Consider the following 255806-nt stretch of genomic DNA (forward strand, 5'->3'; position numbering starts at 1 on the left):
GTAAGAAACCTGCTGTAGTACCCATTTCTTATAATATTAGTGTTACAATGTTGTGAAAATATATGGATTTCACTTGACACTGCTAACCCTATGACTGCTGTGTAAAATATTTAACCATCTTTTAGAGCCTCCAAGGCTTCCAAAGTCAGTTGAGGACTTCGGTGCTTTCCATTTATAGTGTATGAATAATGCATATAGCCTTAACATCTCCAAAATCTTATTAGCCTTCCTATAATGGGCCTTGTTATTATCAGCACCAAAATTTCCATGGGTTTTACGTGTGATGAAAGTAACAATTCAGTGTGAAGCACATACCTCCCTGCTAAAATTGATAATCACTCAAATTTGTGCAAGTGCAGGCTGCACATGTAGAAGGAAAAGAATCTCCCTGCCAGCTTAAGAGAATGCTTGTCTTAGAAGCTCTGTAATTGCCAAAAAATCACCATTTTTCTTCATCTTCTCCCTTCTAAATATGTTTTCACTCATAAATTAATTTCTTAGTCTGTACAATGATTATTGCAAACCTAGTGCTGGGAACGCATTGTTAGGTTTTAAGCAGCAGAAGTTACCATTATGTGTCTGCAGAAGAAGGCATAAGTGATCAAAACCCTGGCCTGAAGCTAGATTGTGTGCACATAGAAATGGATCAATAAGATGCCCAGTATACTTTTATTTTCTGTCATAAACTAGAAGTCAAATTTGTCAAATGTTAGCAAATTAAGACACCAGAGAGAGGAGTAATAGGTTCTGCCTTCAGCTGCCTTCTGCCTTCAGCTGATTTACAGTGGAATACCACTAGATATGCCTGACACCACATGCAGCCATTTCTTCTGCAAAATAAATCTTTAACCCCTCACACACATGCTTATTATTTTACACCTGGGGAAGTATTAAAGGCATGATAATATTTTTTTAATTGACTGTGGCTTCATGAAGATTTGTTGAAGTTCAATGCTGGCATGAATAGAAGTTACCCTAGGAAAATAAAATAATGTTTAGATTTCAGCCAGTTGAATACAAACATTTCACACATGCTCAGATAATGACTTCTAGTCCTTATCAGCTCTATCAGTAAATAAAAAGTACTCTGTAAGACAGTGTCAGGATACAAAAGAGTGGAAAGTACTGTGAGAAAATAATTTTCATCAAGAAAATACGAAGAAAATATTTCTGCACCCAAGTCATCTGTTGATAAAATATAATCGTGTAGAAACCATGGCTTGAGCACTGACATCTGCCTCAGTACAGCTTATTTTTATTAAAGTCACTGAGATTTCTCATGGGTGGACCACAAAACCTATTTAAACCCCCTTGAAAGTAGCTGAGGACTGCTCTTTGGAGCATTTGAACCATCTGCTGATGGTATTCTTGGAAGAGAGAAGATTCATTCAACTTTCAGTTTATAAATCATACTCATATGGGAAAAGTTTAGCAGCCTTTAGAACACATTCTCATATTGACATATGGTTGTATTTCTCTGAGCAGTTTCCCTCCTATTTTTCAAAATAATACACAGAATCCAACAAATTGCTTTTTGTTATATATTTGTCATTTATATGAGTTCTAGGATGGCATCAGGAAACACAGAACATTGCACAAAGACTTGATTTCTCTTTAATAGGCTAGCTATCCATTAGTTATATAATTTGAACTACTATCAATATAGTATTATTTTATTACTCAGCAAGGGAGCTATGAGGAAGGAACATATGAGCAGATTGCTGAATTATTCTTTGGCATTTCCAGTATGTAGCATAATTATTCAAAAAAATACTACAGAAGACAAGCCAATAGATTCTTGTCACTCAAGGCAGGGAGAAAATAGAGAGGATGCTTCTCTTGTAATACATTAAAGACAAGATAAATGAACACAAACCTTTGAAGCATTGACACTATATATATGTGCACCAACTTCCCAGAAATTGTTCTCTGTGTGAGATCGATGGCAGAGGGTCATGATAGGAATTTTGTTGATATAATGTTTGAAGAGCTTCAGTTTTGATCTGGTTTAATCTCTTTTGATTAAACTATAAAATTGTTTATGTTTCAACACTTTGCATGAATATTATGACCAACATTTTGATATTTCTTTCTTTGACAAGTTGTATCATGTGACATTGTTCACAGGGGTCTTAGGATGAGGGAAGAGACAAGAATGTTGACTCCATGTTCCAGAAGGCTTGATTTATTATTTTATGATATATATTATATTAAAACTATACTAAAAGAATAGAAGAAAGGATTTCATCAGAAGGCTAGCTAAGAATAGAAAAGGAATGATAATAAAAGCTTGTGTCTCGGACAGAGAGTCTGAGCCAGCTGACTGTGATTGGCCATTAATTAGAAACAACCACATGGGGCCAATCACAGATGCACCTGTTGCAGCAGATAACCATTGTTTACATTTTGTTCCTGAGGCCTCTCAGCTTCTCAGGAGAAAAAATCCTAAGGAAAGGATTTTTCGTAAAATGTGTCTGTGACGGTATCATCTCACAGATAAACCAATGCTTGCAGTACAGGCACTATTGAGCAGAGCATAATTTGTAGCAAAGTTAGAAATGTTTATGCATGTGCCTAATTTTCTGTCACAAGTGTCCCTGCTGAGGCCAATGAAGCTCTTCTAATCAGCAAAGTTAAACATGCACAAAAATGTAAGTGTTAACAAGGATCCAAGCTGCACTTAGATTCAGACAGGAATTGAAGGGGGCTTGGGATGAGGTTAGGACACAGGTGTCAAAAGCTATCATGTTCCCTAGTCAGAAATAGTTTTGGAATTGCATTTCTGAATTTCAACTCAGAGATGTATTTGCAACTCTGAGTACATCCTTTGTGTTGTCTCTTTGTCCTCAAGGAAAGCATTTAGCAAGGCTGTTATGAAGATATATTACATGATTTTTAAAAAGGGGAGGGAGTGTTATTTCCACCATACAGGAGGAAAGAAGAATTTCTAAAGCATTCTCTGTGCTGGAGATAGACTTCCCCCAGATTTTAGAGGGAGGAGAAGATGCTCTGGCCTTCATAAACCTAGAAAATCTGTGACTTGTCCTAGTGGAAGCTGAAATAAGAAGAGCAGGCTCTTGTGTAGAAGTTGTCTGACTCTACACCTCCAACAAACAACTGCAGTACATGCATGCCTCAGTGTGGGATCCTATGTATTTTTTACACAGCTAAGAAAGTGTGAGTACATGAAGAATAAATTGCAAGCCTTAAATTATGCTTAGAGACCTTAAATTAGCAAAATCAAACTTGAATACAGCTCCAGATGTGGAACACATGGCTGGCTTATCATTGTAACTTGCATCAGAGCAACTCCACTGAAATAAATCAATAAGACCAATGCATATAAAAAGGCAATCAGAAATGATGGACCACCCTCTTCTGCCATGCCCCCCTGCAAAATTAGATCAATGGTTGTATTTGTGGAAAACATCTAGGTAGATGTAATCTATTATGATTCATAATAACATGTAGACATTCACCAAAAAATTCAGGATAGATACTTTATTCTCTTGAAAAAATCCAGTCTTCATTCTTGCCATAAAATATTTTGGTAGTTGAAAGTCTTAGCAGAAGCAAGGGTACCTGATAAAAACTAACTTTAAGAATTTAGGAAGTTTTTTAGTACAGGAAGAAAGTAGTCATATTCTCCTCCAGAGAATTCAGCATTTTTGGATAGAATTAAATTTAAAATTTGATAGGCAGAAGAGACAAATCATGGACCTATAGCCCTTCCTAAGTGTTTACTTTTTCATCAGTGAGCTTTACAGTTTGATGAAGAATTATATCAGACATTCATCCTGTTCACGTGGAACTGCAGAAAAATAGAGGTGGAAGAGATTGGAATGGAGTGGAATGGACAGTCATACATCCTCCTGCTCTGTAGTACAAAAAGATACACCAACAGCATTTATGACAAAAATTAAGTATCCATTTCTTAAAATCACCTCCTGCTGAAAACCTTTGAGCAGTGTCCCTTGGATACAGTGCCAAGGAAGAAAGGGGGGAATTCATGAAAAGGCATCAAGTACACCACAAAGAACTGAGCAGCAGAATTTTTCCCCTGAAAGTGAGAACAGGTTGTGACCCTTGGTTGTAACCTCTCATGAGAAGAAAGGATCTGATTATGAACATGATGGTAATTCTTCCTGGGAAGGAATGAATATTTCAATGCAAAGCATCTCATGAGAGCAAATGATCCAGAAAGAACTCAAATTTCCAAAAACTTGGAGGAGCCCTCGTTTTGCATATCCATTTTCTATGCGTATCTCTAGCCATTCTTTTCCTCTCAATTGTAATACATATCACACTTGCTTCAGTTTAACCTGTTGCTTTTTATTCCATCCACGCTTTCAGTCTTTTCTGATGAGGAGTCTCACTGCTGGATTCAGTTTAATTTGACTTCATGTTTCACAACCATAGACATACAGCATATGCTTGCTCCTGTTTTCTTGTATAGCTATTCATTTCAGTGAACATGTATTTTCTTGGATGGGTTGTATGAGCATGTAGTGAAACAATTTCAGTACACGTAAGACATCTACCACTCTTCTGCCACTTGAAAAACATATTTTCTTGTCATAGCTGTCCAATGTGATTTGTTCTTGAAAGATCTCTTTTTCTCATTATCTGCTAATTTTCACATGTGCTTTGCTTATTTATTCCGGAATTTCAAGATATTTAGTTGACCAGAGCCAAAGCTCTAGCTCTTCTTTTTCAATTTCTTCAGAGGTTAGTATGTCTAGACTTTTCTCTCCTTTCAAAAACCTACCCAAGTGCTACAATTCTTCATATCACCAACTCTCTGTCCTGAAATGGCCTTTACCTGCTCTCAGGCTCTTGTAACTCACCTGAGAATTGCTAAACTATTTGAAAATATCTTACAGAAACTAACCCGAGGACTTGAACTTTTTATCCAAAATTCTAGCCTGGCTTTGTACTCTTTTAGCTACAACACTTTATATAAGTTGACTGTTTATGGTTAGTGTTTCAAAAAGATATTAACCAATTCAGACTTCTTTCCTTCACCTATTAATATCATCCATCCATTGTTGAAGAGCTAGAAAAAGTATTTTGTCTTTCTGTTAAGACTTCAGATACTTTAAAATTAATTACTTTTAGTTTTTCTTAGCCTGTCACTTTGCATACGCTTTCATATCCTTCCATTTTTCCTTTGCATACTACAACCACTTACTTTTTAAATTCAGCTTTCAAATCTGATGTTGCTTCTGATTCATCTGTACTTCCTCTTTTTCCCTGTGAGGCCATTGCAGAGCTCTCAGTACTGTTAGATTAGTTTTCTATTACTTTTCCATTGCTACTCTCATTGGGACAGTTAGCATTTGCAGTTCTGTGTTACTACTGTCTGGAACAATCAGTTTCCCAGAATCTGGTCTACCCAGCAGCTTCACTCATGATGAATACAAGCTGAAAGTCATCATAGTTGTTTTGATATTGTAAAATGTCTCCATCCTCTTTTCACTTGACACATATATGACCACTTCCAGAAGTGGAGGAAAACCAAGGCTATTTTACTTCTGATTCTGGATGGGGAAATGTTTCCTAATTGCATACATGAATGGGGAGAAATATTTTAATTCTTTTCAGCATTCTACAAACAGATAAGCATGGAAGCATTTTCAACATTAAAAGGAGGAATAAATCACATTGTGAATATTTGCCTAAAACTACTGAAGTTTCAGTATTGAAAAGTTTATGGTATTTCAACCAAATTGAGTATTGCCGTCAATAATAATGCTTAATGTAAATATGAAATAAGAGTCCATTTTGGTAAATAAGCTCTTTGGTGTCATCTCTCACAAATTGCTGTCAAATTTTAAACTTTTCATGTATCAGAAATGTGCATGAAAATTGATCATCAAAAGCAAATACAAGGAAAACTGAATTTTATGCTAATCCAATGATAATGGTAGAAGTTCTGACAGATTTAGCACTTTTGGAGGTTTAGGTCTTTTAGAAAAACATGCTAACATAGAAGATTTAATATTCACTTTTTGTTCATTGAAAGACAGAGATTGAATGACATCACAATTGTTACATATGGTGACGCAAGCACAGAGTATTTTATTTATAGAATACCTAGATTCTGTGATGACAATGCTGAAAAGGTCTAATTTTGGGGGGTTTTTATTTTTTGGGGTTTTTTGTTGTTGTTTTGGGTTTTTGTTTTTTGTTTCTTTTACAATCTTTTTTTTCATAGTCTCGTGTGAAATTAACATTTTATTTTTGCCTACACTGTACAACCTTGGACTAGTATTCTATTCACAAAGTTCCATTTTTGTAATGGACTGTAAAAATTCTCCTAGCACCAGCTGATATACTCTGCTTAAGTATAAAAACTGTTGATAGTTTGTATTGGTCAGAGTACTGCATGATATAAGCAATGTATGCTTTTACAAGATTACAAGCAAACAAACACAAAAAAAAGATTCTAATTATTCCAGCCTTCAGTATATTTGTTTATGTTCCGGTGTGACATGCATGGCTCTGGGATGTGTCCTATATGGTTTTCTGTTCTCTCTTAAGAGCAAAGAAACAAAATAAAATAATATCCTTCTTAGACTTCCATCAAGGAGTAGGAGGAAGAATTTGAGAAATAGAGAGTTATTTTTCTTCAGAGATGCTCAACTATATTACACTAGGTCATAATTAAATCAGTCGAGAGTGATATCTCTGGAACACCCATTTTAAGTCAGACTGGTATTAATCATCTCCAAGGTGATCCCAGTTTCTATGGGAACTATGATATTTGTTTGTGTTCCTAGCACTGGCTGGTCGCCCAAGTTTGGCAGCCTCCTTATAGTAATCCAGCAGATTAGAATGTTAAGTCCCCGTCATGAATTTTTCATTACTGCTGTCAGCATGACACTGTCCTTTATAGAAGTAATTACTAATTAATAAATCCTGCTCTGTGTTCGGATGGGAAAGGTTGCCTATGCTAAACCTGCCCTTTTGTAACTGAGCTGTATAAACCCTTTTCAATTTTGTCAAGCAAAGAAAGCTCATTTTTTCACTTCCTAAGCTCTTTCAAAAACATGTAAACTCCTCACCATTTGTTTTTTCCCCATGACTTTTAGAAATACTTTCCTGCTTCAATTGATATCTTTCCTGTGTAGAGATGCCATGATTTGCTTCCCTTTTCATTTTGATAGGAGGGAAGCAAACAGACCTTATAAAGTCAGTTCCACTTGATTCATGCAGAAAATCATGTCTCCCTTCACTATGAAGCAGTATAAACTCTCAAAGACACCTTCATTGTCATGGCAAAGTACAGAGGTGCCACAGTACCTGGTGTCCTTATACTTTTTTCCTACAAAGACACGCTGATCATGAAGAAGTTGCGCCTCCTCTTCTTACTGTCATTTCTTTTTTTCTTTTAAAGTGACGGGTTCAGCATCCATACCTATAGCTTGCTCAAGCCTTTCTCATGATCTGAGCCAAGAACAGAAGCTCAGGGGGCTCACTACGAAGACTTTTAGCAGTGATGGCCCCAGTCAACAGGTGAAAGGTCAAGCCTCAAGAAGTGGAGGTATGGGCCCAGGATCCATTGTCATCGTTCATCAATCCTCCAGCTGCAGGAAACTCCAGAGTTCATGGGCTCTGACAGGCCCCACTCAGGGGGAGGTTGCAGGTCAAAGGGTCTCATTTTGGACTTCTCTCTGTAAGGCCTCAAGAAAGTGGGCTTTAGTCCTAACACTGTTTTACCCTGGCCACACTTCACACTGGAAACTTTCTTTGAGAGTTTGAGAACAAAAATATTACCCTGATTTTGCTGTTATTAAGACAAAAAAATATTTCCAAGGCTGTTAAAAAGCCCCAAAACTAACCAGGAGCTTGTTAGACTGTACAAGTTCCAGATATGCAGTAATAATCACTACAAATGTTTACATCAACTTTGTAGCAACACAGAAAAACACCCGTGATCATTTACAATTTCAGAGATGCAAAGGAAATAGCTGACAAAAGTATTGCTCACAAAACTTTTACATAATTTGTAAAACCCAGTCAATTAACAAAGAGTTCTGAGAATATTGCTCCTTTGCATATCACAGAGAATATTTTCTGACATAAATTATTACCAAAACCTCAGATTTATTACCAAGGGTAGATAATGTTATGGAGTTTATAGGTACACAGTTTACATTTCTCCAATTATGTCCGCTGCATATTATGGGGGCTGTTCTTTACTTCTATCAAGTATTAATCAGAAATATTGTTTTATTATTTTATTTTAAATTATTTTCTTATTTTATTGTGACAAATTCACAATTGTAATCTTACTTTTTTTTGCTTTGTTTCTACCAATATACTTAATGAAAATAAGTTTGATTTAATTTTACTTGGAGGTCTCCAAAAATGAAAAAAAGCAATAGTCCCATTGGGACTTAATCCAAGGGTCCTGACCTAGTCCAATAACTAATCTAATGTTATGGCATATTGCACTTCATGTAGATGTAATAAGTAAGAATTTTTGACACTCTTAATTTGTAACTAAGCACCACTCAGCTGCACTCTGTGTGATCCTTAGTAACACAGAGCATACCATAAATCAAAGCAAATGTTAAAAAGAAAAACAAATTAGTTTTCAAATTTCTCTCAGCGGATGCCACAAACTAGCATACAAACTAGAAATTTGGGTTATTCTTTGCTCAGCCTACTATATTTTCTGGATGTGTTCAGTAAAACAGGGTTTCCAACCTCATTTAAGAGGGTATCTTTCCTCATGAGAAATGAAAAAGCCTATTATATGAATAATGATGTGACTGAAGTTAGCTCTTGTTCCTTAGAAGAGTACCAGCCTTGTCTAGTTTAGAGGGACTTGCGGAAGAAAGACGATCCTGGTGTCACGACTGTTTTAAAATTCACGTTGTCCACAGGATGTAACCACTCTCTGCACACCATCCTTACAAAGTACCCTTGTGAAAAACAACCTTTTCCTGGCACCTCTTCAGGGAAAGCAGCAGTTGTGAAGGGGATGATACCTAAGCTGCTTAATCCTCCCATAATGAATTTACTTTGTGTGAAGTATATCAGATGAAAAGGTCTTTAGAACTGTCTACCAGCCTCATAGGTATGCCCAGACTCCCATACAAGAATCTGGCAGCGCACCTTGCTTCTCACAACCTAAGCACCTTTAAAGACAGCAGTGCAGTTCAGCCTCTCCATGAAGCCACACTTTCTTTCCTCTGCCATCAGCAGAGGTTGTCATCTTGCCTTTGTGCAGCTCACAAAGTGGACACAGCAGTTTCCAGTATCACATCAACAGCAGTGTAAGAGAACTGTTAACCTTAGAATAGATATTTGAATCTGCTCTCAAGGCCAACATAGCAATACAAGGCAAATGTAAAAAAAGCTTTGCATGGATACACTAACATTTGGGAGTTACTCTTCTTCATAAATGCTAGTATCTCCACATATAGCAAAACTAGTGTATAAATAAGATTATGCAGCATTTGTTTTTCATTGCTCTACTCTTTAATAAGTTTCTGTCCCCGGGGCAGCCAGCAAAGGCAATATTATGAAATGTGGGGTTTCTAAAGGCATCTCAGCAGTTAATAGTTTGACTGACATGGGAATCTGCAAACTCTCATGCACTTTATTAAGAATGCCAGCTCAGAGAAACATTCAAATGTCTAAACTATTGCATAACAAGAAGCAATGAAAAGGAAAGTCAGGATTCAAACTCTGCTTTGGTTCTAAACACATAGGTACAAACAGAATTCAATTGGGATTAGCCTACTTTTAGATTAGTAATGGCTAACCAGGTGAATATCTGCCTACTATAAGCTTGAGTATTTCTCTGGGTATTTCTTTTCCAAATCAATATTTTACAGTAAAGTCATACATTATGAAACAGCTAGTATACGTCATTGCAGTAAATATTTTTAAAGATAAAAGCTGAAGAACTGAGAAAATAAAGAGGAATATTATTTAAAAACTAGCAGGAAGCCTGTAAGAAGTGTTTGTTTGAGTACAGGACTTTTGCCAGGAGGAAAAGGAGGAGTTAAGATTCAGTTATGATTTATTTCTGTTCATGACAGAAAACTAACTTAAGATTTGCTTTTTTTATTGTACTTTTATCACCCAGGAACTAGAAAGATAGATGGATATGTCATTTCAGTTCTGCAAGTGGAACTGTGCCAAAAAAGTACTAGATGAAAAATTAAACTCACCACAAGCAACCATAGTGGTAATAAAAATGAAAACATTAAATCTTCTGCATATGCAGTAAGACAGCCCAGATATCAGGCTTTTGTTCCAGTTTCTTTCCTCCACAGGGATCGTTTACTGTTCTCAGCAAAGTCCAACATTATAGTACAATGAATGCCAATTTGATAAAGCAGAAAAATTAAACCAAAGACAGCCTGGTGAATTCAACTGCCTGCTTCAACTGAGGCGAGGTGCTCACCCCAGGATGTGCCTAAGAGGCCCCCAGCTCTTCATGCAACTTCCTAGACAGCCATGTTTTCATTAATTAATTAATATACACACTACACTCTGTAACTATATGAAGCTGCAGAAGATTTGCAACCTGTGAAGTACCTCTGCAGGTGAACAGGTCATGTTTCAACATCAGCAGTTTTAAAGATTTACTTGAACTAAGGCAAAACATGAGGCTGTATCTATGTCCCACATCCTTGCCTCTTGGGAGGAGAAAAGGGCTTGTCAGATTTTCTCGTGGAAAGACTTGTGCAAGGCTTACATTCCAGGACTAATTTTTAGAACAGTAGCATCCTGATGTTGGAGGAAAGAACTCCAAGATTGGTCAAATAAAATTATTAAAATGAATTTAGTTACTGAATTTAGTGTATAGGTTTAAGGCAAATATTTGCCTTATGTATATTGGCTTATAGCTTAAGGTTGGACCCTAATAATCAAACATGTACAGCTAATTAATACTGCACTTTTTTTTCAGTAGAGGCATAACTAGATGTAGCAATGGAAGATGCAGGTGGTGCCAGCTAGATAAATGTGCTTCCACTGTCACTGTAGCAGTATAAGTCACTCTAAGTTCTAGTAAAAAATGCAGTACTATGACCTAAATGCAGGATATCACCACTCCCTCACTAGTCTCACAGATGGATAAACCCAATGTGTTGGGTGGACACAACTCCTGCCCCAGTGCTATTCTCAGGGGCTAGATTATCACATATGCTCTGACTTGCAATTATTTTTAAATTCCCACACTGCCTAATTATGGAGAATAATTTCCCAAGGCTCCCTTCCTTATAAGCAGAGAGAAATGGGCTCCTCCAGAAGGTTACAGGTGTTTTAGGCGTGCTGATTCACTTACTATAGAGATTCTTTTTTCTTTGAATTATTAAATGCAAAGAGGCATTGGGCAACTTCACTTTCAAGTTTGTTTCAAGCACAGTTAATATATGTCTGTGTGTTTATATGGAAGGGAAAGGAAAAAGTTTCACTCTCCATTGCACAGCTGAGTCACAGTAGTTTTGTATGACACTGTGTCTTAACTAAATTCTGTAACTGTCAGGTGCTACTGATTGAGGAGGAAATGGCAAATTTATGAAGGTTTGCCCAGAAAAGTAACATCCAAATCTGTCTTTTCTAACCACTTTGGATCATCTTTAGAAAGATGGACAGAAATATTGGTCAGTTGGGATCCAAGTCTTACCTTCATCATTATAATATGACTTATTCCTACATTTCAGCATTCTTATGATAGAGCTATGTTCAGGGATGATTAAATAAATAAATGTCAGCTCACTGCTGCTAATAAGGGAATGTTGTCAGTGATAAAAATACAGTAATGGCACACATCATTGTGAGAAATTAATAGCATAATGGTTTGCTTTTTCTTTTAATTGCTTTATATTTTACTGAAAGATTGAGGTTCTGCTTTCCATCCAAATCTTTTCACAAGTATTTGGTGGATGCAAACTTCTGTCAAAAGTTAATATTTTCCTATAGCCCTCAAACCAAAGTAGGCAATAGAACATTAGGTCTGGCATTTCTAATTAGAACTCTAATTACATAAAACCTTTTTGCCCAAAACCAGCAAGAAACTGTTCCTACTGCTTAATGGGAGTAGTGCTCCTACCAACCAACATTCTGGTACAGTATTCATTATGTGAAAAGTCCATTGTCACCTACTACCCACTGTCTACCGTTACCCACACGTAAATTAAGTGGCAAAAATCCATCCAGCACTTTACAATCCTTCCTGCTCACTTTAAAAAGTCTGCCTCAGCATGGTGCTTTTCATTTTTTAATAAGTATATTATCAAGAATAAGCTAATATCAGAAGCAATAGGGAGCCTCAGCTGCAAGGCAGCAAATTCCAATGTTCTTTATACCACCACATAGACTCATAGAATCACTTAGGTTGGAAAAGGCTTCTGAAGTCATCAAGTCTAACCTTTAAATCAGCATTGCCAATTCCATCCCTAAACCAAGTTCCCAAGTGCCACATCTATATGTCTTTTAAATTCCTTCACCAGCTCCTCCACCAGTTCCCTGGGCAGCCTGCTCCAATTCTTGACAAGCGTCTCTGTGAAGAAATTTTTATTAATATTTAATCTAAACTTCCCCTGGCACAGCTTGAAGCCAGTTCCTCTTGTCATAGAACCATAGAACATGCTGAATTGAAAGGGACCCATCAGGATCATCAAGTCCAACTCCTGGCCCTGCACAGAACACCTCTAGGGTCACACCATGTGCCTGAGAGCATTGTCCAAACCCTTCTTGAACTCTGCCAGGCTTGATACTGTCACCACTGTCCTGGAGAGTCTGTTCCAGTGTTTGATCACCCTCAGGGTGAAAAAACTTCTCCTGATATCTAACCTAAACCACACCTGACTCAGCTTCAGGCTGTTTCCTTGAGTCCTCTCGCTGATCCACAGAGAGAAGAGATCAGTGCTTCCTCTGTTGTACCTTTAGTGTATTATTTTTTCTTGCCTCTTTATACTTTTCTTCCCCCTATTAAGTTCAATTAAAAAGTGTTTTTACCTCACTCTCTCAGTTCTATATCTCTTCATTACTATTTGTGGATCTTACTGCCTGAGATGCCGCTGGCAGCTGATACTGCTCACAGTTAAATGCTATATAGTGTTACTCATCAAAGTAAAATTTTTCACCCAGAAGAAAGAAAGAGGAATGGCACAAAATTAAACAAATACACAGAACACAAACCCAATATGCCCTAAAAAGGAATAGCTTGTGCTGTGTGGGCAGGAGGGAGAGCAGGGGAGGTGTCTCATGATGCTTTCTTCTCTGCATTGATTTTTGCCTCCTCTGATTACCTGAAAAAACAATATAGCCCTGCAGGAAACAAAAACATTGGCAAACAGCATCATAACCAGTGTTTTCTCCACTTTCTATGTTTCTTTAATCAGACATAAGAGAATTTTTAAATTCATATCTATAAAAGACAGAAAAAGAAAGTAAACTTTTCTCAGCACAAAATAAAGGAGGTTTCTGGCTTTGGGAAACTTCATAGAGCTGGACAGGAAAGAAACGTATCTTCCCAGTACAATAGACTCTGTAGCAACCAGTTTGACAATTTTCTGTTCTTCATGCAAAATGTTTAAATGTATGTGAACTGCATTAAGCTCATGCTCCCTCTTCTGTGAGCATAAAAACATAAGACCATATTCTTGCCTAGAAGGCTGCTCCAGCCTGTAATATTGGTCAGGAATGGACCTAAAAACTTCTTGCACAAGAGTAGAAATGTCATTAATTCTGCTTTTACTATTGACAGGTACCCTGGCTAAAGACTCAGAGTAAATCTTCGCATTTGCTCTTGCAGAGTTTTTGTGAAAATGTCAGACCACAGCTTAAACAGTAACATTTAACCAAGACCTAATTTTTTTAAGGTATTTAGGTTCCTGTCTCTCCTTGCTGCCTTAAAAAACTAGAGTGAACCTTGTAAATTTGGCTTCACCCATATACAGGCAATTTTGCTTATACGACATCAGATCTGTAAGCACTTTTCCAGTGGTATGTCTCTGAATTCCAGCTGTGTTCCCAGAGGCTCAGTAATGTAGAAAAGCTTCTGATAAAAAGTGCTGATAAAATGGAAAATATGCCATTGCAGTTCTGCTGTAGCACTTGCACATCAAACACCGTTCCATGGACTAAGAGCAGATCTCTGGCCTCTGCTGTGAATAACAAAAGTATAGCCCCAGGTCTTTGTCTTATCTGCATAAATCTAAGTGTCTGAGTCACTTAAAACCTCATGTTCAAAGAGACTGCAGAAGTGGTACAAAATATTAATTTGTTTGAGAAAGCACAGAACAGTAGAGGAATAAAACATTTTTTCTTCTTGCTTGAGATCAGCAGTAGGGATGCTATGGATGTTGCCTAGTCAGAGTTAGGAAAATTGGCAAAGAGGGCCAGCAATTAGATAGCAGATCAGTGTGTACATCCAGTTAAACTATAAGGTCACTGCTTGAGAAATCCATACAAACACTGAAGAACAGCAGTGAGAGGGAGTCTTTGAGAAAGGAACCCAGTGGTTCCATTCCTAAAAGACAGAAAGGCAATTTGCCATGGGAATGGCTGATGAATACACTGTCAAGTCACCTCTTTCTATTGTTCCTCACCCAGATCACTAACATGGCCTTTTGAACAGAATTTTGCCTCAACTGACAGGCTGAAGCTGGTTTCTCCCCTGAGGATTTTAGGATCTTACCAGAATTGCTCACTTGCCTTGGTCATGAGAACAAGACGTCAAAGACATGCATATGCTTAGCAGAAAACAAGTGTCCTTTTTAATTGGTGAAAGCAGTCTTCCTTCTGATCTTTCAATCTTCCGTTCATCTACTACTAATAATTAGGCTTTTCTGTCTTTCTTATGACTTTTGTTCTGCAATCTGCAGGAGAATCAGCCTCAAGCAGGTGATTGCAGGGAGCACCACCCTGAAGTGGGGTGTTGTCTCCGGGTCCTGCAAGAGCCTGTTAGCCCCACAGGCGTCTGCCACAGAGGAAAGCAGCCTCCATTCTGTGCTTCACTTTGGGCTGTGTTTGATGTTGCACTCCTCAGATGATGACAGTAGACTCCTTCTGTAAATGGTGTTTTCTTGTGTTTTATATTTGCAGGGAAAATCAAAATACAAGTGTATTTATCCTGTATCTTCTTCCATAAGAACCATTCTTTCCAGTGATGGTTGTCCCAAGAGCCAGCATGTACATTATCCTTTCTGCCCCAGGGTCTCTCAACTATTGCTATCATCTATGTGAGGCCTCTGTGTGGTGTTGTTTTCTCTGTCCGTGGGGCGTTTAAAGGCTCTGCTCCAGCCTGCAAGGGGGGATGGCAATCTTTGTGGGTAAAATGTATATTGTATATTATATATACATTATATATATATATAATATAAATGTATATTAACCATCAAGCAGCAGGTGCTTAGGAGCCTTCCTATCCCTCAAGTGTAAAGGACAGCCAGATTTCAGGGCAGTGTAGACAAAAACACCAGTGAATGCATAGGCATATGAGTCCATAGGGTTCCTGCAGGTTCCTGCATACCAGGCAGTGTTAAATCAAATATTGTCACACCTTATTTGAAACCCTGGTGAGTGAAGGGTCTGTAGCTACTTAAATATTTCTGCTGATCATTGGAGTTATGTAAACAATCCTTACACCTGGGAGCAAAATTATTTTCCCTTTTCTATCTCACAAGTCAAATATTCTCTTTCGACTGCTTTGTTGCAAAAAGATTTAACATATAAGTGATTATGAAGACAAAGAAAGAGAATGAGAATACCTTAGACATCTAGGAAATTTTCTTCTTTCACACTCTCCTGTTCTTCTGCTCTGTGTTTTGATCTGACACCCACTGAATTAAATGTTCTTATACAGGTCTCCATTCCTGCCAAATCCTGCCATCAGTCACTTCTGAGGAAGGAAGCAGATCAGTCTGAAATTCAGTTCTGAAATAAACATCACTTTTTTCTCCCCATCTCTATACAAAAATATACAGAAATTACACTTTTGAAATTAAATTTCTATTCTTTTCTGCTTTGTGTTTTATCTTACCTTGTAAGAACACTGAAGGAAAACAGCACCAAAAAAATTATTATAGTAGGAATCCATCCAGATACACCTACAATCATGTGGTTAATTAAGGTGGTATAAATTCATTCACCCATTTGCCAGCTCCATATGCAGCCACATGACAGATTCAGACTCACTGCTGGGATACCATACCTATAACATGTTTCACATTAGATGAACATGTATGTGTTCTTTGGGTGCACATGATTCTGCAAGGATCTCCCTGTTTCCACAAGGAGCTAACCTCCCATGAGCTTTTATAGCTACCTCAATGCTCTCTGGGCCCAGATCATCAAAATAAAGTTCAAAAAAGAGTCGAAAGTCAATAATCAAGAGTCCTCCTTCAAAAAAAATCAGATATTTTACAAATAACTGATTAAATTTAAAAATGTAAGCTTTTTTCCATAATTTTCTCTCTTGTGAATATGCAGAATGTTTTCAAACAACAATTGCAGGAGTTTTGGTAGGACAGAGGGTAAAGAATGAAGGGATTTTCTTGGGGTTGTTTTCCCCTCCAGTAAGAACATCTATTCCCACAAAGAGAAAGAAAATTAGTCACCAAACAGTGCAAGACTTACAATCAAACCATGACAATTGGCAATATGTTTACAACAGACAGTTCTTTGGCACCTACTGCTTTCCAGGACTCCTTCCAGCAGTCCTCAACCCCCCACTTCCCAAAATACACCATTTCCAACTCTCTACTGGGTCACTGTCTTTGACAGAGCCCCTTTAGCTCTGTTCTGGGCCAGCTTGTACCCCTCCTGTGGAGAGTCACTCCTCTGACAGCTTTCTTGCTTGCTCAGCAACCTGCCCAGTTCCTTGTCACCAGACTCCTACCTGGTTCATAATCTAGGGCAGCCAAGACCTCAGGCACTTCTGCTATCTCTAGACTTTAAATCATCTCCTGATGCTGATTTTTTTCAGGCTCAGCTTCTGCAGTAGTCTGTGGTGTCTTTGCTGATTCCCCAGGCTTACTGGGGGGGAGAGATGTAGTTCTTCACAGAGTTGTTATCCCTGGATGTTTGTCACAAAGTTCTTCTGAGTTACAAGGACTGGAAGGAGAAATATCCTACCATTCTTTTGTCTCAGTAGCCTGCTTTCCCTCCTGAGGAATGCTGCTTAACTTTAAGGAAAAAAAAATGGACGTTTTCTGCAATTGGTCTGTTTGTTCATTTTTACATATACTTCTGTATAAGTAAAATTCTATAAAATGAATGAACTTATCCTGTCTGGCAATTTTCCCTCCATTTTCCCTGGCAATCTCCCCACACAACAAGCATCTCACTCCTTGGCTGGCTGGTGCAGAACTTCATGTCCAGCTCCATTTGTTACCTGCTGTGGCGTCAGTAGAAAAATGTGTATTGAACCTGGCTGAATGAAGAGGATGTGAGAGACCAGAGGAGTGCAGCTTCTGTGCCCAGGCAAAAAAGGAAAGAAAAACAAAAAAATGCTAAGTATCCCTTTATTTAATAGCTTTGCATGGAACCAAAGCCAGAAATTCACCTCCATTCTTTTCTCTTTCAAAATAAGCATTTCACAAAAACTTCTACTTTCCAGTTACTCCATTTTGATATTTTATCACTTATTTCCCTTACTCAATATTTTACTATTGTCCTATTTTCATCAAAAGAATGAAGGAGAATAAATATATTGCATGTTTATTAGGAGGAAGCAAGGATGATTCCACCAAATAGGAAAGCCACTACTGGAGGGACCAGCCTCCCTCTGCATACTGATGTATATCCACTACAGTAGTCACACTCCTGTATCTTCCATAAGAACCATTCTTATGGAAGAAGATACAGGAGTGTGACTACTCTAGTCACACTCCAAACAATCCTGTAGTTTGGTTTTTTTGTTTTTTTTTTTTTTTTGTTCAATCTCTTTTATATTTATAATTAAGGCTTGATGATGAAATTGAAGTCAGATTCCAGACCCTGCCCTGCACTGCCAAGGTTTTCCCTGGAGAAGAGAAACTGTTCTGTAGCCACCTTCCTCATAACTATGGTCAACTTGTGAGTTGGGTTTTTCTTTCAGGAAATCAGACAGTGCCAGGGAGGATCTGTGAGGGACCTAAACACTAAGCAGATCATTTTCCATCCCACATACGACATTTAAACCAAGCAAAACAGGAAGAAATTTACTGAAGGGACTTCTATCCCATTAATATGAAATGTGGGCAATGCCCTGTTGTTTACACATAAGATCTTTCAGGGCTTTTCTTGTCATTGCTTTAGAAATATTGCCAATAGCCTCAGCTCTTAAATTTATGAGTGGTCATAAAAATACAATCCTATGAACCCTACAAAAACATTTTAACTTTCTAAAAGAAAAATTTCTTCCTATGCTCATTCCTCAAAAAGCAAACAGAACTTATATTTGGGACTCTACAAAGAGATCCTTAACAGGAACTAGTAAGTTTTCAAGCATGCATTTTATTTAGTGGCACCTTTACAAGGATATCTGTAGCCTGAGGCTTGTGGTATCACTATTGTAAGGTGCAGGCTATGAGGGATAAGCAGAGATTCTGGAACAGAGAGAGAATGACATGGAAAATAAATGAACTCAGCCATTCTTGCAATGGAAAGGCTTTACTGCAAGAAGGAGTGTGCCAGACACACTGCTCTGAGTTTTATGCCATGCCCCTGATATTGTCACATTGCCTTAAGTACCTGTTAAATCCTTCCTTCCCCATGAGCAACTAAGGGTGATGCTGTTCCTACTGAAAACAGGAATCCACAGTTCCTACTGAAATCCACAGTTTGAAAATGATGGACAGAGTCAGAAAGAAAAGACAGTTAATTTAAGCACAAAAATTGGAATGGCAAGTGTCTGAAACAGGAAGGATTTAGACAATCTTCTGGGCAAATGTTTCCCTCTCATTTTCTTATCTGTTAAAGCCAACCTTTAACTGTGATGGGAAACACAGAAAGGTGACAGGGCAAAGAGAAAAAGAAATATAAACCTCAATTCTGACCAATAAAACACTTAATTTTTTTTAACTAATTAAATTCTGCTATATCCAACCACATTTATGCTGTGGATGTTCATATACTTTTCAATATGTTATTTATGTTGCTTGGAGAAAGCAAATGTTGTTTTCCTTTGAGATAACATTTCAGCAGTTATATATGTCCTTTGTCAGTATTACTTGAGTAGGAGAAAAAACAGATGGTTCCTTCATGCTGAAAAAGGCACGTACTACATTCTGAGCTTTAGGATGATACCCACAGCCTTGAATAACAAAAGAATCCTGAAGGAATTTATTGTAAATTGAACTATGCTGATTCAGACAGACAAGATTAAATGGAAACTTTATGATAATTTCAGGGTCTGCATCCTGCTAGTCCTGTTGGCATTTTTGATACTGTTCAGCTTTCCCCATGTTATTAGGCAGAAGTCCAGAAAGTGACATTTTCTGCGATTTTACTGGAAACGAAATGTCATTTTAAGATAGATGAACCAGTTGTAGCATCAGCTACTGGATTTGCAGGAGATACAGCTGACTACATGAAGACGTGTACCCAATACTGATGTAAACCCTATTGTAAAACACAGATACTGAAGTTTCTGTCACCTTTGTAAAGTTCCCAATCTACCCAATGTTCCTAGGATAATAAAACATTACCCCTTACAACTTAGCAGCATGTATGAAATAACTAAAGGGTCTTCAACCTGTTTTAGACTCTTGCTTATCACACTCACATCACCACTAACTTTAGTTATTAAGGTTTTTTCCTAATATTAGTGAGACATTAAAACAAATAGGTCGCTTCAGTTGGATTTGTATTCTGGGGATACTTTCTTTTAAATAGAGCAGATGCCAAATGATGAACAGATATGGAGAAGCCAATACCTTTATGAGGAGATACTGCTATTTTAACTCTTCTGGCCAGCTCAAAAAATTTGAACAGAAACATGTTTCAAGCAGTTGTATGCAGGAAGGAGGGGATCAGAACACATTTCTGCAACAGGTTCCTTTCTGTCAATAGAAAAATGAGAAAAACTCTTGTCCATATAATTTATCCATTCTCCAAAATGGCATGTAGTTAGTTCTGTCAGATGGTGATATTTTTGTCTTTCCACTATACCCAACTTATTCAGAATTCATTCAAGAGTGTGGTTTTGGCAAGAAGCATAAGTCTTTCAAAACCATTTTCATTCAACTTCTACAAGTTCTGTGGCAGAGTTTCATCACAGAGAAGCCAGTTTTTAAAAGTTAAATAACTTTTACTCCTCTGTGGTACCATTTGCTTCTACAACCTTGAAAATGTAAGACAAAAGACTACAATATCTTAAGGGGAAAATTAAGAAAGGCAATGACAGCATGGCCATGTTTGTCTTTCAAATGTCTGCAGCTTTCAAGTGACTTAGAACTTACATCTTTATCCTAGCAGACAGTCATTCAGAAAGAAAGTAATCTGAAGGCAATAAAAGCAAAGCACTTCACTAAACCAGGCCCTGGGCTCCTTAGGAGGACATTCAGATAAACATTTTTGCAGGTTATGGCTGAGCTTTCTGAACACCTAGAAACGATCCATCTTCCTTGCCACAGTACTCAGCCTGGATGATATAAGTAGCTACAGAGAATCTGTCAGCTTCAGCAAATTGAATTTTCCACTTCAAGAAAAGCAGTGTTCTTTTCACATCTCACTGTGCTCAGGTTTTAAGTAACACAAATCCTTTCTGTCTCCCGTTGCAAGTCTCTTTATTCTGAATCTATATTTTATTAAATACAAAAGCTTTTCTTAGATAGATAGCATAAAGAACTCTAACCTGAATGCAAGGCAGATTTTCTTTTCTGTAGGTACTAACCAGAAAATTAATATTAGCTGGGCTACATGATCCCTGTATGTGTTTGCCAGGAGTACTCCCATGTTGCTTATCCTGGCACCTGGATGAAAGTACTTTTAAGTGTTGATATCATCAAAAGCAAATGTGAAAAATATCCTTGCAAATAAGGTTATCTATGGCTAATTAATTAATTTGATTTAGTGAAAAGCAGTCTTCTTTTTCCAAACCAAGTTTATAACCATGATCCAGGCTAGTGTAGCCCCTGTCAGGAAGCTTTGCAACCTATCCAGTCTCTGGTGAAGTTTACACCTTATCCCTATGAGATCCTTTGCATCTGCATTTGAAAAGTAAGGACTATGCCTGAAGCTGATGTGGTTATCTTTTAAATAAACTCCAGTTCTTATTCTGCAAAGCATTATTTTCTTACAATGCATTTAAATGCCTTTCAAGCTGCCAACACCTACATATGCTTGCAAAGACTGGTATCAACATATCTGAAAGTTACAGTGTTTCTTTACCGTGATATGCATTCCTGATATCAAGGAAGGGAAGAAGGGAAACTAGCGTGATTGCATGGAATTTACTGCTTATTTTGATAAATATTCACTCTGTAAGGAGTCTCAGCCACTGATCTTCTCAGAGATCTGACTCAAAGGGGCTGCAGAACTGTGTTGGGAAGTCCAGTGGCCATTCCCCTTTCCAGCCAGTACACAGGTGTGAATTCCAGGATGTCAAAAGGAAAGAGTGATTCTTGTCGCATGGAGGATTTGGAAACACGTATCTTAATGATGTTTTATACCACTTATTAAGGAGATCATGTCTTCATAGGGTTTTTTTTGCTTTTTGTTAATTATGTCTGTGATGGTTTGCTGCTCCCCTGCTCATGCCATAACCACCAGTGAGGGTTGTGATGTCTCCATCCAGCTTACTCCAGACTTCAGGGATGGATGGCAACACGGCACACAGGGACTATTTCTGGAATAGTGACCTAGATATCTTGCTGGCATGCAAATACAACTGGAAGTCAATCACCTTACTCCATAAATAAGAGGACATCCCAGGGCCTGTTGAGTTCTCCTGCATGGCTGCACACCAAGATCTCCCTGTGAGTAGGGATGCCTCCCCAGGCTACTTCTTGAGGTTGAGAGATTCTTTACCACAACAGATTCTTGGTAAGAGATGACAATCTTCTTTGAAATATTAGCTAAGGTGATACAAAAGGACTGGTTGTGCACATATAATCCTTTAAACATAAACTGAATGTAGGAAGGAGGGGGGTAGATCAATTCTGCATCTAGCTGTACCTAAATTCCCCTCTGAGAAGGAGTTTAGAACACATAGAGGCCCTTCTTGAACTCATCAGGATGGACCCCCTGACAGTTTTGCCCAACGCTGTCTTTGAAGTAAATAATCAAATGTACCTCACTGTCAATTTTTTTTTAACTACAGTTACCTCTACTATCAAATTTCGTTAAATCACTGGTTTATATCAATAAACATATTGCTACTTACCCAGTTCCTCTTACTTACATATGCCTCCAGATGAGGAAAGGCTTCACTCTATCTGCAACAGTGTGTGATAAGAACTGAAATATGTTTGCAATGAACTTTCCAAGTCTTTTGTCAGTAACATATCTCTTTCTGATTCAGTGCACTAACCTTTAAATTTTTCTGGGATTCTCAAAAAATTATAAAATCAGAGATGTCACCTTGTTTTTAAAAGTCAGAGAATTTAATAACATAGTAGCCTGAATTCTTCAAGACTCTGTTTGGTAATATTTTAGCTGCACAGTCCCAAACTCAGAATTAGGATGCTAGACTCCTTTTACAGTTCTTTAATCTCATTAATAAATTTCACACTTCATGAGTTTCGCTTTAATGATTTATATTGTGCTTACTTCCACCAAGGCAGGAACAAATAAAGGCAGCCCATCATTTTGGACACACGTATCTTCCTCTCCCCACTCCCTCTGCACCCTGCTGTTTTCTCTGATGAGCAACAGAAGCAGAATATTCTGAAGTAGATCAGCTTTCAGATCTAATAACAATTGTTGTGTGTATAGACATACATGACTATGTCTGTAAATTCATATGCATATATGATCTAGCACATGATTCAAATTACATAATTTAACTTAAAAAATAAATCTTTCAGTGTGTTCCGGAAGTCAGCAAGACATAAAAGGGCTCAGGGATACATTTTTTTCCATCTGCCTTAGGTCTGGAAAGCTGCTTATAACACGAACTAATTAAGATCTGCAGATCTCTGAGGGGAAAGTAACTGACTATTATAAACACAGTCATTAAAAAGCACCCAAGCCTACCTTTAGCAACAGAATAGAAGCTGAATAAATATCTTACCAATAATGCATATCAAAAAAAAATTCTGCTCTCTTCTCTTTTCAGGAAGAGATTTTGATTTCTGCAAATAGTGTGCTCATTTACAGACAATCACCAAGACACTGGATGCTTGAAAGATGACAAGAGTAAATACAGGCAGAAAATCACAGAGAAGCATTCCATAGATTCACAGGGCTTCATTACCAAAATGGATATTAGAAGCTACAGCCTGTTATGTTTCTAAAAACCATTAGTCTATCAATGTTGTCTAAACTCACAATTCATCTGAGTCACTGTGATATTACAAAGAGAGGGTGAGTTGCACAATCAGTTGAGGCCCATTTGTCCCCTGGCAGTCTGGGATATAGGCGAAACTGCAAATATCAGGAACTTGTCAATGACTTCCAGAAAAGCCCTAACCTGTCCTACCTGCAAAGGGAAAGTGCACAGTAAAATGAGGTACTAAGATAAAGCGTGAAAAACCTTGCAAAAAACTGTCAGTCTTAGATAACAGTGAGATAGGTAACAATGCCATATGAATAAAAGCATTCATTCAAAAATTCAGTGGAAAAGAAACAGATGGAGTTTCTTCCTTAGCAGAATAATCAGGACTGTTTTCTGTGACAATAAGCAAGAGCCCTCCATTTCCATGTTAGTTATAAGGCATATGGAATTACAAAGTATAGTTTAATGAGAATGTAATGTCCATTTTATTAATTCCTAATCTCTCCTTATCTATTGTATTTGTCTGACTCCTCTATGCAAGAATCAAAGGGTGCTGCCATGTAATAAAGTTATAAATCTAATTCTCTTCCTAGTTCTCATAAAGAGATAATAAAGAACACTTGTTTGCTGGAGGTAACACAATATGCTCACATCACATATGAGAGTGCTTCCTGATGTTAAAATGATAATGAATTCTCTATGGGTGCCAGATGAGTTTAACTGTATTGTACCCTCTGTGTGATAGAAGGTGATCTTCATATATTTCATTCACATATGTTTATTTGGATCAATGAGGAATATTCAAATACTAGTAATTACAATCAGACAGTAATCACAACAATAATTGGAGCAACATCCCTTTAAGGTGGAATAAAACATGACTAAATATAATTATTCCTGAAAAATGCTAAAAAAATTGCACCCTGAAAAGAGTTAGGTGAAGTGCTTCTGTACGGTGAAATAAAAATAGCATTTATGAAAGCATAACAATGAAAATATATGTTTAACAGACTCAAAAATGAACTTCTGTGACTATACTATGGAAAATATACAGGTTATTACTGAAAATATTATATTCCATTGAGTCCCCATAGTAACATTGTACTCTCAGCTTGGATAACTGTTTGTTCACTGTTTTCAGAATTACATTGGACAAATACTGTAAACCTTCAGACAATCAAGCTAAGTAGGTAGAAGCACAGGAATATGTATTAGAAATGGCAAAGAAGAGGTCACCAATAGGAAAAACAATCTGGAAATGGGAGATAGGAAAGTATGGAAAATGGAAGAAAGAAACTGTGAAAATGGAAGCTATGAAGCTCTTTACCTATGAGAAAGCCAAATTCAAGCCCTGGATGCTCTACTAGTGTGAGGGCACATAATCTCCACTACAGTAGACAGAAGAAATAGGCATGTGAAACAGATTGTAGCAAGGGATTTCAGTAAGTCAACTGACCTGACAGAGGTAAGGTAATGTATGCTAACAGTAGCAATCCTTTAAATTCATTTATTTATGAAACTGCAGATAGAAGGAGAAGTTATCTGTCCACTTGCAGACCTGTCAGATACAGGTCATATGGAAGGCTTCAGAAAACAAATCAAGGCACTAGAGACTAGAATGAAAATAGGAAGCAGGGTAACATGCAGAGTAGATGTGCTACACTGAACTAGTATCTCTTTTTGAAATAATAATTTTCCGGACAAAACACACAGTAGGACTCATCTGCTCTGACTTAAGCAAAGCATTTCATACAGTAGTACATGTGAAATCATTATCCAAAATGGAGAAGAGAATGTGGAGGAAAAATATGCTGAGTATCAAATGGGAGGTTGCAGATTGGGCTGGTAGGGGGTGTATAAGGCTTCAGGGAGATAATCAGTGAGGTTTTCAAAGGATGACATGAAACTGATCTTACCAGATGGCATTTATTATCAGATTTATGGAAAATGTACATTTGTGCTGATGCAATTCTCAGAAGTCACTGAGGGTGTGGCGGAGAAAAATGGTTTTTTGAGGTTGGTAGTGTTCCTTTGAAATAAATCACCAAGTTGGCCTTGTGTACCACACTTCAGTTCACCCCAAAGAGAAATCTCACAGCACACACTGGACTCCCTACAGAAGCAGATAAATGAGGAGCTGTGCTCCAGAAGCCCATAACATATTCCAATCATCAAAGGATGTTCAGTCTAACCAACCCAAGTGTGATATAGTCAAGTAAAGTCTCTAAAATGCAACAAGGATGGTCAGTGAGCCCTTGGAACAAGTACATATCTACGCCTGTTGGGCTGCACTGAATAGGTAAGTGTCATCAATACAACAGAGATCAGAAGGAAAACTGAATGGGCTGGAATGAAATGGAATATAATAATAAAAGTGAAAAAACCATGTAATTTAGAGGCCAAAACCAGATATAGTATTGCCTACAAAGTAGGAACCTATTGTGAGTACAAAAAGATCATAGTGCTAAACAAATTGTATTGTGAATCACAGGATAGCTCTGACCAATTAAGTGATTAATGTCTTTTAAAATATGAAAAACTAACCCCCAGAAATATCAATATATTTACATGGGATATGAGGTTATTCCTGGAACAATTTTTTTAATATTGGAGCCTTTGGCTGTTGCAATGAAATTACAACGATGATAAGAATTGCCAGCTGATAAGGGAAATATATTTACTGGCAACTCATAATTAATCTGCAGTAGTTTTTGAAATTATACCAGTGAACTGAAAGGCTTAGTGGGATTCAGAAATGGATTAGATGTTTCTGTGAACGCTATCCTGAATAATTACACTAGCTGGAGTAAAAACCGATAAGGAGAAACAATGGCTTTATGCTTCTTCCTATGGACCATTCACAGAGGCTGTAGACAACTCCACTAAAGCATTATCTACCTGAATTAGAACCAACACAAGAGATTAGACATACAGATTTTTATTTAATACAGTGAGATGCTTTTTTTTTCACTTTCAATTAACTTTTTTCTTTTTTCATTTGGCTCAGAGTGGAATCTTGAAGATCATCTAGTTCCAAAGCCTCTGCCATGGGCAGGGACACCTTCAACTCACCAGCTTGCTCAGAGCCCCATCCAACCAGGCCTTGAACACCTCCTGGAATAAGGCATCCACAACTTCTCCTGGCAATCCATGCCAGTGCCTCACAACCCTCACAGTAAACATTTTTTCCTAATATTTAATTTAAACCTACTCACTTTAAATTTGAACATGTGTCCCCTGTCCTGTCACTGTGTCCTCTTGTAAATAGTCTTGCCCCATCTTTCTAGTATGCTCCCTTTGGGTACTGGAAAGCCACAATTAGGTCACCCTGAAGCCTTCTCTTTTCCAGGCTGAACCACCCCAATTCTCTCAGCCTTTCCTCATAGGAAAGGTGCTCCAGACCTCTGATCAACTTGATGACCTCCTTTGGACTCATTCTAAGACGTCCATGCCCTTCCTGTGCTGGGACCTCAGAGCTGGATGCAGCACTGGAGATGGGGCTTCACCAGAGCAGAGCAGAGGGGGAGAGTCCTCTCCCTTGACTTGCTGGCTATTCTAAAATAAAAGTATTCCAACTATCCCATTTCCATTCCTAACGAGACTTAGAGTTGTAATTCTGCCAACTGTTACTCAGAAAAGTAATACTGTTAAGAAATGGGCTTTACTGAATGTGTAAAATACTTGAGGTTTATTTCAGATACTGAATCCTGAAATACAAACCAATATGGCCATACATAGAATATGGATGGAGGAATTAATAAGTGGCACTTGAAAGTTAAACAGAAGAGCTGTGATAACTGCAATCAATTTGCTCCTGAGTTTAATTTGAAAAGGTTTAGACAAAGGGCTTAAAGGGCTTGCCCTTGAGTAGCTAAATCATATTAAATGAAGCACTCCTACATTGTAATAGGCTATTTATTCCATTTGCACTCTCATATACACATGCACAGTCTTGCTAGAAGATTTATACTTGCTCATCACAATACCATATTTGGGAGGAAAATTAACAACAAAAAAAAAAGTGCTAGGAAGATGAAGGCAGAATTTCCTGGAAAGGATTAGAAAAAAACTCATATAAAGAAATAATTTAAGAGTATAAGACTAAAACAATCCAGGAACTCCATAAGCAGAATGAAAGTCTTTTCAGAGAGAAGCTGCTGCAGCAGGCTAAACCTATTTCTCAAATTTTTCTCAGGAGAAACTACAGGACCAGCAATGCTGCATTTTACGAATGAGCAAAACCAACTTAGGATCTGAGAAAAGCAATATAATACAGTTGCAAAAAAGATTATTTAGGTAATGTAAGAGGCAGGACCCTACCTCCAAACCTGGCAAACTCAACAATTCTGCTCAGTTAATAACATAAAATTCCACTTCCAAAATCATACTGAGGGTGCCAGATCACCTTTCCTTCCTTTACACAGCTCCAGCCTTAGGGCAGCCATCACGATGAGTAACACTGTGCCGAAGCCCTTCTGCTGCTGACAAAACTCATGCCTTCCCATCCATTAAGCCACGTACAATTGAGCAGCTGAAAGCATTTGTCGATCCCTCCTGCAGAACTCAGCACTGCTCTGCAAGAAGGGTTTGGTTCCTTGCCTCCCAGGGAGAGTAAATTGGAATCACCAGGGAGTAGTTAAACTATCAACCTGTCAAGAACCCAAGCCCGGTTTCACGGATTTTATCCAGCAACCACTTCATGTAAAATACAGAAGCAATTCTGGAAGAGATTGTAACCCAGCATTGTAAACCTATCATTTTAGAGTACTGCTCTTTATTTCCTGATGAAACTTGACCAAAAAATGTGCTTTGTTCAGGAGGGGCAGACGTAACCATCAGTCTGATCCACAGGCAGTGATTAAAAAGCTTACTGAAGTAGTAGAAAGTATATTTTTTAATAGTCTTAGGCAGAGGAAGGACAAAGCTCATTGTTTGTATGATCTAAATTTTTTTTTTGAGTTACTACATATAAAGGATGCAGAACCATAACAGGTCATCTGAATAGATGAAAGATTTATCTTATTCTAGGAAAAAGTTTGTGGTGTAGCTCCACAATTATTTCCTCTGATGACAAAACTGCCCTGACTTTGGCTTTTCACACCGCAATGTATCTGAGAAACTCATTGTGGGGCTACACATCAATAATGGAAATCGTATTTTTAAAAGTCTGTGAACAGTGTCAGAAACTGAATAGGATATTTATAGACTAAAGATACAATTTAACACATGCTTTTGTCTTTATCAGTTCCTTACTTGCCAACAGCACATGGCTCCCATTTTGGCCACTGTAAGGTTCCTGTATACCTCCGTGTATTGCAAAGGGTCCAGACATCTTTGCCCTACTTCAGTTTCTGATGTCTGACTATATTCAGGACTTTTGAACTTTTACAAATTTTCCCAACCTGAGCTCAGGCTGGAACTACCTAAGGAATATGGAACTATGTAGTGTCCTACATGAACCCTGAAGGGAGCTGAGCCTTTCCCTCAACACAGCACTGGTGAGGCCATATCTGGAGTGTTGGGTCCAGTTCTAGTCTCCTCAGAACAAAAAAAGACATGGACATACTGGAGCTGATTGTGTGACGGGCCACAAAGATGATGAAGGGACCTATAGGGAATGGCTGAACCAGCAGGGACTGCTCAGCCTAGAGAGGGCTCCAGAGGATCTTGTACAAATACCTAAAGGAGGTACAAAAAAGAAGCAGCCAAGTTCTGGCAAGAGTCAGGACAAGGGACAATGGGCACAAAGTGAAATGCAAGAGGGTGCCTATGACCATTAGGAAATCTCTTTTGCTATAAGGGTGACCAAGCACTGGCACAGGTCACAAAGGGAGGTGGTGAGGCCACTCTCCTTGGGATTATGCAAAAATCATCTTGACATAGTTCTGGGCAACCAGCTCTACATTGTGAAACAGCTCTGCTTGAACAGGAAGGGGGGTGGACAAGATGACCTCTCCACAAGTCACTTTCAACTCCAACAGTCCTGTGATTATCTGAATGAAATACTTCATTTTATGTTAATACGGGAACATTTTTGTAGTAGGTCTGTAAGGCATGAAGTTTATGAAAGAAAGCTATTTTGATAGCTTTACCTTGGTAAATTTTTCCCAAGTGAGTACATTTTTCAGTACCTACTATCTGTGTTAAAATTAAAAGTTCATCCCCTGCTATACTTACAAAGGAACTACCATTCCCACATATGATAGTATGTGAAAGTTTTTTAAGCTGTGATTTAATGTAGCTCTTAAGGAAATAAAAAGCATACATCATTCAAATCTTTAATAGTGTTTTCCATTTTTAAAATAATACTTACTGCCAAACTAAAAAGAGCATGATGTTCTTTCTATACAAAGTTTCTCATAGCAAAACCACTTTAAATACATTTCACATTTCATCAGTAAAAAAGCGTTCAGCCTTTCCATGTGTAGACATGTAACTGAAATCAATTACTCAGGAAGAAATATCTTGCGGCAGGCTAGTAATTTAGGCCAATGTTGTGTACAGTGTCATGATACCCAATTATACTTTGGTATGTAAGATTAGAGATCATGGAGGAAAAAACAGGTCTTACAACAGACATGTGTAGAGAGACATTTTATTGCAAAAAATAGCAAATGTCTTAAGAACACAAACCAGTGAGTTATTAAAAGCTTCATAGCAAAATATTTAGCCAACTCTGTTACAATATATAGGTTTGAGGTTCTAACAGTTAACACTATGCCTCAACTCATCGAGCAAGTAATGCTCCTGATACATAAACATTGCACAGTTGAAATACGGAGCTGAATATTTCATTAAAAAAAAAAAGAGAGAAGGTAGTTTATCCTTGATCTTTCATAATCTAAGTAATTGAGAAATTACAACATTTTAACAAGCTTGATTCTTTTTTGGGAAAAGCCATTAAAAATAGTTCCTGAGTACTTAGGGTAAGTGAATATATCAAATCCGGCCAATTAAGACCAACACCCTGTTGGGTGAGCCTTGCAGCTTTGAAGGGACATTCTCTAACGTGGCTGTAATGGCAGAATCATGGCCTAAACAGCAATGAAATACATGAAAACCTTCTGATACACGCATTCCAATTCTCCTTTTCTTTAGCAATAGCCTACAACTGTCAACTGTGAAGCTTGCTTTGCTGAGAAAAACATTGTTTAAAATGTCAATTCCTTTTGCAAAATCTTGTCATGCAAATTGACACAGCTAAGCCTTCAGTAAACCATAATACCAATAATTATGTGAAATATATAAATAAAAATTTAGGCAAGGGGCTTTCATACTATGTTAGTATAGGTATTGAACTGTATGCTTTGTATCAGTATCTTGAACATAGAGATCTAGTTACTTAGCATCTTGTTATTGTAATGAGAGGCAATATATTCATTCTCCATTATTGCCTTCAGATGCAAGTTACAATATCATCTTATTATACACCATGTTTCTAAAATCCTGTTGGCATTCATCATTTTCCTAAGATTTTAATTGAATCTTTCTATTTTGATTTTAAAACTGCTGCCAATCAAAGTGGTTTAAAGACTAAATCCCAGAAAAAAATTCAGATTTCTTACTTTATGTATGCTTTTCCAAAATTACAGGATTAAATTACAATGGATGTAGAAAGATTATTGTACAAAGCATAGTTAATAATTCACAACACTGGTATTCACTTGATCAATTACAGTGAATTCACAAAAATGGTTTTATTATATCCACTCTTTTCTATCCACCCACCCCAGTATGTAAACAAGTTTCTCACTATGACAATGGCAAGACTGCAGTTTCTGAGATGTACTGCAAGTGAAAGACAACACCTAGGAATAAAGCTCTGGATTTCACAATTCCAGTATGTGCTCCTGTTCACTTCCCATTCTAGACCACAAGACCATTGCTTTCAGTCTCTTGCAGTCTTTAAATCAAGAGAACTTACAGGCAAATTGAGCTTTTTTTCCTAATGCAGTCTCTTTCGGTGAAAAGTAACATGCGTATATAGAACAAAAGAGATAGTGACTTGGGAATAATTGGAATCAGTCGTAAGAAAACTGTCCAAGCAATGACAATGTACAGTATTGCAGCCGAATGTTACTGAGACAGAAACCCTTGGTTTTACTATGATGAAGATCTCTGTTCGCACAAGCCAATTTTAATGGGCTATTAAGCATTTGGTTAAGAACAGGCTTGTACAGTCTCACTGAAAAGGAAACACTTGTCAAAATGCTTTTTTAAAAAATACCATATGATATCTTCTAAATTGCAATTTAAATATTAAAATCTTGTTTCAGAAGTTCCTCGCTTCAGGTTGTTACTCAAAAACTCATCATGTTCAAAACTCAAATTATTATGAGATCTTGATATCATAAGAAGCTTTTCCTTATTAGTGAAGTCTTTCTTGACTGCTGCTTGTGGCACAAGTAACCTATCCATTGGGTCCTCCTTGTTTTCTAGTTTCATATATCCTTTACTGTTGCTCCGATCCAGTCTGGGCCAGCTGGGGTGTTTCCTTTGTTCAGCTTGGACAGTGAGCGTAGATGGACCCCTGTCCAAATCCAGGGACTTAGAATGTGAAGACAGAAGATGCAAAGATGTGTTGGAACCAAACTGCTTCCTGGCAGCACCAGGAGATAAAAGCTTTCCTGTGCTTGGTCCAAGAGTCATAGAAGATTTGAAGGGATCAGATGGAGTGTCCACAAATGAATTGTGTCGTGGCAGCATGGAAGCAGCTGGTCTGTAGGATTCATTGGTATCAGTTAGTGGAATTGCAAGAGAATCCATTGACAGATTTCTAGACTGACTCCTGGTGATCTCTGAGTCCTCAGTTATGTTGTCTATACTGGGTTCATCTATAACACAGTTATTCAGTTTAATTACTGGCAGTGTGAAAGCACTAATGGAAGAAGATACAATGGATTTTGTTTCACACTTTATTGAGTTAGTGTTTTTGTCATCTGAAGCCTTGCTGGAATGAGGGTAAAGTCCAAAGACTGAACCAGATTGCTCAGCCAGCAGAGGTGGCAGGAGGCTACTAGTGGTCCTATCTTCATTTAGGGTAATCTCATCTTCTTCAGCAGAACTATCCATTCTAAGATTGCTCTTGAAGCCAGAGAAAGGCGCAACCGTGTTCGCAGCCAGCCGTGATGCACAGGAGCTCCCGCTGTGCCGGAGTTCTGCTTCCCCCAACAAGCCAGTGAAGGCACCACTCAGCTGCTTTTGTTCCCTGATCCTCAGGGTGTGGATGTCTATTACAGTGGAGTATATGTCTCTCATGTGTATAATTTTTGTTTCCTTGTCACGGTTTTCATGGAGAATGGCATTTGCACAGATAAAAATGAAGATTCCAATGCCCATAGTGAAAGGTCCCAGCATTTTCATCTTATCCGAGTGCACGTGCTGTTCAAAGAAGCGAAGCAAAATGCTTCCTTGGCTTCTTGGGGTCCGGGTTTCATTTACAGATGGATTATCTTCAGAGCCTAACAGCTGCTCCTTCTGGGGCCAGTATCCAAGGATGGCCATTGCAATTCCAAAGAATGCGATAAGCACTCCCAAAACAAGAAAGAATCCCGATGGAGAATAGAGACGGATTTTGCCCCTGACAATTACTACATCTGTCCTGGGCCGCCGCCGAACTGGTTTCTTCTCCTCAGGAACTGGTACTCCAGCAAGATTTACATGTTGCTGAGATCTGGCAGAGTCTTGCCTTTTTAAGGCAGCCAGTCCTGTTATGACTCCTCCAGTTGCTATCATAGTTCTGTATTGTGCCCTGGAGAAAAAAAGAAGCAGAAATGTTGAGGCTGTCTTTAGCAAAGGCTGTCTCTACAAAACTAAATAGTTTGTTGTTAATATGAAAATATTTATTGATCATTAAAACACTCCTGACTATAAAAAGCTACTACTATAGCTCCAGTTGTGGCATAGTCACAGTTTCGAGATTCACATGGTATCACAAAAAAAATTATTTTCCCAACGTCCTTTTTCACTGTAAATATAGATAATAAAGCTTCCATCAGTGATACAGACAGTAAAGCTAGTGCTCTTAGTGGTGATATATCAGGAATAAAGATAAAATATCCAGAAGTCTTACCAGGTAATTTATCTCTGGACTGGTCTGCAGCAAAGTCAATAATATATTATTACCTTGTTGATAATTTCAGCACTTTAGCTACTAGTTATTTTTAAAACTTCTGAGACATAATGTCTGTGACTACAGTTCATTCTACATTTCCCCTTCAAGAAATCTTTCCTGATAGATTTCAGCATATATTCATACATATTTATTACAGCCTTTAAATAAGCTCTTATCAAGTCTATTCAGATTCTCAGCTGAAGAACCATTTTTGCCTTTCTTAATAATGCTGATCCTCACATATCTAGATATTTTTCCCCCTTTGTTTGTTCCTCTTGGACTATAGGTCAAAAACCTTCGTTAAGTTTTATCAGACAAGAAACTTTCATAAATTTCAAATTAATAATTCCAAATTTTCTTAGTTTTAAGAGGAGATTTTATTTCATTTTAGACTTTGGTACCTGGTTGCCTGTTACATAAGAAGTATTAACCAGCAAGGGTTTAAAGAGAAAGTCATATTTGACCGTTTTTTATGAGCAAAAAAGTAACAAATGAAACAACATAGTTCAGGATAATTCTATTTTACAAGGCATTTTGATTTAAAAATCATTTCTGTGCTTAATTAACTAGTATTCGAATTAATGAGAGATGACATTAGAGTAAAATTAAGGTACTATAAGTTAGGTATGAAAAAATTACGTCCTCTTAGGTAGTGTTATTATGCTCAGAGATAAAGAAAGGCTGACAGCCTGTTGCAGAGGAAAAGGCTCTGTGTTAAAGCTGGGGGCGGTTTAAGAAGCAAAACCAAAGTGGGACTGAGTGAACAAAGAGAGGTGCTGAAAAGCAGAGGTAAAGCAAATCGGTGACTGCTTGCAATTTACAGGCAGTGATTCTCATCAGATCCCTCAAACTCATTTTGTTTTAAATTTTAGCAGTGCACCTCTGGTAAGAAAACCCAAAAAACATTAGATCTCTTGTGTTAGGAGAAGCAGACAGACTCTGTTATATGACACTATCACAGATTTCCAGCACTGCAAGCAGGTGTCACATAAGCACATCTACAAGCAGCAATCAGCCCAACCCACCAAATATGAACTGGATTAGGAAATTAATTAGGCATTTGGAATAGGTGACTAAGTGGAAGGAAATTGAAAACAGCAATTCATATGACAGAAAGACTAACAACCCTGAACTCCTGCCTTGCACCCTCACTATTAAAGGACAGAGGGCTTCCTCTCTTTCTGGGAAACCTTTCCTTTACGAAGAAAAGACTTGAAAAGGTCTAGGCTGATAAGTATGCTGCATTTTCTGAATTTTTGCAAGAGAAATCATAACGTTATTCCAAAAATCTCAGAAATTTCACTTGTACTCTCAGGTTTCATGTTCATAATCTCTCTGGGAATTTTCAGACTTTGTAATTAATTTCCTTTTTGATACTACCTGGACAATTTCCATACTTCAGTGCAAATTAATGTCTTGAATGCTTCATTAATTTTTTTTAAGATAAAAATGTTTAAATACCCCAAAGAAAGTTATTTGACATTGATAGTCTTTCAAACTTTCCCATGTGCTTACATGTTTATGGGTTTCAGCCAAAGCAATAGTTCATTATTCTGTAAAACAATGTTTTGAATGTCTGGACAGAAATAAACAGGACTTAATCATTACAAAAGATGTTATATTTTGTTATGACTCAATTAAATATAATTTGTTTTCTCTATTAAATAACTTAAGATAATTACAGAACTTCTTTACTGAAATGTAAAATCATTTGGCTCTAATCTAATTTGTTCCATTAATCTTTTACAATTGCCAGACCTTTGTGGTGAACAAGGAGTTTCCATATTCATGTGGTATTTTACAGGCACACACGAACCCGCTCTGCTCCTTCTCAGGGCTGCCAAGGAAGGGAACAGGTATAGCAGTTTAGTGCTAAATTCACACTGTGCCTGTTGGTAGGATTTGTTATTTTATGTACTGTTCTCTGCTCATCACAGCTACCTGAATTGCACCAAGGGTGAACAGAATAAGCTTATATCTGCTTGCTAAATATTTTAAACATACCCCTAGCAAGATCTCCCCTCTAACTCCAAAAAGCAGAGCAAATAAAAACATGCTTAAGAATTACATCTGGGGGTATCTTTCTGTAGAAAGTTCTTATTTGCAAATTTTGCAGAAACTGGAAAGCCATATCTCAAATTCATTATTATCTATTACTTGAAGGACAGAAATTGAGATTTCTGAAAGTGAGAAAGAAAGCAAGATCTCTCAAGGCACACAGCTGGGTTCCAAACTATTCTATGATTCTGTGATTTCAGGGGAACATATTCCTCTCTTCCTTTTAACTGCATCAGAAATTTGGCTCAGGGGAGAAAAAAGTCTGGCTGCCAAAAGATACAAGCTTATTTTGTACATAGAAAGAGTCTCTTTCCTATTTCTTGAGTTTACATCAATATTATTGTACTTTTTTTCACAGAAAAAATCACAATCAAGTTTGTAAATAATAATTTATAATAAGCCAATTTTGCTAATTTCTGCAGCTGATAAAATCAATAGTGTTAAAATACATATTGGTATGAGATGGTTTCACTTCATCCTAGCAGCTTTACCAAACCAATTACAATGAAGTGTGTATTAATAAGAAAACCATATTTTAGAAAATACTGTATTTATACTAGATGTTGTAGATACATATGATTTATTCTGCAAATCTGTTTCATTTTGTCACATACCAGGCACAATATGAGTGCTGCTCATTAAATGCTGCTTAAAATAGAAATAGATTGGTGGAGTTCCACCTTTCCATCCTTGAGGGAGGCTCACCAGGAGTCAGATGACTCCCATGCCTCCCACTGTCAGGCAATAGGACACCTGGTGGATGAAGGGGAGTGGAAAGGGGTCCCTATTTGGGGAGGAATAAAAATTCCTCCAGACCCCCATCCCCTACCCAGGCGCCACTTCGGAACAGGTACGAGACCCCGGATCTAGAGGGTCAGCCAGAGGACCCAGAAGAAAATTATCTGCCCAGGGAGCCTCCCAATTACACTCTGTCTGTCAGAAGGACCAGCACCTCTGACATCAAAAAGAAAAGAATGGTAGTTGTAGTGGGTGATTCCCTCCTGAGGGAACAGAGGGTCCCATATCCCACAGGGAAGTCTGCTGCCTCCCTGGGACCCAGGTACAGGATATCACTGAGAGACTCCCTGTGCTGACTCAGCCCTCTGATTATTGCCCTCTGCTGATACTCCAGGCTGGCAGTGATGAGATGGAAAAAGGAGTGTCAGGGCAATTGAAAGGGACTTTAGGGCACTGCGTCAAGTAGTTGACAGGGCAGGAGCACAGGTAGTGTTCTGCTCAGTCCCTTTGGTGGCTGCAGAGCACAGAGCAACTGGAAGGAATAGGTTTCATAGGATGTTCTAGTAGCTCCAACTAACGTCTCATTCCACTACTATTTTTTTTCTTTCTGTGATCTAAGAGGCCACCACCGTAATACCCATCTTTCCTGCCTACTGACTAGCTTCACCGCGCAACTGTACTGCTGCCAAGTAACTTTTTTTTCAGAGATGGCCTTGATGCCTCAGGTTTTAGCTTTTATAGTTTTCAGATTCTATTCTGCTTTAGTGTGTAGGGGGATAAAATATAAGAAAATAAACACAGTGCAGAAAGCAATCTTACCCCTAAGGAGTTGCAGCTGGGCCAATTATCAAAAATTAGGAACAGGCCTGACTTCACCAGGCCACAGCTGCAACCAATGAGAAGAAGAGTGCTATAAAAGAGTGGGGTGGCTGGTTGAAAAGGGAACTGGAGTCACTTGGCTGTTTTGTGAAGAAGAAGGAGTCAGTGCTCTGAGGAGCTGCCCATGAGAAACACCAAGAAGGTATGAAACCTTTGTGATAAGGAGACAACAGTGTGGAACCCCTGCAATAAGATGACAACATTAGCGTCTTAAGCCTAGGCTTCGTATTAAGGGATAGTAAGCTCTCTTCACAGAGTAGGTAGACAAAACATCTCCTTCTCTAGCTGGGGACCCAAAGGCAACTGATCCAGATCTCAGGCTCAAGAGCATAAACAATGGTGGACTGAAGATAGAAAATAAGAAGGATGGGACTTCATGGGCTAAAACTGCAATTGGACAATTACCTCCAATATGCTAATGGAACAGAACTTATAAAAGTGTGGGATCCCATGACCTGTCATCTATTTTGTGGCCATTTTGGGTTGTGCTTAATAAATACCTACTCTTAATAAACACCTACTTTATTATTTAGCTCCATTTAGTCTCTGTTCTAGGTCAGCCTTCACAAGGCATCAGACTAACTATTAAAAATCTAATTAATCTCTCAGTAACTATTATCAATTCTCAACTTGCAGCAAGCTTAAAAGCTTGAGGCTTCTACTTTAAATGCCTGAAAACTAATGCCGTATCTAATTTGTTCAACTATTTTGGTATTATCTAAGTTCTTACTTCTACCTACAACTTAGTCTTTTGAATATGTGCAAAATAATTTGAATTATACGAAGATATTTCACTTAATTTTAAATTCTTCCCAGCAAAGATGGAAAGCAAACTTTTTTTTCTCTCATTTATTCTTTGAAAAATGACTGAGAATTATGTGAAATTATCAGAACTGTACATGTTATTTCCTTGATGTAAAGCTTTCTGAAAAGTTCAATTCTTGTGTGTCAGCAAAAAAATTAATCATTATTGCAGTAAGAAGTAGTGTGTGAAATCAGAATCTGATTTTTTATTACTGTAGTATTTCCTATCTGATTATTTCAGCTTATTCGGAAATTTATTTTCCAGCAGTATTTGATTTGTTATAATTTAAGTTACTAAATTTTGAATTTTAACAAGAACACAAATTTTAATATCAGGGAAAGTTTCTTTCACATTTGATAAGCCTAGAATCCCAGAAATTACGGAGGTGACAGACTGTTAACTTATAAAATGTTTCTCATAATCAAGAATGCAAATGACAAAATCGTAAGAGAAGATGCAACTGAGTAAACAAATTAATATTAAGCTGTATTTAACACATCTATGCTTCCTCTTGATGAACAATGTATACATATCAATGCTATCTCTGCATAGAAGTAGTCATCTGGTACAATCTGTCCTATTCCAAGGGTAAAAATATCCAACTTTATAGGCCCAAAGGGACTAATCATTCTGGTAGAGACTATACAGCAATAGCCAAACAGAGAGTAGTTCCACAAGAAGCAGAGAAAACCATCTCAAATAACGATTTTATTTAGCACCAATTTTTTATTTAGCAGAGCTTAATAAGCAGCCCCTCCAACAGGACCGCCTTACAATGATTCTCCCTTCTCCTATCCATTCATCAAAACATGGCCTGGCTGAACAGATTAAAATACCCCATAATCATGAATGCAAAATACAGTTTTTGCTTGCTTTGTTTTTTAATTTCACTTTAATTGATGATAGCTGAGAAGAAAGCACATGGAATGTGGCACTGAAAATCTTCATAACTTCAGCTGGTATTTCAAAGTCATGCTAGCAAAAGCCAAGGATGTGACATTTAAAACATTAAAGCTTTGGAATCTCCAGGTGAATCTGACTCATTTGGGTTCAAATTCCCTTTAATGGTGTTTCTTCTAGGCTGTAAAGGGATAAGCCTTAGGGACTAATCACACCCTTTTAACCCCCTGGTTGCCAATCAGTCCAAATTGTGCAAGCAGTTTCACAGCACAAAAAAGGAAAGGCAAGCTGCCCACAGGCAAGACAAGAGTACCAGGGTGTCCAAGTGGCAGCAGTAAGCAGAAAGTCCACTGCAGACACTGAAAGAGAAGGTTCCCCAGGTGTTGGTAGACCATGCAACTGTATCCAACAGTCTGTATCTGCTTTACAATAGTACCATGTTAAGCAGTCAAATCTTTGCAATCATAACTGAAAAAAAAGGAGCTTGCTATTAAGAACACATCTGTTGGGAAATCTGGAGTCTGACAGTGCTCCAGTTATTTTAAAAATCTAGATCTGGCAGTGGTTTTCAAATCTGCACTTAACTGGTTGAAGCAAGATGACAGGGGCCCAGCAGTTACCTCTGCAGAATCTGTGAAAGACAACTAGCCATGGCACATCAGAACTTTTTCACTGTCCTACTATACAAATTTGGGAACTCAAACAAAGAAGGGAAAATGAACTTTTAAAAAACAAGTCCAGGCTTTAATGAGAGTTACAAGATCTCATTTTTATACATATTTTTATAACTATACTGTGTCATTTTGAAGCACACACAAAGGGTACCTTTGCATTGTACAAAGGGTCACAGTTCCTTTCTATCAAAGCGACTCGGATGCAAATTTCAAATGTGGCAGGTATTTGAAGGAGACACACTGAATCCACAGTGGATATATCAAATACCTATTTGCACTCAAATTCATTCTATTTCATTAGTAAACCTGGATCATGGCACATTTAATCAAGATCATTATGACAGTCCACTGCCTTGAACTAAAGCACAGCAAGGAAGTACAAGTATGCCTGTGAGTAACCTGACTTCCTAACCTAGCTTTCCTCAAGCTCTTACACTGTGTCTTCATAACAACTCAGTGGAGAAGTTATAAAATTATACCAAATCACAGCAATTACAATAAGAAAGCCTTGACCCTTTGCTGTAATTTGGAGGGGGGGGGAAATGAAACTCATACCAAAGTACCAAACAAGTCTAACAAAGTTATACTTAATTAATATTAAGTAATTCTCTCAAATGGACAGGGACCAGACCTTTCTTACAGAGACACAACTGATCAATACTCAAGTCATCACAAAGATTCCATTTCTGTTGGCAGTAATACAACCCTCTGTTTCCTTTAGAAATCTTTTTCTCTCCTTCAGGGGGAGAAAGTTCCTTCCTTTAACCAGTTTGCACCTCTTGTGCATGTCATTGTCTCATGTCCTAAGACCATCTGCTTGGTTCTGGCTTCTTGATCATCCCTCTGTAGGTACTGGGGGTTTGTCCTCCCAGAGCCTCCTCTTCCTCAGGGCTGAATCCCTGAAGAAGGATTCAGCCTCTCAGCTCAGTCTGTTCTCAGAAGACAGCTTAAAGTCCTGGCCTCCCTGGAGCTCCATGCTGAACTTGCTGCAGTCTGCAAACATCTTTCTTCACACTTTATTAATATGAAACTCCTTTTTTTTTGAAACCACCTGGGCTTTTATTTGACTCTAAACTAATGTGAAATAATAATAAAGTAGTAACTAGTGAATTTGAACTAAAAATTGCAGACTTAAAAATACTGATAAATATAATTGTAGGATAAGAGAGAGTGCCTGTTACTCAGATTTGGGGAGTGCTGTGACTCCATACTTTAAATCACAGCAAAAAAAATCCCTTTTGAATTACTTCATCACTTACAGTATCTGCCATATATGTTAATTATTCCAACTATTATGCCAAGGTCAAATGTAAGGTGAACACCCAGCAGTACTGCATAAAGATGAATGCCTGAGCTGCTTATCCTCTTTGCTATTATTTCTCCTTCAGCCTGATCCTTTCAGTGGTCATATATTGTAATTCTGTGCAAAATCAGCAACATTCAATACTGGCAGCATTACACAGAGCTCGTTAGCTACTCACAAAAGCACAGAACACACATCAAAGAGGGAAAGAAGGAACCTGAGTTTCTATATTTTGTTTTCAAGACGCTGCTCTATGACTTGGCCTAGATTTGGTCTGCCAGCTTTTGCCTGGCCCAGTTGAACTCACTTTTAAATTTGTTCCATCCACAACTATGTCTACTGGCACACTGCAGCAGAGCAGGTGTGAGTCTAGAGAAGTCATGGATTTTACCAAGGTAAAACTCACGAAACACGAGGTGGCTGCCAAGGTCTCCTGTGTCTAGAACAGCTTCCCAGTCATTATACAGTGAACCAAACATGTTCTCAGGTCACAAAACACCTGTCTCACGCAGCATACACCCACTTGTCCCACCATTGTCATGTGTGATGTCCTGAATTACCAGCTGTCCGTCTCTCTCTAGCTGCACCATTTTAGTTAAAGTCCTAGATGATGAACTAAAGAAACACAAGATCTCAGGCACTGCATGTACTTATTTGTGGAATGCTTACATAACCTCTGTATCCACTGTATTAAACTATCAGTAAATTCAGAGCTGTAACTTGTTTTTGGAAGTGTGCACCTATAACTTCTTTACTTATGCATAAAAATTTCCACTTCCTATGCACATATACATCACATCTTGTTCCAAAACCTATTACAGGCTAACAGCAAAAAACAAGGAGCTAAAAAAAGACTGGGGAAACAAAAATGGCAAGTAGCTTTATACTATTTGAAGAAAAGTTCTTTAAAATGCAATTGATTAGTAAAATTTTAAAATTTTCTTCCTAGAAGAAAAAAAAATCCTCAGAATATGCACACAGAAAAATAAAAACTGGATAACAAGGTTTTACTGTTGCTTTTATTTTCTTTCATTATCCAGTTTGTCAGAGTTTCTCTACTAAAAAAAAGCTAGGATTTTTTTAGCCTAAACTGAGCAAGGTGACAACTGCCCTTAATGACTGAAGTGACAAAATCTGTTTCCAAACTATTTTAGCACTTTAGTTTGTTTAAACCCATTTTCTAGTGAAAATCAAATGGAAGCAGATACTGGCTATTTAGCCAAATATTCATAATCATTTTAGATACTTTCATCCATTCAAATTATTAGCGTTCAGATTCAGTACATAGAAATCCTGGTTTAATATATGTCTACAGGTGAGAATAGTAAACTATTTTAAAGCTTTTATGCCATGCAATCTGTCGCTTTCAGTATCAAGAGAAAGTAAAGCATTTCATTGAAAATAATCACTTTATAAGCACAAACTAATTTAAAATGTGTAAAAGAAGCAGGCAGATATTTATGTATTTATTTTAATTTGGGGTTTTTTTTGTTTTTATCTTTTAGACATCACCAAGAAAAAAAAGGAGCTTCTTTTAGAAGAAAGTGAAAATTTTAAGGTAATACTATAGCCTATCAACCCCAAAACTGAAATCCAAAATGCACAGAACTAATCTAAATTGTGAAGCAAGTTCACACAATGCAGATCAGAGACCAGTTGTCAACCACAAGTCATGAAATAAGTTTTATAAAGGTCTCTAGATGTTTATGAAAGACTGAATGTGCAAAAGCAGAGTAAAGGATTTGTTCTCTGTCGTCTACTGCAAAGGAAAAGCATGACTAAACACTTCAGGGTTTAGCATGCCAGACAAGCTTAGTTTCCTAATAAAAACCAAACATGAAACAAGATCAGAAATGTTAGGAAATACCTTCATTTTCAAGCCCTAGGATTGTTGGTTCTTCAATTCTTACACAAAAAATCTTGAATAAGACAGTGACTGACATTTGGTGTGGGGGTAAAAGCACAGCAACGCTGGGGTGCTCTGGCTACCGTTTTACACTCCCATATCATCCAGCTTAACTAGCAATATGTTACTTGATTTAGTCAGAGACAAAATCTCCAGCCTGGACACACACCTACTATGTGTAAGCAAGCAGCTCTCAAGACCAAACACCAAACAAATGTCCTTATACGCACTACATGCTCAGTTAATCAAGTTAATTCACAGGTTCTAACAATTGTAATTTCCCACTGCATACAAGTCCAATGACTCTAAGATCAAATAGTACCAGGAACAAAATGGAATAGTAGGTATTTCACAGAAGGCTTAAGTAATACCCATATTAGATATGAAATCAAATCTATTTGCTCCACAACTAAGATGTCTGAGCAGCACTTTCACCCTGACCTAGAAAATACTTCCTGTTCTATAAAACACACAAACTCAAAGGAGCAGAAGGTAGCGTGCTGTGTTTACTGTCAAAAGACCTAGCACCAATTTTTTAAACATAAATAATGCAAGAGTCTAACTCTGAAGAGTACTTAGTTATCTATACTGTGCAGTTGCATTAGAAGATCTCAGTGAATAACAGAGGTACAAAAATTATGTTAAATGCTCAAAAGTAACTGTGAAAGCCACAGATCTAGCCCTATTTGTCCATTAACCCTGGCAATGTAATTTTAAATTACATTAGCAAGAGATACTTAAATTTAAATTACAGTGGAAAGAGATACTTGTCTAGGAATTGAGGTGTCCCAAGTGCGAGGCCCTTCCACCAGCAGGGAACTTCTTCCTACATCATTGTAAAGTCCATGCAAGGGGTCTTTAGAAGGAGAACTGGAATTTGGGGTCCCTGAGCACCCCAGTCACAAGGTGTGAGTGCTTATATGGCAAGAGAAACATTTGCCATGGCACAACTGTGGCCCTAAGCTATCATTACACTCACCATGTCTGTCATTTCCTTCTGAAATCTCTTCTGAAAATACAGGTCAGCATTAGGATGTTTCTTACACTGCAGGGCTTCCTGCAAGTTGATCTACTCTGCCAGGCAACAACACAGATCAGCTCCTCCTAAGGTCTTTGTTGTTATCACTAGCAAGGTCACAGTACCTGAGCTGTCACATCTACAGACAGTTCCAGCATCTTAACACTAATTTTTGGTGATTCAGAGGTACAGGTGGACTCTCAATTACAATGCCATTGTATTTGATCACAGTGGCAGAAAAATCAGTGTATGAGGTTTAGGTTATCCTCTGTTAGCAAATCAATCATATAGCTATCATTATATCACAGCTATTATTAGGACATTAATAATGGAGTGAAAATTTTCTTGGGTCTCAAGAATCCCACAAAAATAAACAAACTGGTTAGTATGATGCTATTTCCAGTATGTCAACAATAGTTTCAAATGCTGGATACAAAAAGGGATAGTCAAGTACTCTTTCACAGAGAATGGAAAGCATAGTTCAAAAATAATTCTTGTGTACCACACAGTCAAACATTTTTATCCATTTATGGATGACAGAGAAATAAACTATTAGTAAGTTAACAGTAAACCTCAATTATGTCTTCAACTACAGACTAGAATGATCCTGCCAGACATCCACATGGGGGCATCAACAGAACCTGTAAGCATCCACACTGCTACTTAGCCTATTGATGGGTAAACACAAGTTACAAAGTACACACAAGAGCAGCAGTTTCAAGACACAGATTACTATTTTACATGTGTAAAACAACAGAAATGTTGAAATATGAAGCCACTTCTGCTACGGAAATTATCCATCACAAACAATTTCTTCTGTAATTGTAAACAGCTCTGTTACCACTTGTATTATAATAACCACTCTCTTTGTAGAACCCAAAACTAAAGGTACTATGAACAGAAGGAACCCACTGGGAGCAAAGTAATCTATGAGCAGTGAGACACTAAGAGAAAGACATGCTGAAACACTGTGGGCCAAATTTATGGAACTGAATCTTAAGCTTTGGTAGCAGAATTCACGTACACAGGATACGTGACTTGCATAAAAACTCCTTTTTTTCTTTTACCATCATGAATCTGTGAACATTTTTGGTGATTAAAGCCAAACAATTCCTTGGTAGTACATGAAGAAAGGTCAGCTAAACAGAACAGAATAACTGCTACCTCCTCACTTCTACTTGCTTCCATAATGTCCGAGTGTTGTAAACACAGGGGACTTCACATACAGCACATAACTTGTGAACCTTAAAAGGTCTGCCTCCCTCACCTCAGACACCTACACTCCATACTGCTGCTCTACATTTTAAACATACACAGCTCATCCATGGGACCGAGTCCTCTGATATATGGCTGAATTGCTCTTACATCACTTTATAAAACAGCATTTTACTGACCTGCTGTTTTGCAGAAAACCACCTCCCTTCAGTTGTTCCAGTAAGACTGAGTTCCTAATAGAGAGCCTGTGGAACAGGAGGCTCCCAGGCCTTAGGAAAATTAGAATAATTCTAGCACATGAGGACTGATCAACAGCAATGCTAGCTAAGGCATGGTGCCCTAGTTAAGGACCTATTAATGGATGCATTGCTGATAACATGCTGGCTTATCTGGTGTGTTGTGCATTTTCAGTGCCCTCCATTTGTAAGTCTATATATCTGTCTTTTAACATATTTGACCTACCCTGTAATTGCCCATGTAATTTAAAACATTATCTCAGTTGACTCGTGTGATCATGACAGATGTCAACACTGACTGATGCTAGCTAATATTTTAATTTAGGAGGAGATGCAAACTATTATTAGCATGTAATATAGGCCGCAATTTCTTCACAAAGACTTGCAGTAATTTTTTTGCTTCTTGAGGTCCTCATTTACTTTATTGTTACATCACCTCGTGCCATTAATATTTTACTTACTTTGCTTTAGCCTGGATTTAGTCATTGTTAATTAAAGAGATAAATATCAGTTCAACTTAATGAATGTTCTCCTGACTTACACAAAGCCAGTATAATGTTCAGAATCAAGCACTTAGAAATTAGGCACATTTAAACTAAAGTGAATGCATAACCATGATTGTTTGAGGCACCTTGTTAAAAACTGTTGATCTGTGATACAAATACAGACAGCATAAACAATTAAGAGATGATTCCAACAAGAAGTTAAAAGTCCAAAAGACAGAAAATATAGTCAGGTTTTTCCAGTTAGTGTAAAATTTAAATTTCTAGCTTTAGAATCTTCTCAGATAATCACAGAACATTTGTAGCTATCAGTCAGTCTGGTATGTCTAAACATTTAGTCAAATTTCTGAACACATTGCTGAAGAGAAAAGAAAGCAAGGGTCAGTAAAACTTAGCAGACTACAGAATGATAACAGATACAGTATGGGTTACTCTTTTTTCTTTTAGGAAACTACTGCAAAACTGCCAACTCTGTGTAAAAATAGGATGAAGAAATTGGGAGAAGAAGATTAAGCTGAAAGTGTAGCTACAGGAAGCTGTCAGCAGCTCACATAAAGTTTTCAGTTCAGAGAGTAGGGGAAACAGTGAAATACAATGACACCAGCTAATTACTTTTTCAGTAGAAGGCTAGCAACACATTACCAAATTACTTCAAATAGATTTATTTAAGCAGTTAAAGCAACAAGTAAAAGCAACACTAAAATTATCTATGCATATTTGAAGGCATTCACTAAAACTCACAGAAAATAACCAGAACACTTTTTAACAAATCTTTATTTATGATTCCTCTTTTCTCACAGTTGTGTTCAAAGGTCACAATTCAACTTATGTTCCTCCTAGAGGAAATACAGCAGCAGTGCTAATGTAAGTATGGAGTAAGAGGCAGCTTTAAAATATAGCAGACATTATGGAACAGTTGGGACTGGCCAGATTATTCCAAGCAGAGCATGCCTGAAGTGCAACCAGTCTCCAATTTTGTGAGATATTGTCATAGTGTGCTGATTCTGAACACAGGCACTGAGCTCTTCCACTTCCTTATGAAAATCTCAAGGGCTTTGAGTCTGCCAAAAAGGCCCTTCCTAGAAAAACATGGGTAAAGTAAATGGGTTGGACAGCTAGATTAGTGTGCATATGTATGTATTTATACAGGAGTTCAAGTTCATTATGCGACTAAAATGTGAATAAAGTAATTACTACTTTAACAGCAATGAAAGAAGTGCAGTAACAGTACAGTAAACCAGATACCTGATAAAGTAAAAGGACAACTGGGTTTTTTCTCAAACTGTGCCCAAGAATTAGCAGAGTAAATATCAAAAGAAAAAAGTTCTGTAAAACTGAGCTCATGAACTGAGCTTGACATTTGAAATAGTGGCTGATAGAGCTGCAAACATTGAGGACCACACAAAGTGAATAAAGAGATAGAGGAGCATGCAGAAAGATGAACCAGATCATGCAACTATGCACAAACAGCCTGGAATGTCAGACATAGAATGTAATTTAACCAAGGCATATGCCAAAAAAATTAAGGAAGGTAACAAATGCAAACATGCTAGAAAGCAAGAAAAAAATCAAACCAACAAAGATACCTATCAAGCAATGAAAAAACACGACAGATGATAATAAAATCAAAAGGGAAAGTAAAAAAAAGGCATCTGGTTAGAGAACTGTTTGATTTGTAGGAAATATGTAAGGCCTGTGGGAGTTAACTAGTCAGATACACATGCAGCTTCTGGCAGATTTGGCAGCTGATCACATCCTCCAGGTTCAGCTGGAGGACAAGATTTTACAGAACAAGATTCTCCTTTTCCTTTCACATCACATCACCATTCTTTCTCTACAGAAAGGATCTACTATCACCTGCCCAGAGGCCAAAATAATCACTTCACTGGTGCTTTATTTAGACTTCTCATTTAGGCTTCTCATTTACTCTTTCATTTTCCTTATCCTAGGGTATCAGTAAGACACCAGCAAGAAGCAAGAAGGCTTGCTGCAGTCCTCTCAGAAGTCATGGACTGCTCTATGCTTGTTCAGTATAGACAGCTAGCACAGCCACCATCAGACAGAGTGGGTCATAACCCCCCAGCCTCAGACATTTTACACCACCAGGCTGCCCTGAAACACATGCATGTGGCTTCTCAGGTTGCCTTGACATCTCAGGGTGTGGTTCTAGGAGAGGCACATCCCAACTGAGAGCATTCCAGGTTCCTGCAAACTCTTTTATGCTTCTGCCTTTCAAATAACTGAATTTGAGAAAAAGTTCAACACAAGCCTTTGGCAATTTTTCACAGCTAAGTTGATGAGTGGGTGAAAGAATGGGTCAGAACAGAGGGCACTCAACATTTCTGCTGTAGCCACTGAAAGCTAAATTCAGAAGTTGCCTACTACATAATTAGAAATATAATTTCTGTAATCTCAGAAAACAGGATAGACCATTTGGTATTTTTGTTGTTTTAATATTGGCAAGTGTCTATTTGTTGCAATGTTTTATTCAGGATCTTTGAAGGATCCTGCTGCAAACTGCAACCATGAACAAACACCCTGAGCACTTCAGATCGGTTAAACGCTGTGTCCAGATTTTTCACGTGGACAGTCCACCTCCATTTAGTTCCAAGTCACATTTTCCAAGCTACAGAAAGATGCTTGTATAGTAGACCTCTATTACATGCTTACTGATAACATGTGGCAGCCTTGTGCCACTCAGACAGAAGGAGACTTCCCCATCCTAGGAACAGTCAGTGACAATATTGACTCTGATGGTTTCCCAAGGGCTGTTACTACATGCCTTTGCCATAACAGGAGCACAACACTCAGCTCTTCGCTGCCAGACGTGCTGAAAGGAGGGAGACAATACTAGGAACTGCTTTATTTAAGCTGACTTAAATATCCAAACACAAACCCAACTGCTGTGCACTCTTCCTAACTTTTCAGTTCATAATTAACATGTAGATCCAGAAATCTAGCCTGAAAAGTCCCCATCTGAGCAGCAAAATAATGGACCCATTTTGCAGGAAGTTTGTGTGTGCACATTATATGGAGGCAGGACCTTAGAAGACAAACCCAGATGTGTCTGCCTGCTTTGGGACCAGTGAGACAGATCTCTAAACTAGCCTGGAAGAAATTACTGCTTCTCCAGCTCATAGGTCTTCCCAAAAAAGATTCCTTTGCATGAAGAATTTTTCTTGATAAAATATTCTCACTTGTATTAAAATCATTATAGAAATGTGAGTAAAGAGCATTTTTGTTATCATCAAAGATTGACAGAACAGTTTGGGTTGAAGTGACCTCCAAGATCTAGTTCCAACCACCCTGCTATGGACAGGGACATCTTCCAGTTGATTATGGTGCTCAAAGCCTCATCCAACCCAACTCTGAACACTTCCAGGGATGATGAATCTGCAACTTGTCTGAACAACCAATTCCAGAGCCTACCATCCTCACAGTAAATAATTTCTTCCTTATATCTAATCTAAACCCATCCTCTTTCAGTTTAAAGCAATTTCTCCTTGCCCTATGCCCTTTTATGCCCTTGTAAAAAGTCCTTCTCCTGCTCTCTTGTAGGCTCTGTTTAGGTACTGAAGGTGCTATAAGGACTCCCCAGAGCCTTCTCTTCTCTCAGCCTGCATTTATTGGAGGGGCGCTCCAACCCTCTGACCATTTTTGCAGCTTCCTCTCAACTCATTTCAACAAGTCATAATCATTAACAGATGTTAATGACATCATCAGCATCATCATCCCCTGGTGCCATAAATACCCCATGTGATCCTGCTCACAGAGGATCAGTATCTGTAAGAAGATTCTAATTTTCTTTCCATCTGAGGTATGATGCAGGTCATGCAACTCCTAAAGCAGGACCATGGCATCACATAAACTGCTTTTAGAGTTGCTGGGACATCCATGTCACTCTAAAAGCCACAAGTCCTGCAAGCTCTGAGAGTTGGCTAGAAATTGAGCCATCTTTTGTGTGCCATCTTTTTCTAGCTTGAAAATGTGCAATCCATGCATGATGCAACAATTCATGCATGCTACAACACCACACCCCTTCTCTATTCTATTCTATTCTATTCTATTCTATTCTATTCTATTCTATTCTATTCTATTCTATTCTATTCTACTCTACTCTTGTTACATTCACAAATAAGCATAGGGACACCTGTCCTTGCTAAGTGTCAAGCAGCTCTAATTGCATCACACCACCATGTAATACTTGTTCTGAAAAAACAGTACTGAAGAACATTAGTAATGTGAAGTACAGCCCACAGAATATTTATATGAAACCTTTAATTTTCCAGCACTTCCTGATTATCTTCTGATTTGAGCTGTGTGACCCAGCTGAGCATTAACATTGATTTTTTTATTTAATTACAGACACTCTGGCTTGGAGAGCTGTGACAAGCTGAAATTCAAATGAATAGGGCTTGCCCTGGCCTCCTCCTAATACATGCTGGGCTGATTAATCCAATCCTGTTCTGATTTTCTGCAGTGCAGGATATGTTTATCCATTCCCATTCCTTCACAATGAGTGCTGTTCACAATTTGCATCACTGATTTACCACTGATTAACCATATGCCCCACATCAGCTTCGTGTACTTCCCTGAAACTGCTATCACAGAAACCTGTTGCTGTAAAAGGAACAGGGGCAGTAAGAACAAGGCAAAGGGAGGGCAACCTGTGTTTTTGACGAAGGATTTACAGATTAAGATTTGTATGGGCTGCAAAAGGAATATATTCTTCACAACATTTTTATTGTTATCCTTTTCTCTTGACAGCACATGTGGTTGCATTACAGCTCAATGGTTAAGAACCTTTATTTCATGGATAAAGTCAGTAGATTAAATCCATTCAGTGCTAACTCTACTGGCTCATGGAAGGGGTAAGAAAGAGATGCTATTCTGAGCTAAAAAGTACTGACTCATGCTTCTTACTGTAAAATCATAACCAGATCCCATCATACCAAAACCTACTCTTAGTCATTATCACAACAAAGTCATGTTCAGGAATATAGCTATAAAAATGACATCATCATCAGATTATCACCAGTAGAATTTAACCACTTCTTAAAGTTGAATATGCATTTCCTCTTTATGGAGCAATTAATGCATAAAAAAGCTGAGGGCAAAATTTTGAAAAGCAATTCAGAATATTTTTCAGAAATTACCTGAGAATCTTATTTTGAAATGGAAACTGAGGTCCCAAATTACTTAGGAGGTTTTGAGAGTTTTACCCTTAGGCTCTGAACCTACAATTACAAGAAAGTTTCTCTTTAAGCATCTGAGCATTAGATCTTCCCAGATTCAATCTGTTACCTGGGCCATGGCTCTTCTTCTCTGACCCTACAACACAGTCTTCAAATTCCTATTTACTAATCACCAAGAAATTAAGTTATAACTGCTTCCCTAGGGCAGCTGTTCCTTCCTTGTTTCTGCCTTATTCTCCCCCATATGTTAGCCTTATAACGACTTGGATTTTAGATTTTCAGACAAGCTTTTAACTGATGAATTCCTACCTTTGCTGTCTGTAGATCAATAGGGCTTTACTGCCTAACAGTCTCTGTCAATGCAAAAAGAAGAAAAACTGTATCAAACAAGGCAACAGAGGTCATACTATTTGCTTCCCTAATGTGTTTACAGGAATTACCCTGTCATTATTTTGGGACAAAATCTTTGCATTTTTCACTCTTTATTTCAGCAGTCCATGTCTGCTTGGGGTCTTGAGTTGTACATAAAAAGAAGATTTAAAATAGGTTAAATGATGCATAAATTCAGTAGTTCTTCCTTTAAATTACAGTAGGCTTTGTACAGCAGGGAGGTGTGTTTGTGAGTATAAAAAACAAGCATATTAATACATAAGGTGTTAGCAAAATTACTATCAAAGATTTACCAGTCTTTTGCTGAAAGGATTAGTCTTTCAATTTTGCTCTTTGAAAAAATGCTTCCTTGTAGTTCACAGCCCACCTGTGAACTTCTGAAGAAGTTTCCTGTAGAAAATTACAGTGGAGGGGGAAAAATAATAATATATCATAAATGTACATAGAAAATAGTATTTATTACAATGCATTGCCATCATATATAGGCAGCAGCAATAGTTTATTCAAAAGCTCTCTCTTGTCAGCAGTGTATGTAATTTGTGGACTTAGCATCAAATGATCATCAAATGATTACACAAGTACTACATTACTGAATATAACCATGCATTCAAGATTATTTGCTTATACAAACAGAAAATAAACATATTAATAAACAAATTATATAAGATTTTTTTGCCTAAACAGTCTGCCATACTGAAACACTGATGTTGGCCCCTCAACACAGTCCTCTTCATACAAAATTTAAAAGAAACCTATGCTTTGTAAAATGTCAATATTCAGTATAACTTCTACAAATAGAGAATCATAGCACATCCTGATTTGGAAGAGACTCAAGAATCATTGACAAGAATTACTGAGTCCATCTCCTGGCCCTTCACAGGATTCCCCCAGAGTCACACCATGTGCCTGAGAGCATTGTCCAAACTCTTCATGAACTCTGTCAGGCTGCTGCTGTGACCATTTTCCTGGGGAGTCTGTTCCAGTGCCCAACCACTCTCTGGGTGAAGAATCCTTTCCTAATACCCAACCTAAACCCCCTCCGGCACAACTTCAGGCCATTCCCTCGAGTCCTGTCACTGGTCATGAGAGTGAAAAGTTTGGTGCCTGCCCCTCTGCTTCCCCTCCTATGAGGATTTTGAAGCTTACAATGAGATCTCCCTTCAGTCTCCTCCAGGCTGAACAAAAAAAGTGACCTCAGCCACTCCTCATAACGCTTCCTCAGTTGAGTGAAAATGTTTCTTTGATTATTTTTAAAATATTCTCTTTTTAAAGCTGTTCTTAAAGCAAATATAAAATCTAGGGATTAATCCCATTCTTATGAAATTCTCTTACTGCCATTCTAAATCCTGTTTCTCAGAGCCTTCTACTCCCAGCTACTGTCAAACAGCATAAATGGAGTCCTGAAGAGCACAAGTCAGTCCTATGTGGAGCAGCTTAGAGAGTTGGGGACTTTAGCCTGGAGAAAAGGAGTCTCAGGGTGACCTCATCATTCTCTACAACTGCCTGAAAGGAGGTTGTAGTGTGCTGGGGGTCAGCCACTTCTCCCATGTAACAAGTGGCAGAATGAGAGGAAAAGGCCTCAAGCTGCCTAAGGAAAGGTTTACATTGGATATTAGGAAAAACTTCTTCACCAAGAGGGTTGTCAGACATTAGAACAAGACTACTCAGGGAAGTGGCTGAATCACCAATTCTAGAGGTATTTAAAAGATGTGAAGATGTAGCAGTTAAGGACATGGTTTATTGGTGCACTTGGCAGACTTAGATTAACTCTGGACTCTTGGTTGGATGATCTTAAAGGTGTTTTCCAACCTAAACAATTCTATGACTGAAGGATATCTGAAGAGGTCCATGTAGGACTGTGCTCTCTGTGGGGCAGACACTCTGTGATCTGCTGTTCTTTTCCAAGCTGTGCAGAGTCCACAACTCTTGCCCAACAGGTTGTGTACATCACTGCCACTCACCTACTTTGCATTCTCTCCATTCAAATATTCTCAATTCTGAATAATTTTTAGTTAACAGGTGATTTTTAAGTGTTTTCTGTTACCAGATACATTTCAGAAATTAAAGCAAATGCTCAGTGAAGGTTGCTTTGACACTAATTTGTGAAATTCCATGAAAATATGTAAAGCAAAACTTTTTGTTTCACTTCTAGCCATTGGACAAAAGTGGTCTTATTGGAACCATCTCGAGGGACAGTTCTAAAACTGTGAGATCAGATTGCATACTGTACTCCTCAGGGAAACATTATTAAAACAAAAGAAAAACTTGCAGCCAGTGAGATTTAGATGGACTGTTTGTGCTAAGCATAAACACAGATGTCTTCCTGAGTCACTGCCTGAATCCAGGCACCCCAGATTAACAAGAATTAAATTCTCCTATCATCAAAGACAAAACACAGATAAAGAACCTACTGCTTACTCTTGTAAGCCAAATATCATATGCTTAAGAGAATATCTGTTGCATAACAGCAGTGAATTTAATTAGTTTGTTTCAATAGTGAATTTAATTATGTTGTTTTTCTGTGAACATTTATGCAAAGATATATATCTTCACATCTGCATCCTGACATGACTAATGAAAGTACAGTGTTTTGTCTTCAACTAATTCATTTTCACTTAATATAGCAATGACTGATTAATTTCATTTTCTGGTGTGGAGGCCATCCTGGAACACAGTCAATGTTCCTTCAGAACCTCTGAACTTAATTATCTCCAAATAGAAGGCGGAGAAATGGAGACAATTTTTCTCTCTCCTTTTCTCTTTATCTCTGAAATTACCTGCTGTGTATCAGAAGATTTTTCAAACACTTATGGCTAAGCAAATGCAACTCTTATTGGTGCCCCATTCTCAACAAAAACTTTTGTTGTCATTTGTAAGGCAAGTAAAATTCTTTCTGGAAATGTCTTTTGGGATTATATTTAGCATAATTTATTTAAACTAAATTAGAAAAAAATCACCTACATTTATAGTTCTGGTCCTACGTTTTTAAACTGCATATAAAACTATGACTGGCTTCTGTGGAAGTTTTAGATGTGCAAGGAATACAAAATTATATTAAAGGATAAGGGCCATTTACTTAAAGAGTTGGACTCAATGATCCTTCTGGGTCCCTTCCAACTTAGAATATTCTTTGAATTTGTGAATCTGTGATTTTAAGTTGCTCCTCTCCCAAAAAACTTGAATTATGAATACCAAATAACTATACTGGTGAGGAGATCTCGAATTTTGAGAACACAAATTTACAGATGTGTCCTCTCAGTATGGAGCAAAGGTAGGTCTTTTCATTCAATTTCTAATTGTTTCAACTTTCCAAGACTTCTCACATCATTGCCAAAACATTTTTTCATTCCACAATTATGGAATCTAATCTCAAATTCTGATACATGACTGAAAAACAATAAATTAGGTATGATGGCTGAGTCAAAAAATCAAGATGGCTGTGACAGCACTGCATGAAATCCTAATTACTGACATGAATTGCAAAATTTGCACTGACTTACAGAATGAGAGACCTTCACTTGTCAATTAAAAGATTACTGTGTGGATATTCTGACACACTCCTTTCACACACACTACCATATTTTGGAAGCTACACAAATGTGAAGACTATAATGAGAAAATGAAGCATGCAAGAAGAAAATTTTTCTAACAGTGCTAGCTTTCTAAAATAAAATGTTATTATTTCTAGAGGATATGCAGCAACCTGTGCACCAACTCAGCATTCTGAATTTTTAGTTGCCTAGGCCTGGTACCCCAGGAGTGATTGCAAAAATGGAACAATATGGAGAATTGTTTAGATGTGAATATAAATAGCTTTTATCTTTCTTAGCAAAGTCTTAAGCAAGCAAAACTAATTCTAGGTCAAATAACACTTTTTTTCTGTGTATCATTACCAGTTTAAAAAGTTACTTTTCAGAGCAAATTTTGACTAAATACATCCTTCTGTGAGGGAAAAAAATGTTTCACTTTCCAAACACTCAAAAAATATTTTGGTTGTTTCAACTTTTGCTTTCAATTTTTCTTACTTTAGCCAAACCTGTCTGCTGAATGTGGTAGGGATGCCCATAGAGGGATTGTGAGTTTTTTAATCTCTACTGCATCTTCTGCAAAGGGTTTGTATTAGCAAAACTGCTGTTCTGATATACATGTAGTATATCCTGTATTTTGGCTCCATCCTCTTTCTAATTTCCAACAATGATTAAATAAATACATGATGAAAAGAAACTTCACAGCAACTCTTCTTTCATATTATTGTCAATAATATGAGTCGGAATGAAATGTTTCACACGTAAAAGTGATTTCTTTAACCAAAATATTTCAGGTACAGAATGAGTCATAAATCACACAACCCCTGACAAAAGAAAGACACACTTCATCTAGAACTGAAATTCATCTGATTAAAAAAATATCTATTTATAAAATGTGGTTCTGATCTCTACAAATTATGCTGCTCGTAAGAAACTTTTAAAAAATACTCACACCATTTTTAGATTCATACATTACCAGCTGTCACAGACTGCAGCCAGGCTTGCCCCCTGAGGTTTTCCAAATTCTTGTCTTTGCTACAGAACATCCTACAAGCCTGCCAAGAGCTGAAAAGCTGCTGCCCAAATCGAGTAGATTTATTAGAAAAGCTGAAGATGTTTATTGCAGCGACCAGTTATTTTCCCTTAATGTATCCCACTGTTCTCTCACTGAAATCTACTCTTGGTTGCCAAAACTTCTACATATTCCTGCTTGCTGGTTTTATGAAGAACGGATTTTTGAACAGTAGCTGCAAAGCTATTTTAAATCAGGAAGCTCCACCAAATGGATATTCTCTACGGGTGATGGAGTTTCTGAACTTTATTTTCTGTACAGTATTTGTCAGACAACATAGTACTTATCCTGGATAGAAGCTCAATTAGGAAAACTTGCTTGCAAGACATTAATCACATTTTTAGTATCCTGTTGCATCTTCCTCTCTGCCAGGCAAAAGACCACACATATCCTTCCAACTGTTGCCCGGGGACTTACGAGCAGCATTCATTTTACTTTCACTAAGTGACCCCTTTTTCCCCTTTTTAGGGCTCCCTGCCTGGTATCACACATGGCAAGATAAGCAGTGAAACAGAACAGATGGAGGCAACAGATGCCATTGCTCATCACAGGTGAAAAGCCATGGCTAAACTCACGATCCCACAACTCCCATGTTTCCCTCAGTCCCTCCACCTCACATATTGTTACAAATACACCATCAGGAGAGGAAGTTGGTTACACTGCATCCTCAGGCCTACCCATGAGTCTTCAACTCACAGCAAGGCCAACACCTTGATGAAGCTTTGAATCCATGCTTAGAATTTAAACATAGCTAATTAAAATAAAAACAAACTTTCAAGTATTTTCTATTCCTTATTTTACTTGTTTCAGGAACAACTGAGAGCAGCTAGCCAAAGGACACATTTTATTTTTTCTTAACTTTGTGTATCTGCCAATATTTTTGTACAGCAGGTTCTCTTTTTAATGTGGTCATTTAGACTGTTTTTTGTAAAAGATTTATTATACAGCAATATAGAAAATAGAGATAAAAGTGTTAACATATTCAGGAGCACTCAGAAGTCTAGCATTTGAAACTGACATTAGACACTGATTTCTACTACACATTATCTCCTTTACTACTCTTTAATACACAAATAATACAGTTTGAAGCTAAAAGTACTTCAGAACTATTTGCACTGTCCTAACAGCCAGCCTTAAAAGTGACAATGAAAAATAAAATATTTATGTCTCCTGGGAAGAGACTTCATGATTACTGCACGATGCCACCCGCCAAAAGCCAAATACCAAATTCCAGTTTCCAGTCAAAATGCCAAGGAAAGACTAAAAGCAAAGAAGAGGGCAAGCCTTAGCAGCCATAGTTCACCTAGTCAAATATTCATATTCCACATCATGGATTTTACAACTTCTGATGTTTGCAGACACCTAAATATTTTCAATGCAACCTCCTTTCATTTTTATATGAACCTTTTCTGTCATCTTCTGTAAGTGTCTTAGAAGTTGTTCACAGACCCAGCTCCATTAACTTTCCATTAATTCCAAAGATCACATGCCAATAACCACAATTAGAAATTCAGCAGCTAAATGAACCATCTTTTAAAGCTGAAAATAATTAGTTTTAGAAGACAAATTTGTGAGGAAAAATTATGGTGGGAAAAAAATATGGGCAGGGAAAGAAACCAAAATAAAAAATGCATACTTGAAATTTCTTTGCTGCATGTCAGAACGATTTCATAGAGGTGTCCAGACATTGCAGCAAACTTCTTAACTTCTCAAGGCCAAATCCAATTGTCCTCATCCCACAGTAAGGTCAGATCTCCAAATCTCTTATGGCTGTAATGGACTGCTGCTGGAAGGCAATGGCAAGTCTCACGTCAACTCCAGAAGGCAGAACTGGGAGTGATCAAATCTCTCTCCCATCACCATTATGTCTCCATCAAGTAACTCCTTAAATTTCCATGTCTAACTGTTATGTTAACAGCCAGATGTCTTAAACAGGCACACTTAAGCTATGAAGCAGACCTTCCACAGATGGGTCCAGGTCCTTCACGCTGACTTTGACTGAATCTTGCACTCCCTACACTCCCTGCTAGGAAACCTTTAGCAGTTCCCAAGATAGCTGATTTCCTTCACTCAGAAGCTGTTTCATTCACATGTAACTGTGGAAGTGCTATGAGAAATTAAGTAAGATCTCTGCAGTGCAACAATAAGTATACCTGAACCGAAAAAAATAAAGATATCAGAAGAAACAAAAAGCCCAGTATGAAGCTTTTACTCATAGGAAGAAAGCATCCATACAATAACCTTGGATTAGCCCTAAAATCTAGAAATTAACAAGACGTCTGTCCCTGAAAACATTTGTTTTCCTGGTGCTCATTGAATTTTTGAAATATACAGTTACTTTTGCACAAATGTTCATATTGTTCACTTATTCAATTCATCTGTGTTGATGATAAAGCCATCATAACTTATCATTTTCTCTAGTCTCAGAATTCAACATTCCACTCCATAATGCCAAATTAGAAAACACTTAGACAACAAAGTAAAAAGTCCCTGAATGCTGTTTATCAAAATAGTAGCATCTGAAAATGAATTCAAATACAGAACATCTGTTGTTGTACTGTCATAAAAATTCACAGCTGCATTACAGACCTGTGGTCTATATTCTCTCAGGATATCTGCTGAGCTGGGGAAGAAGAACCCCAGCTCAACAAAGACAAGCTAAAAAATCTTCCCCTTGTAATAAAGGAATTAAAAGAGACATAGCATCAACCTCAAGCTGAAATGCAGACATATTCTTGAACTGAGGACACAGATTTGCTGCCCGTAGTTGCAGCTATTCTTGCCATAATCAGTATTTTGCTGGCTGGACTAGATGCTGTTGCTGTGACTCATCTGGGATATCACCACACTGCAGGAGAAATCCTGCTGTGAACTACAGTCTGTTCAATGTAGGAGTATTACAGTAGCTCAAAGAAATTGTTCTGGGGCACTTAGAGATGCCAAGATGCATTACTTCTATTGCAAACAGTTCAAGTGGAATAGACCGGAGCTACTCATTTGAGTAAGATTTTATTTACTGTTGATACACATGAAAGAACTGGGTCTTAGCATCTCTTAAAAAAATGCAATTTCCAACACATAGTACACTGCAGATTATAAAATCCTTGAGGAGGTTTGAGAACAAGTCATACACTACTGCAAGTCCCACTAACTCTCTGTTCACTTGGGTCTTTGTGCCTCTAGCTTTTCTGCATCTTATCTGCACTACATGCTTTCTTCATACACTTTCCTCAATCTTTCTCACTTTTTTCCTATTTAGGAAGAAATTCTGGATTTCAGTTTTACTGGAAGGATTGTAAGATCTGAGATAGAGATCTGTTATGCCAAAAATTCTAGGAGCTGGCACCAACCAGCTCTTCAATCTAGTGCAATGTTTCTCACACTGAACTCTGTACAATAGGAAAATGAAAATCCAGGAAACAGAACAAAAACAGTTTAAAAAACTCACAAAAATTTAGCAAGATAGAACACTAATAAAGATTAAGAAACACATAGATAAGTTATGTTTACAAAGCTATTAACACAGTGACTGGAGCTTATATCAATTAAGATGTTCTAGCTCAGTAGGGATGAGTGTTGCCACCAAGGGAAGTGCATTTTGCCGTCCTGCATCCAAGCCCAAAACTTCTCAGTTCAGTCTTGCAGTGCCCTTGTGGAACAGCAGAATCAGATGTGCCAGGGCCAAAGTTACTGCAAATTGCAATGGAACAAGCAAACACTTTGTTAATCTTCATTAGTGATTTGTTTATATGCTAAAATATGACCAGTAGCGACCGAGGAGTTGTCATGTGTTCACACCTGCTGCTCCGAAATGGAGGGAAGCCTTTGGCAAGCACAGGGATGGACAGCTGCTGGACTAACATCTTAAACCACCACTGCAAAACCTGCCACTGAACTGGGGTCAGGGACCAGGAACACTGTCTAACTAGCCAGATGCCTGCCCAGCCTTTGGGTAGCTTGAAAACAGATTACAGAGCTCAAGCTGTCACTGTCACCAATGCCACAGCCTGTTTGTGTAGGGCATTTGGAAAAGTATCAACTTCATTAACTTTATCCAATCAAGAACCTCTTCAAGGGGATAGCAGTCTGAGAGGGGAAGTGATAAACAAAAGCACAGGGACACAAACTGTTAGACAAGGGATAAACAAACAATGCCAAAAACCTCCGGATTCTAATTGATGCGCCATTAAGAAACTGAGGGGTGTGCATGAGGTATGTGGGGTGTGCATTCACTCACAATTCTCAAGCTGAACTAGCCACTGAGTGGCTCTGGGACCCCGCAGGGGTATGAGGTGGGCAGAGTTCATGTTGATATTTTTGGGGATCCACAAGTGTGGAGTACCTGTGGGACTGTTTCCAACAAGCACCTAGTGGGACCAGCTGGTGAGCAGAGAGCCATGGGGTGGGTAAGGGGATCCAGGCAGGAGGGTGGGCGGGCAGAGGGGCCACACCAGTGCTTGGAGGATGCACAAAAGTGTGTGTACTTTCACTACCGAATGCCAATCCTTACCAGTGGAAGAGGAGGAAGGGAACCTGGATGTAAGATCACTCCTGAAAGCGTTGTGTGTGTGGATGCTGTGGACGGCAGTACCCTGTCTCTGTTAGCCTGAGCAGCCACGTCCTCTGTCTGTGTGTGCGAGTCTCTGGGGTACCTGTTTAGCCTTGCTGCTGGTCAAACCTCAAAACAGGAAAGCAGCTGCCATGTCCATCATCTGGGAAGGAGACCGCTAGGTTTTAGGGCACCTCATGCTGGGATCCAGCAGCCACGAAAAACTGTCAGGCTCTGGAGCTGCTGGATGGAATGGCCGCTCATAACACCCCATAACTGTTTGCTGAAAGCTGATCTGTAGATTGCCTGCAATACTACACTCAAATGAACATTTCCTAAGTAACAGACCTTCTTTACATGACCCATACTACCAGCTTCCCATTAAGAAAAATGCTCCTGGAAGACTGCTGGGAATTTTGAAATAAAATACAAAAGGAATCTATCTTATCCCTCCCAGCAGAAAGTGTGAAAGTAAATAAAGTGGTAAAGTTTTTATAAGTAAAGCATGCCATAAAAATTAAGATAAGCCCATACTTTGTTTAGTTACCTAGTTATAGGAGTGTTACATGAACTAATCTTTCGTTGAGAAAAAATGTTGGAAAGGAAGAGGTATGGAAGCCATCAAATTCTACTGTTAACTTTCTTCTCCAGGTTTTCTGCCTATGTTTCACCTTCACTTCCCCATGCTCTGCATAATTTTCAAGCAATTTGTTTTATCAATTTGACATCTGAATGCCTATATGTGCTTCGAAAGCATACAAAAAGACAAAAGGTTAAATCTTAAGTTCAAGTAACAGGAGGTTCCCATCAGTTTAAATGGGATTAGAATGTCATATGGAAGTCAGAACTATTTTTTTTTATTCTTAGCAATTCTTGATTTGTGCCTTGCTGATTTTCAAGATGATTGCTGCTATGGTTTATTATTTATATGCTTAGGAGTCTTTGGAGGTGTTCTTAAATCTTAAGAGGTCAGATCTTGTTTTTTATTCTTAAGCATTCATGCTTCAGCATTAAATTGCCTTATTAAACAATGTGATCATCATCATTATTGTGAAACTTGAAAACACTGATCTTTTTATAACCTTAAAAAGTAAATGTTCCATTTTAATTTACTCACAGAATTATGGAAATTTAATTTGTTATTTCTATAGTGATAGAAGTATGCTTTATGTTTATAAATTTAGCAAAAACTTCTACAGACAGCATGATTTGTAAACATCTGCTTATCTGCACTTTCTTCTTAATTTTAGAATCACAATAATTTTACAGCAAATTCATCAGAGTTATTGCATCTTGTATGCAAAATAACATCATAATCTTACAAGCTGGATGAAGAATTTGTTCAGAAATAAAATGCCTTTAATGCACCAAAATCTTGGAATTCCCTCCATTAAAATCAGTGTGATTTTTCATGTGACAAATGGCTGCTAAAACTGGCAAAAATTTGCAGAGCTGAGGCCAGAGTACCATAGCTTTTTATTTTGCTGCTTGGCAGTTAGGGAAAAAATTGTAATTCCACAGAAACTGGCAGATCTAATCATATGTGTAATTTCATATGGTTTTGCTTATCAAAGAAACACACAAGCTGTATTATTTTCTAAGCTTATATTTTAGTTTATTTGTAGGATTGACACTTTGACTAACCATAAGGAATTAACAGGAGACATGTGGCCAAAAAGTAGAAAAATTATTTTTATAAGTAGTCCTGCTGTGTAAAATTTCTTCCATTTTTAGTTTATGAAAATAGTTCAGCTCTTAAGCTTTTAACACCAGTAACATACACAGCAAAAACAGTACCTATGAGCTCCTTTCAGTATCAAAGACTATAAAAATAAAACACTGTAATCCACATCTCAAAAGAGAACCACAGAATCATAGAATACTCTGAGCTGCAAGGGACCCACAAGGATCACTGAGTCCAGCTCCTGGCCCTGCACAGCACCATCCCCAATAGCCACACGTGTGCCTGAGAGCATTGTCCAAACACTTCCTGAACTCTGTCAAGCTGCTGTTGTGCTCACTTCCCCAGGCAGCCTGTTATCATCCCCAATCTCCTCTGGGTGAAGAACCTTTTCCTGATATCCAACCTACAACTCCCCTGACACAACTTCAGGCCATTCCTTCAGGTCCTGTCACTGGGCACCAGAGAGAAGAGATCAGTGCCTGCCCCTGTTATACCTTCAGTGTACTGATTTTCCTTGCCTATATATACTTGTTATTTTCCTAGTAAATTCAATTAAAATTTGCCTTTGCCTCACCTTACTGGTGACTGTAGAGAACACAGATGTTGCCTCTTCTTTCCTGCAGGCACATCTGTGTATATGCTTCCAGCAAATGTAATATTACCTTCACTCCCCCAAACTTCCTCTAGATTTTAATTTTCTATTATGGTGCATCAATTATCCTGAGGAGTTTTTCATATTAAAATTAATTGAAAGGTGCATTCAGCAGCGTTTTTTCATGCTCAGCAAGCTGACTGCAGTTAAGTATGGTATGACCAGAGAAAAATATTTTCCCTGAATATCTTTTAATCTAGGCCTGTCATATGCTTCTGTACTCTAAAAGCCTTATTTTGGCTTGCTCCCAGTGTTCTCTTGAAACAAAGCCTGCTCTCTCAGTGGTAGATGACTTGTCAGTATGTTACCATATGTGTTCACACCTGAGAAACAGGGGTGGTTACTTCCTCACTTCCCTAGAGGATCCAGGAAAACTCATGTTTTATCAAAGTCACTGTAAGATGTTGACTATCAGAATAATATTCTGACATTTATAGATAATGCCTACCATTGCCTCATGTTCCTTCAAAAACTGTTCCAGAGTGACAATAAAGCCTTTATTCAAAGCAACCTTATGACACAGCAAGGACTGAAATCCACTATGTGTGTTCAGCATAAAGCAGGCCACATGAAAAAAAATATGGAACCAAGTAAAACAAGACTACATTACAGGGAGAGTAAGGGTTGTATGAAAATACTAACTCACTTTAGATTCTCACTGATTTCCTTAGCTCTCTATGCTTCTCTTCATCTTTTATTTCCTAAGTCACTCATTTGTTCCAAGGCCATAGGAGCTTTACTCAGCACAGCACTGGACAGATTTTTGGTCAAGAAGCTGAACTTCTTTTTAAGTTCATTAATGTATGATGTAAATGCACCAGGTATAGGTTTTACAGAAGTAGAAAGAAATAAAATGTATTGTTCAGTGTACGTGTACTAATGGATAGTGCACCTGTACCTGTTCAGTGCATTTGGAGCCTTCAGCAAATAAAAAGTGACTAAATTATTATTTTCAGATAAAACAAAGGCGTTTACAGATAAATCCAGCATGTATTATTAAGTATTTGCTTTTACAACATTAACAGCACTTTTACAACAATCACTGGATATTCTCTGTTGTCCAGCCTTTGAACAGACACTCAGGAACTTTTGTGCAGACCATAAAGAGTCTTTCCCTTTTATGATCAGGCAGAATTGCAGCTACTGGGCATACTAACACCATGTAAACAGGTGCAGTAAACTGAACTCTGAGCTACAGACAACAAAATCCAAAACAAAGCACCATGCGATGGTGCTTGCTTGGGCCGTGAAAGCAGAGAAGCACATCCTGCTGCCTTGGATGCAACATCACTTTTCTATTTCTTTTTGCAGAGGTGCTGTTTTCCCCAGATGGCATGGTGCTGGTTAAGCAGCCAACAAAATCTCTGACACTGCAGTGTTCAGAAACAATCAGCTTTGTGTTGAACAGCTCCTTATTAGCTGAAGGGCTCTCATGCAAACCAACAGCCCTGCCCTCCAGGCACTGGTACCAAGGATTGCCTTTTGTCTGAGGATCCTGCATTCTAGGGAAAGTACAAGAGAAAATTAGTCTTCATACCTCTCCTCACATTTTGAGAGCCAGTGCTTTTTCTCCACATTCATCCAGAGTTATCTTTCAGCATGACTTTGTGTGTGTGGCTGACAGAGCCCAATTTCTAATGAACATATGATTAATTGGAACATGAGATGCACAGTTCTAGGGGAAGATCTTTATGAAAGGTCCACTGCAGACCACTTACTATTTTGTAATGATTTGACAAAAAATCGTTTCCATTAGATTTTGGGGAAGTGTATTAAGTCAAAATATTTCTGACTGCAAAGACTTGTCATTCACTAACAGACAAATGATGGACTAGAGCATACAACTGTCAAAATATTTAAATTATGTGCTGTAATATAAATCCTTAAATCGCTATGAAAAACTTTCATGTCTGCTTTCAACATTAAGGCTGCTTGATGTCCTTTCTGTAAAATCTCCCACTTCCTCTGCCATTAGCATCTCAATTTAAAATGTAATCATTGCTAATGATCACTGCAGTCAGATATACTCCAGATGAAGGGCTTTTGCAGTTAAAGTCAAACTGAGCATAATGAAACCTCCCATAGCTCACCAAAAAAAAAAAAATTGATCCAGATTATGACTCACCTCTCTTTCCATAAGCATTATAGTGAAGAAATAGTTATGAAAATCTGTCATTCTTTGGTAATTCTTGTATTTTCCCTACTAAAGTTTTTCAAGATTATGCACCAAAGATACTGAGCTTCGTCAGTATTTTCCTTGTACCTCACTCTGCACTGACACCTTCAGTTTGCAGCAAAGATGAAATTAGAACTAACTAGGTAGCTGTACACCTAAATTATTTCCAAATATTTTGCTTGAAAAAATTATATGAGTCTGCAATTTATAATGCATAAAACTGCATACAAAAATGAATCATGACAGCTTGATAGAACCTGGTCCAGCAGTTCCAGCTGATTCACCTACCACAAGAATTCATAAAATGACTATTCTAAATGGCCCTGCCTCTCTTCTTTCCTGTGATATACTGTATTTTGTACCATTGCAAGGAAATAGGTTCCTCTTCCAAAGTCCATTTAAAAATTCCAAGTTACCCAGTTACTTGGGGTTTTTTTTTGTAAATTCTTCTTTGTAATTTTGCCAGAATTCAATAGCTTAGGTCTTTTATGAAACTGCATCTGATGTTTTTGTGAAAACTTCACCAAAAATTGGTTGCTTGACTGCTAAATGAGATTGGGGGAAAATATATAGCAACAGTGACAGTCATATTTTTAACTGCTTATTTGAAAATCTGAAACTTTTTACATACATATAAATTCTAGGCTGATTGTTGGTATAACTGGGACATGAGTTCTGTGATCTGTTCAGGCTCTACAGTAACATGAAAGAAGAGGATACACACACAGAGAATAATGATCTATTCTGCGTAAAATTGTAAAATACCATTTAAAGAAAAAAATATCACAAAACCTTTTTTTATGCAACACAGATTTTGCAGATTAACACCTCAGTCCTCCATTATTAACCAAGACACCATATTTAAGAATGGGGATAATTCTGAATGTTTCACATAATATTCCATCAATCCTTCTCATATAAATTATTTTTCTTGTTAAAAATAGTACGTCAGAAAGAACTGCACAATCATATTAAGCTAATAATCTGGGCAATAAAAAGTTTACTCGTATTAAATCATGATAAACAGACTTTTGAGCCTAGTTCTAGACTCTGCAAATACGAAGGATTTGTTGAAGTTCAAGAGTTTTGGGTAGCAAATGAGAATTTTAGAACAAACAAGATATTTATGTCATTAAATTATGCATATGAAATTCTGGTTCCACTGAAATTAACAGTCAAACTCTCAATGATTCTTTGAGACCACCACATCGTGGGTTGCTTTGACATGCGAACAAAGTGAGAAATCTTACCCACATTTTGGTCTAACCTTGCAAACACACAAGCAACACAGGAATTCTCCATAGTATTCTCAGTAGGTGCTAGTGCAAGCTTTTTCAATTTGTTATTTATCCTGTAAACAAGTTAAACCAATTTCTTCACCAACAGTGTGTTTGGTAATTTTTACCTTCTTTGTTAAAATAGCCAAAGCATTATTTTGGCTATTATTTGGCTATTTGCTAACGAAATATAGATTCCCTCCTTACACTGTTTATTTGAGATAGCATTTGCATGACATACTAGAGGGATTAAGTATGTTTAAAAATCCTATTTCATTCACAGTTAGCCAGACCACATTGTCATCTATTTTATTTTTGTCTGGGAAAAACTGGGATGTCTAACCTTCCCTCACTCAGGTCTACCAGTGCGGCAGTCCAACACCTCACCAAGAACAAAACACAAATGTCATAATGTCCTAATGATCTATTCTCATCAGTTCCTGGGCCAGATTCTCCAAATATCACACTTGAGGCTTAAGAGTAGACAAGAGTAACTGAGACTCAGCCAACAGGAGTTGCCTGTAAAGAAAAAGAAAAGGCAGTTTTACAGTGACACTTCTTCCTTCCAGCAACAGAGATATCAAAGGTGCTAGATAGCAAAAAGGGCAATTTTCCCAGGGAAAGGAAGAGCATCCTTGCTGACTGTCCTGCATATGTCACCCTCCCCTCCAGGGCAAATGTCTCATTTAGCCCCATAGCAGAGAGGGGGGTCTCCCTGTCTTCCCAGTCAGACTTGTCCCCAGACTCTCATGGAAACACAGGACCTTGCCACCCAAAAACTCTGTCACTAAATACTGTGATGATAAAATACATCCTTAAATATTTAGTCACAGATTTCTTTTGTTCAAAGTTAGCCCGGCAATTAGTCATACAATGGCTCCAGCACTAGCAACAAACTGTTTTTCTGACCAGTACAATTTTCTAAACGACACAAGCAGTTAATTATTGCCTCTTACTGGCAGATGCCTCCAGATAGTCAGAAGTCAAGCCAGGGCACAGAATTAATACCAAGGTCACACATAATGTTCCATCTGTCAAAAATATCTTGGAAAGGTAGTCCTGATTAACTTCCTGCAATATTAGGCAACACTGGTAATGAAAAAAAAATATATTCCACAGACAAGATATTTTAAGACAAAAAAAAAAAGGAATGTCAAACTTTCAGCTATTTTTCCCTCAATTCCCAGAAGTAAGGCTTAGGCTTTCCCGATGAACTGCTGAGCCAATGCACAACCAAGAATTCAGGCAGGGAATTTAACAGGGCAGAAGTCACAACTTTCACAGAAGTGTTAAGACAGACAGTGAACCTCACCTCCACAGTCAGTAAAGGTGTCTACAGACTGCTTCACATCTAGAACTCTATCATCTATCTAATCTATCTATCTATCTATCCATCCATCCATCCATCCCTGTCCAACCACCTGGCCCCAAAGCATTCAGACTCATTCTTACATGCATATAAACCAAAATCACATATTCTTAAACCACAGAACTATGGAATAATGTAGGCTGAAAAAACCTCCACCCCTAGCTCCAAAGTTAGATCACATATGCAATTCACATTGATTTTCCTATAAGCTGCAAAGGAAGACAAAAGAAAGACTGCTATTTCAACTGAGAACAGTTCTGAAAAAGCTGAAACTATTTAGCCATGTATGTCATGTAAGACACACAATTCAAGTCAAATGATGAAGAATATTACCAAACTGCTTGTATGCCACATTGTACAATAAACCTTGCTCCTTACAACTCATGGTTATGACAGCTGCCCCTGTACTTACAGGGTTTGTGTCAATTATCCCATCCTGTATGGAAATATCTGAATCACACATCCAGTAGATATCATGTCCCATCCCGTATTAGCTCAGGCATCACCAAAGGTACTGAATTTTGTTTGACAGGCTTACCAACACCAATCCTACTTCTGCCAAACACAAAAAATGCATTAGAGGCATGAAGTGTCTGCAGAATTTTGCTTCTACTTAAGACATTTGTTTCATTCACTATGTTGAGCGTGTGCAAAATAAACTTTATCCAAGGAGGTGCATGCTGGACAACTGCAGTATCTCCAACATGTGTTTATCCATACAGTTGGAGAGAGCTGCCTAGAGTAAACAGCTGAGCCATTATGTTTGTCTATATAACAAGCTTACATTAAACAGTTCATAATAATATGTTTGATGGAATTTAAATCCCTCTAGAGAAAAGCACTGTTTAGCCACAAACTTATGACTGACTGTTCAGCCAAAAAAATATGTATATGCATGGATATTTTAGGCCAGAAAAGATCATTTTTTTCTGCATACATAAGCAAGGATATTCAGTTCTGATTTCTGTATCAAGTCTGTAACTCCTCCATGATTTACTTATTTCAGAAAGATAGTCTTGATTTTAATAGACACAACTTGGCTCTTAGAAGGAAGATACTTAAATTCATTCTTTTCACTGTTAGAAATGTTTCCAATTTCAATTGTTATTTTATTTGCAGTTTCAATATTTTGATTTCCAATACATTTTGGTGCATGATGTCTTTTTAGATTAATGAATCTGCTCAGGTACCAACATTCACAGGGCTCTTTCCACTCATGGTATGTAATACTGATTTGATTTTGCATAGCACCTGTCATTCAAATGTCTCAAAAAATCCTCATGGGTGTGTAAGAATGGCATACTTCCTACAGAAATATTTTTATTTTGCAGCCAGGCAAACTGAAGGAAAATACATTAAAGATATTCTCCAAAGGGATGAAAATAACATGGGAATGAGGTTCCTGTGCATTTCTGGGAAGGCAGGGTCAGACAAGCTGCCCAATGTCACAGCCCAACTCTGACAAAGCCAGGAACAAACCCCTAGTTGACAAGATTTGCCTGTCACAACTGTGATCTGAATACATTATTTGTAGATACTGTTGTATAAATTTCAGGTGTACAACTCTGTGTGTGAAACAGCTCAGAAATACACTACAGATTGAATACTGGTATTTCAATTACAGCAGCAGTACAAACTGTCCAGCAGGAATGCAACAGCTTTTACACCACTTCAGCAAGTGGCTGTTCTTACCCTTTCCATACAAGACACTTTAAGCCTAATGAATCACAAACAGCAATATTCACAGCAAGCCCAAATTTGCCTTGGCAGCTGCTGAAACTCTGACCTGTGGCAGAGAAAATCAAGACCTCAGCCTGGCAGTTCAGTCCCCAGTGACTGTGTGTCAATGGAAGCGTGCACACTCAGTCGCTTCTTTTCACATCTGAACCTCGAAGGAAGGGTTTTTTTTCTGGATCAATGAATACTGCGGAGTAGATGAAAGAACTTAATAGGTTTTCCCCAAAATGCAGCCAATAGCTATCAGAGTGTATTCTGAGAGGAGCTTTATTAGGCATAGACCTCTTACTCCCACAACCTTATGTCATACAAAGCAGCAAGTGAGATCATAGAAAATTAGCATTTCCAACCCCAGGAAATGGGGTTCCAGAATCCTAAGGAAGAAAGCAAGTTCTCAACACATCTATATAACCCTTCCTGTAACACCAATCTTAATGGCTAAAGCACACAGATATGTAAAGGTTACTGAAATTTTACTACTATTTTTGAAATGAGGTATATGGGTTTTCAGGAATAGTCCTTTTTTTGGGGAATGAAAATGTCATCTCCTGAAATTTACTGACCACATTAAGTATTTCTTTCCTGTGTTAAGGCATTTCTAGAAGTTTTCTAAAAAGTGTTTCTTCTGGAATAGAAAAGGCATCTTCCCCATTATGTTGCCACTAAGAGTTTGAATATCACTAATAAGAAAACTACATATCTTCTTAATATCTTGATTAACTTAATTAACCTATCATATGGTTCATAATATTCTATTATAATAAAAGAAGTTAGATGGAAAAAAATCTCTCCTTCCATATCTGAACTTCCAAAGTTCATTCTACTTCAGGTATGCTACTCCTATCACTTAGAAATTTAGAATACAGACATTTTAAAATCCAGCTGATTAAAGCATTTGTTCAGGGACATTAAGACAATAACAACAAAAAATATCACCGTAACATGGCTTAGATAAACAAGAGTGTCATCTTTGCAGAAAGCACATTCTGAGAGGCTTTAGGGGTTTCTCAGGATGGCAGCTTATTAGCAAAAATTGATTGTCATGCCTTTGAACTAAAACATTTCTAGCTGCTGAGAGCTGTTTTGGCTCGCTCGTGTAATAAAGGCATAATTCACAGAATACATTTTTGACATTTTTGGGCCATGTAGGAACCAGCACTAGACCCAAGACTACCTAACAGACTGAATGACATCCTAACCTTGTTGAAACACATAAGAAATCTGCCTATGACTTCACATAGCCAGGATCTCAAGACACTACCAGAGCAACAGTAACCAAACAAGAATAATTCCATTTTTTACAATGTTCCTGAGCTCGCAGCAGGAAAAGACAATTTTTGACTGTCATCATCCAATACTCAATCTGTAATATCTAACCCTCCACCAGTTTTATGACATATATCAAAACTTTCATTAAAATCAAGGATTTATACTGGTGCAAAATATAACAACAGCAGAGAATCCAAATTCTTATGTCTTTGCTGACCTGTTTAATTTATACAACTCTAAAAATTAGCTGTGACGGAGTAATTCGGTGGTCCTAGTATGCAGCTCCTAGCTGTATGCATCCTAGATAAAAGCAAAGCCGAATTACCATTTGATTCCTGAAGCATTTGCTGCTCTGATGTAGCAAAAAACAAAAGAGGAGATGTGAAGCAAATTAGAATAGGATGGATCTCCTACACTACAAAGAAAGGAGAAAGCATTGCATGGACACAAAAAAATCTGATGGATTTAAAAGACTGTTTCACACACCTTACACCATGTCCATGAGATTGTTACATGTTTTACTACACTCTGATATCTTGTGTACATCTATACAATACAGGAGTGGCTTGGGTTCACATCATAAAGTAGGGCTACAACATTAAGATGCTTCCTCAATTATTCTTTGAAGCAAACTAAAGAAGTAGGGCCTACAGGGCTCCATATGAAGCAAATCCACTACCTGGTTTTATTTTTTTTTAATGAAGAGAGGAGCAATAGTTGCAGAAATTCCCCAGTCTTATCCCAAGATATATATATAGACAGATATACAGGTATAGATATAGATAGATACACACACCCACACACAAACATACATACAAACTCATATATGGAAAAGGCAGGTTTGCTTCAGGAAAATAGAAATTACTGTCATATCAGCCAGAAGAGCCACATTAGATTCAGACAAACATTCAAATAATGCAATGCTATCTTGTCTACACAGCCATACTTTTTCCATGCTCCTTCTTCAAGAGCTATCCAGACAGAATGTGGAGAGTTACTGGTCTATAAATATGCAGTCTGTCTCTGTAAAAACAAACAAAATCCATATCAAGAATGAGCAATAAAAAGTTTTACAATAAAGTATCCTGAAAAGTAAACCACAAGCCAAATGCAAAATTATTAACAGAAGCCATTCATCAACTTCAATTTTATCATTCTCCCAAAGTTGTAACATGAAGTTGTATAATCTTTTGGGTTTTGATGGAATCCAGGATCATTTTTCTGTCTGTTTTTCAGATCTCTGCTGCAGCTCATATTTTCTGTTTTTACAGTCTGATCATGATGACTGATAATCCTTCTGAAAAATCTGTTTAAAGCAAGTTATGCTCAGCAACAGTCATCCCCTAGCTTTTGCACACAATTAACTTGTTTAATCACAGCCACATGGTTTTACATGTGATGTACGTGAAAGTGATTTTAAACACTTTTCCAACAGTTTCTATTGTTTTCACCAACATTTTTAAGGAAAACCTCATAGTATCTGAAACAGAAAGAAATGTATACAGTAAGATCTGTAGATGTTTTCTGTCTCATCCTCTCATGGGTGTTGCTGTTTGAGAAGGTAATTTCTTACCAAGATGAGATTTTGGGCACAGGAATTGTAGAAACCTGCCCGGTACCTTAACTTCAAGGTCTGTATGATTATGTGCTCAAAATCTCAGCTTTTAAAATAACAACTGTCTCAAGATCTAGATAAAAAAATCTTGAAAACCTGAACCTCATGCTTGTCTTAGCAACCTCTGTGAATACCTGATCCTGCAGACCCTCTGTCTACCTCCCATATTATGAATCAGCATATATAGGCTGGAGCATGGCTGAACACCCCACCACCCAGGCTACACTACCCATAGCACATCAGCCACAGTACATCACAGACTAAAAGGCAGAAACAAGGTGAAAAGGAAGACAAGAAGCAGTACAAACATGCACATGACCATATATGACCATGCTAAGGACAATCTTTCAGAGCAATGCAGTTGTTGAAGAGAAGCTTTTAAGTTGAGTGTTTGCAAAGAGTTCTAAAGCTACAAACCTCTGGAGAACAGCAGGCACAACAGATCAGACCCCTTTCTAAGGCCCTTCTGCTCTGACAAAGCCTCTGCTGTCACTGCTGAAGACCTAAGCGTTATTCCTACCATGTTTCTTCTCTTCTAAATTGCCAACCTTGATAAATGCAAACACCTGGCCTCATCATTCCTTGTGGATTTACTGAAAGACATGAAGGAAAGCAGTGTTATGATATTAATGCTACACATACTTCCAGCCACACTACATAGGACCCACTTCTTCCAGTCACTCAAATAAGAGCCTCCCTCCTACTTGACTAAGTATATTATTTGCAAAAATTAGTCTTGTCGCTATAGAATAATTGATGTTTGTGGTTGTCGCTGTACTACTGACCTATCCATCTACCTACATTCTGCCTTCCTAATACCATTATAGTCACAGTTCTGCAATTGTCAAGGAATGAAAATTCGCCTACAGTTGTTTACCCACAATTTTTTACCTAAGTATAATAAACTGTGCCAGTTTGTGTGAGTTTTCTGCTACAGCACACAGCTACTGAATGCCTGTAACTGAATCAAATGTAGGTGATTAAGCATAACAATGAGACTACTAATACAAAGCAAACAAAGAAACCACATAAGAAACATTACTCAGATCTCCAAGCTTTAGGTCTAACCTGAGAAGCCACAAGCCTCTGAGTCCTAGAAGACTTTCAGCCATATGCTTTTGGAAATACGGGCTTTCCCAAGCACAGCCTTACTGTTGGAAGGGCAACATTCTAAACTAATTTCAGAGCACACAAGTCATCAGAAAAGTCTTCCAATCCAAATTTCCATAACATCAGCACCCTCTCTAGGGGCCTTCTGAATTTCAGACTGGTTTAACCAGACTCTCTCACTTTCCCCATCTGAATTCACAGTCTGCTGTAGCAGACCTTTTGTATTTTCCTTCTTCTTTTTCCTCCCCATTTCCCCAGTAAATGCTTCTTCAACTGTGAGAATAACTACATTAGGAAAAAAGCTCAAAATTGAATTCTGAAGCTCATCTCTTCAGTCACAAGGTTTAACAAAGCCATATTTAACCTGAGGGTGATGCTGATCTTGGCTTTTTAAGGAGTTTTAAGCAATGTGTTAGACCATTTCCTAAGCACTCAATATTCTCAGCTGAAAATTACCTCCTAAGCACAAACCTGAAAACTAAGATGACAAATCCTACTCAAAATAACATTTTGGCTAGTAACAATTAGAATAGTTTATAAAATGGATAAAGAGTTTTCCTGAGTCCAGATCTAAACTCTGGAAGGAAGGACTGCAGAGACTAAAGCTCACACAGACTACTTTCAGCTCCACGTTCTTCCTTTGGAGTTTGCCTTCCTTAACACAAGGTAAATACCTGGTAACAGGCACACTGATAAAAATGGTTGTAAAAGCAAAGAATAGGTACTCCCAAAATTCTTTGGAGAAAGTAGGAAAACCACAATGATCACGTCATGGAGTCATAGAATAATTTAGACTGGAGAAGACCGCAGAGATTGTGAGTCCAACCATTACCTTAGTGCTGATTTCCAAGTCGACTACTAGACCATGTTCCTACATGACACATTAACATGCTTTTTAAGTACATCCAGGAATGGTGACTCAACCACTTCCCCTGGCAGCCTGTTACAATGCATGACAACTCTTTCAGTGGAGAATTTTTTCCTAACCTATAATCACACAGCATGCTATAAAAGCTGCACAACAAAACATTACCAGAAAGCTATACTACTTCATCTGGGTCCAGCCTCTCATAGACTAAATTTGATTCTGTGATAATAGTACATTTTTTATAGGAGTTATATAATATTTGTAATGCCATCTAGTCATAATCTCCAAATTTCACAGGTTAAAACCAGTCAACCACCAATCTAACTGAATTTAAAAGTCCACAAGATTAAGAACTTAAATAAAAAAGAACTATGGTCTCAGCTATAACCTCTTTTCATTACCATTTCAACTGTACAGCCAGTATAACAATAAAAAAATTACAAACTGGCATAGTGCAAAACACAGCATTGCTTGTCCTTAATCAGTAAACGCTTCTGCGTGTAATTTAATTGGTATGCATACTGGTTGCAGGCTTGGATTGGACCCGTGTCTTTCTAATATAATACAGTCTATTGAACTATGTTCCAGCAATGTATGCAGATATTCCACCGTGGGCACCAGTTAATGAGGCCACGTCCTAGGAGAACAATATTGAATTAGCAAAAGAATGGCAATAAATTCAGAATAGGCGTCTGCAAAGTAACTTGAGAAGAAATGTCTTCCTGGCAAAGTGCAAAGCAAATACTTTGTAGGGGTCATAGGAAGGGTTTGAGGAAAGCACTTTGGCACTGAATTAATGCAAAGTGATTCTACTGCTCTAAAGTCTATAAACTGTAGTAATAGGCAAGACAGGACCTTCCAAGAAGAGTCTGTTAGGCCTCTGGATGTTTATTATTAATATCTGCTAGCCATTTTTGTACAGACTTTTATTACCAGGTAAATAAATATGACATTAAGAAACTGTCAGCTAGATGTTTATTTTGTAAGTTTTGTGCTTGTCTGGCAATCTCTTGTAATCCATTTGGGAGTATGGTCACAGTATTGTCAAGTTGGAAGTGACCACAGTAGGTCATCTGGTCCAACCTCCTTTCTCAAGCAGGAGAACATGGCATAGGATTGTGTCCAGACAGTTCTTCAGTAGCTCTAGTGAGGGAGACCCCACACCCTCTCTGGGCAATCCATTCCAGCACACAGTCACTGCACAGTAAAGAAATTCCTTCTCATATTCAGCTGGAACTTCTTGTGCATCAGTTTCTGTCCATTGCCTCTCATCCTAGCGGTGTGCAGCACCAAGCAGAGCCTGGTTCCATCCTCTTGGCACCACCCTTCAGATATTCATACACATTGATGAGGTCCCCTCCCAGTCACCTCTTCTCAAGGCTGAACAGGCCCAGCCCCCTCAGCCTTTCTTCAAAAGAGAGATGCTCCAGTCCCCCAGCCATCCTCACAGCTGGACATGCTCCAGGGGCTCCATGTCTCTCCTGCACTGAGGAGCCCAGAACTCCCCACTAGGCCTCACCAGAGCTGAGTAGTCGCTAACGTCCTCATTCTAACCTGAGTAGGCAGCCAGCCAGTAGAACACCCATTCATCATCATTGGCCAACTTGCCTCATTCACATACTTCACAATCATCCCAGGCCACCCTGGTCCTGCTGGCAGTGCTCTTCCTAATGCATCCCAGGATTCTGTTGGTCTTCTTTGCCACAAGGTGGCCACCCTCTTGGCGTCCCAGTATGTTGTTCCACTACGTCCACAAATTCTGTGTATCCAAGCAATGTTCCAAATTCCATTCTCCATATTACTGAAGTTACTAGTGTGATAGCAAGCTGACATCAGCTTTCTTTTAACATAATTAAAGCAGACAATGTCTTCCAAATATAGCTTTCAGCACACTACTTCTATTTAAAATCTGTGTATATTAGGATCATTGTAGTAAGATAGTTTTGGCTGAGATGGAAAAACATTCTATCAAGTAGTGGATCTTGTGCTCAGTACTGGCTGGTGTCCCCAGCACGGGCTCAGGGACCCACCGTGTCTCTTTCACACTACCACAAGGATGGATGCCAGGGACATTTGTGGTCAAGGTCAGCTAGCACACTCTCAGGCACTGGTTCAGTCCAGCAGCTCTTTCTAAACAGTCAATTTGGATATGACCATCTGAAAGACAGTTTAACACCCACATTGAGCCAGACCGCTCTAGCTGACCTCATGGCCATAAAACATGTCTTGGTTTAATTAGTTTCTTGACACAGATATAGCCAAAACATATCAGAAAGAAAAATCTGCGCAAGTAGGGTAGCTAAGTATTCACAATAAATACCAGTTAATTATCCAGCATTTGAAGGATGTTCTCATTGTGCTTACTGCGCTCACTGGTCTTCTGTGAGATAATGACAAATTACATAGATCAACATGGTGATAACTTTCGGGTTTAGAGTATTAGTCTGCTTGAAAACGAAAACAACAGTTCATCTAACTTTCAAGTACTTCAAAATGCATTTTCTATCTTTGTAAACAAACTATCCTTCTTAGCTCCCTCTCCTTTCTTATGTCTGTCTGAACTGATTTACTTACAGCGTATCTTCTGGAAGAAGTGTTTAACATCATTTCTGCAGAACAGTTTACTTACTACACAACAAAGACAGTTCATTTAAAATGCATCTCAGTGAGACAAGAATTAATTTCTCCATTTTCCAGTCTGATTTTCCATGAGATGCTTCAAAAAAGAAATACCACCACATTTTTTATTCTTACTTTTATTCTAATCTCCATTATTCAAGTTTCTTTCCATTTATAACAGTGGATGTGGCATAATTTCTCTTTAGAAATGCAATTTACTATATCTCATCCTTTGTCTTCCTTCATATTTTTCCTACCTTCAATATTTCCATTTTGTATTTTGCTCTTTGCTCCCCCTTCCCTTCTCCCTCTCCTGCTTTTTTCCTTGGGTTAGTTTTGGGGTTTTTTTCTTGTCTGTTTTCTGTCATCTAACTTCTTCCTACAAAAATAATAGTCATACCTCTGGTGAAACAAGCCAGAGCTGTTAAATACACAATAATTTATAGCAAGAAGCACACCTCTGCCAAATCTGAAATTGTATCAGGTTTATTCCATTGACCCCACCACAACGTCCATGTCAAGAAAGCACACTTGCAGAGTGTGTCCCTTTTTCCAAGCAGAGGGCTGCCTCACACCTTATGCACCAAGTTTGTCTAGCACAAGATCATGCAAAAGACAACAGCTAGAGCAGCTGTTATGTACACCCTGTGTGATCCAAGGAACAGCCCTTGGGAAAGCTTGTTTGCTGCAGTAAAATGCTGCCCCAACACACAAGGCTGCTTCCATCCCTCCTTATGAAGGAATAAAGTTGCACATCTCACACATACATCACATATAATGTGATATGCCTTTGTTACTTTGAATTACCCAAAGGAAAGAAAATGCCAGGATTTTGAGCAACAATTTTACACCAGATGGATGGACAAATAATAGCACTTTTTCCTCATTTAATACATAACAAAATGGAAGTGATAAAATTAACTAGATACAAACACATTCTTCAACAATGTGCAACTGATTACAGATAAGCAGAGCGATTTATTCAGACACATTCAGACGGAGAATGTGAAAAAACCCTGTATTACTGTGACCACTATGACACCAAATTCAACATTCTAAGTGACATTTATAACACGCTTCTAATTAATGTGCCTTTACAGTAGTTTAAATTGACAGAAAATTACTTTTGGAATTTTCTCTTTATTAGAAAAAAGAAGTATGACTACTATTGAAAAGCTCTAAAAAACTTGGTTTGATATCACATTCACTCTCTGAGCTAATGCTACAGATTCATAGGTATCAAAGCCCAAACCTCTACTACTTAAAGAATTTAGTGAAACTAACCAATTGTCAGAACTGGTAGGCTATTAGCATCCAACTGTATCAATGCTTTGTCAAAAATGTTCTTCCCATTTCACAGTCAGCGTGACTGTAGTTTCAACTGACTCAAATTTCAGCACTTTTTATCAATGGGTTTCAAAACCACAACACTGGGATGCTCAGCCCAACTGTATCTGTGAAACAGCAACTAGAAAAAACAAATTCATATAAAAAGGGATTCTTCCTCTTTGCTTCTTTGTCTTTAAACTAGTTCCTATGAAAAGTAACCTATGCTATATTTTACATCTCTTGAGATTATTATTGAGTGTATCTAAAGCATTCTTCATTAAACTGACAAAATCTTGTTTTTCCTGATTCAGTAAGAGCTTCATCATTCAGCTTAGTGAGGAAAAATCAGAAGACAATTTAGAGAAGTATCTCCTTCATTTCTACTTATTTAAATCGGAGGAAAATGGCCACACTTCCAACAGCAGGAACAATTCCAGTGGTATATAAATGATAAGATGTTGATATAGTAAGACAAGAGAGTAAACTGAAAACCATTTACATTTCCCATAAGACCTTTCAGAATCTTTATACACAAAAAGGTAGTGTATTGCTTTATTTTCCTGAAAATCTCTGCTGCATCATTACATCTCATTTGCAATGCTCCTCAGATGCCTAGTTTTGGTTAGGTGGCTTTGCACCACGCTGTCACACTTTTTTAGGTACTAAAACGTGCAGAAAAAGGAATAATAACTTTCCCCAACTAGAAACACTGATGGATATAGGAAATGACTGAGGATAAACATCCTTCTTTCTCAGGTCTTCTGGACACAGAATAATTTTAAAACCACCACAAGCATGTTCTGCTCCTGCTGCAGATAAAAGGTTTCAAGTAGCTCTGTACTACAGGTTATCCATCCCATTTGGCTAGCTGTGCAAAAAAAAGAAAAACTTGATTTTTAAAAGGCATCTATGAATCATGTCCTTTAAAATCACTGATCATGTAGGGAAGTTTGGTAAGGAAAATGTAATTTCATTTACACTAAGAGATCAATACAATATCAGTATTTCAGTACTAAGTTCTGTCATCAGGTCAATTGGGCTCCCTCTGGCAAGATTCACCTATTTGAAGAGCAGTTATATATATATATATATATATATATATATATGCACCTCGTACTGAATTGTCTGATGTGGAAATAGGTAATGATGGAATAGAGTAACATCTTGCTTTAGAGCTAGACTAAAGCCCCAGCATGAAAATTTAGAACAGTGCTTATTCTCACACTCCACAACAAGTGGACACTGAGGAGCTAGTAAAACCAGTGGGCAGAGCAACAGCAGTTTAAAACATCTGCTCAGTAGTTTAATTCAATTATGTTTTCAGCATTTCACCCTTCCATGCAGTCAACAGTCCACTTAACCCACACAATCTCTGGGTAAGTAGGTTCTTATGTTTTACCCACTGAAGAAGAAAACCAGAAACTTTTCCTTACAGTGATTTTGTTGTACAACTAATGTGCTAACTAAAACTAGAGCACAAACTCAAGCACTACTTGCAATTTCCATTTACTTCTAGTAGGCTTGGAGAGCATAAGCAACTTCTCTAAAAAGATTTTTTACTCCTCAACTATTTATTAGTACCCTTGAGTTACTCAATGGCAGTTAGAAGCACAGGAAGCAATACAAAGACTTTGCTGATAAATAGACACCTGAAAATGGACCTCCCTAAATCCTGACAGCAAGGGATTTCTTCCCATATCCATCATAAGGCAGCATCAGAATTTTTAACAAGATTTCTGAAAATAGATTGGTCTTCTTAGAGGCTTTTTCCATGGAACTGTAATACAAACAATAGCATTCTACATGGTTGTCAGCTGCCTTTCCAGAAGTGCTCTCCTTAGATTCTGTTTACCAGCCTCATACAAAGGTCTGAAACACCTTAAGATGTCTAAGCTGGCATAAGACACCTATGTCTTTATGTTTCACGTCTTCCTACATAACTCTCCTGTCTTGCAACTAGAGAATTATTTGCAACTACCTCTTTGTTCCAGTATCATGAGATCAAACATGGAGATCACAAGTAACTGATCTGTTTATAAAGAACAGTGGCAGCAAATCAAACTGAGGCATCACCACAAGCTAGGACACAAAGTTCCCCTTCTACTACGATCTCTACCACTATTACAGACAAGATTGAGGATTCTACCATTAATTTTTTAAAAATGGGTAACTATTCATGACAACAGGTTTCATACATTTTATATAACTTTGGTTTCAGTAATTCCAGTGGGACTTTTCACTGATTTTTCAGCATTTCAGATTTCTGGCTCCTAAAATCTACTGAACAAAAACACAAGAAGTAGCAGTCTCCTCCTGCTGTTGAATTGATGAACTTCACTCCTTAACCAATTTTCACTTTGTATTTTCCCCTTTCAGCCCTGAGAGATGATAGCCAACAGAGAATAAACAACCCATGAGATGTGGCTGAGGTGACCACCTGCACACAGCACCGGTGTTTTGTATTGTAGATCCAGCATTCAGGGAAGTAGAGGCAGAACACACAGAGAGGGCTTGGTCCAGGGAAGGTCCAGCAGTGCAGTTAGGACAATGAAGAGTTTCACTGAAGTTACCAAGACCTCCTGCCACATGCAACAAACTCAGACCTTGGGTGATCATTAGGGATGAAGTTGGAACTGCATACCTGCTTGAGAGTGAGCAAACTTTTCAGTCCTTTGTCAGAGCAGGGCTTGCTTAGTCCATACTTCACAGAATTAGATTCCAACAGCCCACTTTTTATAGTCTGATTACAAAGCTTCAATAAAAATGAATTCCAGTGAGGTTATATTGAGCAAAACCATTTTTGTACATCAAACAAAATAATTCTACTGTACTGAACGATTGCATCAGTAGTCCAATTTTCATTTGGATCATTGTTGCAATCCAACCAAGGAGTAACAAATAAAATGTTTCTATGCCAACAAAATATAAATTATATATGATTTTACTTCCCAAATTACTAGTTAAGTACCTCATATCTTTATCCATGAGCGCGTTTTTCTATTTTCAGGACAAAACACCTAATTGCAACTCATGTTTTGAATTACTAAAAATTATCTTACAATTATCTTCTAACAAGTATTTATCTAGAAGTACATTTCCTGGCAACAAAAGTACACTAAACCATTCCAAACCTGAATGACCCTTTAGCTTCATCATTAAGGAACTTCAGTTACATACAATGGAAATATCATTTTCTGGTTTAAATGTTGGGGATTTTTTTTTCACACTTTCTGCAAAGCAGCACCAAAACTACTAAAAGAAAGAAGAAAAAAAAAAAAAAGCACTGCTTCTTCCTATCTGGACACTGGTTTTCCATCACATGGATAGTAGTCTGCACCATCTACTTAGAGAAAAATAAGAGAATAGTTGCTAGTGTATTGATCTAGCATCAAGAAAAGCCAGAGAAACCTTTGCAGACAGAATTTTATTGAGCAATATAGTCTTCGCATCCTAAGAGCGTTATGAAGTGCAAGTCCACTACATCGCTACAGGTTATTCTGTAGTTCACGTTATACAGAATGCTACACTAAAGGAATACTTTTGTCTGGGTACTTTCGCCTTTGAACAATAAAAGCCGTATTATTTTTCATAACTACTGCGTACAAAAGACTATTAAGCGTCAAGTAGATACAGCTACTGCAATTCCAGATCGGCACAACAGCTGCACATGTATTGAATTCAAGCGCAAACACTACCAATGTTTATGTTAGTAGGATATCAGGAGTATCTGCCATGCACCCGAGCTGTTTGCAGTACTTTTGTTTCAAAGTCTGCCTCACCAGTAAGATTATGTCTACCCGGTGAGCGATTTATTTAGCACTGAGTTACATTCGCACGCAAAGGAATAAGGCAACCCCCTTGTTATCCCCATCTGTCTCTCATCCTTTCAGATAACCAGCACACCACCATTTTCCCCGCAAACAAAGGTTAAGGAAAGCCCAGCTCCCGTGAAAATAAAGGCAATGGGGCAACTCGCCGGGGAGGGAGCGGCACGGGGGGCTCAGCCCGGGGGCAGCCCCGGCGGGGCAGTGCCGAGCCTGGATCCCGACCGGCGGGGCAGGCGACGGCAGTACTAAAGTATTTCGGACCCAGCGCAGACAAAAGAGGGTGTGTAGCAGCTGCGCGGAGCGCGGCGGCCGCCGGCACGCCAGCCCGCTCCGTTCGGGAGGCAGAAAGTCCATTTCTGGCAGGGAAAAACCCACCGAACCACCCACCGGTGCCGCTCCCTCTGCCCCTCACCGCCGAGGGCAGGGGCGCGTCCCCCCGTGCCCCCAGGCACCGCCGGCAGGAAGGCGCAGGGCGCAGCCCCTGCGCTCCCGAGGAGAGGTGACGGCTGCGGGCGGGTTGAAGTTCGGGGCCAGGGGTAGACCCCGAGCAGACTCACCCCCACTCGCCGCGCCGCTTACCTGTGGGGAGGTGCGAGGTACCCGCAGCCCTCCCGGCGCAGCGAGCAGCGGAGCTGCGCCGTGCCCGTCAGACACGGGGCTTCTCCAGTGAGGCGGCGGCTGGCTCAGGGAGTGACAGGGCGGCGGCTCCCCTCGCCCTTCCCCGGCACCGTGCTCGGCGAGAGGCGGGCGGGGGCAGGCATGGCGAGCAGGCAGGAGCGGGGCCGGGGCGGTCACTGCCGGCCGGAGGAGGACGCCCGCCGCCCGGGGGCTGCGCGCCCCCCCGCCGCCAGCGCAGGGCCAGCCGGAGGCGGCCTCCCCCTGCTCGCCCCGCGGCGACGGGCGGGTGCCATAGCAGCGCTCCGCGGGAGCCGCCGCGGGGGAACGGCCGCCAAGCAGCCGCCCAGGGGGGCGTGGGCGGGTGGCGGCTCCGCGGAGCAAAACTTTCCCGGCTCCTCTGCAGGGTGCCCGGGCGGCGCTCGCCCCCGGCGGCGATGCGGAGGAGGTGGAAGGGGACGGACCCCGCTCTCACAGCCGGCCCGACCGCTCCGCTCAGCGCCGCCCGGGCTCGGCCCTCGCCGCCCGCCCGCAGCAAAGTTTCACTCCGGCCCCATCTCTATGGAAACGGCCCCTGGCTTCCCCTGGGACGAGGCGGACAGCCCGCTCGCCGGTCGCGGCGATGGGAGGCAGCCGGGACCAGCCCCGCGGGCGCTAGGCAAGTCTGGCCGCAAGCAGCGCCGGGACGGGACGGTAGCCGGGGAAAGGGGCGGACTGAGCCGCAGGACCGGGACGCGGCTCCTTCTCTCCCTCCCGCTCCCGCGGAAGTTTGCCGGCTCCCCGAGGGAGAGCGCGGGCAGCCGCGCCCCGCTCCCGCCGGGACCAGCCGGCCGGAGCGCCTCGTCTGCGGGACCTCCCGCGCTGCTCTGCCCGCAGCTCCGCCGGAGCGGCGGATTTGTAGCGCGCCCGGTTCCGCCCCGCCGGGCTCCGGGGCCGCGGCCGTGAGGGAGGAGGGAGGAGTCACCGGGGGCGGCGGCGCGGGAGGGGAGCGCGGGGGTGCCGGTCACGGCGTCGCCTGGGGTGGGAATCGGCCTTTCCTGGCGGGGTCGGTCTTTCCTGACGGTGCAGAGCGCAGCGGGGACCCTCTGTGTGTGGGGCCGGGGGCTCGCCTTCCCTGACCTCGTGTAAGAGCCGGACGGAAACCGTGGGAGCGCAGAGTGATTCACCGCAATGTGGGGGCTCTTTACCTCGGATGCAATTACATTTTATGATTCAGCTTTTCATTTTGACGCTTATTTTGGGGAGTTTCTTTTGGTGCCGCCCGCCCACCCCTCGTGTACAGCCAGGGACTGCAAAGGTGATCTACCTGGTGCTCGCACCTTCCAGTCGGGTGAGGTAATCCAGCAGATGCGCTTGGGAGAAGGAAGGACTCCAGCCTGCATGGGAGTTCCACATTTATAAGTCAAACATGTCTTTTGGGGGGGAAAGTAAAAACAACTCTGCGCTTGGTCTGCATTGATAGTGGGTTTTATTTCATTTTTTAAAGTTGATTGGACTTAAGTGTTGCTGTTTCCTTTTATTCAGTTTACCAGAATTCTACCTAATGCATCTCCCAAAAAAAGAAAAATACTGAACTTGGTGTAATCATATCTAATTTTTTCTCAGGAAGTGTTTTCCTCAAGCAAAACACTTAGGAACTGCCATCCATCCTGAAATAATACTTCCAATTATAAGTGACTACGGTTGCTTTGTGATTGTACAGTGTGTTGCCTGTTCTCAGTGTATGCTTTATGAAGATTATAATCCTGGTGGCTGCAGTGGTTTCTGCATTAAGTACATCCTCCATTATAGCCTTATTGTAGCAAGGAAACACACACACCAGCTATTCCAGACTAGCAAAGAGATGGGTACTATTCCTCCAAAGTTTGAAACATTGCATTTCAGCTGTTTGGTAGGTTTCGTTTCAACAAGTGAAGAATCACTTTCAAGTGTCAGATTTCTCTCTGTTCATTCAATTATTGCTGGATCTGTAATTTGGTTTGTGTGTGAGGTAGTGTATTTCACGTCATCTACTGAGAGGACAGGTCTGCAGGCAGTTGTGTATTTCAGAGATGTCAATTTTGAAAGACCCAGCTGTGTATCACAGAGGCAATGGCCACCAAATCCCGAGCAGATGTAATATTTCTGCTAGTAAAAAAACCAGAAATTTTCTTTGGAATTTATGGAAAATGTCAATATGGAATACATAGGGAAACTTTACACTCCTGTGCTGTCAGTAGATGATGAAATGTTGACCAGGAATGTGACATGAACCCCTGCTGGTTTCACCACTGCTCTTGTACTGTCTCTGGAAGGGCCGGAGCTTTTAAATCTAAAAGGCAAAAATACTGTTCAGTTCTTGCTACTGACCTTTCTTTTCCCTGCAACAGTGGACTTGGTCGAGTATCACCGTACCTTTCTTCTTGATGTGATTTGACCCCAGCTGGCGACTAAACACAACACAGCCACTCGCTTGTTCTCCCCTGGTGGGATGGCAGAGAGAATCAGAAGAGCAAAAAACTCATAGGCTGAAATAAAGACATTTAATAGGTAAAGCAAAAGCCACCTATGCAAGCAAAGCAAAACAAGGAATTCATTCTCCACTTCCCATGGGCACGCAGGTGTTCAGCCATCTCCAGGAGAGCAGGGCTCCATCACACATAGCAGTGACTTGGAAAGACAAATGACATCACTCCAAACATGCCTCTATTTCTCTTTCCTCTAGCTCTATATGCTGAGCATGATACACTATGGAATATCCATGTGATCAGTTGGGGTCAGCTATTCCAGCTATCCAGTCCCCTCCCAACTCCTTGTGCACCCCCAAGCTCCCCACTGGTGGATTGGAATGAGAAGCAGAAAAGACCTTGGCTCTTAGATAAGCACTGCTTGGCAGTAATTAATGCATCCCCATTTTATCAACAGCACAGTTCCCAACAGCTAGCCTCATACTAGTTGCAGTGAAGACACCATCCTCATAAATCTTCAGATAATTTATGGATGGGCACTGTCTCAAACAGTGCAAGTGACAGAATGTGGTTTTTGGGGACAGAAGGAATAGGTTGGAGGACTAATTTCAGTACTGTTACTAGGTGAGAAGCATCTCTAGGGTAGACATCCCCTTGCTTTTGCTGTATTTGCAAAACTCACTGACAGTGAACCACATAATTGTTGGGTTTTTATATGATCCATAAGTTATATGTAGAAAAATGTGATAATTTATATTAGTGTGAGCAACACATTTTGTGGGAGATTCTGTGGATTATAGTACAAGAGCTGCCCACCCTAGTGACAGACATTTGGAAGATGTGTTTTGCAAGTGGATGAAGTTCAGATTTGCTACTTGCCTGTGTTGCCTGGAGCCTTCTAAAATTCTACCAGTGCATTCTTAAAGATGGGCAGTATCTGCTCCTTCTCCTAAATACAACAGTTTTATACTGACCTTAAAGCTATTGATTTAAGGAATTTGCACCTGATCTGCAGTAGAAAGGAAAGGAGGAATAAGACTCCGAGGCTCTCCAGATCTCAGTCATCTGCACATCTCTGGAGAGTCAAACAATGTTAAGACCAATATTCAGGCATTAAATGTCAACACTGATATTACTAGCAGTCAGTAAAACAAACATTTTAGTACGTTAATTATGAAAGTGGTAACTTCTGGGATTATAGCAAGAATCAGTGATTTTAGCCTTATGAGTTAGATTCTCCCTTTGAAAGGCATGGAATATTTTTATTTTAAATTTGGGATGTCAACAGTATTATACTAATTTCCCTTCCAACCTACACCTTTTGGTTCATGCTATGAAAACCCATTAATTTACTGTAATAAGCAAGGCAGTGGGTGGATTAAACTGTGTGTCTTCCATAAATTTAATCCAATTAAAGAGAAAGCTGGCATTTTTTAGCTTGGGAGAGAATATTTTTCTAAAATCCAGATCCATTCCTACTTTGAATTTTGCCAGAAATTGTGACACTAGACTGTCCTGTGTGAAATATCCTGAATCCTGAATTGGGAACATGAATGAAACTGAAGATTGAAAGGATCCCCACTAGAGGTGAAGAGCTGTGGTCATGTCCAGACCACTATAGTGAGAATAAATGACACCATAAGATTTTATTTTTGCTAAGACTTACTGTGGATTGTACTGTGATACTGTTATCTTACATACCTTTTCTTCCATATTATATGTGAAAAGAAAGTCTACATCTGTTATCTCTTTAATTCTTATTAAGACATAAAAGAAATCTTCATCATTTTTCTAATAGATTTGCTCATACTCAATTTTTTTAGTGTAATTTACAAGAATATGGTCTTTATAAGCAGTGAATGAGTGTCAAGAATTTATTTGTGGTAATAAATTATTTGTTAGTCAATAAATAATAAATAACTGCAAAGAGAACTCTGCCTTAATGACTGATTTCTGCCTCTAAAAGTACAAAATCTAAATTCTTTAATCTGCACGTGAGAAAATGCTTAAGCAATCAAAGCCTGAAACAGTTTCTTAAGTATTAAATATCAAGCCTGCTCCATGTTCTCAGGACATACAGGCTAGTAACCAAAATTCAGTCATAAATGATCTGAATAATCCCACTGTCTCTCTTCAAACAAAACCCACTTTTCCTCACCATGAGAAGTCTAGAAGAGGTGTCCTTACTGCTTTTACTTATAGTGTACATACACATCATATACATGCTATATACTGGCTTGTACGTGCTATACTGACAGGCTAGCTCCTTGCCCCTTAGGCCAGTGTCTGTTACCAAACAACAAGGTGGTTAACAGGTATTTAATTTTTTAATTTTTTTTTTTCCTCTGGTGCCACTAGGCCTACCAGGAGCTCATCATCAATACTAGCAGAACTATTTCACTGGTGTCTGTGTAACACCAGTATGAAACTCATTTTATATTACCTAGAAAAATCTTGAAAACAACTCAGCTGCTGCAATGCTGATGCCACTGGTTCTCAAGCTGACCAGTTCAGTTCCTGGTACTTGTCTGTTGCACACTGTCTTTACTCAGCTGGAAGCTTTTCTGGGCAGAGAGCATCTCCTCCATTTGCAGCTGTATGCCACTGAGGGAAATCAGTGAGATCCTGTTTAGCAGAAGTATGGTGCAGATATTTGTTAACAGCAAGGAAAGGCAAGAAACACAGGGCCAAAAAAATGTCAGAATCATACAGAGAATCTTGGCATGTGTCACTATTTGTCTTAACAATAGCTACACAGCATGCAATACTGTGTAATTTGCCATTTATTGGCTTGTGCTTTACCTCAACCAGTTTCTGAAACTAGTGAGAATACAGACAGAAATGTCTGCTTTCAAATGATTTGTGAGCTCTCAACAGCACTTAAAATGCTGATTTAACTAAATCCTTTCATACTTTCCAACAGTCTAACTTTTTTCAAAAGGATAGAAACTTAGCACTCCAAGTATGATGAAAGCCTGTATATATATAAAATAAAGCTTTGGAAATCATGTTGGTGATTTCTTTAAGTAGAAACTCAAGGTTTTCTCCATGCTAGCATTGAGAGTATATGGCTTTTATTATATAGAAAGGAATTTTCTGGAATACCTATTCTCTTATTAACAGCTGAAGTATTAAACAAGTGCTTGATTTGAATGGGTTTTTATCTGTCTTGAAGTGATTTAAGAAATCATATTTTCTTAAACATGTTCTACATAAAAAAAATATTTTGGCTTTATTTGAAATGTTCATCTGAAGAATGCAATATTATATTTTATGAATACCTGGATATGTTAGAATGCACAGAACCATTATTTATTATGCACATGTAAGTGAACAGGCTCTGAACTATACACAGAATAAAGGAAGTAAAATACCTGTGAAGTGGAACTCTAATGCATAGGATAGTGAGTTTGTTGTTTTGGGTTTTTTTTTTTTTTTTTCACAAAAGATGTTCTTTCTTTATTATTAAAGTCCATGTAGCTTAAGATCAGCCTGGGTCTGGAAGACTTTCTCTAGTTGGCATCCTTAAACAGTAGCACTATCTTGAAAGAAAGTTGGAAAGTAACATACAGCTTTTATGTCCATCATATCAGAAGTACTTGATAAATAAAGTACTAGTGGAATAGTTTTTTAAAGAAAAAATATACAGAAAATATCGTATTTTCTCAGATTACTGAATTGTTTGAAGCAGACACTGTTTCTTCCCTGCATGTAAGGTTTCTTGATACTGAATCAAAAACCACAGTTCTTCTGTTTGAGCTTTCAAGTTAAGGCAAGAAGGTGGGATGCTGGGACAGCCGGTAGAGTATTCCTTTGTTGGCATAAGGATTTTCTCTGCATTTGAAATGCCAGAAATAGTGCTAGCAAAATAGAAGACGGCTTACAGGATTGCCATATTTTCATCATCTCTTTCTGGGAAGTTAACAAAAAGCAACATAGTGTGTGACTTAACTTACTAATTTCATAAGAAACTTCCCATGCAAGTGCTGTCATGAGCATCAGTCGTACTATCTCCAGATAAAATTCCACTAGGGACTTAGAGGAAGTTAGAAGCAGGTGAAGCAGGACCATCTTTGAGAAAAGTATTGTTGCTCTTCTGAATGAAAATATAAGTAATGGAGAAAGTATAATTGCTTCACAATTTTGAATGGTGTCACTGAAGTATTTTATATGTCATACAGTAATTATTTGTGATCATTTCAATTGTGGTGACAGTGAGTTCAGTTTTTATGCCATTCCATGCCATCCCAAATTTTTCTCACTACCGTTGGAGTGGAGAAAACTATGAAGCACTAGGAGAGGTGAATAGATGACTCATTTGAAAACATATATCCCTACCAAAATGCATCATTAAGGGAAGTATCCATTATTCCTCTGTCACATACATCCATAGAGAAAAAGCCATATCTATGTAAATAAATTCAGTCTTATTATGTTAAATGTGTAAATACTCAACTACCTACTACTGCTACCAGTGCAGTTCCTAAATATTATTGTTTCTAGACAAAATAGAAACTGGAACTGAGCAACAGCTTTGTTAAGAAAGCATGAGGGTCCTTTCTGTTGTGAGGGTCTTCCCGTGTGACGCGATTATGCAAGTCTCCCCAAAAAAATGAGTCCCATAGAGAGTCTGGACAGAAGCTGGCTTTTATTTTGAAAGTCTGAGAAGGTGCACAAAACCTAAGCATCAGGTCTTCTTGGAAATGTACTGTAAAATATCACTCATCATTTCCAAGCTTTATGAAAAAGAGATGGTAGTTTGTTGTTCTGATACTTTTTATGCTTATTTCTAAGAGACAAATGATGAATAATTCTGTAACAAAGACAACCAAATATGGCAATTATAGCAGACTACTTAATGACACCAGGAAATTAACATTTCCTATGAGGATAATTATGAAAATGGTGTTTATGTCCAATCCAACATTTTGTTTCCAACAAAACACAAATCTATAGTCTATGTTACTTGATATTTCAAGGACTTTACCCTGTGTAAAAGAATAAATTTTTTCTCACCACTGCTCTCAGCATTTGGTCTTAGCCACCACTTTTTTTTTTCTTTTTTTAAATATGAAGTTTTAAGGAGGGACTGACAGTTTACAGCTTAAATCCTGAGGTAGATTTTTGGAGAAGAAGGATTGCTCTGGTTTTGGTTTTTACATTTCAGTGGTGTTACAAGCTAGAGTATGGACTCAGGGAGCAGTGTTGTCTGACTTAAACTAAGGGAAAAGAGTAAAACTAAAAGTAAATAACGTAGAATTAAGGGAAATATCCAATTTTTGTTGACATGAATTCCTTTAAATTCAGTACCTAAAATATTTCCCTTAATGGAGTGTGGCTTGAGCCTCCTCAAGATGAAGACACCATAAAATAAACATTTCAAGACATACTTAACTTTAAACATGAATAAACATGTTTAAACAACTGAAAACCCTGTGGGTTTGGACAGTATTCTGAGTGTTCTGCTAAACTGACTCAGTGATGACTTGGGGTCTTTGCACTATAAAAATAATAAGATTGGAGTCTTAATTCTTATTAGAGTTTTTCTAAAATATGAGTATTTATAAAACCTACTGTTTTGTAGTTTTCAGAGTGCTGTTTAGCCCAGCAGTAAAGTCTTCAGATACTCTGCTTGTCCTCCTCAGCAGGTGTTCTGAAACAGTGGAGAAATGTTCTAAGCCCTGAAGGAAAGAAGACAGAGTGACCTCATGCCTTTTTGATTTGGGTCTGCATGAGAGCTATTTCTGTAGTCATATGCCCCATCAACATATATGCATGATAATCTGTTGCAATAACTTACATTTTTTCCTATCACCTTAGAAAATATTTCAGGTGTTTTTTTCTGGCATGGAACTTGTGCTTATAAGTAGTGGATTATTAATAGATACATACAAAAACTATTATAATTACTGTTTGAAAAAATACATATTTCCCTCCTTCCTCAGAAATATTGCACTGCATAGGGATTTTAGTGTTCCCACAAGAATCAAACAAGATATAGAGGAAGGTACATTGCTTTTAGAGGATTGTAAGCAATCAAACTGAAAGATATGTCCCAGCTACAAAAAATGAAAAAAAAAACCCAGAAAGAAATCCTTGACATTTTTGGCCCAGTTTAAAAGGGCATTCTGCTGTCTGTCATTTGTGTAGACATGAGTTAGAAACCTGTAAACAACATTTTATTCATGAACCAGTAACCCAGAACACAGCAGATTCTCAGCATAGTTTATGTCAGGAAATTGTCTTAGAAGAAACTGTGGAGGTCGCTACTATGTTAAAATGTAAAAGCAAAAATTGGGGGATAGGGAAAACCTCTGTGCAAAGATACCATTGAAGGCTTTTATTTATGTTTTTAATGTTCTCTGTACTGCTTAAAGGATTCTAAATGACTGTAAGGGATGATTTAGATATGAACATGTAATCTGCTGCCTATTTCCAGTAAATTATTGACATAAAATGCTTAAGAGAACAAGAAAATTAACAGTGGAGCCATTCATTATTGTGTTAAACTTCCATTATTAATAATTCTATGACAATCATATCAATCTACCATTCAGCCTGCTTTATCACAATGCTGTCTCAAATCTCATTTATGAATGGGTTATAACTGAATGGTTATTTGCGAAAATGAGATCTGTTTAAATGGTAATTAACATAGGAGCTTGAGAAAGGGAAGACTGTTATTCATTATTTCCATACATCTCTAGGATTTATTATATCAAAATCCTAAGTACAGCGCTATTTTCTTCAGAGAAATAGTGATACCTTCACTGAAGTGCAAAAGATAGAAAGGAATCATGTCAAAACATATTAACCTGATAACAGAAGAACTTCATTTTTAAGGTGTTTTTAAGATATTTTTAAGCAATTTTCCAACTGTATTTAAATTAAAGGAGATACTCTGGAATAAAAAGCTGTACTTGACTACCTGAGTGTACTGCTAATTGTTTCAGCACATCTGCTGATGAGCACATAGCAGGCTGGCTGGAGCCTCTGTTAATGAAGTTTTCCAAAATACCAATTCATTCTTTGTGTTGAAATAAAGCACATGAAATTTTGTCGGGCTAGTTTGTTTATTTTACTGTCTCTTCTGAAAATATCTTGTACTTCACAGCTTGACCAAAGCTGGATAATGTCTTCCTCAGGAGAGCAGTTCTGGTACAGTTATTTATACATAAGCAGACAGTTTGTTGTGTACCCATCTGCTCTCAAAATGTCATTGACTTTAATGTGAAATTAGTGACCTGGATATGGCAGAGGAAGGTACTGCCTAATTCTTACTACCATTTTATCCTTTAATGAAAGGCATCATGTAGATGACAGGGTAATGATGTTAACCTTGGCCTCACAGTTGTATTCCAATGTGAATATTTACCTTTTTTGTATTTTAAGTAAATTTTCCTCAACAGTTTCCAATTGTCACAGCATTCCTGTTCTCACCAGAGGCATTAGACAGCAGGTCTACACTGACTGACTGAAACATAAGAGCTTCCATTTTTCATTTAGTCATCAGCTCTGTTTCAACTCTACCGTTTACTTACCATGGAACCTAAAGCATCTTAAATCCATAAATTGTTTTATTTGAACTTTGTTGCTAACCAGTTTAATTCAGCTAAAATCCTGTGATTTATCTGTGATGTTGATGCCTTTAAAAGCACTTGACAAGCTGAGATTATTGCCAGGCATGCTGACAAGGCAGGTCTCATATTTTTTCCTACTACAGTGTTTTTCTTTCTGGAGTCAGGGATTGTCATGGATGGAAGAACATGACAGAGTATGATTTCATGAGTGTGCTTTCATGTTTGTTGCCAGAGCCTTTGTTTCCCTACCGTAGCACATGCAGACTCATGACAGAGGAAAGGTTCAAGAGTGCTGGCTCAGCACCATGTGGAGTAATGAACTTTCATTATCAAAGTGTGGGAGTTTGTTAGTCCAAGTGTTAAGTTCTTCACACATACTAGTAATTAGAGGAGTTTGGGTTGAAAATCAGCTTTCTGGAATAAAAATAATGAATTCCCCAGGCAACAGAAGTTTGATGTGCCACGACCCGCAGCCTTATTCTCTAACACCTGTGCCATTCTGATTTAACCCTGCTTTTATAGCACCTTTCTGACCAAAAAAATATAGAGAAAATGTCATAACTATTCTTTACAGGTGGCTTTTTCAGGTCATGATGAGTCAAAAGGGGATGTTAGAAATACTGGCAAAGTACCTACCTTTGGTCTCATGATAATGCCTATGAAGTCTACAGATATGTGAATTCTGGAAATAGGAAAGCCTTGCAGTGAAAACATTCAGAAATACTTTTAAAGCACTGGACTCCATTCAAATGGCTCTGGTTTGTTGACCTGAGAAATCTGGAATCTTGTTTCCATAACATGAAGGTAAGTCGCCAAGAATCCAGTCTCAGGTCACATGGGTCTAGAGAAGCTGTTGTGAGGCAAGGTTGGACATAAATTTAAACTTCATTTGCTGTTTTGCATAGTCTCCACATAGATAATTCATTTGAATTTAGGTCCTTTATAGCATTCAGCTTAGTCCTCTTCTAAAGGAAGAGGAATGTGTCACTGGAGTGTGTAAACATGCAGAGCTACTGCAAAATATAGATTGATTGCAGTGTCCCTTACTGATTCTATCACTTTTTGATAGTGTGCCATATATTGATCTCAGTGGTGCTCAGTGACAGGTCAGGAGGCAATGGGCACAAAGTGCAACCCAGTAGAGTCCCTCTGGACATCAGGAAACACTGTTTTACTGTGAGTACTGGCACAGGTTGCCCAGGGAGGTTGTGGAGTCTCCATCCTTGGAGAAGCTCAAAAGCCATTGCCTTGGGCAAATGGCATCAGGTAGCCCTGCTTGAGCAAGGAGCAAATTATTCTGGAGGTGACTTCAAACCTCAAATATTCTGTGAGTCTACAGCTATGACTTTTAGAAAATTTAAGTTTATTCATTCCAAGAAGATTTATCAGAGGAGGGAGGATATAATTGAATTTTGTCCACATTACATAATAAGTCTGATGCTTTTCTGGTCTTAGATATTAACACCTTTCATCTCAAGTTAGCAAACCAGGGTTTATCCTTTGCAATAACTCAAAAAAACCAATAATGGTGAATTGAATTTAATCTTGATCTATTCTCGAACACACATTTTTATACCAATTGAAGTTAATTGCATTTGCTCAGCATGGATCCACCATGTTCCCTAAGTGAAATTTATCAATATATAATGCAATTACAACAATACAGCTGCAGCCACCTTATTAATAGACCCATTTGCCTTTCTATTGGGTTGTAAACTTAAATATCATAGTCCTATTATCTCTATTGTTTTCTCAGGTTCTTTCAAAACCCAAACACCACTTTCACTACAGTGGTACCACTGTGTGGTAGCCAGGCTTATTGAAATACTGCTCAATGCCTTCCACACCACTGATAATTTTGCAGAAACTTCTTCAGGAAAATTCTACATTCCTTTAAATATACCTTTCAAATATTTAAATACAGCTCACAATACCAACGGCTTTGCATATAACAGCAGAGAACCTTACCCATGATCAAGGACCTTTATTTATGCAGGCAATTCCCTTGACTTCAGAAATATTACTGGAACTGGGTCATGTTGCCAGGATCCCAATGCTGTGTGTGAAGTACACATCAAATATTAACATGTGTTTATACGGTTAAATGGCTCATTGATTTTCTACCCTGTTCATTGTTTTCTAAAGATACACCTGATAGTTTCCTCATCTAAGTGTCTGAATTCATTACTCTGTTTTTCCCAATCTTCAGGACTTTTAAATTACAGATTGATTCAAATCAAGCCTGCAATACTTTACCTGCAATTAAATATCTTGTAAAATCAAATCTCACTTCAAATATTCTTGTTCGGTGATTGCTCTTCATTTGCGTCTAAATAATGTAAGTAATTCAAACAAGGATTTTTCTGTCATTCACATTTTGTGTTTGACTGCTTTCCAATGAAATTCAAAGTTTCATGCATTTAACAATAAAATAGAATAATACATTTTCCAGCTTTCAGTACTTGGAAGCAGATTGTTCCTGATTTCCAGTTTGTTTGTATTTTAAAGCTCAGTGATTGTATGTAGAATTATTTGAAAAGCCTTAAGCTTATAGGCCAAAAAGAGAAGGCAAAGAAGGGAATAACTTAATATTATTTGTGGCTGTTTTCCAGTGGTAATCAATGATGTATATTTCAAACAACAGGGCAATAAATGGGTAAAGGCAACAGGAAAATTAAGAGCACAAAAATAAGTTTATCATTTCCTAGCAGATGCTTACTGAAAGAAAAAAAATCTGCTTTTCTTCAAATGGATGACATTTTTCAGAGCTACAGATTCAGAACCTGAGAGCAGGTGTGAATGCGTTTAATGTTGCTTAATCCAAATTGTTTATACAGCTTTAGACATGTTCCTTTTGCAAGCCTTTTGCAAGGTGGGGTTTATCTGCTTTCCCAACAGCTGATAGAGGAATCATGCTTCCTTGCCTCTCCTTCCTCCAAAACCAAATATCCAGCCAATGGCTTGTGAGATGCAGAAGGCAAGGCTGTGTTCTACGTCCTGGTGACTTTGAAGAAACTCAAAGAAACTGGAGAAACTTCATGTTTCATGCAGCAGCAGCACCAGCAGCAAGATTTTAATGCTCTTCAGTGAGATTATCATCAAGGCTTGAAATTTTTACAGCTGGTCCTTTAGCTCATACTTAGAAAAAGAAAGGTTGAAGATAGTATCAATTTTCCTCAAGAAAAGTGATTTGAACAAATAAACAGAGGTTTATATTTTACACACTAATAGGTACAGTTTCTAAAAATAGATAAATATATTTAAGTGTTTTATTTTATCTTTGTTCTACTGGTCCTCAGAAATAATGATTTTAGTTAGTTGGCTGTGTTGTGGTTAATTTGACTTAAAGTTACAGAGTTTTGCCAAATACACTTTTTTATTATTTCTTTTCCCTGAAATATATGCAAGCACTATAAAAATGCAAAATCTGTTCCATTTAATCATTAGCAGCAACATCTCCAGCATATCTCCAACATATTATATGTAATTTCAGAGATGTAGGTCTTCTGCTTGCCAGTCTAAAAGCATGCTTCAGTCCAGATTGACCACAACTGTAATTCCATCAGGCATGATGCTGGGATTCTAAACCACAAGTGCACAGCTCAAGCAGTTTGTGAATGGCAACCAATCTTTTTGATTAAATACCAGAACTGGGATTTAGCTCAGGACTGTGTCACTATCTGTCATCCACCAGTCTTGTCCCTTCCCTAGGAGAAAGTAAATTGTCAAAGGCACAAGAAACAGCCTCAAACTGCACTGAAAAGGTGCTTTGGAGAAGCTGGTAAGAAAAGATTCTCGACTTAGCAGGGCAAGGATTAGTCCTAAAGGTTGGGATATAATGTAACCAATCTCACAGTCATTAATGAGGGGAAATTAGACAAAGAAAAGGTTTCCTGACTAAGTACTACATGGTTGCCTTGACCATGAGCTCACAGCTGCAGCAGCACCACAGCCATACGTTAAGCATCAGTGGCTGAGGGCACATTGCAGAACTGAGATTATTGGATAATTATGGTGATCTGTATCAGAAAGGAGCTTCCTTACAGAATATTTCAGTAAATCATCATTATCCATTCTGATTTTTTGAATGTTGACTGTAAGGTGTGTACAGAGGTGAGAAGGATCAGTTGGTTCATCTGAATCCTTAAAGTTTAGAAGACTGAATTATTTCAGTCTGATTAAAAATGTATTTTGATATTCGTTTTCCCTGCTGAGAATGTTTTAAGCCATTTTTTTCCTCAAAAAAGAAGGGGAAAAGCTGTCATTTACAATCTAACCATAAAATCAGAGAAAATCTTGCAAACTGTTCAGTCTCATATGAAACCAGAAGACTTTGGTTTTGAGTCCATAGCTTGGAAAGCAATCAGACACAGGGGCAATCTTCTTTCTCTGCTTAATTTGTTCTCCCATTTGGCACCACACTGTTTGCCCTATACCAATTGGTTCTGGAGAGTACAGGCAGTGCTTATACTGTGGTTATACCTCTGCAATTTTTTACTAAATTTCTCCCTTGCTTAGGACCAACTCAAATAACTTCTAATACCTTTTAACGGCTGCGTATTATATTTATTTTTCTTGTTTGCATTTTGAAGCTAGAATTCATAGTTAATCTGCTGTAGACTTGACTATAAGCTATGGTTGAACTCTTTTTTAGGAATTTCTTTTTTTCCTGTTTTATTCTAGATTTTTACCACACCGTACTATATGCACATCATTTATCAGATACACAACATAGCCTTAAATTAATACATGTTCTGAAATAATGACCTATTATAATAAGTTCATTTTATTAATATTGGCTTCCTAGTAGGCTATTTTTGTGTCTGTTTTTTATATCCAGCTTGGCCAAAAACATCTAAAACATACATGGAATATGAGAGAGATTTTTCAGAAGATTGCTAGCTATGCTGCCACCTAGTGAATCTGTAGGATCTCTGACAATACTTTTGTTCATGAAGAGATTTAGCTCCTTTTTCTTGAAGGCAGAAAAATATTTTTTTAAAAAAAGAACATTTTCAATAAAATAACAGGCTAGAAATGTATAAAATGCATTACAGTTTTGTTTAAAATTTGGTTTGACTATAGTTAATCATTAAATACCTTTTTCCTGTAGGATTGTCCTATGGAAATGAAAAAAAATCATAATCATAAGGCCACTGTATGTGTAATTATCTATTTCTAATCTTTGTGTTCTCTCTAATGGTTAAAACATCACCATTTTACCAGCCATCATGGGTTTGTTCCTTCTCAAATGAAATCAAGGCACTTGCCATTTTCCTTAATCAACACGGGTGCTTCTGTGTCTGCAAGACTGAATCCATATGTTTGCTAAACTGTTTATCTAAAAATCACAAAATATGCCCAAAAAGCATATCAGTCCCTGTTTGCAAATACTCTTTTAAGGAAGAAAGACTGCTTAGATTTCATCGAAGAAAATCACAAACGCAGTGGGCTTGAGTTTTTTTTTTTTTTGCCTGCTGTGCATCTTAGTGCAGGAAAACGTTGAGTAAATGATTATTTCTGGAAAACAGCAATAGATGATCCACAATTAAATCAATTCTTGCTAACAGTAATTAGCATTCTATGAGAACAACCATAACATAAACTTTGTCATCTAACATTTAGAGTCTTTTCATATAAGTGGATGATTATATAATGTTTGTGCAATCTTAATGCTCTATTCAAATCCTAGAAATCTGTCCTGAAAATCCTCATCCTATACACTTATTATCCCTATAATATATAAAAATAAGCCTTGAAAAATAAAGACGGTTGATCATAGCACTGTATAATGTATATTTCTTTCAGGGTAAATTTTCTTGTTTGCAGCCTGCAATTAGGGTTGCCTCTTGTTTGTTCTTTGTCTCCATAAAATTTTGTTCTGCTTTCTCAAAGGGGAGTCTGCTCTGGCTGCTGAAGCTGGAGGTGATGTGTCCTGAGTCTCACATCAGGCTGTTCTGCCTGATGTGAGGGCAGTCCCATCACCCTGAGGTTAAAGATGGTTTAAATCCAAGTAATCTCTTTCCTAAATGAGCCACTGTGCACTGTCAGTCTGTGGTTTTCATTCAGTAAAGGACAATCAGAATAATTAAGGAATAGGCTGAGCAGATTTAGAATGCTGGGAGTTTTAAAATTTTAGAATGCTAGGAGGTCAATCCAAATTTGGATATCATCAATTCATTTCATAATCCTTTACTGTATGGAGGATTTAAGCATATATAATACTTCTGTAGCTACCCAGAGCTTTAAGTTTTATTAAAGTGTGCATCAGTACAGATATATCTGTGGCTCACAATAAAACCACTACTTATTTGAGATAAATTTATCATCTATAATTATTTTAAGGCTGATTTTAAACATGTCTACAGTAAGTTAGCATTTAGGAACCAGGGAGTGTAAGCCAGCATGAGATTTAACAGTCTGAATCTTGAGTAAGATTGGAGTTCATGTGAAATTTAGATTGAGAGGAGCAGAACCCATGCTTTTCAACCCTTGTGTTTCATTTCCTAAGTTAGTTATCTTCATACTAATGTACGTGCAAACAACCAGAGAAGTTTGTTTAGTCTTAGGGCTGCAGTATATGGATCCTAATGGATCCAACTCTGAGTGCTTAACACTTTCTCTAGGGACAGATTTTAGTGAAGCTGACTATTTTGAGTGTTGAAGTTTCTGGAATATTTGGTTTGTAGCAGTCATAGCAGGAATCAACCTAAATGGTCAGCCTTGCTTTGGGTTGACCTTTGCAGTTGTGCAGCTCAGTGAAAAGCATCCTAAGCTGCAAAAGCACATGTTCACAGTTACCAAACCCAGCAGCCTGACAGCAGCAATGCTGCTGCAGCTTCCTGTCCCCAGGGCTGACCAGGAGCATGTCTGCAGTAGTGACAGGAGGACATGTGGCCCAGTAGTGAGCACACACATACTCAACGCAGATAGACAGACACACTGCCAGCCACACAGAGCAGCACAGAACCCTGTTCCCCTCTCTGGCTCAGCTCTAGGTAGTTCTCCTCATGGGAAATGTGTCTGTGTATACACATATGCAGTGGGAATCCCTCAGGCTGCTGGACTTAAACACATTCCACTGGGTACACAGCCTTGGATACTCAGTCTCCCCAGCTGCTGGCACCTGGGATCCCCTTAAACAAACACCCCCAAAGCCTGCAGCACACACACCGTTACATACACACACACAGAGTTATTTTTCATCTTATCCTCATTAAAAAGTGTCTGTGGCATTAAGAAATATTGAAGAAAGCTCTTGTGAGCAAAGGCCTCTCTTTTCTATTCAAGATAGCTAAAAATAGAAATAGGAGAACGAAGAATTCTTTTGTAGTTTGTCAAACACTTGGGAACCTTCAATACATAATGCTCTTCTAGTTTTAGCTATTCTAGATCTGCCACTTCCCAGTAGGCAATTATCTGCTTTTATTTCTGGTAAATCAGTACAGAATGCAGGATGTACTAAAGTACTAAAATACTAAATGCAAGATTATGTGACATCCTGTGAACCAAAGACATGGTTTATAATAATTTCATACAGTATGACATTCACTTTAGAGAGAGAGACTTTATAACTACTTGTTTTTTTCTTTTGAAAAGCTACTAATTAGCAGCAGTAGCCAAGCAAGATACACAACATTCACCAATATCTCAGCTGACTATTATTTGCTTCATAATGTATCCACAATAATATTATTAACAGTAATGTCTTACACAGATATTATCCCTGAGTGGCAGTTCTGAAGGTGCTTATCTCCTAAGGATAGTGTGCACTTGGCCACATTACTACTGTTTCCCTGAAATACAATGTTATATGTATTGAATTTGTTCTAACAGTATCCAGCCACACTACTGCATACAGCTGGTGTCATTTCTAGCCTTCCAAAAATAGGATCAAGAGCACTTTCAGAATCAACAACAACATTTGGGCAACTTTTGGCAGGAGAAGGTGATTCTTGTGTCTGTGGGATGTCTGAGTCTTTCCTGGGTGAGATATTTGGATTGGCAGTGATAAATTTTCAGTGAGGATTGGGTGTAGATTCTTGTGCAGTACAGTGATGTGCTTGTCACCCTGAAGTTTCCAGTCCTATAATTACCAAATGGTTAAATTTGGGTGATTTCTGCAGATTCCTCTAAAGAAATGGAGAGATAGCATGGCCAGTCATGTGAGACCACAGAACCAGTCAGACCTCACAGAGTCAGTTCTACACTGAAAATGCACAGAGGACACTGAAGGTCAGGTAAACTGAGGCAGAAAGAAGGCTACTGCTTTGCAAGTGAATCTAAGCAATATTACTATTACTACTAGTTCTGCCAGGGTCCCTAAAAGCTGCCTTTGCCAGGACTGCCTGGTAATGCTACTGGTAATGCCCAATGCTACTATTATGAGGGGAAAAGATGGAGAAGGTCTTTGTACCATACTGCTCAGGGAGGTGTTATTGCAAGTCTTCTCCTGATTACACTTGAGAAATGGAAAAATATGGCAGAAATTAGTGTTGGTGCAGCAGCTCAGAATGTGGCATTATCTAAGTGAAGATTCTGGGTAGGAGGATCTGTGGTTACCAAAACTTACATGAGTGAGAGATGTTCAGTGCCATATCAGATGAAGCCACATAAGGCAGGGGAGCACTTTCAGAGGAAAAGGATGGGGGAGCATTATATGCTTTCCAGCATGTTCTCAGACTATTCACACTTTCCACAACATCACATTTCTTCATTCCTTATCTGCAAACTTTTCTGTCCAGTCTCCTTGAACATTGCGGACTGCCAGCAATGTCCTGATAATCTTCTTCTCAAACTTGAAAATCCACAGATACTTCTGTGCTATGTAATCTTTTGGTAGTTCATTAAATATTTCTCTTTCTACACTCTGCTCCTGTTATTTGCCAGATGCTGAATGCCCAATAAGAGTTGTTATCATCACAAAAGAGGTGGTAAGGTGGGAGGGAGAAGCATTTGGCAGCCAGAGTTTTATACCGTTTGTGAGAAGAGACATCGCTAATGAACAAATGCCTATTTCAAAAGTTCTAAATGAAGCACAGTAAGGTAGGCATTGACATCATCTACTAAAATGCTTCCATTTTGCATTCTTCATGTTTGAAAGGCCAGAACTACCAATTCTGAAAAGAAAAACATAGTGATTCTGATGCTGGAGCTACAACAGAGTGCTTTCATGTGCAAAAGTTGCAGTTTTTACCCCCTGCAGACATGCACAACCTCTACATCACATGAACAGAGTTACACCAACTTTTGACATTAGAAGGTGTGGTGACCTAAGCCTCTCACCTCTTCAGGGCCTTGTTATTTGTTCATGCTTAGGCATTCAATAAGCAGAACAGCTGGAATGGATGAGTTTTGTATGAGAGACACCCCCCCCCACACACACATACAGAAAGCCATCCAGTTGTCCTGCTGAAACACAAAACTTTTGTGCTATGAAACCCAAAGGGCCCCTCACCATATGACTCCACAGAGCTTTACAAGATACTCTATAAATTTCTATGCACTTGTAAAAAAGCATGGATCAAGTTTTTATATTTTTCTAAATATAATAATGATCATAATTTAAAGTCTGCACTGTACACAGGGCAGACAGGATAAAGAGGCTGCTCTTGTGAATACAGAACCATTCATTCTTGTGAATACCTCCAGCTTTCTATAAGCAAGATTTAGTGCAGAACAAGAAGGAAATGGATTCTGTCTAGTAGCCTGGTTAGATAGAGAAAATCTTTAAATGCATGGGTATGAATGATCCCTCCATGACAGAAGCAATGTTCTAGATAAGAGTGAAAAAGAGTCAATGTCTATTGAGAAAGTTAAACAAAATATTTATAACAAAACCCAAATCTGACCAGATTCCCATCCCAAAATAGAAGTATCATCCAGAAATCTGACAGATGAAGATTCTTCTTAGAGAGCTTTGTATGACAAGGAGACTGGTTTTTAGGTGACTGTTACCAGGCTCCATTCTTATCCTGGGATCATCTCCATACTGCAGTATCTCAGCACCCTTTTGCAAACCACAGGCAGGAGTATCACACAAATAAATCCTTTTCCAGGCCCACATAATAATAAACAAAGAGCTAGGTGCTACTTTGTCTCTTTTCATTCTTTGGAGACTGTGCTAAATTTTTTCCAGTGGTTCCACATTGCAGGGCAGACATAACTTTGCAAGGCAAATACTGTTTTGAGAGCTTTGTGAAGACCATTGCTATGAAGATTTTTCAAAAGAAGAAATCCTCACCTCTTCCCAAAAGACAGGGATGCAAGTGGCTTATTCTTTTAGGTAAAACATATTTTGAAGGTGAGCAGCCTGGCCTACTGGAAGGTGTTCCTGCAAATGTCAGGGGCTTGAAGCTAGATGATCTTTAAGGTCTCTTTCAACCCAAATCATTCTATGATTTTATGATTCTATTAAATTTAAGAGTGCTTTCAACTGAAGAGAGAGAAAACTTTCCATCAGGAGATGTTATCTAGTGGGGCCCAGAAGTGTAGAGGCCACATGAATGAACTACCCAGGCAGTCATGTCAGGGTGCCAGCCTGCCAAAACAGCAGGCAAAATGCAAATGAACATCAGTGTGTATGAGCTTAATGGGCTGTGGAGTTTGCATTCCTTCAGACACAGCTCACAGAGCTCTGTACTTTCTTGCCAGGTGATCAGAAGCAGGTCATGCACATGAGCACAACCAGCACTCGGTGCAAGCAAGGAGATTTCCAGATCTATTTAAACTGATCTAATCCCAGAAAATCATGGACCTCCCTTCCCTGCATCAGTTACCAGCTCGTCTTGTCATATGCAGTGGTAAACTTGATTGTACACAATGAGATCAAAAGTACACAGCACTAACTTCTGCTCTCTGTGGATTAAAACACATTTAAACCATGAAAACTGATTTTGAAAAAGAAAAACAAACAAATCCTTAGACTCTAGTGATCCTTCCTCATCTATTTTTTGGAAATAGATATTAAAGCGATAATGTTAAATAGCAGAAATTGCTTCCATGATGCAAGACTGGAGAATATCTGCACTGCTTAATATTTTGTAATAATTTTTGAGAATTGGAACAAGAGTTTGGTAATAAATATAGACAGCAAAACCTGATCATAAAGCTTAGAAGATTAGAGGTAAACTCAGAAACCTTTTTGTAATCAAGTGATGCAAAAGTGACATGGTTACAGTTGCCACCAGCAAAATAAAGGGTTTTACAAAGATAAAGGCAAGAAGGTAGGTGCTTTTCATATACCTACCCTTGAAGTAGGTAAATATCAGCTGTGTTTGAATTGAAAGAGTACACTACATGCAAACTGAAATGTCAAGACTTAAAACAACTTATCATCTGATTATTTTTCCTTTAAATGTAGTAATTAGTTCCAAAGGAATTGAAAATTATTTTTTAAAGGATCAGTTTAGGCAGTTTATAGCTTTTAAGGCATTTTGTTATTGAGACAGAAAATGCTGGTCTTAAATACCAAGACTACTACCCTGTCAAATTTCAGACCATCTTATTTTAATGTCTTCTTTGTGAGCACTAAAACGAGCCTCTAGGGAAATTATTTTGGCCTCAAGCTTTTGGTCTCCAAAACCCGTTCATACAGCACTGGTTTGACATTTAGGTTGCCCTGTTTGGAGTCAGTATTTGGACTTGATGACCCTCGTGTGTCCCTTCCAATCCAGAATGCTCTGTGACTCTATGATCCAAGTCTATTTTCTGAAATAGACTTCAGGATTTTGCAAAGTTGGGTTGTTTTTTCCTTTTTAACCTGAAATAAATATAATCCCACTGCTCACTTTAACATACAGAATATTTGGGGGTAGACATCATATGTGTACATTTTTTCCAGACATAGAATTGCTGGAAATTTTTTATGCAAAGTTAATTAAATATGATATCCTTGGACTAGAAGTGAATCATGTTTTGTGATAAAACCAGTAACCTGAGGCTTCAAAACCCCAGGAGCATTAGGAAGTCTGTGCTAATAATAAATTGTTTTGACTGCAGCTGATGTCTTAGTATGCATACAAATAAATTAATTAATAAGAGAGCCTACTGAGATTATAGCAAAACCAATTAATACATTATTTTGCATGTAATTAGGAAAATGCCAGTCATTGAAAGAATAACTGGCAAATGTCCTGCATCAAAGCTTTAGCAGTTAACACATAGCTTAGTTAACATTTACTTCTACCAGTCTACTGAACCAGTTTCCACGAGCCGCGTATATGTTAAGAATAAGTGTAAGTAAAATGATACCTTTAGCTATCACTGCTGATAAAACTATAGAATGTATCTCCATGCTTTCAAGCAACATCTTGTGTTCTTTTTATTGGAGAAGCATAACTTAAAAGAAAGATCTGCTCTGGGAATATTTAAAGCATCTGTACTTGAGAAGTCAGATCTCTCTTTCTTTACTTTACCAGTACTGTGATTATCAGGGCATCAGATACTGTTTATGCCACTGAAATATTTGATTTGTTCTGATGCAGATTATTTTAGTGTGGGGTGAACTTTTCAATAAAAATAAGGAAAGAGATCTATCCCCACTGAAATGCTGTTACCAACTGTCATGATTTTTCACCAAGGCAAATCAATTCACCACCTCTTGAAGGTGTTACACACTGAACTGACAGTCACAGGGATTTGCTGAACACAGAAACTTGGACAAAGTTTTTATCTGTGCCACAGAGACTACACAGGTTTACTTCAGTGCTGCCACACTAAAGTCCAAAGTCTCAGGTGTAATCCAAAGTAGCTTCTGATTGTAGCACTTCATTAAGTACAAACCATCAATTACATGCAGTACAGGGACTAGCAAGATGCTTCCAGGTCTTTGCTCCCATGCTTCAACAAGAGCTGAATATGAAATATTTTTGCTAATTGTCAGAGTCAGTGACATGGGAAATGTCAGCAGAACAATTATACATTGTATTTTGAACAATATTTATAAAATAAGGCCTGGTTTTCTGCGGGACAGGATACAGCAGAAAAGAACAAGAAGAAGAACATAGTTTATTTTTTTCCTTCAAAGTGCATAAAACCCAACAGTTTATTATTGTTGACTCTTTCAAAAGATAAAAGGGCACTCTTCAACCATACAATATCAGAGCTGGAGGAAAATAACAAGGAAGAATTCATTGGCAATAAAAACTGCAGTAAAATCCCTGTTCTGTTATCACTTGCTTATGTCAAATAAGGCTGTTAGCTCCAACAGTGTTCTATGAGACTTTTTACTGTGCCAAAATTCTATGAAGTTTAGTCACTCTTTGATTTAATCAAAACCAACAATACAATTATTTTTACTTTATCCTTCCAAATGGGGAACAATAGCCAGTTATTTCCAAAAACTCCTACTGTAAATAAGATGATATAACAACATTGCACACGCACACAAACACAGGCAGCTGGAGGTATATTCAGGGGTCTGTTTTCTGAAATTTGCTGTCTGTACAGCAAAGAAAGATGAGGTGATTGTAAAACAGTTCTTGAACTAACCAAGTTTATAGCTCAGAATTTTTAAGTAATGCAGAATTAGCTGTGGCTTCTTTCCTAATTTGCTATCCTAGCAGGGACATTGAGGTATTAGTGAAAAGCTATTAATCTCTTTGGAGCAGTTTGGTGACAAGACTTTAATGTCAAGACACCCTAAGAGTCAAAACTGGAAATACAGCTCATCATTTCCTCCCAGTAAAATTAGATTTGGAGACAGCTTTGTGAAACAAAATTGACAATATACTTGATAATATATGTCTCTACAAACATTTCTTAAAATTACAGGATAAGAGTGATAGAAGTATTGTTGTATGATAGCATTTGAAACTTCATTTAGTAGTCACTATGCTACCCTTTGATTGCCTTGATTAAATATTTTAATTATACAAGTAGTAGCAGTCCACATTGATTATTTTTAGCCCTTCAAGACTAAAGATTCATTCAGCCATCTAATCTAAATATCTGTGTATCTCTGGCAATTAAAATCACAAATAACCCTTAGTTGATGTAGAACAGGGCAACATGAAGGACAAAGAAATCCTGAGGAGGTCAGATTTTTCAGTGAGAAAAAAATCCCCAAACTTGTCCTGTGCTGTGCTCTAGCAGCAGCCTTGCATGGTACTGGACTGGCATGAGCTCTGATGGGACATCTGAGCTCCAGCACTGCAGAAGCCCAGACCTCATGCTGTGACAGGAGCATGACCAGAGATTTTGAGGGTGTTATTAGAGATTCTAAACTCCCAACTACACTTAGGCAAGAAGATATGAAAAAGAAACATCTGGCTGCACTTATAAGAAAGACAAGATCTGCAAGTGTAATGTGAGAAATTCCAAATGGCGGAGACTGAAATAATTCAAATTGCCTAGTAATGCTGATTTCCCCCTTCATCCCTCACCTATTGCTGAAGACCATCTCATCCACATCAAAATGGTAATGAAAACCTGTCTGCTTGCTGGAGTCCAAGGTAAATGCTGTAGGAGGATTTCAGGCCTGACTTTATATTAAAGTGGCCATGAATACATTCTCTTCCACTGACTGAGACCAGGGAGTAACAAGTTGCCAAGCAGCAGTAAGATGTGGCTGAAGAACTGATGGCCTGAGTGACTGCCCCAGCCATTTCCACTGCAAACATGTAAGTGGAGCCCCATGAGGCTCATACCAAGCCTATAAACTGAATCTCTTCAGCACTGAATTTGTATCTGATGAACACTCAGTTTTCAGAAGACTGACCATGAGTGAACAGCAGCAGCAATACCAGCCTCAGAAGAACAGAGAAACCACAGTTTTAGCCATTGCCCAGGACTCCAGGATCAATAAGACATGAATGAAATTAAATATCTGGAGAATCCCAAAGGCAAGTCTAACCTGCAGGAAAACCTACTTTCTCTCATTAAGGCCTTACCAGGCATTCCTACCAATATGATTTGTAAGAACTGCTGCAAATACAGAGATCAGTGCATCTCTAACCATGACAAAGACTCACTCACTCAGCATCTGAAGTTTCAGTCAGGCTCATCATGAAAAGCAACCAATGGTGATTGAAGGTATCCTGCCTTCATTGCCCTGATTGCCTCCTGCTTAGCTAGACTGGTCTACAGGAGTACCCAAACAGCTGAGGTGTAACAGCTTTCCAGCTGAGGAACAGTAAGTACTTGGAGATGCTTCACATCAGGGCAGCTCTTTCCAAAATGGCTGTTTGTCTACATCATTATTTAAGTTGGTCACTAGACCAATACATATTTTAAGGTGAAATTCTTACCAAGTGAGTAAAAGCACTAAGTCACGTACAGACATAAAACCCTAAAGTAGCTCCACAGGTACTTTGATGCTTTGCAGTTGTGTGTTCTGTAAGGCCAAAGCCTGTAACCCTGTGTGTAATCCCTAGCTAAACCTGTTTATATTATAAATTTTACACCTGCTTGTATTATGTATTATGTACTGCATTGGCAATATTTAGCTACCGCAGGAGCAATAAATCTTATCATGACCTTCCACATAATCAGTGTTGTACTTCTCATGCCTTGTTGTAGTGCGTTCTTATATTTTGTAATACCTTGAAGTAGTTGGTTTTGTATTCCCATGTTTTTCCCAAATGGCTTATCTCAGACTGTACCCCCCCCCCCTCCTTTTCCCTGTACTTGTGTTATCCCTTTCCCGGGATAAGATCTCCAAAACCCCCACCCTGGCTCTCTGCCAGTCACCTCGACATCCCAGCCCCCTACCTAGAAGTTTCGGTCCAAGTTGTCGAGTGATTAGCCAGGGGCCAAGGGTCAACCCCCCAAGTCCTGCCCCATACGCTGTTTTGTATGTCTGTCCCCCCAGCACCCATCCCCCAGAGATACCTATTGGTCAGTAGGATTTTATCTATGTTAGTTTCCTCCCCCCTTTAAATGTAAGCTTCGAACATCCCCCAGTGCTCTCGGCAGGAGGACCCCCTGAGGTATAGGAGCTCCCTCGGGACTCCTTAATAAAACCTTGGAATACCCCCTGCTGGGAGTCGGCCCCTTTCCTCTTCCACCGACGTCTCGGTCGTCTCTGCTGCAGCGAAGGCAACCAGCCTGAGTGCCCTCAGCACCCTCGGGGCACAGAGAGTGTCTCCCTGCAGTCGGCCGTGGTGGGGCTGCACCCCCCACTCTCTGCCGACCCGGGTAAGGCCCAGGGACTTGAGAGGCTTGCAGAGAGACTGGGACAGCTTGGCGCCCAACGTGGGGCTCTGGAACCATTCCAGGAGCCCACGGAAAGGGGCTCGGACATACTTTCAGTCTGTTCGATAAGCCTTCGGCCGGCAAGCTACCTCAGGAAAGAAAAAAACTCCGTTTTAGTGAGTTGCTCTCCTGTGGACGAAGCTGGGAGCTTCTTATGTACCCTAAGAAGTCAGCTTTAGGTGGAAATCAACATCCCAGGCTTTTTCGTTCCCCTCTCCTGCAGTTGGATTGGTAAGTTTTACCCTTCTCTTGTTTTTCCCCTCTTTGGGAGGGGGTGTTTCCCTGCCCTTTGTTCTCAGCCCCGCCGCGGAGGGCTGAAGTTTTTTTTCTCTCTATTGTGGGCAGGCTGCCAGCTGTAGGCTTTTTTCTCCTCCCCCCCCCACCTGGGTTGCTGAAATTTGAGATACAAATTTAAAATCAGAGCCAAAATGGGTGCTAGGCTTTCTGTATCTCACAAGGGTGTCTATTATCATCTTTTAAACATTCTTAAGAGTGAAAAAATCCGATTTTCAAAAACAGATGTTAAACAGTTCGTCAGATGGCTTTTCCTTCACTTCCCTGACGTGTCCACTGAAAATCTCAGTGATTTGGCTTTTTGGGACAAAATTGGTAGTGAATTATTGAAGGCAGGGAAAGCAGGAGACATATCTCCATCAAAATTTGCTTTTTTAGCCCTGCAGATAAGAAATGTGGTAAAATTTAATTTAAAGATGCAAGAACAGCCATCCGGCAACAGTTTCAATATCTCTGTTTCCCAAAAACCCGACCTACCCCCCTCCGAGTTCGGTTCTCCCTCCCCCACTCACCTTCCCCCACTCCCAGCCCCTGCACAAATCCCTGCCCCCCCCCAGAGGCCCCCTGTCTCCAACCCGGACACTTCTACCCTGAATTCCCGAAATCTCACCCTCCCCCCTGCTTCCACAAGTTATAATACCGTGTCTCACAACCTTAGTGCCCGACTTGGTACCCCTGAGACGCGCCCGGTAACTTCCCCGGACCATAATGGCGGACACCACGTGGCAATGCCGGTTTCCTCGCCTTCCCATAATCCCTTTCGCTCTCCCAACAACCCATTCTGCTCGGAGCACCCCGCCCCCGAAACCCGCCCTCCCGCCCTTCCCCCGTCTCCTCCTCCGGCCCCTCCTCCGGCTCCTCCCACCCCGGCCCCGGCCGCCCCTCCTGCTCTGGCTCCGGCCGCCCCCGCCCCCTCAGAGCTCCGCCCGCCCGCCGCGGGCTCCCTCCGCCCCCCCCACGGCCCGCCCTCCGGCGCTCAGGACAGTGTAATAAGAGACGCTGTCGCCGGCAGACAGAACCCGGAAACAGGACAGTCCTTTTCTGCTGCCCCTGTCTCATATATCCCTGATTTAAACGGGGCATTCCAGCCAAATTATAGCCCCCTTTCTGTTGATTCTGTTAAAGAACTAGCCAAAGCCCAGAAAGATTTTGGGAGATCAAGTGAATATTTTAGAGGGCTCCTTAAAGCTACATTATTCGCTCACATTTTAACCCCTGCTGATATAAAACACCTTTTTTCCTGCCTGTTATCCTCTTCTGAATATCTCTTGTGGGAGGTTGCATGGCAAAAAGGATTGAGAGCAATTTTACCAGCTCTGTGGGCTGATGAAGCTACTGCTCGTGATGTTTATGGTAATATGTTATCTCTCGATCACCTCTGTGGACAGGGAGGTTGGGAAGATAGCGTGATCCAGGCAGAAAGCATTCCCACAAGGGCTTTCAGGGAAGGTGCTAGAGCAGCTGAGAAAGCTTTCTTTGGGCTCCGTCCTAGTATTCCAATTGAAAATTATTTGAAAATAACACAATCTCCATTTGAGTCCTTTTTGAGTTTTGTGGAAAGGTTGAGAAAAGCTGTTGAATTGCAAGTTCAGAATGAAGGAGCCAGGATGGAAATCCTCACCGAGATCGCTAAAGAAAATGCCAATGAGAAGTGCAAAGCTGCTATCCTCAGCCTGCCTCTTGACCCAACGCCTACGCTGCAGGCCATGCTTGAAGTGTGTGAGAAGAAAGTTACCATCACCCTCGCTGACCACGACGAGAGACCAAAACCACAGAGAAGGATTGCTGCAGTGGAAGGCCCTGAGCCACCATTTACCAGCCAGCTCCAGCATGTCACGATGCCACAAGAGAGAATCTCCAGCACTAATAGACCTTGCCATCTTTGTGGGAAGTTGGGGCATTGGATGCCTGGCTGCCCTCTGAAAAAGCAGTTTTTAGATTTTAAATACAATATGCTTAAAAACCAGAATTCCCCAAAGGACCACCTCTCAAAAAACTGAGTAAAGAGCGCTCCTTTCCCCAGCGCTATGACAAAAATAGGGTGGGCTCAATTCAAGTACGGGGGAGGGAAAAGAAATCTAGTGTAAAAGATGTATCGGTGCCAAGCGAGGCACTGGCTTTGAACAAAACAGAACATTCATTTCCTTGGAATAATCCCAGACCAATTTTAACCACTGACTCTTCACATAATCCTTACAGGCTGGCGTTGACCGAACCTCTTCATCTCAGAGACACTAACTGGCATTTCATATCTGTTAACCCTGAACAACCAGGTACTTGGACACAGCTTTGCCAGAAGCGTCACAGTAAGTATGTCGTCCTTGGGGACACAAAACACACACCCCAAGAAATTATTATTCCTCCGGGTCTCATATCATCAGACCCGAAACAATTTGTCATATGGCTTCACTGTACTCATCCACCCGTGTACTTGCCCAAAGGCCAAATCATAGCCCAAGCCATCCCAGTACCTGAGCCTCCATGGGACCAGGAGCAAGCAGACACCCTCAGAGGTAAACTCCGTCCCAATGTCTGCTGGACTCAGGTATTGGGAAGAGAAAAACCCAAGCTATCATGTGGGTTGCACCGTGGTGGCGAGTACAAGTCCATACAAGGACTTCTAGATACTGGAGCAGATGTCACAATTATTCCATCTAAAGAGTGGCCATCACACTGGGAATTGCAAAACGTAGCAGGACACGTGCAAGGTGTAGGGGGAATTCAATTGGCAAGACAGTCAAAAAACGTTGTTCAAATTGAGGGACCCAATGGCAAAATAGCTTCCATTCGCCCGTTTGTTTTAGACTACACAGAGCCCCTCTGGGGCAGAGATTTAATGGTTCAATGGGGAACCACAATTGACATCCCAGAAAACCCGCAGGTTTTTCGGGGAGCGGTCGCTGAGGTGCGCCATGCCCAAAAATTGACTTGGAAAACTGATACTCCAATAAGGGTAGTTCAGTGGCTGCTCAATAAAACCAAATTAAAGGCGCTTGAAGAACTTGTACAAGAGCAGTTAGAAAAAGGTCACATTGTGGAGACCACGTCGCCGTGGAATTCGCCTGTCTTTGTCATTAAAAAACCAAACAAAGACAAGTGGAGACTACTCCATGACCTCCGTCAAATCAACAACGTTATTGAGGACATGGGGTCCCTACAACCAGGGATGCCCTCACCAAGCATGCTTCCACAAAATTGGTCTTTAGCTGTAATTGACATCAAAGATTGTTTTTTTCACATTCCCTTACATCCTGACGATGCTCCGCGTTTTGCCTTTTCGGTTCCCACCATTAACCTGGAGGCCCCAATGAAGAGATACCATTGGACCGTCCTCCCTCAGGGACTGAAAGTCAGTCCTGTGATTTGCCAGAGGTATGTCTCTTCCTTGTTGTCTCCAGTCCGTGAAGCTGCAGGAGATTCCATCATCCTGCACTACATGGATGACATCCTGGTGTGTGCCCCAAGTGATGACATGCTTACTCACACACTTGACCTGACAATCAATGCATTGGTTGCTGCAGGGTTCGAGCTCCAAGAAGAAAAGATTCAAAAGATGCCACCTTGGAAGTACCTGGGCCTTGAAATTGGAAAGCGGACCATTGTGCCGCAAAAATTGACTATCAAACACGATATCAAAACCTTAGCGGATCTCCATCAACTCTGTGGATCCTTAAATTGGGTGAGACCTTGGCTAGGCATTTCCACCGAAGACCTAGCCCCCCTTTTCAATTTGTTAAAAGGGGGAGATGACCTTAGTGCTCCCAGGACCCTCACCCAGGAAGCGAAAACCGCACTGGAGAAAGTTCAGGAAATCATGTCTACTAGGCAGGCCCACAGGTGCCAGCAGGGTCTCCCCTTCAAATTTATCATCTTAGGCAAACTGCCACATCTCCATGGTATGATTTTTCAGTGGGAAACTGTCCAGGCAAAGAAAAAGGACCAGGTCAAGAAAGATCCCCTCTTAATTATAGAGTGGGTCTTTCTCAGTCACAACAGGTCAAAAAGGATGACAATGCCACAAGAGCTGATGGCAGAATTGATCCGGAAAGCAAGGATTCGGATCAGAGAATTGGCAGGGTGTGACTTTGACTGCATTTACATTTCCTTAAACCTGAAATCAGGCCATTTGTCTCAAGCAATGCTAGAGCAATTTTATCAAGAGAATGAAGCCTTGCAATTAGCCCTAGATAGCTACACAGGCCAAATTTCAATTCACAGACCGGCCCACAAAATTTTCAACTCAGATGTTCAGTTTTCATTATCACTGACAAGTATTCAGAGCAGGACACCTCTAAAAGCACTGACGGTTTTTACTGATGCGTCTGGTGCGTCTCACAAGTCAGTGGTAACTTGGAAAGATCCCCAAACTCAACAGTGGGAAGCAGATATTGCCAAGGTGGAAGGATCACCCCAAATTGCTGAGCTGGCCGCTGTAGTCAGAGCTTTTGAGAAGTTTCCTGAGCCTTTAAATGTAGTTACTGATTCAGCTTATGTTGCAGGTGTAGTGTCTAGGGCAGAGAATGCTGTGTTGCAAGAAGTTTCCAACATTCCTTTATATGAATTACTTTCTAAGTTAGTAAGAATTATTTCTGGCCGAGAACACCCATTTTATGTGATGCATGTTAGGTCACACACAGACCTGCCGGGGTTCATTGCAGAAGGTAACCGGAAAGCTGATGCCCTTGCGGCTACAGCCAAGATGGCCCCGCTCCCAGAGGTATTCCAACAAGCAAAGATCAGTCATCAATTTTTTCATCAGAATGCACCTGCCTTGGTCCGACAATTCCATCTGAAGCACAAACAAGCCCAGGCCATCGTAGCCACCTGCCCTTCTTGTCAAAATCAGTCACTACCTACCTTAAGTGCAGGTGCAAACCCTAGGGGCTTGCAGAGCTGCGAAGTGTGGCAGACAGATGTAACCCACATCCCATCATTTGGCAGATTTAAATATGTCCACGTCTCCGTGGATACCTTTTCTGGTGCCATCTATGCTTCTGCCCACACAGGGGAGAAAGCCAGTGAGGTAAAGAAGCATTTCATGCAAGCCTTTTCCACATTAGGAATCCCTAAGGTCATCAAAACAGACAATGGCCCAGCGTACAAGTCCAAAGACCTTCAGAGCTTCCTGCAGCAATGGGGAATAGAACACAAAACAGGCATCCCCTATTCCCCGACAGGCCAAGCTGTGGTGGAGAGAGCCCATCAGAATCTAAAAAAGGTTCTTCACCGACAACGTGAAGTGATGAAAACAGAGACCCCTCAAATCCAGCTGTCCAAAGCGCTGTTCACACTGAACTTTTTGAACTGTACCTTTGAAAACCTTAACCCACCTATTGTAAGACATTTTAACGAGAACAGTCAGCACAAATTAAAAGTGCGTCCGCCAGTCCTCATAAAGGACCCTGAAACTTGGAAAATAGAGGGGCCCCATGAGCTCGTAGTCTGGGGTAGGGGATATGCGTGCGTATCCACTCCCTCAGGCTTGAGATGGATCCCCTCCAGGTGGGTGAGACCGTACATTCCTAAGGTGTCAAAGGACAAAGCTGCAACACAGGTAGCCAGTGCCTGCTGGAGGAGGAAGCGCCGTCAGACTCTTTAAAGTTAAATTGTTGTTACCTGGACCTCATCCCTAACACTTTTTATTTTCAGTTTTAGTGTTTTCCTTTGATCTGAACTCAGCCCTGGTGTCATCAGAATGAGCCCCATCCTTCCGTTGCTTCTGTTGACAGCCGTCCATCCAGGTCAGATGTGGATTGTTCCACAACCCCAAGCAAATGTGTGGACCACCCTCGCCAGAGTCCTCAACCAAGACCACATTTGCCTGTCAGCCTCTTCTGTGTCTGACCCGATGTCCACTTGCCTTGTGGGGATCCCATCCAAATATGATGAATTTCCGCCAACATTAGCTGCTCCCCTTCCCCCAGTATATAATCCGTTATCCCCTTGGTCAAAATTAATTGATAGACAAGCAGTAGCAGAAAAAGAACCCCAAGAATTTGAACTCCTTGGTTCTGCCAAGGCATTCTATTGTGTTCAGTTTACGTTTACACCAAAAGATCAAGTAGATTTGTACCATGAAGTCAAACAGTTTAAAGTGAACTATACAGCAAAAATTTGGTGTAAGAAAATTTCCCAAGTAGGAATACCTTCTACTCCTGATAATAAGCCCCGTGCCCTTCCTAAGGGGTTTTTCCTCATTTGCGGGGACAGGGCATGGGCAGGCATCCCCTCTCGTCTAATCGGAGGTCCATGCACCATTGGAAAGCTGAGCCTGTTTACACCCAACAAAACCCAAATCATGGATTGGCGAACCAAAACCAACACCCGCAATTCGGCCCGCAAAAAGAGAGATTTAAGGAATCTGGACCCAAATTGCGATTCTGAAATTGTACATTGGTCCAAACCAAAAGGAGTTGCGATCACCGTGTTTTTGCCATGGGTGTCTGCAGCTAAAGCTCTAGGCGAACTATCACATCTGGAGTGTTGGGTTGCTAAACAGGCCAATATTACATCAGCTGCACTTTCAGACCTCCTGGCAGACGATGAAACAACAAGGCAAGCCACCCTACAAAATCGGGCTGCAATTGATTTTCTCCTCTTGCTACATAATCATCGTTGTGAGGAGTTTGAAGGTCTCTGTTGCCTGAATCTGTCATCCAAAGCTGAAAATGTCCACAAAATCATCGGGAAGATGCAACAAATGGTCCAAGACATCAAGCAAGAAACAGCGGACTGGATGGATGGACTCTTTCAAGGATGGGGACTCTCGGGCTGGGTCAAATCCATTTTGAAATCTGTATTTTTAGTTTTGCTTGTTCTTCTTGTTATTTTGATCAGTTTTGGGATCATCAAGAGCATTGTGACCAAACTGATCTCGAAAGCTATTTCCCCTTTAGAGGTCAATCAGGTGACTGTTCCTACCTCTTCTGAGGAAGAGACAGAAACCTCTGCAGAATTTACAAAACAGCCTTGGTTTGCTGATGCTTGATAGCACTCCGAGCTGAAATTCAATGTTTAGGTGCCTCTTCCTTTTTTATTTAAACGAAAAGAGGGAGATGTTGTAGTGCGTTCTTATATTTTGTAATACCTTGAAGTAGTTGGTTTTGTATTCCCATGTTTTTCCCAAATGGCTTATCTCAGACTGTACCCCCCCCCCCTCCTTTTCCCTGTACTTGTGTTATCCCTTTCCCGGGATAAGATCTCCAAAACCCCCACCCTGGCTCTCTGCCAGTCACCTCGACATCCCAGCCCCCTACCTAGAAGTTTCGGTCCAAGTTGTCGAGTGATTAGCCAGGGGCCAAGGGTCAACCCCCCAAGTCCTGCCCCATACGCTGTTTTGTATGTCTGTCCCCCCAGCACCCATCCCCCAGAGATACCTATTGGTCAGTAGGATTTTATCTATGTTAGTTTCCTCCCCCCTTTAAATGTAAGCTTCGAACATCCCCCAGTGCTCTCGGCAGGAGGACCCCCTGAGGTATAGGAGCTCCCTCGGGACTCCTTAATAAAACCTTGGAATACCCCCTGCTGGGAGACGGCCCCTTTCCTCTTCCACCGACGTCTCGGTCGTCTCTGCTGCAGCGAAGGCAACCAGCCTGAGTGCCCTCAGCACCCTCGGGGCACAGAGAGTGTCTCCCTGCAGTCGGCCGTGGTGGGGCTGCACCCCCCACTCTCTGCCGACCCGGGTAAGGCCCAGGGACTTGAGAGGCTTGCAGAGAGACTGGGACAATGCCTCACTGATTCTTGTCTCCACAACTCTGCCACACCCTGACTGATGAACCATGTATACCACAGTATGTTTTCTCATGTTCAGCCAGTGTATAAGTAAATACAAATAATGTACAATGTATATTATTGTTTGGGGCATGCATTTGCTTAAAATTATTGGCCTCTAACAATGACATGATAGCACTCTACTTTAGACATGTGCAGAAGAATTTCTCACCTCTTTTGATGTTGTATTGCTTCAGTTTGACTGCCTGCAATGTAAACAAAATCTACAGTCAGAAAATGTTTATTTATAAAATGTGTAGGTTTAGGAGCACAGAATGAGTGAAACAAAGCTGAATTGGCAAACTCTTACATTTTCTCGTGTATGTTGTAACTGTTTAGGCTGCATCACAAAGCAGATTTCTTTAAGTGCTTTTGGAAAAGAAGTTCAACTTCAGTAATGAGCTATAGAAGTGTAGCACAACCGTGATGTGGCTGCTTTGGTACACAGTATCTTCAACCAGTAGAAAGATATTTACTTGCCCTTGAAATCCTCCCTCTGGCCCCTCTCCTGGAGAAGGTGTTTAAGCTGAGATTGCTCATTTTCTGATGTATCACTCCTGACATGTCCTCCCCCTCAAACAACAAACCCACCCCATTTTGTAACGGATGGTGGTCTGAAGGCTTAAGGCACACCCCCAAATCCCTGCTCTGCTTAATCTGAAGCAAGGATTTAAAAGCAGTTTCATGTGTCCTGTGTACTAACCAAGAGGCTCTGAGGCGATTCACAGTGAAACTGGGAGGTTCCTCTTCACATAGTTCAGAAGTCCTGAAAAGTACAAATTACAGCCATCAACAAGAATGTAGGCCCACTAATTGATATTCTGTCTAAGGATACCATCTTGCTAGATCCTTAGACCAGGAAACTTACACCCTTGTCACTAGAACAAATGTTTATACAGGTACGGGTTTTTGGAGTGGGGTTTTCTTCATGGCATCATAAATTTGCATAGCTGGAATAGAGGCAAAAATGAGGAGGAAGCAGTCCTCTGAAGTGGCCTTTGAATCTTTTTACTTATGTCATGATTATATATCATTCCAACAAAATAGGAATTTACAGATATTCAAACTTTCCAGTTTCCTATCTCCATTGTGTAGGTAGACATTAATGATTATCCTTCCATTCATGGTTTCAACTAACATTCTGTGTCAGATGTGGAGTGGTTACATGACTTCTTCATCTGGATATGATGAGGGGACAGCCACACTCAGGCAGTGGGCAGAAATCACTGGTTTAGTGTGGCATGTTATAAGAAATGGGCTGCGCATGCCCTAAATATCAATGAACTAAATAAATGCATTTACCATGTGGGGACATCTTTTTTGAATTAATACTACATTACTTAGTTAATCCTTGAGAACACCTTGAACAAAGAAAGTCTGAACCAACGGATGCCAAATTAGTTAAATTGTTGCTTCTATTGTGTAAAACAGGCCTATGAGACAGCCTGTTTGGTTTTACCATCTAGCTCAATTACACCCACCTCACCTGGCTTCATATGCCAACATAATACCTTAACACAAAAATCTGTGACTGTCTGGAGCTGTCATTATTTAATGAATCATACAAACAGAAAAATGTGCATGGTGAAATGTGTTAAAACTTAATTATTAATCATCTTATTCATATTTATGCGATGAATAAGCTGGAGGAGTACTGTCAGTGGTTAGTAACATATGATTCAGCAATTCTTAGTCTGCTAAAACAGCAATCCAGAAGTGCTGGGTAACATCAGGCATTGCTTAGCAGTGATGCTCCACTCCACAACTTGGTGATTCCTAAAAGAATTCAGTATCTCTTACCAGCAGGTGCATGACTCCTCCTGCTCAGGGATATCTTGCCCAGTTTGCTGCAAGAGGAGGGGAGGTAAGTGTAGGAGAGATGGTCATGCCCCCAGTCAGCCCACAACTGTTTGTCTCCAGCACAAGCCAAGCAAAACCCAAAGCTGTCTTTGCTTGAGCAGATCAGACCTCATGCCTCGTTCTTTAGTCTCACCATGACCATCTGAGAAATGGCCTCTGGGCCAAAGCTGATTGTACACAGGCACCTCTGTTTACCAACAAGAACACTTTGTTCATTTCAGGATTTGCTTGTATGTCTTCCTAGTAACTCTCCCTCCTCTGCCTAGCTGATTCATCCTACTGATTGAATGGCAGGAGAATTTTAAAATTTTGTTGAGGTTCTTGTTTCTTTCCTGCCTGATAAACATTTCTATATATGGCTTGTAGCTCTTTTTGAGGTTGGGCTGTCTCAGACATGTGGCTGTACCTGATGATGGTATATTGCTCAGAGACTGGCCAAGACCCTTCTCAGCAAGGGGCACAGTCCTGACTTGTGGCATGATTGAGTCAATCATTGGCTTGACAAAATCTTACATTGACAAAACATGGCTGAAAAATCTAGCTTGAGTACAAGCTGTAATATATAATAAGAGCAATTAAAGTGTGTGAGCAAAATTCAAGGGATATTTTATAACACCTTTTGTGTACTGAACGTGTAAGAGCTGTGTAGATCACTTACTCATGGAAAAAACATGTAAATGGCTCGTATCCACATGGGAGCCCCAACTTATTGTCATAGTTCAGCTATACAGACTCACTTAAGGATATGCTTCACTTTCTAGGTGTTACCCAGGCCGAAAAGGTTTCTGTATCCATCCCTTGGGAACAACAGAAAGCAGTTTTGTTGAGCATTAGCACCTTTGAGGATCTGCAGGTTGAACCACTTATAAAATGTCACTAAGCATTTTCCATCAGAATAGACTTGGTAAGTTGTTATTTTCAGTTAAACATTTCAATTATTATTTTCAATTAAACATTTTTTGTAAGGTCACTACAACTGACTGCTGGTTCAGCTCTCTGAACTGGTTTGTGGCTCTAAATCAAGAGCAGAGCAAATAAATAATAGAGCTTTGTATCCATCCTTCTCAGCAATTAGAGGATCAGCCTGCGTTGGTTGAGTACTCCACATCTTACTACTCCTATTTACTAGAAAAGCTTGAAGAGTAACCTTTCAAGAGGTACTTGAAAGAGAGCCTTTCAAGAAGCAGAGCCAGTATCATTCAAGCAAAACAATTTGAGGGAAAGGAGATAGGTACATATCTAATTTTTTTTTTTTTTTTTTGAGGTAAACTAGTTACTCACAGTTTGGGTTTTTGGCCTAACTTTACAAACCAATGCTTCATTAAGATAGAAATCTTCACTGTTCCAATGCATTGAAACAAGGATCAGTGTACACCATGATAAATCTACAGATGTGATTCCACCATCAATTTTCACACAATTGGCCAGCAAGTTGGTTAAAGACACTGATCCATCCAAAACCCACCAAAACATGATGTTTTCAGTTCAGCCTGCACTGCTGATTGCCTGACCATATGAATGGCTGCAGAGAAGAGGGCTGGATTATGATTGCCAGTTCAGGGTAGGGGGGAATTGCAGTGCCCGAGGTTTCTGTATTGCCCCGTGACAAGACCTGGAGTCCTGTAGTAAGCCAGCAAGTAGTGACATGATCAACACAGTACTCATGGCCCTGGTGAGAAACTTGCACTTTGGGGAGGAAAGAAAAGTCACCATGATACCACTTACAAGATGAAATTATTTTTTTCTTTAATCTTCTGGAGCAGTTCCATGTCATACTGAACATCTTCAGTCTGATTGCTTTCTTTTTAATACACGAAATTTCATTTTTGTGATTCATAAATTTTTAACCTTTACTTGATTTTTTACTCTTCTCACTGTCTGGTAACACTGTATTTTTATTTGATACTTTTTTTCTTAAAGGCATATTGGTTTTGCAGGCTGTGGTTTTTGGTAGCAGCTGGGCCACAAACATGGCTCCTGTGGGAAGCAGCTGGAAGCTTCCACCATGTCCAGCAGAGCCAACCCTTGATGGCTCTGAAGATGGATGTGTGGCTGGCCAAAGCTGGGCCAATGAGAGAGGCTGTAACGCCTCTGTGATGGCATATTTAAGAAGGAAATCAAAACAAAGTCAAAGGTGTTTATGCTAGTCAGGGGAGAGGAGGAGGTGAGAACATGTGAGGGAAACAACACGGAGACACCAAGGTCAGTGAAGAAGGAGGGGATGGAGGTGCCCCAGGTGCTGGAGCTGAGGTTCCTCTGCAGGTTGTGGTGCGACCATGGTGAAGCAGCCGTGCCCCTGCAGCCCACGGGGATTCACAGGGGATGCAGAGATCCACCCATAGCCCATGCTGGAGCAGGTGGATGCCTAGAGGAGGCTGTGACCCAGTGAGAGACCTGGTGGAGAGAGGGCCCCTGCTTCCAGGCTGGAGCAGCCTGTCCTGGAGGACTGCACCCCGTGGAAAGAGAGCCCCATGTTGCAGCAGTTTTGGGAGGACTGACTGCCTGCAGGGGGGAGTTCACATTGCTGCAGCTGTGGTAGGGCTGCTACTTGTGGAAAGTGGGCCCACAGGAGAAGTTCACAGAGAGCTGTCTCCCATGGGAGAGACGCCACAGCCTCACAGGGGCAGGACTCCTCTCCTGGAGCAGCGGAAGAAAATCTTGGTGATGAACTGACCAAGCCCCCATGCCCTGTCTCCCTGCACTGTCGGTGGGAAGGAGGGAGGGGCTGGGGGAGAAGAAGTATTTTATGGGTTTATTTTACGTCTCATTATCCTCCTCTGATTCTGTTAGTCATAAATTATTCACTTCGCAACCTTATGTTGAGCCTATTTTGCTGTTGAAGTGATTTTTTTTCTCCCACCCCTTAACTCATGAAGTCTTTGTATGCTTTTTTTCCTCTCCTCTGCCCAGCTGTGGCTGGAAAGGGTGAGAGAGTGACTCTTGTGGGTGCCTGGTGTTAGGCCAGTGTCAAACCATGATAAAAGGATAATATAAAAAGTTTTGATTTTACCAGGCCTTCATTTCCAGAAGGTTTTTTGTTGGTTTTTTTTTTGTTTTTTTTTCTAAAAAAGAAGGCATTTACAGCTGTTTCATTTCATCCCTTGTGCACTTTTGCCAGTGATAGCAAGAATGGAGTTTCATTTACATTACTATAAAATCACAGTCAAATTAACTTGCTTCCTTTCAAACTGCCAAATAATTTGCACACCTGTAGTAGGAGAGAATTTGGTTCTTGTGTTGAATCTTGCTGTGGAAGTGGGACAACTCATTTTTCCAGTAGTACTGCAGATAGTACTGATGACAATATTTTTAAAGTTCATATAGCAAAAACTTGAATATTAGAAAATTAGAAATACTTAATCAGAAGCCATGTATTAAGGAAAGAGATTTCTTCGGAGTTAATTCTTGCAGAGGGATTTGTTTACTTGATAAGCTCAATGGGTGGGCATGTTCAGAACCCTTGAAACTTCCCTTAGCTCTGATCAAATTTTAAAGGGTTTGTCTGGCTTGTTTCCCTTTGTCTACAGCTGACTAATGGATGTGCTTGTTTTCTTCCTAGATCTTCTTTTATAGCCTTTCTCCTAGGTGATATTGGTTTTCTCTTGCATCTGCTGTACGTTTGCATCTCTCCTTGTCTTGCAGCTGCATGTCTCTTCCTCTACAGCAGCACAGAAATGAAAACTGGTATGTTGACTTTAAGATTTGCTCCTTCACTGATATTGGAATTTTTTCCCCTTTCTTTCAGGCATCTCTGCACTATGGTTCACGCTAGCATAAACACATGACAGCAATACATTGTCGGCATTTTCTCCAAGGGATGGGGAAGGTGACAGAAGTGCTACCTCAGAGCCTTTTCCTATATGCTACTGAAAAGATTTGTGGACAGCTGATGTTCTTTTCATGATAATTCAGCACTGGCTCTGAGATTACATATTCTGTCTTGAATACATTTGTTTGAATCTATTTTTAATTGTTTTTAAAAATGGTTGGTAGTAAGTGAAAAGAAAATAATAAAGTCTCTGTAGTGCATTTGAAGATGAAGCCAAATTAAGAGAGCACAAAATTGCACATGGGATACTTTGCTTATATCTTAGGTATGCACCAACTCCTGCTCATCACACTTGTAACTTTGAGACCTGGCCCTTTACAAAATGTGCCACACAGCTGTGATGTATAGCTGTGCACACATCACATGCCTTACACATTCCTTTAGCACTAAAATGTGCTAAAATCAACCATAACTCTGACATTGGTGAAAACCTCATAGAGGCCTGTCAGAAGTTGTGCTATTTGTATCTGTGGTGCCATAGGCTTTCTTATAGGTAAACATAATAACTCACTTGTCATTTTTCAAGTGTTTTGATAAATTAGCTTCTTCATTTAGAAGTGTCACTTCAAGATTGTGGCAGCTGTGGACAAGCTGTAGAACAATTTGGTGCATGTGTAGTACGCCTCTGCCAGCACAGGCATGCTGGTCAGGATCCCCATCTCTTGCTATTGAGTAACCAACTATGTGAGCTGAAATCCGTACCATGGATAGGTCTTTAAACCTGAGATTTTTATCCTTCAGTTTTTAAGAATTTCATAGTAAATAGAAGTGTTCTCCTGTCACATTCTAGGGAAAAGTAATTTTCATTGATTTCATTACTTAATTTCATTAACCAGGACTAGTTAAATCCTAATTATAGTTATTGAGCCCAGGTGTATGAAGAAATGGGTCCCAGTGATTGGCTATATAACTAACAAACAGAGATCACTCACACTTAGAACTGCTCTGAATTTGACTTGAAGTTACACTGTAAATTGCTCTTTAAATGTTACTGCTATTTTTTTTTGTTGTTCTGACTTATAAGACTTGATTGAGGAATATAAATATTCACAGGTTTCACCACATTCAACACAGGCAACCCTTTGCTGGATAGTCTTTTGATGCTACTGTAATAAATAGAATCATTAATGAAGACAAATATCAGCATCTGTGCTCAGATAACACTGATAGAAGGCTGGTGTGCTCTTTTTCTGGTTGCTTTATCTCTAGCAGATGCAAGTAACTGAAATCACTTTTGAGAAGCATTTCAAAGTATTGATGTTTCATGACCCTTAATGTATATAATATTTTTTTAAAAAAACAGCCTCTCAGCTATCATTGCTTCCCTCAATAAAGAGTGCAGCCTGCATTTCCATGTGCAAGTGGCCATTTTGCTGTAGAAATAGCCACCCAGGGCTAAATGTGCACATTGCTGCGCATGGCAAGAGTTTGCTTGACGCTTTTTGAAGCGTTGGTATCTGCCTGTCTGCTTTAGAAGAATTGTTCTAGGGTGTTAGTCTTCTTATAGGGTGAAGAACTGACCTTTCCAACATTTAAATGTATCTCTCTCCTTTTACACTGCTTGGTTGATAAGGGAAGTATCTTTCTGCTTTGCACTCGGTTTTATCTTTCAAGTTCTTGGAGACTTTTTTTTCTGCCCTACTCTTTGCAAGGAAGTAAGAAGTGTGACAGAAAGGTGTGATTTTTAATTTACACCAGAGTTCTCAACAAATAATGACTTTTCACACCCTGTTCTTGTTGCTTAGCCTGGGGGAGGAGTTGTATGGCTACTGTTGTCATATCAAATTAAACCCACTCATGTAATTCAGAAAGGCATTCCTCTTAAACTTAACCCTTCTAAGCTGCTGAAGTCGGCAGGCATAAGAGTGTAGGCAGAAGTGTGTCTTTTGGAGGGTCTCTGCTGCTGAAGGATGGAAATGGAAATATTTTTTTATTCAAGGAGTTTTTTTGGGGTTTTTCCTTTTCTTTTGAGCACAGATGCTGATGAGGTTTGTGAGGGTGAATCCTCATGTTAGCCTGGAATTTGCTGCAGACTCAGGGTATGGAAGGAAATGTTTGACCAATTTTGCCAGGCACTCATATGCTTGTCTGAAAAACTGACTGCAATACAACAATAGTGTTGTTTTGCTGTGGATTACAAGCGTGGTCACGGGGCACTTGGTGCTCCTTTAGGTAGAGCAAAAACAAAATTAGAAAATTCCCCTCAGAGAGAGTTTGCTGAGAAGTTTGCAGCGTGGAACAAGCTGTGCCTTTATAAATAATCTTCTTCTGGGGAGGTCGCTGGTGGTTTTGGGGTGTGTTGCACCCCCTCATCATCTGAGTGAGTCTTTCAGGCAGGGGGCACACGGTATGTACAGGATTCTTCCAGAGGGTGGATGCACTTGTCCCAGCTGCCCCAGAGACTCTGCCCTTCCAGGGCACCCACTGCATCCTCCCAGGTACCACTGGAGAAAGGAACCAGCAAATAACAGCAGGAGCAGTCTCCTCCCTTTCCCCTTCCTTGTCCCTAGCAGTTGGTAATTCAGGGTTAAGTATTTGCTGGGTACCTGCCCTGCTAGGCGGTGCAGTGGGGGTTAAGGTGCTTGACTGTCTGTAAGCATGGATGTGACAGACTCTTATCTGGCGGTGGGGTGGCTTATTTTTTTTTTCCTTCTGTAAAATGTCAGCCATTTCCTGATGAGCCTGATGGTGGTGGTGAATTTCACACCTTTTTTCTTCTCTGTGTGGAAACCTGGGTGTTAATGGTACCGGAGCAGGTCTTGTTTTATAAGGAATGAGGCTGCCTCAGAACGGAGGGAAGCCAGAGACAGGAAAGGAGGTGAGGAAAGGGATCCAAGCAAACTGCCATTTACAACAGACATTAGCTGGATTATTTAGCACTATTTTTATTCAGAGCATGTAGATATATTATTTGCTATGTGCCTTTTTTGCTATAAAATGTTGGAGTTTGGCTTAGAGCTCAGCACAAAAATAATGCCCTATTTTCATTTCAGAGGGAAATTTAGCGCTGAAACAACTGAAGATGGAAAGTTGGTCAGTTGAGCAAGTCTGCAACTGGTTGAAACTGAGAAATTTAGGAGAACTAGTTCCTAAGTTCCGTGGTAAGCATTTTTATTGTTTGGGGGGGTGGTGCTGTTTGTTTAGTATATCTTGCTATGCATTTTATTGGCACTGCCTACTTTGTTCTGGTTTGAGGCATGTGTGTATATGCTAACCTCAGACTTTTATAGAAATTTATTAGGGTGAGAACTGACATAGATCTGATAAATCAACATAAGTGTACAGATTTGTTACAGAGTCTGAGAAATCCTGGGGGACGAGATTAAGCCAGTATATAAATAGACACACCTCAAATCAGAGCTGGCAGTTTAAAAGTCCTGACAGGGCCTATTTTATGTTGTAGAAATCTTTTGAAATAATGCAAATATAGTGTGTAAATGTTTTATGTTCTACAGAAGAGTGCACAAGAAACTGTAATGTGAACAGCCGATTTCTTGTGTTCTCTGTTAAAAAGCCTTATTTCCTTCATCAGCAAGCAACAGTCTCCTGTGATTCAAGCAAGGCCTGATTTACAGCATTAATATTGTCACCTCTGCCTCTGTGTGTTTCAGACTTGGCTCTGTGTTAGGGGAAGATATCTGGGCAGTGATTAGGACTCCTGGCACTGCTTGGGAGAGGATGGTGGCAGCTGAAGATGACTGTCAGCAGTACAAAGCATCCTTCCCTTTGACCCATCTTCCATCACCATGTTTTTAGGCATATAGAATGTAACTGTAACTATAAAGATATTTTACAGTAATGATTTTATCCCCTTCAATCTGCAGAAGAAGAAATAAGTGGAGCAGCTCTTCTGGCTCTTAATGATCGTATGGTGCAGCAGCTGGTGAAGAAGATTGGGCACCAGGCAGTGCTGATGGACCTGATTAAAAAATACCAGCAACAGAAGAGTGGGCTGGAATCCCTTACATACTGTTGTGAAACAGCTTCTCAAAAATTTCCAGAAGTAATCAGTGGGTGAGTTTGTTCGTGGCACAGCAAATATCAATCTGGGTATAGTTGTGTTCTTTTCATGGCATTTTAAAACTGGCATTTATTAGCTCTTCATCTGTACCTGGTTTTTATATTTTGAGTAACTGTAACAAATGTGAAATGTAAAATTTGGTTCTTACCTTGTGGTTTTAAACAGGGCATCAACATTCCTGGAACCACGCCATTAATTAATTTAAACTTCCTTCATAGCCAGTTTTCATTTGAATGCAGCACTGTCAAACTTTCATTATAGCTAAGATTTTCTCTGTTTAATGTGTTAAGCTTTTGAAGAACTTACTTTTAAATGCTTGCAAGTCTTGGAGTAAAATAATGATTTAGCCAGAGATAGTATTTGTCAGAGGTGTATTGAAAGTCAGTTTATCAAAGGAAACTCTGGATTTGGTCCAGATATAAGCATTTAATAATTCCATAGTGGATTATTGAAATTTATTGTGAAACTAGATATATTTTTAGAAAACAGATTCCAGGAAGCTTGTCCTCAATGATTATGTTCTGGCTCTTGGTTGAGCAGGTTTTCTTTGTTTGTTTGGGGTTTCTTAGGGGAGGGAGGGAGGAAAGGGCAGAGTTTGTGGAGTGTTTTTGTTGGGGGTATTTGGATGAGAGGTTTGTTGATTCTCCCATCCTTTACTTCCATTCTGATCTGTTGTAGGTCTAGCAGGGTAATGCTTTTCTGAATGTCTTGGCTGAGGAGAGAAATCCTGACCTCCAAGTCGTCCCTTTTAAACCCAAGAATCCTGGCTGTAGAGAGCAGCTTGCCATGGATCCAAAATGCATTTTTTGTCAAAGGAAAGGACTCTAGCACTAAGGCTGCATTAGTCACAGTAGGATTAATCCCAGAGGATTAGAACTGCAGAGCATTTGCCTTCATCCAAAAGGAGTCCAGGTTGTGCGCTCTGAGGTGATTAACAGCCCAAACAAAAGTGTGATAAACATTGATAACTGAGTTACTTCCAAACAACTTGAGCTCATGAGCAGAACTAAACTGCACAGGGAGATACATCCTCTTGTCCTTGTGGAAGTATTTGTGAAACTCCTGAGGTAAATGCTCTTACACCATTGGAGAGAAGGGGACTGCAGGAAGAAGACCAAGTCAAAGCAGTAAGATTTATCACAGGCCTGAAGTATGAGATCACAGCCAGTCTCAGTTCTCTGCCTATTTGATTTATAGGAAGCTCCTTCTTTAGGGGTAGAGTTGCCTGCTGTGAAGAAGACTACTCTGTATATTGTACTTCATCCAAAGTACAGTGGTGGATAAACCACGATTTCAGCAGGGGGCTGAGAAGAACACATGTCCTTATATTTGGGGCAGTTAGGATGTTGCTTTGGATATTTAGCTTTCTGACTTTGCCAGGGGTGTTTGCATAGACTGTGTCTCAGATGTGACTGTTTGTCAGCTCTTGCAGGTCAAGCCATGCTGTCCCACAAAGAGCATGCAGTTGCAGTAGCATGAGTGCAACGGCTTTGCTGTGAAGTTCTGCGGACTCCAAAAAAAAATTTAAATGCTTAAAATATCAAAACTTAGTGAATATAGTTTACATTAAAATCTTTCCCTATCTAGTCTCCTTCCTGGAAAATAAGCTGCTGGTATCCTACTCTTTACAGGGAAGTTGAGTAAATAAGCTGCTGTTCCTGAAGTATTTTTTGTGCCAGCGAGAAAGAATAAAATTCAAACAAGTTTAAGATGCATTCAGTCATGTATTTTAGGATGAGTAAAAAGTCAATGTATTCTGTGCATTTTTGGGTATAAAATTATGGAAAAACACCTATAGTGAAAAGAGCATTTTGTTACAAAACTGAAAGTTGTATCTTTATATGCAGATAGCTATGACTTTTCTTAACACTGCAGTGCTTTTCTTGGTGATGTAGTTCAAAATTATTTTTGTGTGTTCGGCACATCTTGAACAAAATCCTGTAAGGATAATTTCTTTTGATTTGGTTCAAGGACTCATGACTTGAGTGTACGAGACACTGTTTTGAACTAATGTAAAATGCACAGTTCTGATAGTTCACAGTAGATGTGAACTCACATTTCCTCCATTGCTCCCTGATGTTAGGCTGAATTACAGTGAGAAGAGAAACCATGTTAAGGTTTACAGTTAGTAGCATCCACAGCTGGGTGTGTGGTCCTCCTGTGGTGCCAGAGAACAATGGTGAAATCTGAGTTTGCATGCTCCTAGCTCCTATCATGCAGTGCTTGAGCCCAGGTGAAAACCAACTATCTTTTCTGTTTTGCAGAATTATTTCTCAGTCAGGCCAGTTCCCAGAACTTGCTTGCCCTGCCAGGACCAGTGACAGGGTGGAGAGGGCATTGCTCAGGGCAGGAAGAAATCATCAGCATCATCGCAGTCTCTTTCTGGGTCAGCTGAAGTCACTGTGGAGCTCCCTAGAGCTGTCAGCAGTATTTCCCTGTTGTATTTCTCATATAAATGCTATCCCCAGGGCTTTTTGGTGCACTCCTGGCTGCCACCTCTTTATCCTGGTGTCCTTGGCTCATCCTGTGATTGTGTATGAATTGTGCTGACCTCTCCTCCCTGACAGAAACAGAAACAAAGTCCTTGGCTGGACATGGAATTTAGAGTGCAATAGCTGAACACTTTCTGTGTGGAAGTAATAAATTTGGCTACTTAGAATGTGGCTTACATCTCCAGCAGTTTGGATTAGGACATGGAAATAGCATCCCATGTCTGTCACTGGTTCAGAGGAAGTGTTCCCACAGTAGAAACTGCTTATGTGTGTATGAGGGGCTCACACATAGACATTACCAGGTAAATATGAAGCTGCCTTCCACTTTCACAATCAATTGTTTCTAAGAGCCACACAGAGAATGTACTAAGGGGTTTTTTTGTTGTTTCATTTAACTACATGGCTGAAATATATTGTTTCATGGAAAGGGAGAACTCCCCTTATAAATATGGCAAACTTTAATGTAATTTCCAATAACAGCCTTTTGTGTGTTGAGTGCAACTGAGGCTGGAACAGTTTCTAGAGCATCTTTAGAGTTCAGATGTTCTGAAGAGAGGAGGTTAGGGAAAAAAATAGTGGTTAATGATTGCCATGAATTCTTGGCAGCATAACAGTATCCCCTCTCTTAGCTCTGCCTTTCCCTTAGTACGGGGTAAAACTGCTGGTGTTGGCTTCCACCAACACATCTACCAAAACAAGAAATAACAAGGATATGAGGAGGGAGAGAAGTGGACACAAAGGTTAAATGGAAAGTAGTGGACTGGCTCATAGCAAAGTGGGTATCTAGAGTTACTGTTCCTAGTGATGAGCTAGAGCTGGAGCACATGGCCAGGAACTGTAAGATCAGGAAGCACTCAGAGATCTTCTAGAGTGGCCGGAGTAATGCAAAGCTGACTTGATGCTTTTGACTTAACCTCTAGAAAAAACAATTTTTCAAGATTCTAGTTAAATAGAAATGTATTGAAATGCTGTGTAATTAGCTCTTTCAGCTCACCCCTTACATGTTGCAATGGTTAGTTTTTCCCAGAAGTTTGGGGATGCCAGATTATGAAGATGGATGTTACCCTGCAACTCTGAGAGGTCTGATTTTCTTGGGATTTGTAACTGTGTAGTAATTAGAATATAAACAGGCAGAGCTTTCTACATTTTCCCTTTTAATTTGTCAGTTTGATAATTTAACTGAGAAATTGATTAAGAGGCATGAGCATATAAAATCATGACATATTTGATATCTTGATTTTTCTTCTTTTCTGTTTCTGTCACTGTAGAATCCTAAACATCCTCTTTTCTATAAGCTGCACAAGACCTGAGAGTGATTTTTGTTCTTTTTTTCTTTTAGGGCTACTGACAGACAGATGTTAATTTCTTCTGGTCCCGTGGAGCAGAAGTATCTGTGTTCACATGAAAATGAAAAAGGACTAATTGATCAGAGAGTGCTAAAGCAAAAGTGAGTTTATAATATATTAATGAAATTTTCCTTGCTTTTTGAAAATTACATAAACACTTCATCTTGCTTCATTTATACTTTTTATAAAAGTGATCTTAACTACTGGAGGTCAGGTTTGGGTATATCCAGATGTATTTAAAAAACAACAGGAACAGGAATTTATTTGACTGAACGAAATAGCCTGATGGTGTGATTGCATCCTCAGTCCTTGCTCACTGTTCTGTGTTACCTCTTGCAGAAGGCAAGATACAGGTTTGTCTTTATTTATCTGATTTTTAAAAATCATATTTTACATATGTTTTCAACAGCAATCTGACAAATTAGTCATTACACAGTGGAATATGGCTTTTCAATAAATTGTGTGCTTGAGGCAACTTAAATATAGCACTTTGCAAGGTAGGCATGCTGATTCCATGTTTCCATTTGCACACTCATTTTCCTTGGTTGTCAAAATAAGCCTACTTAGAAACTGGAGGCAAGAAAATATGATGTGGTTTTTTTCTTTTTTTTTCTTTTTTTTTCCTCCTACCCATGATTTTCTTCTTTGAGATGGGCAGGCAGTGTTGAAAGAGTGCCCTGTTCCTCTTTCAAGGCAATTATTTTTGTGTTTCCAAAGCTTTGTCTGCTTGTCATTATCCCCCTTTATTTCCACCTGCTACAACTTCTCCCCCTGCCATTCTCCCCGGTAGATATGATTTAATGCTTTTAAAAGTCTTGATACTTCTGTTTTTAAAAGAACATCCCAAAAACTCCAAATGCTCCAATGCTGTCCTGTCAGCCTTGTTATCAAAGAAACAAACCCAAATCACTTGAAACCTTGGAATAAACCACTAATATGATCCTGCAGTATTTAGCCTGTGCTTCTAAAGGATGCTTATTTTTAATTAATTTTCCTTGTGCTGTATAAAGAGTTTAAAATGGATTGTGTAAATCAGAGTAACCATTACACAATGCACAGTTTAAATTATTGTTCCTTGGCCAGGATTATACTTACAGCCTCTGTCTCCTTATTAATTTCATCCTATCTGAAAAGAAAAACGTAAAATTTTTTGGTTGATTTTTTTTTTTTTGGTTGGTTTTGGATTTTTGTTTGGTTTTATGTTTGTTTGTTTTAATTTGTCTTTGGTGTTGGGTTTTTGTGGTTTGTTTTTGGCTTTGTTTTCTCAGAAGATTCATGGAGCCACAGCTTCAGTAACTGTATGATTTTGCTGGAAGTGAATTAGTGGATGTTTTATGGACTATTAATGCTGCTGAATTAGCTCCAAGTTTCTGTGTTTCCTGTGTAGGTAGTCCTAACGACGGTGTTAAATACACTCTTCTATATTACTAAATATTACCAAAATATCAAAGAAAATTGTTTAAACACAAAAACAAAAACTGACTGGATGAAGCAATTGTATAATTTGTTTTCTTGTATGGAAATTTGGCATACATTAAACCAGATGAGGTTTGCAACCTACTGCAATGGAATAATGCTTTGACACAATGACAGAAGTAAAACCAGCCCATCTTTCTGTTAATATCCCAAGAAGATTAATCTTGAAGCAGTGACTGTCTGTGAAGACAATAAGATGGACACAGAGGACAATTCAATAAGTACATTTCCCATAGTCCTGCTTTTCTGTACTGGAGTACTAGCAGTTTTATGGCTCCTGACAGCCTGGGGTTTATCTTGTTGCTAAGACAGAGGCTTTTATTATTTGTAAATACCTGATACTGCTGTGGAAAACCAACCTTTTATTGGTTGGTTTATGTGTCCTGTCTGCCTTTCCTCAACATATTTGCTTAGCAAAATGACATCCCTAATGTATCCTGTTTCCACTATGATGGTCCAGCTGTTTTCCCTCAAGAGTAGTGTCCTGGTACATGTTTATTTGTACTTTTATTTTTTCTATAAAAACATGTTCCGTAGCTCTTGAGTGCTCTGTAACAGGTTTACTGTCTGAATGCCTTGGGGTAATTTGCTCAGAGCACAAGCAGGATAACAGATCTTCCAGCCAGCCTCAACAGGTTTGAACTTCCCTATTTGCTGTGAGTTTGGGAGATGTGGTCAGTGCTCAGCTAAACCTGGGCCTGCTAAGTGTTGATACACCAATAAAGCTTTTGTCAGCATTGACAGAATATTGGTGCTGCTGCCTGCATAAATTTGAGCTGATAGCAAGGACAATGAACTGGAAGATTTACAATTACCTTTACCTCTGCCCTTACAAATTTGGCATCCATCTCTAAGATGGCCATGATGGCCTGCATGGGTCATTCATTTCCTCAGTGGAGGAAATGTCTTTAACTAGACCAGTCCCACATCTTTTTTGGTCAGGCTATAGCAACTGCCCTGACTGCTGGGTGGCTGCATCTGAAGTGACTAATTATGATATGTTGTTCTAAAGATCTTTAGAGAGCTCCTTCCTTTGCCTCCCCTATAACCTATACATCAGTATTGTTCATCTGTTTGATGTGTTTTATCAGAAACACATTTATGCTTGTGCTTAAAAAAAAAGGAAAATTTTAAAAGGAAAAGAGAAAAAGAGCATCTAGCCTGAAAAATTGTCACTGAGTCAATTACTTCAAATGATTTTGCTCCATTTACATAAGAGGGCAAATATTACTTTTATATAAAACATACATATACAAACACATGTAGCTATAATCCTACAATGAAAACTCAGCAGGACTGTGCTTTTTATGCTTTTTCTTAATGTATAGCTTAAGAGTTTCTTAGTTTCTAAGCAAAGACCTTATTCTTGATATCATCACATGTACCAGAAATAATTCTGATGATCTTTTTTTCAGTTAGCCCATAAGGACATGAAAAGCTGACTTAAGAAAACCATGTTAAGTCTTTGACAGTGGTCAACAGTAGGGAAGAAGTACTGCCTGTCTATTTTGTTCAGAAGTACAGATGTCAGATGCTGTTTGATTATACCTTTGGTATATCATACCAGAAAAACTGTTTCATTGTTATGATTTCTGATAGTTTCATTTCAATTGCTATTGCATCTTCATGAAACCTGTCTTATCTGTGAGTTTTGGTTTGGTTTGTTCAGGGCTTGAGGGTGATGCTTTAAATTTAGGTTTTTAATTCATGTGGATGCAAGAATTTCTACCACATTTTTTTGTTTTAAGTCAGCATTTCATGTCTCTGTTATTGCAGCAGGATACTTAAGGATACTAAACTAAAAGACCTAGAAGACTCATAATAGTAGCTATTGTCTGTTCTTGTTGCCTCGATGTTTTGAAAGTCAAGACAACAGGACTCATGGTTTTGGAGCACCTCAGGTCATCAGAGCTGAATTTATTGACATGGTGCTGTGAGTCTTCCACAGAAGTTTACAGGAAAAAAGAAATAAATTGCTATGTCTTTTCCACACCAGAAATGAGCAAGTCTTAAAAATGACTTGGGAAAGACACTAATTGCATTGCCTTATTAAGGTCTAGCAAAGTCATAGCAGCAGCACAACAAAAATTCCAAAAACCCATAAAATTCTTGGGATATAGTGTAACATGTCTTACAGGAGTGAATACAAATAAACCCTGTTTCTTTTAAATGGCCGGATTTAACTGGCAATTTTGTCAGTCTGATTCCCTAAAGAGCATTTTTATTTCCCCTTTCTGCAACCCACAGCTGCTGCCCTCGCATAAGGTGAGAGTGCGAAGCCTTCCCTTGTGTGATGTAGCTCCTTAGACTGTCAAAAAGCCTGGACTTCTTCTAGAAGAAGGTTGTGTCTGCATCTTGCAAACTTTTTTGGAAGCAGAATTATTTTGTCTGTAGTCATACTGAACATGATGGTTTCTATAGAATGGGTACTGCAGGGGAAGCTGAAGTGGGAGCTGCTCTGGGAAATGGGCAGCTTTGGCACATCTCACAGCTCCAGCATCCCAGCCTTGCTGAAGTTGTGGGTAACTTCTTTTTCAGTCTAAAGGATACCTGCCCTTAGGTTTAGTGGGAACTAAAAAATAGAAGCCATCATCAAGCACTAGGTAGACTGCAAATCCCAGGCTTGAGGGAATAACTGGGAAACCTTGTATTTGTGGTCAAAAGTTGGAAATGACATTGAGGCACTAAAAGAGAATGGCATGAGGATCTTTCAGGCACAGATATCAGAACTGAGAATAAAAAAATAGAGCCCTTTTTATCTGACTGTTGAGAGGAAAAAAAGTTTTTTTTGATATTTCATCTTCTGTTATAATTTCTTTCTTTTGATGGAAATAGCCTTTGCAACCTTGAATGTTGTCATAAAACTGAAAGCATATTATACAAGTGTTAGGGAAATGGAACATTTGTTTACAGCTGAAGACTTTTCCTTTCTTTCACATGTGCAAGTTCCTTGTTTTCTCCTCTGTTTCTTCCTTGGATTTGTTGACATGGACTTCCAGGCTACAAACCTTCAGATCAGAGTCTCTTGCTGATGTCTGAAGTAGACACGTGAAAGGTTAGACCTTCATTTGTGAATAATGGAAATCTATTGAGACTTCACCTATGTGCTGAGTTTTATGTGGATACACCAAAAAGGGAACAACCCATTGATGTCAGCAAATTTCTTCTTAACTGCCATGTCCCCCGACTAAATGGGATCTGAGCTGATACAAGATATAGCAATGGGTGCCTGACTCACAGACTTTAGCAGACAATAAGAAAAGCTTGTGCCACACAGCACATTTACGTGTGTGCTCAGTTGGCCTTTAAATCACATTTTCCCCTAAATGATCAAAATAGATCCTTCTTAACAGTATGCTCAGGAAGCTTAAAAACAACAGTCTTATTATGATTTAGTATTTGATCTTGTTTCTAGATATCTATGGCACTGTATACAGCTATCTTGGTTGAGTTGTCTGTATTGATACCAAGATTATTTTTACTGACTTGTTGCAGCCAATGCAGGTGGCTCTGTGTGTCTGTGTGGTGTTGCATGGCACTCAACTTGGAGAGATGATGCTGTATTTACTCCCCACTCTTCTCTCCAGTGTAATCTAAAACAATCACTGAATGGTCTGGGCAACACTGCAAATGTGTATCTCTTTGTCTTTTTGGCAGTAAAACAAGGTATTCCCTGGGATTAGGGATGCCAGGGGTTATATAATTCATATAGATGGGTCTTTGAGGGCTCTTTGTGAGGTTTTTTGGTGTTTGTTTTTTTGTTTGGTTGGCTGGTTTGCTGTGAGGTATTTTTCCATTTTTCTGAAGGAGACAAACGGCGCCTCCCAAAATAATGCTGTTTTATAGCCTCATGTCTCAGTAAACATGCTGTGCATGAGCAGAGTAAGGCTACAATGGAGACAAAGAAGGAAATAGCTGTGTGAGACAGGACTGTGACTGAGCACATTAAAGTGGCAATCTACAAAAGCTGAGTGGTAAAAGCTCTGTGAATAGTTGTCTCCTTGCTGAGGAGGTGCTTCTTAGGATGCAGTTCCTTACTGCAGCTAAGCATAGAGAGACCAGCTTGTTTCATCTGAATTGGTATTTGTTTCACTGCAAGAGAAGTCGTTTTAGGGGCTTAAACTGTGAGAAAACAAAATGAAAAGAATAATTAAGAACTTTGTCACTGTAGCTCCTTGTAACTTGCTGCAGGAATCCTAGTACCAGTGAGAAAGGGGTGTAAGTAAGTCAGACATATGACAGTGGAGAAAGAGGGACACTGGAATTTTGCCTTAGCTAACCATTGGATAGATTTTGCTGTAGAATCAAGTCTCAAGAACTGAGAGACAAGAAAAGATGTAACTTGAGATTTTTATGAGATATTTTTGCGGTTTCAAGATTTTGATCTAATTTCTGCCTCAGGTTAGCTAGAAGAGGTATGACCAGAAACAGGCTACATGTATTTGTACCTGTTATAAATTATCAAATCGTGAGCCAAACTTATAAGAAAATTTAGCAAAGATTTATTAATTTGTCTCCGAGACCGAAGTTTGGTCTCCGAAACCACCAGAGCCAAAGAGTCAACGTCGAGCCCGGGATCGGCGCTGGGTGAACACGGATCTGACCTCCTGAGTGTCAGAGTCTCCCCAGTTCACACTCGCGGCTTCGCACAGCGAGTTTTTATACAGTTTATTCTGCCCAAAGCAGAGATGACCAAATGTTCTTTGTGTCTCTTCACATGCATCGCTGTTGCTTTCCATGCGCAGAGGTGGACAAAGGCCCCATCCATCCGGTGTCTCGATGTTGTCAATCGACTCTGGAGAAGCCATGTATTCACATGTATCAGGATGGTGCCGTTGGTTATCTTGACAGATGTAACTGGCAGGGCGATAATCAATAACCGGCAGGGCGATAATCGATAACCGCTTTCAGGTGGACCCGACAACTCGGGGAAGCCAACAATTATCGTCCTGGAAGCCTCTATTCTTACGTTAAAGCGTCAATATTTATCTTAACGCGCGTCCAGGAACTAGATGTACATGAATAAGACAGCTGCTCCCGGCCAGGATAGTCAAAAAACATGGTTTGGATTTTACAATATTTTATACATTAATAGCATGAGTTATCTCTACCATATACTACATACCTAAATCTCAAAACTGTACGTGCACTGGGATTTATGTGTAGAGTCAAAACCTTCCTTGATCATAGAGGACAGCATTACAGCTGAACTGCTCTTTTAGTTAAACAAGTTTGCATGTGAGCGTTTCTGAGGATAAAGTTTATGTGGAGTTGTGTCTCTTTTCAAACAAGCTTGTATTTCATTGTGAAATATTACAGCATATGTTTAACATTACTTCCCAACAGCCATGAGTCCAGCTAAAACTAGTAAAATATTTAATCTCATGCACTGTGGAGACCAGAGGAATTTTTGATCTTGTTTGGAGAGCAAGGAAGTATTTTGTGTTAGGTAAGGTAAATGAAGATAAGTGAAACTTGGAGTATTTTTGTTGCCATGGCAAATGTTGAAGGGACTGGTGGATGGGAGAGTTGCCATATTCCCTGATTATTAGCCATCCCAACTGCAAGAAAATTTTATTTTCTTGGGTGACTGAATGTAGTCCAGCGTCCCCAAATGGAACCTGCTGTAAACCCCTCCACTTTTTGAAATGGCTTTTTGGCTTCAGTGGTATTACCAACAAAAGGAATTTCAGTGCTGCTTAGATGAAAAGTACTGTAAATTTTAAACTTCTGTCCACTTTTGAGCTATATGAAATGGTAGCATGTTGAAAACATTCTGTAGTAACTTGCAGCCTGTGCACTACATCACTTCCATCAGGAGAGTTGGTGAAGGTACAGGATGCAAACTTTAAGGTTGCAGAGCTGCTCACTGATGCTACATTGAACATCTGCACTTTGTTTGCATAGGAGGGATTTCCAAGTGATTTCAGAATCTAAGTTGTGTTTTATTTTCCTATTTTTATATTAATTTATCACCAAAAAAGGACATTAATGTGTCTATGTGGATATGTTGACACTTCCTGCACAACTTTGCCTTCTTTTAAGACTGCAAAGTGCAAACAGAATCTACTGTGCTTTGCATCTACTGTTAACCATCTGTGTCCCATGAAATCTGGTGAGCTTGAAAAGACAGCAGTGCTGACCATTTTGCACCTGTTTTGCAAGGGGGAATGGTAGTGCTGAGTACTTCTACTGATGCTGGGAGCAGAATACAGTACTGAAGCTATATTTTTTTTTCCTCAGCACTGCATTGCCATTTGTGGTAGGGCTGGCATTGGTGCAGTTATACCAGGGATGTAGAGTTTTTGACAGCCCACAAGATACATTAAAAAATGCCAAGGTGGTGTGGCAGCATAAACAGGTCAGAAAGGTTGAGAGTTATAGACCTGCCTGCTCAGGGAGGAATTGAGACTATAACTGGTTGTTGGGGACCCCTTTTTCCCTGTGTTCTTTCAGAATTAGGGTTTGGGCAGCCAGTGGTGATAACCTGCCTCAAGTTCACCCCAGATGGGGTGTGACTTCTGTAAATTGTGGTCATGGTGTTCTTGTGACAGGAGCTGCTGGGCTGTGTCTGCTCTGTTTCCATGAGCTGATGATAGCTGCCTTCATCCCTTTCTTCCCTTCTCCTGTGGGAGGACAGCCTTAAATAATGTCATGTATAGTATTTTATTCAATTAAGCTGTTTGTCTTACTAGAGAGGAAACATTATAAATTAAGACAGAAAAAGGTGTTTTGCAACAACAGCAAGCCCCCACTGACTTCTGCTTTTGCTTTCACTTACAAAGCACCTCCTACTGTCTGCTGGTTACAACATTCCATATTTGACATCTACTTTTTCACTCTGTAGTATTGATCACTGCTTTTGTAGGTATTCTTTATGCAGAAACAAAGACAGCAGGCCTTGAATTTCTATAGCAATAACTTTCCCTTGTGTTGTGTTTTAACGTGTATTTATCTTTCCCTCCTGCCTGCATTTCCATAGAAGAAAGATGTCATGGTGATCATACAATCTTTTCTTTTACAGAAAAAACCTGAAATCATTTTTTGTGAGACAAAGGATGTTGCAGTGGACAAGTTCTTATGTTTTGCCAGACTTCCCTTACGATGTCAAGTGCATATTAGCAGAAAAAAAATGCCCTGATCACAGTATGAGAATAAGAATGATTGAATTTTTACAAGCAGACATGACAAAATACCTGGAAGGATCACTGTAAGTCAACACCATTACATTTGTTTGGGGGCATTACCTGTTGTCTGCAGACAGAAATTTTCAAATGGATGTAAAGCTATTCTCTAATATATTTGCTTAAATAAAAGAGGCTAAGGGCCTGACATCTACTGAAACCAATAGAAAGATTTCATGCCTTTAAGCTGTGCCCTTTGTTATTTGGAGGGCAACTGATTGTCTGAGAAATAGTCAGAAATTATTTAATCTAGATCAGAATAGACTCCAGTGTTGAATACTGTCTAGAAAACCAAGTATCTTTTCTATCTCCTTCTTGTTTGCACAGGTATCCGAACAGTCAGCAATATAACATTGTTGTCAATGCTCTGCTCCAGGCATACCCATTCCTTGATGAAGATGGGAATGGCTTTGTAAGTACTGTGGGCTTTTCCCACATAATCAATCACAAGAAAATAATCTAGTTCAGAGGAAATCAATTTCAATTTCTTATATGCTGGCTCTATTCAGAGTACACACACTTGGCTGTGTTTTGCAAATCACATTCTTATTTGATTATGTCAATTAAAGATTAATGCAGGTATAGCTGTACCTCAAAGCTACCATGAGATCATGCAGACCTGTCTTTCTTTCTGGGCTGATATCTGCCCAGGGATAAAATTAAATCTGATTTTTTTTCTATTTTTAAAACCTAAGAAGCCAGCTGTTTAGAAAATTGTCTGTGTGAGGACTAACATGTGACCGATGCTCTTGCAATGTATTATGATTGTTTGTGTGTTAGATATGAAATTACAACATGCAGTAATACCAGTGGTTTAAGGAATCAAGGTCTAATTAAAAAAAAAAAAAAAACCATTTTAAAACAAATATTGGAATATCATTGGGGAAATAGCAGGAAACAGTGGAAGGAGATTATTTAAATTTGAACTACATTTTTTTCACTTCTGATTTAGAATATCTGTCTATGGTCTTGGAGGACAGTGGTCACCTCACTTAACATCATTGCTTTGCCATATGATACTTTTATACCATCTTGTAAAAGCTTGTGAGCCTCAGAGGGGACTCACATATATCTCACATGCCATTACTGTAGAAAGCAAAATAATTTTGGGAATAAATAAAAAAGTTGAGGCTTAAGAGTAACTATTCTAGTTCTCCCCTGAGCGCAGGCATTGTTGAAGGGAAGGGACTAAAGAAAACAAGCACATCTCAAAGAGAGGAGAAGGGAGCAAAAGGACCAGAGAGAAACAGCCTGTCCTCATTTTTGATCGGGATATATCTCTGAATACCCCAGTGGTGGTCCTTGGGCAGGGTCCTGAGTAATGTTGTGTCTTCATCTGGCTCCCTCTGTGATGAGGAGCTGGAATGATATTCAGTTTGTTCCAAAGAGAATTTTACAGCCTTTAATTTTTAAAAACTGTTTTTAAACAGAGATTCTTAAGCTAGGTTTTCAAAGGGCTTTAATTGCAGAAGGACCATAGGCTAAGGAAACTATTTATAATTCTGTTCTTCGGGAAATAGACATTACTTGCTGCATGGATGGCAGAACTGGTGCTGGCAGGAGTTATGTGAGAGATTTCAGAGTGATTGGTCTTTATCTTTTGATCTTTCCCCCCCCTTCTTACTAGAAAGCGTTCTGGCTATAACTGCAATAAGTAAACAAGGAAGCTGGAATCAGCAGTTTGCAATATTGCTAGTCTACCATTTTCTGATCCAGCCCCTCTTCATTGCCTGTGTTGAGAGAGGAAAAACTGCTCAAAAGTTGCATTCTTAAGTTTGGAGGAAGGTGTGAGAATGAATTAGTATTTTTAATTGGGGCTACTGTTAGGCACTCTGTTCTTCCTTCTTGATCATAAGCACTATAAATACATTTTTTCTTGATCTGACAGTTGTGTGTTACAACACTAACAGCTTAAAACAAACCCTACAATATATGCATAAGTACTTATCACAAGACTTGCAGTAAAATTGAATTCATACACCTTTAAGAAGCAAATGAACAACAAAAAAATTTGACAACAGTCTTTTTTCCTTGAAAGGCTCTTCAGCAATTAAAAAAAGCAAAAATTTTATAGACTTTTCTTTTCAAATTCCTCCAGCTATTAAGGGACTATAATTGTTGCTTTCTGTTCCTGATAATAGTATTAAAATGTAAGAGGTAAAATATTGATTACTGAGAGGTTTTGAATACCTTTAAGATGTTCATCTACAGTAATTAAACAGTTGTAGTTATTATTACAGCTTTTAAAATAGTACATTGAAAACATTTAAGAAATTGACCATCAATAAAATTCAGAGGAAAAGGGGACTGATAGGTAAATGTAGAAAAGGAAAACTAGCATGAGAGTAGTATTGCAAGCAAAAATGCTACTTACATTCTTTGTTAAATAGCATTTATATATAAACTACTGGGGAGGCAGTTCATATAATGTGGTTTTGGTGTCAACATTGGGAAGAGAGAAATAACCACCTACTTTTTGTGTCTTGTAAGGCTGGAGAATGGAGGATACTAAACATGGCAATTCAGCTGGGCTGGCCTCTGAGAATAATGGTTTCCAGTAGTGGTAGTTCAATAAAGTCATTGGGGTCTATTTAGAATACCAACAAGTCTGTTTTCAATTATTGGACTTATTTTTCCTACAACTTTGAAAATAAATTATACATTGTTGCACGCATTTAGAAACCAAAAGGGCTGACTGCAGTTTAGAGTACCAAGTTTTGTGTACCCTCTGGTGTGCTGGAGGTCACTTCTGCTGTTGAGTATTATCTTTCTGCCATGTAAAATGCTCTATATCACTGTGTTGTTAATGTCATTCATTTACTGCTTGCTATTTATTGCTGTGCCATGTCTCAGTTCCTAGATTCATTTTAACTCTAAAGTTATGCTTAAAAGGAAAGCAGTTTCTCAGCCTTTGGGGTGGAGGAGCAGCCACAGCATTTTCTGGGCTCTGCAGAAGGCTGCAGTAGTTCTTAAAGAGATGTCCTGAGAAGGTCTGCCAGCGGTGGGTGTGATTTTAATTTTAACTCACAATTCTTAAGTTTAAAGCCCTTCACCAGAAATGGACGTGTGCTGGCTGGCAGAAAGGTGCAGCAGAAACTGTTTGGGGTTCCTCCCTGGCCACTGGGCATTCCTGTGTGGCTGGGCAGGGGCAGGCAGCTGGGCTTCCTGGATGAGGAAAAGGAAAACTCATCCTAGGAGGGATCTTGGGATTCCAGAATTAATGTTTTCTTCTGGCCAAGCGCAGAAAATCAGAATGTAAAGAACTTGGTGTTATTGGTGTGCATGGATGGAGAAGCCTTGAACTGTAAATGTCAGCACTTTTATTGCAGAAATTTTTGCAGAAATGAAGTGAAATTAACAAGTGGGAAAAGGAAAGATTTCTGGCAAACATAGAGGAACATAGAGGAAAACATAAGAGCACCTAAATTACCACCAGAATTTTCATGACAGGAAAGAAAAATTACTTGCAAAACTTTAAACATTCCTTTTTTTTTGGTGGTGTTTGTTTGTGGGGAATTTTTCCAAAATACTGGAGTTTTGTCTCCCAAAATACTTATTTACACGTCCAAATTATTTTAAACAAATAATTTAAACAATGTGTGTGTTATGTAGAACTGTAGTCTAATATTTTCAATCTCATACTGTTGCAATGAGAGGTCATTAAAAGTTTGTGGTTTCAAGATTTATTAGTGGATTATTCACAATTCTGTTTTCTTGGTTAAAAAATTTCCCATTTAATTTTGCAGTATGAAAAAAAAATATGCTTCTCTGCCATCAGTCCTTTTTCAAAGAATATCCAATTTAGTATAATCAGGACAATGATTATTACCCTAAATAAATTCATTTACAAATAAAGTAATGAATAAGCCACTTATTTATTATGAATTTTAAAAGAATGTTATTTATGAGGTCAGTCTAGAAGCAGGGATTAAGAATTGTCTAAAATTCTAAATAATGATTTAGAAAAAAATTTCTACTAATAGTAAAACTCATTTAAGAAGTGGGGTATCTGGAATGAAATTAATTCCAAGATTAACTTTTGGTAAGTGTGCTTTAAAGTGACTACATAAGGAAATTTTCCCGTGGTATTTCCTTCTGCTTACAGAACAATGCTATCCTAAACTAACATATGACATGTAAAAAAAATAAAAGTCTTCATTTAATCATGGAATAGTTATTAGATTTGTGATGTGTATTATAACCAGTACAACATTTGTAAGTTACAGACATATAGCTTATATAGAAAAAGTGAAGGTCATAAACGCAGCAGTCAAAAGCAAATTGGCATGGCACTGTTTCTTGACAACTTGCAAGATATTCTGTCTGTGCTTGCCCATTTTTCAAGGCTTAAACCAAACAATTTGGAAAGAATCATCTCCCTTATTCCATTTCATTTCAGCCAACCTTTTGAAAATCGTGGTTCCAAGAAAACATGACATGAGGCAGGGAGAGAGAGGGCTCCCTGCTCCACACCACTTGCCCTTTTGGCTGTGCTCTGCAATGAGCAGCTCCCTTGAGCTCGTGGCTGCCGAGTGGTGCCTGTGAAACCCAGGGTGCTGGTGCTGGCACGCCCGATTTATGTAACTGCTGCACACAAAGTGATTATTTGCTAGTAAATTACTGATTTTAATCTGTGTGTAATCCTTTCCCTCCTATGTCAGATAGACACAGGCTAATCCTCCCACTCCTTTACCAGGAAGGTGAAGCTTCCCAGGGTAGTGTTTGGGGGAAGCTGGGGAGAGCAGGAAAATGATAAGAAAATAAAATTGTTGGTTCAGAAATGGTAACAAAAGCATCCTTTTTAGAGCATGCATTACCCACAAGGGAAACCACATAAATGTATGTGCCTGCAGTCTCATTCTGGAAATAGGTATGTGAGAGGGGACTTGCCTAAGTTTATAACAATCCTATAATAGAAATAGATTTAATTAAAATTCTTAATTTATTGGGGGGACTGGAGAATGAAACAGCTGAAAGTTTTGAACTTTGTGGGATATTTAAAGCCTTGCATAGGTGTCAGCATATTCTTTCATGTGAAAGAATAAGCAAAAATATCTTCTAGCCAAATAAAGATTTTCAAAAGAAAGAAGCTGTGTGAAGCACAACTACTGGGATTCTTAAATTGTCAGCTGCTAATATATTCTGGGATGATAATGTTTTAAAATATTGTAACATCTGTTAAACACTTCAAAGAAGCATTAAACTAAGGTTTTTGTTTGCTTTTCTTAGGAACCTTAAAATAGAAAGCTAGGCATAAATTTTGCTAAGCATATAATGATGAGGTATTTGCATCAAAATGCGTAAGGCCAGAACTATAAATGTATTTAGGGACCTTAATGGTTCAGGTGAACAACAAGTGGAATTTTCAAGGCCTGTAGTCACCTTACTGCTTCTGAAAATGGTGCTGAGGTGTAATACTCATCTTGAGGCAGTGACTATGCCTTGTGAGAAGACTGAGTGAGCAGTTGTACTGTATTTTTAGTCATTATCTTTAGGTTAGTGCTGATGTGACTTCTGTTCTGGCAGAACCCTAAGCCTGAAGTTTGCATACTAGAAATGCTGATGGGCTTGCTTCCTTTCCAATTCTTGGGTGCTGAACTGTGACTGGCTGTGAAAAGATACTTTGGTAAGAGAGTGTCCCCCTAGGAAGGGCACTCCTGCCCTGGTAGGCCCAGGGCTGCTCAAGAAGAGCTGAAGTAGAGACCACAGGGGTTGTAGTCTCATAGCTCTTCCATTCTAATTTTTCACCATAAATGGAGGTCTTGCTTTTAGGATTGAGGGCCTGTAGGTCAGCTAGAACCTGGGCAGTGGGAACAGTAAGCTTGGCAGGAGAAATGCAAGGTCACACAGCCTCCACCACCATCTCTTGAGAAACCCTCTCATCCTGTGTCCTGTGAGTGAGAAGGGCAGGCATATCCGACTCATTGCAAAGAGAGATACTGTGCTACTTAGTCTATTTCTACTGAATTCTGGTTTACTCTAAGTTAGCCTTTCATATCATGTGACCTTGACTAATAAATGACACCAATTTGGTAAGAAATGTAGGGTAATCATTCTTCTGTTTATATTGTGTTTCAGCATGTCAGTGGGTACAGGCTTGAGTATAGTATTAAGTGAGTGTAATATTGGAGTCAGTTTTAGAAAACAAAGTAGCAGATATTTTAATTCCTCCACATCTTTTAATTTACAGTCACTTTCTGACTGATGTTTTTCCATCTGACTCTTGAACACTCCCCAGTAACTGGAATATGCAAGTGATTTTGAGGAATGACAAAACTGTTCAAAACTGCAGGTTGTGCCTGCAGATGTGTTGAACAGCCTTTGCTTAGAAATTGCTTCCTGGGGTGTCAATGTCATGGCTAGCTCCTGCCATGGGACATTCAGCTTTGGGCCACATGCGAATGGCCATTGGTCCTTAAGGATGCATGAGGAAGTTGCTGTCCCTACAACTTTCAGCAGTCACTTTTCAATAACTGAATAAAGAAATACAAGAGGGTGACAGAAGCACTGGGGCCATGTAAGCTCTGTCTTTGACTGCCAAGGAGTGATGAATGGCTGCATTAAGCAGGACCTGCATCTGCTTGCAATGCAGAAGTGCCTTTAAGTTGCACTTTACATACCTTGAGGTGTCTTAGAAATGCTAGGACCTATTTAAATGATTGTCTTAATTCAGCAGTTTTGAGTTCAGTTTAAAAATACCCTTGATCCAGTATAACTGTAGACTCCCAGCAAAAGGTAGTGCCACACTGTGTCTTTCCCACTCCCATTCTGTTAGACACAATAATCATGAAACTGTGCAACCAGTTAGATACTGCCAGAGGCAAAGTAAAAATAATACCCTAAACTAAAAAAAACCCCAAAACAAATCACCAACCCCTACCCCCCCCTTCACAGCAGTTTCTGTTGTATCTGTGAGCTGATTTGCTTCGCTATGTAGTTTCACAACCCAACGTCATGAATGGAGCATAAAGTAAGAGCTGAGGAAGGGACAACAGTGTGGTTTCACTGGTAGCCTAGGACAGATGTAACCCTTAGATTTAACTACTGTTGTCCTCAGCAAGCCACAGCAGTGCCATTAGCCCAGCAGTTGGTTGCTGTAGAGCCATCTACCACAGGTGCTTTTATTTCCTTCCATCCTGAAGCCAACAGTGGTGCTGCCCTATGAGCCTTTTTCTGCTTAATGGCAAACACTTTTTTGTAGAGTTAGTTAAAAAAAAGCCTGACCTGCTTTAGGCTGGGGCAAATTCTTGACAGATACTTGTAATGACAGCTATTTTTTTCCCCCATGTAGTTGCTGTGGAAACGGGCCCTTAAAGATCGTTTCAAATATGTGCGGAGACCCATTGAAGATGATGAGCAAGTCCTGAGGAACAAATGCAAATTTGGCCACAGGAGGGGACAGAGCACAAAATCTTCTTTTGCTGAAAATACTCTTGATGATGTCCAGGGGCAGGTAGAGGTAAGATTTTTTGGTGCTTGACTGAGTTCAGTCTTTCAGCTCCTCTGTTGACAATGAGGTCACCAACCAGTAAAGGGGAGAACTGATCTCATCCCATTTAAACTCATTTTGTATAGAGCTTGTCATGTTGCCAGACCCTTGACTTTTTTAGGTATCAACAGCAGAGCTAAACCTGATACTGGACACCTTGCACATTTGTTGTCATTTAGAGTTGTAAATTGGACAGAAAATACTGTCTGTTTTTTTAAATTCAGAGTTTCTATTCTGCTTTTGATTGTATACCTCCAATTAGAGTGAAAAACAATAGAAAATTATGTCTACTAGCTGAAGCCTCTGTACAAATAAGAATGCAAAGAGGTATGTGAGCTGGTAACAAAAATCCTACTGTCAAATTTGTTATATAAAATCTGTGTAGATGTGTGATATACATGGGCATGTTTACAAATCTGTGCATGCAATTGCCGTGTATTCCTTTAGTTGGAAAATTCAGAGAGTTATTGCTGTCCTGTAAGCATCCTAATTAATTTATACACTCTCATAAATTCATTAAGGTTCCAGGTTTGCCAATACTGCACACACCTCTTTGTGCTGAAATTAAAACATGGTAAAATTTAAACAATTGTACAAATGTGATAAAGAAGATATGTAAGTAGATATTCATCTTTAGCTTATCCATGTTCATCCTGCTGTTTACCAGACCCTGTATTTAGGGAACAAGAGTGGTTTATTGGATGCATTTCTGCATATATTGCCCTTGTGATTGAAGGTGGCTTTAATTTCCCATACAAAATGCAAATACATGTTTGCATTGGTTTTTAGAAATGTCAGTAATTTCTGTTTATTCCCTTTGGGTTAATATGTTCAGGAATAAACACACCCCTTCTTGCCTGCTTTAGTTGCAGCATGTGTGAAGTAAGAAACCTGTGACTTCGGTGCAAAACAATAAACAGTCTCGCACGCAGTAAAGAAGAAATTATAAGCTCCTGGTTTTGTGTGCACATCAAGAGTTAGCCATCCTTTATCTGCTAAAGCTTGGAAAGGGCACATGTGGATCTTTTCTGTCTTATGAGCTCATTGAGAAGGGCTTTGGAGTGATCCTATAGGGACTGCTTGCTAAACTTCATTTATCTGTAGAGAGGGTGTAACTGCTCTGTGCTGTGCTTCTGCAGACCAGGAATCACCACTCTTTACCTGCATTGCCCAAGGCCATCACTAGTCACCCTAGTTTGCTTTAGAAATTAAAGACAAATATTGCATCTCCTCTAAAGGCCTAAGCATTTTGCTAGCCTGAATGTTGTTAGCAAATTAAGGGTTAAACTTAAAGGTGGTGAGAGGATGCTGAATATCTCTAAACAACTTTCCTTTCTCTCTCTCCTTTTCCCTGTATCCTGAACACATATTTATAAATAAAATACAAATATAAATGCAAGAATCAACACTTGTGGGCCCTATTAAGGATTAAGAATGTATTCTATAATTTGAGGGAATCAAAAGTTAGTTTTAAATGTGTTTCTACATTGAAAGCAGAGATGTCTGACTCTGAGATCCTAAATTATGTCACTACATATCTGCAAAATGGAACAAAATGTTTCATATTATTTTTAACAAAAGCAGTGGGGATTTTCATTCTGTACCTTTAGGAACACACATAAAGGCACTTTCCTGCCAATCCTTTGCACTGATTACTCTATGAAAAATAGAAACTGTTGAACTGTCTTAGTCTCAAAAAATGAATATTTTATCTAGAAGCAAATACCACAGGCAAACCCAAATTATATTCAAATTACTGTTAGCCAGATCCCCTTGTCTTCATCCCTTTTCCAAGACTGGAAGAATGAATCAGCCTTGTGTGAACTAGAAGCCAACACATCAAAATTAATTGAGCTGAAAGAGGGGGAAATGAATTCGAGGTTAAGGCGACCTTTGGAGAATAGTTAGTGAAGGATCCTCAGTCCCCTTGGGCCACCACACTCTCCTTTAGATAGGCAGAGTAGGACATTTAGGGCATTATAGGTCAAAGCCGACTGGCAGAGCTATGCAGATGAGAGAGCACATCTGTTCCCAGCAGATGACCTACTTACCAGCCACACAGCTGACTTCTGTATCGAGCTTTAGTTTCTGAGCAGCCATAAGCTGTCACCCTGTCATGTATGCTTTGTGTCAGTATAGTCTTGGATTGTTAATGGCATGAAATTGATACAAAGATTGTTTACTGATCGGAAATGTCTCACTGTTATACCTGGCATTTATTTTATGTGAGAAGAATAATAAAGTTATTACTACTAATAAAACCCTTAACCAAGCTTTTTACTTCTTCGTGTGAAAATCCAGCTGCTTGCCAGGATGATCTTCCTGTGATGTTTTGAGCCATATGATGTCTGCCCCTTGGACTGCCCAAGCTCCTTTACCTTCCAGCCAGGCATTCTTCCTTCAAAAGCAGCTCAAGCATACTCGGCAGGGTATGCTCCCATGCAGGGCATTGCTGCCAGGTGCAGCATCTGTCTTTCTCCTCCAGTTTCTTTAAAACATCTGCTGATGTATTCCTCGTTAAAGAGCATTATATTCAAACAAGATTGAAGAGTAGCTACTTTTTTTTCTTGTGATGACTAGCATCACGTGGAAGGTCTCGAGCAAGTGCAGGGCAGTAGAATGATGGTAAGTATGTCTGTCACTAAAGAAGATTTATTTAAATGACGCTCCCTATAAATATCCATCGGGTTGCACCACCAGGGAAAGAAGCTTGGACTGTGCCTGGCAAACATTAATTTGAGTCTCTGTGTCTGAGGGATATTTACAGTTTTATCAGGAAATCCTCCATAAACAACAAATTTTATGGCTATGGTGTGAGAATCCTTCTCAGTCATCTTCCACAGTCAGGCAAATATCTTGGAGCTGCAGTAATCCAGGGGAGAGTGTTTTGTAATGATAATGACCTTCATCTGCTGCAAATGGAAGGTACTTTCCATGACAAGGGGGATCACACTGTTAAAATACATAAGAAAAGCAAGCCAGTCTCCCCTCTGCAGCAAGGGTGGGATTACTGCTAAAGCAGCCATTCAGTGGCTTGTTCTGATTGGTCCCATTATTTTTTTAGCATCAAACCTCTTTCCTCTGCCCTAAGGACTTGTTTGATTTATAGTTCTTCAGGCTGTGAGGGAAACCACCTCCTGCCAGTTATAATAGGAAGGGCCCTAGACCTGGGGGAGCCAGAAGAAACATAAAGATAGGACCTTCCTGGTCCTTGGCCAAGGATTGCCAGAAGGCAAAAGGTGATGGAGAAGGAAATGGGGTTACAGCTGATGATTGGCTTGCATACCTTGAGAGCTTATGGCTCAAACACTATTTTAGTCTTCCCAGGGGCCGTGACTAAAGAGCAAATTTTCCCTTTCAGATCTTTAAGTTTGGAAATCTTGCCAGCCTCAAGCAGTGCTGTTCATGGAATGTGTGACTTCACTGTCAAGTCAGTTAGCTGAATACAGAAATGAAAAAGCCCCCAGATGTGCTGCATGGCTTAACCTGCCAGTTCAGAGAGGTGTGTGTTTCCCATAGGTCCAGTATCGTATTCTGTTCCCAGAGGCTTCTGGGATACTCCTATGATATCTCAAATGCCACTGAATAGCTGTATCTGTGCAGCTGGATTAAGCTCCTTCAATCCACCCCAGACATTAAATAAGAAAATATCTCAGGAAAGGGAGTACCCAAGGGTATCTTAAGCTTCCTGAAATGTAAGGGAATATAACAGGCTAGAAGACTGCTAGTAGTTCTTGATATTAAACAAAAATGGAGAGAGAGTACAGTCCCTCTTCTAAAACCTCTGATTTCTTACATCTTATGACAGCCTGTTTGTGAGGTCATCAGGGTTTCTCTGAAGCTGTCACACAAATAAATTTGGAGTTAGGTGTGAAAAGGAAAAACAGGCTCTGACAAGATGTCAGCTAAGATAGCGGTAGATGTTTGCAGATAAATGGGAGTATTTGCCACACCCAGCAGAGCTGGGAATAACAAAATGAAAACAATTTATAAAGGGGGCACCGGCACACCATCTTCTTTCTCTGTCAATGGGATAGAGACAAGAAAAGCTTTGATGAGAACTTTGACTGGGAGAAGCAGAAGGATTCCGCAGAAACTTTAACTCATGAAGTTGGACATCAATTGATATTCCTGTACAGGGAAGACAAGCAGGAATTTTGAAACTGGTGAACATGCAAATTCTGTGCCAAGAGGACTAAATGAAAAGCAGAGAAAACCCCTGGCCAAGGAGGTGCACCATTTATGCTTGCTTTGGTGGTATGCACTACAAGAATGGTGAAATTTACCCTGTTGTTTTTATCTGGAAACTGTCTTTTCTGATGAAAGGAGGGATCAGGACTGAGTGAAGTCTACCCCAAGATGGAGTCTCTTTTATATCAGATTAGGTAAATTAGCCAAGGTAGACATTTCCTAGGGATATGCCTTTCTTTGAGGTGATAACTAACATCATGTTTGTCAATGATCTTATGCCACTGGAAGAGTCAGAAACTTGAAACAAGATTTCAAGGGCTCTAGAAAGAATAGGACTTGGAAAATGATGGCTGGAGAAAAAGGGAGGAATGACAAAAATAAGGCAACTGCAAGGGAACAGGAGAGCTAAATGTCTGTATAATTCTCAGGGGATGAACAGCTTGTGTACAATATGCTGAAATTCTCTTGGCTCAATCTTACAGCACTATTGGCAGGCAGAGCATTAGGTACCATCTCTGCTGAGAATGCCATGTCCAAATGAAACAGGGGTGATAGCACCTGTCCCTCTAAGATTAATGGTCTCCAAATAAGGCGTTTGAATGTTTGCACAACTGGAATGTGAGCAGGCATATATAAATGATCTTTCAATGGCTGTACTGAACTGTTGTAATGTGATTTTCCCTCTAAAACTTTGATGTGCATACATCAAACTTTGAGCGTGTAGTGTTGCTTAGTTAATATTTTGAAATGCTTTTAAGTCAAAGCAAAAGCTTTAAACACAAATCCCTGGCATACATCTTGCACTTCACCTTCTTATTTGTGTCAGCCGGTGTCTTCATTGCTCTGTGAGTTAAATTGTCAAGCACAGGTTGTTCCTTGGTAGAGGAAAACCAATTTATCTTATTTTGCTTATGCAGCTTACAAAATCAGAAAGCAGTTGTTGTGGTTAGAAATAGGCTGACTTACATGACTTTGAAAGTTTTTGGTTAGCACTGGCACATAAATCTAGTTCTGAAGTTGCCTCCCTGGCTCAAAAAGGCAATTATGTGTAATTAAAGCAAAGCCTGCCTTAATTAAGCATCTCATTGGAGTACAAGTCAGTGTGGATCCTGCTGATGGTTACACACTCATTTTGCTTGAAAGCAGCCTGTCCATGCTGTTTCACCTGTCTTTGTGTGCAGTGTTTGGATGTGAGGGGTGAGGCATGGTTTTGACGTCTTCTCTGTTCTCTCCCACTATTCAGGATGAGAAGATGGGCCTTGAGCAGTGCCCAGTTTACAACCTGCCTTTTTAGATTCATACTTGCTCCAGATCAGTCTCCAGTGTTTGGGGTTTTTTTTGAGCAGACCTTCACTTTCTCTCATTGCCTGTTTTGATCACTCCTCCTGATATAAAACGGCCCAGTGTTCATCATAGTAGATGTCATTCCAATGACCCTGCTGTTACCACAGAAAAAAGGGCTGTCCCTTACGACAGTGGTAGCAAAAAACTGGTCTATACACTGTGCTCTTATGATGCCTTGTGTCTGTATGAGGTCCAAAATACCAAGACCCACTTTTCAGTATTCAAATATCAAGACACAGAGATTATACTTGCTTAAGTAACTGTGAAAGCTGCTTCTCACCCTGAAGTAGTTATAAAAGCCAATTAATGGAAAAGATTATTCCAAACAAGAGTCCTAACTATCATCAGGCTTTCTTGTGTAAGTACCTTGAGTGTTGATGCTAACTAATGCAGGTAGACTTAGCAACCAAGAGGTGTTGGCAATATCAATGCTCTTAGCAATAACATGACTTGGAATATGCATTGGCATCTAGCAAGGAAAATTTGAAATGTGTTTTTCAAAGGAAATATTATTAGCAGCTGCTGGAAGCTGACAAGAGCAATAATAATGAAAGATGGAGGCTGTACCAACCCATCAGCATCCCAGTCCTAATGTATGGTTTTAAAGGACTTAGTGGTGATCCCACTGAACCACATTCAGTGCTGATCCCACTGAACCTGTCTGCACAGCACTGCTGTTCCAGGAGATGAGTCTCATTACCATCACATGTTTTCTACATTGCTTTCCAGCAAGCAGATTAGTCTCCATCCAAAGGAGTTGCCTCAAAGAAATATTTCCAGAGCATCCAGGTGAGGAACCTGGATCACTGGTTGGCAGTGAGCAGACTGACAGCATGCAGTAATGTCTTCATATATACCTCTTTAACTCCACTGATCCTGTTTGAATTAACTCTCTCAAACTGAGGAGCCTGTAGGTCCTGTTGGCATTCATCAAAAAGAGATCTCTATCTTTGTCCTTAGCAACAATGAGGCTGCATTTACCATTCAGGAACTGGTCTAAACCCATGTAAAGAGCAAAGAGTTGTCTGCTGTCCACACCAGAGGCACTTTCATCACTCTTTGATTAGGCAGTCATGTTTTGTGTTAACATTCATGTCCTTTACAATTTATGATGCTGGCTTTCAACAGTAATTGAAAGCTTAGACCTTGGAGATCATATCATGCAGAAGAATTGCTCCCTCCCTCCTCACAAACTGCAGTTTCACTGCCTTGGCTGTGACACTGTTTCATAAAGGTGCCCTGCTAGCTGGGGCTTTTTTCAAGAAGGTGCTAATACAATCTTGTATCTTGGGAAGTATCAAGATCCATCAAAAGGGCATTTAGGAATCAGGCCTTTATTCAGAAATCCGCCTCCAATCAAATGACTATCCTCTTGCTTCAGGAGATGGGGGGAGGAATTAGGAATTTGGAGTCTAGTAGTTTTTTGTTGGTATGTTTTCTTGCTTTAATGTGAGCATCTTAACACAATCTGCTTGTATATGGTTCCAAGTAGAACTGTGAATAGAAGGTGGGGAGTCACAGTCAAAAGGCATCTGGAGTGTAGGCAAAGAGCCTTACAACCTGTGTGCCTCCCAGACTTGGAGTCTTCAGTCACAGATACCTGAGATGACAAGAAGTCAAGAGTGTTTGTGGGCATGGGCAATAAGGGATGAGCTCCCTACTGCTGTGACCTTTGAGTGTGAATCCAAGAGAATGAAGAAGCCTTGGCAGGACCGTCCTGCAGGCTAGGGCTAGGTTACTCTGACAGGTACTGGGTATCCTCTGCTTACCTCATTAACTTCCTTTCCACATCCTTTTGCTTTTTTCTCTGTTCTGCTGCACGTCTCATAAGCTTGTGATTATAAGGCAGCTTCTTATTTAAAGACTGTGAAATAAATTTTTGTTTGTTCCAGACATATTTATTTTTAATCTCTTTTTTTTTGTTGTTTAAAAAGAAAGGAAACCCTTACCTTATAAACTAAGCATGCACATTACTAAACAAGACAAAAATAATTAAATATCACCAATTAACATTCTTATTGTTGCAACTGAAATGGATGTTACTGGTGACACAACTGAAAATTTGGCCAGAGGGGTCGGGTGACCTCAAGAAGTAAAGATTCCTCATTTAATGAGGCTATTTTTTAGTTCTGTCTGGTATACATGCTGAACTGTTAGCTGTGGCTTCTTCAGGCATTGAGATGAGATCCTAGCTTTGGTCTAGATAGGATTGGTGTTGCACATTATCAAAATAACTGAGCTTTAACCTTATGGTCAAATTTTACTGGAATATTGCTGTGCTGTAGCTGGCTTTCTCACTGTGATGGTTGAAGTGGAGAGGATCTAGAGTCCTCCCTAAATAAGCAAATGGTAGGCTGATAAACCATTTCAGTAACCAGCTTCCCAAACCCAGATTCCTCCTGCAATGTTAAAGTTAGCTATAAAATATTTTAAAGGACACTTGGAATCATTCTCCGATAAAATGGGTGTCCACTGAGATAACTTATTTCCACCAAAAGAAAGTACCTCTCACCTTTCCACTTACCTTAAAAGCCAACTTATTCACAATCAAAGAAGTTGGAAAGATTACAGATAGTGATTGCTTTAAGCAGGATGAGCACTGCAAGGCAACCAATTCTAACACTGACTTCTCCCAGGTAATAGATGATTTACACTACAAAGTTTAGCCTTCCATTGCTATTTTTCCCCCCTATTAAATAGCTATGACAGCAATTCTTCCATATATTGCTGCCATATTTCTATTGGTGTCTTGCCATTGCCACTGATGAAAATGTCAAATGGTCTCTTTTGGCTAATTAATAATATCATCAGCTAAACTAGCTCTCAAGGACAGAGGTGACCACAGGGAAAGTCCATCAAATCAAGCAGTGCTTGCCTTGACAAGGGGGCTGGAGAGAAGCTGGTGTAAAGGTCACAACTTCTTCTCATGTTTGTTTCTAAGCAACCCAGTCAGTCAGTCTGTGGTTGCAGCACACTGGGTTGAGTTGTTTTGCTTTCTTGTCTCTGCAAGTAAGACACTAAAGGTGACAGGCCATCTGGGAATAAGCCGCCATGTTGCACATCAGCTGGCTGAAGAAGTTCCTGCTTTATGGGCAGGAAGCCTGAAAGCAGAGCCATAGGAGAAACCAGTAGTGAAAGGGCTGTTTGTAGTCAGAGGCTTCAAGCTAGCTCTTGCACAGCATAAAAACATAAATGTAATTTTAAAAGCCCTAACAGCTGCCCAAGTTTGTGTATGTGAGAAAGCGTGGGTATCTTGAGACTGACAAGAACGGGTCATCCCTTGGTTCTGCGCACTGGTCACAGTGAAGCAAGGGACAGCCTGTCCAACTTAGGGCAAGTTGGCAGGTTAAGGAATAGTTGAATGACCCAGCTGTGACTATGTGAATACTAGGATGGTATTCATAGTAGTAACCAATATAAATTTCATACCAGAAACCATCAAAGGCTGACGCAGGAAGCTTGCAGGGATGACACACCAGCAGCAAAACAAAACTGATGACTCTGAGTGATCCAATGGACATTTACACAGAATGATTTTTTTGTGGCTTTCTGCCTTTTCTACACTGGTTATAGAGCTTTCTCACCCAGGGTGAGAAGCAAGAAGCCTGATGCTGCTAAGGGACAGGAGTGCTCAAGGTGCATTCCCTAGGTACAGGGTGGCTGGCAGAATATAAAGCCATACCAGAAAAATGAGACAGATTTGCAAGGATTCTCAGTAGGTGAGTTCAGATGATCACATTACTGGGACCATTCTTCATAGGCATTCTTCAGGGCATCTGTCTCAACACATGCATGTCACTAAAGGGGACAGAATAATTCACTAAAATGAGCAGTAACACATTTCCAGGATCAAGTACTTGCACAAAATTTTCAGTGGTGTCCAAGGATAAAACAGGTACTTTTTTAATTGGGATGTACAATTTTTCTCATATTAGATAATTGGAGGTAACTAATTTCATGCCAGTTTATAGAGTTTCAGGAGAGAGCTAGAGAACATATGGACCAAGAAACCCTCTGTTTTCACTGGCCAAGTTGGCAAGAACTGTAATGCAGACCCAAGAGATTAACACATTAGGAAGGAATCAACAAAGTTTTGGTAAACAGACCTAATTCTTCACAAATTCATTAGTTCTTTGAAGTGTTCAACAGCCCTGAGGACACAGGCAATCCAGCTGATATAGTTTACTTGAAATTCAGAAGAGATTTTAGCACATGCCTTTCAAAGGCTCTTAGAGGATATAATCTGAGGGGATAAACAGGAAGGTCCTTGAATGGATAAACAGTTAAAAGATAGAACAAACAAGGCTGTGCAGAAATGGTTGGGGTTTACAGTGGAAAAGATTATGAATGCTTAGTTTAAGCAGTTCAATATATTTCTAAATAACATGAGAAAAGTAGACTAGTTGGCAGATTACCTTTTGTGATGCTACCAAGGATACTAAAGACAAAGACTGAAGAATTGCATAAGGATCCCATTCCAGAGGGGGGAAACCCAGCAGATAAAATTCAGTTCTGATAGATGGAAAATAAGGGACAAGGAGAAAACCCAGTCCTAACAACACTGATAGTGACGGGCTCTGAGCTTATATAGTACCATTCACAAATGCTATTTTTATACTAGGCTAAAGAATATCTGGCACAATGCTAAGCAGCAGTCAAAAAAAAAAAAAAAGAAAACAACAACAACAAAAAGAACTTGATTACACAGAATTATTTAAGAAAGGAACGAAAGGCAATGCATTATTCCACTGTATGCCCCTGTGGTGTTCCAGTACATCTCAACAAGTACTTTTAAGTTATACTGCACCTATTTCATAAAAACTACAGTGAAATTAGAGAACTTGCAAAGACAGTAACAAGGATAATTGAAAGTATGGACAAGCTTTCATATGTGGAATGATTAAATAGCTTAGGACGGTCTTGGCTGGAAAAGAGATGGCTGAGGGCAGAATATGACTTGTCTGTAAAACTATAGTGGCATGGAGATGGTGAATAGGTTTTGAATCCAGTATGATAATTAGGAAGCAGAAATAGCAGGAGAAAAACAAATAAATGCATTTCCTCTGACAGCATATAGTTAAACTGCCACATTTAAGGCAGGATTTTGTGGAAGGCATGATTTTATGAGAGTTGGAAAAGTGACTGTGAGAAGTAATTGAAGGAGAAAATAAATCTACTGAAGGCTGTATAGCTATAAAGACTGAAGGCTATTAAATATAAAGTCTGGGAGTCCACAAACCCCAGTGTAGTGAAGTCTTGACGAACTTACCATATACTCATCATTTATACTTTTCCCCAGCACCTCTCCCAGGCAGGTAGGGGAGGGTATGGTACTAACTTGTCTCCCCACCTCTGCTCCTGTGCTCTGAGGAAGAGGCCAGGAGTGCCTATGCAAACTGGTCACAAACACACACTACTGTTGTAACACAATGAAGACTGTGAGATCCCCTATCAGAAAGAGTGCAGACTGTGCTAGTACAGAATCCTAGCAAGGGCCAGGGAGTTGTACAGGGGGCACATTAGGTATCTCTCCTCCATGCAGATCTTATTTTCTTCTATGATGCCTATAATGGCTATTGGTAGCTATGGATATGTACTAGGAAAGGCAGGTTTTTCACTGCATTGGCAACCATTCTTGGAATATCACATGCCTGATTTTAAAGAAGGATGTTAATTAAAATGGAAAGTTTAATTGCACATGCAGAGCACTGTGAAGTGGTTTGGGATGTTGTGTGTTTCACAGCTCTGAGTTGGAAATGTTCTGGGGGACATTTTGAAGTGTCTCAACTCCCTCTGGCATTGACCCACAGCTGCCCATATGTGTAATCACAGCTGCATCAGTGACAATACAGACAGGAAAAGCCAGCAGCAACACAGCCTGAGGATGTAACTGTACCAGCTGTGCATCTCAATGTCCATCAGCTTGTTTCAGTGAGCAAATTCCCTGTGTCCACTGATGGATAAGCTACACACACTCAGGCTACTCCAGCTGGTGTACTGCTTTGGATAGCCACCTCTCCTCTCAGTAATTACTGGCTTTGGAATTACATCAGGGACAATAACCATAATTTTGAGGAAGGTTATTAACTTTCCTAACGTGCAAAAATTCTTTTTGGAAACACTAACAATCAAACTGCTCAAATAATGTCTTTCAATACTAGGTTTTTAGTTCAGCTAGTGTCCTTGGGGGTAAAAATTCCAGCTGCATAAATGTGAAAGTTAGTTGTCCTGCTTTTAGGACCTGTATGGGTAAGAGGAGAATACTAAAATTCTCTTGGTAATACAGAGTTAATATTGCTAAATACTGAGTTGTCGTTAGAACTGACTACTCGTTTCCAATAAACCACAATGAGACAAACCAGACACAGGAACAGGAATTTCATGAATAGCCTCAAATATGCAGTTTGGGCTTGGGGGACTTGGCTGACAGGTATAGTTTTATATGAAAACAGACCTTAGTCTAACTTAGAATACGAGGGTGAGTTCAGAGAGCTGGAACTGAAACCACACTACCCTTTCTGCTGAGCTCAACTACACTCAAATCACAGAGGTCACATCAAATGACTCGAGCTAAAAAAGCTGAATAATCAGATAAAAAGGTGGATTTGTTATAATTCTGTCCTTAATTTCTTCATAGGAAGACCCTGCTCATCTTAAAGGCAGTGCAATGGATTTACATATTAAGTGGCTTAATCAAGAATATATGAAAACTCAGAGGAACTGGGAAGAAGTGGAAAACAGAATGAATGTGACAATAGAAATACGGAGAAAGATGATCAGCGATAAGGCACCTTTAAAAGATGTTCTTAGACTATTTCCTTTCTTAAGATGCCCTTATCAGGTAACAGAGCTATTTTTAATTATGACATTGAATCCTGTGTTATAGATGTGATACATCTGTAGGCGTGTATTTCACAGGATATTTCCACTGAAGTATCCATCAGCAATGTTCTCTTCAATTCATATTGAAATCCCATTTTAAAAGGTTCATCACTTCAATTCTGAGTTAAAGGTGCCACACACACCACCAGTGTCACTGTTTGGTGTTACTTGATGTATTCCTTTCCTGCTTTGAAAAAAAATTACATCACCCTCTTGAGTTTATAATCTTATTTAACTGAGCTAGTTTTATCCTGTCTTTAAAGTGCATGCATTGTTTACAGTTTTGGTTTTGAGGTTTGCAATACCAAATACTTGTTTTTCTTTCAGCTTTTTAGGGAGTTCCAGCTTCTCACACACATGGACATTCATAAGAAAACAGTCGAGATTTTGGAGATTTATTCAGAAAACATATTGTCCTTGTATGTGGTGAGGAATAATCCAATTAACGTTATGCTGCAAGAAAATCTGAAGCAGCACACAGAGGAAGACGTTCTGAAATGTCAGTACAAATCTCCTATGCTCTGAATATCAGAGTTTTGTTGTAGCTAATTGTTCTTACTTATGTAACTAAACTAGTTTCAATTGTATTGCAAACACATTTAAAAATGTTATGGTTTCTTTGAAAATATAGAGTGATGGTGAAGCATTGAGAAGAAAAGCTACTAAATTAGTAGGAAAATTAAGTCAGTCAAGTATTGAAGCCTTATTTTCAATGAATAAAAGAGTGCAGGTTTGATAAAATGAGTAATTACCTTAAAATAAGTATTGCTAGATGAGCAGAAGTATGTATTTCTAGATATGAGTGCTTATTATTTTCTAAAAATACCTGCAGAAAACTAATTTTCTGCTTTAGAAATAGCCCCATTAAAAAGACACAATTTCCTTTACAAGTCAAGTTTCTATGGTTATAATCTTTACCCCAGTAAAATAAAAGAAGTAGTTCCCACTAACCATTTCAGGCACCTCATCTCTGCAGAGAAACAGTGCAGGAAAAAGGGCACAGACTGGTGCCTCTGGTGAGGTCCATGTATCCTGGCGGTGGGGAGCAAACACCTGCTGACACTCAGCTTCTTTCAGTCAGTGAGAAATCTGGGGAGTGTGGTCCTGCAGGGACAGAACTTTTCAAGCAGTCACTCAGAATTGCCATTCTTGCCCAGCTGCCCAAGCTTAGCTCTCTGAAAAGTCCTCCCTAGACTCACTTTCTGTCAAACAGGCATAATAATTTCAGGATGTCAATCCAAGGTCACACCATATGAACACATGTGTGTCCTATAGCAGTTTCACTCCATTTATTGCCAGGTCAGCTTTGAAAGAAGCAGGAAGTGGAGGTTAAAATTCTGGGGATTTCTTTCGCTAAGATTAAAAACAAAAGTACTCATGGTAGATCAAAATTCTTCAATGAATTGTCTAATCCAGAAAGCCTTTATGGACTTTCTTTTCATAGCTTTGGCCAAGGAAATCTATGGATGCAGTAAGTAATTTCCCCTTTTCTTATACAGCATGTCCACAGAGATTTTGACTCATGCCTTAGTAAAGTCCCAAGGCCTTTCCTTTTCTGTTTTTCTCTCACAAACAACTTGACCTGGCACCTAGATAATAAATGCATGGTGAGGTAAGTTCAGTGAAGCATATAACACCAGAAGCCTGACTTGCAAAAAAGATGTTATAGTCAATAACACCTGAGTCAGAGGGATAGTAGATACCAGGTGTCAGGAGGTTCTGCAGCACCAGCTGGTACCACAGCCTTCAAAGCAGAGTCCTGGAAACAGGACTCCCTGGACTTCAGTTTACTGGGGAGAGAGGAGTTTGGGAAAGGGCAGTGAGAGCAGGAAGTCTATCAGCTCACAAACTCAACTAAAAGCAACCCAAAGGCCAGCTTACTTATTGTGAGGAAAATTGAACTGTAATGTTGGGTAGCAGAGTCCCATGAATTATTTGACACTAATGTTCATTGCCAGCTGAGTTGCCTAAATATTGACTGTGGTACAAACTACTCTTCAAAGTGGACTGAACAACAGCTCCACTACTGAGCTGTTAACTATTATATAGACTGCAATCTGTTTTTCCAGGATGATACTGCAGTGCCAGAAAGTTTTCATTTGTAATGTAGTATAAATCCTTGCCTTTGACAGACATGAAAATGACTGCTGCATGTTTACTCCTGCCAGAGGTCTTTGGAGATGATTCCAGTCTGTTTGCTGCAGTGAACGAGGAGGTAGGAGACAGAGCACCAGCAACCTTGGTCTCTCTTCCTTTAATCACCTGCATATGCACATCACCTGGCCTTTTGGTGGCTCAGCTTAGTTCTGAGAAGAGGTGACATTAGCCTGCCTTTGGCGTAGAAATACTCACAGAAATACTACCTAACTTCAAAGGAATGTTATCAGGCTTACTTCATTCTCTGACCTGTTCATCGTAGCAATGTTGTGGCATCATTTGAAATACCCTTTTTTGAATTTAGGTAAAGGCAGTGACACCAGTGTTGGAAGTGAAAAATCCCTTCAACGTGAATTCATGCGAGTTTGCCCTGTACATAGAAAGGGAAGAGCTGGCCCAGCTTGATGACTGCACCATGGCTCTGGCAGCACTGGTGGCTGCATTCCATGTGTTTGATATCCCATGCCCAAAGAGAATCCACCGGACACTGAACTTCCTGGAGTCCCTGGTCTTTGAGGTGAGGAACCCAGCATCTCTGCCCACCCTGGTAAAGACAGGGCTGGAGGCACCCAAGCATCCAGTATCTGATGGTGCCCCCAGCACTCCTCTCAGGAGCATTTGATATTTTGTCAAAATAAATCCCTTTGTGCCATTCTTTCTAGTGAAAGTGTATGTATATTTAAAAGCTATGTTTAGTAATGCCCTCCTTTTTTTATTGTACTGGCTACTTCTAAAAAAAAAATTAAAACTCAAGCAATTTCATGATTTTAAATGTAGATTTTAGAGGAGTCTAGAGATAATAAAATTTTCTAGATTACTTCATGTGTTATGTATTATTTTTCTATAAGGAGCATTTGAAAAATTCATATATTTGATTGTAAGAATTAAAAAAAATTACCAGCCAACATGAGCATGTCACTGCTTTAGATGGTAATAAAGTTAATGCTTTGAAATGGCACAACTTAAAATTTTACTTATTACCATTACTTCATTATGTTATGATTTCTGAGAGCCTAATATAATAATTTTAGTGCTTTAAAATGGTTGGCCTGATTTTTGATTTACAGGATGACGACTTTTTACTGTTTTCTTCTTGCATGAAACATTTTGTTTCAACATTAATCCTGAATTTACTAAATAGGCATTCTAAGACGAGCTCTCAAAGCAGCAAGAATGACTTATCTGGGATGCTGCCATGTGCATTGGTGCTGCAGAGGGAACATTTCTTTCCAAATTTGTTCCCTGGAACAAATCAGCTTTCTCCACATGGTGACTTTCTGCCTACACAGAGTAGAAGCCCTCTCCTCTCTTTTTCCACAGCCTTCTCTCTTTCCCAACACTCCATTCTTAACTTCTGTGTGAAAATCCCTAGGGTTGCTGTCTGGCATTGCACAGCTTTGGGCAAGTGCCTGGTGATAGGAACAGCAGCCAGGACCCATTGCATTAATTAGAAATAAAAACTGGCTTTTTATTAAAACACTGCTTTCTGTTAGAGACCAATCTCCCACCGGTTCCAAAATGTCAGCGTAGGCAAAGCAGCACCTGTGGTCACGATGATTCTTTAAACACTCAAACACACAGCCTGGAAGATCACAGAAGCTTTGTTAAATTTTGGCTGTGCAGGGGTGACTCCAAGGCAGTGATGACAGTGGGAGATCCTTCAGGATGAAAGGAGATGGCTGCATTTGATGGCCAAACTCTCCTGCTATAGGCTTCACATGGTTCCCATGGAATGCAGGGAACCTTCAGCAGTGGGAGGGCTGGGCTACCAGCGATACAAAACAAAAACCAATGCCATTTCAGAGATTCAGTAGGTCTGATGAGTGGTTTTAGATTTCTTTAGTCAACAAAGAAAATTTGTTTACTGTAGTTTTTGCAACAGAGGTGGCTACACTCAGCTACCTCATCATATGGGATACAAAAGTAAGGATTGTGTATGTCCTCATTATTGTATGTGATAGCTGTGTGAATAAAAAATTGGGCTCAAGTGAGGTTAATTCTACTTCTTGTAAACAGCATTAATTTAAATTAATTTCTTAAACCACAATACCTTGTAAGTACTTGTAAATAAAAATTCAGGGAGGTGCTAACATCCCCAGGTAATCTCTGTTGAGCTGCAGCTCTCTTTGTTGGTTATCACTGCAGGCTGTAGACCTGGCACATAGGACAGACACAGAGGGTCGAGGAAAATAAACTACACAGAAGGAGACAATGAAAGAAAACAGAAGAATTTAGCTTTTTACAGACCTGCCTGTGCAACTTCAGGTGCTGGTGGTGACAAAGTCCAGGGCTACAAATGGCATTCTGATTGTAATGGCCAGGGGGATGTGAGCTTTGGGAGTAAGTGTTGAGGGAGAGGGCACACAGCAGTAGCTAAGTTGCTCTTCTAAAACTGCTGGCTGCACTGAGCTACAGTGAGAAATCACTCCACACACACCCATCAGGAGCAGCTGGGTTCATCTGGGAGTCCTGGGCACGCACAAAGGTAACAGAGGCTCCAGTTCAGGTTTTATTTGTATTGTAGTACAATAAGAGTGCAATTTGAACGTACACATATTGAACAAAATGTAAAAATATTATTTATGCAATGCTATGGGAGGAAATTAACAGAGCAATGCAACTTACTTAATACTGACCCTGTTTCACCTCATATTATGTCAGGTACCAATCACCTACATGATCTGGAAGGGACACAGAGAGTGAAAACTTAAGAACTCCAGCCAAAGAAAAGCCTAGCAAAATCTGTGGGAAGATGTAAAATTCTCCCAGCTCTGTGCAATGGGAATGTTCTGTTTGTTCTCAGTTCTACAGCTGAGCAACTGCCCACTGCAGCACTAAACAGAGGGCTGCCAAAAAACCTGATTCAACTCTTCCCTCTCTTCTTGCAAAGTAATTCTGGAGCAGTCCTCAGTATACAGGTTGCTAGGCTTTCTCCCATATAAAGTGCATCTGGTTTACATCTTGCATGTATAATACCACGTGCAACGACTTTCCCTATAATAATCCTCCAAGAAAGGAGGTTGCTTTACCTCAGTACCTGCTGGTGACATCTGCAGCCTGCTAATGACCTGGTGAATTGCATGTATTTTACACCTAGCATGTGCCAGTGCACCACAAGCATTTAAGTATCCTTTTCCCTGTGCTTTGCCTTTCTCCATATGCCTTATTCATTTACAAATCAGAGTTTTCAGCTAGGAAGTGGTGAGTAAAATAATTCTCCCACCCCTGGGAAAGCAAACCTCTGTAGAATATGAAACCAGGGTAGCAGTCCTAGCTTGAGCACGGTTTTTCTCCATTGTTGTGGTAACTATGCTGAAGACTGGGAAGTGCAGACACAATTGAATGTAATTTCTTTTCTGCTAATTTCCTTGCCTCAAAATACTCCTATTTTCTTCCATGTTCTGATGGACTGTAGCAGACTCCATGTAAATGGCTGGGACTCTATTGTACAGCATAAACAAAAATCTTCTATAAAGCCAAACTTTATTTTTCAGTTGCAGCCTTCTCTATACTGGTCTTTTGATAAAATACATGAAAGATGCTGGTGGCAAAACTCACGTAACAGTTTTGTAATCGTGCAAAAGTAAAAACATTCAGTTATCAAAAAAGCATTATAATTTCAACCCCAACAAGGTTTGTTTTGTTACAAGCAAACAGACAGTTTTATTATCTGTAAAGTAATATGCTGTAGCATAAAGTGTCACATATGTAATATTAAGTGTTTCATTTTCAAACTATGGCACAAATACACATTAGCCATAACAGTCTCATCTGGCTACCTGTAGCCTAATTTTTGGCTGATCAGTTTTTATTTTGATAAAATGAAGTAAAAGCTTCTGAAAAGTAAAATGGGTACATGAAGTACAATTCAAGAATCCTTAGAAAATATTAACGTTCCCTTATATAATACAGCATAAATAATTAAGGAAGGTTTTCTTGATGTCCCCAGAGAGTTAGGGATCCTAACCATCCATGGAGAACTAGCGCCATTGGTTTGGTAAATAAGACCAGCTGACTCGGTTGTCACACAGTACCTTCTCAAAAGCTTGAACACTTCCCAGAAGGATTCAGATGTGTACTGGCTCCAGGAGATTATAAATAGTCCACGAGTGCTGAACTTCAGTTTCTTCCTTTCTGAGAGTCCTTACTCAACACTTCTAGTGAGTCTTTGTGCTTTGAATAAAACATGAGCTCCAGTGGAGAAAGCTGGTTCGTGCACATTTTCCATTATCTTCAAAGTTCATTGTGTGAATTTTTCTCTGCAGCTTTGAACATCAGAATGGAATTAAAGATTTTTAGGGCTGGTCCCAGTTTAATGCTCATTATTTTCACTATGTCTGATTGGGTCATTAGCAGGAATGCTTCTCCATCAATTTGCTTTAAAAGAAAAACACACAAAGCTATTAATAGGTCCGACAGTGCAGCAGTATAAAAGTTTCAGAAAACATAAAAAGAAAAGTCCCAGCAACTTCAGACAAAGTTAAGGACTGGCTAAATACAAGCACTTTCAAATGCTTTCAGGAGAGCTTTAATTTCAACCTTTAGACAAATCAGCTAGTCTAAGAGAACAGGATGATCTTCTTCCTGCTCAAAAACAACGTCTGGCTAATTTTTAGCTAAACGGTCCTCATTTTCATACTGACAATATAAAACCTCTTGAAAAGTAAAGTGGGTAAATTAAGTGTAATTCAACTATACTGAAGCACAGCAATGCTTTTAAACATCTTAGCTATTCCTTTTATGCAAGCATCCATAGGAGAAACTTCTGGATCTCACTCCCAGCTATAGAGCTGGAATCCCCTTCAGGCCACCACTTCTCTGCTCACTAAATAGCAAATTGAAATGAATTTGATCCCAGATGAAAATAGGAACCAGGCTAATAAAACTGCCTCTTGGACACAAACATAACAGAACATTTCAAAACACGGAATATTTTTTCTTTGTATTGTTGATATTTTACTAAACTTTACAAATGAACATTCTCCTGTAGGCAAATCACTCTCTCAGCAGGAGTGCTAAATCCCAACAGGAAGAGCCCCCAGGGTCCTCACTTCAGGGGCTTCAATGGGGCCAACATTTCCTATGTAAGCTTTGGATCACTTAGGTATCTATAGGTAAACTTTCAGTGTAAGCTGGATAGCTATACATAAAATGCAACTGTGGTTAGACAGAAGCACTGCTTAGCCTTAAAGATACTAACATGAGATAAACACAGTCTAAATTCCTGTAGGGCTAGGAAACAAGTTTTCTGAATCAAACATGCTGCAAATGACAACCCAGCACTCTAAGTTGAGGAACACTGCAGTCAGGCAGCACCATGTGGTAACCCACAATTACTTTCTACTCATTTTGTACATAAAGCCAGACTTGGTGGGCTCAGAACTTGAAGTGTGTGAACTTGGGGCCCCCCAAATAAAAAGCTGAAGCATCTTAACAGAAGCAGGCTAAGGGTTCATTTCCATATAGCAGTTTGAACCAGCATCTTCTGCCTACTGATGTCAGCTAGTCCATGCCTCAATGACCTCATTGACCTCAGTGGGGGACATTTAATTTACTAGTCACAGACAAAGCCTGAGAAGCTGAATCTTAGAGAAGGGAAATATTTTCTCACACCTCTGAGAATGAAAGTGTTAAGGATTCAGCATCTCTGTGGCACTTGGTGTTTGCTGACTTGATTAGCAATATGCCAACTTTTAACTCTAAATTCATTGATGAGACACCCTAAGTGACATAGGGAACAATCCAGGCTTGAATACTAAAATGCTCAACATCTGAGCTAGTGCCAAATGCCCAGAGATGCAGCCTCTCAGTCCTTTGATAAGCAGCTGTAATAGTCATTACAGTCTACAGCACAGCCTGAAAGCTTCTGTTGCAGGAGATTAGCAGAGCCATCTGTATGCATTTTCCTCAGGAGGTGCCTTCCCAAGTCTAAGCAGCAAAATTATTCTTCACTTGAAAGGCTGGCTGACTCTGCCCATTCAGGTCGTCTGGCTGGGATAAGCACCTGATCACTCTGGCATCTGTGATCAAACTGCCTTCTTGAAGCTAAGCATTAACATTAAGGAATAACAAACCTCTGAGCAGAAAAAAAAAATAAGACAGCCTGGTTTATAAGGCCTAATGTATCTAAAACCCTATCCATTCCTAATGACAACTTTGGAAAAACAATCTTCTCAGATGACAGAAATGCGCGCCTGACATGCTCACAAAGTGAGTACATGCTCCTTTGAACCTCATCAGAACCTTCAGGTCTTCTCACTCGCTGCTGAGTTAAATCACCTTCATAAATTGGCTATATCAGGAGGAAGAGCATCAATAGCTAAATGTGATGAGACAAGATGCAAGGAGTTTTAAGGGGTGGTTATCTCGAACTACTGTTCTGCTTTGTTTTACTTACTAACATCCTGGAGAACTAAAATAACATCCTTGCTTATAAATCTTGTCCAACCAGACCAAGAGAGAACAGTAAATCACAAAGCTTGTAAGTAATTTCAATTGGCAGGAACAAATTTGGAAAAAGACCTGGCTGATACTTGGCTGGTTTTCTCTTTACTTTCTCCTATTTCATGACCTGAAAACCAACCTAATCTTCCATACATTTGCATCTGACTTTAAACAATGTGGCACTGAAATGGGTTGTCCCAGGAGGCGGTGGAGTCACCATCCCTGGAAGAGTTTAAGAGGCATCTGCATCTGGTGCTGGTTGGCAAGGTTTAGAGGCTAGAAGGATAGTGCTAGGTTGGAGGGTTAGACCTAATATTTTAAAGAGCTCTTCTAACCCTGATGATTCTAAGATTCCATACACTTCATCCTACTAATTTATATGTATTTCTACCAAGCTTTCTTGTCTCTGTCCTTTTTTACGCACCTCATCTTTAAACACCTTGCCATGTTCTTCACATCCTGGTAAACTTCGTATAAATTCAGAGACCTGCCACCAAAGCATACAACAAAAGATTTAGTTAGACTCATGTTTTCTCAAAATAGTCTTTAAGGATGACAATCATTAAAGTCTTTTAGCTATTGTTTTTACAGTCTCATATTAGGTGTTCCACCTTGTTCTGGAAGTGCATAGAGTCATGCTTCTTTTGTTCTCTGATTAAATGAGATCCAACTGCCTCAGGTGCAGAGAACAGTCACAGGTACTTGTGAAAGTAAAGCAATTACAAGATTGTGTCTGTCCAAGCATTGCTACATACCCGAAAAGAGGCTCTAATCTTAAAATCAGGTGCTGTGGCCTGACCATATCCATACAGTTCCTCTCTGCACTATATTCTCACTCTCCAAAGTAGTGTGCCACATCCAAACTACGTACCAGGAATAGCTTCTTGCTTCATGCAGACCCCTACGCTGGGGTCCATTCCTCCAGAATGTTTGTGTGGGGACTAGATGTTGGTAGTGGAGACCATGAGCACTTGATATGCTGGGCCATACATTTAGCACTTCTCTTTAAAACACCAGTGAATATGCTTTTATATATATATATACACACATATTTATCTGCATCAATACACATATGAATTAATACTTCTACTCTGGGGCTGGATGGCAGTGGGATGAGCATTTTGGGGATCACTTACGTTAGATTTGCCTGAGTCTAATCCTCTGAGCAGTCATGTATTATTCTTAATCTAGGGGGATAATCTAAAGCTCTGAATCAGCCTTCAAGGACAGTGGTAATAAGATAGAAGACAAAGGGGGAACCTACCTCATCTGTACTCCACTTAGAAACTTTGCTGGCTGGGATCCCAGCTACACTTGGAAGGAGCTTGCTCTGCTGTTCCCAGCGCAAGGGTAGGCCAGGGATTTGCAACTTAGAAGACACAATAACTGGTTGGGAGAGAAGCCTCTGTGTGTTGGGTTCTTCAACATCTTCAGCAACAGGAAACAAGAAACAAGAATTAAATCCTCAGTCAATGATGAGATCAGTCATGGGAAAAGCACATTCATTTCTATTCATGGGCCTCCCTACACAAGCTGTACAGTTTTGCTTGAATAGTAAAATGCCATGAATGCCAAACCAGAATTGGAAGTGCCATGACTGTTCTTCCACTAGTATGACTATCATTATATTGGCTCTCTATAAATATAACTACTCCTACATGGAAGAAGTCTCTTTCAACACAACACAATTCCATGCCATCAGATCTGTTAGGATGACACACCACAGGTCAAACAATTTTAAATATTTTGGTACAATAAATCACACTCATATTTAATAGTAGTACAGCAATACAAGAATTAACTTAACTTTGGGGTTGAGCTGTTAGCAAATCAAAAGCAGCACTGCGCTGCTACCAAATTCCAAGTGAATCAGCTATACAGTCCCAGCCCACACAACATTTATGGCTCATCCACAACAAAATGTTTTTCAGTTCTTCTGAGGAAAAAACACAAAAGTCTGCAAATTCTCTGCTTCCGCTTTAATTGAATGTTTTGTTTGGAAAATAACATTAAACTCCTCCGTGCTGCATTTTATCTCACTCATCCATAATGGAAGGGAATGATCTCCCATCCCACTGTCCCCAAAGGTAATGCACTGGTGGGAGGCTGCCTTCAGACACATGCGGCTGTTGTCTGGAGAAAAGCAGCAGCTGCAGATGTGTGCAGCAGGAAAGAGTGAAGAGTCATACCTTGAATGATGTCAAACTGCATATGACATCCCTGTTCATTTAGATCCATTGGCAATGCAAAAGCAACATGCCTGCTCTCTGAACTCAGGCCCAAGTACTTCCCAATTGCCAACTCTGATTGTGGAAAACCTCTGAGATTCACTTAAGGAACAGCCAACAATGTACACTCTTAATGCCTAATATTCCTTAATGACATGGTTCATGCAGTTACTCACAAATCCCTATGCTATTTTTGTTTGGATTGTTCATTTCTGTTGCAGTTCCATTCTACTTTCACTTTTGAGAAGCTGCTATTAGTTCTAGTTCTAGTTCACAATGTTCTAGTTTTCACACATTTGCACCCAACAACTAGGGCACAAATTCCCATTATGGATTTTTGCCAGCACAGTGAGTGGGGCTGGTGTATAATACACCTAACATAGGATATTATCACATTTGCTTGTTTTGTTCTGCTCCTCGAGCCTAGTTTTTTGTTACTTTCAAGATCTATCCTCATTTCATATTAATGCCTATTATTCTGAAGTTGACTCTTAAGCCATTTAGTCAGCACTGTCAGCCCACCCATTCATTTCTTTTAAAATAGACTCCTTAATATTTTATTACCATTATACTCTCATTCTTCAAAGAGAGTTCCCTAAATGTCTTGTTACACTTCACTGTTGTTTTACAAATGCTCCTTAGAGCCTCTAATACTAATAAAAATCTCAGTGAGAAAGGAATGTAAAAGGTAGAAACTATGCTGAATGTAAAGCATATTTTACAGAACAGTATCTTTCTAATTGTTCCTCAAATCCCCTCCCTATCCTTACCCTCTCATCTTTTCCTTCTAGGCAAGGTCTCTCAAGAGTTGGAAATGTTAAGTGTTCAGCTATTTTTTCCTTTCATTCACAAAATATGCAATATATTGATAGTGCCAAATAAATAATAAATAGCAGACTATTATGCTTTGTGAAGAAAATACCACACAAATCACACCCTGTATTCACATATATAAATATATGCATACACACAACAGCACATAGGTACAGGCATAGTGAGCAGCATTCTCAGTCTGTGTAGTATCTGCCTCACATGTAAGGCAAAGAGCACCAGTGGACCATGTAAAGTACAGTTTACTCAACTAGATTGAAAAAATTAAAAATAAAAGTCCCTAGCCCTGTGGCAGATAAAACCACAACAGCAAAAAAGAGGAAATTTAGATTTAGTGTGAGTAACCTTGTAACAGGAAGCCCAGAACACACCACTTTGTCTACAATCTATATCTCTTATACCAGACAGTTAAAAGTTTTCCCTATCCCCTGAAGTAGGGAATGCTCTGGAGTATTTCTCACTCTGCATGCTCTGCTTCCCATAGAGAGGCAATCTGTCTTTCTGGGCCATAGAAAATATAAGATATATTCCAAGTTATGTCTCAACTGGGACATTTAGAAGATTAACTTGAGGTGAACCAGAGATCAGCCAGTTTCATCACAGAACCACAAACTGCTTCTTCAAGCACTGAAGTGAAGAAACAAAATCTGCTTGCCAGCTGCACAAGACAGCAGCCAGATGCACAAAGTTCACACTTTTAAATCCTAACCATGCCTTTTCTGATGACATTTTGCTTCAGCATCAGCCCACCTGCCTTTACGTTTCTCTTACTTTACGCCACCTTGTTATCCTTCTCTCTGAGCGTTCATCTCTATCTTCCTAATGAGTTACCACAGAACAAAATATAAACTTACATTTCATAGAAGGTAAGTGGCAAATACTTTCTGGCATTAATGAGAGACCATTAACACTGCTCATTGCCTCCTGCATGGGTCTAGATATATAAGGTTTTTAAGCACAAGATTTATGCCCATAAAAAAGTTAGTATGAAGGGGCAGTGATTTCAGTGGAGTTCTTTAGCTCCAAATAATCTTTCTCCAAACAAAGGGAAGACAGCAGTACACATTTTATAAAGTTATCAAGTAGGGAACTGGTCAAGTGAGTATGGCAAAAGTAGGCTGAAGAATAATAAGGTAAATGACATGCCAAAAAACCCAGGGCAAAAAGCACAGGTACCAACAGTGACAGTTCGTAAATGCACAATTATTTTATCTTGAGATTTCCATGACCACGATAGCAAGAACTTAATGATCCATTTTTCTCTTACAGCTTAAATGTGCCATCCTACTTAAACACATAATAACATAACATTATTATGTGTTTAAAAAGGACAAATTTTTCCAGACAATAATGTAAGAAAATGTTCTGTTTTCCTAAATCTAACTATGCAAAAACCTAGCGAGCAGAGGTTGTTGGTGTCAATTTTGTCAAACTCAAAATGCTTCACAAAATCAGGCAGGCCAGCTTTCTTAGAATTAAAAGAACAATACCAGACAATTTAAAATGCTCCCAACTATTTGAATTTTTTTGTGTCAAACAATGCAAAAGTTAACATCAAAGCTGCATATTTCCTTCCTGCTGAAACAAAATAGCTGAGATTACTAAAAAGTCTCTTCTATTTGCTTTAGAGATTTGCTTCTTTTAATGCTTCATTTTCTCTAGTATACTGAACTACATGTTTCAAAACACTAATACAGTTTTTTTCACAGCTCCTACAATAGATGCAATCTCTCAAATTTTACACTCACCAGAGTGCCTCAGATCTGTCTGAAAAGTTCTGGCAGATAAATAATGTCTTAAGATAAAAAAATACAAGAGGTAAATATTTAAAAATAAACCACTACCTCAATTTTATCTTTATGCAAGCTCTACCAGTCTCAAAGAATTTCCTGCATTTTACAGAGATGAGCTCACTTAAAAGGCAAGACATGTAGCTCTTGAAGAAACAGTTACTCAAGCCAATTACTAAATTTTGATGAAAGCTTTCAAACTGTTGCTGTACAAAAAATTGCTGAAGAAAATAATCTAAAAATACAAGGAATTAAGATTAGGAAGTTAAGATACGTAACTTGCATTGACCTTGTATCAGTTAATAAAATTATTGCAGCAAAGCTGCACTGCAACAATGCAGTGACTCGGTCTAATAACAAACCTGGTACTAAGATTTATACATGAAAAAATTAGCAAATATAAGACACTGATATTCTGGATTTGTGCTGTATTCTTTCTAAACAATGAGGATAAAAATTATTAATGAACAGCTACTTCCATCTGTCCAGCCAAGAGTTTTGCTATAGCTGTACATACAGACACTCAGAATCACTGAACAGAAGAAAAGTCCACATTGGAAGAAATCTTTGGAGACTATATGAGAACTTTCCTGTCTCACCAATGAGGAGCCACAATCTGGCCATCACCTCAACAAGACTGAGGCTGGGTTAAATAAGACACCTTAATTTTGCATTGTATCTGTAATGTGTAAGTACTTTAACTTTCAATACATTTTCAAGGCAAAAAGTGAATCTTATATCTTTACAATTCAGACTGGTTTAATAAACTATTTTGAAAAGTCAGTAGAAAAACATCATTGAAATGAGATTTTTTTATATTGCTATTAATTTTGCACTCATCCTTACAACTGTGATAAAGTTCTTGGAAAAACCTTTGATGGTTACAAGATAATCTCCTGAACAGGTAGGGGGAAGGGTTGCTGAATTTTGCCCTTTAAGGAACATCCCTTTGGAAGTTTCTTCCAAATTTGCCTCAAACCAGGACATAATGCTGAAAGTGTTGCTGTCAAGAAATTTTTGGACACAGACAGTGAATGTGGAAAATAATTTGCAATACAGTTTCATGAGAATTTCAAGGGACATCACACTTCTTCACTTTTACAGATTTTAATTTGAAACAAATTAAGAACTGCCAATTTACCTTTGATTTCGTTTGAAATGAGCAGCTTATTTTCTGTCTCCTCATCTTCACACTCTTTGTGCTTTATGGCATCCTTTGTTTGTAGTACTCCACTGAGAAAAAGAAGATGTTCAATTTTTATTAGTACATCATAAAAATCACTAAGCATGATAAAATCTCTCGCTAGCAATGCTATTGACACACCAGGATTCCCACAAAAAGGATGCTGCATCATTGTAAAATAAAGAAAGGAAGAGGATCCTACTTCTGACTTACACAGAATGGCATGACTACTGACATGAATTTTGCAAAGAAGGCTCAAGAATAGTGTAAACTAATATTATGTAAACCATACCAACACACTTGACTTAATAACTGAAACTGGAAAATACACAAATGGAGGTAGTGGATGTGTCCACATCATAAGGTGGGAAGAGTGAAACCCACATATATATAGCCCTGTGTCCTACAAAGCCTGGCTGGTTATGCAGCCCATTTTCAGGAGCTGTCTGAAATAACACTTACTCCTTTTCCTCTGCCCAACATTCATCTCTACAGGGCATCAACTCCTTGTCAGTTCAGTTACTGACACCCTGTTGTGCAGCTGCTAATGATCCCAAAAATATCACCAAAAACATTTATATTCCTTTGCATCGGCTTTTGCATTACTTCTTATCCAGCTGCTCCCTAAGCTTGCCAGCCCAATAATTTGCAGAGAGGAATGTCTTCCCCCTGTTGAGAAAAATCAGGCAAGAGATGTGGAAATAAGAGAATTTCTCAAGGTGGGGATGTATGGGGTGTGTACATTCCCCTCTTAAAGTCAGCCTTGGGAAGTTCCTTTTCAAACTCTGCCTTCAGAAGGCATTTCCAGATGTATTTCCTGGTACTTCCTGGTTTCTTACAAATGTGAAGTGATAGGAATTTGATGACATTATGTGTCTACTCACTTCTGCTTTTTAAGAATTTCAGAACACTTTGGTCGATTCTTACTAAACCATCACAGATACTCAGAGCACTCAGAGATACCAAGTACATAATGAGCATTTTCTAAAAATAGACACCAAACAGAATGATTCTTAGAGCCAAGACTACGAGAAATCCCACTGCTATATGAACCGATGCTTTACTATCTACCACAGAAGGAGTCAAGAAGAACACCTTAACAAATGTCAAAATCACAGAGGAAAAGCAGATGCACACCTAACACTTTGTTAGGCATCAAGATTAGCTAACCTCAAAACACAAATCCACAGAAGAAACAGACCTATTTAATTCCACTGTTTACATTTATACTGTTGAATACCATTGATATATTATGTACAAGAAAACATTTGTGACTAAATCAAGTAGGAGCTTCAGGTTCACTGACTTCAACAGAAATATAATTATCACACTAGTAATGCAAATGAACACTGCAGATCAGGACATCCAGCCTTTTTAGTATGACAGGACACAAATAATAATAGCATGACAACCAATACCAGTGGAATGCATACAGCAGGCACAACTTCTTGTGCCACAAAGGACTTCTCTACAGTATCTTCCTCAGAAAAATTTATTCACTTAAAACTTATTTTCCAAACTCCACAAACACAGAAAATTTTCTAATTCAGCTAAGGAAGAGATATCACCTAATCCTGTGAGGAAACAAGCACCTCCCTATTTTCTCAAGGGCAATTTTCATAGCAGCATACATACAGAAATTTGACCTCATTAGTTAAATATGACCGTATCATGAATTGAAGGTTTTGGGTAAGAGGCTGGAAGACAAATAGATTTCTTTTAAGAGCCAGTTTAATTTGATTCCCAAGTCTGAGTGTTCAGCTTCCTTCACTGTAAAGATTTCCAGAATAGAATTTTTATTACAGTGATACAGTGAAATTCTTTTGCTACTCTGAAGATAGTTTAAAATTGGATATGCTGTAGACATGTAATTTTTATCATGAATTTTAATCTCAGGAACATTCCAGAGGGACACACTATTTAGTATGCAGTATTTATGTACATAATTATATTTTTGCAAACCAAAATTTTCTAGTATACTTGTTTGATGCATAGAGAGACAAAAAAAAAAAAAAAAAAAAAAAAAGAGAGAGAGAGAGAGAGAAAAGAAAAAGAGTAAGGGGAACCAGGGAACCAGAGATTAGCTGAGTACCACCTAGATTTAACACAACAAAATAAAACTCATGTTTGGGATCATTTGTGGTTGGTTCCTCAATGAAAGACTTCTATGAAACAAAATACTACCTTTGAATACAAAGGTATACACAATTGAACTGAAGTCAAACATAATTAAATCCACACTGTGAGCTCAGCAACTAAAGAGCACACAAGTGTGTGTATCTATGTCTTCAATTATGCATGTGTACTTTGAATACACATCTAAAAAGATCCACTGGGTATTGCAATAAGCAGATGTTCAATATTTTATAACCCCAGCAGTTCATATATACCTAATGTTGTGAACATTATTTTTCATGTCTTTTTCAAAGGGAGATTATTCAACTGAAAGTCCTCCATGACTTTGCTAGATACATAATGAATGAGGAAAGCTAGACAATAAAATGCAGCCAGTCATCAGTGTATTCAAACAGTTGAAATACAAGCTGCAAAGTCTCTGGGTAATTCAAAGCTGGCACAAGACTTATTCTCTTAATAAAACTGACTCAACACAGCGAACAGATAGCACAAGTATTGGTTATCTTAAGTCTTCTAAAGGTAACACCCTCCAAAAAAAAAAAACAAAACCACTTTTTCTTCAATTAATTTTAAGACGTAGTCTGTAAAGCCAAAGTATATTTCTAAAAAAATTTGAATTTACTGTAAGTATGATAAAAATTATGAATGACATCTATTTTTTAACACAGGTTATTTCAAAATTACACTTGAAGCCATCTTCTTTTCTGCACTGTTTAAATTCACTAGAGTATGACTAGTGAATGCTGTTTATTATCCTGAGTTGGAAGGGACCCAATAAAGATCACCAAAGTTCAGCTCTTAACAAAACAGTTCCATTTCAATCATCAGCTTTACTGTGGGCTGTTTTATTTACCATAAAATACCAACTCTCCTGTCTCTGTCTCTGAAGACACTATTATTGCTAACACAGTTCATATATTATGAATACAAAATAATGTAGCTCATATAAATATATAACAAATGACACATCTTCAGGATGCCATCTATTTCTGTTTGAAAATAGTCAATAAAATAATGTAGCGATACTGTAACTAATTAAAAATGTAGGGAATCCTATTGCCTCACATATCCCCATGAAAACACTGAATTGTGTATTTTTAGCTTCAAATATAGTTTCCAAACTTGCACTGGAGAATAATATTTATGGTATAAAAAAGTTCTCATGTCATTTTCTGTCAAAAATACATGCCAGATACTGAAGTTAAAGAATCACTTTTAATTTTTCCATGTTTGTGCATATTTGTATATATAAAATAATTTGGACACAAACCTAGGAAGAAGAATCTCAATTGCCAATAATTGTATTGTATTTTTCCTCTTCTCTGACATATATTTCTTATTTCTTATATACCTTGTGATACTCCTTCCCCTCTATTTCTAAGATAAAGAGAGCTGAAGAGCTTCCATCTCCTTCCCCACTGCTTCTAAGAATTCCACAGACAAATCACTGGACTGCTTTGCCAGGTAAGTTGCATTTTGAACTGACTCCAAACACTCAATACTTTGAAAGGAACTGAGAGTTACCCAGGTGCCTTCTTTTCTTTCACATTGCATAACAGGGGCTTCTTGCAAGGAGATTTATTTTCTGCATCTTCCAGCTTGGTTGTTTCTGGTACAGTTTTCCCCGATGGTCGATTGTGAGGTGAAGATTTCATACCTACATGACCAGGGCTGGGGCATTTTCTGTCACTGTTTAAAACAAATTAACAAAATCTTTAGAAGTGAAAGCAGCAAAGCTGTTGTTTAATTTATTTTCTCTATACAGAAAAAGTAAACTGAAAACATCCAAGGTAGTTTTTTGGTTAAGAAATACAGAGAACTTTTTTTACTTGCCACTAAAAAATTGTATACATGGCATTTTCAGAAATCAAAATAAAGAACTCTCTTCTCCATTAAGTCAATGGTAAAATGATTAGACAATTAAACAGGAACAAAATTTGTCTAATATTACCTCTGATAACAAGCTATCCACTTCAAATATTTGTTACACAAGAACACTTTGAGCTATTATTTTCCTCCTATACCTTCTCTCCTATAACATATCACTGTGCAGCCTTTAAAGTGTTCTATGCAGCCTCTTAATTGGCAATGGAAAAAGTAGCACTTGACACAGTCCCTGCTGCTGAGGACTTTGCTCAGAGTGCCAGTGGATTCACTGTAATGTTAAGCAGGCTACCTGCCAGGGAGTAATTAAGTCACTTCAGATTTCTAAAACCCTACTTTTGTAACAATCAAATCAGGCAGAACTCTTAGACAGCAGAACATTTTGGGTTTTAAAGCATGAAGCTGAAACTGTCTTTGAGAAGGCAATTTAAAATACCATCTATTGAAAATATGTGGTCATTACAGTGGGAACTGGAAATCTTCACATTTTCACATTTCACATCATCCACCCTTTTACATTTACATTAATGTAATCCTTGAAAAGAAGGGAAAGCCTCTCTTCCTTTCCTTTCCTTCTGAAATTCTCTATTTTTCCCTATAGCCCAAAATAAGCACAGGAATCAATATCCACAATTTCTGAGATAAAATAATCATCTGAAAATAATCATCTTGGTATCACATTCCCTTGTTTTTTCCCAGTGCTCCTGTTTAAAAGCTTCAGCTACAGACTTCAGCATTTTTCTTGCAAAACTCAGTTCCAGTAATTTGATTCCCCACTCCCACTGTAAAGACATAATAGTGGCTGTTCTTCAAAGAGCTACATTAATTTACAGTCACATCAATAACACCACTACAGCAAACAAAAGGAACAAAAAGAAATAATTTTCGAAAGGGAAACCAACCAGTCAGCATTCCATTTTAAATTCCAATTAACCACTTAGTAGCCTAGATAGTTACACTGAAGATGAAACCAAACTCTTGTTAAACCATAGACAGTAAAATCAGTATCACTCTTTGACAGCTCCATGACCTTTTTGATAAGCACCAAAAAAACCATTTTTCTTCCCTGTAAATGAAAATGTAGATAAATAGGCAGGCCTTTCTGAAATCATTCAGTCATTGCACACTTATAAATCACATTGGAGAACACAGAAATAAAATACTGCTGTTAGTCATGGACATTGCTTCAATCATAATTACTTGATTACAGGAGAGGTGGATCTTTCATTTGTTTCCACTTTTCTGTTTCTGGGGATGGGACTGGCTGCAGGCATCTCCCCACTCAATCGGTCAGGTAAGAGGCTTTCTTTGTTCAAGTTCATCTCTGAATATGGACAGCTGACTGCACTAGAAGTTGAAGAACAACAATTACTCCTTATTCTCAGACACTCAACTGATTTCAAACAAAATGACATTGGATTTTCCTGGAAGTAGATGCAGTAACTTAGAAGATTTTAAAAAATGCAGTAAGTAGTTGTACTTTAAAATGGTAATAAATCCATCGAGTGAAACCCTCAATTTCACATTTCCTATTGACAGCAACTTGTGTCACACAAATTTTATTAATTTCTATTACAACGTTCATTATGGAAAATTGCTTGATAAATGTTTAGCCCACTCCCTCATAATTTTAATGGTATTTACACAATACAACACAGGATGCCTTTGACTATACCCATGTCTCTCCAAATAAAGTCATATTACCGTGGTTATTTATTTATGTGAAGGAGGATATTTCTATTATGTAATGTCTACACAGAAGCTGCATTTCAAGGGCAAAACATGAGGATTGGAGCACACCCCCTTACTGCAGTGAGTGCCCCATCTTTGCAAATGCCATTTTGTGATACTCCATTAAGAGACTGATATTTTTTACAGTCTTTCTTAACATTCACTGCACTCCTGCTGGGGAAATAATTTGACAGTGAACATTGACACAATGACTTTTAAATACTGCTCTAAGAAATGTCAAAGTCATGCCAAAGTCAGAAAACCTGTGTTTGCACAAGAAGTAGGAAAGGGAAAAACAGCAACACAAACCAAAACACATGGGGCTGAACTAGAATTTTTCTTTAGTAGAATAGAATGCTCTGCAGTGTTCAACTGAGTTGTCAGCCAGACCACATACTCAACACACCAATGATAATATCCTATACTCTGAATAGTATATACATGTTACAACAGTGAATAGCATCACACTCAAGTTTTCAAAACTATGTAAGATACAGGACAGACTGTATTAAATATGATGCTCCATTTGTGGCATAGGATTACAGGAGAGGTGGATCTTTCATTTGTTTCCACTTTTCTGTTTCTGGGGATGGGACTGGCTGCAGGCATCTCTCCACTCAATTGGTCAGGTAAAAGGCTTTCTTTGCTCAAGTTCATCTCTGAATATGGACAGCTGACTGCTGTCATTATGACATTAACTATATTTTGAAATTATGCTTTCCTACTCACCTGTATTGTTACAATGACTTCCATAATTTTAAAAGGTAAAAACCCCATGTTCTACAATTTTGCTTATTTTCTTTTCAAGAAAGAAGCTACTGTAACTACACATCTTTCCATAAATCACTGCAATGTTTCATTTGTTTCACTGATAGTTACATGCATGATTTCCAAAGAGAACTGTCGAATATAAAATACTGTACCTTGACAGCCATATGCCCTACCACCTCCAAATTTCAAAAATTAATAGAAAAACAACAGGTTTCACAATAGTTTTCTTTCTAAAAAGCACAGCATTAAAACAGAAAAAGGCCTTTTAATTTAAAATATGCTGTACACTCTCCTCTTCCCTTACCAACAAAGCTCTGGGTTCAGAATGAGTATGTAACAGCTCCTATAATGGGGTTGGACCAATATTGGTAATCTAATTTTGATGTCACCAAGATAAACAAAAAGTTGGTGGAAATTTACATTTCTATCGGCAATTGCACAAAAAGAGAAAATTCCTTAAAGCCAAGTCAGTGAGCCCTTGCTGGGGTTATCAAGACAGGATATCAACAGTATGTTTGGTTTCTTCAGCTGGCTCATTTGAAAACAAGACAGGATCAACTTTTTCCTTTTTTAATATTATAGTATTATTTTAAAATCCTTGAGTAGCTATGCTGAACTTGAATTATGGAGAAAAAAAAAAAGAATAGCTTCTGCTTTTCTAATGAGATGAGATCCCTGTTTAAGGCTACTCCAATCAGATGTAACAGTCTGTACAGTGCTATAAAGGGACATGCAGCCATATCCCCAGATGATCCAATGAAGCACACAACAGTCATCTTTTTGCCTTCTGAGCAACTTTTTGTTTACACATCCAAATCAGATAAAGTCCAGCCACTCAATTGGCTATAAAACATTAAACTTGAAGTATGGGGTATGCTTTTGTTAATGAAATTTTTTAGAGACATGGAACAAAATATACAAATAGAAATTAACTTGGAACATTCACCTTTTATTTCTACTTTCTCTTAAGCAGAACAGGGCATTTTATTTTAAATCTATTTATATATGTCTACTTACATTTATTCTCAACCTACTGGTTTTGTGTGTTTTAGGACTAGCCTCTGCCAGATGACTTATGCTGCTGCATCTATCACAATGATTCTCCTTCAAAAGAAATACAAGATAAAAGATACAGGCTTCTGCTCAGAAAAAGGTTTTAAGGCACCAATGCTAGTGTGATTTAAGTTCTTGCTGTGACAAACACATACCACTGTGATGAAATGCAGTTTTCAGAAATTCATGAATATATTGGTTAATCTCAGTTCTGCCATTGCTACAGGGCAAAGCATGTAATTTTCTTTTGGCTTCCTAGGCTCACAGAGGTGTTTTGAGCAATGTTTCTGAGCAGTTAAAGGGCTGTCACAAGGAAACACTGAACACTACCAATGTGGTATTTAACTTCAGTTGTGTATTATTAAGCAAGGCTTACGCTCCCAATGAAATCTGACAATATAATTGTCAGACTCCAGCAGGTTTTCTGTTTACCAACACCACTAATAGGTTTTAAATTAAAAAAAAAACAAAAACAAAAACAAACAAAAACCAAACAAAATACCCCAAGAAAAAGCCTAAATATTCAGTCCTTTATTATAACTTGCCTGCTTATATACTACCTTTTCCTTTAGTATTTTCTGGAAAAACTGAACTTGAATGACAGTTTCAGTCAACAATAGTTATAATATTAACAATGCTTTGGAACACTAGATTCAGATGACTTTTTCTCTGTAATTAATCATTCAAGTTGCTATACAATTTTTAAAAAACACCTTGATAGTCCTTTGATGTTACTGTTACTTGAGGCAACAAAAGAACCCATGTGGTTTCCACTGTTAGCTAGGTTACAACAAAACACAGCATGAATGAACCTGTGTATGGCTTTGGATCAATCAGTAAATGCTCCTGAATCTCAATGCCTCCAGCCTTCAGCTCAATTTAACTTGTCTACTACAAAGAATGAAAAAAATTAATCTTGTTATTCCTACATAATAGAAGTATTCGATTTATATAGGACTGTAAGATTTTAACACAACTCATATCAAGGGCTCAGAAGTCTTGGTGTTTAGGTTGTTTAATATTAAATAAGGATTTTTAACTCTTCTGTCACCTTAAACCTGGATTTCTGCTCCAGCTTACATTTTGCTTTAGCACACCATTTTGAAAACAGCACAAGTTCAGAAGGTAGCTTCCATAATGATCAGATGTCCTTGGTTTGGGGGTACCAATGTCTGCCAGAGGCTCAGGAAGAATGGCATGAAGCAAAAGCAGTGGGTACTCAATGTGAAGCCTCTGTTATTCTTCTGGCAGGGCAGTACAGCCACCGGCACTGCCCCACAGCTTTGGAACCAGTCCAACATGAGGATCTCAATTATCATTGGAGCTGCCTCAGTAAACAAGCATTCACATTAATGCCACCTGACACACACACACCCCCACACGAGAGTAATCGGCCATCTCCAAATGCTGAAGGATCAGCACAGCACAATAATTAGCTGTCTGCAGGGCACCACTGAAATGGCAGCAGACTGACTGGCAATATGTGTGTCCATCACACAGTTTTCCAAGGAAAGGGAGGCACTGTTTCCAGAGTCCTGCACATGCTGAGTAAAAACCGCATTAAAATAAGTTTCTGTTTTTTACTGAATCATGAAAGATGAAGAGAGAAAAAGGCAATGTGGCATTCTGATTACAGGCCTGGGATTTTCACTTCAACAGAGGTTTTGCATTACTAGCCCTTTCCTGAACCGTTTGATGGAACAGAAGTGTTGAGTAGCATACCCCACCTGTGTTTATTTGCAACTGCTCTTCTGTCACACTCAAGATCTATCTCTAGGTGCAGTTACATACCTATCTCTTTTCTGTAAAGTTCAAGGGTAGGAGGATAAAACTGGGCTGCTGATAGGCATGGGCCTTAGTCTTCTCCAGACATTTGAAGATGCTCCTATCTCATAGCAGTATGCAAATTTTCTAAAGCACAGAGAGTCCAGATCCAATACTCTACACCTAATATCAGAAGAGAACATAGGCCAGGATTCTCTTTTAAACTAAAGAAGAGTAAGGCAGCACTCTTGTTAGGTCTAAGAACTTGCATATGAAGTACTATTAAATCTAGATTATTAGTCTTTTTGAACACTTGGAATATTTTGCAAACCAGTATTAAGCCACAGACAGGTCTCCTGGTTCAGCTGTACTGGTTGGAAATGTCACCAACACCAGCTCCTCAGTGCCTTTCAGGTGCAAGTTACTGCTGAGCACTGCCAAGGGATGAAGCTCTATGAGAGGTGTATGAGAGCTCCAGACTGGACTAATGGATGGATCAGACTGTCTAGAGCAGCCTATGTCCAGGTGATCACATCAGCTGGCAGCAATATACGATTAGCAAGAAACCTTCAGAGAAAAGATTCTGACAGCATCTGAAGGATGTGGGTTTTGTTTATTTTTTTCCTGATGGATTTTGTTAAGTGATCTCTTTACTTCAGGCTTTAAGAAAACATTTTTAACTAGTCTCATAACAATCAATACAACTATTCTCTTTCACAAATTACAGTGCATGTTTATCATCAAAGCATTCATTTTTCAGGAGAAAACTGCTTCAACAGCCTAAAGGTGAATCAAGAAATCAAGAGTACTTTAGAATGGATTTGGCTGGTGCCAATGACCTTGAGACTGGCATCAAAAACCACTGAACAAAAAGATGTGACCTCCTGCTGACCTGAGGTTTCCATGTTTATGTAACATGTGTTCTTCTACAATACAGCCTCTACCACAGCACTTCAGTTCACTTCAGCTTGCACATAATGCACAGGAAGTTTGAAGTTTCAGGCAAAAATCTTTACTCATGAAGAATTGACCCAAAACTCCAATGAACTACTTACAACTGACCTCTTCACGCTCCTGCTTGACCTTGAGAATTACTGCATGCATTAAACATCAGGGTATACAATTACAAGCATAAATATGCAGGTGATCTGCATAATGCTAACAATCTGTGTGTCAGGCTGTTTCAGCTGCGCCGCACATAACCCCAGATCAACTGGTGATAGATACCAAGTCCTTAATAACATCAACTTTTCCAAAAAGTAAATGCTTTAGCATTGCTATATAATTAATCACAGAGGCTTTCATCTGATTCCTAAGGAACAAGCTCTCAAAATTATTTCACAACTACTTAGAATTTTAAATTAACATCTTTTCTGCACACAGGCATTTATGCGTTGCACCTCATCACAAAAAACAAGATAAGCATGGTTAAATACATTTCAAGGTTGCCAAGATAAAAGAGCCAAGGGAATGCTACCTGATGTGGAAAATTGTACAAATTTTAAAATCTCTTGGTTAATTCAGGAAAAAAGTGGTGGTACAATGTTAGAATTTTTGTGGAAACCTGGACCCTCAAGTCTGTAGGCTCCAGAGGAGAACAAATCTCATTATTTTCCACAGAAATACTCAGGAACAAAACTAGAGCATCATCACAGAGGACAAATCAATAGCTAGTGAAAAAGATACTTACTGGTAAATATATTTGCTATGAAACAGCAAATATCTGTCTTATGTTCAACAAAATCTCCTTGGCTGTATTTTTATACCCTAGAACTATCAGTTAATGTGCAAATAATTGGATTGCTTAGACTACAGTAAAAAAAGAAGCACAATGAAATGCCATGAGTTTGTTTCTTTTCTTAATATTTAGGATGAGTAAGTGTAACGACCTTTAAATAGCGTGGAAAAGGTAGCTATAAAAGCAAAGGCTACACAAAGTAAATAGACATATAGCTCTTACTCATCCCTTCCATCTAAAACATTAGAGTTTTTATTGCCAATGTTTATTTAGAGAGATCATAAATGAAAAACTTTTCAGACAAATTTACTTTCTTTTTTTTCTCTCATTTTAAGTTTCAACTTTGGGCTGAAAGCCATTTATGTCCACCTGATTCTAAGTAATTGAGATAGCACTTGATAAGGAATTGGAATTTACTGTCTCCCAGATTAGATGCAATTTTAAATCATACAAAACTCAAAACTACTAGAATGTGAAATAAAATGGGTTTCAGATAAGCAGCCAGGAAGCTTTTTAGGCAAATCTAGTTTAGTTCACATTTGCAGTGGATTAACACTATGAATGCAGAAGGTTACAATAGTGTTAAGGACTGACTTGACTGTTTAAGGAGTTACCCTACTTGTTGAGTGAAATAAAGGGAAAGTAGAAAAGGGAAGGTAGAAAAACTGGGAGGAAAAAAAAAAAACCCAAACCAAAAACCAAAAGGAAAATAGCCCAGACAGAAAAAGACAATGGGAATAGGGTGAGAACAGTCTGAAAGACAGTGGTGTGGCATACTGTGTCATGGCAACCCCTTCCCAGTTCATACTGAAACAAGTTTTGTCACTGGAACAATCCTAGCTATGTCCCTTCCTGGGGATAAATCCCATCCTAGCATCAGGAGCTCTTCTGCTCCTAACAGCACAAACAATGCTTCTGCTGCAGACAGGGAAGAACTTGCAGCAGAAGATGCCTTTTGCATATCAAAATGTAGTAATACAGTGAGTTTTGCTAGCCAGGTATCTTTGATAGGGATTAGTCAGAACCTTAACACATGGTGATATGCCAGCAAAACCTTGTAGCATAATTTGAGTCAACAGGACATAATGATCTCATCAAAAACTTGAGAAGACTGCAGAGCTCACTCTTGGATCAAGGTAGTTTGAAAAGATACTTTAAAGATGTATAGATAAATAACAAAAGAGCAGTTCTCTAACCATATCTGAGAGCAGAAAGAACAAAGAGATATGACATTTGAGAATTCTATGACTGTGTAATGGAAAAATGACAACTTTTGGTAGCTCTAATTTGTGAAAAGGTAACAGGATGATATTTATGGAGCTTCATTCTCAACTTAACATACCATATTACTCGTACATCCCATTACTGAAACAGTCTGGATTCACCCCACACTAAGTATTTTAAAAATAATAAAATTTCAACTTGAGAAATGTTTTCCATTTACTCGGTCACTGCCTCTCTGTCCCTTTCATTCCATTCTCTGGTGCTAATATCAACTACTGTCTAGGATGGGATGTCCATATTTCTGAATTTTACTTCAGAAGGTGTCCAACAAAGCATCTTTAGAAACACTAAACAGAAGCAGCAAGTTGTCATTCGGGAATATGTCAATCGGAATTCCTCTCCTAGCATTGCTCCAAGCCAACAAGCAAATCCTTACCCTTACTAACCAAGCAGAACAAGAACACCCAAGCCATAATAAAATCAGTGGCCTCATATTTCAAAAGGTTCATAAGTTATTGCTTTATACATATCTGTCTGTAATATTTTGCAAACTGGACAGCAAGCTGAGGAATCCTCAAAGGAACAAAATACAGAGTAACTGAATCTACCAATTGTGACAAAAAGTAATGTACAGCAAATCTTATCTCAGCACACCCTGGTGAAATGAAGTTACAGATTGCTAATGTTTATTTCAGCATGCTCACCATGGCAACTGAAATAACTGCATATTTTGGTTTACAAGATTTCCTATTTTTTTTCCAGCTTGGATCTGTTTTCTTATGAGCAACAATTTAAAAGAACCATCTGCACACATCCCTCAATTGAAAGAATAAAATCAGTTTCACAGAACATACCTATGATGGCCGATATGTCTTGCTCTTTTAATGTGTCCAACTCCCTTACATCCTGCTGTGGGGCACCCTCCATGCTCTAAAGCTTCCACCAGTTCCAAGGGACCTGCATGCCAGGTGAAATTACAAATGAGACTTAAGAAAATTAGCTAATATTTAAAAGCTGTATAAATATGCACAAATACCAGTGCATTGTAGCAAGCATGAGGAAATAAGTAAACAGAAATACTTTAAAAATACATTCTGTAAAAGCATGATGGAGATTTAAACAACCTAATCCACTGGAGAAATAATTTTATTCCATGCGAGTAAATCTCTACAACAGAACTACATTTATATAAAGAACACAAATCTTGGAGGAATTGCATGACATTGAATTTCTCTTCTATCTACATTTACTTGGAACCTGGTTGTTTTTCAAGAGCACAGAAAAAGTAAGCTACCCTATCCCTGTTCCTGAAGACAGGGACATGTTTGCAATGTGTACTGTTCTTACACATTTTGAAACTGAAGTTTTCCAGGAAAAAAAGATGTAAAAACGAAGGCTGAAAATACTACTAAAAAGAACAAGCCATCAGATTTTTTTTTCACTTTTCCCCTTCTCTGAATTTATGTGTCTACCTGATTTTCATCAACCTGTACAATGATGCCTGCAGAGACATCAAAGGATGTCAAAAGGAGCTTTGAGGCCCAAGCAAACATAGTACATAACGCACAGTTTCACAGCAAGTGAGAGACAGCCGTGCTCCAGTGCATGACACGGGGAGCACCTGCTGAGCCTCGGCAGGAATGCACTGGCCCCCTCTAGCACCAGTTCCTCTTGAACAGCACATGAACTTGCATCTCCCCCTACAGATAACAATACAGACACGAAAAGGTCTGTTTAAATATTTCTCCAGATGAAAGATTCTTCTTCACAGATGGATAATGAAGGACAGAGAATTATTATGTATAATTAGAGTAGTCTAAAAGCCTTTTTTACCAAATGTTCCAGCTATGCAAAAATTACAGAACTATCACTACACTGAAGTCCAAAGACTTGTATAGCCTTTAATGACTGTAATTGGTGAGAGAACAGGGAATTTTACCTTCTCTACCTTTATACAGAAATCATGCTTATAATGTAGCAAGTGGACTCAGAGGAGGAGTTATCTGAATAGAGATGTTTCTGGAAAGAGAAGTCTTGCTTCACTGATGTTCTGATTTTGAAAAAATTAACTCCCTATAACTATTCTCTCTTCACTTAAAAAATTTGAACTCTCTAAAAATGTAATTTAAAAGAGCTACAACTGATTGTCCATGTTTACAGGAGAAGCTGCTGTTCACATCACTGTGAAACAATGTTAAAATCATCACCAATACTTGGCTCTTAATTCCCTAACTGATATCAGAAAGGTCATAATCCTTCATGATGACTTCATTACATCTGAAAACAATATGAATACATGAATACTGGGAACTGCTCTAGACTAATATTGCTAACATTGCACAGCATTCCCACAAAGCTTCTAATGTGAAAGGCAGGGATCTAGATGTCCTCATTGAAAGTCCTATCATACAGACTGAGGCATAAACTGTCTTGCAAAATATTTTCTTCCCTCCTTATAAAACCCTTGCAGAAGTCTGGAAATGCCTTTTAACTTACATGGAAGTAATATTAACATTTTTAAAATATTCTACATAGTAATAAAACAAAGTCATATTGTTGGATTAATATTTTATTCAGTAATCATTCTATTTTATAAGTATTTGAGTAGATTATTACTTTTTTCCTATTTAATGGATGGTCAACTTCCTCTCCTGTCATATCATCCATTTTAATTTTTGTAGCTTAACAGAAATTTACTTCTACCAGTTGCATCCTAAAAGGGATGAGCAGTGCCTCCTAAGCCACCACCTAGAGGAGATGACATGCTGGGCACCTGTACCTCGTTTCTTTTAATGTCTCAAAAAAACCTAATTTATATATTTTATACTCCCACCTAGGTTAAGTTTTTTATTTATATATCAATCTTACATAATAGAAACGTTGTAACCTTATTCAGCTCTTCTGCCTTATGATACAATTTTTATATATGTGGCCACAGCCTACTTTTCCCACCGGGCTGCTCATCCAGCACACAGGACAGCATATCTCAGATTAAGAAGAAGATATGCAGCATTCTGCCTTCTCCTCATTATTCACTTTGTGCTTTGGCACTTATGGCACTCTATTCAGATTCTGAAGGCAGAATGATTAACTTCCTAACAGGCAATCATCACTGTACTGCTGGAGTGCTCAGAAAACTAATGAATATACTCTGATCACACCCTGGATAGGAGTAATTTCTTCTTGGCATTCATTGACTTGAGGTATTGTGATTTTCAGGTAACACATTCACACTTATCTCAGTTATTTTACATAATGTGACTTATCTCAGTCATTTTACATTAATTTTTTTTCTGAGTACTTGGCATTGCTCAGCATTTTTTATTTTCCAAGCACAGCTGTTTCTGACCTTCTAACAGCTGTGAATACTCAGCACTTGTGCAAACCACACCTCAGAGTCACTACATAAACCAATCTCAGAGAAGAGCACTCACTTAAAAACTCATCTGTTCAAAGTTTGGCTAAAGTGATTTCACTGCCATTATCCAGAAACACGGTGTACTAGGCAGGGATATATCCACCAAAAGGTTTCTTATCCCTGAAACCTCTCCCACTTCTTCAACAAGTAAAGCAAAATCCCCAGAGAGGACAAGCTGGTAAATCCAGTGTTATTACTGGTACCATGCTTCTGTTAGATTTATTTTCAAAGTGGGCACCATTAATCCCTCTTTGCTCAGCTGAAGAAGAAAAGGAAGTTTGTTGTTTCTGAGGATTTGCCACAGCATTTGAAAGCAGTGCCTTCTCAGTGCACTCTGGGCTCCTTTGAGCCAAAAAGCATAGTAACCATCAAGAGAGATGTGAACAAAGGACCTTAAGAGTGATACCCTGCACCCCTACTGAGTGCCACAGCAGTTTCAGTGCTGGCTTTGAGAGGGCCAGGATTTTACACAACAGATCTTTTACATCACTTCTGGTTTTGACTGTGGTTCTTGTATTTCCATTGCAGTAAGGGTCAATAAAACCATCTACTAAAAATGATTAATTACTGACTGTTGATTTTGCACTAAATGTCACATTTGCAATTATTTTGCATATCCTAGTGGCTTCTCTTCTTTGAATGGCACTGGCAGGGGCAAAAGATAGCACAGCACACATGCCTTTTACCATCATTACATTAGAGTGTGGTTTCCCTTACTAAGTGGGGGCTGAAGAGGGTGTCCAGTTTTCATACACCAGCCTGCAGGATGGATATCAGGGCTGTCAACATCAGTCCAATAATCATAAATACTATCCCAGCCATCAAAATGAACCTAAAATACAAAAAGGAGAATAGTGCATTTTAGATCAGGAAAATTCTCCATAAAATCAGTTTACCTGAGTAATCTCTAGAAATGACATGTCCAGTAGAGAAGTCACTTTCAGAGAACTATTTAAGTTGTAGAATACATGTACATTACATTCTGGACTCAGGCATACTCTCACTAAAGTAAACAATAAACAACCATATGTTATATCTCTCACACACCCATGTGTGGATGCATGTACACACAGACACACACAGAGCTCTTTCAACAGATGCTGCAGAGTCAAATTACTCCCTTAGAAGTTACAAATCCTGTCATTTAATACATTAGACTGGGGAATGGGATATTTCTTTATTTTGGGATAGGGTTTTTTTCCATTTCCTTTTTTTTTTAATTTTGCATGTCCAACTTGAAGTAGAAAATGTGTAGGTTGAAGATACTAGTTCTGATGACTTCCTAACAGCAGTTAATTCAGATGATTCAAAATGAAATGTCAGCTGCATCTCCTACTTGAAATAACAGGTATGCCTAGTAAATCTGTACAAACTGCAAACATCCTTCATTTCTAATTGGATATCTGGTATATGTTAGCCCTGCTAACACTTAAGCCCTGCTAACACTTCAGCATGGAAACTGGTTTCATATAATGAAAGAGAATTAATTCAAGTACATAGCTTCTGTAAAAGACATTAAAAATACTTTAACTTAGTTTAATCCAATCCAAAGCCCATAATTAACAGAAACTTCAGAATTGCAGAAATCACTGACAAAGGACAAAAGATCAGGGCTCTTTCATATCTCCCATATATCTCTCGCTTCCCCTTGGAAACTTATAGAAACATATTCAATTAACATAGACCAAATATTTTATGGTCCCTAATACAAATATCAAAGCAGCCCTTTGACACTTTTCACACAGTAATCACATTTCTTGATAGAATAGACAATTGTCTTCTACCAACTATTCCCAAAGCAATTTTCCAATATATTCAATTCTGCTCTCTAGCTACCCACCTCAGCACAAGTATCTAAGAAAATAACAAAACCTATTCCAAAGGAATTTTGCATAGATCAATTAGTGAAAAGCAAGAGCAAAAGCTTAGGAGGACAGCGCAATACCACTTATTTCTTCCCATGATTAATTTTACAACCTCAGGATTTTGGTTTTATGATGTCCTCATCATTTACTTAAGTAGGATAGTACAATAAGACAGAGGAACTTACTTTTATTCTGTAGTCATCAGTATCTACAATGGTTGCTACTCTGATAAATACTGGATTTCTCTTGTCAACCACTTCAAGTTTCATATTTTTCTGAAAGCCATGAGAAGGTTTCTAGAAAAGAAGAACAATACTGTATGAAACAACAAAACTTAAAAATCTGATGCAGCTATAAAATATATATAATCCATCAAAAACTTTCTGCCTTTATTTTTTCAAATCTGCTCTCCCTCTACTAGAAATTCAAGCATAAAAACATAATTCAAACTAGACTTATCAATATAGTGAAACAAAGTAACCACTTGGGGATTCCAGGTTCTCCTGGAGCGGACTGGATTCAAGCCATCCAAGGATGTAAATGGATATCTTTGGTTTGAATCAGTTTTCTTCCCTAAATTCTCTATAAAAGTTTTCCTGGAGGTTTTGGCCAACAGTTTCATTACAATATTTAATAAGGCTTTACATACCAGCTGCCTGAAATGTCTATGAAATTGTCTACAGGAAATATTTGTGTTTTCTGATATGTATTTTTGTTTCATGAATCAAACCCTTTTCCAGTCTCTTCCTGAAAGCATAACTAGTTCACAGCATAACAGTAAAAAAACAGGACCAAATGCCTGGGTTTGTAATACTATTTTGATAAAATTAGTTTCTTTGGTAGGAGTATCAGATTTTGTATTTGTCATCTGTAGTTATGAAAACTAAAGCAAAATTATTTCCATTTTAAAGGAACATATTCACAAGACTAGTTACGAGGTTTATTCTCATTTTTATGAAAACAATGTATTGGTCGCTCTAGGACTTTGTAGAGTAGTAGTGTTTTTCCTTCAGCTGCAGCTTAAGAACTCAATTTTCCCCCATAATACAACACAAAACACTGTTACTGTCTCAGATATAAACAAATAACTTCCTAATCCTTGCTTGGGGTATTTGGCTGAGAATGTAAGATTGAGAAATACAACCAAGACAGACACATCTTGGGGTGATAAACTGCAGGTCATGAATAACCTCTGCTAATCTACTGACCCCAGGAACTGCTATAAACACCCCATTTTGCCTTTTGTTAATCCAGCTCTTAGCAAAGTTGAGAATTAGTGTCCCTAATATGAGAAGCTGAGGCAAACGTGCTTCGGGGTGCTGTGAGACAAGGGCTGGGAGCTACCGGCCACGCAATGCTGGCTCCCAACAGCAATCCAAGATGAACAGAGGGATGGAGCCCCTCTCCTGTGAGGAAAGCCTGAGACAATTGGGTTTGTTCAGCCTGGAAAAGAGATGGCTTAGTAGCTTAGGGCTGATCTCATTGTAGCCTTCCAGTACCTGAAGGGAGCCTATGAGAAAGACAGAGAGGGGCCTTTTTACAAGGGCATGTAGTGACAGGACATGGGGAAATGATTTCAAACTACAAAAGAGTAGGTTTGGATTAGATACTAGGAAATAATATTTTACTGTGAGGATGATGGGGCACTTGAAACGGGTTGCCCAGAAATGTGGATGTCCAACCCCTTGAAGTGCTCCAGGCCAGTCTAAATGGAGCTCTGAGCAACCTGGTCTAGTGAAAGGTGTCCCTGTCCATGGCAGGGGGATTGGAAACAGATGATGTTTATGGTCCCTTCCAGCACGAGCCATTGTGTGATTCCTTTCTGCAGTACTGACCATCACTGAAATCTTAAGATCTCAAAAAGATGGATCACTGAAAGAAACTAGCAAGGACAAAGATAAAAGAAAAGGATGTTGCCCACAAACACCATAGCTAAGCTGGGGAGCTGCCTGTGGGTGCTGCCCACATGTCCTAGCTGCACGTTTGCAAAAGAAAAATTCTGTTAAAGGGCACTGAAAACAAGCCCAAGACAATGGACTAGATGGACAAGCAGACTAACCTCTTACATTCATTTTTACACTGTATCTATGGCACCATCTAAAATGTACAAAAATACAAATCTTCAAAATACGTTATCATGACTCAGTAGCTATCTCATTATTTGTAATAAGTAGGCAGTAATTTTCCATAGCAAATTACACTCATTAGTAATACATTTGTAGCATTTAATCCCATTTGTAATAATTAAAATAATGCATTAATAGTTATTTATAATAATCTGATTTTTAACAGTGAACTGCAAACTTGCATAAAAATAAAACACCTATTTGCAACTAATTAATTGGATCCATTTGGAAACATAAGAACGCCATATATGTATTAAACAAATTAATTATGTGAACTTAAAAGAATGAAAGAAATTTAAGCATTTTCTCACCACTTTAAAAGCCCTTGCAGGTGCAGGTAATGAACTGGTTTCTTCCAAATACTTCTCCCAAGAAAAATGCTTAGCATGTGGATAATCTGGCACAGAAGAAACATGAGCAAAATTAAACACAGCAGTGCAAAAAAATGAAGTTAATGTCTAATTACAGAGTGCCCAGCACTTTTATAATACTGTTTTGATTTATACACTGGACTTATAAAATCATTGCAAGAAAGGCTCTTCTAAATTGTCTCTGACAAATTCACCATACAGGTTAAAAGAGTCAACAATCCTCTCATACACACTACTGAGTACCTATTGTACAGGATTGCTCTGGATATGAGAATATTCTGTGATTCCCTTTGCAATATAAATAATGTGGAATGGCAAAATCTGTCCACTTAACTGAGGAAATTAATTCAAGTAATGAACAGGTGAACAATCATTCACTGGTGAACAATCTAATCAGTGATAGCTTTGTACCACAGTTGAGCACACCTGACTACTTGTTAGTCTTTTAGCGAACAATTTTTTACTAAGTTTCTTACAAAATACCCTGGACATTATGAATAATCTACAGACATCATCAAAGAAGATGTTGCCTTTCTTAGAAAATGTCAAATTTATAAACATTCTAAGGAAGAAACACAAAGACTGCTTGGCTGTTAAAGAAAAGGCCGTGCCTGTCCTTCAACTTTACTCTGCACCAGAACTTAAACTTGATGTTTAAATATTAGTATTCATAAGCTAGAAGAGAACAAAAACAATTCTAATTTGTTTTACAAGGGATTCACTGAATAATAGGCTGCAATTAACCTCCTGGCAGACAGACTGCTTATGACTTTTCAAGAGTGCTGGCGATTAGAATTTTTGTCAAAGTCGGTTTTAACCAATTAAAACTTTCCATGTTCTCAAACCCCAGATGCCAGTTTCTGCAACAGGGCATTTAGGTGATCCAGCCATACACAACAGTCCTGAAAAACATTTCAGGTTTCACACTAATGAATACACTTCCTTCCTTCTTTATCATCTCTCTCATAGCATTTTCCTTAATTTCAAAGACCCCTTACGAGTTTGATTCCTTGATCACGTTAAGACAATTTTCTCATCAATCCATTACCTTGCACACTTAGTTCACATGAAGATGTTTCTCTTATGCAATGATTTCATGCAAGTGGAATTTGCTTTATCAGCATTTTCAGAACGTGAGTCTTACAGTACTTGTCAGCCAATCAGCCAAAATGACAAACTTGTTCAGATTTCAAGGGAAATCTTTTGAGTAGATGTCTCTTTACTAAATCAGTATATACTTGCATACTTAATGCCAAACATCTATTACACTTCTGCTTTCAATATATTAAGTCTTGTTAAAAAAATTTACGGCTCTGCAAATATCAATTCCTGATTACAGAAAGAAAAAAATTCAGGAGAGGTAAATTGTAAATTTTAGTGATGTAGATTTGTAAATTTTAACAATGCTAGCTGACAATGGCCACCTTAAATCTTTCAGACATGCAACAATATACAAACCTGGTGGAGTGATGAGAGTTCTTTTATGTTCTTTACACCATCCAACAGGATGAATATGTGGGCTAGCTGCCTCACACCTGGAGGAAGGGGAGAAAAAAAGGGCCTGAAAAAGCAGCTCTTCAGACATCCTGTTATGCTTACAAACCAAGACCTACAAGAAAGATATAAATTCCAAACAACGCACAACACCTTCAACTTAAACTGCAAACATAACCTGAAGACACAAACACATCTAACACAGACTTGTTACCACCTATATAAGCATAAGGCTTTATTTGCAATTTTGTTGGAATATCAAGAAAATCTAAATTAGTGGTAGATCTCTTGAGAATCTGTGATGCTGTTCACAAGCAGACATTCTTGGTAGAATCATGTTGGCTACTTGCAAGAACACCATAATCCCATCAAAGACGGATGGAGTCTTGCAATGCCAAGACCAAAATTTGAAATCAGAAACTTAAAGATCTTGTTGAAATCAGAAACTTAAAGATCTTGATTAATGGTCCAACGTTGCACCTGGAGGCAGAGGAGGAAATCACATACAACTTCAACACACTGCCAATAGTAAGAAAAATTCAAAAGTGGATTATGAGTGGCTTAAATGGAGCTATAAACATGTTACTGTAACCCAACAGCACATAAGCAAAGTAAGTCTGAGAAAAACTCTGAAAAAAAACCAACCAAAAACCCAAACCAAAACCAAAAAAAACTCAAAAACCAACAAAACAAGCATTTGAGGCCCCAAACTACACAAAAGAATTAGTGATCCAAGACTGCAAACTGCTCTTAAGAAACAGATCAAACTCTTTTACTCAGAGTTAACAACTCCCCATATTTTCTGTAAAGTGCATCCTATTTTGCACGACTGCAGTTGCCTGTGGCATGCCAAAAGAGCCACAGAAGACTAGCAGAGGCAGGGTGAGCTACATGTGCTGGCATGTGTCTCAAGCAGTGAGAGATTGCTCTCACTGTGCTCACTGGGTCAGTTACATTGTGCACAGAGGAAATCAGAAGTGAGTGCTGCCTATCAAGTCTTACAAAAACAAACAAGAGACACACACTGTAAAGAAACTGATCTAAAAGCAGCCAAGAGAAAACCTGTTTAAGCCTTCTGTAATATTAAATTATTATACATAGAACTATATATCCCTATTACATTTTAGGAAATTATTTCATAACATAACACATTTTGACAATAAAACACAGTGTATATAATATATAATGTATATACCAAATATTATATTAGTACTCATATTATTGGTAAAGGCAAAAAGTAAGCCTGATCTACAGGAAAAGTAAAAAACTGTCAGTCTCTGCTGTGAAATATGCACCATCCCTACGTGTGCATTGGTACTTACTGATGGTTTTTGAGTTGGCCGAACAATTGACAGTGTTTTTTTAATGAAATGCATTGTATTTATGTAGCCAGGATGACTAAGATGACTAAACATGCTGCTGACACAAAAGGCCAGCATCACTCTGCATGGCACTGCACTACACTGTGCAAACACACTGTTTGCCTCTGTTTAGTTAAAAACTCCTATATTGTAACCATGTAGATCTGCCCTTAAGGACCTCACTTCTCTTAGGATCCTGCCCCACCTAATTTCTTCTTTAGTTAAATAAACTCAGTACCACAGTGCACAACCTCTCTCCTCCACTATTTCCTGTCCCTAAAGGTGTTTCAGTAGCTGACATTAAATATTTCCAGCTATTCCCCCCCTCTCTTCTGGAGAGCCCCACCAGCCTTTCCACCTCTCCAGTGGCCACGAGCTCAGTGTCCCACTCCCTGCAAGGACCCAGCAAAGCCAAAAATTGAAGCCTGAGTAAGCTGAAGTAGCTAAGGCCTTCATTCCCAGTTCCCCAGGGAGAGATCAAGAAAGTAACCTTAAGCAGCTAAGCAATAGTCTAGGCTCAAACACTGTGTCTCCCTCCTGTGTTTTCCAAACACTTCTAAATACTTAATGAGACAAGAAGACAGAGAGCAACCATGCATGAAGACACATACTTCATATAATAATCACTGAGCAAAAACACCAAACCACTCATGATCTAGTTTCTATTTAATCCCTCTCTGAAGTCAATGTCTCCATCATTAGGCTGGAGAATAACAGGTATTCTTGCCACTTTACCTCAACCTGAGTTACTGATGCAAAATACCAAACAGTGTGGGGCTGCTCTCTCTGTGTCTCTATAACTCTGAGTGTTATAAAATAATTGTTATCTGTATCTACCCAGAAAGTATTAGCATGCTGGAAGTTCAAATTAATTAGGTTCCCCTAATTAATATACTTCTAACATATCACATGCTGATAATGTGCAATACCTAAAAGGGTGCAGTGAACTGTGCATGAGAGAAGAAGAAACTAAAGGTGAATTACGCAGGCACTCCACAGTCTTAAGATCCAAAACACCAGGTCTGCAGATCTGGGACACAAACATACTTTAGGGATTGCAAAAAGAAACACAGCACAGAAAAGATTGTAGACTGGACCCTGGGCTATACCATATTGCAGTTTTGAACCTTCCTTACATAAAAGAAAAACGAAGGAGAACACCATAATTGAAATACATGGAGTAATTTTTTTTCTTTTAAATCTGGGAACTATTTTACATGGTGTCTAAAATTTGGTATGGATAAACTTCAACAATAGAAATGGCAGCCTGGCTGCTCCAGAAGATGGTCTCACAACAAGCACTCCTCTAGCCTTCTACCTAAACAGAGTGAAGCACTAATGATGCAAAATACTGGCCAACATAACATCATTATCCTGTGGCTATATATATATGAAACAATTCTGCTAGTATTTCTTTGTAATGATGCCAATCAGATAATTTCAAGCAGATAAAACCTACCCTAGATAGACTCTGCAATGGCTCTGACAATAGCCAAGGATTTTAACTCAGTTCATGAATACCAACTTTTTGTCCTTCTACAATATATAAAGCTATATTGTATGTATTTAATATTTAAAATATCACACCAGGCACTCTCTAAATTGCTGAAATTGCCATCATTAAAAGGAAGCAAAGGAAGCAAGAGTCCTTTTGTGATAATTTAGCATTGTTAAAACTCAGCACCTGACTCCTAGAAATGTTTTGCCTCCAAAAAATAAGAAAAAAAAACAGTGAGTCATTCATACTTCCTCTGGCCTCTTCCTTTCTCTTTACAGCAACTCTGAAGAGAAGCTAACCTGAACATGGGCCAGCACTCCTCTCTTTGATCCCTCTTACACTGGGAGTTTTACATGTATGAGATATACTTCTGCACTGAAAAAACATATTCTCTTACTTCCTAAAATGTTTTGAAGTAAAGTTCACAAATGATTTTCAAAACTCTCCCAAGTTAAATTTGGGAACCAGTCCCATGCTCAGGATCACTATGGTATTATCAGTATTATACTTAAAATAATCAAGCAGGTGTGTAAAAGCACTTATCAGGACAAACCTCCTAAATGCATTTGGTTTGGTTTGATTTCTCAAGTATAGTCTGAACATACATTTTAATAAAACTCTGAAAAGTGAATGCCACTGCACACACTTTTTGCCTTGAAGATTCAAGAAGAAGCAAATGACCAAGGAATGCTGCAATGAAAGATGCATTCCTGGAAGATGCTCTGACATTACAGTGAGCATGGAACACAAAGCAACCTGTGATTCAATAGCATTGCAAAATAGCACTATGAAACATCTACAGACTTTAATTTGCTTTAGAGAAAAACCCACTCATTACAGATAAGCCTATGAGCAGCTTCTGCAACTGCAGTGGACTAAGGAAAAAAAAAGATCCCTGTTCCAGCAAAATCAGATCACACAGTCCATCTTCACCTACTGATTTCACACAGCCTTTTAGCTTCTAACAGTTAATTTAACACTAGAAAGTAGAGACACAATTTAAAGTAAAACTATTATGCTTTAATGTGTGTTATTTAATGGACATGTATCTAGTTTGGAAGAACAACAATAGACTAAGCCTTAAGAGTTGTCAACTGGAATGTTAAAGGCTATGTTGACCTTTCACAATCAATTTGCCACATCCCACAGCTTTCTATTTCCTTTGTTCCAAAACAGAAGGCAGATCATCCAGCTCACATGCTTCATAAAACACTATGATCCATGAATTGTGAGGATGCTTACTAGGCCAAAAAAGGTTACCAACACTAGCAACAGCTGAAGGATTGTGCACCTCCAAACCTACCTACCCCTGGGCCACAGCAGAGCACCAACACCACCTTCTGCTGAGCAGTACAGATGTGACAAATGCACGCTCGACTAATAAAACGAGATTACAATGTCCACACAATTCATGTCACTTGTGAACCATTCTTTCTGTTGTGTGAGAACATGCAGTCAGAAAAAGAAATCTAATATCCATACTGGAAACTGAAGCTAATCCAGAGAGCTGAAGTGGAGCCAAAAGCAGCAGAGTGCACCAGCTGAACCTGTAAGAGAGCCACACAGAGGGACAGAACAAATGACAGCCTCCTGAGTTGTGGACATCTTAACTACAGAAAAAAACATCAAAGCAGGGAAGAGCTACATGATGTAAATGGCCAGGAAATAGTTCTGCAATAAGGAAAACCGAGAGCAGCTGACAACATGATTCCCTGGTGTGTGCACCACTTTGCCTGAAAAGAGCACATGTAAGGTTCAGCAGTCCTTAACTCACGGCAGGAGGGCACATCCCAGTGGGGAGACACACATGGAAGACAACTTAATATTCTTCTACTGATCACTTTCACCTGTCCTGCTAATTTTTCCCAAAAATCTGTTTCACATATACAGCTCATCCCAACTAGATCAAGAGAGATGGATGATAATGCTTGCTGCTGAAAAAGTTAGTACTCAATTATTTCAGCAAAATATTTTCTTAAATAGGTCCCCACATCTGGACAGATTTTTTAATTAAATGGTCAGCATTGCCTTTACAATAAGTGTATGTGTTATAATAATTTTCTATTTTGAAATGATTTCTGATTTTCCCTTTTGAGAAACAAACCTTTTAATATTTTGATATTCACTTTAGTAAGTGTAGATACAGTCTGTAATGAAAATGTTATCTATCAAAAACCATTCATACACACATGGCCCATACACCCATAAATAATAATGTGCTCTCAAGAATGCTACTTATACAAGTTCTTGTTTGTGACATGTCAGTCATCCAACAGAGAAAAAAAAAGAAATAAAAACATAAAAACTATCCTGCAGCCCCATCTAGTGCATAATTGAGAATACTTCATCATTGACAAGTATAAAGCTGGTACAATTTTATGTCAGGGCTTCTCAAAATGTAATCCAGGAGGTTATGGCATGCATCCAGAGGTGGTATAGCACTCCCATAAAACATTATCATATTTTCTATTTAAAGTCTGATAAGAAAGCTGCACAGTGATTCACAGGAAACTTAGGGTCAGATAATGGCTCATTATCCATCTAAACAGTTAAACGCATGCACTGTGACTCATGCTTCTTTAAGATTGTTTTATCTTCTTTTTGATGTAATACTACTCCTCCAAAAAGACAGTTCCTTTCAAGGAGAGAGTGGAGCAAAATTAATTATCTCAAAAATGAAACAAGCAGAGAGCAGCTTTTAAGGACTTGGCTGCTAGGAAAGTAGTAAATACTGATGGACAACAGGGCTGGGCTCTTACTTAGTCTCATGACAAAGTCCAGTCTGTTCCAAAAGTCATACAGATCAAAAAATGGTTCCAAAAATCAAAAGCTATTTTATTTTCACAGCAGGCTTCAGAAATCATTTTCCTATGCAAGACAGACAGGAACAGAGCAGTAAGTGGCACACAGGCCACTGTATTTTAACACACTCCTGGTAAGCTGATCCCAAAATCTGCCTGTACAGACTTCTCTGCAAGGGAAGTTCAGACCAAGCCAAGGATGAATGAGGGTACCCAGAGCCTGGGATGCAGTATGTGCAGCACAGCCATTGCACCACTTCTCCTGTGGGCAAACAGCAACAAGCTGGCACAGCTTCACCTCTTTCACAAGCTCTGGCTATGTTTCCATTGGTCACAAAAAAATTCAGAAGATGAGGCAACATCAATCTGTGTGTAAGCAAAACAGAGAAATATAGGATGGACGTGTAGTTATTTCATAGTTCTCACATACCAAAAGATTCCCAGTTCCATTTCCAGGTTCAGACGATGGTAAGAAAATTGAGAAGTTCCACTGAACAAGAACGCCTTCAGCTTTCAAAGCAGTATTATGTTTCATCAAAAGAGATGGAAAAGATGGAAAGGACCTGGAGGCTTATGTTGTATAGGTCAAACTTCTCCTTCACTAAATAAAATCTTGAATTTGACAATTTTGTTCACTTTTGTTCCATCTAAAAGCCACTATCAAAGGAAAATTTAATAGGATTTATAATATACTGAAAGTAGCAAGACCATGCATTAAAGAGCTGTTGTAATGACTAATTCTAGCCAGGATACTTACTTTCAACCAAAAATGTATTTTCTAATGCTCAGAAAGAAAGTAAGGAAGAGCATCTTCAGGCTGAAAGCCTGGAGCCTAAAAACCCTTAGGCAATCGTAATGGGTTTCTGTTGCCTGAAGTCACAATATCAGTCAACTCTCTTTTAGGTATACAAAAATAGGAAAGTTTTTTTTTAACCTCAGTGAGAAAGTTCAGCCTACTCCAAATAAAACACAAAACGTACACAGAGAAAAGATGCATTTGTTTGAAAATAACCAACATACACAAAATAAGTAATTTCACCTTCATTATTATTCTGAGATTGAAACTTACATGCAGGCACAAGGAAACTGTGAGGTTCAGTTCTGGGTAATCTCAAAAAACCTTTTTGTTTTTAGTTAGAGACAGCAGTTGGTAGACATGAAATGTATGCACCTAAGATATTTTAAGGCCCTTACAAACCTGATATCTAAAATTAAAAATATGAGTGGGATGCATTCAGGTTACATTTTCATGCTCTCTTTTGGTCAGACACTCCACTGCTATTTTCATTTGCCGCTCTTTTCTCTCATTTTCTTTCTTTCTCTCTCTCTCTACTCACTATTCTCAATGCAATGCTGAGAGGTAGACCACATCACTGAGAATTTGATTTCCATGTACAGTACTTCCAGGAGCATCTTGCTGCTTCCAGAAAGGTATTTCACAAGTTCACCAAAAGAACAAAACTTTAGCTTGACCTCAGTGTGAACACAGCTCCAGTGATTTCTGAAAACCTATAGAAAAACACATAAGCTTTCCACGTCAAATTTTTCATCCTTTAGGAGGGTTTTATGTCATGTATTCTACATTTAAAATTCAGAAAAACCACTTCAGGATACTATAACTAATACTATAAATGTAAAGCTTGGTTATGTACTTGAAAAGTACTTCGCCCTCCTCTGAAAAGACTGGTGGACAAAGTTCCTGTTGACATTGGAATATTAACAAGTCTGAAATTCAGTATATGCCTGCTATACAGATTGCAGTATTTTAGAAAGATACCTATACTACCTCCGAACAAACTATGGGATATATTACACTGTGTTTTCCCTAAAAGCTTTGCTTAACTGCCTTTTTAATTCTTAATTAATGTCATAGCTATTATTAGTTAACAGTCAATTGTTAAGATATCCACACTAAGTTTCCCAAGTCCCCAGTTTCCTGATGCTTTGTAGAGAAAATGTATGGTTTGTGTTACTTTGTGGAATAATTGCTAATCTTTCTGGTCTTTGACTCATATAGTCTATTATCTTGATATTCAGTTCTTGACTTTACTTAACTGACTGTTCACTACTGCTTCAGTAATTCAGTTCTACTTCAGTTTATTTGTCACATTGTCACAAAACTATAAAAGTAACTTCTAATCTTTGTGAGTCCATCCCTTGAAATAATAATTTTGTGGCCATTCTCACTGACATAGTGCCAAAGTAGTCATCAAATACAGATGAAGAAATTTTTCTTCATTTATTTTATAGGCTCAGCTACACAATTAAGTTGCCACTGCTGAACCCTGGCCGTGAAGGGAATCCACAACAATGCTCTCTACCTGTTCTGCAGTAACTTACTCTCCAAAGACTGCAAGGTAAATGACATTGCTCCAAATGATCTGTCAAATGAAGATGCAAATACAAACCTGCATTGTAACAGCCTAAATCTCCTTCACTATCTTTACACTCCTAGTACATCCTGCTCCATCCACTGACTTTCCTATAGATACACACAGCCCCTCCACCATAAAACATGCAGAAAGGTCACCTCTAACGCAGGTCAGAATAGCAGGATCTCAGTTTCCACTGGAATATAGAACACAGAGGACTAAAACCAGATTTTGCCACTATCCTGATGCTTTATAGAACATGACTACATTTTGGTTTCAACATAAATGGATCAAGACCTTATGAACACATGCAGCCCTTTCAATTTACAATTCACATTTACAATTGTAAGTAAAACTAACTCCAAGTACACTTAGTCTCATTATCATGGTGTATATTCTCCACTGAAGAGATCAACCTCAGAAATAATATGTAATTGAAACCAATCCACAACTCCAGATGCAGCAGCACACACAAACACTCATTCAGCACAACCTTGGCATTTTTTACATGCAACTTGACATGGGAAAATTGATTCCTCCCGTCTGCCACTGAAACCTACTTTGGTGGCCATACTTATAAATCCAGCAAAAGTTGGTATGGTGACTGCATCACCAGTCTGGAAAGTATCACAGAAAACAGCACTTAAAGAGAACACATTTCTGATACATCTCACTAGGATACAAAACAAAAACATCATACCAGTAGTCATAACTCTCATCCCAGTTGTCAAAATGAACCAGAAAACGATTGTCCACCATGTCTGTTACCGTGGCAACACAAATGAAAGTCGGGTTCTTCTTGTCTACAGCTTCCAGCTTCATCCCCACTCGAAATCCCGATGGAATCACTGTCTACATAGAGGAAGACATTTAACTGAAGATAAATACTATAAATCCAGAAATCTCCCCATTGTCCACAATCAATATATTCATGCCATTTCCAAATTTCCCAATTAACTGTCCCAACAGAGTGGCAGTGGCCTAATTAGCTGACATGAGAGATGCTCAAACACAAAGACTTCTGGTTAATGAAAGAAAAAAAGTCCTAAATATGCTGCTAAAATGAAATGTGTTAGTTTTATCTGTCTTAGATAGTCTCTCTGAAAGACCATTCTTGTTCCACAAGATTACAGTGCAAGACACAGTACAAATAACAAATCTTTAATTTAAGAATGCATCAGAAGTTTAAACAGATCAGTAGAAGAGTAATGAGCTGGAACTGCAGAGGTTAGCTGTGCAATGGAGGATGTTAGAATGTTATTCATTTTGCTGTAAACACTTTTGTTTTAAATGTCAGACTCAAGTCTGCCATCACTGAAATGCGCTATGAGTCTCTACCACACACAAGCATGCTCACAACTACACCATTAGTAACAAGTGAGTACTTACTGCATTCTGGTTTTCAAACAGTGATTTAGGAGCAGCTTGAGCCCTGCATGCCTTTAAGTAGGAGGGCCAGCTGAATTCTTCTTCCTTATATCCTAAATGAGGGTTGTAAAAGAAGGGCAAGAAATTATGGGCATGAGACACACGTATCAGTAAGAGACAAATTTTATAGTTTTATCTTCTTCCCTTTGAACAGACATCTCCAAGAAGCACAGCCTAAAAGTCATCTCTTTGTCTCTCCCAAAGAAAACCTCATCTTACCACCACCTGTCTGCCTCACAGGTACCACCTCACTTCCCTGTGCTGGTCTCACTGACACACACACAGAGCCAACAAGTGTTCTCCAGCTGCTTTTCAGTCTGTTGCTTTTACTTCAGAATCAGTAAAAGACCTACAGATCCTGAAGTTCTTCCCACTATGTCTGTCAGTCCAAGAAAAAAAATATCCCTTCTCCTCCAGACTTCACCATATTACATCATCAGGCTACCACTAACACAGCATCATCACTACTAGCTTTAAAACAACCCCCCTAGGTTACATCAAACCAGTTACTTACACTACCAATGCCTCAGGACCCCTTTTCAATTTACAGTGTAAACTCTCCCCTGCATGGACATTATACATTTTTTATTCTGTGTATACAACACCTGAAAAGAAATCTGTTTTTCTGTTAATATTTAGGGGGAAAAATTACAAATAATTCATAATATATTGAACTGCATAAAATAATCTCCAAAATACCATTTGTAGTTCTAATCTAAAAAACAATGCTAGGAGTTGGAAGCAAACAGATTTACTCCTTCATTTTTCTGTTATGTAACAGTTACAGAAACGTCTCTTTTAGTCAATATGTTACAACCCAGTAAAGTAAGACCAAAACCACAACAAATTTCAGTGAGTGACTGCCTTTACTGAAATGTGTCACCTCTTAACTACTTGAAGTATTACTCAAATACGCCAGAGGCAATTGCTTTGTTTAATCTTCTCATATTATAACCTTCTCATAATCTCATATTATCCCAGGAACCGCAAATTGAAAACCTTCACCTTCTCTGTATAGAGCTTTCTCACTTTAAATAGTACTCAGCATAAATTAACCTACAAGTCCAAACAAAAATACTTTTCTTATCCTCCAATTGTCTGTTGTCTTGATACACTACAGCTGTGTGTCAAGCTTTGAAACCATTTTTATGTTGTATGCATATTATATTTCAAATGTATGTATATTATATTTCAAATGCTGTATCATTTGAAACCATTTTTAAAGCAATACAGTACTTAGGCTTTTCATTTTTGCTTTGTAATTCTAGAGAGTATTCAAACCTAAGTCCAAGCTCACAGCAGACAATAAAAAACTCCCACCTACTACATGAGTGAAGGGATCAGTTACTGGGACTAGGACAAAGCCCATGGAAAAAAAATTTGTTTTAGTAGGCTGTGAAACTGTTTCTGGGCAGCATGGGTCTTCCTGTCACCAAATGAGAAAGGGAGATCTTAAGCTCCTAACTCATCTCTCATAACAAGACCAAAGGTCAATTTGATTTATTCACTGCAGATATAGATCAGTTGTAGGAATGTTCCCCAGTCAATGCAATTTTTACATGCATATATATACATGTACATCCATTCTCTTGCTGCAGATTTTGCCTGTGTGAGATAAAAAAGTGCCCTCTTCTACACAAAATGAATAGTGTCCTGACCACCATCTTTTTTAATTTCTGTGAAATCTAGTTTGATTTTGCCTCTTACCTCTCCTATATCTGCTGAAAGCCCAGCAACAGCTGCCTGCTGCCTGTGCTGCTGTGGGGGTGGGAGACATCCCATCACAAGATCTGTCCTGCCCAGCAGCACTAAGAGTTACCCATCTTTCCATTTTAATAAACATGGATAGAAATACATTTCAGAAAACAAGTAAATAATATTCTTCCTGTCTCATGTCCCTTACTCCCCACCTCCTGCCCCCCCAAGTCAGACCACCAGGTTCCAAATTGCTTAGGGTTTATACTGTGAAGGTCATAAATTTGTATTTTAGCTGGAAAATTGAAGGCTACTGACACAAACTTATGAGTTCTTCTCTGGGGTGCTATTTTATGTGAATACTGTGTCCTATGCCATAACTCTCATTGGCTTTAGCATCTGTAAAATTTGCAATGGGCGCTACAGGAATCATTATTAAAATGTCATAACACAGCAAAATAAACCAATCTGTCCAATCCAATTAAAATAGAACCTACAACTGGCATATTATCCTTCCCCTTGGAAAAACAGTTCTTCCAGGGGCAATCATTCATGGTTAACAAAAGTTTTCTAAACCAGGCATGTAAGATTAAAAGGTGACAAATCCTTGTCATAGATACAAAACTTACTAACCACACTGTAATAACACAGGAAGGCTGTAACTGGGAACTACCCATTTGCTACATGCAAATTATTACATCAGCAAAGGCCAGCCTTCTAAGAAATTCTTATTTATGTTCAAGGAATTGCTATTTCTACACAGCCAGTTATGCAGAACTGTGTCCCAAGACAAGCAGCACAGTGTAGCCAGAGTGGAGCTTGCAGAGCACTCAGAAGAGCAGCTCATGCCCCTCAAGGCTCACACAAAGAAATGCCATCCTCTCACACTGGCAGGCCCCATGTACACTTCCAGTGGCTTTACTGTCACTTTTCCACACCTGAGCCCTTACATCTACAGTTTTGTAATTCTCTGCAAGCACATCCTCTTGAATCTGTGCACTCCTCGTCTTCCAGCCCTTCTAAATCACACTGTACTACCCTCACTGTGTATGGCAAAATGGCACATTCATTTACATCTCACTTTTCAGACTTCAGGACTTGCTCCCTTCATCCCCACATACTCCCTCCCTATTCCAAAAGGACCACATCTATCTATTTTTCATAGTACAGTTCAGTACATATACCCTCCAATTGCCAAAAGAAGTTACACAATGTGAAATGGAAGTAAATTATGCAAGTAAATTACACACATTTCAATACCTGTATACCATTTACATAATCCATGTGCAAATTACACTTTCAGGCTTGCAATCTTACCTCTTTTTCTCCCTATTGATCTGTTCATTCCTCTTTTTGTCTCTATTTCAGACTTAATCTTTGTGGAAATAGCACAGTCTTTATTAGTCTGTGCCAACATTTGTACAATAACAGTGATCACTATGCAGTAGCAAAAATGTCCTAAGACCTTCCACTAAAGGACCCTCAGCTGCCTGTGAGACCTCAGTTTAAGCATAAATATGTCACCAGTATGCTGCCATTTTCCTTGCAATACGCTGGGGTCTAGGCTTGCTGCTTAGCTGTTTTTTTTTTTCCTAATGCCTTACAGTTGACTCTTATGGCCCATTTTGTTTTCTTGGTTTCTCTGAATTTCCACTGAATAAAAGGCGCATGATTTTGAAACTGAATTTTTAGGCAAGATATGTATTTAATTTGCCATTTTCAAATACTCTTGACTAAACAAACTAAAACATTTCTGGCAGAAAAAAAAAATACAGCATTAGACAGGTACTCAATCTCAGAACTGTGTAAGACACAGATTTAAACAAAGCAATACCTTTAGGTGGATGAAGCTTGTGACCTGTTTTTTCACACCATCCAACAGGATGAATGTCTGAAGAATCAGCATTCACCCAGAAATCGTAACAATCTGGGTATCCATCAAAATGTAGTCTTATTCTGTAGCCACAAACCTAAAAGCAAGAATTGACAACATACAACACTAAGACCTTTGCCCTACATATAACCACTTCCATTCAATAATATGTATAATCACTGTATGTTTTCAGTCAGCTTTTTACTTCTGCCCAATCCAGCACTGGATGAATAATTTCATTTGATAAAAAGGAGAGAATTAAAAGGCAAAGCTATTCTCAGTCTGAGTGCCTCCTCTTCTGGTCAAAAGAATTTAACTAAAAGCTGGCTATTGCCAGTAGTGCTCAAAAACTTGACAATGGTTCAACTCAGCATCAAAGTAAAACATAAGCCCTACAGAAGAGCGTGAATACATCTGATACAACCGAGGACAAAGTGCAGATAATGAGGTTCTCAAGCTATCCTGATTAACTGATATGCAAGGGAGCAGTGAACAATAAGTATGTTCAAAAGGCTCTCCAGAGAGATACTGAAAACTGTTTAAGTAAAGATGAGAAGTCAGTGGAGGTATTCCCCAGAACTTCATTATTCCATGAAGTAATAAGTCAACCACTGAGAAGAGAAGAAAAACAGGACACAATACTGTCTCTGTACAGAAGGTCTCCACATCTCCCTGAGTGCCAAATGCCATAAATTTACTGCAGCCATCAGTGAAAAATCTCAACATCAACCCTATTTTATATTTAATTTGTACTCTGACATAACTTCCAGTTTCCCCACTTTAATTCACAAATGAAATCCAAAAACCCATTAAAACTATCCAAAAATTAAAGTAAGGTATGTTTAAAAGATATTCAAAAGATGCTTGAGAGGCAGTTTCTGTATTGAAAGCAAAGAAGCTGTTCATCAGAAAAACTATTTCATGAACCACAACAAAAAGAAAATCTGGGTTTATATTTTATGTTAACTTGCACAGGTTGCCAATAGGCAACCTGTGCAAGTTAACAGGCAGTTTCTGTGGCAATCAGCATGAAAAAGTTGTAGCACAACATCAATATGAGAAACTTTTAGCTATTTGTATCAGTCAATGGAGCAACTGCAAATACTATCAAACCTCTACAAAACTGCTGTGTATCAGTTGTCATGTTTGTTTTCTATTTATTTTTCCTTTTAAATACAAACTACAGGATAACAGATAAAACCACATCTTATCCAACTAGTCTAATACTGTTTTCTGTAGCTGTGTATGTTAAATACATGTATTGCTGCATTGATACTGAACATATTCTTTACATGCCTATCAGGCAGAAAAATATACACCATTCTTATTTTAAAAACCATCTCCCTACATATAGTTTCTGTCTGCCTGTTAGGTAAGAGTGAGGGTTTTCAGCTGCTGCTGTTTCATTGCAGACTCTGCTACAACCCAGCACTGTGGCTGCTTGCTTACCTCAGCCACTGTGAGAACACAGTAGATAGACTGGTGCTCAGGATCCACACCCTCCAGCTTCATCCCTACCTTGAATCCATTCTTGTTGTATGGGAAAGACTGATACTGCAATGGAAAATAACAGTTTCAATACTTCTGACAGTATACCAGAGAAAGACACAATATCTTTATAAGGAATAGAACAATCATTATTCATTATTCATGATTCTGAAGGAACTAATAAATCACTTTATGTTTTGCGTTTTTCAAAAACGTGGAGAGGAGAAGAGAAATTGACGATTGTTTGAAAAACATAATGTCTTGAAACTTGAGAGTATGTAAGAAAATTAGGAAGAATTAGCAAAAGAGTCAAGGGAAAGATGACACCGTTTGTCTTCAACTTTTTTCACTAATTGACAGTAAAATATCTTAGCAATTTAATTATTCAATTTTCAGACTGCACAGTAACACCTTCCTGGTGGACATAATTCCTATAATAATCACAACAATGACTCTGTTTTGCCTTTTCGGTTCCACATCTCAGACCATGAAAGATGAACTGAAAGGCAGGAATATTGAACACTGTTGGTATGCAGAGATGGCCTATTTGCCGTCCTTTATATGCTGAGTCCACACTATGTAGTCTTCCAGGAGAATTTCTACATCACAGGAAGATGACTACCCTTACATCACATTACAATGAACCCAGAAGAATATCTGTCAAAAAACAGAAAGTGAAAATGGGGCTAAGCAGGATGGATCAACCACCTTTTCAACCAGCAGGCATCATCATCCCTCTGGTAAAGAGGATGGAAGGTAGCAGATATTAAGGTTAAATTCGAAGAACAATCAGAAAAATAAGTAATCAAAACTGGAGACAGTTTTCCACAGGCTAGAAAATTCACAGTCAGTTTTATGTTACAGGAAAAAACACAGGAAAAGCATCTTAAATGTTCCCTTTTCCTTCTGTTTCTGTCTAGGAGACACATGTTCCTGAGTCAACTGCAATACTCTGCAGCCAAAGGGAAGAGAAGGGTACCAAGGGAGATACTCAGAGAGGTATCACCTACTTGGAAGGAAAGGAAACCTGTGAGACACAGCTTAGAAATCACTCTAAGGTCTAAGGAAATGGCAAGGACCCTCCATCATCCTGACCATTCCTAACTAAGAGTACGAAACAACCCAGTGAGAAGTACTGCTTCTGAAATGGTAAAATAAAAAGAAAAAAAGAGTAATTCTCAAAGTCCCAACTGAAATCAAGGATTCACGATTGATTCTGATATTTGGTTTGGGCTTTTTTTTAACCTATCTGTTTATGTGGCTTGCTTGTTCATCTGAAAAATGGAGAAAAATTACCTGGCCAATTCTGAGTGCTATTAAGAATTCTCTTTCTGCTACAGGCTTTAAATACTCTACACTAAATCAAGCATTGCCCAGGGGCTAAAGACTTTGAAAGAAAATACTAAATTAAGATGCCCTGGATGCGAAAGGTGCAATGTGGAGGAAACATTGCTTAACTCCAGACTTCAGCACTGTGTACAGTGCCCTGCAAAGCCTTTGTACTGCTACAGCATTTCATGGACCTTCAGAGAGGCAGAGCAATGCTTTGTAAATCTACCTTCCCACCAGGGCACTCTTAGATTGTTTTCTTGCTAATTTTTGAACCAGTATATAGCACTATGCTCACAAATGAAGACAGTCAGGGGACTGCTGCTCTTGCACCTGCAAATCTATGGATTCTGTAAACCTAAATCCCAGTTCTTCACTTTTCTCACTCAATAGCAACTAAACCACCAATTAAAGACCAGCATCACATGGCATGTGTAAGCTGAAAACTAATTCCAACAGAGAAGATTTAACAGCTGAAGTATGAAGCATACAGAAAGAAATGGATGCAAGAAATAGAAAAGTAAGAACAGAATTATCAAAAACAAGTAACATATAGCAGGAGTACAGCAGCTGAGACATGTTTCACCAGGTTTTACAAAGGAAGATAACAGCACAGAAGTCTTGTGGATTTGAATTCAGAGCTCTCTTCCAAGCAAGAGAGGTGGCACTAATGAAAGCACTAAAATGACAAAGCATAGCAGGCAAAGGACAAGCAGGACATGATGATGTGACATCCAATCAGATGACATACAAAAGGAGAACAAGACAAAGTAGTATCTGATGTAGTAACAAAATATAATGTCAGCAGAAGCTGAAGAAAAGACAGGTAATATAATCAAAGCAACAAGACAAAAGATGACCTTTGTACCACCTTTCTAAACATATTTAAAGAAAATTATATGGCATGAAAAAGTGTGGGTATGTATCACATTTTTTAGCTTGAGAGACTAGAAGGAATGGCTAGAACAGCAGATTTTGGAAGAGCATCTGCTTTCTGCAGTCTGATTTGACAGCATTCATCTACAACAACAGAATTCTCTGAAAAAACAGAGAGAGATAATTGCTTTCAAAATTGCTGATGGACACAGTATTGTTTTCATCATGCAGGTTTTCCCACAAAAGAATAAAATCTTCAAATTATTTTTTGTTTATTGATTTCCTAGGAATTTCATGATCTTAGGTGGTTGACTGACTTAAATTTCAAAGGTCATACCTCCTTAAAAAGCTTAGTAGGCACTGCAATGGCCCTTTCTTCCTCCAGATAGGATGCCCAACACCATGCTTGCCTTCCTTTAGAGGGTACAGCTATAAAGAAGCATAAAACAGGGAAATAATTCTGTAACTGTTAATATCTCAAGAAAAAGAAAATCCACAACACAAGTTCATAATATTCTTGAATTTACATTTTATGAAATGCACTCATGGTGTTGTTCAGAACTTATTTCAGAAAAAGAAGTTCTGTAGGCTGAAAGGCACCAGGAACATGAAGGTTCCTGGTTTGTTCAGAAACAGTTCCAGCAGCTCAAACCTTGATTAGTAACAAGAAAAACCTCCTTCAGGTGACAAGAACAACTTACAAAGTCTTGCTCCAACACGTTTTTCCTATTGCTCCTAAGAAGCATTAAGATATACAATTTGCAAATGTGCAAAAAGATGAGTTCAAATCACAAAATAGCTCAGTATTTTAAGGGGTTTCTTTTTACCCCATGTCCTTCTTTAACTGGAAAGCATTTTCAAGTGGATACTGCTCATGGTAAGTTTTTTAATCAGGCTTGAAAGACTCTACTCTTTAACAGTATTCAGACTCTTTCTCACCTACTCCATCACTTTGTAGTTTGATGGTTTTGGGTAGAAAGGCAGTGATTTAACAGTATTTTCTGCAAGTCTTCAGAACTGTCTTCACCAGTGTTTTTTTTCCTCAGGATGTCATTAGCATATGAGAGAAACCTCCAGTTTCAGGTCTGTTCACACAGTATGAACACTTGCACAGTAATTGCAATACTGCTTACAGTCCATCTTAATAATGGCTACAGTCACACAGTTTTCAGGCCTCATAAACAAGGCACTACCTGCACAATAGCAATAGCCAGGAACTTCAAGAACAGATGGCCATGTATGTATGTACTTTTATACACCTCTACTCTGCTCTACTGATCTCTGCCTAAAGTGCCTCCTCTGCACAGGCAGCTCAGCATTTCAGACCATAAGCTCACACTGTCAGACGGATTCATCACAGTCCACACTGTGTTTCTGGCTTGATCCAGACTGTGGGCTACTCACAGGAAAAATAAATCCTTTAAGTAACAGTCTGGCTTAGCATTTTTATGATTAAAACATGAACCATAACAATAGTAATGCCAAACTCTCCTGAAGAAAGCTTACAATAATGTAACCAAACAATAATAAATTTCAGAGTGATAGTAATCGCATAACACTATTAGACCACATTAATTTTATTTGGGATTTACCCAGTTTTCATCTATTCCATTAAAGAAATTAATTGTGCTTGGTTCTGAATACAAATTGGTCTTTGATACCAGTTTATACTTTTATACTGATATTTTCCCAAATAAAAATTAAAAAAAAACCCTAACACAAGAAATTTGTAAATCCTTCTGTCAGTGGGCAGTAGTGATTTCCACAAAGCATCAGCTTTGTCCTTGTGTCTCACACACTTCCTATCTCTTCAGCCTTAGAAGCAACTGTAGAAACATTTCAGATGTGATTCTATTTTGGGAGGGGGATCTTTCATAACATTTATTGTTGCATCTAGTTCATCTGCCTGGTGTACATCAGAGCTAACTGGAGTTCTGTGTTGATTAGTGGCCTGGCAACCTCTGTTAATGTCTCCCCATCTACCATAAGAAGCACTCTGGAGGGCAAGATGTAGGTCTGTGGTTGGTGTACCACTGAGGTATAATAGCAGCTGATTCTCCCATTCTTCCTAAAACTATCTATCATACAAATAGCTTGAAAGAACAGCACTCATTTAAAATATGTTTTATTATGTTGCTTGATGCAGTATATGTCCCTTTGGATTGATTATAGCAATTATTCCTAAACAGTTCCATAAATGTGTCTATTTCCAGCACATAATGAAGATGCAAAATTGATCCCCAAGGAAACAAAAGTAAACTTTCACTTCTGCTTGATACATGTCTTTTAGCATCTGGTAACTCAATGGAGCTGATTCCCTCTAATACTGGCACTGTTTAGAGGGATGAAAAGAAAAAAGCTAAAATGCACATTAGTTGCATTTACACTCACCAGATCCTCCCCTATGCTGCCTTAAAATTTAATTGCTGTAAATAACACTGTCACTGTCTTTTTACAGTAATGAAAAAAAATTCAATAGGGAATATAAATTTTGTGAAACAATGCTGGCAATTCACAATAAGATATGGCTATTACCTGAAGAATTGATGGTTGAGATTTTTGTTCCATAATATAACTTACTTTGTTTCAAAACTGTTATCTCCCCTTTTCTTTTTCTCCTGGCTCTCTGCGAGACTCTCAAGATCCTTCCTTCAGGTTTGTCCTCCTAAATTAGAAAGAGAAAAAAAAAAAAAAGTACAGTAACCTCATTAGCTTAGAAGTCTAGTATGATAAAAGTTGAGATACTGAAGTTTAAATTGTGACTTCATTTAAACGGCTATTCACCCAGCTCTCTCCTACCTCAAACAAAGGTGCAGATGTCTCATAGAAGCAAAGTGAGCCATCAGTGACAAATCACAGCAAACACGGTGACAATGGCAGGCAGAAGGACTCTCACCACTTGGCACTCAGCCAGCCTTGCCTGACCCAGAGACTGAGCATGAAGACCCCGCTGAGACACTGATAAATAACAGTATCTTTGGTGTGTTCATGCTTCCAAAATAATTTAAAAGAAAACCTCTCACAGTTTTCCTCTGTTGTTTTTTTTTTTTTTTCAAACATACAATTGCTTTATTAAATATAAAATGGCACTGTGATCCTTTCAATTTTTCTCACTGTTTTTGTATTAACAGTTTTGTGAGCATCTGAGCAGATGAGCAGAGTAAATACTCATCTGGGAGGGCAGATGCATGGAGACAAAGAAGGTATCCCCTGACTTTTGCCTAAGATACTGCTACACAGAGAGCTGCAAATTCCCTCCTGACAATTCTAGTGTCTTCATACTTTTGACAATTCTGTAGTTGCAGAACTCTACCCTTCTCTCTGAAAACTGTGCTACCCCCAGTAGTGTGACAGCTATTGGGAAGAAAATACATACTACAAGAAAACAAGCATTATGGGAAGGTACTGTGGGGTAAGCTTTTTCTAAAATTAAGAATAAATCCAAAAGGAAAAGAAAACAAAAGGTGCCACAAAGCAAATTACACTGCAACACAAAAGGAAAACAAATTTTGGGATATGATTTTTAAAGGCAAATTACACCAAGAAAATCTGAAGTATTCCCTTCTTGATTATAGTATAGCTTTCTTTGTAAATAAATTAGTGGTCTATAGTTATTTATTCATGTGCAGAATGACAAAGTAAGAGGGTTGTTGGGAAATATGTACTCCTGTTTTTCCATGCTGAAGACATGGCAAGTCAACATTAGCATCATTTTTCCTTTAAATTCTTTTTGTTCTGTTCTTAAAAAAGCAGGGAAAAGAGACCAAAACTAGCTTTTATCAATTCATTGTCAATAATTACAATTTACTGCTGAGGCATAATTAAATTGGCAAACGAAACAACTACTTATTGTGGCTCTGACAGAATGATGAAGTCTCTCCTCTTTGTGGCTGATGGAGCTACTGACATTGCAATACAAGGCAAAACTCCCACCCAAATACTTGCAGGAATGGGTTTATGATGCATACTAACAATTTCATCTGGATTCTCGTTCTTCTCCCCATTATCCCTTGACTCTTCCTTGAGAGGTACTTTTGCTTTTCTTTTCCGAATGCCTTTAGAATCATCTTCCCCATTGCATTCCATGCTGGGATTTTCCTCCTTTGGTTCTCTACCACAGAAGTAACACAATGACACAAAGCCAATATTATTTCACTTCTCATAATCATAAAACAAGTAAAAAAGCAAGTAAATGTGTGGGTCCCATAGTATTACACAGATTATATTCTTAGAAATACTACTGAAAATTAAGTCTGTCAAAAGAATTAATCTGAGAGACACACAATAGCAACTGTAAAAGGAAAGCTGTCAGCTTCTGCTGAACAAGTTTTACATGTTTTAAACAGTGTGTCTTTTTTCATGTACCATCAAGTCTCCCGGAGAAGCAAACTGTGAAATGTTTAGGACTGCAGGGCAGTTTAGAGAGAGGAAGGCAAAGGTAATTGTTAAGTCTGACAAATCCAACTGGAGAAAGCTGGTATGCGACTGTACAAATTGCTAAACAAGAAATCAGAACAGAAAACTTTGAAGCAATTAGCTAAAATGAAGGAAAATGTACAAAATCATAAATGTTTAAAACTGCCATAATCTAGCAATATGCAATACAGAATGGACACACTAACACAAACATGCTTTTATGATGAGATGAAATGCACTAACTGAAAAAGAGGAGCTGAGAAACTGCAGTATGCTCATGTTTTCACTCACTGTCAACTATAAAACAGCTCTTGCACTTAATTATAATTAACTTACCACCCCAACCATCTCATTACTGATTATCTTAATTCCAATGACTGAAACAGGGTGGGAGTCTGACACTGATTCATGCATCCCATAGACTGTTTTACTGCTTGCATCTGACAGCAGAACACAGCACACTGAGTAAAAAAGACTGCCTTCAATGTCAGTGTTAGACAAAACCAAATGTTGTTAAGGCATTTACACAAAAAAAAAAAAACAGTGAAAGAACATTATAAACCAATGGTGACACTGAAACTTGTCTGCTTAATACCTCCCTCTGCCCCACCATGAACATTTTATCCCACCACTTCACTCTCATGCTACATTTATGCCAAATTCTTTGCTTCTATGCTTGTTATAGTACCTACTTGTTTTTTACTTGCTGGGCACATTTCTGGCTGCAAAATTTCCCTTCAGGAACAAATTCTTCTATAGTACCATAGCGGTAACAGTTTTCACAGAAAACAAGTCCATCCACTTTTGCAGTTTCCTTCAACCTTGTGGGGATCCCTGTCTTTTCTGAAAAGGCTGCACAACGACAAAAGTTAACTTCACTTAGGCAGAGGTGATACATTCCTAAATATCCTTAGCAGGCCTTGCCAAGCTAACAGAAAAACATCAGCCACACCACTCTTGTCAGAATGAAGAACTAGGAATTAGTGTTTGTATGAGGTCCAGATTGCTGACAAGCAAGTCAGGTTTTCACACTGCAACAGGAGAGAGGAACCCACTATTCTATGGTTCTGTCACAGCTTGATGGGGCTGCTTGTGGAAGGACTGCATTTTGTGACAGGCAATGACTGCTCACAGAGTCATCACAGTTTAGAATCCATGACCTCATTTCTTGCTGATATGCCTATACCTAAATTTGGGAGAAAAGGGTTGGGGCGAGTTATCTTTTCATTAGTTGAAATTATTTCTGGAAGCAAATCACTGGCTACAGTCTGCAGTCTCTAGCAGCAGCTACTCCTGAACCTGCCTGGGGTCCACCAGAAGTGAAGCATCACTCAACCTGTAATAAAGGAATCTTCAAATACGAAGTTACTCACTGATCCTAAGCTGCAATTTCCCCACAACAGGCATAGAGCCTAGGAGAAGCTATCTGTAGGAGAGAGTGCAGTTACTTTCCCTCACAAGCAAGTATGAAGCACTGTCAAGTACTCCAGCCTCTGGAGCAGGTTGTTGTCTTTGTACCTCCCCAAAAGGCAAACTTCAAGTCACAGACTATTTATGTTGCTTAAGCTCTGTACTGTCTTTGAAACCAGAGTCAAATGAACTCTTGCATGCAGGCTATCTCCCCCAGAAGAATATATAATGTATGTTCTATTTACACACCAGCATCATAAGTGGTTCAAAACAACTGTTTATTCTCACAGCAGAAAATTTTAGCAGTATTTTTACTTTTGGGGAGCACTAAGTTAATCAAGGATGGTGTAAGGTAGTAGCAGAATGCTTACTCTTTATGTCTATATGTCCATGAACAGAGTTCAATTCAGTAGAAACGCAAGTTTTTGGTTAGGTTTGTCAGACTGGAGGGGATGCAGCTGTGTGCTTTGCTGTAACTGATCTCTCAGTCTAAGCAGAGAATCTGTTGTGCTACTATACTCTCACAATGATGCTACCCTCATCACAGATTTGAAACCTAAATTAACTATCACTGCCCTGCTAGAGAACACATTAACAGTGGTCTGCAGCTTCAGACCTTGGGGGCCCAAACCACTTTCCTACCAGTGTTAATGTCCCACATGACAATTATGAACTAACTGTGAGGGAGCAGCAAAGGAAAGCTCTCACTGACTTCTCATCCTTTAGGGAAAATTATGAAACAAAAATTGTGATGTCTGCTTTTCAAAGGACTTACAGAATACATATTTTAAAAGAAAGTTGATCAAATGTAATAACAACAAGGAAAAAAACTAGGTATTTGTAAATAATCACAAAACCAGTTGTGATATTCTCTTTCACACTACTCCATCATTACTGGAGTCAGTGTAAAAAGATTGCAGTAATTTATGACCATGTAAAACAATTTTCCTTGAACAAAACAGGTGTTTCTTACTTCAGAATTTTAAATCCAGGAAACACTTTATCTGGTAGATAGATAGATACTACGACTCTAAGAATTTCACCATTCAAGATAAACATTAGATGTTTCTGCAGACTGTTTTTAATGCTGCAAAAAAGCATAGTTGTCAGGAGCAAAGCATCTGTGGGGGAACACACTGCACATCTAACACTGACATGGGTGGTAGCAGTTGTGTTGACCATACCAAGGCAGTTTGCAGTGCACAAATCAACTCTAAGCTGTTAGCAAAGTCTGTGGGCAGTCCGGGAGAACCAGCTCAACAAAAAATTCAATAACTTAAAATTCTAAATTCTCAATAAGTAAAAGAAATTTACTATTTTGCAAATTAAATAGAGGGAAAATACCAAATCTAAATTTAGAGAAAATTACTGTAAGGAAAAAAATGTGTCTGTAATTGTACTTCAGATATTTAACAGAGGAATTATTTCCTTTCAACTTGAAATGAATTTATTTTCATACTAATTTACATCCCAAGAAACAGGTTACTTCATCAAAGATACTTTGTCCATTAAAGCAAGTAAATTGTTTTTACTTTGGATGCAAGCTTTAAGGAAAGTTGATGCATTAAAGAAACTACAGTCTATCACAGAAAATGTTTACTGCTTCTTAACTGACCTTCTTGAGCAGTTGGAACCATCCAGGTTGTGGTAGCAGTTGCCTTTTTAACACTTTCCATCTCAGTTTCATCTGTAATTACTTCCAGGGCCCCAAATTCATTGACTCTAAACTGTAAGACAAAACAAATGGCACAGAGCATAGTAAAAATTTACTGGAAGTCTCTTGAAGTATCTGCTATTCAAAATAGTTTTTACATGGTGTCCTCATCACATATTTTCTATGTGTTTCTGCTTATCCTCACGGAATTCAAAACAAGCCGTTCTTGTTTTGATCAAGCCAAATGTACATTCATTTTGACATCTATAAATATTAATTTGCAATAGATACTGATACAGATGCCTCCAATATCTAACTTACACACACATATTAAAAAAAAAAAAAACAGTAACAGAAATTCATGGGAACAACCCCATACCATATGTTTTTCACTGCCAGCAAAATAACACACTCCAGACACCAAGTATTCTTTCTGAGGACAAGGGAGCTGAATGAACATCACACACCAAATGCTTCACAGAGGACAGAAATTTCAGCATCCCCTGAAAACACAGTACTTCTGCACTAAAAAGCACACATAAACAAACATCTCAAGGCAGTTTATGAGGTGTTTAATTACATGCTGAATGTGATATTACTGTCAGCCAGACACAAGGCTCAACAATGCCCCACATGCTGTGCTTACACTGGAGCACTGCGAGTTATAGCCGTCCTGCTGCCAGAAAAGTTTCTTCCCAATGCTGTAGTGATTACAGCACTACCACACGAAAATAATTCTGTTTCCCAGTCACTCCGTGGTTTGCAGGCCCAGCTGGTGACCTGGGCTTAGCTCAAGGCAGTGCTTTGTCCCTGACGCCTGCTCTGAACAGTGAAGGGGTGCCTCTGCCACAGAGAACAGGTCTCTATCAGCGTGGTGCTCTTACCAACAGCTTTCAACAGGGAAAATTACATCTCAGGGAGTCCTTCAAAGCTCCCTGGCATCCAGCAGAGAGGATATTCCTTGAAGGCCATTGCATGAAGCCTATTTCTCTTTCTCTGCTCAGGCTACTTTACCTCGGGAAAATGAGAACAGGAACAATTGCCTGGCACTACACTGACCCTTTCTGTGCCTCCAGAGGCTGTTGAACACATCACACCCCCTCACTCTGGACCCTGCCATGGTACAGTACTGAAAATAAGCCATTCTGGCTGCAAGCAAAGGTGATCCCCCATATACACACACATATAAAGTGTGCTTTCACTAATACAGTCCTTCCAGCCCTAAGGAATGTGAACAGGTAAGAAATAAGCTGGGGAGAAGGAAAGGAAGAAGAGGCCCTCACACAGTCATAAGATGTCTGGAGCTAAGATTTTTGCTTGTTATCAGTCAGCTGTGCTCACAACAGATATGAAAGCATGGACAAACTGCTGATAAATCCATCTGGACTGAAACACCATGAGTTCAACTTTGAAAGGCAACCAAATGCACTAAACACCACGTGCTGATGCTTCAGTTTGTGGAGAGACATTCATGCTGTTCCAACCACAGAAAAGCAGTAGAGTTACTATTCAGAAGAGTCTTACAGCTGACTTACACACTCAGTCTTGTTCCTATTTTGGCTAAGCTCATTTTTGCTATTTGTGCTTTGCTGCCTCTGCAACAGGTGGATGTCAGAGGGAAAATCTTCCTTGCTCTCAAGAGCTCCAACTCTGCAAGAGCTGTCTCACAGCAGGCAAGCTGTGAACATGAGCCAAGACACCTGCAGGTTGCTGCAGCCTACCAGCAGGCTGGGCACAGGGTTACTGAGCAGCTCTTTGAAACACTCTCCCACACCTTCATACAGCGTCAGCCGGAACATCCATGCACCAAAGGCATTTCTGAACAGTCCTGGGACACCAAAATACCTGGGATGTGTCTGCAGGGTTCAATCAATGGCCAGCCCTGACACCACACACATGTTCCTCCTCCACTGGGACCTCCTGTGGAATGCAAGGACATCCCCCCAGGCAATGCAGTGACCTGCCAGCCCTTCTGGCTCCAGAGGGCTCACTGCTGACCGACAGGCACCACACAATGGAAGACAGATGACTGCAGGGAAGGCAGCTCCCAGCCACTCTTTCCCTGGAGGCTGCTAACAGCAGCAAGAGCTGAACCATTAAAGAAAAGCTCCTCAAGGAGCTCCTCAAAGCCAGGCACCCGTGCTAAGATGGTCTCAGTGATGGGGAGTGACAGCTTGCCACTGCCTTAGCAGGCGGGAGGGCACAACAGTCCAACGGGGCACTGCCTCACTGATTACTGTAACTTCTGGTTTTGCCTGCAGCCTTGCCTTTACCAGTGTCAGAGGCCTCCAGCTCCTGTTTGGAGGCAAACTTGAATTCATGCCTGCTCTCACTCCCTATTTCCCCAGTGACAGTGTCAGCACTAATGTATACACCAAGCTCTTTGTGGCTAACCAGAACAACACCTCAGACCTGGGAAGTAATACTCTGGTTTTAGCTGGGGAGGAAAAGACATGAACAGCTTGTGACAAAGGTTAACTGCTTAAAAACAGGATAAATAGATGTACAAAGCAGCATGCTGCACAAAGTCATCACAGCATAAGAGCTGCCAGAGCAACATGCCAACTAGTGTATGCTGCTGGAAGCATGACAAAAAGGGATCTAGATTAATGGTGGTTTATGTGCCTATGAAAAAAATTCAACACATTTGTAAGCCTCTTCTACCTAGAGTGTAGGCAACAGAAAACCTAAAAGTAAAGGTTTCATCACAATATTTCCTCCAAGCCAAAATACAGCAAGGGCAGTCTTCCCAGGCACTTCCCTAGGTGTCTTGACATTTTAAAATGTCACAGCAGGTGACAGTGCCATGCAGCCAACTTCTGAGGATGGATCCATAGCTTTCTGAGAAGTAAAAACTTGTTTTCAAGTCACAAAACTCCTGAAGTAAACATAAAAATTTGCATTAGATAAAGGGATCTTCAATCTACCTTCATTGCATCAAACAGTGAATCTTGATGTAAACAAAGGCCATAACCAAGCACTTAAATAAACTCACAAAAAAGACCAATTTTTGTCACTTCAGTGTTTTAAAGAGAATAAATTATAAGGCCTATTGTGTATAAATTCAATCCACTTGACTTTTGTCAGATGCCTGTTGGCATATTTAAAGTAATCTCTTAAGGTTATTCTCTGTCCCATGCTATGAAGCCAATGGTCTTAAAAGGTCAGACAGCAACAGAGAAGAGAAGAGAAAGAAACCTCAACAGCTTTCCTGAACAAATTCACATGAAGATAAACAGGAATAAATATAGCATCTGGATAGGAAATTTAAATTCCAATGTTTCATGTACAGGCGAGCAATGAGGGCAAAAATACACATGCTCAAGAAACTGCAATTCTTTTAATGCAAACATATTGTAACTGAGTTGGCAGGAAGAGTCCAGCTGCTAACAGGTAAGTATACAATACAGAACTTACTCAGCTGCCTTGTCTGCAGTTTCCACAAGGACCAAGAACAGTAGCTTCCATTTTTTCATTTAAACATCATTAGAGATTCCTTCCAGTCAGAGCTGATATACATTTTCATGTTCTCGGGAAATGATGCCTTGGTATACTAAAAACTTCAGCTTTTATGACTGTTAATTTTATCTCCAGAAAAATTTTAATATTCATTCAATAGATAATGAACATACTGAGGGAATCCAAGGCTTAAATAAATAATAATCAATAAAACATTATCAATATTTTCTGAACCATTTCTGTCCATCACATGCTAAGTTTTTCTACTGGGACCAAAATTACTTTCAATAAACATTTTCTAAAAAATTAAAATTGAAAATTTACACTGGACTGAAACGAGTATAAGCCACTAATATGAAGCCTTTGTGTACTACAAGCAATAGTATCACACAAAGTATTTCATAAATGTTTCAGAAGAAGACAGGTTTTCTGTTACCAGTGAACTGAAAGTCCTGGATTTCTTTCTTGAAAAAGTTCCTTTTATATTTTAATTTCCAAGTATTCCTTGTCAGTTTGTACCCATTTTTTCTTAAGCCACATTAACCTATGGATTACATAGCTGTAGTACCCCAACACTTGCTCTCTTGGTATATGATGGAGCAAGGGATTATGTACCTCCTCAAACTCAATTTTATTGTGCTAAGCACATAGTCCTTCTGCTCTTATGAAAACATTCTCCATCTTCCGGCTCAGCCCGTCATTCTTTGCCCACCATGTGCTACGCTGAGCCACAGAAATCCCAGGAAACATGACAAAGCATAACTCCAGTGGGTTTAGAGAATTTCCATTTCTAATGGAAGTTCTTTGCCTTATCCTGCTGGCTGGAAGATGCTGTGGTTTTATGTATGGCTTATTGAATGCTAAAAGGGCTTTCAGTTCTCTTTTCCACATTTCATAAAAGTATTCTTGAGCATTTGTCTCTCTGTGGGATGAACAAAAATCACAAACAATGCAAAATGTTTATCATATTGTAGATTAATTCTTAAAACTCAAACCTGTTGGAAACAAATGCATACAATCTAGTTTCAAATTAAGTCCCCACTGTTACATGTGTCCAGTTCAGAGCAACACAGATCAAACTATCAGTGTTTGCTGCTACTTGTGCCCTTTTAATAATGTAAAAGACCCACAGGTATCCAATCAGAATAAAAGCTGCTATTGTTTTATATATGGTAAAATTATTTGGGAGGACAGACCAAAAAAACAAAAGGAAGAACAACTGAAGTGCAAGAGGAAAAAAAAAAGAACAAAACCTTCACATATGTTAATGCAGAGCTTTAAAATAAATTAGAAAAATCAGCCAACACCACCATCTACTGGGCAAGACAAGGACAAAGAGTTCATTGCAATAAAGACAATTGTTGCTGCATTCTGACGGGAACTTCAGCAACAAAACATATCTTGACACCACAACAGTGATTGTGGACACTCTCAGAAGAAATCTGCAAAGTTTTTAATATCCAAAACACAAGTAAATTGAGTAAATGTTCAATACTCTTAATGCCTATGAAGTAGCTAAGCTTAAAGTAGTAGGATTCCACAGCAGTTTGTCAAGAGGACTGACACCTGGGACTTCAGTGATACAAGAACCACACTCTGATCTCTAGCTGGCAAAAAGTTATCATCATTCTTGATGTTAATCCCCATTTAGTCACAGTGGTTTCAGTGGGACTCCTCAAATAAATCAGAGCTTTCCTGGCATTTTACAGTCTTTTTAAAGTGAAGGAATTGCCTGTCACCATTGAATTGTCCAACCACATCCTGCTACATGCCAAACTATTTATAACATATTACTGAAGTTGAATAAGTTATTAAATGCCAGAGCTTGTCCATTCAACCAGACCCCTCTTCCCTGTGTGTGTGATACACTCTTTACATGCACAATCACATACTACTTTTTCCACAGAGCCCCTGCCCCAGGCAAGGGCTGAATAGCATTCAGAAAAATGAGGCAGCTGTTGGTATTTTTATACTCTTTCTTCAAGCAGTAAAGCCAGTCTTATTTACTCTACATGGTTTGAAAGCAGAATGACTGTTTATTTTCTTTTTTAAAAAACTCCTATGTACAACAAAGAACACATATCTTAAAAAGCTTTAGGCACTCTAGCAATTACTGTTACAATGCAGTGTAAAGTAACTCCTGAAACAAAATCTCTGTTCTCAGCCACTTACAAAAGAAACAACCTCCCTTTGGTAGCTCTTCATCCTTCTGAGTACTCTGCTCCCAGCTTATTTTAAAGCACTCAGTAAGCATGTGACCCCTTACACTTGCCTCGTCACAAAATTTTGACTCTTTTAGGGGTAGAGAATATTGGGGAAATGCGCTGTTTCTGCACCTGCCAATTCTGCTTCTTCAATCATGAGAAAGGATCCCGCCTGCACACTGCTACTCTGCAAGTATGGCAAAAGACAAACTTAAGTGGGATCACAGGGTATCTAGACTCCCTAAATCACAGTCAGCAGAAATTAAATTCCTCACCACAACCAAGGGGCAAGGCCAGACCCACTCTCACTGGAAAGATGCTGTCAGCAAGAAAGGCAAGCACTTCCACCAGTCTTGGACTGATTTTAAGATGCTTCAGTAACACTGCAATAGGCTAATCCTGAAGTAACAAAGAAGAGAGAACAATTTGCATCCAAAAAGAAAGGGTTTTTTCCTATCTGGGCAGGCACAAGCAGGAAGGAATTGCTATCAAATTATATCCTTCCAAAAATAAAAAATAATAGGAGCATTCTCTCATCACTGCTGAACAGAAAGCTAAGGTACCATCAGAAAGAGAGACTGACATTTTCCCAGTATATACCAATACCTCAGTCCTATCTGCAGTAATGTTTATCTACTTTATTCTTAGACACTCCTCAGGCTCTTCCAAACCCCCTCCCATCCCACTTCAAGTGCTCAAGAATTATCTCAGTACCAGAGGGCTTCCCACTGATTTCTCTACACTGCAAACTCAGCCTGCCTTATTATCTCCACTTGAGTAGGAAATTGCAGCTAAACAGACTTTCTTAAGGTGACACATAAATCAGCAACAGAGCCAGAAGTCAAGGCCTGCCAAGATGACGCTTATTGATCCAGAAGTTGACCTACAAGGCAACCCTGGCTCCGAATTATTTTGGCCAGAGTATTTCTAGATACAAAACACTAATATCTCATGGGAAGCCCAAGCTAGCAAGCAAATAAAAAATGGCTACCTGCCAAAAATTTGGTTCCAGTGAGTTGTTCAGCATTGCGCAGAAAGCTGCGGTAGAAACAAGTGCGGTGCTAAGCGTTCCTGTGTGGGATTTACCTGCAATAGTCACAAAACTATTCCTTTTCCTTCCTGAAACCCTCTGCCCAGCTGTTTGCAAATTTAACAGCATCTACAGCAAATAGCACAGAAGACTTTGTGGTAAAATTTCATGTGATCACTTAAGACTACCATGAATACACATGAGGGAACCCAAATAAAGATCCAAAGGCAAACCTAAATCCAGCATTTCTTGCTTTTGCAGTTTTAACGATTTTAATAGTGAAATTTCCTTTTTTGGTCTTTCTTTTCTTTACATAAGGTTCACTCATTTTATGACATTGCAAAGTTTTAACCAGAAATCTATGGCAATGAAGCAGAGCAAGAGCTAATTAATTACAGTAGATTGCAACAGAATAAAGTTAATTTCATGTGGAAAGGACCAGGCCACTGGGTAGATCTGCTGGGGCTCACACATGGTCAGAGGAAGTCCCCATCTACCTTGTTTTCTGCTCCCTAGGCTACTCCTTACCACCTTCCCTGAAGGGAACCCATCTTCTCTCTGGAGCAGCACCTTCCCAGTCCTGGCAGTGATTTAACCAGTTACCAGTGATGTTTCCCAGGGACACCACTCTCATGGACCCTCCCTGCCTCTCCAGATTCAAAGTGCAGCCCATGCCACCACAAGAGAACAGGAACAGCATTGCACTGTAAAAGCAGTGCAATGTTATCGCCCGAGACACTACCCCATGTTTCCATAACAGTGTGAGAAAATAAGTTGTTCTAAAATCATTAATTATTTCAGGCAAGCTGGAACACAACTTCAGAACAGGCAGGTGGAAGGATGCACTTTACTGCCTTGAATTGCTGCAGCACCCCTGCATTCAGAAACACAGCAATCCAAAACACTCTTACCTTCTTGACAGCACTGCTGGAAATACCAAACACCACTGGTCATTATTCCACCATTCATATCCACTACTCTATCAGGTTTCCTGCAATATTTGCTGCCCAACTTTATTTACAGGTTAATTTCTTCATCATTAAATTTTAATTTTTTTTTTTTCCTTTATGTTCAAGCACAATTTGCAAGCTGGAAATAACCAAAATTCTGTCCACGCAGTTTATAACTGCTCACTTTCCAAACACAGCACTAGAAAATGCATTAAGAAGTACTTCATAAACTTCTGTCACTGCAGTAGGAAGTGACTGTAAATTATTACAGCTTTTCCAATTTAATGAGTATATTTAAATCTTGAAGCCATAGTGTTACTGTGTGCACTCAGCAGAGATTTGAAAAAAAAAGAAAAAAAAAAGAGAAAAAAGAGGAGTGTTTCACATTTACATTCACACCATGCAGAGTAACTGGTAAGCACTGATGTTTTTCAGATGAGCATACATTACTTTGCCTGCCACATGAAGGCATTCTGTAATTTGTAAACTATTTTAAATTCTACTGGAATTCAAGTTTTCTGTTTTATTTAAACATATTGAAAGAACTAATATACAATGCTAAAATTTTTGTTCACAGTCTTCAGTGCATCATACTGTACAATTTTTAATTCTCCCTATTCCCTATGTAATTTGAAATTCTAGCATTTTCCACAACTACTCACTACTTATCTGTCACACAGCATGTTCAAAGCAGTGTTCAAGGAGCGTTAACTATTTTTGCTGAAGATTTTTTTAACAAAGTCTGTATAAGAATGTATTTCCACAGCTTTCTCCAACTACAAGTGACAAAACCCTGAGAATTAAGAGTGCCCAAACTCATAGGAAAATAACATTTACAGCATTTTACTGGTATAGAAACAGATTCAGGAATAAGAGACTGTGGCATGGCTGAGAACGGAAGCTTGGTATCTGATTTGCTCCCTCATTTTGATTAGACTGGGAAACAACAAAAAGAAATAATCCAAGTATCTATTCCTGATTTAGATGTTCCTCTGTACCATAAGAAAAGTTAAATTTAAGAAATGTAAGAAAACATTGAGAAAAGTTATTTTTAAATGTTTCAAAAATATTGTGCTCTGCTTACAATAGTGTTTTACCAACTTTTCACCATTCAGGAACTCATACTCACAAAAATTAAGTGGTTCTAAAAAGAATGGTTGCTCATATATATTTGCCTGATAACCCCAGGCTGGATTTTAATAAAGCACACAAGAAAAGAGATTTCTTAAAACATGCATATGTTAAAATAAGCATGACACTTCATCATGCAAGCAGTAAAGACAAGCAAATGCTATATTATTTATACAACTAAAAATAAGGACTTCAATTAGGTAACTCCCTAAAATGTTTATATTAAAAAGCAGCCTTTCAATATTTTGGTATAGGTTTAACTTATTATGCTGATACAATACAGTTTACCAAATCTGACTGTTCAATTTCTCCAAACATTTTAAGAAGAGAAAAGATTAAATGTGAGAAATTAAGCAATACATTGTCTACAGTGGATATATCGCTTACTATTTGTTATAAAAATGACTCAGTTACTCTAATCTATTACCAAGCTGCAAAACTAGAACATTTGTGTTTAAGTATCTTGCTATTACAGGGTTTTCATCAGATTTTTCAAGTGCATTTCAATGCACAATACACAACAATGGTTTGATGCCTTTAATGGAACAAGTCTATTACAATTTTTGAAAGACACACACAAGCTTACAATAAGTAACTGCTATGTAAGGTCATTTTCTTTCGGTTCAGGACACAATGTAAAATACTCTGTGACCAGGAGAGTTCAGGTAAATAATCCTCATTAAACCATTCTGAGAATTCCACATAGAGCATACCATATCTTCCATGATCACATTTACAATTTCAAGTGATTAGTCACCATTTTAACCATCACTATTTAGAATCAGTCTTGAAAGAGGAGTCGTTACCATTATCATAAAAGCTTAAAAGTCCTTACTATTTTAACCACTCAAATTGTTTTTGGTATCTGTGTGAACACCTAGTCTCTCACTGAATCTTGATGTTCCCCGGTACAGTGACCTTCTTGGAATAATTCTACATTGTTAGAAAATATTCTTCCTTCAGTCAGTCTTAAAATAGCTCCATTTCAATTTCATCCCTTTCATCCCTTCAACCCCTTGTTTTTGTAGCTAACAAAATGCAAACCAGCAAACAACCCCCCAAATAATAACCCAAAAAGGAGCTGCCTGGCCAATACTCTGTATATTTCACCATTCTGGGCAGACTACTATTGCATCTCTGAATGCACCTCCCCTAATGCTTGGACCAAAGAAAGAATCTCTGTCCAAAAATCAAATATGTATGTTTCCAAATTATAATAAATAAATTTAAAAACAAACAAATACCCAAACAAACAAACAAAAACAACAACAAAAAAAAAAGCAACCAAAAGAGCAGCCTTAAAATGAAGCTCATGCTTTCCTGAAAAGAACATAGTTAAGAATCATCTATATGATTTCTTGAAGTTACCCTTAGCTACCTCCCAGCTCCTTTCCTTCACTTCTTCCCATGGAAACCTTTCAGTTCCTCTACTCATTAGTGACTAACTTTGCTTCAGTTTTGTACAACATAGGATAGCCACAATTGAAAAAAGGACAAACCAGTGATTTATATGAGATTATTATATTTTCCTGCACTGTTCCCTTTTGTATTGCTCGAACACTGCGATACTATGGTTCCCTTTCACACAATGTTGCATATTAAAATAGAAAGAAATTTTGAAAGCCTGGACTTAAAATACAGAACTGTTCAGGGATGTGGAAGCTTATCACAGCTTTGGCTATCATCATCACTATGACATGATGAAGTCTGAAATCCTGAAAGAAGCCAGAGAAACAAATAATGAAGCAGCAGCCCTGGACTTCAGAAGAGGCATATGTTGGCTTGTTCAGAGATCTGCTTGGCAGGATCATACAGGACACTGTTCTAAAGGGTAATAGGCCCAGGAAATAGGTCTCTCTCTCTCTCCAAGGATGTCACACCAGGAGAATGAGGCATGTCAATGTGCAAGAAGTTAGGCAAATGTGGATGAAGGCCAACTTGAATGAACCAGGGACTCCTGACTTAGTTCAAAAAGGAAAAGGAGGTAAGCAGAACATGGAAAAGGAAACTTCACAGACAAGGTATGTAGTGATATTGCTGTAGTGTACAGTCATGGAATTAGGAAATCCAAAACTCAGCCAGAGAATAAACTAGCAAAGGGAACAAGAAAGGCTTCTCTATGAGTACAGGCAGGAAAAGTAAATTATGAAATTGAAGAGAATGGCTGATGAACTGAAGGGCAGGGTTGCTGGTCTATCTAGACCTCAATAAGCTGAAGAAGATGGGCTAACAAGATGCCATGAAGGTCCACCAAAGCAGGCACTAGGCCCTGCACCTGGAACAGAGCCTCTCTGTGCACTAGTTCAGAGCAGGGGCTGACTATCTGAGAGCAGCTTTGCAGAAAAGCTGTGAGCTGAACATGAGTCAGCAATGTGCCCTGGCAGCAAAGGTGGCCAGGAGCACCCCAGGCTACCTGAGCAAGAGGGCAGCCAGCAGGACAGGGGAACACACCATTCACCTCCAGTGAATACTGATGTGCCTGCTAGGAGAAAGGCACTCTCACACTGCAGCAAGTCCACCAAACCAGGTACAGGCTGTGGCAGATGACATGCAAGAAGCTGAGTGAATCCATTTGCTCAGTCTTAAGAACAGAAGGAGAGATTTTACTGCACTCTTCCAGCAGTTAATGGGAGGATATAGAGGGGATGGTGCCAGGTTCTTCTCAGATGTGCACGGGAGAAGAACAAGAGGCAGCAGGCATAAGCTACAAAAGGAGAAATTTCAACAAAGTATCCATAAAAGGAAAAAAATTACTATGAGTGTAGAAAAATGCTGGAACAAGTCACCCAGAGAGACTGTGGTATCTCCAGTCCTGCAGATAACCAAATCCTGAGCAACCTGATCTAACCTGCCCTGAGGCATGGGGTACTCAGTCTGGGTGACGGCCTGAAGTCCTCTGCAAAGAAAATTATTCTGTACATTTATTCTACTGTTCTGTGACTAAAAGCAAAAATTCAGACAGGCCCACAAAACAGACAAACGACCTAACACCAACACAAACACACATTCACAACATGTATGTCCCAAATTTCAAACATTTTTTTAAATTTTTACTTCAACAATAGAAATCCTATCAGATACCAAAAGATAAAAATTTGTTTTAAATGCCACACATTTTCTTGTGAGATTCCTTTCAAAATATAAACTACAAGCAAAACACATTAGTTTTAATTACACAAAAATATTGACTTTAATCAAGAGGAAATAGGTACAGGACAATCTCTAAAATCAAAATTGCAAGCACAGCAAATGATACCTTCTGAGGACAGATAAATAAAAAGAAACTGAAAACAAAAGAGTTGTGATTCACTTCAGGAAACTCAACTGGTGTGAGAAATGTAAGCAAAATTACTACTCTGATATAATTCAAATGTCTAAACTGAAACTGGCTCAGAAGCACTCACTTTATTCATCTTTCTAGGCACCCACATGACAAAAGCATAGCAAAAATAAACTATTTTTAGAAATAAAAAGACCTAAGAATGTAGGACTGTGAGAGTCAATAACAGTATGAAAATTCTTAGTGATACAGTAATATAATGCTCTAAGTGGACTGCATTTCCACACTTTTGAGATTTCTTTGGGATTTTGTGCATTTGATTAATTCTGTCTGTATAGTGAGGCAGTGCTAATTTATGCCTTCCTACAGGGATGACGGCTGTCTGTGCCAGCACCACAAACTGAATCAAGAAACTCCAGAGCTAAAACCTAACAGGCTACAGTCTCTTAACTCAGAACTGCAGATTCATGTTTTATTCATAAAAGCAGATACCTACACACCAGCTTTTCAAATGCATCCTTTTGTCATTTAACATTTTTATTGAAAAAATTACATATCTTACCTTTAGGTCACTTCCTGGCAAAGTACCTATGCCATCCTTCCAATCCATTGCACTAAATACATCAAACTCCTGACCATTTCCACTAGACGCAGATTCATTCATGATGCATGTACTGGAAAAAAAAAGAAAAAGGTTATCTGAAAATTCTGTAAGTGGTTTAATGCTTATATCATCAGGTCTTTCTTCTAATGCATTTCACAGATTTGTATCAAATGCTTCCCTCTGCACACTGGCAACATGGACAACTGATGACAAGGCTGATAATATACATGATGTAATGAAAGTAAGGGGAAATCTTTCTGAAACTTTGAAAATAATACCTGTTTCACACACTAGGAGGCAATGGGGCTGTACTGGAGAGAAAAGAAAAATTTCAAACTGCAAATAAATTGACATGAGGAAAACATGTCAAGTACACTTAAAAACATCTGTTCTAGGAAAGGCAAGACATGACTGCATGCCTCTAATAAATACACTAAGCACTGATTAGCAGAACTGGATTTCCTTAATATTGGATAGCATGCTGATGTGAATGCTTTACCCAAGTTCAAATTAAAATTTCAAAATTAATTTGAAACTGTCAGTTTCCTGGTCTGACTCAGGACACTTGAATATTCTTCATCTGTTTCTATAAATATAAATTTTGAATTGTATTTGTTCAAACTTATTTCCATGTTAGAGAAGCACACCAGAGAAACCTACTGCTTTGCAAGACTTGACTTTACTGGATCCCTCTGTTTCAGAACAGTGAGTGGAGAGAATATAATGTTAGCCTTCAGAAATAGTGCATCTGGACATCCCTTTCTGTGATAAAGAATTTGCACAAGCAACAGAAGTACATTGTATTTGCCTCTGACCCCCGGCTTCAGCTCACCACTTGTCACCATCAGTTGCACTGAACTGCAAGTGTTTCTAGCAGCCAGTTGTGAGTGCCACCAACTTCTTCCTTTCCCCTTCTCACAAACACAGCAATCTTTAATCTGTGGCCTGGCACCTAATTTACTATTTGTGCAATGTGGAATCTGACTTATTAATTTTGTTTCTGAAGAACGGCCGCACTATGCCTAGCAGCTGAAATAATCTGTGGCAAAATTAGCTGTCATTGTTTGTGAACTATTAGCAAAACCTCACTACTTTTGAAATTTGCACTTTCTGAACTTTTTGGAATGTAAACTCTCTGAACTTTTAAACGAATACTTTTTAATCCTCATACCCCATCTGGAGACTGCAAACTTTTGCTGCAAGTATCAGTATTTGAAAATAAAATAGATAGAGAACTTCCTCAAAGTTTAACCTTGTTTTCTAAAGCCTAATTTCTAACTTAGGTCCCACTCTGAATCTGCAAATACTTTCTGGAGATCTTGACTTTTCACAAAAAAACCAAAAAACCAAAACAAACAAAAAAACAACCAACCAAACAAAAAGGTGCTATTTGCTCATTCCAATAACAGAAAAAGATGCAAACCAAGCAGAAGTAAACTCTGGTCATCTAGAAGCGTTTTATTGAAAGGTTGAGGAGAAAAAGTTTGAAGTTTGAAGTAAGAAGAACCAAATGATTCAATGTGTCTTTCCCACCTTTAGGTAATTCTCTGTGAGAAATTATTGAAAACCCTAACAAAAAGGTACAAAAATTAATTTAACTTAGTTGCATGAAAAACAATTGAATTTACATTGTATTCATCAGAAAAACAGTATCCATCACTGTAACATCCCCACTACAGACACATACTAGTTTGGTTTGGGGTACACAATTTGAACTCCCTTTCATTTCTCCTTGGTTTCCTCTTCATTTCTAGCAGAAGTGAGGAACACCTTTCTCCATGAATTCTTTCATTATACTACAGCAACTACACAGTTATCAACAAGATAACAGAAGCTGGACCTGAGTCAGTATCCACTGCTAAGAGTAAAAGCCTTTGCATTCCCCTTTATTTCACAAGGTAGGCAGGGTTCACAGAATGCTTTTTGAGCAAACCTCATGTTTTTCACATGACAAGTTTGAAATAAGAAGAACCAAATGATTAAATGTGTCTTTCCCACCTTTAGGTAATTCTCTGTGAGAAAGTATTGAAAACCATTACAAAAATGTACAAAAATTCATTTTAAAAAACATCAATAAATCTAAGCAAATTCAGTGCAAACTAAGAAGAAATTCCCCAAAGCCACAGATCTCATCTTTTACAATCCCAGGCAAATCCACCACCCTACCTCAGGGCAAGCTCCTGCAGCACAACTTGGGATCTCTGCTTGATCTGAGTATCAGGTAGGACTGCAAATCAATTCAAGCAGGCTTGAGCAAACTGAACTGCAGCACAGTGGCAGAGGCACAGGCCTTCCCTCAAGAACACAAGACCCAAGCTGCTAAGGAGTAGCTAAAAAATGGGATCTCTCCAGGCACCCGTGAAGGTTTAAGGACACAAAACATGCTGGTTCAAGCACATTGGTGGAACAAGCTCCCCAGGATTAGCCTGGCTAAGCAAACACAAAGCTGTGCTCTGCATTAACTGAAGTCTCTAAGTAATCTTAAATTATCATTCTATTTAGAGGACACTTCACTCAACCCTCCTGTGGTTTATTACAGAAAACATGATCCAATGATTTCTGCAGAAGGTATGACAGAAGTTGGGAAAAGACTTGGAAGGCTGTGGAGAAATGCTACCTCTCAGCAGCTGCTGTACCACAGAGCAAGGAGCATTGGACAGCACAGCTGCTCCATCAGATGCTGCCATCTCCCATAGTGCCCCTCCCATTACAGACACGAAAATTACTTGGGGGCTGGGAAGCTGAAAGAGTCTAGCCTACTTAGGCAGGGAGCAAACCGTGAAAAGTAATGAAAAATTGGTAACAGAAATGTTCAGGGCATACTTGTCTCAAGAAAACATACAAATTCTGACTTAATTGCACATAAGAAACTTTCCTCAGGTAACAAGCAGCAATAATGATACATTCTGGAGATGTCTAAAGACATTCATTATTGCTTTGCTTTTGAAATTAACGTCAAAGGCACAATCTGTGTATGTTTCACATTCTGCAGCCTTCAGAAGTGTTCTTGGTGGGAATGAAAAGGTCACAGGGCAACGCAGATAGAAATTAATTTACAAAAAGGAATCACTTTTAACAAAGTATCTGTTTCCAGCTTTGCTGACTTTGAACAGATGAAAGATAGGCCTATATCCCTCTGCTAATGATAGCAAGAAACAAGATACAGACCAGTAAAATTGTTACAGCACCGCGGTACTAAAAAAGGAAGAACTCATTGCAATAGCTACATCTAAATCTCAGAACAAAGAAAACTAAAGAATGTCTTATCTACACCTTTAATTTTTTTGGTTTTAATGCTCTGTTGTAGTTCTTTGAACTAGTATAACTCCTTCTATAATGATTTCATCTGGTATCATTTCTGCTGCGGCACTGCCAGAAAAATACCTGACGAATAAGGGGCCTGTCAGTGAATGCCACCTAATGTGAAGGAAAGGACATAACAGTAAGTACTTGGAGCAGTCATCTTCCAAAAGCATCTCCAGAATCTGCCTTTAGGGATGTAACTACCTCAGTTCTCACAGCCGTAGGAGAAGTGTGCTGCATATTAATATTTCAACATTAACTTTGTTTCAGACATATGTAATAAAGCCACTAAAATAAACAAGCACATTTAATAAGATTAAGATACATCCTTTAGAAAAACCTTCATTTTTACCAACAGGTTCAATGATAAATGTGCACTTCACAGAGGAGATACTTACTGAGAATAACAGCACTAAAAATTAGATAGTTTCCTCTGGTGAGAGACTGTCTAAAGATATAAAGCAAAGAAGCAGGACAGAATATGCCAATTAGACTTACAAGTAGTTTTTGAAGTAATTATAGGGTTATGTAGTGAATACATCAGAAAGTAGTAACAGGAGTCTTCCTTCCAGTCAGTGCTTTAAAAAGCTACCTGACCCCTACCCGAATTTTTAACATCTGAGATGCTAACTGTGAAATGCCTGTATGATTTCTAACCAGTGGGGTCAACTCAATACTGGTCACTGGGCAGCAGAAAGAGTTCAGCAGTAAAGCCACCAGTCATCATTGCAAGACTTGTATAACATGTCTGCACTAATTTGTCATTTCTTCTTATGCATCTCTGTGTATTTCTATTTGTACTTTTGAGGATTTCTGTAGCTGCCATGACAAGACAGCCTAGCAGATTTTCCCCATACTGATCCTCTCCCCAGCTGATAGCTCCTATGAGGAGACCCAAAACTGGGAACACAGACCCAGAGGAGATCACAGCAAGTGACACCAAGAGTGAGTTTCAATGGAAAAAGACATCCCAAGAGAGACAATATCCTTCTACAGGCAAGCCATGGTCCCTCTTCCCCACTGGACTGGGTGACACCAGCATTGATGGATGTTCAGAAACAAAGGCAACAGGTTAGCATTTTTGTCCTCATATTGTATACATTTACTTTGGACATCTCCAAGGCTGCCTGGTGCAGAACTCATGAGCTATAAGGGCACATTTTCCCATATCCAGTAAATAAGGAAAACAAAGTGGATCTGAAGGGAACAACTCTGTGTACCAGAGCTGCAAATACACCAACTTCTAGACACCAGGGACAAGTGGATACTCAGCTTAGTTTTATTTAACATGTAAGAATGTGAATATTACCAGCACTGACTTGTTACACTCCCAAAGCCACATGAAGCAGAACTACTCCATGCAATGTAAGTTCCCTATATTTGACAACAGTAGTGAGTTCGAGCTTCATGACAGCAAAAGCAAAGCCAATTGACTGTAAACCCACTGGGGTGAGCCTTGCTTCTCTCTTCACAGTCCTCTCTTTGAGCTGGGCACACCTCACACTTGCCTCTTTCTCACCCTTCATATTTTTGCACCAGACTCTTCACTTACAGAAAAACAACCACAACAGGAGCAGTGCAGGAAATGGTAAAATTCTTTGATGCTACCCACCACATTTTAATATGTGTTTTTTCTTGTACTGTTTAAAGGTTTAATTATTTTAATATTTCACTAAAAGAAGTATTTTCAGATACCCATTTTCCTCAAAAATCTTATTTTTCATTGTTTGGAAACTGCTAATTCTGCCATGTTTCTATTCTCTGCGTTGAAAAGTTGTTTGAGTAAATGTCACTATTTTGCCTGTTGCTATTGAAGTTTATTACAAGCAAGGTATTTTAAAGATGAGATACAGCTTTTATATGTATTCACAAAGGGACACAGCTTAGAATTCTTGGCCACTCAAAGGCTGCAACAGGAAAAGGACCAGAGTTCCTATTGATGATGTCCCCTTAGCATTATTTACTCTTTTTTATCTGTTGCTACTCTTCTGACTACTAGATGCTCCACGGCTACTCTGTATGTTCACTCCTGTTTCCCAATATTTTGGCTTTAAACCTTTTTCCTACAGGAAGAATATGACCACAAAAGCATTGAAAAATACTGTGAAGCCTGGGTCTGCACCAGGGCTTAAAGGAGGTTCATGCCGTCCTCATCCGAGTCTGGTCTCTGTCAGCAAGGTAACACAGTTATTGCTGTACCATTGCTGGAGACTGGGTAACAATTACACACAGCCTTCATCTACTGCCTCATTTTCAAATATCCACGAGACGCTACAATAATAGTTACCCAATACCAAAGCTATTCTGTCATCTAATGAAACTTACCACTGACAGCCTTTCCTTGTTTATAAACAGCCTGTACCTCACACTAGAAAAGTATTTCCTCTGCAAAGCTTTCATGGTTCCCTTATTTCTGCTATTGTCCATGCAGGCCTGAGTGGAGATTCAACCTACTCAGATAGTAAGAGCTGTACACAACAACTTGGAAATCCTGTGTCTTAAATCCTCTTAAGTGCTTGAACCAGGCACAGAAAGTTACAAACAACTTCTCTGTTTATTTGTTCCTTCTTCCTTCCCCTACGAAGACACTGCCTGCACTGAATCTTCACACCTCCTATCACCTGACCTGTTTCAAATTGTTATTTCCTACCCAAAGTTAATTCAATATACATCTGAGCATCCCTTTTGTCTGACTCATGCCCACCTCTTCCTCATCTGTCAGTTATTATCAGCTCCCATAAGCTCTACTGTTCATAAATGATTAGCTCACCTTTTCTAGCTCCTAAATAAATACATGCAGCAGGTTACTGCATTTATAGACTTTCCCTTCTCCCCCATTCATAAAGAGCTGCTGGCATCTCCCATTGTGATGAGCAGTCCTACTACTGGAGCACTAACAAGCTATGACTACACACATGCTACTGCTTTCTTCAGTAAGGCTCATGCCAGCTCATCACTGATTCCTCACACCCATCACTCACAATCCATCATCCTCCCTACCAGCAGTATCAAAAAACAGATGAGACTAAATTCAACAGCCCACTAAAACTCAACCATCTCTCTTCACAGAACAGGTGATGCCAAAAAAACCCTCAACAAGTTAGAGGAAAAGAAGTCATCACAAGTGCTTGAAACTTTTAAAGTAATACTCTAAAAAACCTCAGTAAACTGAAGGGAAAACACACACCACAAACTAAACCACAGTACATTACCAACCAGAGTTCATTGTCCAACTGACAAGAAGGACCATCCAAGACGATTGCTTCAGCCACCTTCACTAGAGCACCAGTTCAGGAGACCAACTGGACCACAGCCAAAGCTGCTGAAGTCTCACCGGGAAATAACGCCTACCCGGCCCCACCCGGATAAAAGCGGAAAACTCTGCTGCCTTCAGCCACTACTTTCAGGGAGTTTCTCTCATACAGATGTTCATCATACAGACTTCTGGGAACGTGCTAACTTTCTTGGTAAAAAGCATTGATTCCTGAACAGCTTTAAGATTTGCACTAAGAAAACTGTGTTACAATCCTGAGCACCGACTATTTCCTAAAATGACATAGGCTGAACTTTTTATATCATGAGCTTTATGCTCACCACCTGATTTTTAGCACCCACGACCGAGCATCCATTCATGAGTAGAAACAGCAAAAATGATCGGTTCAGTGCCACTCAACTATACGGAAGAAATAAAGAAAATAGAACAAAACTGAAAACGTAACTCCCGCTGCCTTTCGCCGTAAAGCTTTTACACCGCGCTGCTGAAGCACAGGTAATTAAATGACACGGAAGAGGCCGTGACCCTCACGCCCCGGGGGGAGGCTGCCGCATCTCCAGGGGCCTCCTAACGCGCGCACCGCTCCTCGAGCCTGGAAACCGCGGGGCTCCCGCCGCGCTCCCGAGCGGGACAAGCGGCACGGCCGCAGGGCGCGCCCCCCGCTGCTCCCGCGCAGGCCGAGCCCCCGGCGGGGCCCGCCCGGAGCCGCTGCCCGCCCGCTGTCCCTGCGCCCGGCGCGGCGGAGCGCGGCGGCGGCCGGAACGCTGCGGCGAGGCCCGGCGGGCGCGGCCGCCGCTCCCCGCGCCGGCAGCCCGCGGCCTACCAGCAGAGGTCCCTCCTTGGCCAGTTTTGCGGCGTGTTTTTGCTGCACTTGAAACTTTCTGGAGAAAACCCGGGCTCAGGTCCGCGTCTTCCCCAGGCTCGGGCAGAACCGCCGAGACAAAAGCGCCCGCCCGGCTCCTCGGGAGGAGCGCTCGGGGAAAGCGGTTCTCGAGTCTCTCCGTTTCCCTCCCGAATTTGCCTTTTTATCCTTCGCCCCCGCCCCGGGCAATTAAACAGAGCGGGGGAAGAGTGCCCCCCTGCCCCGGCGAGGGGGCGGCGGTGGGGGCGAGCGCGGTGCGGGCGGGGGTGGGAGAGGAACTGGGTGTTAAGTGTTCCTGAGGAAGTTGCACAACGAGAGAGGGACTCTGCTTGTTTACCGGGTCCCTCACTTTTTTTTTTTTTCTTCCCACCCCCCCTTTCGCCTCCACCCCCCGGGACCGGGATCCGGGAAAAGGAGGTTGCCTCCGAGTGGAAAGGAAAAAAAATTTTAAAAAATGTTACCTTCTCCTCCCTCCTCCCCTCCCCCAGCGCGGAGGAGAAGGAGGAGGAGGAGGGAGGCGAGCTCTCTTTTTTCCTAGGGGGCTGCGGGGGCTCGCTCCTCGGCCGCTCGCAGCCGATCTCCGGGCATCCCTGGGCAGAGAAGTCACCCCTTCCCGCGGGAGGGGCCGGCACACGCCGCCTCCCCGGAGGGCTCGCCCCCGCCCGGCCCCGCAGCCGCCAGCGCCCGGCCCCGCGCTCCAACTTTTTCTCTCACGCTCTCGCGTGCGCCCGCTCCGACGGGGAGGGGGGAAAACCATGGGGGTGGGGAGCGTGCGCCGCCGCTGCGGCCCCGACGCGGCGCCCTCCGCCCCGGGCGCTGTAGCCCCGGCCGCTTCTCCGAAGCCCCGGCCGGGGGCGGGCGGCCGCTCCGCGGGAGCGCCTTCCCGTCGGCCGCCGCTCCCTCCCCCCCCATCACCGAAAAAAAAAAAAAATCGCTTTCCGCCCCCCACCCCCCCCACCGAAAAAACACCGCCCCACACGCACTAGCGAGAACAAGTGTGCCTATATCCTGTTGTTATATGCACCGGCTGCGGAGACGGGGAGGGAGAGACGGGCGTGTGCGCGGGGGGCCGCTCCCCCACCCCGGCCGCACTTCAGCCGAGAGCGCGCAACTTAACAGAAAAGCCGCGTCCTATTCCCTGCCCCTGCCTGCCCCCCGCCCCCCCCGCTCCCTGCCCCCGTCGTCGGCAAAATACGCACTCACGTGTATGTGCGCTCACACACACCGCCGGCACCCCGGGGCCAGCCCCCGGCAGCCCCCCGAGGCCGGCCCGCGGAGCCGGCGGCGGTGACAGGCGCCGGCCCCCGCCGCCGCACGCAGCCCGAAGCGGGCAGGGGCCGTTCCCCCGCCGCCTCACATGTCTGCCGCAGCGAGCGCGGCGCACGCACCGCACAGAGGCAGGAACTGAGCACTCGAGCAAAAGACTTTTTTTTTCGTCTCTTAAAAAAAAAAAAATTGCTACAAGCTTGCCTTTTTTTTTTTTTTTTGTATGTGTATGTGTGTGCAAACTTTCCCCAAAATGGCGGAAATTGGGAGATGATTATATTTTAAATATCTCTCGCACACAATCACACAAAGTGCAGGAGCGACGGAAAATACAAACTCTCTGCTGCGCGCTGGTAGAGGCCTTCGCACACGGGGACCCACGGCACATTCAACCGGTATATCCCGGCAGCCGCCACCTCTCGCCGCTTCCGACCGAAAAACCCTTTTTCGCACCCCTCTCCGCTGCGCATTGCCCCCTCGCAGCCCGCACTTCTCCCCGTCCTTCAGCCTGTGCGAACAAAGAGCCGGGGCTGCGGAGGGGGGGCTCGGGTGGCAGCGAGCCCCCTCCCTCCCTCCGCTCCGCTCCGCTCCCTCCCCGCCCGGCGCTCACACGCACACCCGTGCCCCCCCACCTTCTCCCCCCGCCGCCCGGCCGCGGCACCCGCATCACATTGTTCCCAACAGCACGGCGGTGCCCCGTAAGTGTCATTAAATGGAGCCAACTGACAAGCTCATTGGTGGGGCAAGTCTGCAAAATGTCTCTCCCCTTCCCTTCCCCCTCCCTTCGGAACCCACTACCCCCCCCAAAAAAAGGCCCCCCCAAACACATTTCCACAGCTCCCTCCCCCGTGTATATATATATGTGCATACACATACGTGCGTGCGTGCCTGTGTATGTATATAAATATACAGCGCATATATATATACATGTACTCCCTTCATGTGTTTGGGAAGAGAAAAAGAAATACCAGGCACCTCTCTCTTTCTTTTGTTCCTCTTTCACACTCGTACACTTATGATTTAGTGAGATCCCCGGTGCCCCAGCCGCTCCCCAGCCACTTGCGAGTCACTTGCCCACTTTACCCGGCATTAACTTCCATCCTTTCTGCTCGAGGTGGTCGGGGAGAAGCCCCCCTCCCCTTCCCCAGATACGTTTCGTAAGGGAGGGAGAGGAGGTGCGTCTCTCCCTTTATCTCTCGCGCTCTCTCTAACTTTCATCCTCACCTAGGGGGAAAATTAAAACCCGTCACCAGCCTTTGCCATCGCGGCTCCCTAAACGGCTTGCGGATCAGATCGGAACCCGCCGCTCCTTACCCCCCCAAATTCTCTCTTTCTCCGTCTCTCGAGTAGTCCTGACAAATATGGTCCAGGGCTGCGGGCACAGTGAGCATGCGCCCGCGGAGCCAGGGCTGGGGAAAGGGGAAACTGCCGCCGCCGCCGCCGCCGCGGCTCCTCTTCCTCCCTCGCCTGCGCTGCCGCTGCGCCCCGGCCGCCCGCAGCCGGCACCCGGCAGCCGCCAGCGCCGGCGGGCATCGCCCTCACCGAAAACGCGGCTGCCGACAAGGGCTCCGGCGGAGGTGCATCCTCCCCCTGATTTACTGCCGACGCTGGAGGAATAATAAGGAGACTTGTGCAGCAGTCGCGCGCTATTTTGGGCGCTTTCAAAAATAACGCCTCGCACTTTTCGGGGAGGGGGAGGTCCGGTCCTCGAGGGTCCCGCCAGGTGCTGCCGAGGTCGGATGGTGGGCGCCGGGGAACCCGGGAAAGCCTGTCTGTGGCTCTTGGCCCCATCCTCTGCGCAGAACAGACCTGGAGCAGAGGCAGAACAGCTGGGCACCGTAAGGAAAGTGCGGGTCCTGCGGGAGAGGGGCTGCCCTCCGCCGCGGCCGGCGAGGGGATCCCCGAGCAGACGGTCTGAGGCAGGCATCGCTGAGCCAGGCTCCTCCTGCGCTCCCGAAATACGGGTGCGTTCGGTGTGCACACATTCCTTGTGATGGGCCTCGTCTGGTTTACAACCTGGCCAGCTCACAAAATAAAACTAGTCTCAGATGTGCCACCTGCTTGAATACTCTCCATCAGTGCCCTGTATTCCTAAAGACAAATATCACCTTCATTCATTTTCTGATCCTGGTTCAGAAAACAGTGAAAACTGAAGGCCCTTGTTATTTCACGGGAATGCCTAGGATGGACTTCACCTGCAAAGAGATCTGTTAGCAAAAGAACATTACACAGCATAGACCTGTATGAGGCCTAAGTGTACTGGGAAAGAGGGAGGATGGAGGATTGTGATCAGATGTAAATATGATATTTTCAAAACTGTGTATACATACATATATGCAGTTTGAGGCAAAGTATAAAAGAACACAGAACACAATCTTAATTATACTAATCCTCATTTTTTTTTCAGACCACACAGCATGTCCCTAAAGTCATTCTGTCCTAAAGGCAAAAACTGACAAAGTAAATTCTGAATTTTTGATAGTTTGGCATATAATTATATATGTCTTAAAATAACTCTAAAAACTCAATACATCTTTTGTTAATCCCAGTAATGATCAATGACCAAGTTTTGTCTTGCTTTTATACATGTTCCCTTCTACAATTACACTTCCAACTTTGGCCCAAATTACTAGAACAGAAATAATGATAAGTTCTAATAGGCAGCCAGTAATAAGTATCAGTTGAATATCAATAAAAGTAAATACAAATGACAAGACTAAGTACAACCTTTTAGGTATTATGGATGCATACTGTATTACCCTCTGATCCCCATGATGAGGACAGCATTGCACTGGACATGAGATAGAGATGCTCCATCTCTGACAAGACTTGCTAGCCTCAGCTCCTGTTCAGTAGAGTATTTACTTCAGAACGTGTCTTAGAATATTTAAGAACTAAGCTTGACAACTATGCCTATGTTCAAACAGTTCAGACAATCAGGCTTTTACCATACTATCTTGACAGTTTCTGTCTATTTAAATGATTTTTTTTTTTTTTCACAGCAGTAAAAAGGAGCTCATAATTAAGTATTTGCAGAATTGGTGCCTAAGCAAAATATATTATCGTTGTTTTATTATGAGCAATGATGAGACTTCTCACACCCCTTCAGCTCAAATGGCATTGCATATAGGCTGTAGTTTTCATCAATAAACATATGTTCATTAGAAACTAATTACAGAAAACAGTATTAACCTAATCGTAATAATTAGTGATAACACACATTTTAACTCTTCTAAAACACAGATGCAAAAAATAGTAAAGGATGGGAAAATTCCTACTTTCCACCAGTGAACTCTTACTTGAAGAAATTTGTGTGTTAGAAACAAAGAATAAACTATAACTGAAGTCATTCAGAGCTTTTTTGAAAATTATTTCCCAATGTTCCCAATGTTGAATGTTGTTGAAATGTTTTAAGTCAGACAGTTGCCAAAGAACTAGATTATTCTATTGTAGCATTAAATTAGCTGGGCTCTGCAGAAGATACTCAAAGAATGGTGCAATTTGGTGTTCTTTCAAACTCTTTAGGATGCTTGACCTGTACTGATTATTCTTCAGATGATATTGATGTTTTGGGGGATGGTATTACATACCCTGTTAAGAAAATACATTTCTAAAATTACAACTTAACTAATTATGTGCCATTATTTTATTTATGCTTGAAAGACTTTGTCCCTTTCCTCTGAAAATCTTAAAGGGAAACACAGTCATAGGTGTGACTGTAAGAGTGTAGCCCCTTACAGAAAATGGTAACACAGGTGGAAAAGCTCCTTGAAGGATGTATATTGGAAGTAGTAACTGAAACCAAGGATTTGAAACAGCACATAGCTGCCTAATTGGATCAAATGGATAACTATTTGATTAAAATAAAAGGACATATGAAATTAATAAAGGTACCTTCTGTTCTCTGTCTCTTCTTCAATCCTTGCCCTAATCATAGTGTGTCAGCTCGTGATGTATAATAAACCCATTATTTTGTCAATAAAAATTTATTGAGTAAAAATAGATTAAACATCATTCACATATGCTCTTTAAACATTAGTTCTGTTGCCATTTTATTTAATACTAGAATTCCATCTGTATTCCAAAGGCAGAGAATTTCGAACACTTGTTTTCTATATGTAAGTATGGCATTTAATATGATTTTGGCAGTATGTTTAATGACAGATTTTGGAGTAGCTAAATTTGGTCTCTCTCTGAGTATTCTTGTAACTCGTTGAATAGGTGTTTGTGCTGTAGCCAAATACTGATTATTTTTCTAAGAGCATGTGCACGAACATCCATATACATGGCTTCCAAAATCCAAATCTTGAGTACCATTTAAGGGGGTGAGAGTAAAGTAATGTACATTTTCCATTCAGTTTGCATATTGGGTTTGTGTGATCTAATGGCTCCTCAGCAAGTATCTACATAAACCAAGAAAAAGAGAATCATTATTTATATTTTTCCAAATAATTTGACATTTCCAAGATCTTGATTTCTATGATACAGCTTAACATGCCTTAAAGATAGCCCTGTTAATCAAAAATAGCCTGCATGGGACTTTTTATCGCACTTCTAATAACCTGTGCAGCTCATTGTGTGACCTTTCTCACCAGTGACAGTCCTCAGTCTGTCATGTGATTCTTCCCCAACGTGGAGGACAGAAAAGAGGGTTTGAGGGAAATCACCAGGGAAAAAAGATTGTATATATTATGTAAAGCTCTAAGCCAGGAAAATGGATGTCTGAAAGCTTTAAGAAGTTGGGAAGGAAGAGAGAAGGTGTATGTGGTTATTTACCAGTTGAAGCAAGCATATTGTGGTCCATGGTGATTCCAGCAGTACTGTCTCCCTGTCCAGAGAACTTGATGTCCACACTGATGTTAAGAAATAATGACTGACTTATTATCAATACAATCAACTGATTTTGCCACTCATCCAGAATATTTATCAAAGTTGATTCAAATGTCATGCTAAACTGGACAGCCACTAATACCTCCTAGCTTTCAGATCTGTGTGCCTGCCTGACTGCATCCCAACTCCCTACCAGAGTGGGGCTTGGGTGGGCAACAGTCTTTTTTTCCTGGGAAGAAAACTTGAGCATGAGTACTTGAAAGAAACTGCAGTGTTTTCTAGAGAGGTTTCAGCCCAACGTGCCCTGGATGTAGGTGTAGGTGCAGCCTGGGAGAGCTTGTATCTGGAGACATTGATGAAGCCTTTGAAAATTCCTGCTTTCATAAAGTTGCAAGACTACAGAGCTTTCCAGAGTTGGTCTTCATCCTAAGGAAATTCAAAGGCAGATAGGGAAGTTATGGGTTTGTCAGTTCAGGAATGAATCCAGAGCCATGTTGTATATTAAGTGTTTGGGGAGCATTGGGCCAGAATAATGAGTTGTAAAAGCAGAAAAAGTAATTTGCAAGAGTGAGTCAAATGCAAATTAGGAATATTGATGAGGACTCTTGAACCAGAAGAAGGCTGAAGTTAGAAGCTTGGACATGTCAGTTGGATTTTAGGGGAGGGCTTGGAGCACTGGCAGATCTTAAGTGAGTTGAAGGAAGCAGGAGGTGGCCCCAGAGACAAGAGGTATGAAGTTACAGCGGAGAATTGTGTGGTCTGGAATGGATGACAGGCCAAAAGAAATGGGTAAGAACAAAGGTCCTGAGGGAGAGGAAAGGAAGGGGTCGTAGGAAAAGAGACACACCACAGAGGAGAAGTGGTATGGAAAGGGACAGAGTGTAAATGGGTCAAGAAGAGAAAGGGGGAAGAACGGAGGGAGCCTGTACCAGGCAAAGCTGGAAGTAACAGGAGGTTTGCAGACTTTAAACATGGAGTTTCCTAGATGTAGTTTTAAGGGATAATAATGAGCAATATCGTGGTTATGAGTGGGTAAGAGGGTAACCACCACACAGCTTTTTTTGGCACAGAACTGTATTCCTGCATGCTCTTTCCTAAGGTATGTGGGCACACTCTGCATATGAGGGCCATTATTGTTTCCCTTAGTAGAAGGCTTTGACTCCAACTGCGCATAAGATTATAACAGCCTTGCAGCAGAGCATTCCTTTGGACACTCTGTTCAGGCTGGATACTCCAGACCTGTCATCCAAAAGCTAGTAGTCACTCTGAGAGCTAAGGCTGTATTTTTAATATGCACAAAGAAGGCGAGTTGATGAGGCAGCACAGAATAAACATCACTCTTGGGAACAGAAGCCGAATGAGAAAGGGTTGCAGTCTTCACTTCTTAGGTGGAAAACAATTCTGTTGAAATAGGCCACAAAAGCAGGGGTTATTTTAATAATTGTTTGTAGAATTTTTAGATCTATAACTGCTGCTGAAAAATATCTGGAAGTGAATAAATAGCTCATCCTGTGGGTCTGCTTGGACGGCAAAGCCTGACAGCATGGGGAAAAGAGGAGGAAGTCCCATCCAAGGTCCTAAAAACACAATGGCAGGGTGAGAACTTGCTCTAACTTGCTCTCCCTGGAGAGCAATAGAACAGTTTTCAGAGCAACATGTGTCAGACTTAGTGACTCACAGCCACATGTGGACATTCCTAGTAAAATATAAATTGGTCCAGCAGTAGATGAAGAGGAAAGAATCCCAAATATTACTTGTATTAGACATAAGAGCAAATGACTCAAAGTATGCGTGCAGACTATTATTTATTTTCAAAACTTTTTATCTATTAGTGTGTTCAAACAAGTAAATGACACCCTTTTTTCTGTATTTTTTAGTATTGGTGGTGTCAGATTGCAAATACCAGGCAATACATGCTTGACGTATGTGGGATAATGCAGAGGTTTTCTCTGAGCAAACAGATCTCTCCTTGTGGAGGCTAATGCAAAAACCTGATGCCAACAGTTAAAGGTAGTAGAAGGAAACAAGAAATGCAGCAAACATTGAACAAAGCTTTTTTGGACGTTGATAAGAGGTTTTCCTTACCTGAGAATTCAGAATTATGATTGCAGCAGAACAGGTATCCACTAGGCCTGCCAAACATGACTGCAATTAAAGCAACAGACAAAGCATCTCCTGTTTGCTGTGAGGTCCAACAACCCACATAGAACAACAAGAAGTGAGTCCTTTATAACATTTTTCCAGTGCTGTTATGTCATGTGGACACACAGCAACAGCATTCCCCTCTTTGACAAGCAACAGAGAATATTAAGGGAGCCTGTGTCTGCAACTGACAACGAATGGACTATTCAGATTCTGAGAAATTTATATTCCATTGCCAATGATCCTGAGTCATCAGGCTTTGTGGAGTCAACTTATACATTTCCTGTGCTGGCATAGTGGGCATTGTGCTCTCATTGATCTATATATGTAAGTGAATATGTAAATGTAAATGTAAATAGTAGCTTCAGTCAGTAAAAGGGAGTTTTTGTTCTGGACTTTAAAGCTATGTGCTACCTCCTCATGCTAGGAAATCAATCTGGCAAAATCTCATTTATTATCTAGAAAATAATGACGAGTGCGAACTAATATTCTTAGTAAAATAATTGCAGACAATAGTAAGAGGTGGGAGTACCTGTTTGCTGTAGAATTCAAGGTTCGACAAACACATTTCAATGGAGAACTCGGTCTCCTGGCTACCACAACAAAGCAGGCAGGATATTCTTTTTGCTTTGAGCACAGAGCTGTATACGTTAGTAGTCTGTGCAGGCTGATGCCTATTTGTGGAAGAACCAACTCATGTTGGTTTACATTTGCAGTTTCCCACAACATGATTTGATTTCAATATCCACTGATAACAGAGCTGATGCATGCTCTTAAGTGTTCAAGAGGAACTGAACTTCAGAAAAGATACTTTTGCTGAAACGAGTTCATTTTCACATGTTCCAAGATAAGCTTCACGTGGCACTGTACATCAAGCCCTCCTAGCTTCTTACCCCCCAGGGAATTCTTGCAAATCGAAATCCTCTGTGCCTTAAATTTTAGAAAGAAAATGATGCAGCATGGGAACATCAACTGTATAGTCATTAATATCATTAGAGTACTGTACTGGGAAGCACATCTGCCCTTCTTTACATAACTTCCAAATATATAAACTGAAAAAATGAAGTTTAAACTGAGGGACTTTCAGATTTGCAGTGCACAAATGCTGCATTAGGGGGTGTTGATGAGTTCTCAGGGAACATTTAAAAGTTCCAAGAAAACACAGAAGACTTTAGGATCATTGGCTAAAAATGGATGACAGACCTTTCTGGCTCCAAAGAGAAAGTCTCTTGCCTTCTCCCCACTCATCCAGGGATGCACGGATGCAAGTAGCAGTTTCATTTGTTCATCCTGAAAGCACCATGCATATTCTTCACCTTACAGAAATAATTACAGTGATGGTGTAGTGTAAGTTTACTGTAGGCACAAATCTCACCTGGAGCTGTTATCAATGGCTAGCTTATGGCATTGCTTTTATGTGCTGAGTTGGGAGCTAAGGCTTTAGAGAAAGCCAGTGGAGTCAAGAATGTCCTTTAGAGTGGGACACAAAGATGTACATGAGAGGTTTATTGCTTTTATTAAATGTTCAGTGAATTCAGTTATGCACCTAACATTACAGCCTATGTGAATATCTGAATTGCAATTCTCAGTTCAGAAATATTGGTCAAAAACTGTCTCCTACATGATGATGATATCTTTCCATTCATAATATTTCTGACTTCTCTTTTGGATGTGATAGTTGTAAGCATCAATCCAATGAAAAGGAGATACCACCTAAATATATCTTAATGAGCAAGAATAGTATTTACTCTCTCTCTCTCTCTCTAGATGTATATTTATTTATTTATTTATTTATATTAAACTACTTAATCTTTTGGTAACTAGTAGGATTGTTCTTCTCTATGGAATGTAAGCCAAGTTTCAGCTGGGGAAAAATAATTGCATTACATAAGCACACATAAAAATAGACTGACCCACATCTTTAACAACAAGATCATATTATAATAAAATGCTATTTCTTGTATCATTTCCTGAAGGCAGAAATCACCTATATAAATGGACTTGTATAAGGAAAGCCATGTCATATTTGGCTTATATGCTGGTTTACATTCATGTGAGCCAAAACATGAACTGTTTCTCTTTTGGTGCAGTTCTGTTCTGTAGTGAAGATGGGTATTCAGGCCTGTGTATCATGATTTGCATTAGTATCAGAAGATTGGTATAAGATCACATGGTCCGAGAAGAAGAAGAAGCTGCATGCAAAAAATACTATGCAAAATTAAGATTTTTTTTTTTTCTTTTTTTTAAATTTCTGGAATAGGCCACAGTGCTGTACAGTTTTGTTTAGGTTACTACAACCCATCAGAATAAGGCTCTACTAAGCACAGTTCTGCACACATCAGGGAATCAGCAGCTGCAGATTTAAATAGGATAAGAAACATTATATAAACTTACTGCACATGCTGGTTCTCCTGTTGTAGTAGTTAATATGTCAAGACATGCTTATAGAAACAGACACATGCATATGTGCATGGCAGACAAGGTAGGTGCTCGCCTGGAATTCAAACCAATGTGTATTTACAACTGCTGTTGCCACCCCTCTCTTGCACAGCTTGCAAATTCACAAGCTGACACAGTATATTCCAAATATTTTAAGTTGTAGTTCTCTTCAAAGCTAAAAGATGGAAGTATAACATGGTAATTGTGAATATTTAATACTTTAAAATTCTCACAGGCTAGTATCATCAAGCAATATCTGTTCCTAAACCAACAGACTATGTACAACAAGAACACCTTTCTTTAACTATAGCTGGCATTACTGGTGCTCAAAGCCAACTTACGAATCCTTAATGCTTAGTTAACTCAGAATTATTCTTCTTCACAGTAAGAGCATGATATACTCCAAGGTAATGAATATTTCCATACCAATTTCTATTTTAAATTCTTAATTTTATTGTCTATAGCATTTATTTTTATTTATTAATGTCACAAGAATTCTTTCATAACAGAGAAATTCTCTCCACTATTCTTTCATAACTGCTCCCTAATATTCTAACAGGTGAAAAATAAATGTTGGTAGAAGCTAAGTGTGGAAAATTTCAGCCTAAAATACTTCTTTAAGTAATGAGTCACTGAAAACAGGGATTTAGAATGAAAACCATTTCTAACCTTGTTGCATTTGCCTTCTTCTAGCTCAAATATAGAGTTCACAATACGAAGGCTGTGTGTTTATGTTTCTGCAGCCTAGACCTGGTTGCTTAACCAATAACACATAAATCTAACCAGTCAAGTACAGCATAGAAAGTGCAAAAACTGGGGGTTTTTTACACTGCTTAGCTTCTCTGCATTAACACAGGTGTAAAAGTAGCCACTTGAGGCAAACTGAGGCTCCAGTCTCTACTTGACCTTAGCTGAGAGAGTTTAATTTCAGTGTGCATTTACTCAAACTTATTTCAGCTGACTGTTAATAAGAGCCAAACCCAGCAATTCTCCATGGTGTAGAACCACATCTCTTTAAACTAACCAAGAGCACACGGTAATCTTGCACTGGTACCATCCAAACAACTTTTTTCTTGCTTCTGTTCCAAAGTGGACTGAATTAAAAAACAATTTTACATCAGAAATTTGCCGTAGTTCGTAGTTCAAGATCAGTAAGGTATTTAGCAGATCAGTTCTGCATAACAACTGATGATTAGTCCTGCTAGCACATAAGATCAGATAGATTGGGAAATCACACCAGTATTTCAGGGGCTTAGTGGGTTAGATAGCAATATTTAAACTAAGTGCAACACTACAGTCAGTAGGGCACTGATCCCTCAAACAATGTGACTGCCTTATTCTCTATGTATCTGTGTGAGATTGCAATGGTGTGGGTTTTATATATGTTTTTACAATTAAAATAAAATTTAGAAGATAAAATGCACTTCCAAATCCACTCAGTGACTGGTCAGTCAAAAGCCCACAGAGATCAATAGGGCAGTAATTTTCAATGTGAACTGGGCTCAAAAACCTTTATATCATTTTGAAAATTTTGCCCAAGTCTAAAAACAATTGATTTTTTTCTGGAGCCAAAATGTCATGCGCTTTGTGGATCATCCTGGAACTCCAGGAAATATCTCTGACATTGAATGTTCTGAAAAATAAAAGTCATTGTGTTTTACACAGACTTGGCATCTGGAAACACTGATCTCTGAGACCAGAGCTATGTGAATTGAAGCAATTAAACGAAGTCACTGTAGTGCTTATACAAAACTGTTGAGTGTAGCTCTCTCTACAGACCCCAGCGATCAATAGAGATTCATCTGATCTTACACAGATCTTTCCTATTAGACTTCCTATCAATAGCTTTGTGAAACCTTAACTAACAACTTCCTAGAGGGAAACATTTAAAAAAGTGACCTATAAGCGAAGTAAGAACCACATTGACAGATTCACCTTACTAGGGCATGCCATTCACTGCACTGATTTAAAGTTTACCTGCAATTAATCCCATACTTGGCAACTGGAAAACTTTGGAAATCTATTTTGAAACATAGTTTTCAAATTGCAGAAAGGAATAAATCAATTGAATCAAAGTCTTAATAGGTGTTCACATGTTGTTTGGTTTTTTTTAATGTAAGGATGGCCATTTAACAGCAGGGGTATTAAGTTGCAGATCACATAACAAAAGTTTAATTTCCTTGGCTGTGTCTGTTCTCAACTTCCAAATGTTCTGGGGTACCATGTCAGCTCAAATGTTCCTTTGTTGGTCATCCCTCAAGTCTCACCCAGTGTGATGCAGCATAATGTCAGCCCAGGCAACTTGCAGAGACTTTGCACAACTGTGGAGCTTGTGAGAGAGCAGCTGAATTTTACCCAGGTCAGGAATGCACAGCTGGGAGATTTCCCCAGCTCCAGTAATGCTCCCATCCCCACTCATCCACCCCAGTCACTCCAATCACACGTAACTGAGGAGAGCCTGTACACTCAGATGGCGAACTTAAAATGTCTGTCATCCATGTATAAAAGCTGCTGTGGGCCACAGATAACTCATTGGGCATGGGTAAATAAGTAGCTTGTTCTAAGATCTCCCTTTTTGACTCCTGAACCCAGACTTTGCCTGCAGTTCATCTGCTTAGCAACTATTTCCAGCAAGTAAATACAAAAGTAGTTTTTGATAAACACATTGGCAGGAATCACTGCTTCCGAACATCTCCCATACCCCTCTGGCAGTCCAAACACATGCTGCATTGAGTGTGAGGATAATATATTAATCACCAGGTCTTTTACAAGCGAAAAGAAAAGAGTAAAATCTTGATACCCACAGATCCAATGCAGGAAGTGTTGGTACTCTTGGACTCAGCAGAGCCTGAGCAGGAGCTCTTCCAGCCAGCTCTTCACTGCTGCGATAGGAAAATACATCAAAGGAGTCACACAGGACATTCTGTGGTGACATCCACTGGATGGCAAGTGATTAGATTCTTTGAAAATTTAGATTATATCATTCAGATATCTTGAGGTAAAAAATAAAAGTTGTACTGAATCTTGTCAAGTAGCTGAAAAATCAGCAGTTCTGATCTTCAAGGTGAGAAAACATTTTGCTTTTTCAATATGATAATCATTCATTCCTATGAATAGAAGCTGAATGAAAAAAGAGTCCACTTTGACCTGTCTGGAATACCTACTAAGAAACCTGGATCTAAGTGAGTGAGGAGCAGCCTAAATTAAAACAGATAGGAGTATGACCTCATCCTTATTATGCATATAAGTATTACATATATCAAAATATGTAACAGTTTTCTTATAATAGCATAAACACGGTATTTTTTGTAAACTGCTGGAAAGGTTGGCCTTAGCCTTGAGTAATTCTGTGAGTGAGGATAGTAAAAAGGTAATTGGAAGGTAGTCTTTAGGCATACATTTTTGTTTTAATATTATTTGTGTTTTTAAGCACAAAACCTTGAAGTTGCTTTGAGGTTTGGCACCTTGGAAGTTATTCCACTGGAGACAATTAATACACTATGCTTCCAACTGTATATAGTATTACTGAATCAGATAGCACAGTCTGTAGTGAAGATGTCCCAACATTTTTCACTTCTAAACAGCTCTTAGAGTTAGTTTGTCAAATGAGTTTTGAGCTGAAAAATTTCTTATTAGTTGCTTTTTCTCAGCTTTATTATTTTCTTGGTTTTTTCTCAATTTACAGATATAATAATGTAGCTTTTATGAGGAAAGGGGTAGACAAAAAGTGTGTCATGTTGCCCATATTGAAAATGTTCTGGGTTTTTACATTAAAATTTTTACTCCATCCAGTTATTGAGGTAAAAATATTAAATTTGACAAGCTTTATGCTAGAGAATTATTCATGCTGCTCCTCTTTAAATCTATTCACGTTTGAAAAATTTCATTATGCAAGTGTTCAGAAAATACTAGCTAGATATTTAGCTGAAAATTCTGGAAAGTCTGTCTGCTCTGGACCCACTCAAGGCTGCAGTAACTTAATTCTTCCTGTGATTACAGCCAAGCTCCACAAAAATGTGTGCCTCTCAGGGATCTTTCTGTTGACAAGGTACAGAGGAGAAAACAAATTAATTTGAATGCAGTGTAGGCAAAAGTGAAATTTAGGAGTTAGTGGCTATGTATGTGCAGAAAGAAATGGAAGGAGTGTGATGAGCAAGAGGGTGGGACAATGAATTGCCAAGTGTATATGCAGGAGACTGGGACTGGGAGCTCGTGTGGAAGATGAGGTTTAGGGGATGACAAACAACCATGGTGCACAAAGGAAGAGAAATTAGGTTAGCTGAACAAAGGGCCAGGACAAATATGTGAAGAGAATTAGATGAAGCTTCCAAGGGAAGAGGTCAAAAATTAACACCAGTTCTACCAGGTATTAAATAGTGCAAGAGGGCTAACCTGTGGTTTGAAAGTTGGTCAATGGTTAAGTTGAACTAATTGGGTAGCTGAGAAGACAGCGTTGTAAAAGGCATAAAGAATAAGATTCAAACAAAACAAAACAGCATTTAAAAGCTTCAATGCAAGGTTAAATGTAAACTTTTAACACATAAGAAATGTGGGCATTGACACTGCTTTTGAAACTTTAATTTGAACCCTTGGGCACAAGCATAATGATACACTCTTATGGCATGATGATAGACTATTTCTTGTACAGAAACCCAGCCTTACTCAGGGAACCCCATTATAAGAAATCTCCTCTGGGTTTCCACAAGGTTATATATTGAAGGTTACAAAGCTCCTGCTTCATTGACTCTGGCAGTCAGAAGGTGTGAAATGCATTAAGCAGTGGATTGCTAGAAGGAAAGCCACCTGCATGGAGATGCTGAAAATTAGGTTCTTTCTTTGCCTCTGACAGTCTTCATATAATACTAAACAAGTAATTTCCAGATGGTCACTAATTGTTCATTTTCAGAGAGCCACCCAAAGATCTGAGAACTAGCTTCAAATACTGTGGGCTAGTCATACCTGAATTCTACTGGAACAATGCTTCAGACATGATGGATTGAGAAGGTGTGTCCTTGGCACATTGGACATTGCATATTACAGAATAGTTTGAGTTTAAGTTTTAGCTTTCCCAGTCCATGGCAGTTAATGCTTCTCATCTCAAACTGTTCTTCAGGTCCAGATAATTCTCCAAATAGAGAAATGTAATTTAATTTGTGTATTCCAAAATATTTCAAGTTGAATATTTCAATAAACAACTCTCTTATTTATGCAAAACTACATGGATTTGTTTGCTTCAACTTACACATCTAGTTCAGTCCTACAGGGCTTTTGGCACTTTTTTGATTAGCTTGTGATTCATCTCAAAGGGTCAACTGTGCTCTTGAATTAAATACATAAAGAGAAAAAAATAAACAGTTTTCGAATGAGAAAATCACTGTATCTTGGATTTACTGAATAAAATCTATGTGGTAAAGCTCTGTAACTAAAATAGAACCTCCACTTTTGGACAGAAACCAGAATACAGTCTGGAGTTACAGGAGAATATCATGTAGACAAATTAATTTCAACAGAACAATAGTTTGAAGCATTGTATTAATTTTATTTTCAAGCTCAAGAAACACAGATTGTGATTCTTTCATACCCAAGCAGAGTTCATTAAC

At 39.2% G+C, this 255806-nt stretch overlaps 3 protein-coding genes across 15 annotated transcripts; 1 reads left to right on the forward strand and 2 right to left on the reverse strand.

Annotated features, from left to right (window-relative positions):
- Nucleotides 1-29974: 29974 nt before the first annotated feature.
- TMEM200A (transmembrane protein 200A) lies at nucleotides 29975-82728 on the reverse strand. Of its 3 annotated transcripts, none has more exons than XM_071436618.1 (3): nucleotides 82589-82719; nucleotides 51249-51292; nucleotides 29975-33146 (listed from the first exon to the last, which is right to left on the reverse strand). In XM_071436618.1, the coding sequence occupies exon 3, from the start codon at nucleotides 33128-33130 to the stop codon at nucleotides 31655-31657; it is 1476 nt and encodes a 491-aa protein (XP_071292719.1). In that variant the 5' UTR covers nucleotides 33131-33146; nucleotides 51249-51292; nucleotides 82589-82719; the 3' UTR covers nucleotides 29975-31654. The 3 variants fall into 3 exon arrangements, with proteins under 3 accessions (XP_071292719.1, XP_071292709.1, XP_071292700.1); XM_071436608.1 differs by lacking the exons at nucleotides 51249-51292; nucleotides 82589-82719 and adding exons at nucleotides 71588-71664; nucleotides 72674-72746; XM_071436599.1 differs by lacking the exon at nucleotides 51249-51292 and having other exon boundaries at nucleotides 82589-82728.
- A 36810-nt stretch (nucleotides 82729-119538) lies between these two features.
- On the forward strand, nucleotides 119539-161997 carry SAMD3 (sterile alpha motif domain containing 3). 3 transcript variants are annotated; one of them, XM_071436941.1, is made up of 12 exons: nucleotides 119539-119673; nucleotides 122412-122453; nucleotides 125592-125699; nucleotides 126423-126612; nucleotides 130451-130558; nucleotides 138958-139143; nucleotides 139445-139529; nucleotides 146409-146576; nucleotides 158779-158982; nucleotides 159351-159522; nucleotides 161156-161238; nucleotides 161485-161997. In XM_071436941.1, the coding sequence occupies exons 1-12, from the start codon at nucleotides 119640-119642 to the stop codon at nucleotides 161800-161802; spliced, it is 1698 nt and encodes a 565-aa protein (XP_071293042.1). In that variant the 5' UTR covers nucleotides 119539-119639; the 3' UTR covers nucleotides 161803-161997. The 3 variants fall into 3 exon arrangements, with proteins under 3 accessions (XP_071293042.1, XP_071293051.1, XP_071293057.1); XM_071436950.1 differs by having other exon boundaries at nucleotides 119545-119673; nucleotides 122329-122453; XM_071436956.1 differs by lacking the exons at nucleotides 119539-119673; nucleotides 122412-122453 and adding an exon at nucleotides 125202-125416.
- A 1679-nt stretch (nucleotides 161998-163676) lies between these two features.
- Nucleotides 163677-242374, reverse strand: L3MBTL3 (L3MBTL histone methyl-lysine binding protein 3). Of its 9 annotated transcripts, none has more exons than XM_071436862.1 (22): nucleotides 242110-242374; nucleotides 232049-232160; nucleotides 219394-219505; nucleotides 217061-217220; nucleotides 215925-216063; nucleotides 214533-214617; nucleotides 212290-212381; nucleotides 209709-209813; nucleotides 208221-208356; nucleotides 204653-204744; nucleotides 203964-204115; nucleotides 195196-195272; nucleotides 193678-193763; nucleotides 191426-191536; nucleotides 190093-190207; nucleotides 186812-186914; nucleotides 178877-179023; nucleotides 177317-177481; nucleotides 173615-173706; nucleotides 168889-169052; nucleotides 168049-168111; nucleotides 163677-165557 (listed from the first exon to the last, which is right to left on the reverse strand). In XM_071436862.1, the coding sequence occupies exons 1-22, from the start codon at nucleotides 242184-242186 to the stop codon at nucleotides 165414-165416; spliced, it is 2529 nt and encodes an 842-aa protein (XP_071292963.1). In that variant the 5' UTR covers nucleotides 242187-242374; the 3' UTR covers nucleotides 163677-165413. The 9 variants fall into 9 exon arrangements, with proteins under 9 accessions (XP_071292963.1, XP_071292983.1, XP_071292972.1 ...); XM_071436882.1 differs by having other exon boundaries at nucleotides 242020-242157; XM_071436871.1 differs by lacking the exon at nucleotides 242110-242374 and adding an exon at nucleotides 241879-241925.
- Nucleotides 242375-255806: the final 13432 nt, after the last annotated feature.

This window comes from Agelaius tricolor, unplaced genomic scaffold, assembly GCF_023055355.1.
Source record: "Agelaius tricolor isolate 1412-34295 unplaced genomic scaffold, bAgeTri1.0.p SCAF_1, whole genome shotgun sequence".
Lineage (NCBI taxonomy): Eukaryota > Metazoa > Chordata > Aves > Passeriformes > Icteridae > Agelaius > Agelaius tricolor.

What these genes read in the sequence shown, in the direction of transcription:
- TMEM200A (XM_071436599.1), bottom strand. Translation starts at nt 33,130, where the DNA reads ATGATAGCAACTGGAGGAGTCATAACAGGACTGGCTGCCTTAAAAAGG.
- SAMD3 (XM_071436941.1), top strand. Translation starts at nt 119,640, where the DNA reads ATGTCACTAAGCATTTTCCATCAGAATAGACTTG. An exon ending in TTTCCATCAGAATAGACTTG is followed by an intron (nt 119,674 to 122,411) that starts GTAAGTTGTTAT and finishes CTTGTCTTGCAG; the next exon opens with CTGCATGTCTCTTCCTCTAC. An exon ending in ATGAAGATGGGAATGGCTTT is followed by an intron (nt 139,530 to 146,408) that starts GTAAGTACTGTG and finishes TCCCCCATGTAG; the next exon opens with TTGCTGTGGAAACGGGCCCT.
- L3MBTL3 (XM_071436862.1), bottom strand. Translation starts at nt 242,186, where the DNA reads ATGCTCACTGTGCCCGCAGCCCTGGACCATATTTGTCAGGACTACTCG. An exon ending in CAAGCTTCATCCACCTAAAG is followed by an intron (nt 204,745 to 208,220) that starts GTATTGCTTTGT and finishes ACCCTCATTTAG; the next exon opens with GATATAAGGAAGAAGAATTC. An exon ending in CATTTCAAACGAAATCAAAG is followed by an intron (nt 169,053 to 173,614) that starts GTAAATTGGCAG and finishes CTGTTGCTGAAG; the next exon opens with ATGTTGAAGAACCCAACACA.